The 288358-nt window shown below is 38.9% G+C and overlaps 2 protein-coding genes across 2 annotated transcripts; both read right to left on the bottom strand.

Moving 5' to 3' along the window:
* Positions 1-94773: 94773 nt before the first annotated feature.
* On the bottom strand, positions 94774-100627 carry LOC149159238 (uncharacterized). The gene is made up of 3 exons (XM_089434238.1): positions 99122-100627; positions 98158-98766; positions 94774-97932 (listed from the first exon to the last, which is right to left on the bottom strand). The coding sequence occupies exons 1-3, from the start codon at positions 100625-100627 to the stop codon at positions 94774-94776; spliced, it is 5274 nt and encodes a 1757-aa protein (XP_089290364.1).
* A 45-nt stretch (positions 100628-100672) lies between these two features.
* On the bottom strand, positions 100673-264568 carry LOC149159237 (uncharacterized). The gene is given in 2 exon segments (XM_089434237.1): positions 100673-100801; positions 262334-264568. Coding segments are annotated over 2 exon segments (2142 nt in total). The 5' UTR covers positions 264347-264568.
* Between the last annotated feature and the right edge of the window lie 23790 nt (positions 264569-288358).

Raw genomic sequence — 288358 nt, 5'->3', positions numbered from 1 at the left:
AGAAAAGAAAGGAGGCTGCTAAGAAAGCTGCGTGTACCCTAACAGAACATAAAAAGAAGGAAGTTGCAAAGAAGGCTTGCATAGAGCAAGAATGCACTCCTAAGGAGCAGGCAAAAAAAGAGCAGTGTGAGTCACAGCAAGGTGATAAGTCACCTTCGTTGGAGACTGAGGAAGAAGAGATTTCAGACCAAGGCGGAGGAGGTGATGAGGGTTAGAGAACCCCCCTTATTTAAAAAAAACATAGCAAGGAGAAGACGATTGGAACACGTAAAAAGAATAAGTCTGATAAAACGCAGGTTGATCCCATGGTATTGACAAAAGGTGATCTCGATGAGATCGGTGACAAAGTAAGGGATACAACGACATAAGTGTTGCAACAGTTTGAGTAGCAATACATGCAGATGCTAGGGAGCATCCAGAAGGATCGGTGTGAGCTACAGAACCAAACGAGCAGAATATAGGTGGGCGCTGGACAAGCGAGCGCGGAGGAAGCGAGCCTGACACCCAGAACGAGTCAAGTAGCAAAGCTAGTCGGAACCCTAGATCTCCGAACTATACCATTGATAGATGGGTCCATTCGCGCAGAATCAGTTAAGGATCATATTATACTTAACACAATCAAGGATATAGGTATGAATGTAGTGACACTCTCCAACCAAACCATCCACGTGCTGCATAAGGGGGTGATAGATGAGTTGAGAACCAGGGAGAAACACACCCTCAACCAAATAAGTGCGTACAAAGTAAAAAATGAACAAATGTTAGTTGAAAAGATACAGGCTCTTAAGGAAAAGGAGGAACTCCAAGCGCGTAGTTCAATTCTGGAGTTAGCAGTAACGAAGGCCTGTAAGACAATGCTTGAGCTTCACATCCTGGAGGATTCACAACTTGAAGCCAAAATCAGGGAATTAGCTGCTGGTGTGCGTGAGGTTAAAGCAAAGTTGGACGAGTAACTTTCGAGTTAAACATGAAGATTACAGAGCTACAGTTGAAGTTGCAGCCTAGGACTCCGCTTGAGGTCCGGGAGTAGTGAAGAATCACAATTAAGGAGGGCTTGACTAACTTGGATACCACAGTCACTGACTGTGCAACACTATTGTTATAGCTCCAAATTTCACTCTTGATGTTTGTGATGCTGCACTCATGGCCTAGGGAAAGCCCTCCTTCTAGACCTGGTCCTAATACTTAAAAAACAATGTTTTACTCCCTATATGTGACATTGCCCTGAGCTAAACGCGTGTGTACGTGGGTCTGTGTATACTCGACTTGCGTATATGTCTTAAAACACTTAAAAAAATTAAATCTCCTTAATTTCAGGAGGAGATCACAGGTTTTACCTGTTGATTACCTATTAGTGCCCGTGGCCCAACTATTCCCAATGAATTCCCAACTAAAAAACTACTTTGGGAGAAGTATAAAAAGGCTTCAATGGGAAGGCCTAAGGAAGAATAGAATAGAGAGAAAAATCACTGTGCTGAGATTATCCCTGATCAGGTTTGAAGATCCTTGTGCTTCTAGCACTCCCCCCATTACAAGAAACCCTTGTTTCCTTGAGTTATGATGTCTTTTCATTAGTTGAGATATCCTTGTGTGAGTCATGGAAGGAGCTTTTTGAAGACTTGGGATTGGACGAATCTGGAGGACAGTTCCGCTTGGAGCCTGCGAGAGGAAGATTCAGGTGATATCATTCCTTGTTTTACTTTAGTTATCTGCAATAAAGAAACATTTGTCTTGTTCTCAAAATCAATCTTCTTCATGCTTATGATGTTGTTATTATGGTTTGCATATGAATAGTTGTTTCAATTATATAACTAACTACCTTTCAATATGCTATGAAGTTGATTTCTTTATGATGCTTGGTCCATATACTGCTATGCTTCTTTGAATTGGTTATTTTGCAGGTTGAAGGATTGAAAGGAACTCCAAGAGGGTTTGGACCCTGGCTGGATCTACCCGAACGAAGGACCCCCAGGTGCACCTCTCTTCACGTAGTTTGCTTATATTAGTATCATGGCTGTGTGGAATGCTTGTTTTTCATTGTAGATAACCCCCACTCTACTAGGGTATTGACCCAAGACCCTAGGGGACTTTGTCCCTCAATAGAATTGGCGACTCCACTGGGGACAACAGTATTGTTGTTCCTAATTTTGGGTTAATTTAAGCCAATCAGGGCTTAGCCTTTGATTTTCTTGCTATAACTGAGTTATATGTTCTTCTAGGAACTCACACTCTAAGTCTAATCAATTTTTTCAGACCCCCTTTTTTTTTTGCTTTTTCTTGTGAACTGTTATATACGCAGTTTTGCCAGCTTACAGAGGCGTATGTACACAAGTTTCCCCATAGAAACCCACGTATACATAGGTTTCTTTGGGCTGAATCGCATATACACGTAGCTGTGCATTGACACAGTTGCGTATACCCTAATTTTCCAAGATTTTTGCAAACCTTTCTTGTTCAGTAAATTTGTTTGCTGGTCTGAGTGTTTCCTGAGCAGTCAAGTTTGGTTGTCAGTCTCTGTTTTTACAACAAGTTTCTGGTTTCGAATTCTCTCCGTTTGTGGAAAGTTTTGGTCTTGTTTTGTTTTGTTGCAAGTGTCATCATTTGTGTTCGAGCACACGAGATTTCTCTCTGAGAATCTTGGCTGTTTTGGTCTTCCAGGGCAGAAATATTGGTTTCAATATTTGTGGCGAACTTTATATTTGTGACCTTCTTGCTTTGTGTCAAAACTGCATCTTGTGACCATTTGCTTTTCTTGCTTTTGAAAGTTGTTGTGTGACGATTTTGAGAGTTGTCTTTCTTGATCTTTTGATCATTGTCACCAAGCTCTTTTTGTTGCTTTTTGGTCGTTGAGAGCATCTTGAAACACCTATTTTGTTGAGTTTTCGCCCATTTTGAGTTGATAACTTGCAAAGTGTTTTTGTTGCCTATTCTTCGGTCTCAAAGTTTTCTATAGTATTTGGAGCACTTTTGAAAAGTATTTTTTGTTTTTGCTTTTGAAGAAAACTTCTTGAAAACTTGGTTTTTGCTTTCTTTGGCCTTGTTTTGATTTAGTTTCTTTTTGCGAGTGAAAGTGCATTTTTGTTTGTCTTGCGATTTTCTTTTAGTGTTTGGACGAAAATGAGCATTAGCAACTTATATTCTATCTAAACATCTTAAGTGGCTAATTAGAAGTGATAAGCAAGTTACTTTCATTCTTTGATTTAGAGTAGTCTTAAGTTTTTGCATCAGCATATACTCATTGCATTAGGATAGTTTGTGCATCTTTTTAGGGCATCCATAGTTTTGTTAATTTTTGTGAGTGTGAAGCTTGTTAAAAGAAAAGAATAAAAATTTATTGCTTTCTTAGAAGTTCCTTAGAACCTAGTAGAAATTTCTTTCATCGAAGAATGAAACGAGTGCATTTGCATATAGTTTGGTTTTTATTAATTTCTTTTGCGTCGAAAAACACCACAAGTTTCATTTCCGCTTATCCCTTGACTTAAGAACAACCCATTTAAAAATAAGCGCTAATTAAAATATACTAGAACTTTTTTATATATTGTCAATTTAGACACATCAACAAGTTTTAGGATATTTTAGGGCCTTGGATTAGGTGTGTGGAGAGAAAACTCTCCAAGGCCATTTCAAACTGTGAAACATAGAAGTCTGAATAGTGAGTGAAAATCCAATAGCGTCAGGGAGACCAAGAAAGCTCCAGATCTAGGAGTTAAGCATGAGGGTTTTTGAAGATAAGGAAGAGAGATACCCCATCTCCTACTTGTCGGATCTTACCTCAAGACTGTTCCGCCTAGCTTATGACACGAGTTGGTAACCTTAGTTGCTTCTCCTAGGGATATACATAGGTGGCTGTGGAGGGGAATCTCGTGGCACCTGAGGTCGACGTTTTATCACTCTCAACGGTACTTCTAGAGGGCACCCTTGCGAAGCTTGGGAGTTTGCACCGACACAGGCTATTGTTAGGAGGTCAGCGTAACTTCCTCTATTACCTTCGCTGGTAGGACTGGGCTGTCATTATCCCAGACTATCTTTGGAAGGCCCCTTACTTCACTTTCTTGTATTTTGGTGTCCGGTCCTCATCACTCGGAGCGGAAATAATTTAAAGTTGTTTGACTGGCTGACATCTTTTAGGGACTTTTTAGTGTGTGCTCTGTGGTCTTAGTTGGCCTAGCTTTCATTTTTTCTTGAGTCTTTAATTAGATATTAATAAAAAATTCAAAGTGGCTGACCGATCGCCTAGACAGTCTCGAAGACTTCGTGGTCTTTCACCACCAAGTTTAGAGCCTTCTCCTAGAAGGCACAGAGGTAATACTGCCAGTGGATTTCATCCTGTGGCAGCCGACGCTTCGGGGATTGATCCCCCCCCGGGGGCATTAGCGTTCAAGGTAGGCCTGGTACTTTTGCAGAACTAGAGAGGAACACCCCAGTTCTTTCTCGACTTCTTTTTCTTTTGGAAGATAACATTGAGGTAGAAGAACTCCCAGAGTCATTAGCGACTCTGAATTCTCCTCTACATTCTATTCATCCAGACATATTACAATACGTTGGGACTCTGACACATAGACCGTCAAGTCCAGGTCATATTACACGCTTACCTTCAATGACCACCACCGGAAGCATGGCTTCTACCACGAGTGCTACAACCATGCAGACTCCAACATCAGTACAAGGGGGAGGAACTATTTCCATCCCCTCTGCATCTTTATTTGGGTCTTTTGCTAGCGAATCCTTAGTTGGGTCTACCTCCATTCCTTCTATGAGTGGAAATTCCCAAGCCAATGCATCTACTTCTGGATTTTTCTCGTTTGGCACCCATTCACAGGGTATTCCATCAGTTCCATTTAGTGTCTCCACATCCATGATGGGTGGGTCGGCTTCATTTCAGGGTTTTCCTTTTGGAAGTGATCATATACCACATTCCAACCCAACGATAGGATCTATGCCTTTTTCTTCTATAGGACAGGGCAACAATACCTTTCAAGGTTGGAATAACCCTGCAGTTAGTGGCATAGGAACTGGGAATCCATTTTTCAGCCAACAAGGGAATAGGTTGTACTCCACAGTTAGTTAATTTCAAAGTATTCCTCCCTTAGCTTATACTTGGAATCCTTATCAGGTGTTATCGACTCCTTATAATCCTTTAGGAGGGAGCTTCGCTGGTTATGGAGGTTTTTCGGGCGGAGTTGGTCAAACTCTGAGTTTTGTTGGATCACAAGGTTCAGCTTTTGGTTCAGCTGGTTACATAGGGCAGCTTGGTGCCTTACAAAATCCCGGCCAATCTTTTCAGAACTTTGGGAACTCTACCCAATCTAGGTGGAATCCCCAAGGTCCTACTAGGATTCCTTTTCTGGCAACCCTTAATTTGCCAGATCTCATGAAATTGACAAACGATCCAATCAAATACAATCTGGCCTGGCCTCCGGTCCCAACCAAACTCCCATTGGACATTCCAAAGTTTGAGGGGAAGGGTGGTGAAGACCCAGGCAACCATGTAACCACATTCCATTTGTGGTGCTCATCAAATTCCCTCATTGATGATTCGGTTAGGTTGAGACTCTTTCAACGCACCTTAACTGGCAATGTGGCCAAGTGGTATATAGAGTTGCCAGGGGGTAGCTTTACATCTTTCACTGATTTGGCTAACATTTTCCTAAATCATTTCTAGTTGTTCGTCCGTTATGATGCCGGAACTGAACTTCTAGCAAATTTTTGTCAGGATACGGAAACTCACATTTCTGATCATATTCAGGAATGGAGACGGAGAAAGAGGCTCATTAAAGTCTAAATTCCTCTAGAATACCGTCTCGAATGGTTTTTGAAATCCTTACAACCTGAGATCTCTAAGGATGTCTCTCTGTCTAGAGTATATTCTGAAGAGAAAGCTATTTTTAAGGCCCAACAGTTAGAATTGATTTACTCTCAGTCTGGGATTCTACAAAAAATCTTGCCTGATGCTCCAGGGACTAAGGTTGATATAGCCAAGTCGAAGCTAGGTCCCCATGCAGATGGTATCGTTGGATCCATAGACACAAATGCGGTGAACCTGTTGAGCCAATTGCAGCAGTTGTCTTTATAAACTGCTCCTACCAATCAGGTCACATCGTCTAACCCTTTTTCTTCTCAACCCTCTTCCATTAATAGCGTCCGATATTCCAACCCCAAAGGAAATCAAAATTCCAATGGGAAAAAGAAAGGACGAGGTAAGAAAAATAGTCAAGATGGGAAGGCTGATGCAAATAAACCTGGCAATAATGCTGGTGGTGGTGGAAATAAGTCTAGAAAGAAAGTCAAGTTTCCATGCAAGCTATGTAGTGGAGACCATTTAACTCATCTTTGCCCAAAGATTCAAGATGCTCAGCACTTGCTAGGGTAGCAAGGGACTTCTAGCTCTCAAGCTGTGTTAACCAACCCTTTTCCCCAAGGGCAGCAGATGCTTGTTGGCACAAATTCAAATCCTGGTACCTTTGCAGGGGGAAACCAGGAAGGGGAGAAATCATCAAATGTTTTCATGATGGGTTCCAACATCCATGTGGCCACTTGGTCACGTGATTATGATGAAACTGAAACATCCAAGGACAAAACTACTCCCAGAAATACTGACCTTCATATTGAGCGACCCTCTGTCGAGATTATACCACGGATACCGAAAGGTTCCGCTAAGCGTGCGACTATCAATCCTAATGCTAGGGCCGCCCAGAATTACTCCATTATTGAGGATCTGGCTCAGAGTCCATGCGCTATGTCCACTTTAGAGGTTCTTCAATCATGCCTAGCTCAACGAAGTGCTTTGCTTTCGACGATAGGGGCAGTTGATCCAAATAACTCTTTCGTGCTCACTTTCAGCATGCTTAATGTCAAAAAGTGACTCCCGCATCACATTGATTTTCAAATAAAGTCTACATACCGGAAAATTAACATTTTTCGAACTGTTATTGATGAATGAGCTTCCATGTGCATCATGTCGATGTCATGTTGGAAGGCCATTGTATCACCTTCGGCTGTTCCTTCACCTACCCTCCTAACAACATTTGACGGGTATTCTCATAAGCCGCATGGGATTATCCCAGCCTATCTCATATGTGTTGGGGGAAAGGTAATCAATATCGAAGTAGAAGTCATTGATGCTAACCTAGATTACAATCTCCTCTTAGGAAGGAACTGGGTATACGAAATGGATGCTGTTGTTTTGACTCTGATTTGTGCCATTTTCTTTCCTCATGAGGGGAAAATTGTTAAGGTTGAACAATTGGATTATTATCCAATTTATCCTCGAGAAAATTTGGATTCTACTATTCCCTTAGTGGATAACCCTCGTCCACCTACTGAGAATCTGGGAGTTGGGATGTATTATTCATTGATGGGTACATTTGATTTTCCCTCTCCTATTGCTAGAATCAATGCCGTTTCATCATCCAAGGAGTCTTCATGGGAAGGGTTCTTCCGAACTCATTAATTTTCAAACCCTTGGACCTTGCCTTCACCTATGACCACATTAGATGAAGGACAAGTTGGTGGAATGGCATTTCCTATGTTTGCACCAGAGCTTAGATAAGTCTATCGTCAATTCTGCAGATAACCATTCTACTCCTTTCTCTGAGGAGGAGTTAGACACTGATGTGGCCCCAGCTTGGACCCTTGATTCTACCTCTGCTATGGACTGCTTAGATACGGTTTTACCATCTGAGGAAGCAATCCTAGAAGTAATGATGGGTGTAGATCGACCTTGGGAAGACTTACACCATCGTTCATATTTTCTTCCTTCGCTGCAGGAAGTAGAATCTAGGTTCTCCGAGCCATTTACTAGTGATGTTTGTACGGTATCAAATCTTTTGGCTCCAGCACACTTTCGTTCTAAAGGTAATATGTTAGTGATTTCAAAAATGATATCTATAAACATCTCTAGGAACCCTAATGTGATCGAGAATCTCTTCATTGGAGCCGAATGTTCCCCTAAAGAAATTCAAATTTACACCGACCTTTTTAAGGAATTTCGAGATGTATTCACTTGGTCTTATGAAGAAATTCCTGGCATTGTTCCATCCATAGTTCAACATGAGATCAAGACGTATGAAAATGCTAAGCCGATTCGTCAGAAGCTTGGACCGTTAATCCTAGGAAAGTAGCAACTATTAATGCTGAAGTAGAGAAGCTGCTCAAGGTGGGTTTTTTATACCTTGTTCCTCTTACGGATTAGGTTTCTAATCCAGTCCCTGTAGATAAAAAGCAAGGAACAATCTGAGTATGCATTGACTTTAGAGACCTAAACAAAGCTTGTCCCAAATATAATTACCCCACACCATTTATTGATCAGATTATTTTTTTTTTTTTACAATGTCGGCTACTCATATATTAAAAAAGCTTTCTGAAATACAATCTAATGCATGACGAGAAAAGAAATGAGATATGATGTACCAAACTGGGTACGCAGACCCGTTGTACTCAAAATTTCTCTTGATTGAACACAGAACAGAAGATAACCGGCTATACTGCCTTACATAAGAACCACCTAACCAGACAATTTTGAAATGCATAAGATCAAGGGTAATGAGGAGTGACAGAGTCTTCCTTGCGAACGCTGGCTCTAGTCGAGTTTTCAGCATGTTGGCTCTCCGTGAGAGTGCGCAGATGATCTATAACTGCCTCCATGTGAATACAGCGGTCTTTCAGATCTTCAATTTCTCTTTTCCTTTTTTCTAGTTTCTTTCTTTTAGAATTTCTGTCAGCATGATAGTCCTCTGTAAGTTCCTTCACCTGAGCTATTAGGCTGTTAATCATCACTGTGTGAGCCTTACACATATTGCATTCTTTGTTGTTGAAGATGTTCCTCATTGGGTCTTTGTTCTGGGCCTGGTTGGAGGTCTGTCCTGGCTGACCCGCCATAGAAATAGCCTGAGAGTAGAGAAGGGCGAGCGTGCTTTTGAAGAGGTGCTGAGCTTCAGCCTTGTGGAGCGCGGAGCCGTGAAGGAGCTGCGGGTTTATGCTGAGGCGAGAGGGCCTTTCTCTCTTCTGGAACTCTCTGCTGAGGAGACCCGAATGACTGTTAGACAAAATCGAATTCACAAATAACTTGAATTGTCTTACCCTTGTAGCTGAATCGATGAGAATCCTTGAGCAGGAGTGCGCTTCCACACTGCACCAGGAGCTGGCCGCAGCTGTTCGAGCCTTGATTGTGGAAATGTAGCGCAGATGCTTGCTATTTGTAGATGAAGAGAGGGACTGCACGCTGTTGAATTGAGTCTGCGGGTGTTCAAGGATAGGTTGAAAACTATCTGGTTCCATGATTACCTTATTGACAATCTGGATGCCATAGGTATGGGCTTTGCTGAAGGCGCCCAGAGAATCGGCCATAAGAGGACAGAGAGTCACGCGGATAGTGTTTTCACTGCGTGATTTAGATGCCCGAGGATGAGATGCTTCTTCGATGGGCCGAAAAAGGCAGAGGGATGCGACATGATGGGTATGATATCTGAGGTGACCGCTCCCCTGGTAAGGAGCGACGGCGGACTTGTGACTACGGGATTTCCTTGTCATAATATAAATTATTTTCTCTGACCTGGCCGATCTTCCTTTTGACCGCTTGGTTTGCACGTTGATCTGCTTCCTTATTGAAGTTTCTGAGGATGTGTTTAAACTTTACATCTCCTAACAAATTGACATTCACCATGATTCGATTCTTAATGTTGTTAAGGGCCAACTGTTTGAAATCCCTCCCAGAATTCATGGCATCTATTAAGATGGCTGAGTCTCCTAAGATAAGCAGGTTCTGAAGGTCGAGATTCTTTGCAATGAGAGAACCAAGAAGGAGGCCATAGGCCTCGGCTTTGTTATTAGACATTTGGCCTAATCCCCATTCAAAGGAGACCAAGATGTTCCCCTGCTCATCCTTAATGACCCCGCCAGCCCCTGCTTGACCCGGGTTCTTTTTTGATGCTCCATCAAAATACAGGGTATACCTTTTTTGCCTCCTGATCCAGTTACTAACTTCTTCTTCGGTGCCACGAAGCTTCCAGTGCTGATTGTCCTTCCTCGCTCTGTTTCCTGCCGAGGATCTTGGGGTGAGGTTGAATTTGCCCAGCCAGTCCTTGAGCTTTTCATCTTCGATCTCCAGGTCTTTCTCGGATACTCCTGAGGCTTCGAATGTCTCAGCGATGAGAGCTATGGATTTGGCCACAATGCCTGAAATGGAAGGCTTTTGGTTATTGAAGATGCACTTATTGCGTGCAATCCATATTTGCCAACTCAGATTTGCAGGGATGCTGTTCCAGATCCTATGCACAATGTTGTTTCCTTTTTTTGGTTGATATAATCTTTTGTCCCAGTTTCTGTGAAGGGACGAGATCTGAGAGGGGAGGTCTTCCGAAGATATAGCACCAGTTAGGAGATGCCAACAGGCTTTAGAAGTCGGGCATTCCACAAAGAGATGAGTGATGGTTTCTTCTGCTGACCTGCAAAGACAGCACATAGATGGCCCCTGAATACCTCTCTTCCTGAGATTCTCGGCAGTTAAGATTTTACCGTGGAGGAGGGTCCAATTGAAAAGTTTGACCTTTGGGAGGCATTCAATGCGCCATGCCGCTTTGAGTAAGGGCCAATTGTTTACCACAGAGATGCCTTGAAGAGCTTTATATCCTTCTTTAACTGAGTAATTGCCCCCATTTGGGTCCCAAACGAACTTGTCTTCCTCCCCTCTGCTGATGGGGGCTGATCCCCTGAGGGAGCTTTTGATCTCATCCCAGAGCTTTGCCAAGTTCACAGGGAGATTGGGGAGGGACCACCCAGCCCAACGATCCTGGTCCCAAACAGAGATATCCGCGAGAGAGTTCAAGTTCAAGTCAGTCATCCATTTTTGGAGGGGGACCAGGTGATGGAGGATTTCTCTGGGCTGTGACCCCATTATTCTATCTTTCCAGATGCTTATTTCTTTGCCATTCCCCGGAGCTCTAGAGATGAACGGCTTGCAAAGGGGGATTGCTTTCTTAATAAGGTTCCAAGTTGGGGTACCTTGCCTTTCAGTGATGTTTGCTGTTAGGATATTGCTGTTTGGGCCGTTCAGGTATTTCTTTTTTATTATGGATGTCCACCAAGCATCTTTTTCATTTAGAATCCTCCATATTAGCTTGAAGCCCAAGGCTAGATTTGCTAACCTAGGAACCCTTATTCCTAGCCCACCTTTCTCCACCGGAAGGATCACTTTATCCCACTTTACCAAACTGAACTTCTTGGTGTTCTGTTTACCACCTTGCCACAGAAAACTCCGAATTATCAGCTCCATATGGTGATGAATACTTGCCGGGGCAAGAGCGATAGCGAACTGATATATTGGAAGAGAAGCGAGGACTGATTTGATTAATATCACTCTTCCTGCTAAATTCAGCCAGTGCACCCCCCAGCTTTGCAATTTACCTCTGAGCTTTTCAATAATCTTAACCCAAATCCCTGAGTTGATTTTCTCCTTAGCCAAGGGGAGCCCCAAGTACATGAAATGGGTCCAATTCAGATGAGCTGGAATTTCCATGATGATGGATATGCGCTGTAAAACATGATTAGGGATGTTCCAGGCATATAACATACATTTGTTATTGTTAAGTTTGCCACCCGAGGCAAGAAGAAAGAGATCCAAGACTTTTTTAAATCTCCTCGCCATTATGTAAGATGCACCCCCTATGAGAAGGGTGTCATCCGCAAACAGAGAGTGGTTGATGCCTTTCGACCCTCTGACAATATCAATCCCTGTTATTTCTCTTTTCTTTCTCAGGTTTTCCAGCTTCGAACTTAAAGCTTCCGCCATGAGGATATAGAGGAAGGGGGAGAGCGGGCACCCTTGCCTCAACCCCCTAGAACTTTTGAATGCCTTGCTGGGCCTTCCATTGATGAGGGGGGCAGTCCAATTGCCCGATATGCACTCCCAGACCCTGCTTATAAAGAGCTCTGATATGCCCATCTTTTTAAGGACTGCCTGGAGGAAGGAGAGGTTTACCCGGTCGAAAGCATTGGCCATGTCCAGCTTTATTATCATACCCTTTTCATTCCTATTGATACTGCTTTGAATAGCCTCTTGGATGAGAATTACATTATCAACAATTTGTCTCTTTGGGACAAAGCCCCCTTGGTTCTCAGAGATGAGAGTTGGAAGGATGGATTTGAGCCTGTTAGCAAGGATCTTAGTTATGATTTTGTAGGAAACATTGCAGAGGGAGATAGGGCGAAAGCGGTTAAAGGAGAGAGGGTTTGGGTCTTTTGGGATTAATGCAAGGAAGGAGGATTTGATTCCACTGCCCATCTTGCATCTTTGGAAGAAATTTTTTACCACTCTGATGTAGTCCTTTTTGATGATATCCCAATGTCTCTTGTAGAAGTCCACAGTGAAACCATCCGGTCCCGGGGCCTTGTCTGAGGCCATGTTGCGCATTACTTGCTCAATCTCTGCTTCAGTGATTTCTTTATCAAGCTCAGAATTTTGATCCTCAGAAATTTTGCTGTCCATTGTATCGAGGATTTCCATGCCATCGCTGCTTTGCTGGCCTGCGGTGAGGAGCTCTTGGAAATGCGCAAACGCAGCCTCCTTGATTTCCTTTTGGTCTTTTATTTCTGCTCCATCCACAGTTATTTTGTCTATATTGTTGCCTGCTCTCCTGATTTTCAAGTTGTTGTGGAAAAAGGAGGTATTCCTATCTCCCGACTTGAGCCAGAGACATCTTGACTTTTGCCTTTGCTCCTCTTCCTCTTTTCTGTTCAGCTTGTACAGTTCCTTTTGAAGTTCCATCTCTTGGGTCTGCTCCTCTTCCGTGTCTTGTCTGCTGTCTTTCCTTTGTTCCCACAGCCTGAGTTTATCTTGGAGAGCAAGTTTATTGCGATTTTCTTCTAAAACCTTGGTTTTGACCCACTGTTTGATGGCACAACGCAGAATCTTTATTTTGGATTCCCAAACGTAGTGCGGGGACCCTCTGATCTCTGTTAACCAATGATCTTTAATCAGAGCTTGGAAATCTTCTTGTTCATCCCACGCTTTGTTGTATCTGAATGGGAGCGGACCCAGATTTTCTCCTTTGTCCAATTTAAGAGCAACAGGCTTATGATCTGAGAAATACCCTTGGATAATGAGGCTTTTGATGCATGCAAACTTGTCCACTATTCTGTCTTGAACGAGAATTCGATCCAGTCGTTCTTTGATGTTATATCGACCTGCCCTCTTATTGGACCAGGTGAAACGCCCATTCTGAGGGGGGAAGTCCACTAGATTGTGATTTAGAATGATTTCTTCAATGGCTTCCCTAGAGGGATCCGCCAAGAAGTTTCCCCCCATCTTTTCTTCAACATTCCTAATTAGGTTTAGGTCTCCCCCTAAAAGAAGGTTCCGACCTTGAGTTTCTTGGAGGTCTGCTGCGATTGACTTCCAACAGGCATCCTTGTCCCGGTAGTGGGGGGGGGCGTAGACGTTGTATATGGTATATTCTTCTGTCTCTGCAATGTTTTGAATGTCTGAGCGGATCCACCAGCTGTTGTGACTTTGGTTTAACAGTTTCCATTTTTGTTTGTTCCAAATTGTCCCTATGCCACCCGATGCACCCACTGCGCTTACTGCGATTCCTTCATAGGTTCTGCTGTTCTTTAGGTGGTTCTTGAAATCCTGCTCATTAATTTTGGTCTCCTGGAGGAGGAGGATGTCTGGATGTTCAGCTTTGAGAAGATCGCGGACTGCATTGACTTTGAGGGAGGAGCCCATCCCCCTACAATTCCAAGAGACCAGATTCATTACTTAACTGATTTGCTGTGGGAACCTCCTTTCTCTTTCCCTTTCTCGCCATTACCTTTCATCTTGTCCAGATAGGTGTCCATTGGCTGTTGGATCCCTGTTGTCATTTCTTTTGCTGCCACTTCATCTCTTACCTCCTTATTGGTTTTCCTTCCGACTTTCCTGGGTGGTTCTACTGAGGTATTGCTTTCCTTTGACTTGTTCCTGGTTAAGATTCTCTCTATAGTGTGGGGAGGGGAGGAGGGAGGGGGGGAGGAAGGCGGAGGGGAGGCAGGGGTGACAGGGGGGGCTCTCGGGGAGGGGGGCGGGGAAGGAGGGTCAGCTTCTGATAAGGTTGCAAAAGGGTTGGAGGAGGCAGGAATAGTCGGCCTAGGCGGAGAAGGGGGGAGGGAGGGGGCTATGGGGTTAGAGGGTTTTCCTTTGGGAGGGTTGGGCCTCTTCTTTTTGATGGTTTCCCAGACTTCCTCTGTTGGTTCAGGGTTAGAATCAGAGACATTTGCATTTACTTTACTACATCTATTGGCGAAATGTCCATATTCATGACATACCTTGCATTTGAAGGGGAGCTGTTCATAATCAACTTGCTGGAGGTGCGTCCATTGATCAACTCTGAGCTTGATGGCTTCTGGTAGTCCCTTTCCGAGGTCCACTTCGACACAGATTCTTGCGCATGCGTGCATGTTCTCCTTTGGTTCCGATCTATCGATATACTTCCCTATTCCATTTCCTATTGCTTTCACTGATTCATCTCCCCAGCAATGCAGAGGCAGATGCGGGAGCCGGACCCAGACTGGAACTGCGTTTGGGACATCCATCTCTGGGTCGAAATCCGGTGTCCATCTGTTCAGGTAAAGGCCTCTAGTATCCATGAAATATGGGCCATTCCGGAAGATAAGGTTTCTGTCTTCCACTGTTTCGAATAGGAATGTAAAGAACCCTCTTCCGCAGAAGCGAATCGCTATCTTGCCTTGAACGATTGAGTTCCAGTTTCTTTCCACCCATCGCTGGACAGTGCGAGGGGAGGGCCATAAACCAGTGAACTGACCCACTAGTCCTCTCTCAGCTAGAGCCACCGCCGTTCTCCTGGGAAGGGCAGGGGGGAGCGAAATTTCAGGGATCTCATCCATTTTTTTTACGAAGCGGGAAGAGACAGGTCTAATCCTCTCCGAGGAGTTCTCCTGGGTAAGGGAGGCAAAAGAATTCATAAAGATGTCCTGATCCGGACCTGAAAGACCCAGGGTCGCCATGGGGGGAACAACCAAAGGCAGGCGACCTGGCAGCGAGAGCTGCCAGGCGCAGGGGCAAGGAAATGCAGGATCAGGAAGGCTGGGAGGATAGAGAAGACACAGGGACAAAGGAGGCAAGGAGAAGGCGGGCGCGGGGGAGGCCCGAACGAGGACGGGCCTGGCGGGGGCGCAGGCCTCACAGCCAGGCTGCAGGGCACGGGAAAGCCAAGAGGGCTCAGGGCGCGGCCATGAAGCGCGCGGGCAGCCAGCACTCTCGATGGCCTAAACTCTTGCTTCGACCTTCAAACTGTTTTTTGTCTTGATCAGATTATTGATGAATGTGCGGGTAATGAGATTTTCTCCTTCATGGACGGTTTTTTGGGTTAAAATCAGATCTCTATTCTTCCTGAAGATTAGCATAAGACAACTTTTATATGTCCTTGGGGTACCTTTGCATACAGAAAGAAGCCTTTTGGTCTTAAAAATGCAAAAGCCACCTTCCAGTGGGCCATGTCATACGCTTTCCACGACATCAAACATATCATCGAAGCGTACTTGGACGATTTAGCTGCTCGTTCTCAAAAGAGAATTGATCATCCTACTCACCTTCGATTGGTTTTTGAGCGATGTCGGTTTTACAAGATCTGGTTGAATCCCAATAAGTGCATTTTCATGGTTACATCTGGTCGGTTATTAGGGTTAATTATGTCAACTGAAGGGATTCGAGTTGATCCCTTCAAGGTATAGGCAATAATTCAGTTTCCTCCCCCGTCCTCAATTCGACAACTTCAAAGTCTTCAAGGGAAAGCTAATTTCTTAAGAAGGTTTATAGCGAATTATGCCGAGATCACTAAAGGGTTTATGTGTTTGCTACGGAAAGGAGTTCCATTCGTATGGGATGACTTTGCACAACGGTCGTTTGATGCCTTGAAAAAAGAATTAGTCTTTGCCCCGCTTTTGAGTCCACCAGATTATGGTAGGGATTTCCTTTTATATCTCGTTGCTGCAGAATCAACCATTGGTATGGTTCTCATTCAGGAAGACGATGCTCTCATGGAGCATGTGATTTATTACTTGAGCCGAGGCTTGGTAGGTCCTGAACTTCACTATTCTCCTGTTGAGAAGTTGGCTTTGGCAGCTGTCCATGCTGTCCAGCGGCTCCACCATTATATCTTGCTACACAAAACTTTTGTCTTAGTAGCAGTCAATCCATTCCAATTTGTCCTTAGTAAGCAAGTGATTGGGGGCAAATACAATTAATGGATTGTCATTTTACAAGAATTCGATCTCGATTTCTTGTCTGCCAAGTCTAAGAAATCTATGGTTTTTGGGAGTTAATTTCCGAGCTGCCTTGTGCAAAGGATACTATTTATGAGGAAAGTTTTCTAGATGAACATCTATTCCTCATCTCCTCACTCGACCCTTGGTATGGAGATATCATTGTCTATCTCCAGACTTCGAAGTTTCCCTCTACTTTCTCTAAGGATGAATGCCAGAAATTACGTCACTTGGCTAAAACTATGTCATCATTGGTGATACATTAGATCGTCGAGGGGTTGATTCAATCCTTAGGCATTGTTTAACCTTAGAGGAAGTAGATTCAGTGCTCAATGATTGCCACAGTGGAGCTTGTGGTGGTCATCTTTTAGGGCTTGCTATAGCCCAGCGTATCTTGCATGCGGCTACTTTTGGCCTTCGCTCTTCAAAGGTTGTGTTGAAGCGGTCAAATGTTGTCATCCCTGTCAAGTTTATACTTAGAAGATGCGCGCACATCCAACACCTCTTTTTCCTGTTGTCACTGTCAGTCCTTTTACTAAGTGGGGTATTGATTTTACAACTTGTAATCCACCTTCAACAACAAACCACAAGTACATTATCGTGGCTGTAGACTACTTCACGAAGTGCGCTGAGGCCATGCCCACTTATAAAAATGATAGTGAAACAATGACATTGTTCCTTTTTAATCAAATTATCTCAAGGTTCGGTATCCCGAGAGAGATTGTCACTGACCATGGTAGTCATTTCCAGAACCAACTAATGTCTGAATTGGCTCTTAAATTGGGTTTCCGGTAGGAGCACTCATCTCCATATTATCCTCATGCTAATGGATAGGTCGAGGCTGTGAACAAAACCCTTAAGACTATCCTGCAAAGGATGATCGACAAAAATCGGTCCAATTGGCATATTATGTTGTATCCGGCTCTTTGGGCATATTGAACCTCCGTAAAGACTGCTACAAGTTTTACACCTTTTCAGCTAGTTTATGGGCTGGAATCTATCTTCCTTGTTGAATGCGAAATTCCATCTCTTAAGTTGGATGTAGAGCTCCTTCTAGAGACCTCTAGTCTCGAAGAGCGCCTCATTCATTTGGAACATCTTGATGAGCAGCGTCGAGATGCCGCCACAATTAATGAGGCTCATAAGAAAAGGGTTAAAACTCAGTACGATAAAGCTGTTCGTCCTCGATTCTTTTCTGAAGGCAACCTTGTCTTGGTCTATGACCAAGATAAGGACACCTTGGGGGCAGGCAAGTTCAAGCCTATGTGGTACAGTCCCTTTATAATTAAATGAGTTTTAGAAAAAGGGGCGTATGAGTTAGTCAATTTTGAAGGAAACAAGTTGGCAGAGCCCTGAAATGGGCTCTACCTTAAGAAGTACTTTGCTTAAGTAGCAGCTAGGCAATGGCTTCTTTGTACATTTTGTATTTTTGTACATATCTCATCGGGAGTTTTTGATATCAACACTTTTTGGTCTGCTATGGCAGGTGTTGATGGATGACTTGGTATATTTTGGATTCACCGATGGTGCTAGTCGGCACACTTGGAACCTCACTTCTGCAGCTTGGGTAATCTACTATCCAACTGGTCAGTTGATGGTGTTAAGGGGAGTATGCATTGGTCCCGCTTCAAATAATATGGCTGAGTATACTGCCGTTATTAATTTACTATCCGAAGCAATTTCTTATGGAATCGATTCGTTGGTAGTATATCTTGATTCAAAACTGATAGTGTCACAATTGAATAACATTTATCAGGTAAGGGATCCATGTTTCGCCAGTATTTAAGTATGAGGTTGTTGCAATGATAATTTACTTACATTAATTATTTCCACATTCCAAGATCTCATAATTGGTTAGTTGATTCTATCGCTAATCAATCATTACATTGGCACATCATTCATTCATCAGAATAAAATCAAGAATCAAAAAGTCGTAACTGTATATATATATATCATAAAATATCTTGAGTGTACATAAGTGTGTCCAAAATAATCCATGAAGCCATTGGAGTGGCTCAGGAAGCCCTCCATACTATCTGGACCAAGCATCACAAAGCCATTATCTTAAAGATTGATCTAGCCAAGGCTTTTGACTGAGTTAGTTGGCTCTATCTCAAGATGCTTCTCATTCATCTGGGGTTCCCTAATAATTTAATCACTTGGATCATGGCCTGTATCACCACTCCCACCTTCAGTGTTCTGATAAATGGATCTGCATCCCAGTTCTTCCACTCTGAACGTGGTCTCAAACAGGGTTGTCCTCTATCTCCCCTCCTATTCCTGATCGTCATGGATGGATTGAGTCGCCTTATTGAATCGACTAAGAGAAATGGGGATCTTTGTGGCCTTAAAATTACAGATGACTGCTTCCTCACACACCTTCTTTTTGTAGATGATGTCCTGATCTTCCTTGATGGCAGCATTCGAGATTCTCGCTCCTTCTCTAACATTATCTCCCTTTTCTCATCCGCCACAGGGATGCTGGCCAACCACTCAAAATCCTCCATTATTCTTTCTAGAACTTCTATCCAGGAATCACAACTGGCCCATCATCTATTTCCTTATAGCATCCATCCCTTAGACAATGGACTCAAATATCTGGGGTTCAGGATCAAGCCTGTCAGCTCAAAGATCATGGACTGGGTATGGCTTGTTGCAAAATTGGAGAAGCACCTCAATATCTGGAGCCATCGATATCTCTCCCGAGCGGGCAGACTTGTACTGGTAAAAGCTGTCTTGGAAGCGACCCCGGTCTTTTGGATGGCTCTTGCCTGGATTCCGCGAAGCATACTGACCAGGTTATAGCAAACTTGCAATAGATATCTGTGGAATGGAAATCAGGATAAGCGCATATATGCTTGGGTCGGATGGAAAAAGATCACAACACCAAAAAAATGGGGAGGATGGGGCCTAAAAGATCTTCCTACATTCGCTCAAGCACTCGCGACAAAAATGGGATGGACCTTGCTCACTGGTAACAATCTATGGACTGTCATTACATATCACAAATATATATGGCCTCTCCATATCTTGGATTGGATTCGCCTCCCAACCTGGCCAAAATCTGGCATATCATCAGTATGGAAAGCTCTACTCAACTCTATGCCAATTATCAGGGATAATTTGGTATGGAAAATCAATGACGGAACTCTGGCTCGTATTGGTTTGGATCCATGGAATGGTAGTGGCGGTAGGCATATTCTACCCGAAGATCTCATCCGTCATCTTCACTCACAGAACATTAAAGTATTGGATGACATTGCAGATCCACAAAACTCTTCCATATTCGACCAATGCTGGAAATCAGCAGTCCAGATTAATATCCCACCCCTCTGGCACCAAGACTGGTCTTCATACATCAACGCATTAACAGATTCACATATCAGGATCAAACAGGGGTAGGATGAACTCATATGGTATCACTCGGAAAACGACATCTACACTCCAAAATCCGGCTACCTCACTCTGATATCACACAAGGTTCCGAACACTATCTCATTTTGGTGGAAATATGTTTGGAAACTCACTACTCCCCCCATGCAAAAACTTTTCTTCTGGTGCATTTTAAGAGGAGTTGTCCCCACTGGGGAATATCTCATGCGCCGTGCAGTCCACGGACTGACCTGGTGCACCCTATGCAAACTCACCTCAGAAACGAGTGCTCACCTATTTATAAACTGCTCTACATTAAAGGCATTATGGCAAACACTATCATCCTCTATACAACACTCTGGAAAATGGGAGGGAGAAGACATAATTCGAACTTGGGAATCTTGGTACTACAATCACAAAAACTCCAAACTACAAAGTCTGCCTGTAGTCATTTGCTGGTATCTATGGCTTGCCCGAAATCGATTGATATTCGATGATAAACCGGTAAACTGGCCGCATCTGGCCTATAACGAGCTGCCTGAGCCGCCTCAGCCTAGAGTTAGAATTCCACACGACCCCCCGAGAATTGATCACAACACTCCATGGGCTTATTTTGACGGCGCAGCCCAACAACAGGGCTGTGGGGGTGGTTTTCTATTATACATCAATGAACAACACTTTTACAAAGTGAAACTGGGTTTGGGATCTGGCACAAATAATTTCGCTGAATTGATCACTCTCCGACACCTTCTGCATTTTGCATTAGGACACAACTGCATGCATATACATATATTTGGAGATTCGAAGATTGTCATTGATTGGTTCAACAATACTACTATATGCCACACACACACTCTCAGCTACATATTGGATGATATCAACATTCTAAAGGCACAATTCACTGATATCTCTTGTCAACATATCTACAGGGAATACAACAACAGTGCCGACCAACTATCCAAGGAGGCCACGACACTACCCAGAGGAGAGTGGATGATCCAGGAGCAGCGTGGATCAAATGCATACCAATACTATCATCGTCCGTATATAGATACACACTATCACAGGGCAGCCAGCCCATGAGATGCAGATCTGAAAATGATACTTTTTGGAACTTACTGTACATAGCTGATAATACAAACTACTTGCAGCCCTGCGTGGCAATATGTATATATATCATAGAACAACACTGAACATCCTGCGTGATGTTTTTTTCTTTTTGAACAGATTAGATATATAGATATACCCATATGTGGTAGAAGAACTTATAGCATATTCAAAATGCATCTACAATATGTAATTTTTCAAAGTAAATGAAAGATTACGATTTTTCCAGTGGAAAAAAAAAGTTTGTCCAAAATAATATACAAAAATTGGGACTCAAATGCTCATAATCATGTCCAGTACATCTAATGACCCAGCTCAGGATGAGCGGCTAAGTATGCGACTACTGTTTTGGCCACACACCTAAGAGTCTAAACCCAATCCCATGGCATGCCAACCACGTGACGCTGCATATCTATAGGGAGATCCTCTACAGCCTCCATCAGTACTTGGTGAGTTAATCTCACCAAGTGTCACTGAATTGTGTGTAGGAGTCGCTCTGTATCGGCAGCCGCCTCTTCGGCACCTTGGCCGCGACGTCCATGCCGTGGGAATCCATCTGGTCGTACTGGCCCAATATCTGGAACATGATCATCATATTAGTCATTTGAATCCTATCAAAAATATTTTTCAAAGTTCATTTTTATATTTGAAAAATCATAAAAATCATAAAATCATAAATTACCTATGTTGCCCCATGCTGCGGCTGGTGGTAAAGCTAGATCAGGATCTCCTCGGAAGTCCAAGCCGGCATAGGGGTAATCATCCACTGCGATGACCTGCTGCTCCCACCAGGAGAAGAAGTCATCGTTGAAAGCAGTCCGTGGAACGTCCCCACCTCCTAGTCATTTCAAAAAGTTAGCCCACCTGCCCATCCCCAGATCTCGTGGGGTGCTGATCGAAACTGATACTCTAGGGCGGAGTGCTGGGACCCTCTCAAAGAAGAAAGAGCACAAAATGGTACCATACCCAAAGTTTTTGGTCTGGCCCTTTTTGATAGATGTAAGCTAGCTCTTCAAGTTGGCGAGAAGAGGAGTACACCAATCAAATACTGTGGTGAGACAGTCTACCACCAAGCTCATGGCAAGCTGTGAAGCTTGGTGTAAGGAAGCTGATCTGTTCACTCTAGCTATAGTGAACAGGATGATCCTCAATGATAAACTCTCCACATGCTTGATTGGAATTTGACTTCCAACCTTTTCTGGATGACCTGGGCAATATATATGCACGTAGTCCTCGATAGAGAGACTACCTCGTGATTTGCCTATGGAATGTACTACCTCTCCCCTTCGGGAAAGGCCTGTGATGAAATAAATATCCTCAATCTCTATCTTGAGTGGCATTTGATCAATCATGAATGAGTCATCATCGATGCTCCAGTAGTGAATGAGCATTTCGAGCAAGCGAGTGTTTGCTTTCATGTTTGGCATTTTGAAGAACTTTAGCAAACCGCATCCTCTTAAGGCATCCAGGGCCTGAGGATCATTCATAACCTCATCATCCATTGTGGCATGCTCTCTTTCCCTCCATGTGACTGGCATCCTGAGGAAAAAACAAGTTTGGACCGTTAGTTTTTTGTTTTGAAGTTTTCACGGCGTATACGCAGGTCCGTTTCATACACAGTCGCGTCTAGGGCCTGCGTATATGCAGGTTTCATATATCTAACCCGCGTATATGCCGCGAGAAATGTTTTGACATAAATTCAACCGTGAAACTTGAATTAAATTTTTTAAAATCAATCACAAATGAATGCAATATGGGTTTAAGGATTATTTGGTGATTTTGGGAAGATTTGAACGGTCGAATTTGGCGAATGGGAAAGCTTGCTTCTTTTTCTTCACTCCTTGTGCTCTCAAATCAAACGATAATAGTGGTGAGTCAAAAAACTATTTTATAAGCTTTGAAAATATCAATTTTTTTCAAAACTTGACTTTGTTTTGTCTCATGTAACTTTTAACTTGGGAGCTTGGAATGTCGAGAATGGTTTGATTTTCAGGATATCGTTTTCTTACTGGCATATAGGTTAGGGAAGCCATTTTTCCGTTGCATTATGCATACTAGCTTCCATTTGTTGATACACTTGCCATAGGGTTGACCTCATCGTGTTATGGTTCGTAAACCATCTTCGCTCGCCGATTTTTAAATCATGATGCAATGGTAGAGCCATCCTTTTCATGGGCATTGTCGTTAGCACCTCACTGACATTTGTTTCCCATGCTGCTTCGATTTGAGTAGGCTCGGGAGTCCTCTGTAGTCCCGCCATGACTTATGCGATGAAGACTCATTCCTCTTTGCTTCTTTGTTTCGTTCTAGCCTTATACCCTAGAGGCTCCTTCGTGTTGAGTTGTACTACTGCATTGCATTTTGACCATTTGCACATTTTTTCCTTGAGCCAGCTTCACTTGGACTTGTGTTTAAGCCAAATTTTGACCATGACGTCTGCAAAATCAAACTTGCATCCCCTTGAATTCTGCAACTTGACACACCTAGACCCATGGAAGGAACACACCTTTGAGTGTCTTTGACCATCTTTCGCCTCCCTGCATTGAGCATATGATTGTACCAATCCTAGGAACTAGATCATCTGTTCCATCGACACTCATTCTTTCCACTGTACTATAGCATTCTTTTATTCTTTTTCCAGCTTAAAGAAAAATACAAAAAATATATATATTCCAAAAAAGGGCGGGAACGGGACAATATTTCCACTTATTGTTGGCAGCTAGAGTCAGTTGTATCGCCCTTGAACAAAGAACTCAAAACAAAGTCTCCTCCATTTGAGGAGGATTTAGTTTGACTTAGGTATGCCTTAACCTTGTTATTGAGTTAGTTCTCCCCCATTTTGTTATCTCTTCCAATCATATGGAGGGTTTGTTCATGCCTCCTGCATGAAAAACTTATATAGAGTCATCATATGCTGCCACATAGTCACATTGAGTCGTGCTTTTGTTCAAGGGAAGTTAGCCCCAGTCGGCCTCTTTGCATGTCTCTTGACTCATTTTTCAGTCGGCCATCCCTGGTTGTTAGTGTCTTGTCTATCATCGCATTAGTTATATTGGTCCTTTACTCATGCCAATTTGAGAAGGTCTCCATTGACTTCTTGCTGGTGGGTCTTGTCCTTATCGACGACGAAATCTTGCTCTGAGGACAGGCCTAGAGCCGCACCTTGGCCCTATTTTCATTATTGATAGGTCACCTTGTGCTCAACATCGATCAGTATCATGGGTCTTTGATTGAGTGGTTTCGCTTGTGTTTGACATTAGCTTACACTATCACACGTTGGGATTCGTGCAGTACCTTGGTTTCCATTTGACCTTATTGGTGGATACCTCACCTCTGTGTCAGCTTTCATTATTGGTTGGTTCAGAGGGTTTCTGTCGTGCGCTAGCCACATCTTGTGTATGTCGGAAACGTGCTTCGGTTGGGTTACTACATCTTTTCATCCGATTCCTTCCACATTATTGGCCTACAGGTTACACTCGTGCTAGATTGATGAAGGATGCCTTAATGCCTTCCTTGTAGCAGATCTTTCCCCATAGACTACGACTCATTGCTCTGGGGCAAAGGTTTAGAGTCCATTTGGTAGTACCTTGGGGTTTGCAGTCATTAGTGGTAGATCCTTCGCTATCAACAGTGGGAAACCATCATTGTCTCCTGATTGATAGATTCTTACAGGCGTTTGACTCCAACTCATCTATTCACACTTGTTAGATTGTATTGGGTACTTTGACGCTCATTATCATTATCGGTGAGTGGTCTCGCGTTTCTTAACTGCATACATCAATGACCGATAATCAAATGATTTCTCACATGGTCGACTTCATATCATTTATTCCCATGGTGTAGAAATGTACCACGGCGATTGGTGAAGACCTCAGGTTGCATCAGCATTCATTGGTTCACTTGGAAGTTGCTCCTGTTGCTACTAGTTGATACCACTCCACCTTATATGTTGCAGTCATTCATGGTGACATTCTATATGCTGGCACCTGAGTTTGCAATGTAGCACCATCTTACACCATTATGTTCATTTGGTACTTTTGATATCAGCCTTTGACATTAGTGATCAACTTCATCCTTCAGCATCATTGACATTCTTATATGTGATATTCAGACATGTACTTGTTCGATCGTGATCAGATGACCCATTATGTATTTTCTAGTCTTCTATACTTATATACTTAATGGATCCGCTTGTACTTGATATGTGGACATGCTTTACTTTCTCTGAGCATGGGTATGCCCGCCTAAGACAGTGTTTCTTTTTGATATCCTTCTGTGGCTTGGCAGGCTGAACTCTGGTGAAGTCCTTCTCAGTTTTTGACAGGTTCCTTTCCATGTACATAATACATTTCGACCATCATGTACCCCTTCTGACCTCATACATGAGGGGGCATCTGTTATAGCTCAAAATCTCACTCTTGATGTTTGTGATGCTGCACTCATGGCCTAGGGCAACCCCTCCTTCCAGACCTGGTCCAAATACTTAAAAAACAATGTTTTACTCCCTATATGCGACATTGCCCTGAGCTAAACGCGTGTACGTGGGTCTGTGTATACCCAACCCGCGTATATGTATTAAAACACTTAAAAAAATTAAATATCCTTAATTTCGGGTGGAGATCGTGGGTTTTACCTATTGATTACCTATTAGTGCCCATGGCCCAATTGTTCCCAACGAATTCCCAACTAAAACAATACTTTGGGAGAAGTATAAAAAGGTTTCAATGGTGAGGCCTAAGGGAGGAGAGAATAGAGAGAAAAATCACTCTGCTGAGATTATCCCTGATCAGGTCTGAAGATCCTTGTGCTTCCAACACTTCCCCCATTACAGGAAACCCTTGTTTCCTTGAGTTATGATGTCTTTTCATTAGTTGAGATATCCTTGTGTGAGTCATGGAAGGAGCTTTTTGAAGACTTGGGATTGGACGAATCTGGAGGATGGTTCCACTTGGAGCCTGCGAGAGGAAGATTCAGGTGATATCATTCCTTTTTTTACTTTATTTATATGCAATAAATAAACATTTGTCTTGTCCTCGAAATCAATCTTCTTCATGCTTATGATGTTGTTATTATGGTTTGCATGTGAATAGTTGTTTCAATTATATAACTAACTACCTTTCAATATGCTATGAAGTTGATTTCTTTATGATGCTTGGTCCATATACCGCTATGCTTCTTTGAATTGGTTATATTGCAGGTTGAAGGATCGAAAGGAACTCCAAGAGGGTTTGGACCTTGGCTGGATCTACCCGAACGAAGGACTCCCAGGTGCATCTCTTTTTGCGTAATTTCCTTATATTAGTATCATGGCTATGTGGAATGCTTGCTTTTCATTATAGATAACCCCCGCTCTGCTAGGGTATTGACCCAAGACCCTAGGGGACTTTGTCCCTCAACAATTGTTTGAGAAGGCTATGGAGCTATTGACCAATCTGCAGGAGGATCCGAACATGCAAACATTGAACACAAAGGTAAGGGAGATGCAACGACAATATGATGATGTTAGGGCGAATGCATGCACCTTAGCACCAATGCAACACCTTGCCAAGTTACAGAAAGGAAAGCAACTATTGGCACAGGTAGAGGAGGCACAGAAGAAAGAGGCCTTGCTAAAGGCCAGGTTGTAGCCTTGGATGGATGAGGCTTATCAGATCACGCTATCCATTCAAGATAAACTTAAGGGACTACAACAGACACAATGGATGATGAGGCTGGCAGTAGAAGGCCCAGCCACTTAAAAATTGGTCAAGGAGGTTTGACATGTAATGACATAGAGCGCTGTTGAAGTTACAATGATCCAAGTGGAGCTGGGGGGCCTTCACAGTAAGATCACGACGCCAGAAGAGTGACTCGAGTGTGAGTCATGATCTTTGTGTTGGTGGCCTATTGGGATGGGGTCCCCTGGGTTAGTTTTGGGTTAAGATAACCCAAATTTTGGTACAATTTTTGTAAATGATGTAAAGTCTCCGTGATTTGTGGATGTGGAGCATGTAGATGATTAGGAGTCAAAGGGGATTAGCCACTTGTTTTGGATAAGTTTTAATTCAGTTTTAAGATTCACCCATGGTCCGCAGACCATGACATTGTATGAAAAAAGTCTATAAATAGTGAGTCTTAGCGAAAGGAAGAAAGAGGAGAGGGGAGAAAGATAGAGAATTGGGTTGATTGAAGAGTCTTGGGTAGGGGATAAGGTAGGAAGGCTCTGCTTCCTGCATTTAGATAGAGAAAGAAAGGCTCCACAACTAAGTGCGCATAGGCCTAGGTAGAGTCCGCAGCTAAGTGAGCAGACCCCTACAATGGTGTGTGCAGGGCAGTTCGAGTATGTATTCTGAGAATTAAGATCAATAAAAACAAGTTTCTAAAGAATTATTGAGTATTTTTCTTCATGGATATTTATGTTATTTGCCACTGAGGAATGAATTTCTTTATGAAATATTAATTGAATTCTATGTGATTCTCTTGAATAAGACTTAATAATGTATGCAATGCATGCTTAAACACTTCCGCGACGTTTCTAGTAATTTATCTTATGTTTTATGATGAATTAAGTAGATCTACACGAACGCCAAATTAGGATTGCTTTCTGATGCATGTAAATAGGTAAATTGACTGTTAAAGGACCGCAAGGAATGATCATGAACTTTCACGAAGGTCTAAAGGCTGTTTTAATAGTGTTATAGTAATGTGCCCTAAGAGTTTATCGATTTGTGCAAAGGAAGATCTAAGGTGCTAAAAGACATCACACTAGTCTCTAGATGCAGAAACTTGGTTCTTTCATCCCCCCACACTGCTTCAGGTGAGATTGCATCTAGCTCTACGTGGGTTGTTGCTGAAAGGGCGAGTACTGTAGGGTTTTGTTGGTTGGCACAACTAAATTCGAACCTGGGTCAGGACCCCTAAGCCAACAATTCCTCAATGACATGATTGAGGAAGATGTGTATTTTGAGCAACTTGAAGGATTTGAGACCTTCAATAGAGAGTCACATGTGTGCAAACTCAAGTGAGCATTGTATGGACTGAAATAAGAACCTTGTGCTTAGTACACCAAGATCGATAACTATTTCACCAGGTTGGGCTTCACCAAAATTCAAGAAGATGCAAACCTTTACCATATTTTGGTTGACGGTAAATTATTGATTATTTCTTTATATGTCGACGATTTGATTCTGACAGGTGATGATAATCTTATCAAGTCTTGCAAATAGGATCTTGCAAGAGAGTTAGAAATGAAGGACTTGGGGCTCATGCACTAGTTTCTGGGTATGGAAGTATGGAAAGGTGATGAGGAATTTTTGTTTGTCAGGGAAAGTATGCCAACAAGATACACAAAAGGTTCCACATGGAGAGAAGTAAACCCATGGAGACTCCTCTAGTTGGTAACTGGACGAAGGAGGATGCTACATATGGTGAAGTAGTGGAGGATACTATTTACAGGAAACTTGTGGGTTCACTCATGTATTTGGTGAACACATGACCAAACATGTGTTATGCAGTTAACCATATTAGTCAAGCAATGGTTAAGCCAACAAAGTTGTATTGGAAGGAAACCAAACATGTGTTGAGACACCTCGGAGGCACTACTCAGTATGGTCTTTGGTACATACACACAAAGGGAGTGATGCTTCAAGACTTCACTACTGTAGATTAAGTAGGGAGTCCATTCGGAAGGAAGAGCACATTAGTTGGGATATTCAGTATTGGGTCAACAATTGTTTCTTGGTAAAATAGGAAATAGAGATCAGTTTCACTCAGTTCAACAAAAGCAGAGTACATGGTTGCTAGTCAAGCAACTTGTGAGGCTATCTAGATGAAGAATATTCTTGTTGGTTTGCTTAGTTAGCAGATGGATCTAACTGTGATTAAATGTTATAATCAGAGTTGTATAAAACTCTCTAAGAATCTAGTTTTTCATGATCTATCCAAGCATATTGATATCTGGTATCATCATCTTCGAGATTGTGTGCAGAGGAGAATATATGTTGTTGGAGTACATTCCCACAGAAGAGCAGGATGCAGATATTTTTACAAAGGCTTTTTCAAGATGCAAGTTCAAGTTTCAAAGAGGCAAGATCGGGGTAACAGATAATCCCTTTCTTGTTGATAGGGAGTATTAAAAATAGCAACAAGAAATCCTAATTTAAATTGTCCTTGAATTAAATTAGGAATTAAATCGAAATTCTATTCTCATAGAAACTTGTAATAGTTAACTAAGTTAATTTGACTTAGTTGGCTTAGGAAATTTGAGCTCGAACTCTATCTAGATTCATGTAGAGTGATCCCCAAATTTTAGGGGCCCAAGTTGAGTTCTTTTGAGGTGTAATTAATTAACTAAGTCTAACTAAGTTAAAGTCAATTAAAATAGTTCTAACTGTTGGAGGAACTAGTAGGAGGTGTAGTAGTGGGTACGGGCACTAATGCATCCTCAATGCCACACTAGTTAAATGAATATTCACTCATAAATAACTCATGCATATCAGTTCATAGGAAGACCCAGTTGAGATTAGAGTTCAGGGACAGTGTACTATCAGTTGTATAATTTTCCGAGTTGTACAGATGGTGCATGCAATTAGTAGAAGGCCTACGATGGATTGCGTAGTTATGGTGAGGGATTTTCCCAATAAAATATGGGATAATTCTCTCAGGAATTGCACAAGGAAGTAGGGGCTTGGTAGGCAACAAAATTTGCTAAGTTTTGGCTTGAGTTGGCTTGTGAGGCAGAGAGATAGACTGTATTTGTGCAGGAATTGTTCAGGTTGAATAAGCATTATATTTTATTCTAAGATCTTCTAGTTGATGCAATAAAGATAGTTGGGGTTTTGAGCAGTTTCTCTCACCAGAAAAACATTGTTTTATGTGTGATTGAAATTATTCCTTTTTTGCTTATTGTCTTCATTGATAAATTTTGGTTTCCATTGAAGAGTAGAGTAGATTCTTGTCTTGTGTTTTAGCATAACACATAAGTTGTTGAATATAAAAGTAAAAATCTACAGACAATTTTATACTCTTACATTTACTTGTAATTTTTCTCAAGCATGATCTTTTTCTTTAAAAAAGGGATACAAGAACTCATTGAGGGGGTTCAAAATTTTTCTCTCAGAGACTAGTTCTCAACAATTTTGCTATGTAATGTGTGTGGCCCTTTTTGGGAGATTAATGAAGAAGGTTCAAGTGATTCCAAGTATTTGATGGTTAGGGTATGTGATTCCCTTTCTCTACAATCTCTTATTGCAAAACTCCTCCTTTGAAACTCGTGTAATGTAGTTTTTTATTTCTTTTATAAATAGATTTATCGATGTTGTATGGATAGCTAAAGATACCTATAAATTTTGTCTAAATAAGCCTTAATGAAGTTCTCCAAATTTTCATCATTTCATTCTTTTCTATTCCATGTTTTCTGCTAAAGATCTGGTGTATAGGATTCTATTTAGCCCTATGTATTGGATCTTAAGTTTTATGCAATTCTTGTCACCATGCTACAACGTTAATGAAATGTTATAACCAAAGATATATAGGCTAGTTGAATTTCTTTATCAATTCTTATAAGAGCTAAATCACATTGCACTTAAAGAGCTCGTCTCAGAGAAAAAGTAATAAACAAAATGTGGAATGCTTGTTTTAATTGATCACAATGTAAAATATTTGAAATAATTGTATAGATGTCCTAGGAAGTGACCTATTTTCATACCAAGTGTTGTCTCTAGGGGTTTCAACATAGTATATCTATAAAAATATTAATGCATCATGAAACTACCAACATATTAACAATAAATAAATAGGCCCTCACATCAAGGAGACACAATATTTTACATGGAAACCCATATGGGAGAAAACTGCAAATTATTCTTCTTCATATGCTTTAGTTCATTACATAGATTTGTAGGCTCCGACTTGCTTGAGGAGCCCACCCCAAAAATATGAAAGTTGCTACTTGCGGTGGGATACAACCTAATTGAGGCACCAACCTCAAAAATGTGTAACCAACTGCTCACTATAGGCTACATATTGATTGAGGCACGAACTCCAATAATAAGCAAGCTTCGACTTGTTCGAGGCTCCAACCTGATTGAGGCACCAACCTCGATGACGAGAAAGATTTGACTTTCTCTAGGCTCCAACCTAATTAAGACACCAACCTCAATGATGAGAAAGCTATGAACTATTCTATGTTCCAACCTAAATGGAGGCACCCACCTCCTTCTTCAATCTCTTATGGATTTCTTTTCAAAATTATTTCAAACTAGATCCAACATCATCTTCGATAGTTATCCATTAAGAAATAAAATTGATCACAACCTGCAATCACTATTACCACTTTTGAAACCTATACATATTGTCACCATAATCAAAACATACACACATTGTCACTGCAATCATTGCCACTACAACCTACAACCACTGTCATTCTAATCACTACCACTACAAATATCAATAACTATAATTGTTTTTCATACTATTTTCAATACTCTTTTCAACTAGTTCATTGATCTGGTCACACAAACTCCTTCTCGGAACCTATTCTCACCATATATCCAAAACCATTGCAACTAGCTAATAAACCATCAAAGACATGCAATAGATATTTTGGTCATCAAATATATGTCAACAAGGCTTCTATGCCTCCAAAAAAAACTACCTCTAAGACCCCATCACCATGCTTCTTCCAGAATCCAATTTGGACCAATAATGAGCCCAGAACCTATAACAAACCATACAAAACAATGTACTAAATTAAACTCTCTAAAAATTGCCTCTTGCAAAGTGCGCTTCTACAAATTTCCACTTTCTGGCATCGGTGCACAGAATGTACATAATCAGCTTGTTAGTTTAACATAATAGTGATTATATAAAAAATAAAATATAAACCTAACTTTTCAGCTAGCAGAGGTTAAATCGAAGACCTTTGGAATGTAACCATAATTCCTTACCAGTCTCGCTACATAGTATGTCTTGTAACATGATTATCCCAAGCATATTTTGTTTTAACTAAGTTACCTCCAAATATTGCACCATGTCAATCTTCATATACGTCTGACGTATCAAATCAGTTCGATAGGTAAATTCCATGCCCAATCAATTCATGCCATTTGTCACAGAGATTATGTCAATTGATTTGTTTGAGTTTTCCACTAGTGGAACTGTGTCTATCCACCAGAGTAGTCCACATAGGTACTTGTTGGCATTATGATGCATGTGTTGTACTTGATGGCAACCCTCTCATAGAAGATCATCTCACTTGTATACATTCAGATGAATCTATAGAAGAAATATCAGATGTGACAGAGTGCATGGGTTACCGGACAGTTCAAAGGCATCAGATGACAGTTCAAAAGTAAGCTTTGCCATCAAGTCCAAAGGGGGAGATTGTTGGCATTATGGCTAAAGTGTTGTCCTTGATGGCAACCTATACAGGTGATGGATCACAGTACAACCAGTCAGTAGCAAAGATTAATGAGTATCCTCTCAGATTGGAAGAAAATAAGGGGTACGCAGGTACACCTTATAGAAGGTGCGTACGCGCAGGTCTATCTTACATAAAGTGCGTACATACCCGTAGTTGTTCCGTTCATGAAGTGCGTACCCCCAGTTCACTTACTTCAAGGCAGAGAAAAGCACACGTGGGGTTTCTTATGTTTAACCCTTGGTATTTAGCCGACGGTATTGTGTTATTATGGTTTTGGCTCGTGGTATTGATCCATGATTTGAGGAAGAGCTTGCCTATATAAAGCAAAGGAGATCATTTGACTTGCGGGTGTGTTTGGGGTTGAACATCTTATGAGAGCTAGATATGAAATACTATGATCTCTTGGAGTAATGTCTAGATCTAAATAAGGCGAATCTACTGAGGGGTTGAGATCACTTCGACGCATGATCAGATTTGTAGATCTGACAGTCTGGGTTATTCTTGAAGTCTTGAAATTACCTATATCTACAGGTACGCAAGTGCAGTGAAAGAAAAGCGCGGAGATACGCAGGCACAGAAGCGCTGCAGGTGCGGAGGTCCGCAGCGCCACAGAAGGCGCAGTTGCGGAGGTACGCTGCGCCACAGAAGGCGCAGCTGTGGAGGTGCGCGGCGCCACAGAAGGCGCAACTGCAGAGGTGCGCGACGCCACAGAAGGCGCAGCTGCGGAGGTGCACGGCGCCATAGAAGGCGCATCTGCGGAGGTGCACGACGCCACAGAAGGCGCAGTTGCGGAGGTGCGTGGCGCCACAGAAGGCGCAGTGCGGAGGTGCGCGGTGCCACAGAAGAACAGTGCGTACTTGTACGCAGGCATTACATGGGTGAAGCTGCGTACTTCTCTTGAAATATATTTAGTTGTCCTTGTTTATCATTGTTGTGTTCTGGGTTTTGAAGTGATGTCTGGTTTCTGATATTATGACAGTATTCTGAGAAGTGATAGAGTATATTTTAGTTTGGATATATGAATGGATCGGGTTCATAATGACTTATCTTCATGTGATCTGATGGACTAGATCTGGTTGATGACTCACTTGTATATGTATGGATCTAGTGCTTGGGTGATTCAGAAGCTTGTTTATGTTGTTGTTGGGTCCAGTATGAAAATTGGATGAAATGTGGCCTTTCAGATTATGTGTTGTGCTTCAGTGTATCCAGTATGAAAATTGATGAAACGTGGTACTTGGAGGAGAGAAGATTGTAGGCCGGCGCCTACGTACTAGTATCTAAGCTAGTACAAGAGCTAAAGGAAATCTTTGGAGCATTGTAGCAGGTAGTAGCCTGCGTACTAGTAAATGGATCGGCTAGTACAAGAGCAAAGGGGGTTGTAGCTCCCGTACTGGTATAAGACTGCACCAATACAAATATTGTAAAAGGATTTTCTTATTAAGAAGAAGATTGAGATGACTTGCAGTAGGTGGTTTTCTCCCGCATTGGGTTTCCACCTTATATCATGGTTTTCATGTGTGTGCCTTATGTGTGATGATCTATTCTATGTTACTGCATCTGTTAACTGATAATATGGTTGATAATGTCCTAATGCACTCATTGAAGATCAATTAACTCAATCATAAGAAGTTATGGAAGTAGCATGTATGAATCTGATTATGGAAATGAAAAAGTTTTATTAATGTGATAATACTGATTCACCCCCCCTCTCAGTATTATTTCCAACAATTGGTATCAGAGCAGGTCCTTCGATAGAGGCTTGATCGCTTGAAGGAGATCCGTGGAACAATGGGAAAGAAGCTTAAGAAGAAAGCATCTAAGAAAAAGAAGTCATCTCAAAAGAACTATGACAGTGGGAGAATTGATTGGGGATTAGGCATAAGAAGCTCTTCAGACTCAGAATTAGATTCAGAATCATTATCAGGTATGAATGTGTTATCCTCTGATGTTCCAGCTATATTTCCTTGTGAAAGAGATGGAAGTGATAGTGAAACTATTGAAATTGCTCTTATGGGTGAACAAGAAAGATATCAAATAGAGGCATAATTTAAAAGGCTGACAGACAAAATTAGAGATCAACAAGATCTATTGAACAAAAGGGAATGTGACTTCAAAGAAGAAGCTACCAAACTAAAGGCCCAACTAGAAGAAGGAAACAAGGTAAGAAAACTACTTAAGGACAAGGAAGACCAATGTCAAAAATTGCAGCATGAAGTGACATCATTAAGAAAAGAAGTCAATGAAAGAAGCACAACCATCAAGAAACTCAAAGATAGATCCAGCTACTATGAAACTCTTGAAGCTACAATCCTCTCACTAAAGGGAGATCTTGAAGAATCAAAGAAGCAGAATGAAGATCTACATCAAGCAATTGAAAAACAAAACAACGAAGTCATCAGCTTAAAATCCCAGTTGGAATGTGCCTTCCAAGTTCGTCAAATGCAGCAGGATCTGAATGAAGAACAAGAAAAGGAGATTCTCAAACTAAGGGAACAAATGGAAGAAGGAAGAAAAGCTGAAGAAGATTTGAAAAGGAAATCTCTTGAAAAGGAAGAACAACTTCAGGTTGAGGTAAATATCTTGAAAGGTAAAATAGAAGAAAAGGACAAGCTTTTACGATTTCAAGATAGCTCTAAAGTCTTGGATGATATTCTTAGTAGTCAAAGGTCTCCTGCTATAAATACTGGTCTTGGTTTCTATGAATCTGTCGAAGGTGAATCTAGTTCACAAGGTGAGGCAAGGAACTCTAAAGAGAAATCTAAAATGATCAACGAAGAAATGAAAGATCAATCTCATCATCAACCAAGGAAAGAGATTCCTCAAAGAAAATCCTTTACTCCTCCTATGAATAATGTTGAATGTTATGTATGTCATAACCTTGGACATGTTGCAGCTAGATGTAGAAGAAGAAGGGTTGAAGATCATTATGCAGAAAGGTCATATCAATCAAGGTACTTTTATGGATATTGCTTTGCTTGCAATATGTTTGGTCACAAATCTGCTGATTGTTACAGGAGGAATATGAAACACGTAAGATGTTATGCATGTAACAAGCTTGGACATATAGCTAAGGAATGCAGGAACGAAGTGTGGGCACCATATCAAAAGGAGAAAATGTCATCATCATGCTTGAAGATATGGAGGAAAAAGGAAGTACAGTCAGAAAAAGGTGGCACAACACAATGTACATACATACCAGAATCAAAGGGAGATGAAAGTACAAAACTTCAGTGTCCTGAATCTCATATGCAAACTCCATAAAAGGAAGTCGCATATATACGCAAGTTGGATCCTGCACAATCGCGTATATGATTGTTTGAAGAAAGGCAGTAGGGAAAGTAAAGTTGATCTATGAAGTATGATCTCTCGAGCACAAGATCAAATCTGGGCATCTGATTAACTGTGGCACACTGGTGAACTGCCAATTCGGCCCTAATCAGAAGTACGCAGGTGATTAACAGTGCAAGTGCGTGGGTACGCAGAGGAGAAACAGGAGAGATGTGTGGGTACGCAGAGCAGAAAAAGGAGAACTGCGTGGGTACACAGAGCAGAAAAAGGAGAACTGCGTGGGTACGCAGAGCGACAGAGGTTCAGGTGCGTACGCACAGTAAACGTACGCGATGCGATAGTGTCTATGAGTGCGTGGATACTGTAACAGTACACAGCGCGATTGAAGAAGCAGTGTGAGGGTATGCTTTGCAGCAGAAGGCTCTCTGCGGGTATACGCAGGGGAGCAGAAGGTGAAGTGCGTGGCTACGCAGGGCAGATAAAGAAAAACTGCGTACCTGTCTTAAGGCATTTATTGGCTGACTCTTCTTATTGATATGCATGATCAGATCTGACAGATGGCACCAGTTTAGGGGGAGCATATGTTCTTAATGCATTGTTGGCATTATGGTCCTTGATGACAATGCTTATGATTCATCTTGCTATGGTTATGAGTTGTTCACATGGTTCTTAGATCAGATTTGTGGTTGATTCTCTAATGGTGCTTGCATGGAGTCTTTACTGTTCTTGGCACATATATGGATGAGGATTGTTGGTTGGATACATGGATGATTATTCAAAGTTGCATTGTTGGAAACATGATGATGATGAGATCTTACCTATATGATGATAGGTTGTTTCGTACATATGCTGATTAATGCAGATGCTTCCATTTGATGACTCTTGGCTCATGTAGATCTGGATGGTTATGAATGAGTTGATGCAGACGTACCTTGCTGTTGACAGATACTATGAAGCAGATCATACAGTGTTGTTGCTGATATTTATCTTAGGTGATTGGTCTTTATGTAATAGTGTGTCTCTTTTGTAGTTATCTCTTCAGGTCATGTAACGGCCTATGTTTCCCCACTATGCCTGGGATGAATGATGTTATCATATGTAAACTTTTGATGTATCACCATTGTGATGAATGTATGTATTGAGTTTTTTGGTGATAGGAAGGTCATTTATGATATATAGAGTCATGTTCTTCTTGTAGAACATCTTTTTGCAGTCAGGGGGAGTTTGAGCATGAACAACACTATATAGCAGAGCAGACATCTCACCTTGTTCTCAGAAAGAGCATTATCAGATTGGAGCACCATGGCATATACAAAGGGGGAGTTCATTCAGAGACTTCAGCAGATCTGGTTTATAGTCGAGGAGAGCATGTTCTTAGGGGGAGCATAACCCTTTTCCCTTGATGTCAAAGGGGGAGAATGATTTGGTGTTGTTGCCATCAAGTCCAAAGGGGGAGATTTTTGGCATTATGATGCATGTGTTGTACTTGATGGCAACCCTCTCATAGAAGATCATCTCACTTGTATACATTTAGATGAATCTACAGAAGAAATATCAGATGTGATAGAGTGCATGGGTTACCGGACAGTTCAAAGGCATCAGATGACAGTTCACAAGTAAGCTTTGCCATCAAGTCCAAAGGGGGAGATTGTTGGCATTATGGCTAAAGTGTCGTCCTTGATGGCAACCTATACAGGTGATGGATCATAGTACAACCAGTCAGTAGCAAAGATTAATGAGTAGCCTCTCAGATTGGAAGAAAATAAGGGGTACGCAGGTACACCTTATAGAAGGTGCGTACACGCAGGTCTATCTTACATAAAGTGCGTACATACCCGCAGTTGTCCCGTTCATGAAGTGCGTACCCCCAGTTCACTTACTTCAAAGCAGAGAAAAGCACACGTGGGGTTTCTTATGTTTAACCCTTGGTATTTAGCCGACGGTATTGTGTTATTATGGTTTTGGCTCGTGGTATTGATCCATGATTTGAGGAAGATATTGCCTATATAAAGCAAAGGAGATCATTTGACTTGAGGGTGTGTTTGGGGTTGAACATCTTATGAGAGCTAGATCTGAAATACTATGATCTCTTGGAGTAATGTCTAGATCTAAATAAGGCGAATCTACTGAGGGGTTGAGATCACTTCAGCGCATGATCAGATCTATAGATCTGACAGTCTGGGTTATTCTTGAAGTCTTGAAATTACCTATATCCGCAGGTACGCAAGTGCAGTGAAAGAAAAGCGCGGAGATACGCAGGCGCAGAAGCGCTGCAGGTGCGGAGGTCCGCGGCGCCACAAAAGGCGCAACTGCGGAGGTACGCTGCGCCACAGAAGGCGTAGCTGCGGAGGTGCGCGGCGCCACAGAAGGCGCAACTGCGGAGGTGCATGGCGCCACAGAAGGCGCAGCTGCAGAGGTGCGTGGCGCCACAGAAGGCGCAGCTGCGGAGGTGCGCGGCGCCACAGAAGGTGCAGCTGCGGAGGTGCGCGGCACCACAGAAGGCGCAGTGCGGAGGTGCGCGGCGCCACAAAAGAACAGTGCGTACTTGTACGCAGGCATTACATGGGTGAAGCTGCGTACTTCTCTTGAAATATATTTAGCTGTCCTTGTTTATCATTGTTGTGTTCTAGGTTTTGAAGTGATGTCTGGTTTCTGATATTATGACAATATTCTGAGAAGTGATATAGTATATTTTAGTTTGGATAGATGAATGGATCAGGTTCATAATGAATTATCTTCATGTGATCTGATGGACTAGATCTGGTTGATGAATCACTTGTATATGTATGGATCTAGTGCTTGGGTGATTCAGAAGCTTGTTTATGTTGTTGTTGGGTCCAGTATGAAAATTGGATGAAATGTGGCCTTTCAGATTATGTGTTGTGCTTCAGTGTATCCAGTATGAAAATTGATGAAACTTGGTACTTGGAGGAGAGAAGATTGTAGGCCGGCGCCTACGTACTAGTATCTAAGCTAGTACAAGAGCTAAAGGAAATCTTTGGAGCATTGTAGCAGGTAGTAGCCTGCGTACTAGTAAATGGATCGGTTAGTACAAGAGCAAAGGGGGTTGTAGCTCCCGTACTGGTATAAGACTGCACTAGTACAAATATTGTAAAAGGATTTTCTTATTAAGAAGAAGATTGAGATGACTTGCAGCAGGTGGTTTTCTCCCGCATTGGGTTTCCACCTTATATCATGGTGTTCATGTGTGTGCCTTATGTGTGATGATCTATTCTATGTTACTGCATCTGTTAACTGATAATATGGTTGATAATGTCCTAATGCACTCATTGAAGATCAATTAACTTAATCATAAGAAGTTATGGAAGTAGCATGTATGAATCTGATTATGGAAATGAAAAAGTTTTATTAATGTGATAATACTGATTCACCCCCCCCCCTCTCAGTATTATTTCCAATAGTACTATCTATTCTGATATTATCCACACAACATTACTCAACCTATATAATGACAATAGAATCAACTACGAACTCTATTTATATGGAAAAGACCATACTCGTACTTCTACCAAACTTCTACCAAGTATGGAGTTTTGTCATTGTAATGGAACCATTATTCCAAGTATAAAATATTTCTCTAGAATAAAAATATAATTATTATAAGAGAAACCATAACTATATTATTTGCATCAATATCAAAGTAATATGCCATGTATAATGGTTTCTCCAAACATAAATGTAACCAGAATAATTAGGAAAACACAATGAGAGCTATATTCTTCAGATCAATCTCCAAACTGGTCCTTTCATATGTTCTTGTTTTGAATGTGTGTTTGATGAGGAACTTGGGCATATGTATATATAGGCTGTTTATGCGGTCTAGAGATAGGAGGGCCAACCACACGCCAATTTTTGTGCCTACAAGCCTAGGGCTTAGAACAAGGCCAACAATGTTCATCATATGATCATGCTTAAAGTTTGTTTAGTGCAACCCATATGACTGAGAGCTTTGGAACAACAACACCCATATTATCACTCAACCCCTCCTTTTTCCATATGACCACATCCACATGACCATGCCTCAAGACCAGGTCCTTGGTCATCCACATAATGATATCAACATGATGTCATCATGCCACATGACAGCTTGTGAGGGGTATCCACATGTCACCCGTTTTTGGAATTTCCACCAATCAAAACCTATCAAATCTCCCTGCTATGTGGCAGTACCTAGTAGTGCCACATTATCATGATAGCATCAGCTAATAACATGTTATGCCATGCTTCCGCATCACAACCTATACTTTGTTTCCATGTGCCCAACTTTCCATGTTATCACTGAGGGGGCAGGAGGTCCACGTGTCGCGCATATAAGGGGTCATGTCATCACTGTTCACCAACCAATGTCTGCCACATGTCTTGTATGTCCACTTAGATTTGCCACTTATGATCCCAACCAATTCTTTCCGTGTTTAAATTATTTATTGGCTTGGAGGGATCTGTTAAATATCATGCAACTCATGACATCATCCACCATCCACTTTCTCATTTAGTTCCTAGAGTTGTCCCAGAGCTTTGGAACAACAACACCCATATTATCACTCAACCCCTCCTTTTTCATATGACCACATCCACATGACCATGCCTCAAGACCAGGTCCCTAGTCATCTACATAATTATATCAGCATGATGTCATCATGCCACATGACCACATGTGAGGGGTATCCACATGTCACCCGTATTTGGACTTTCCACCAATCAAAACCTATCAAATCTCCCTGCTATGTGGCAGTACCTAGGAGTGCCACATCATCATGTTAGCATCAGCTATTAACCTGTCATGCCATGCTTCCACATCACGACCTATACATTGTTTCCATGTGCCCAACTTTCCATGCTATCGCTGAGGGGCAGGAGGTCCACATGTCGTGCATCTAAGGGGTCATGTCATCACTGTTCACCAACCAATGTCTGCCACATGTCCTGTAAGTCCACTTAGATTTTCCACTTATTGCCAACCAATTCTTTCCATGGTTCAATTATTTATTGGCTTGGGGGGATGTGTTAAATATCATGCAACTCATGACATCATCCACCATCCACTTCTCATTAAATTCCTAGAGTCGTTCGATTAGGAAAAAGGGTGCACTCTCTTTAATAGGTTAAAGGCCATACAAGTTCTACTAAGATTTGCAATTGACCTGGTGAATGAACCATGGATTCACCTAAAAGGTGCACACTCATTAACATATCAATAATATGGGTTTTTGTCCTATATTTTGGACCTTCTACTATTGTTTATTTTCAAGTGGCCATAACTTCTCATCTAGGAGGATTTCTTTAGAGCATGATATATCGTTGGAAAGGTCTTGACAAGTCCTATGTAATTATGTTGTTTATAAGATCATTAGGAATTCATAACTTAGTCAAAAAATAAATAAACTTTAATATTCATTGGAATTCACTTGATGAAAGTGTACAAGATGTATAGCTATCATATTGCTTCCTCTGATCTGTAAATGATGTTACTAATGTGTCAGGCATTCCCTTTGACATCAATAACATTATGTTTTCATCAATGAAAACAGTATGTGCAACATAAGTATCCTTACTATACATCAACCATGTGTACTAGTCTGCATAGATAACTCAACTCCAAAAACCACTAGTTGGATAGGAAGATGCACATATACAAGGTTTATTGTGACTTATATTCACTAGGTGGCTACATATTGTAGATATCAACTCTCATTCATTTTATAGTCTCTCTACCATATGGATTTCTACAACAACCAAGAATCGTTGGGCAACTGCTCTCTAATTTAGGGGTCTCTCTTCCTTCTCTCTATGGATGAGTCCAATGCGTGATTTTTTCTCCTCAGAGTTTTTCATTCATAGATAAAATTGGTGAATGTTTTCACATCAAGTATCCTATTCTTACCATTGTCACAACCCAAGATCCATTATGCAACTTTCATATTGGGGGATACAATCAATTCAACTATTCTTTTATCATCATATCATGATTTTAGTGCTTTATTTGTATGTTCAACTTGTTTGGTCTCATTCTTGAATGCATTCTTTCGCTTCTCACACACTATAAGTATTTATATCAAAGACTCATTATTTTTCTTCATCTCAGACGTTTTGGGAACTTTTTATTGTTGTTTTGATGCTCTGCAAAATTATGTATGCTACATAATCATTGTGAACTTTTGTTGTTGTGTTTATGCTTTACAAAATTATGTATGCTACACATTCAAAGATGCTATGCTATCCTTATCATCTTATTGTTGTATTTCTTTTTATGGTTGCTGATTAATATTGATGTGTTGCAGCATTATCAAATGTGTTGTATAAAGAATGGTTGGGAGGATTTCTTATTTCTCATTTGTAATTTCTTGGATCATGTAATTAAATTTATGAAGGAGAACTTAACTAAGAGATAACATTTTTTGTTGTTGTTTGGGCTTTTCACAATAATTGTCTATTTGATATCAACAAACGATAGTAAGAGGATGATCTCATCAACTAGACATTGCTTTCAATTACAAAGGAAGAAAACATTTCTTACCTTGAATAAAGCTTACTTTTCACTCTCCCTTGACTTATGACTCCAATGATTGACTGAAAGACTCAGTTACTTGACATAATTATGAGCTCTAACTTTTATACATGAATATTTAAAAATATGACTCATATGAATAATCTCATTTCATTTTGTAATTAAGTAGGTAATTTTTCCTTGTTTTAAGATAGTAGAAAATGGTGCAATATGAATTTTTACTCTTACCCTTGGTAGTAGTCGATCTCTCCATCATTTTCTTGATAACCATATTTCTATGGGAGTAGGAATCAATATAGAATTTTAACATTCTGAGTCGATAAACTAGAGACAACTTTATTGAAAAAAGTTGAGAAAGTCGATCGTTGATGGAAAGAAGTCGACCAATTAGACTGCAACAAGTTGATCATAATTCCATGAACCAAGTTAGTCAGTTTCTTCATTATCGGTTCTTTGCCTCATCAAGTAAATTTATAAGGCAAACCACTTAATAATTTATGTCAAAATTTAGTTGAAAACATCCATCGTGTTTCAAAGAATGTGCCTTGATGACCAGCATCAACCATCACATTCAAACTCAACTAGCACATCTCACGTGACCTCGATCAACATGTTCAACTTAAACTAGCATATTGTACTAGACGTCAACCAACTTTACAACATTATGCACACATCAAGATGAGAAAGTTGAAATATAATGCCAGGAACTCCCGAGGTCAATTGCATGGCTTTTAGATTGATATAGGGGCACATGTTCCAATTCAAGGTGGCAATTTCTCCAACCTATGGGATTCCTCTTGGTGAGATTTAAACAAATCGAAAGAACAATGACACACGGAAATATCACTTAAAGTTGTTTTGCACGAAGTTTTTTCATATTTCCTTCGACAATGACAACCTTGTAACTAGCCACTTGCTTCTTTCTTTTTCAAGATATTGAACAACTTGAAAGTTTTTTATGGCTTATCCGTATTCAACTTCTCCAAAATAGGATGAAGTGCCATGTCAAAAAGATTCTTAATATCCAAGAAATTAGGGCTTGCAATTCTTGTGAGTTACACTAGATGGATCAACTCTTGATAGGTATATTTCAGGTATTCCACTTCTAGCGTTTAGGCCTCGTCCTTTCTCAACTAATGGTGTGCAAGGGGGAGTATCCAATGGAAAGTGTAATAATTGAAAATGTTAAATAAGATATTGTGTGGAACTGAGAGAGTCAAGGATTCCTCAGTCCCAAACTCCTCCATCATCCTCATTATAGTGATTACAGTTCCACAATATGTCTCACAATAAATGTGATGCCATCTGAGCACCTCAATTCAAAAGGAGGAATTCAACAACCAAAATATTACAATCAGATCACAACTTTTTATTATTATTTGTTGATCATGTAAAACAACACAACACTTCAATCTTCTCGCATGATCGTCATACCTCAAAGGACAACACCATAATCAATTAGTTGGCCAATGACTTCTGCACTTTTCTAGAACATATATCTAGTCAATGTACCTAGTCGATGGTCGTCTAGTCGAACTTAGCGTTACAAAAAAATCGAGATGAAGTCAACTTCACCAATATATTTAAAGCATTGCTACCAATACCCTCCAATATACTTTTACATATGAACACCACCATCAATGTAATTTAAAGAATCCATACAAACTTACATAAATTCTAGATGAAAAAAAAAAAACATGTAACTTTTTTGGTCATCATTTTTGCTACGATGGTGCCAATCTTTAATATTTATTGAAAAATCAAGTTATAACACCACTAGTTATACTTACGAACAGAAGGAATCATGAAATCATGAACTCCATACTACAACATCTCCTAATTATTTCAAGGTTAATGCTAAAATAGAAACAAATATTGGAAGAGGAGGACCTCATTTACAACATACCTTTGTTCAAATTTAGCACATAATACCAAGTCAACTAGTATCATATGAACTCAACCTTCCTATTAGTCTTGCTCGAAGTGGACCCGAAATTCAATTGGCACATCCAAATATTTATTTTTTTCCTTATGATTACTTAAGAAAAGAGAAACATCCATGAAATTTCATACAATATTAATATTATTAAAAAAGAGTTTATGGATCATCTTTTGCAAGTTTCTATTTAGCAGCGTTATCTTCTACAACAACTTCATGAGAGGAGGTTTATATTCATTTAATATCATAGATAAGCATTGAAAAATATTTCACACATAGCATTCATGAGTATATACCATTAATTTTTATCTAACAAAATTTTCTTGGCCAACATCCTGTTGAACAAATCTTCACTTACAAACTAATAATTTTTGTTTTCTTCATGCATGTTCATTCACTTTTCTTCTTGTAGGTTCACACCATCTTAATTTTAATATTTCTATTGTCCCAAACCCAAGTACCAATGGAAATAGAATCATTGTTGAAGGAAGCACCTTCAATTGCAGCCAGAATGGAATACATCATGAGAACATAGAAAGAACATACATAATACACAAAAAAGTACATAGTTAGAGAAGGAAATTCAACCAAGTTTCTTTTAGTATTAATGTGTATTTATACATAAGATATGTGGTTGGGGTAGTTGTAAGTACACCAACCAATCATTCACTTTACCTCATAGATTTAGCCTTTGTTACTCACAATTAATTATTGTGTATAATGACTTACATAGGCCTAAGAGGCCCCTAAAACATGGACCCATATTTTTCTAAATAACAAGGGATTATGTTCATTGTGTAGTCTGCAAATCATAGCAATGACAGTTGTAGGGGAAATTTTCATATCACTTCTCTTTTACCATTTAGGATAATGTGGTTTTCAACATTAGAGTGTTTCAGTGTCCAATGTACCAAATCAATGTATTGTGCCAGAGCAGGCCTTACTACAATCTTGTGAAGTATTAACCTTTGGAGATCAATATAATTGTCCTCATCTTCATGGTATTCATCATGGAAGTCTCCTTGCTCGATGTATTTAAACCTCTGACCCAAACTCATGGAATTTCTCCTAATTTTTTCATAAGTGTTAAAAAAGAGATTTGAATTTGGATTATTATATTCATCCTCCAAAGGGTGAACCACCTTTGGTTGCTTTTCGGTTTTCTGAAGAGGCATTTTAGAATCTGCAACAAAATTTAAAACTTACATTAGATTAAAATTATTATAACGAATAAATAACTAACAATTGACTATTGAATGAATATTCCTTTCTCTAATGGAAATGATTTAAGGCTTATCTGAGCAAAAATGGAGAGTTATGATGCCTGAAATATTGGTAACTAGAGGTCGGGAGGTATGAAAACTATGTACGGTTTTCCAAAACTTAGTTGAGGTATGAATAGTGTAATTGTTATGGCCCTTCATATAGGATGATTTTGAATGATATTTAATTCCCTGCCTATGCCATCATAAGGAGCATATGACATTTTTATTTTGAGATTCAATTGTAACTTAAAGAGCGTGGCTAATTCATTTAACGATGACCCTCAATTAGAACTAGTTTTAAGTCATATGGTGTTGAGAAATGACAGCAAGAAATTTCAGTTTAATTTGTCCTTGAATTAAATTGTGAATTAAAATCAAATTCTATTCTCATTGCAACTTGTAAATAGCTAATTAAGTTTAATTGACTTAATTAGCTTAGGAATTTCGAGTTGGAAGTCTTTCTATAGTCTGTTAGAGTCGGTCTTGTTATCCCTTCGTCAGAGATCAAAGATCTTTTTTGCATTTCATGTTTAGGTGTCCCATCGGTTTCAATTGGTTGCATTTCATTAGGCATGCCATAACTCTAACGGAATGGTTTGTGTTACTTATTCCCCTCTTGCTTGGCACTGTTGGTTCAGGTCTATTCATAAAAATAAGTCTTCAAAGGTCATGTACAATCCTGTCTCAAATTTTTGGGTCATAACAATGGTTCTTGGTCATTAGGTCTTGGGTTTGAGTCATTCTTGTTTTTCAAAGTCTAAGAAGACCAGCAGGCCATAGGGATGTCCTCGATAGGTGGTTACTTCAATAATTGTTATCATTATACAGATAAATTAGGACTTTTCTTCAAAACTCTGTTTTGAAGATAAGTCGTCATCTCATTTTTGTAAAAATCTTCAAAAATTTCAGTTCTTGAAATGTCCAAGCGCAGCCTTGGTCTCCTTTGCCAGATCATATCACAGCTATCCCTGCAAAAAATTGCAAAGAAAATCATCATTTCAATCAAATTTAAGGAGGAAACCAAAAAGGTTAGAAGTCTATTAATCCTGAAAAAGTGTCAACGACAAAACATTACAAAATGGGTCATGGACCAAGCAAAAATCAAAAGGGAGTCTTTATAAAGATATTTCATGACATTTTCAACTCATTTTGCATGCCAAGAGTGAAGAGCATCGTTCCTAAGCAAAATTGTGAATTTGTAAGGAAGTTGGAGCAGTTTCAGGGGCGCACGATGCGTTGGACTTGGCACGCGATGCATCAGGGGTGCGTGGCGCATCAGGTAGGAAATTGCAGTGCAAAATTACACGCGCGTGGCGCGTTGGGTTAGGCGCGCGCCGAACTGGGGTTTTGAGCCCAAAATTTGATTAGAAGCACATGAACTCATCTCCTCTCCGCACAAAATTGCAGGTAGGCTCGCATCTATCACTTGTGCTTGGGTTTTGAAAGATAAATGTAATGTTTCATGATATGTTTGCCTTCGAAATCCAAGTGGAGAGCCCTCCTTGTCAATGAAATTGCCATAGGGTTTAGTGTAAAATTTGATGTAAGGGTTTCAAAAATAGAATGTAACCAAGGTTGTTATTATTTCTCCCTTTCCCTTTATTTCCCATTCCCAAATTCACCCTTATTCTCCCCATTAATTCCCTCCTTCATCCTACACATAATCCCTCAAAATCCTAGTCCCTCACCTCTAATACAGAACACATTATCCTTATAATCTCCCTTCCCTTTTCTAAGTCCCTTGTTTTTATTTCCAAATTCCTAATTCCCTAATGCTTCCCCTGTCCTAATATTCCCTTGTGCATTTATGTCCCCTTGGTCACAACATTCTTAGAGCAAAAGAACAATTTACAAGCAATTGTACACATAGTTTATACATCAGCATATATATTCCAACTATCTTGTTTTCAAAGACATGTCAGAGATCGAGTCAGCTTATGAGCAGGATTATGATAGTGATTCTACATCGGAGGTAAATGTGCCAAGGAGGTATCACAAAGGTGGAAAAAGTGGTCAGCATGTCAGGGAGGAGCCTACTTCTTTGGCTCAATTGCAAGCTTGTCCACTTGCAATGGATTGTTTTCGGTATCAGTCATGTTTTGAATACTGTGAGCTGATCTCACGAATCCAACATCATCGAGAGCTAGTCCGTTTATTTGTTCTACATTTGCAGGATGGTCATGTAAACCTTGCCGGAGTGAATTTCACCTTGTCACCCGAGACTATTGCTCAGGCCACTGGGATACCAAATGTAGGGGAGGAATGGAGTAAACCCCAGCAGTTAGACAGATTCTACTATGAGCCATATATCAAGCCCGGGTATATAAGACATTTGAGTGCAGTTTTTCCTTTCAGATTCCTACGGGATGAGTATGCACCATTGATGAAACTCATCATCCGATATTTCAGTTGCGAGGGCAGATTCTCACATCTATATGCGTACCATGTTCGTTTGTTGATGTATTTCACAAGGGTACGTATGATGAACATTCTGTTTTTCATGTGTTGCAACATAGAGAGGATGGTGCCTTTAGTACAAAGGAAGAGCCCAACACATCAGCATAAGAGCATCTATCATTATGCATTGATTATGTAGAAATTTTAAATAATTTAACACATATTCATAGAGATTATCCTGATCATACAATTATAAGCGGAACATGTATAATACATAATCTCCTCTACGTTGATCATCAATTTACAGAAGCAGAAACATTCACAGGCACACATAGAAGCATCAATCAAACTCATAAACACAGTATGTATCCTAGGGAAAACATCTCGCTAAAAACCCCACACTATCTGTATATTATATTGATTGAATCATGTAACATTACAAAGCATAATACTTCTCACAAGTATCTCCACCTTTGTTACACACAATACAACTCAGATCTGATCTCCAAATCTCTTCCACTGCTTGCCTGCCTCCACTGCTCAATACCTGCTCAAGAACTGATGAGAATGGCTCACCAAACTCGTTTTTCACCTGCAAAATAGTCACTCACACTTTGTTGGACGTGAGCACAACCTATAATGTGGGCAAATACGTGAGAAAACTCATTGGCATACTCAATCCCTTGATTGTGCAAGATCTGGTACACAACTATAGTCACAACTGATAGCAATCTGATTCTCTACCACCTGTCCCTGTTGAACTGAACATGCACTGACATGCAACTGAGTTAACTGATGTATTCATTAGTTTTATTATGAGTTAATAACTTGTGAATTAATTAATAACTAATTCACCTAACTCATCTCTAGTCTATTGCCAGTTAGACTAAATACAACCAGTTTAACAAAGCTAAACTGAACACAACTCCATCAACTCCACAATCAACTCCACCAAACTCAACTGATTGAGTTCTAACTGAAGTCATGCATGCAACAACTCAACTGACTCATAAGAAAAGCGTATTTCCTTCTGACAGCTACATGTGCCACCTCTGTAGCTCAAACTGAAGTGCTCCAAGAGAATAAGATTAAGTTTATAGTCCAAATATTATTGTGAGATAATAATATTTGACTTTTCTATTTTTGACAGCCAGTCTAAAAATAGACTTTGATCACTCACACTGTGATCACTCACACTTTCATAAAAAATAGAAGTCCATCTATTTTTTCCCAACTTGATCAATCATCCATAAAAAACAACCTGCAATCCATAGACATGATCCATATGTCTAAAAATAGACATAGACTAAAAATAGACTTGCACCAAAAATAGCCTGCGGGCCCAATTAGTGAAGGCGACTCTTTTCACTAAGCTCCATCATCTTGTTGCAATCTCAACAGATTAAAATTGTAGTGATGCATCAATTGGCACAACAGGGCATTACTTGGGAAGATTTCATCTCTCGTGATTACTTTGCAGCATTACAGCCACCTCCCGAGATAGTTCATGATGAGGGAGCACCTTCACACCAGCCAGGCATTCCCGAGACTGAGCATATAAGTGCTCCTCCATCTGTGACATACCTGCGAGGTTACAGGGCATTATTTGCATCTACACAACGAGTACTATCTCCACCCGGGGTGGAAGGGGTCTCTTTGACTTCATTAGCACAATGAGTGTTATCTCCACCTCGTGTGGAAGGGGCCTCGCTTTCGACAGAAGCACCGCAGGTACAGGATAAGGGAAAGAAGCCCAAGCATGAGGAGAGGCCTTCAGGTGAGCCATCGGGTTTTGTTACTATTCATGATGATGAGACAGCTTCAGAATCAAAGAAGACCCAATATATTAGGTATCTAGAGCAGCGGAATAAACAGCTTGAGGACCAGCACGTGATCATAGAGATACAGAACATCCGTGAGAATCGCCAAGCTGTCCAACATAGAGAAATTGAGTTCACCTCTCTAGAGCAACAGGTAAATGAGGATCAAGAGGCTAATCTCGAGAGGGTCAACATCTACTTGGAGGAACGGCTGAAAAAGGCCAATAGAGACAATGCATTATTGAAACACATGGCTATGCATTACAAGGTCCGGAACCTAGTTTGCAAGGCGCGAATTAGGAGTCTTAAGGCAAAATTGAAGAAAGCGGTCAAGAAGCAAAAATGACAAAAGTAGCTTGATCATCTTCGGATTTTGGCCGAAGCCTCTTTGGCTGAGCATGGTACTTGATTGGGGACCCCCAGCCCAAATTTCAAGGAATTTGGAGGAAATTTTGTCAATTTTGAATTTTTGGCTCTAAAAACAGGTTTTTTGGCTCAACGTGTAGCGCGCGACCCATAAGATTGGGAGGTCCAAATCACAAATGGTTTGCATTTTTGGATTTTTCATGATGAAATATACCTTCTCAGCTATTGCCAAGGCATTTCATCAAGGTTTGGGTCCCCAAAAGGTCAAAAAACATGCAAAAAATGACCTCACTGCCCCTTTTTGGACACACAGGAAGCAACCTTGGGAGAATGCACTATTGGAGGGGAAAATGGGCATAAAATTGGAAAATTCCACTTGGGTTGGAAAGTAGACATCTAGGGCTTTCCAACAAGCCAAGCTGAACTCAATTTGGATGCCGGGAAGTGCCCCAAATTTAGGTGGAAAGGCGCGCGACGCATCAGGGTGTTTTGGCACAATTTTCATCTTTAGCTAAGGAAACGTAGCCAGTTTGACCAGTTTTGACTTGTGATGTTATTTTTAACTCCTCTTGATGTAATTAATGAAACATGATGTAATTTTGACACTTTATTACTTGTTCTAGAAGATTCATTCACTAAAAGGTGAAAATTAAATGAATGAATCAGTTTCCTACCTTATAGAGGCAAGTTGTTTTGACTGCCTAGATTGTAGTGCTTTGTTTAGAATTGGTTGAAACAACTCCTAGGATGATGAGCTCGACCCCTAGATGCAAGGGAATGAGTTAGCTTGCCTATATTATGTATTTTCTTAGTCATTTTCAAGGTTGGACTCTTTGGGAAGAGGCTTTGAGACTTTATTGTACATTTTACTTCAGCATTTTGGCAAAGGAAAGACCAGGGTTTTGCAGCACTTTTTGGAATTCTTGTGGCTTTATGTCTTGATGGTGTGCTTCTTTTAGTACTTGTAAGTTTGTTATGTGTATAATTTTCCCTCTCTCATCTTCTGCAATTGAACAAATGAAGTGTTAAGGTAGAATTCATAATCTGTAATGCTCTGCTTTTAAGTTTGTTTGATATCCTATGTTTTCATCTGTTTAAGGAGAACTCTTGAGGTTTTCTTGCTCTCCTTAGCTCCTCACCTGTCTGATCTATTCACCTGATTGCTTTTAAAGCATCAAAACAATTGCCTACCTTGCTCCAATCAGACCTCTGAGGAAACTGTGTCTCATTCTCGCACCCAAAATTGCTTTTCCCTTTGATTCAAACGAAAACCCCAAAAAACTCACCTTTGAACTTCTGCACTTAATACCTAGCCTAAGATTAGTTACATTTTCAGTCATCTCGAGCCTAATTGATTATATTTTTCCGAGATTGACCCGGAGAGAGCCCTCTCCTGTCCTCGTAGGGCTAGCTACGAGGCTGAGCATGGTTTGATGTTGCCTTGAGTTTTGCCTTCCTCAGCCTGAGGCAAATTCGAGCGTTAACATAGTGGCGACCATACTGGGGAAGATGGTTTGCTGTTGATGTGACATTCGACTTGTTGATTGTCTTGTCCCAGTACATGAAATAAAATTGTAGATATGATGCTGATGGTGGATAGCAGTCAGACACTTATGAAGGCTGAGACATTCACCTGGTGACTCCAACTTGATCAAGACATTCCAGTGCTCGCTGATCCACTCATGCAATGGTAGGGTATGTGGCAAACCCTGCCCTGTGTGAAGCTGTAAAAGAAGTAAGAAATCAGTTAGTGGATCTTGAACTTAATGAAGAATTTTTCAGTGCCTTGCTTCAATGTTTGAAATCTCCGAAGCTTCCTTTTGAAGCTAAAACTGGTGTTTGTGAATTAGTTGTTGAAAGGGTTGAGAAGGAGATTCAATTTTTAGATGAGCAGATCCAGTCATATGATTTCCGAGACCCTAAAACGTTCTTGGAAATCATTCCTCCTTCGAAACAAGCAATAATAGAGTTTCCTACAGATGGTTGCATTGACAGTGTGCAGCTGGAGGTATGTATTGCAGAGTTGGGGCAGCCAACAGAGTTTGGCTTTTGCGATCCAATGGCAACATACATGGAAATGTTTTTCAGTTTTATTGATAGATCAAGCTGTTTTCTAAGTGACCAGGCTCATTACGTGCATGAAGGTCTGCCAGCAATTACATCTGTGTCCTGGTGGAAGCATTCTCAAAAGGCATAATTCTCAGGTTTACTTGAATGGTTGATCTGGCATTTCAGTATTACCTGATCTATTGTTTTTACACCAAAGTAGGGTAGATTTTGTAAATAAATAAGCAGTCAAAAGGCAGCATTTTGTTCTAGTGTCATTGCAGCTTTAGTTTCAAGTTCGTCGAGTCAGTTTTTCAGTCATTCAGATTTACAATTAAGTCGGTTTGAGTCCAGTTTCAGTCAATAAATGTGTCAAAGTCTGTGTTGGTTGTCGAAATGATGACTCCATAGCCCAATGGACGAAGGCACTGTCTGCTCACACAAATATCTGTAGTTCTTGGCACCTCCAAGAAGCGGCAGCTGCCATCCCCATTGGAGCCAATGTTAGAGTCGGTCTAGTTATCCCTCCGTCAGAGATCAAAGCTCTTTTTTGCATTTCATGTTTAGGTGTCCCATCGGTTTCGATTGGTTGCATTTCGTTAGGCATGCCATAACTCTGACGGAATGGTTTGTGTTACTTATTCCCCTCTTGCTTGGCACTGATGGTTCAGGTCTAATCATAAAAATAAGTCTTCAAAGGTCATGTACAGTCCTGTCTCAAATTTTTGGGTCATAGCAATGGTTCTTGGTCATTAGGTCTTGGGTTTGATTCAGTCTTGTTTTGCAAAGTCTAAGAAGACCAGCAGGCCAGAGGGATGTCCTCGATAGGTGGTTACTTCAATAATTGTTATCATTATACAGATAAATTAGGACTTTTCTTCAAAAATATGTTTTGAAGATAAGTCGTCATCTCATTTTGTAAAAATCTTCAAAAATTTCAGTTCTTGAAATGTCCAAGCGCAGCCTTGGTCTCCTTTGCCAGATCATATCACAGCTATCCCTACAAAAAATTGCAAAGAAAATCATCATTTCAATCAAATTTAAGGAGGAAACCAAAAAGGTCAGAAGTTTGTTAATCCTGAAAAAGTGTCAACGACAAAACATTACAAAATGGGTCATGGACCAAGAAAAAATCAAAAGGGAGTCTTTATAAAGATATTTCATGACATTTTCAACTCATTTTGCATGCCAAGAGTGAAGAGCATTGTTCCAAAGAAAAATTGTGAATTTGTAAGGAAGTTGGAGCAGTTTCAGGGGCGCGCGACGCGTTGGACTTGGCGCGCGACGCGTTGGGTTAGGCGCGCGGCGCACTGGGGTTTTGAGCCCGAAATTTGATTAGAAGCACATGAACTCGCCTCCTCTCCGCACAAAATTGCAGGTAGGCTCGCATCTATCACTTGTGCTTGGGTTTTGAAAGATAAATGTAATGTTTCATGATATGTTTGCCTTTGAAATCCAAGTGGAGAGCCCTCCTTGTCAATGAAATTGCTGTAGGGTTTAGTGTAAAAATTGCTGTAAGGGTTTCAAAAAAAGAATGTAACCAAGGTTGTCATTATTTCTCCCTTTCCCTTTATTTCCCATTCCCAAATTCACCCTTATTCTCCCCATTAATTCCCTCCTTCATCCTACACATAATCCCTCAAAATCCTAGTCCCTCACCTCTAATACAGAACACATTATCCTTATCATTTCCCTTCCCTTTTCTAAGTCCCTTGTTTTTATTTCCAAATTCCTAATTCCCTAATGCTTCCCCTGTCCTAATATTCCCTTGTGCATTTGTGTCCCCTTGGTCACAACATTCTTAGAGCAAAAGAACAGTTTACAAGCAATTGTACACACAGTTTATACATAAGCATATATATTCCAGCTATCTTGTTTCCAAAGACATGTCAGAGATCGAGTCGGCTTATGAGCAGGATTATGATAGTGATTCTACATCGGAGGTAAATGTGCAAGGATGTATCATAAAGGTGGCAAAAGTGGTCAGCATGTCAGGGAGGAGCCTACTTCTTTGGCTCAATTGCAAGCTTGTCCACTTGCAATGGATTGTTTTCGGTATCAATCATGTTTTGAATACTGTGAGCTGATCTCACGAATCCAACATCATCAGGAGCTAGTCCGTTTATTTGTTCTACATTTGCAGGATGGTCATGTAAACCTTGCCGGAGTGAATTTCACCTTGTCACCCGAGACTATTGCTCAGGCCACTGGGATACCAAATGTAGGGAGGAATGGAGTAAACGCCAGCAGTTAGACAGATTCTACTATGAGCCATATATCAAGCCCGGGTATATAAGACATTTGAGTGCAGTTTTTCCTTTCAGATTCCTACGGGATGAGTATGCACCATTGATGAAACTCATCATCCAATATTTCAGTTGCGAGGGCAGATTCTCACATCTATATGCGTACCATGTTCGTTTGTTGATGCATTTCACAAGGGTACTTATGATGAACATTCCGTTTTTCATATGTCGCAACATAGAGAGGATGGTGCCTTTAGTACAAAGGAAGAGCCCAACACATCAGCATAAGAGCATCTAACATTATGCATTGATTAAAAGTGTAGTGATGCATCAGTTGGCACATCAGGGCATTACTTGGGAAGATTTCATCTCCCGTGATTACTTTGCAGCATTACAGCCACCTCCCGAGATAGTTCATGATGAGGGAGCACCTTCACACCAGCCAGGCATTCCCGAGACTGAGCATATAAGTGCTCCTCCATCTGTGACATACCAGCGAGGTTACAGGGCATTATTTGCATCTACACGACGAGTACTATCTCCACCCGGGGTGGAAGGGGTCTCGTTGACTTCATCAGCACAACGAGTGTTATCTCCACCTTGTGTGGAAGGGGCTTCGCTTTCGACAGCAGCACCGCAGGTACAGGATAAGGGCAAGAAGCCCAAGCAAGAGGAGAGGCCTTCAGGTGAGCCATCGGGTTTTGTTACTATTCATGATGATGAGACAGCTTCAGAATCAGAGAAGACCCAATATATCAGGTACCTAGAGCAGCGGAATAAATAGCTTGAGGACCAGCACGTGATCATAGAGATACAGAACATCCGTGAGAATCGCCAAGCTGCCCAACATAGAGAAATTGAGTTCACCTCTCTAGAGCAACAGGTAAATGAGGATCGAGAGGCTAATCTCAAGAGGGTCAACATCTACTTGGAGGAATGGCTAAAAAAGGCCAATAGAGACAATGCATTATTGAAACACATGGCTATGCATTACAAGGTCCGGAACCTAGTTTGCAAGGCGCGAATTAGGAGTCTTAAGGCAAAATTGAAGAAAGCGGTCAAGAAGCAAAAAAGACAAAAGGAGCTTGATCGTCTTCGGATTTTGGCCGAAGCCTCTTTGGCTGAGCATGGTACTTGATTGGGGACCCCCAGCCCAAATTTCAAGGAATTTGGAGGAAATTTTGTCAATTTTGAATTTTTGGCTCTAAAAACAGGTTTTTTGGCTCAACGCGTAGCGCACGACCCATAAGATTGGGAGGTCCAAATCACAAATGGTTTGCATTTTTGGATTTGTCATGATGAAATATACCTGCTCAGCTATTTCCAAGGCATTTCATCAAGGTTTGGGTCCGCAAAAGGTGAGAAAACATGCAAACAATGACCTCACTGCCCCTTTTTGGACACACAGGAAGCAACCTTGGGAGAATGCACTTTTGGAGGGGCAAATGGGAATCAAATTTGAAAATTCCACTTGGGTTGGAAAGTAGACATCCATGGCTTTCCAACAAGCCAACCTGAGCTCAATTTGGATGCCGGGAAGTGCCCCAAATGCAGGTGGAAAGGTGCGCGGCACATAGGGCTCAGGCGCGCGGCGCATAGGGCTCAGGCGTGTGGCGCATCAAGGTGTTTTGGCACAATTTTCATCTTCAGCTCAGGAAACGTAGCCAGTTTGACCAGTTTTGACTTGTGATTTTATTTTTCACTCCTCTTGATGTAATTAATGAAACATGATGTAATTTTGACACTTTATTACTTTTTCTAGAAGATTCATTCACTAAAAGGTGAAAATTAAATGAATGAATCAGTTTCCTACCTTATAGAGGCAAGTTGTTTTGACTGCCTAGATTGTAGTGCTTTGTTTAGAATTGGTTGAAACAGCTCCTAGGATGATGAGCTCGACCCCTAGAGGCAAGGGAATGAGTTAGCTTGCCTATATTATGTATTTTCTTAGTCATTTTCAAGGTTGGACTCTTTGGGAAGAGGCTTTGAGACTTTATTGTACATTTTACTTCAGCATTTTGGCAAAGGAAAGACCAAGGTTTTGCAGCACTTTTTGGAATTCTTGTGGCTTTATGTCTTGATGGTGTGCTTCTTTTAGTACTTGTAAGTTTGTTATGTGTATCATTTTCCCTCTCTCATCTTCTGCAATTGAACAAATGAAGTGTTAAGGTAGAATTCATAATCTGTAATGCTCTGCCTTTAAGTTTGTTTGATATCCTATGTTTTCATCTGTTTAAGGAGAACTCTTGAGGTTTTCTTGCTCTCCTTAGCTCCTCACCTATCTGATCTATTCACCTCATTGCTTTTAAAGCATCAAAACAATTGCCTACCTTGCTCCAATCAGACCTCTGCAGAAACTGTGTCTCATTCCCGCACCCAAAATTTCTTTTCCCTTTGATTCAACGAAAACCCCAAAAAACTCACCTTTGAACTTCTGCACTTAATACCTAGCCTAAGATTAGTTACATTTTCAGTCATCTCGAGCCTAATTGATTATATTTTTCTGAGATTGACCCGGAGAGAGCCCTCTCCTGTCCTCGTAGGGCTAGCTACGAGGCTGAGCGTGGTTTGATGTTGCCTTGAGTTTTGCCTTCCTCAGCCTGAGGCAAGTTCGAGCGTTAACATAGTCATGTATGTGTGATCCCTAAATTTTAGGGGTCCAGGATGAGTTTATTTGAGCTGCAATTAGATATCTCAGTTTGACTGACTTATGGTCAGTTAAACTAGTTCTAAATGTTGGATGAACTAGTAGAGGTCTAGTAGTGAGTTGGTGCATTGGCGCATCCTTAGTGCTACTCCAGCTAACTAGAGATTCACTCAAGAGAAAATCATGCATGTAAGTTTAGAGAAAGACCTAGTTGAGTCTAGAGTGCAGGGACAATGTACTATCAGTTGTATGATTTTCTGAGTTGTACAGATCATGCATGCAATCAATTATGGACCTAAGTTTGAATTGCGCAATTTTGGAAGAATGATTTCCCAATTAAATATGGGTTGATCCTCTTGGGAATTGTGAAAGGAAATAGGGGCTTGGCAGGCAACATATTTGGCTAAATGTTGTCTAGAGAGGGCTTGTGAGGTAGAGAGTTGATCATACTTATGCAGGGATTGTTCGAGTGAGAACAAGCATTGAATTTTCTTCTTGGATTTCTGATTTTTGCAATATAGTTAGTTGGGGTTTTGAGCTGTTTCTTTCCCCACAGAAATAATGTGTGATGTGCAATTGATATTCTTCCTCTTACTGATTATTGTTTTCATCGATAATTATTGGTTTCTGTTGTTAAGAGTATAATAGATTCTTGCCTTGTGTTTTAGAAAATTACACGAGTTTTGAATCTACATAAAAATATACATGGTATTGGAGCTGAAGACAGTATACTAGAGGAGATTTTGAGTTTGGGATTATAGGTGAAATTTGAATTTTCAATTCATACTTCAGGATCGACAAACAAATTTCTACATTTTGAGACTCGAGTATGCCTCTGAAGGCAGGTCAAATTACATAGCCTAGAAGGACATGCTGGGGGTAGTGTTGGAGGACAATGGCATCAAAGAATTCATTGATCAATACATTCCTAAGCCACCAACATCAGATGCTAATGATCTGGTCGAATGGAATAAGTGTGTGGCAAAGGCGAGGTAGATTATCCTTGAGGGAGTTAGAGACCACGTTGTCTCGAGTCTCTATGGAAAGGAAATTCTTTATGTTATGTGGAAAGCTTTGATGGACCTGTTTCAGAATAGTAGTGACCATAGGAAGTTGGCACTAAAGGAAAAACTCAGAAAGATCAAGATGGATAAGGGTGAATTGATTCCAAAATACTTGACCAAGTTCACTCATAGTCCTAATGAGCTTGGAAGTGTTGGAATAATTGTTTCCTAGGATGATATGGTAGCCTAGCTCTTCTAGGACTTCCCAAGAGTTGGCATAGTTATCAGTACTATGTTAATGGGAGGGAGAAGCTTCCAGATTGGGAACGAATGTGGTCAAATTTGGTACAGGAAGAGATTCAAAGGAGAACCAAGAACAAATCCTCATCAAAGGCTAATGATGAGGAAAATTGTGCCTTAGCAAGTAAGGCAAAGAAAGGGAAAGGGAAGGCACCCATTACAAATCGTATTCTTGTCGTGGAGGCAAGAAGAAGGACATGTAGAAATTCAAGTGCTTTCATTATCATGAGATGGGAAATATTTCTACAAATTGTTTGCTCAAGAAGTCCAAGAAGAAGTCCTGAGGAGGAGGAGCGGGTGAGGCTCTTACTTCTCAATTCGAATTGGACTTTACCCTCATTACATGCATGGTATCATCAATGATGGGTAGTGTATGGTACCTAGAAAGTGGAGCTTCATTCTACATGACTAACAACAAGGATCTCTTCAGTGACCTGGAGGAGAAGGATATCTAGATGCATATCGAGATGGGTGATTATGGAAGGTATAGTGCTATTGGATTGGGTACGGTTACCTTTCAAAGGGAGTCGGGTGCTCCTCTAACCTTGAAAGATGTTATGTATTTTCCCGGGTTGAAGAAGAACTTGGTATCCATTACCATGCTAGAGGATAGAGGCTATGATGTGATCTTTAGTAAGGGAAAGGCATTCCTTCATCACATAGCCACAAGGCAGGTAAAGAGGATAAGGATTCAGGTGAAGCATCTCTACAAGTTGGAGGTAGAAGATTATGCTGCCTTGAGCACGAAAGCAGAGACGGTACAGAGCTGAGACATAGGTGAGTTGTGCCACAGGTGGTTGGGTCACTTGCATCATGGGACTTTGAAAATCATGCAGTAGATTTCTATCGGTATTCCCAAAGGTACGCTAGAGCATGTTGACACATGAAAAGGGTGTACTTTAGGAAAATTCACCAAAGGTTCCTTTCATGATAGAGATAGTCGAGCACAGTTGATTCTAGAGTGAGCCCATTCATATGTGTGTGGACCATTCTCGACAGCATCCACGGGAAAAAAAGGTATTATGTTATATTCGTTGACGAATTTTCTCGTAAATGCTGGATCTTTTTCATGCAGAAGAAAGATCAAACTTTCACAAAGTTTTGTGAATTTAAAGCATTGGTCGAGAAAGAGTCTAGCAAGAAGGTTAAAGATTTGAGGAGTGATAACAGTTGTGAGTATGTCCTAAATGAGTTTAAGAACTTCTGTGTGGAAGAAGGGATTAAACGGGAGTTGACGGCACTCCATAACCCACAACAGAATGGGGTGGCCAAAAGGAAGAATAGAAGCATTGTAGGGGAAGCATGGGTGATGTTTCATGATTAGGACCTACCACTACACTTGTGGTCTGACGCATGAAACACAATTGTTATTTGCATAAAAGAAGTCCACATCGGATTCTTGGGATGAGTACACCAGAGGAGGCTTTCTCAGGGAAGAGACCAGATGTTGGTCACTTTAGGATTTTTGGGTCATCGGTATATTTCCATGTGACCAAATATGCACGGAAGAAGCTTGAGCCAACACAAAGTTGGGGATATTTGTGGGGTACAATAATACACCTCACAACTATTGGGTATATCTGTCAACCAATAGGATAATAGTGGTTCGCAGGGATGTCAAATTCGATGAGGATAAGGCCATGCGATGTTCCCTTGAGAGGGAGCTTCAGCTACATGCGGTTGAGGAGATTTTAGCTCCTAAGGTTGAGGAGCCTTAGATTGATGTGGAGCAACCACATGCAGAGGATCCGGGAATGGAGACATCCACTCAGGCAGAGTCTTCTAGAGATGGAAGAAAGTGTACCAAAGAGGCTGACACGTTGTTGTAGGATGCGAGAGAGAATGTGGGAGCACCCACATCATGACGTAGGCAGAGGAGGTCACCTAAGAGGTGAAAGGGATACATGGTTCTTATGAGCATATGTGTTAAGACAGAGCCATCTTACTTTGAGGAGGCAATGCAACAACCTATTTAGGTTGATGCCATGGTGAAGGAGTACGACTCCATTGTTTGTAACAGTGTTTGGGATGTGGTCCCAATACCGTAAGACAAGTCTGCGGTGAGCTCCCACTGGCTTTACAAGGTAAAGAAAACTATGGATGGTACTGTGGAGAAGCATAAGGCCAAGTTTATGGCTCGAGACTTTTCTTAGGTAGAGGGGATTGACTATGATGATACCTTTGATCCTGTTGCAGTGTACTCATCGATCATATTCATATTGGCACTATTAGTGCATATAGGTTGGAATATATATCAGATGGATGTAAAGACGACCTTCCTTAATGACAAGATTGAGGAAGAGGTGTATATTAAGCAGCCTAAAGGTTTTGAGACCTTTGATCGTGAGTCACATGTGTGTCGACTCAAGCGAGCGTTGTATGGGTTGAAGCAATCACCCTGCTCTTGGCACACTAGGATCGACAACTACTTCACTGGTTTGGGCTTCACCAAAAGTGAAGCAGATGTGAACTTGTACCACATTGTGATGGAAGGTAAATTGTTGATCATTATTTTATATGTCGACGATTTGATTTTGACAGGTGATAATAAGTGATCAAGTCTTGCAAGGAGGATATTGCAAAGACAGTTCGAAATGAAGGACTTGGGGCTCATGCACTACTTTCTGGGCATGGAAATATGGCAAGGTGACGAGGAAATTTTTTTGTCTCTCAGGGAATGTATGCCAACAGATACTGAAAAGGTTCCACATGGATAGCAGTAAAACCATGGAGACTCCTCTAGCAGGTTACTGGAGGAAGGAGGATGGTACTTCAGGTAAAGTAGGGGAAGCTACCATTTACAGGTAGCTTGTGGGTTGATTCATGTATTTGGTGAACACATGATCGAAAATGTGCTGTGCAGTTAACCAGCTTAGTCAAGCGATTTTTAGGCTGACCAAGTTGTATTGGAAGGGGGCCAAGCATGTGTTGAGATATCTTAGAGGCACTACTCAGTATGGATTATGGTACAAAAAAAAAGAGGGAGTGAAGCTTCAAGGCTTCACCAATGCAAATTGGGCATGGAATCCATCTGACCGGAAGAGCACATCAAGAGGGATCTTCAGTATTGGGTTAGTAGCTATTTCTTAGTACAACAAGAAACAGATATTGGTTGCACAAAGTTCGACAGAGGCAAAGTACATGGTTGCAAGTCAAGCAGCATGTGACACCATCTAGATGAGGAAGATTCTGGTTGGTTTGTTTAGTTAGCAGATGGATCCAACTGTGATTTACTATCATAATCAGAGTTGTATCAAACTTTATGTAAATATAGTTTTTCATGACCGGTCCAAGCATATTGATATCTGATATCATCATCTTCGAGATTGTGTATTGAGGCGGACTAAATTGTTGGAGTACATTCCCATAGAGGAGTAGGACGCTGAAATTTTGACAAAGGCATTGTCAAGATGTAAATTCGAGTTTCACATAGACAAGATCGGGGTAGATGATAATCCCTTTCTTGTTGAGAGTGAGTGTTTAGAAATGGAAACAAGAAATTCCAGTTTAATTTGTCCTTGAATTAAATTGTGAATTATAATCGAATTCTATTCTCATAGCAACTTGTAAATAGTCAATTAAGTTTAATTGACTTAATTAAATTAGGAATTTCGAGTTGGAAGTCATTCTGTAGTCATGTATATGTGATCCCTAAATTTTAGGGGTCCAGGATGATTTTATTTGAGTTGTAATTAGAAAACTCAGTTTGATTGAGTTATGGTCAATTAAGCTAGTTGTAACTATTGGAGGAACTAGTAGAGGTCTAGTAGTGAGTTGGTGCACTGATGCATCCTCAGTGCTACTCCAGCTAACCGGAGATTCACTCAAGAGAAAATCATGCATGTCAGTTCAAAGAAATATCTAGTTGATTCTAGAGCGTAGGGAAAATGTACTATCAGTTGTATGATTTTCCGAGTTGTACAGATCATGCATGCAATAAGTTATGGACTTAAGTTTGGATTTCACAATTTTGGAATAAGGGTTTCTCAATTTAATATTGGTTGATCCTCTTAGGAATTGCGCAAGGAAATAGGGGCTTGGCAAGCAGCAGGCTTGACTAAGAGTTAGCTAGAGCCGACTTGTGAGGCAGAGAGTTGATCATACTTGTGCATGGATTGTTCTAGTGAGAACAAACATTGTATTTTCTTCTTGGATTTCTTATTAATGCAATATAGATAGTCGGGGTTTTGAGCAGTTTCTTTCCCTAGAGAAATAGTGTGTTATGTGTGATTTATATTCTTCCTCTTGCTGTTTATGGTTTTCATCGATCATTATTGGTTTCTACTATTAAGAGTAGAGGAGAGAGTAGATTCTTGTCTTGTGTTTTAGAAAATTACATGAGTTGTTGAATCTATAGAAAAAACTACATATGGTGCTTATACTTAATCCACTTCTTAATTAGTGTTAAATTCATTTTTAATACCTTGCTTAATGATTAATCTCATCCTTTAGTAATATTGGGTATCGACATATTGGAGTTTTTCAACGATATACCACTATTAAGTAACTCGATATGTTGATATCTGATATTTTCATATTAGAATTTTCTCTAGGTGATTTCAAATCATGTTACATGACAATACCACCTAAGAGACACATGGCATATTGGAAATTCTAAATTAGCTTATAGAAATGTAGGAGCCAAGTGACACGTGTCATCTGCCATGCCATCACAAAGCCATGTGACAATGTGTGGTTGGGTGTTTGAAAATGAGGTGGTATGGTGATGTGGAATATCATATATTATAGGTTTGTTGAAGTTCAATAGTTTCGTTGATATGTTGATATCTAATATCCGAATATCTAGCATAATCTATATCAATCTCATGGCTATATTAGATAAAAGTGTTAGAGGTTTACACATATAGTTGTTGATACTACAATATTGATTGTTCTAAATAGTTGTCAGCTGATGGGAAAAAAAATGTTACTTGTCATTCGATTTTCCATTGCACTGGGGTATCATAACATTGAATAATGTAGTGAAGGATCTGATAGCCAATATGTTGATATTTGAAGTTTTATGAATAAATACATAAAAAGGGGGAAAAACATGTTCAAATGGAAACAAATTAAAAGGAGGTAGGACATAGGAATGTCAAACATAACTAAATTTTAGAAAAATACACTAATTTCCTATCTCAATAAATAGAAAAGGGAAAATATTTTGCATTTGAGGTTTAGATAATTTAAAATACAATTATAGGGATCAAAAAAATTCCATAGAAAAAGTTGACTTCAAAGAGGAAGACAAATGAAAATCAAGCAAATCCATACAATAATTCACCAAAGTGAAATTTTAGCAACAACGACCCTAAAAAAATATTAAAAAATTAACGGGGGTTTGTTGCCACATCAACAAATGGTGACACACTAGAAGAAACAATTATCTTTGTCAATATATATATTTGGGCACTATAATATCAATTAAATATAAGCGAAATATGATAATGTAAAATATTATCAGTAATTATGAAAATATTTTTAATACCTGATTACATAAAAATTTAAGTTTTTCATTGTCGTATTCATAACCTAAAATACCATTTTTCATGAGATTAAAATATATCGATTTATTTTAATAATTTTAATTATGATAAATATTTCAAAACTAGTCATTAATAACTCAAAAGGCTAAAGATTTTATAACAAATGATTTATTGCAATTAGTTCAATTCATCTTTCAATTTACTTGGTATTGCTTCTTTTCCAACAAGCGTTGATAACCCCAAAGAAGTTGGTTTGGTATCATGTGAGTATTGACCCATTTCTAGTGAGCATTGGCATAGCCCCAACATGTTTACATACATTTCCCACACTTTATTTTAAATACTCTTAAACTCCTAGAATTTTAAAATTCATCATTTTGATCAGTAATATTTAATTGCATGCAATTATGTGTATAGGAGGGATGGTGATATGAACGTTATTTTGATGTAACACCTTATAAGCGTGCATAAAAACTCAACCCTTCTTCATTCATTTATTCCCAATTTCTAATATTTGTGATTGTATTTTAATGTGAAATGGACATACTCCAATGGAAAACACTACCTTAATAACATTCCATAATCATGAAGATTGTGAAACAATAAATCTCTCTCTCTCTCACACACACACACACACACACACACACACACATAAATATAAATATAAATAAAGGTTACTCATTCTTTCATTTCATAGATTCCAAAAATATTAAATAGTTGAAAACCTGTAATAGTGATTTATGATAGAAATAGAACCTAGAGTATGGAAACCAAGTTGAACATATACAACAAGTTTTATACTTATTGAAAAAAAGAAACATATATAGAAAGCTAAACTTAAAGATAGAGATATAGATAGTAAATAAATAAACATTGAAAACACAATTTCACTTACAGGTTTATAAATTTACACATTTACAATTTCTTATTTACATTCTTTTGAAAAGTATTTTTTAAGAATTTGGTCATTCACAAGGATAATTTATTTCTCTCCCTCTAATGATTGTAAAATGTAAGTTTAAGGGCCAATTTTTTTTGTCTATATGAAAATGGTCCTAGCCAAAGTCTTTGAAACTTAGTATGTTTTCCCTTATCTTCATGAGTTTTGTCCTAACTGCTAGCGCTTGAATTTGGCCTCAGGCTGAGGAAGGCAAAATCTAAGGCAACATCAAACCACTTAGCCTCGTAGCTAGCCCTACGAGGACAGGAGAGGGCTCTCTCCGGGTCTATCTCGGCAAAAGGTCTTCAGAGGGCTGAGATGACCAATAAAGAACACTGATTTTAGGCTAGTAAATTGATAGGGAAAGTTTGATTTCAAATTTTTAGGGTTTTGTTGGAAAACTGAGCACGACAATTTTGGGTGTGGGGATGAGACACAGTTTTTGCAGAGATCTTTTTGGGGCAAGGTAGGAGATCTTCTTGATGCCTTTGAAGGAAGTGAATGGATAGGTATGACTGGTGAGGAGCTAAGGAGAGCAAGAAACCATCAGGAGTTCTCGTTAAACAGATAAAAACATAAATATTAAGCAAACTTAAAGGCAGAGCATAGAAACCATGAATTCTACCTTAACACTTCATTTACTTAATTTGCAGAAGAGAAGTGTAGGAAAATGATACACATAAAAAAATTAAAAGTACATGAGAGAAACACACCATCAACACAAATAACCACAGAAATCCCAAATAGTGCTGCAAAACCCTGGTCTTTCCTTTGCCAAAATTGTAGAGATACAAAGAGTAATACAATCTAAGCTTATCCCTCAAGAGTCCAACCATGAAAATGAATAAGAAAGTACATAATATAGGCAAGCTAACACATTTCCTTGCCTCTAGGGGTCGAGCTCATCATCCTAGGACCTGTTTCAACCAATTCTAAACTGAGCACTACAATCTAGGTAGTCAAAACAACTTGCCTCTATAAGTTAGGAAACCAATTCATTCATTATTTGTTTGCTATTTTATGAATGAATCTTCTAGAATAGGTAAAAAAGTGTCATGTCATCATGAAAATACATTAGTTACATAAAATAGGGTGAAAAATCCCATGAAAAGTCAAAACTAGTCAAAAGCTGCGTTGTCCTGAGCTGTAGATGAAAAACTGGCAAATTTCCCTGATGCATAGCGTGCCATTTCTCTACGAATAGCGCACCTTTGAGCCCACTTTTGGGGCACTTCACGGCATCCAAATGAGGCTCAAGTTGGCTTGTTGGAAAGTTCCGGATGTCTACTCTCCAGCCCAAGTAGAATTTCTCAATTTGGTGCCCATTTGCCCCTCCAAAAATGCAATCTCCCAAGACTGCTTCCTGTGTGTCCAAAAAGTGGCAGAAGGTCATTTTTTGCTTGTTTTTTGACCTTTTGGGGGCCCAAACCTCAATGAAATGTCTTGGCAGTGGCTGAGCAAGTGTAATTTGTCATGACAAATCCAAAAATGCAGAGTTTTTGTGAAATGGACCTCCCCATCTTCAGGGTAGCGCGCGGCGCGCTATGCGTTGAGGGCAAAAACCTACTTTTAGCAAAAAAAAAAAATCAAAATTGACCAAAATTGCTCCAAATTTTCTGAATTTTGAGCTGGGGGTGTAACATTGAGCACCATGCTCCTTCAAGGAGGCTTCGGTCAAAATCTTAAGTGGATCGGGCCTTTTCCTCCATTTTAGTGCGTTGGCCAATCGCCCTTTGAGTACCTTCATTTTCGCTTTGCACACATGCATGCGGGCCCAATAATGATTCTTCATGTGGCGGAGCATATCTTTGTCCCTATTTTCCTTGGCTAGCAACTTCTCTAAATGGGTGTTCACCCGGATGAGCATAGACCCTTGCTCAATAGGTGTCAAATCACCGGGTCTCTTGCGGGCCAAGTTTCGGTCTTCTCGGATTCGCCGCAACTCATCAAGAGTGTGTTCATCTTCTAGTTGCTTGTTACGCTGCTCCAAGTAGTTGATTGTCCAATTGGCCGTTTCCAATTTCTGATGCAACAAGCGATTTTCAGCCTTCTGTTGTTGAATGATCTCCTTTAGCTCCGAGCTAGGAGAACTGATGTCAAGGTCAATAATGTCTATGTCCGGATCACCTGATGGTCCCTCATCAATCATGGGCTGCTTGCCTCTCTCCTGTACCTGTGCTGTTGTCGAAAGCGAGGCCCCTTCCACTTGATGTGGAGATAACACTCGCTGTGTTGATGAATAAGGCGAGACCCCTTCCACCTGGTGTGGAGATAATACTCACCGTGTAGATGCAAATAAGGCCCTGTGGCCTCTCTGATATGTAACACATGCTGGAGTGCTGACATGCTCGGGCTCTGGAATGTGAAACTGATGTGAAGGCCCTCCCTCATCATGGACAATCTCAGGGGGTGGCTGTGGCACCGTGAAGAAGTCGCGAGAGATGAAATCCTCCCAAGGAATACCCTGTTGTGCCAACTGATGCATCACTATGATCTCGATCAGTGCATAATGATATATACTCTTGTGTTGCTGTGCGGGGTTCTTCCTTTGCACTAAGGGCACCATCCTCTCTATATTTCGGCACATGAAAAATGGAATGTTCATCATTCGTACCTGGGTGAAATGCATCAACAAACGGATATGGTATGAATATAAACGTGAAAATCTGCCCTCACAAGTGAAATAGCGCATAATGAGCCTCATCAAGGGTGCATACTCATCCCTTAGGAATCTGAAGGGAAAAACAACAGTAAGTGTCTCATACACCCGGGTTTGATATATGGTTCATAATGAAATATGTCTAGTTGGTGGCGCTTGTTCCACTCCTCCCCAACATTTGGTATCCCGGTGGCTTGAGCAACAATTTCGGGTGATAGGGTGAAGTCCACTCCTGCAAGGTTCACCTGACCATTGTACAAATTTAGGACAAACAAGCGGACTAGTTCTCTGTGATGTTGAATTTGCGAGATTTGCTCACAATATCCAAAGCATGATTGATACTGAAAACATGTCATTGCAAGTGGACAAGCTTGCAACTGAGCCAAAGAAGTGGGCTCCTCCCTGACATGCCAACCACCTTTACCACCCTTATGATGCCTCCTTGGCACTTCTATCTCCGGTGTCGAATCACTGTCATAACTCTGCTCATAATCTGATTCGGTTTCTGACATGGTTTTGAAGGCAAGATGGCTGAAATGTATTGCTGACTTTGCACCCAATTAACTGCTGTTTGACTTTTTCAAATGCTATCACCAAGGGGACATAAATACAAGGGGATTGTTAGGGAAAGGGGAACATGAGGGAATTAGGGACAATAAACATAAATAAGGAATTTAGGAAAGGCAACATGGGAAATCATAATGTTGTGGGATTTTAAGGTGAAGTAGGGTTTGGGAACTTAGTAGGTTTTAGGGATTTTAGAGAGGAAGATTATAAAATTTTATGGGAAAATTTGAAGGAGAATGTTGGTGAAGATAAGGGAAAAGAGGGATAAAAAATGGGCAACCTTGGACAACAAAATACTTTGAAACCCTAGCACAACTAAGTCTTTAAATTTTCCATAGCAATGTAGGGTTTTAATTTCTCATTTTCATGGCATTTTTAACATATTAATTTCTCATTCATCTTGCAAAACCAAAACTAGCCATGGAGGAGAGGCCTACCTGAAATTTGCTTGAGAGAAAAGAGGATTTGGTAGCTTGCTGGCAGTTTATTGGGCGAAAAACCCAACGCGTAGCGCACCTTTCCCAACGCGTAGCGCCCCTCTGGTGCGTAGCGCCTGAGTAAAAATGCACTGGAAAAGTTGCACTGATGCGTAGCGTGCCTTGGGTGCGTAGCGCGCCTCAGCTGATGCATAGCACGCCCTTGAAACTGCCCAATTTGCTCAATGACTCTTAAAATCGCCTTTGCAAGGATTCACTTGCCTTGTGAGAGGTAAATGAGTTGCTAATGAAGAGTGATGTGCTTTTATAGGCTCCTTTTTTATTTTTATTTGCCCAAAACCCACTTTATAATGTTTGAGTGTTGACACTTTTTGAATTAATTGGCTCTGACTTCTGGTTTCCTTTTTTTGAAAAAAAATTGGTTGAAATGATGATTTCTTCTGAAAATTTTTGAAGGATGGCTTCTGAGATGCTTTGGCAAAGGAGACCAAGGCTGCGCTTCAACATTTGGAGAATTTGAAATTTTGACAATTTTTTACAAAAACGAGATAATGACCTTTGTTTTTCAAAAACAGAGTTTTGAAAACAAGGTGAAAATTTAGCTGTACAATAATGAGAATTATTGAAATGATGTTTTATGAAGGACATCCCTCTGGCCTGCTGGTCCTTTATGACCTCTCAAGACAAAAATTGACTCAACCCTAGACCTAAGACCTCGAAATTTAAAACAAGATGAATGACCCTTTGAAGATTTTATTTACTTAAACAAACCTGAACTAGCAGTGCCAAACAGGAGGGGAATAAAAGCCACAAACTCCTCCACCAGAGTTATGGCATGCCTAATGGAATGCAACATGATCACACTAATGGGACACCTAATCATGAAATGCAAAGAGCTTTGATCTCTGGTGGAGGGCTACTAGACCAACTCTAACACTAACCAAGTAATCAATTTCAAATTTTTTATTTCCAATTGAATGCCTATCAAACCATGTTTTAATGACTTTTTGATCCTTTGTGAATGTCCTTTTGGCTCGTCCTCTTTTTTATTCCAATTTTAAGGCTTCTTCTATTCATTCTTGGATTCTAGGACATGGTTCATCCCTAATTGGTTGTGTTAGTTCTAGTGATGGTAAAGCTACATTACTAGGAAATATAAATTCCTTTTCATAAACAAGGAAGTAGGGGGGTTTTCCTATTGTTGCATTGCTAGTAATTCTATCAACCCATAATGCGTAAGTAAGAGATTTGTGCCAAATTTATTGGGTTTCATTCATTGTTTTCTTTATGATTCTAAGAAGGTTTTTATTAGTGGATTCTTCTAAGCCATTATCGTGAGGGTAATAGTAAGTATAATACTTTATTTATTCCATTCTCAATAGCAAACTTAATTATTTCAACAAAGGAAAAATAAGATGCATTGTCAAAAACTAAATTAATAGGAATGCCAAACTTGGTAATGATAAACTACACAATAAAAGATATTTCCTGATCTTGGTTAACAATTTTAAGGGGAACGAATTTTTTCCATTGTGTGAAATAATCAGTTGTTATAAGGATGTAATTGCATTGTTTTGAGGAATTGGGAGTAATTTTACCAATTATATCGAGTCCCCATTGTTCAAATGTTCTTTTGACCATTACTTGTAAAGAAGCATTGGTTTTTTCTCACATCCTATTGATGTTCAGAAAACCTTGCATTTTTTGGCATAAATATGTGCATCTATAAACAAGGTATGCTAATAATATGTTTCATGCAAAATTTTGTGAGTTGTGGTATCTCCTTGAAAATGTCCACCTGAAAGTCCATCATGTAAGTTAGATAACACCATATCAACATCTTATTTGTCTAGATACCTAAGCAAAATAGATTCATATTTTTTTTCTTGAATAACACTCCATTTATTAATCGATATTAAGAAAATTTTAATCTTAAGGATATCCTCTTTCTAGGTTCTAAATGTAAAGGAACAAAATCATGAAATAGGAAATACTTGACATTTAGGTACCAAGAGTCGATTGAACCAGATGTAAGATATATTTCATTAATTTATATTTCTGATTGAACTTCATTTTGTGACTTATTTATGACTATGAATCAATTGATTCAATGACCAAGTTGCACAACCCTTTACCTATAATATTCTTTTGATAGTTTGATCTCTAGGTTGTATTTTTGGATAATCTCTAGGTTGTATTTTTAGATATTATTTAAGCAGTTAGCTTGTTTTTCTCCTAAATATTTCTAAGTAAGAAATTTACATTAAAGGATAAGGAACAATCACCTTATTATGTGGTTTCAAAAGGAAATTCCTAAAATGTTTTATTTCTTTGAATACAATGGGCATGTTTTTCAACATCAAAATTGTAACACCCTCCTCCCACTTTTACCCAAGTTAACTGGTTCGTTGGGGTAAACATGTGACGAGAGGCTATTATGATTAGATTCAACTCCACAATTATATTTAACTAAGTGGAACTGACAAAACATAACTAATCTGAACTTCTTCTCATGTTACAGAACCTTCATGAGCCAACCAAATCTTCCAGGTGACCAACCCTGGAGGTAACTTGACATTTTACTGACCTAGCGCCTCAGGCACTCCCATGACAGGGGGATGCATGTGATTGGGACCCTCTAGTCACTCCCATAGCTAGGGCACACCAACAACTGGGGAATTTTTCAGCTAGTTCAAAGCCAAAAACCCTGGATTTTGTGTCACTTTTTTCAAGGCTAGGTCTTAGGTCATTGCCCAGAACTTCATGAAACTTCTAGAAATGAAAAATAACATAAAAAAAATGATACTAATGAAAATACTTGGTCAGTGACTTGACTGGAATCCTACTAGCCATGATAAGAATTTCGTCAGACATGTCACAAATATGCATTTTACAGGTCATAACAATAGATCTGAGCATAGGGGTCTCATACTTATCTAAGAATCACTAAGAAGCATTGATGCATTATCACATTAGATACATTATCATCTATTAGGTCATATATTATTTTTTCATTCATTTACGAATCAAAGCATGATGTTAGCCATACATTATCACTGTCATAAAACATACTCATAACCAACATATAAACAACAGAAATAACAAGGATACAACAACCATAAAATCCACATATAAACAAGTACATTTACACATGAAATACCAAGGAGAAGTAATTCTTATTAATGAATGCATAAGCCAACTAGCTATGGGACTTCCACAACCACCTGACCATAGATTGGTTGAACCAAATATTTCTTTCATCCAATCACCCCTGTGCCATATTCCAACCATGAATGTGGGACTCATAACCAGAAATCAACTAGGACTTCTCGAGGCTAAACCACCTCACCCTCATCAATAGAATCAGGATTTACCGCAATCCCCATTGGATCACTAGGCCCTAAACAAGAATGGATGCCACTAGATTTATCCACCTACACCATGAGGAATTTTCTTGTCTCCTAGCCTCTAGGCTTCACTGTACATCCCGCCATACAATGGTCGAGGATCCCAAGGCCTAATCGAGACTCCACCCTCCAGGTTTTACCATATATCCTGCCGTTCATCGACCAAGGATTCCTAGTCCTGATTGAGAGCACCCACCTCTAGGATTTACCATATATCCCGTCATTCATCGATCGAGGATTCCTAGGCCCACTAAGGTAACACAAAATCGGGCTTTATCGTAAACCAGAGTCTGGTTCAGAGGTTACTAGGTCAAGGCTTTACCACAATCAACAGTCTGATTCAAATATCCCTAGGCCATGTGTTCTTTCTTTCAAATACCATCTCAATCAGTTTTGAATCCATAAGGAAATCCATCTCAACCAAAACTTGAGAACCCCATCACACCCCGACTATCCGAAAATGGCATGGAAAGGCTGAAAAACACTACCACACTAGTCAAAATCCATGCCCATGACAACAAGAGAACCAACAACACATTCATAACCATGCATGCCAAAACTAGCAAGGAAATCACACTTGCAAATCGATACCTGCAAGTAATCCCACTATAGTTGCTTGTTCCTACTCTTCCTTGCTTGATCTTTGCTTCCTCTTTCCCTCTTTACTTTCGTTGATCCAATGCTAGAGTGATCCAAGAAAAATATAAGTATCCAAGGGTCTGAGAGAGAATAGAGAGAGAGATCCAAAATTCAATTGAGAAAAGGTTACCAACTGATCCTCAAAAGTTGTTTTATCAATGAGGCCTCTATTTTCTTCAATTTTCCTTCAATTTTCTCCTCACATGCAACCTGTGACCTTTCATCTTCCTTTTCTCCTAATTTCCATTATTTTCATGTTTAAATGCCAAATAATGCATCTTTTCCTTTTCCATTTCCTTTGCCTTTACCTTTTCCAATTTCCTTTAGCCATAATAAACTGAAATGAACACCCACTAGGATGTTTTTCCCACCATTCAGCTTGGAATACGTGTCCCATAATTGTGGTCTTATATTTTTTTTCATGGATTTTTAACCAAGGTTGTTACAGAACCCTCCCCCTTGAGGGAACATCGTCCTCGGTGTTCAATGACACCTATAACTAGCAAAACTGTTGAAAACCAAAACATACTGCCCATGGAGATTTATAACTTATCTCATTGCAATATTTACAATGAACACTACTGAAAACACGACAACATACCGCTTACGAGAGCTTTATAACACAACTAGTTATGGAATTTACAATAACAACCACATATATTTATGCACATTTGCTTCAAACAACAAATAACCATATTGTTTATGGAGATTTATAAATCCAACTCGATATAGTATTTACAATACTATACACATATGTACAATTGCTCAACCAACAAATAAAAGGATACAATGCCTTCATCTATCAGCAAGGGAATCTAGACTCTCAAAAGTAGTAACATGATTCACCTCATTCCTAGGAAGTCTAGAATCCACTACCAAAGTCAAAATTGCATCCAATGTCCAACGCTACAATCCTGCCCCACTTGTCCTCTCAGTGAATAACTAACGACTCATTGTTCTAGGGAACACTCCCAATGTGCATCTGATTCCATCTGGAAATGCTAATGACCAAAGAAATCTATTCTTTGGCCTTCCCTTCTTTGCTAAATAGTCACTCGGGCATTTCTGTCACCCCCTTCCATGTAGTCACTCACCTTCCAAGTTCCCCGACATCCCTTATCTCGGGCGATCCATCCCTTAGATTCCTTACATCGAAAGGTCAACAACCAAGGCATATACCTGCCTCAAAACCATTATACCATTCATAGCATGCTTAGGGAAATCAATCGACACTATTGGTTATCGGTGCCCCACAATGGCCTTGCCCTTGAAGTGCTTTGCCAACATATTTTTGCTTGTTCCAATTCATTTTGTTGTTGTTTCTAATTCTTGTTGTCAGTTTCAACCACCCAAATCGAGCATTTCCATGCTTTCCTGTACCAAGAATATATCTGCCATGAGATTCAAATAAATTGAAATAAATTCACATCATACCTCATCGGTGGCTCGTCAACTAGGTACACATGCAACCTATTTACTTCCTATTCACAACAAGTCAAACTAGCATCTTTGACCAAATGATCATGTAGAAACATATCTCATCCAGTTAGCTCAAAACACAACCATCACAATCAAAATCCTAGATCACATGTAACCATAATAAACCAGGATCATAGATCACATATAATCATCATAAATCAGAGCCATATATCACATGTATATTAAAACTAAAGTAAAATATTGGTACTTATCCTTTAATCGATCCTTAGCTTCTACCTTTATCCTTTGTCATTTCCCTGTGCACACCAGATTGGTTGCCACACCTATCAAGCACCTAGTTCCTTTTTCTTTTATTCAATCATGTACACATACACAATGTACATCACAACACATACATCCACACACATCATATGACACCACACAATACATACACCTACATCCAACATATGACACAACACATACACCTACATCTAGTGTACATCACCACGCAATACATACACCTACACCTAGTGTACAACACAACACAATACATATATGTACACAGAGTACAACACAACAAATACACATGTCACAACACCACAACTACACAATGCACATAGAATCACATGTTCACAACACAACATGTATGACATGCACATAATACCACATGTACTCTAGTAACACATGCGCAACATGTAAAAAGTACCACTTGTACACAATACCACATGCAGAATGTGTATACAACATCACATGTACATGACACCACCTGCACAACGTGTACATAGCACCACATGTACACCGCACCACTTGTATAACGTGTACACAATACCACATGTACATAGAAACACATGCACCACATGTACACAACACCACATGCACGACATGTACACAACACCACCTGCACATAACACCACATGTACAACATGTACACAACACCACATGTACAATTACACACACAACAACATATGTACATAGCATCACATGTACAACATGCACACAACAACATATGTATATAGAACCACATGTAGAACATGCACACAACACCATATATACAACAAGCACATGACATCATATGTACACAATACTGCATATGCTACATGTACACAACACCAATACTACACATCCTAAGACCACACTATCCTAACCAAACAACCTTGTTTCTAGTGTCTTATCCATGCTTGTCCCAACAGGTCGCAAAGCACACTGCTTTCATATCATTGATCTATTCCTCAACATAGTTTGTCCATAATATAGACATAGTATAATCACATAATATCAATTCATAACCACATGATACTGACCTCATAGATTTTTCAAGACTACTCTACCCATTTGATTCCTCATAAGACCTAGAACCTCTTCATGCCATTCACCTACATAAGCAATCATTTCTCCACAAGAATTATCCCTGAAAACCCTATGACATAGATACATAAATACATACATATAGATATATATATATATATATATATATATATATATATATATATATATATATATATATATATAAACATTAGCATAAAACAATCATGATCCTATCAAACAATGACATACATACATACATGCATGTATACATATATATACATCAACACAATCATGATCACAACATAATTACCATATATCATAAGGTTTAGGTTAAGAAAACTCCCTTTATCCATTCACAACATGAACAACATTAAGAACAACAGTTCCCAACATAGAAAAGGAATTAGATGCCCCACATCCATTTACTTTACCTTTCCGGTTACCTTTCTCATGTTTGTACTGCCACTGTCCATTTACCACAATGGACCCAAGCAGTCCAACTGACTATCATATTCTTACCTTCAACTGCCCTTTACTCATGCATTAGCTCCATCCAGGTCTTACATTACTTGTTGGGCTTCACAGAGCTCTCCCTGAGCTCCATTAAATTCCTCCTTCCCAGCCAATTCCCAAGACCCTCAAAAAATGAAGGCAATAATAAGAAACAAGCAAGAATAAAACCATGAAATTCTTGATCTAAAGATGATTTGAGGTTGTCATTGATGTCAACCCAAGCAGCACCAGGGGATACCCTGATCTTGCAAGTGAATTTTGACTTGAAAAATTACTCTATTTTGAGTCAAGGATCTTCTAGATGGATTCTACTTGTCGAGATGTTTTCGTTGATATATGGCACGCCAAGTAATTCTTCACGGTTTGAGAGATATTCATGTTTGAAGTTAGTAACCCCAGTTAGTGGGATAAAACCCTATGGGGTTGTGGCATGACACTCTTAATTTGTTTTGGTCATTGAATAGTCAATAATTATTAATTTTTTAAGCTCCTAAAATCCCTCCAACATTCTCTATAGAAGCCCCTCTCAACTCTATAAAAGGAAATCTCATATATCCTCCAAATGAAGTGATCGTGGAATTTTATCTATAACTTCATTTCTGTGAAGGATTAGATTCTGAAATGAAAACCCATTTGATTCGCAATCCTGATGAACATTAGGACCAAATTACAGATCTTGGTTTGATATATTTTTGGAGATATGATCTGTGGAAGTTAGGGTTTTTGCAGGCTCCCGAATTTCATCTCAAAGAAGTGACCTTGGGAAAATCGTCATAACTCTCTCTCTGAGAAGAGTATTGGAATTCTATAAAAGGTGGCAGATAGTGCACAAACTGTAGTTTTCTGTATATCAATTTCAGAGTCGAAGGAGGAAACAATGACATGTGGCACGTTGTACAAGTTCGATCTACTGAACTAGTCCATAATTAGGTCATTGTGAGAGATTGGGCATAACTTTGCCTTGATGAGTCCAAATCGGGTCAGACTTGTGGAATTGGAAAGAAAAATCAGAGGGATTCTACAGGACTAAATATCACATGTTGGGGATCTGAAATCACATAGGTACATCAGATTAAATATCATGCTCCTAGAAGGTAAGAAAAACTAGATCAAGTGTTGTCAAGGGGTGCAAAGGACCAGACTTTCTAGGGAAGCAAAGAGCAAGGTGCAACAAAATGATGCAGCAGAGGTAAGCTATAGGTAATTATCTTCTATATATGCATGTTCATCTCTTAATTGCATTAGGTTATTTGTATTCTAATTTGTTGTTTTTGTTTAACACTGACATATGCTTTGCAGGATGAGGCAAGTTTTTCTATTATCATGTCATGGGTATTTCCTTGAAGACTTTTTGTAGGTATTATATATTCATAAAGAGAAGACTCAATGCATAATCTAATGTTCTCAAGAATGAGAAAGGGTATCATTACAAGAGCAAAAATCAAGGTGCAGAACAACAACAAGAAGTTCACCACATGAAGTCTTCAAGTGGGCAACGCTGCATACATACATTGTACAGAGTCATTGTAAAAGAATCTTTGTAAAAGTTGTACAAGTGTCTATCTGCCAAGAGTTGAAGAGGAAGTGTCGGGAGGTCTAGGATCATCCTTAGGTGGTTGTGTCATAGTTGGGGTTATGGTCTAGTGTGTCATCTTCTTCTACATCATTCTATATCATTGTAAAGTGGAACATTTTCCCTAGTACGAGAGTCCATTCTTCTTTTATTCTTCTATAGGGTGGTAGGGTTGTGCTAGGGTGAGTTGTAGCTCATTGGGTGTTGGGGCATCCATTCACTTGACTACTGAAGAATCTCGGGCATTGGAGTGTCCATCCAGTGGGAGTTGGAGAAGAATGCTTTTCTAGATTCTAGGAAGTTGGAGCTTTCTTTTTAATTGGAGTTGAAGATTAAAGAATTATTAGAAAAATGTTCAGTGGTTTTTGACCCGGAGGGGCTTTCCACCTAATTTTTTTGTGCCTCCTGTGTTCCTTTATTCACTATTGTTACTGCATAAAAATTAATGATAATTAAAGATTAACTAATTCTCTGAAAATATTTAAAAGTGCTAATTGCTAAGGAATATTGATTCAACCCCCCACCCCCCCAGTATTTTCCAACATAAATACCAATAGCAATACGATGCCACAAACAAAGTGGCATGACCATGCACTAGACATAAACAGAACTGCAAGTCAAGCACAAACAACTCACAAAACACTGAAAGAAAAAACTCGCAACATACACCCTGAGTCAACCCCATGGTTTCCAATGCTTCCAAGGGAAATATCAACCTAAGCCTTCTTCAAGATTTCATGGAAATCTCTTTTGCCATGCACTCCCTGCGTCAAACCACCATAAACACATAATTGTCAGTTCATAAATAAACATAACAATATACATGTTACCTTACCTTGTTGTGTCAAGCATGTTGCCTTGCAATTGAACACATCCACACCATCTCTCAAGGGATTCCATCCTTTGACGAATCCAACTACAACTAGAAACTAACTAATATACCTATAAAATACATGTTTACGAATATACCACATATCCAAAAAATGTTAGATAAAATCAAGGTTAAGAATACTTCCTATAGTCATGCAAAACACTCATTCGTTTGGAAGTGCACTTTCTAAACATGGCAAAAGGAGTTCTCACCCAACTCCTTTCTTTTAACTTTACCTTGTTGCAATGGAATCTAATTATGTCCTATCACGTCACCCAACTATTAGTTATATGAACAAATCAACTGCTACCTTGTCATGCTAATACTAAGCATATTTCCTGCAATTGTTCACACATGTTCCAAAGATCAAGGCAACATATCTATTAATTGGAAATCAACCTTCACCAAGTCTAACAACCATGTCATAATAAAAATCAACTCACATTCATCAGTCATAATACATAATGCTACAACCATCACCTACTTACACTCAAGTACATATTAGTTGTCTCATCACATATGTGTTAGTACAACCATCTTAAGAGAAGATCATTTCTTCACGCAATATTACAGACACATACTCATATCATGCAATTAATCAAACATTCAAACAAACTATAAACGTACCATGTTATATAAATCAACTGGATGGCATAATAGACACCAAATGCTCAAACACCAAATAGATGACATAATCAAATAGTCAAACACGAAGTATATGGCATAAGCAAACTCATACCTTAATTTATCTCACGGGAGGGTATCTTTTCTGCACAATAAATCTAGATTAGCATGGTATAACTTCACCAAACATAAATAAGGTCATGATATCCATAACAATAACTAGCCAATAGGTTCACCTCATAAGCTCATAAACAATTGTCATTCATGCATAACAATCACATACACACTGTCAATCTAGATTAGTAAGACATAATATCATAATATATTAACTCATACTTGAATGTCATAACCATGATCATTTGTATAAGTCAATCCAAATTAGCACAAAACATAATAACATCAAGACCTCAGCTGCCATGACCATAATCATCAGGCATATGACCACAATGCATACAATAACATGTTACTATCATTCATGGCTATCTGACACGTGCATACGATTATACTAATCAACTAACATTTATCATACATGTAACCATAATAATAGAATGACAAGCATATAAGTAGCTATAATTCTTATAACAACCATTAAAAACATACCTGCATTCCTAACATACAAACCTATATGATGATTTGCTCTTACCCTGAGGTCTAGTGATGCAACCTCATTTTGATGATTTTCTTCTCCTGCTTTCTCATTCAACATTTTAGCATAATAACAATCCAATAACATCATGATGACCTAAAATGCCTAAAATGACCTCACGCACAACAAACATGCCCATAACAAAGAATGCATAACATCATATAGATATTTTGATGCATAAAAAAATGCATATACAATTGACATGCATTCATGACAAACACATCCCAACGACAACATCATGGCGACACAACTGCAACCATGACCACCACCATGCATACACAACAAGCACATACACCCCAAACATAAAGAAAACATACGGAACTGACATTTATGCATGAAAAACACATTCTTCCCATCCATTCCAAGTGTTAAACCATGCTTTGATACCACTCTATGTTTTCAAATAACAATCTCTGCTATCAGATAACACCCAAAGAGAACAAAAACCAGACATTCCCCAAAGAGAATGGAACCTACTCTGATACCACTCTGTAAAACCCTCTTCCCACATTTACCCAAGTAACCAGTCTGTTGGGGTAAACATGTGACGAGAGGCTACTATGATTTGATTCAACTCTTCATGTACAGTTAAGGAAGTGGAATTGACAAAAAACAACCAATCTGATCTTCTGCATATGTTACAAAACCTTAAGGAGCCAACCATCCCTTCCAGGTGACCAACTCCAGAGGTAACTTGACATTTTACTGACCTAGATCCTCAGTCACTCCAAGTACATGAGAATGCATGCGACTTGGACCTTTCATTCACTCCCATAGCATGGGCATGCCAGCGGATGGGGACGTTTTTAGCTAGTTTAGAGCTAGTGATCTCGAATTATGTGCCACTTTTTCAGGGATAGGTCTCAAGCCGCTACCCAAAACTTCATGAAACTTCTAGAAATGAAAAATAACATCAAAAAAATGATACTAATGCAAATACTTGATCAATGACTTGCTTGGACCCCTACTAGCCATGGTAGGAATTTCGTCAAACATGTCATAAATATGCATTCTACAGGTCATAACAACATATATGAGCATAGGGGTTTCATACTTATCTGACAATCGATAAGAAGAATTGCTTATCACATTCGCTGTATTATCATGTATTAGGTCATATATTCATTGTTCATTTATTTACAAATCAAAACATGATGTGAGCCATACATCATCACTGTCATAAAACATTCTAATAACCAACATATAAACAACATAAATAACAAGGGTACAACAAAAATAAAATCCACATATAAACTAGTACATTTACACATGAAATACCAAGAAGAAGGAATTATTATTAATGTGCATAAGCCAACTAGGTATGGGACTTCCATGAACCACTCGACAATAAATTGGCTAAACCAAAATTTTCTTTCAGCCAATCAACCCTGTGCCATATTCCAAGCATGAATGTGGGACTCATAACCATAAATCAACTGGGGCTTCCCGAAGCTAAACCACCTCACCCTCATCAATAGAAATCTGCTTTATTGCAATCCCCACTAGATCACTAGGCTCTAAACAAGCATGGATGCCACTAGATTTCTCCACCTACATCGTGAGGATTTTTCATATCTCCTAGTCTCTAGGCTTTAATGTACATTCCACCATACAATGGTCAAGGATCCCTAGGCCTAATCAAGACTCCACCCTCTAATATTTACCATATATCATGCCATTCATCGACCAAGGATTACTAGGCCTGATTGAGGGCACCCACCTCTAGGATTTACCGTATATCTCGTCATTCACCGGTCAAGGATTACTAGGCCCGCTAAGGTAACAAAAAATCTTGCTTTACTGCAACCCACAATCCAGTTCAGGGGTTACTAGGCCAAGCCATTACCACAATCAATAGTCTGATTAAGGGATTACTAGGCCATGTGTTCTTTCTTTCAGAGACCACCTCACTCAGTTTTGAATCCATCCGATAATCTAGCTCAATCAAAACATGAGAAACCCATCACATGATGGCTATTCATAAATGGAAAGGAAAGGATTAAAAACATCATCACACCTGTAAAAACCCGTGCCCATGACATCAAGAGAACCATGAACCCACATCCATAGCCATGCATGTCAAAACTAGCAAGGAAATCACACATTTAAATCGATACCTACAATTAATCTCGTTGTAGCTACTCGATCCTACTCTTCCTTGGTTGATCTTTGCTTCCTCTTACCTTCTTTTCTTTCCTTGATCCAATGCTAGAGTTCTCCAAGAAAACTCTAAGTGTCCAAGATTGTGAGAGAAAGAATAGAGAGAGAGCTCCAAATTTCATCTGACAAAAGGTTACCAACTAATCCTCAAAAGCCTTTTTATCAATGAGGCCTCTATTTTCTTCAATTTTCCATTATTTTCCTTTAATTTCCTCCTCACATGCAACCTGTGACCCTTCACCTTCCTTTTCTCCTAATTTCCATTATTTTCATAAATAAATGTCAAATAATGCCTCTTTCCCTTTTCCATTGTCTTTGCCTTTACCTTTTCCAATTTCCTTTAGCTATAATAAACCGAAATGAACACCCACTAGGACATTTTTCCCACCATTAAGCTTGGAATACATATAACATAACCGTGGTCTATATTTTTTACATGGATTTTAAAGAGGACTATTACAAAAATACTTCATTTTGGCCCCCTGAGACCTTATACTCATGTAGGAAATTGGAACTTCACTATTTTGATCATCCTTCTAAGTGAGGATAGTAGAACAAAAGAGGTCAAATGAAAAAGGTGTATAAAATAATATCCTTATTAAAATAGGAGATATCAAATCCAAAGCTTGAATAATTTCCTCTTTATTAGATTAGAATGATTCTTTTTCAAGACTGTTCCATTTAAAAATAGATTTTTTCTTAGCCAAATTTTGGAAATGCCTAGCTATCTTGTTGGCATTATGATACAGGTGTTGTCCTTGATGGAAACTCACTCAGATGACATATCATAGTACAACTAGAATGATCAGAGAAGTATACACAGGTTCGCTGTGACAAGGATGCGTATAAACGCGGTTTCACCGTATACCAAGTCGCATATATGTACACACACACGTTTACAGAAGGAAAGGCACGTACATGTTAGAAATCTAAGTTTTGGTCCATGATTTTTGGTCCGAGGTATTGACCCCAGGTATTGGGTCTAAGGTATTGGTCCTACGTGGTTTTGTACCATGGTATTGAGAGAGGCCTAAACCTATATAAGGAGAAGAAGATCATTAGGCCAAGGAGAAGGTATGCAAGTGATGAAATCTGATGAAGTGTGAGATCTAGTATGTTGGTTATGGGTTTGTGATGCTTTTCTTGATCTAAACCAAGGAGGCACCTATGCGGTTGATAAAGGTTGATGGACCAGGATCATGAAGACTAAAATGCATTATCATTATATGGTATGATCATGAATAGATCTGAATATTGACGCATGTCTTATCCTTTATATCTTATGTTCTGGGTATATCTGAAGTTGAAAATCGCAGCGAAGGTATAAGTAATTATTTTCAGATCTGTACGCGGGTTCTCTCTAGTGAAAGGGCGTATACACACTAGTTCGACACAGTCAAGTAGCGTATACATTATCAGGTTTGATATTTGAGGTTGCTGTTGGTTCTAGTGGTTGTTGCAGAGTTTTTGGATCCGCTCTATGTTCTGGTGATTGTGTTTTGATGGCAGGGTTTCAGTGATTCAATTGTTGGGTGATTTAGAGTTAATGATTGTACTGCAGTGGTGATTGTTTTGTATTTATGGATCCAGTATGAAAATTTATGAAATGTGGTCCTTGGAAGAAAAGAGAAGGTTTTAGCCTTCTGTAGGTCAGCACCTACGTACTAGTACATTAGCTAATACAAGAGCTAAGGGGGTTGTATCTCCCTTCTAGGAGAAGCTGGAGAACGAGAGAAGGTTGTAGCCTTCTGCAGGTAGAAGCCTGCATACTGGTATAAGATTGCACCAATACAGAAATATTGTAAAAAGAAGTTTGTTATTAAAAGAAGATAGAGATGAATTGCAGCAGGTGGTTTTCACCCACATTGGGTTTCCATCTTGTATCATGGTGTTCATGTGTGCTTCTTATGTGTGATGATCTATTCTGTTTTAATACACATGTTTACTGTTCATAAGGTTAATAATGTTCTGATGCACTCATTGAAGATCAACTACCTGAATCGTAAGTTTATTGGATATATGCTAGTTGCATTAAACATAGTTGTGTATACACACAGGTATCCTTAACTGAAGTAGCATATATGAATCTGATAATGGAAATGAAAAGGTTATTGATTTGCTAATACTGATTCACCCCCCCACCCTCTTAGTATTATTCCCAACAATTGGTATCGGATCAGGTCCTTTGGAAGAAGCTTGATCACTTGAAGGAAGATCCATCAGGATGAGTAATCAAGAAAGAGAGGGAGCCATCAGACCACCAATCTTTGATGGGAGCAATTTTATTTACTGGAAGATAAGAACCACAGCCTATCTACAATCACTTGGAACAGATATTTGGGGTATCGTGGAAGGAGGATATGCATATCCATCAGTAATTCCTATAGATACAACAGGTAGAAAGCAATATGAAATCAATGCCAAAGCTGTTACTATCTTATTGGGAAGTTTGTCACAATTAGAATTTGTCAAGGTCATGCAGTTCAAATCAACCAAAGAAATCTGGGACAAAATCATTCTAAGCTATGAAGGAGATGCTCAGGTAAAACGTGCTAAGCTTCAAACTCTCAGAATACGGTATGAAACTCTTAAGATGCATAGTAATGAAAGCATAGCTAATTAATTCCTACGTATAGATGAGATTGTCAATTGTATGAGGAATCTGGACGAAGAAATTAAGGAAGTTGTCTTAGTTGAGAAAGTTTTAATATCCTTGTCTACAAAATTTGAATCCAAAGTGTCTACCATAGAAGAAAAGGAGGATCTATAGAAAATCACTATGACGCAGCTTCACGGAATCCTAACTACTTTTGAAATGAGAAAAGGAGGACCATCAGATATGAGAGAAGCCACATTTAAAGTATCAGCAAAGGGAAAAGAAAAACTCAGTGAATCAGGATACATTTCAGAAGAAGAATATGAGGTAAATTTTGTCAAGAATCTTCAACAAGGATCTGGAAGGTTTGAAGGTAAGCTACCTTTCAAATGTTTTTCTTGTGGTAGAGTTGGTCACTACACTGCTAGATGCCCTCATAATGAAGGAAATATTTCTGGAGAAGGTAATAGAAGTTATTATACTCATGATGAAAGTAATGACTCATCCAATAGTGATGAAGACATTAGACTTCTCATGGCATATGAAAATAAGGATGTAGAAACAGAAGAAGTTACCAGATTAAAAGATCAGCTAGAGACAGTAACCAGAGTAAGGGAGCAGCTGCAGGATGTAGTAAAAGATCAGAGCATAACAATCCAGAGACTTGAATCTAAGATCCTCTCTCTAAAGGAAGACCTTGAAAAATCAAAGAATAGAATGAAGGAGCTCTTGAAGAACAAGAACATGAAATGCTCAAATTAAGGCAACAAGTGGAAGAAGGAAGAAAAGTTGAAGAAAACATAAAGAAGCAATATTTGGAAAAGGAAGAACAACATCAGATTGAGGTAAGTATCTTAAAAGGTAAATTATAAGAAAATAATAAACTGCTGCGATTTTAGGATAGTACTAATATTTTGGATGATATTCTTAGTAGTCAAAGATCCCCTGCTATCAAAATTGGTCTTGGTTTTTATGAAACTGTTGAAGGTGAGTCTAGCTCACAAGGTGAGGGAAGGAATTCTAATGCAAAATCTGAAATGATCAACAAGGAGATAAATGGTCAACCCCAGCAGCAACCAAGGAAAGAAATTCGTCAAAGAAAATCTTTTGCTCCTAACTATGGAAGTGATAGACGGTTATTTCCTCCGATGAGTAATATTGAATGTTATGAATGTCATAATCTTGGACATGTTGCAGCCAGATGTAGAAGAAGAGTGCTTCAAGACCATCACACAGAAAGATCATCACGTTCCAGGTACTTTAAGGGATATTGTTTTGCTTGCAATATGTTTGGTCACAAAGCTATTGATTGCAATATGTTTGGTCACAAAGCTATTGATTGCAATAAAAGGAATATGAAACATGTAAGATGTTATGCATGTAACAAGTTTGGACATAAAGTAAGGGAATGCAGGAGAAAAATTCAGACACCAAAGCAAAATGATCATACATCATCGCAATTCTGGGTATTGAAGAAGACAAAATTAGAGTCAGAAAGAGGTGGCATAACTTAGTTAGCAGATGTAACAGACACAGGGGAAACTGAAAGTGTAGACCTTTAGTATTCCAATTTTCATACGCAGATATTATAAAGAGAAGTCGCATCGCGAGTTGGAGGCTTCAGAGTCGCGTATATGGAGCTCTGAAGAAAAAGCAACAGAACATGAAAAGAAGTCTGATATGGTGGTTGGCACAGGTTCAGGGGGAGCATATGCTTCAAATAATGCATTGTTGGCATTGTGGTTAGAAGATTTTGGTGATAATGCTTATGTGGCTAAATGATACATCTTGCTACTTACTGTTGGTTGGTCAAGAAAATGATATTGTAGGTTACAGGTTGCTGATGTTGATGAGAGATTCTTATAGTGCAGATCATATGATGTATGATAGTTGCTGATGACTATCATGATCTTGTTTAGACTCGATATGTGCTCAGGGGGAGCATGGACAATAGTGATACATCTTAGCATATACAAAGGGGGAGCTCAATCAGAGATTTCAGCATGTACTCAGGGGGAGTATGGACAACAGAATGTATATCAAGGGAGAGAATATCTTGGTCCGCCCTTTGCCCTTGATGTCAAAGGGGGAGATTGTTGGCATTATGATACAGGTATGATACAGGTGTTGTCCTTGATGGCAACTCACTCAGATGACAGATCATAGTACAACTAGAATGATCAAAGAAGTATACGCAGGTTCATTGTAACAAGGATGCATATACACATGGGTTCACCATATACCAAGTCGCGTATACGTACACACGCACGTTTACAGAAGGAAAGGCGCGTACATGTTGGAAATCTAAGTTTTGGTCTGTGGTATTTGGTCCATGGTATTTTGGTATTTGGTCCGAGGTATTTACCCCAGGTATTGGGTCCAAGGTATTGGTCCTACATGGTTTTGGACCATGGTATTGAGAGAGGCCTAAACCTATATAAGGAGAAGAAGATCATTAGGCCAAGGATGCAAGTGATGAATATCTGATGAAGTGTGAGATCTAGTATGTTGGTTATGGGTTTGTGATGCTTTGCTTGATCTGAACCAAGGAGGCACCTATGCGGTTGATAAAGGTTGATGGACCGGGATCATGAAGACTAAAATGCATTATCATTATATGGTATGATCATGAATAGATCTGAATATTGATGCATGTCTTATCCTTTATATCTTATGTTCTGGGTATATCTGAAGTTGAAAATTGTAGCGAAGGTATAAGTAATTATTTTCAGATTTGTACGCAGGTTCTCTCTAGTGAAAGGGCGTATACATGTTGGTTCGACATAGTTAAGTAGTTTATACATTATGAGATTTGATATTTGAGGTTGTTGTTGGTTATAGTGGTTGTTGCAGAGTTTTGGGCTCTGCTCTGTGTTCTGGTGACTGTGTTTTGATGACAGGGTTTTAGTGATTCAGTTGTTGGGTGATTCAGAGTTAATGATTGTATTACAATGGTGATTGTTTTGTATTTATGGATCCAGTATGAAAATTTATGAAACGTGGTCCCTGGAAGAAAAGAGAAGGTTGTAGCCTTCTATAGGTCAGCACCTACGTACTAGTACATTGGTTAGTACAAGAGCTAAGGGGGTTGCAGCTCCCTTCCAGGAGAAGCTGGAGAACGAGAGAAGGTTGTAGCCTTTTGCAGGCAGAAGCTTGCGTACTACTATAAGACTGCACTAGTACAAAAATATTGTGAAAATATGTTTCTTATTAAAAGAAGATAGAGATGAATTGCAGCAGGTGGTTTTCACCCACATTGGGTTTCCACCTTATATCATGGTGTTCATGTGTGCTTCTTATGTGTGATGATCTGTTCTATTTTACTGCACCTGTTTACTGTTCATATGGTTAATAATGTTCTGATGCACTCATTGAAGATCAACTAACTGAATCATAAGTTTATTGGATATACGCTAGTTGCATTAAACACATTTGCGTATACATGTGGGTATCCTTAACTGAAGTAGCGTATATGAATCTGATAATGGAAATGAAAAGGTTATTGATTTGCTAATACTGATTCACACCCCCCCCTCAATATTATTCCCAACATAACCGTGGTCTTATATTTTTTACATTGATTTTTAACGAGGACTATTACAAAAATACTTCAATTTGGCCCCCTCAGATCTTATACTCATGTAGGAAATTGGAACTTCACTATTTTCATCATCCTTCTAAGTGAGGATAGTAGAACAAAAGGGGTCAAAGGAAAAAAGTGTATAAAATAATATCCTTATTAAAATAGGAGATATCAAATCTAAAGCTTGAATAATTTCCTCTTTATTAGGTCAGAATGATTCTTTTCAAGATTTTTCCATTTAAAAATAGATTTTTTCTTAGCCAAATTTTGGAGATGCCTAGCTATCTTTGCAAAACTTGAGATAAAAAGTCTGAAAATTTTGATCTATACCAAGAAGGTTGCATTTACCTTTTATTGCGTGGAAGGAAAATTTATGATATAGCTTTGATTATTTTGGTTCCAATAACAATGAAAAATTTAGAAACAACAAATCCTAGGAGTTCCTCTTCAGTTAAAGTGAAGATAGTCTTTCTCAGATCTAGAGATTTTTTGTATTTCCTACAATGATAAAAGTTCTATTTATGATGGTGAATGCGATTAGATTTGTTTTTAAAATAGAAAGTAATATCATCAATATGGATGACCACTAATTTATTAATTAACCCTTGAAATGTGACATCCATTGCTTGTTGGAATGTGGCACAACATTGATTAAGACAAAAGGAATTTTTTTATATGCGTAAGTGCCTCCTTTTGTTTAAAAGGTTGTTTTCAATTGATGATCTCGTGACACTAAAATTTGATTGAAGCTTGAGAATCCATCGAATATGGACACCATCTCTAATCTTGCAATAGACTACAAAATATGCTCCATGGGAGGAAGTGGGAAACTATATTTTTTCAAAAGACTTATTTAGGTTTTTTAATTCAATGCAAATTTGGATGTCTCCATTTTTCTTCCCAACTGGTACCATATTAGATACCCATTGTGAATGCCTAATTGGAAATATAATTCTTGCTTTCAACAATTTGTTTTATTCCTTCTTTATTTGCAACTCCAAGTGAGGATGTATTTTCCTTAGTTTTTGTTGAACATGTTTACTATCAGATTTGAGTGGGATGGTATATTGAATGATAGAAGTGTTGTATGTTTTTAGATCACCATATGTCCATGTGAACACATATTTGTACTTTTTTAAAAGTTGGATAAACAAGCTTGTTTCGAAGGGATACAACCTAATCTAAAATTTATTTTTTGAGGATTATATTTGGAATCAATATTGACAATTTCAAAATCCATTGAAGAGAGATTGGTTAAATTACATTTTTTTATTTTTTTTATTTTAATTTAATTTTTTATTATTATTATATATATATTTTTTTGTTTTGTTTTTTTTTTTGTTTTTTTGTTTTTTTTTGTTGTTTGTTTTGTTTGTTTGTTTTTGCTGTTTTTTTTGTGAGTTAAGATGGAACCAATTATATTAGAACAAGTTAAAACCAATACATACATATGATAGCCTCAACCCGCCCCAAAGGGAAACTGGGTTTGTTGGCCATCTGAAGTTCTTAATAACCATCCAAAAACAAAATTTACTGAGTCTGTTTATCCATGCTATATATACTAACCATTCAAAGAAACTAACACTATTTACTAACTGCATTATAAAAGATAACAGAGGGTATCAAGCTGTTCAACTTCCTAACTAAGGAGATAATAGACATATCTTGAAAATTCAGTCTTCCATTGCGCTCGGCTGGTGCTTCTCCTCTTTTGCCTCCTGAGTAAGCTTCTTTATCTGCTGCTGTATCTCGTCCAGCTTGCCATCCTGCATCATAATGGTTATCTGAAGGTTGTTCATCTCTTTCTTTAGATTTGGAATGTCTTGGGCCAGTTCAGTCGTCTCCATAGCCACCTGTTCCATGGCCTTTGCTAACAGCCGCTTCATGACCCAGTACACATGTAAGGCCTGCTTATACAGGGACATACGTCCTCTGGTGTTTCTAGGGTCTGGCAACAGATATTCCCAGTCCTCCATCTCAGATTCTGACTGCTCCTGGATCGCCTCCTCCTCCAAATGCTGAATTATCCTTCTGATATTTGCATGCGTGTCTTTTACTATATGCCCTCTCTGCATATGCCCTATTTGTTGTTGTTGTTGTGTTTTATTATTATTATTATTATTTATTTTATTATTTATTATTTATTTATTTATTTTTATTTTTATTTATTTATTTTATTATATATATATATATATATATTTTATTATTATTATTTATTTATTTATTTTGTTTTCAGGTTTGGATTCAGAATCAAAAGAAGGTTGATTGTTCTTGTTCTTGTATTGTGTTGTTCATAATCAATTATAGAATTGGAATAGGTGTCTTCCTAGGTTCGGAAGTTTAGAATTTTCACATCATCAACTAAGACTCTCTAGATTGTAATATTATTAGGAACTGAGAGTCTGAACAATAATTTAATTGAAAATCTATCATGTAAAAATTAATTAGATGGGATAAGTTTTGAGGCCATATTATCCAAGAAATATACCTCTAATTTACGAGTTCTAGGCATTGACATGATATTGAAAGCGGTGAAATTAGATATCAAATTCCAAACTGTTTGTTGATAATTCCTAAGGTGTTCGGAAACACAATGAATAGTGTTACGTGCCTCTCTTACGATGATTTTGGAATCATCAAATAATTTAATTTTCTTCACACCGACATCAATTTATTTCTTTAAACCTTTAATTGAGCCCTCATATTTAGATGCATTATTAATGCATTGAAACTTTAACCTACAAGCCAACATGATTTTGTTCCAATTAAGCTCTTGGATAATACAACCTAATCGAACTCATTCACCATATTTATATCCATAAAATGTAAAGTCCAAAAATGACTATTTACATCTAATTATCTATTTTCAAATTTAAACTCTATACATTTGGACAAATTATTTTGAGAAAAATCTCAATATTAAACTGTGTACGTGAGTTTGTAAAAGGAAACTTCTTTGTAGTAAAATCCCTAAAATATGAATCAAAATAATAATTTCCAATGATAAAGTTTGAGAATAATACTTTTGTATTTTCTTCATTGATTCGGTTACACTATATTTGTTGGCTTAAGGGGGGCCTGACCCAGGTTCAGAGTGATGCACACCAGCCAACAAAACCCTAACTGCTGGCCCTTTCGGTAACAACCTGCGTAGCGCAGGCTGCAATCTCACCCGAAGCAGTATTGGGAGATGCTAGAACCAAGTTTTTGCATCCAGAGGCCTGTGTGATGGTCTTCCCGAGGATCTATAGCTTAGATTTGCCTTCATGCAGATCTATTCCTTCCAACTTTCAACTACTACAACTCTATAGAATTGGCCTTTAGGTCTTCTTGAAGGTACACAATCCTACTTAACTTGCATAAAAGATACAGATTCACTACTTTCGCGCAATAAATTGTATCCCTAGATTTGCCTTCTCACAAATCTACTCTTTTCCGAACAGTTAATTACAAAAAATCTATATAATACTTCGTGAAGATAGCTAATTACCCTTATCAAGCATAAATGTTATAGATCCACAGTTTCGCGCAGTAAATACACTTTAATTCATAGAAAATAAATCATCGAGAGAAGATGCATATCTTAAATAGAAAAAAGGAACAAGGCACAAATGCAACATATTCGATCCAAAACAGTCTTTATTAGATTTAGCATTCAGTTACAGAGTCTTTCCACCCTGTGCACTCAGCTACATAGTTACCAACGTCTTCGGGCACCCAGCTGCAAGAGCCTTCCCCTTTCACCTAAGTACAGGAAACATACCTTTCCTGCCTTAGCACCTTGCCCTTACAATGATTCTCTATCAAAAGTTATGTCTAAGACGCGCTAAGACTCAACTATATATATCTTTTTTATTACAAATACCATGGCCCGCAGCCCATGGGTGAGTCTCAAAACTGACCTGTCACCTACCCATATAAGGGAATAATGCCCCTTTGACTCTTACTTAGCTTTGCGCTCCGCTTCCTTATTTCGCGGAGAATTTACATTATTTTACAAAAACTATTACAAAATTGTCAAAAATTTACCCTAGGGACCTTATCCCAACAATATTTCATGCTCTACCTCAATTTTATTGGACTTATCATTATATGGTAGCCACAAATGAGACTAGTAAATGGAAAAGTATCAATTTAGTTTCTCATCTAGTCTCTACTTAAGAGCAGACTATATGATTATGGAATTTCAACAATTATTATATTGATTATTTAGTGAAATTTAGGATTATAATATAATGTAATCAAAACATTTGTATTTCACCCAAAACCTTGACTCTTGACTTATCAAGTTGTACAATTTGAGTATTGAAACTTCATGGGTCCAACATTTATTTTTTAACATACTGAATATGGCATGATATTAGATGAAACCCCTGAATCTACTAGATAATAATGTACATTTCAATTAAATATATCAAAGGTTAACAAGAAAGGAGGAGTATGGGAAATTTTCTTTATCCCAATCAACACATCACTTGTGTTTGTTTTTCTATGTTGGCTTGAAGATGAACTAGCAACATACTTCTCCTTGTCTTTGAATGTGGGAGTAGAGGTATGATTTGAAGCATTCTTAATATCTAAAGATTTGGATAATTTATTATTTTATTGCTTGAAATTTGATCATTCAAAGAAAGAGATATTTTCAACAATTCACTTCATATCCATTATGATATCATAATCTAATTGATCAAACATAATGAATGTCCCAATAACTGTTTTATCTTAAGGTTGTGTCTTTTGGGTGCAGAAGTAGGAGGATTTGCAGAAGTAGAAGAAGGATTTGGGGCAATAGAGGAAGGTCCTTTCTTCTTTGTATGGACATCATAAACCTCTTCAACTTGTTCTTCATGATAATATATTATCCCTTATACCACATCCCAACTTATAGAAACTTCAAACATTTGTTGACTACTCTCATCATCATCATATTGTTTTTCTTCTTATTATGGTTCTTCCTCATCATTCTTGGTAGAAGCCACTTGGTTTTAGGAGGAGGATCATTCATTCTTCATCTTGTATAGCTTAAGCTGGTTTTTTAGAATTTAAAAATATTTTCCTATGCTCCATAGGGGATTTAGTGTCGATGCTCATCATTTCTTTCTCAAATTCTAGATTTTCCTACATAGTTTCCTTTAACGTTGTTTTGGCTACTCTTTAACAAAATTGGAAATTGACGAGGAAAGAGTGGTAATATAAAACTCAAGCAAAACATATATTTCAAGTCTAATCCATAGGGGATTTTAATCAGTAATTGTTAGAAACTTTGATTAAAATATTTGTTTTTTTCCTTTTGATTCATTTTTACCTTAGAAATTTCTATAACTAATGTGGCAGGTGATCTATCATCAACAATTTTTTTCATCAAAGCTTCTTTAAACTCATCCAATTTCTTATAGAGGCATTTGGAAATGCAAAGTACCATATAGAATATTTCCCGTCAAAAGTAAAATGGAACATATGACATACAACATCTTCGTGTTGTATGCCCATAAGGTTAGTTGCCAACATAAATGGAGTAATATGATCTTCAAAGGATTGTTTATTATCATGATCAAATTTGAGAAGGAACTTCTAAAGATGTTTTAGTAAATCATGTTGGACACCAAGTGCTTTAACAACACCTAAGGTTAACCAAGGTATTCTTGGTTGTTGTTATTGTTAAACCACAACCATTGAAAAAATCAATGAGGATGATTGAGAATTGGAAGGTAGTATGTGATATGGGGGACTATCAATAGGAGTTGATATTGGTGGTGAACCTTGTGATAAGACAAGATCCAATTCTAATAAATAGTCTTTCTGATACTATTCTTCCCAATTGAATAGAGTATTGGTTCTTGTATAGAAAGGTATTTTAGATGACTCTTCAGCTTTTGATTTTACTTCTAACTATTGTAGAGTATTCAACTAATTCCTAATCCAGTTGTATTGCTTGGGATCTGGTTAAAACTCCCAATCGTTTGCATTTGAGAGGTATACCATGATTATTTCCTTGGTGACTTTAGGATTTTTAGTCTCTTATAATAAAAGTTGATATTTATCTAAATATTGTTTTTTTTTTTCTAGGTAAAGTCTACTTCTATATTAAGGAAAGAAAAATATTTACATGGTTTACATCATCTGAGGAGGCCGAGGCCAGTCCTCTAACAGTAGCGACTGGAACTGACTATCGATCCGCTGAAACAGATTTACAAAACCTTGTCCATTTGGATTTTCCTTGGACAGCAGACATTTTGAACATGGACAGACAAAAATACAGACACTGTTTACTTCATTGACTCTAACATTTAACAGGCTTACTGTATTGACCAGAGACATGCAACCATGGTAAGGCTGAGAACTAGGACTGAAAAAAAACAGAAATAGACACCAACAAAGACATTGACAACTTTGCAAAAGACTTAAGAAGAGCACCCGTGGGGGCTTAAGCTGGATGGCTGGGCAACGCTGGTGGCTTCCCCTTCTCCAGACTGGGCGAGTCGAGCCAGATGACGAGATCATCGCCATTCTGAAGCTGCCCTTCCGAGCCAGGCTGAATGGAGTCATGGCCCTCTTCCTTGCCCAAAGCACAATTGAAAGGCGGCAGAATTTCTTGCACTGACGCGGCTTGAGCCGAGCCCTTCTGAGCCAAGACTTACTGAGGCTGGACATTCTGCGTCATGGCATCCTGGGGACGAGGAGTACGATATACCATGCCATTCATGTCCCCCAGGAGTATGTCGCTGCCCTGGATGCTTGCAGAAGTAGGGGAGGACGAGGAGGGATCTCCAGGTGCCTCCTCCGAGAGATAGACCGAGAAATTGACAATCACATCTGACCGAATGAGTCTGCTGGGAATTTTGAGGCGGAATGTCTGGTATGTATCCTGCAAAACCAGAAACTCCTGCTCAGAACTGGAGGACGAGGGAGGCAGAGCAGCCACAGGAGCAATTGGATTCGGCTCTTCAACTTCATTAGCAATCCGAATTCCTGATCTTCCGCCTCGTCGAGGCACCCCTCTACTACGCGGCATGTCTCCTAACGCAAGGGCTTTGAAGCACTGTTCGACCACCCTGATTCGGCACGCCAGAGTATCCCCTTGCCAATTTCCAGCATCGAATGGCTTGCTCTGTTCATGAAATGTCTGGGCATTCCCATTATATAGCGAATTCGCAGTAATCACCGCAGGCAGAGGGCGAGGATCCATCATCCTTGAGCGCATCGAGTCCAGAGCTGCCTCGCTTGGCTTGAATGCGCCGTCCCTCCTGTTCTGAACTAACTTGCCATCACCTGCCAGGAGCATTGATTTATAACCTTCATCCATCGCTTGTGCGTACCTATCTGTCCTCTCGGCCTCGTCACAAGTGTTGAAGCGAGCGCCTGGCTTAATTGCACGTAATGACACCCGCATCCGGGTGCAGATCCTCTATTCGAGATTTGTCCTGAGAGATCATCTCTCTCAGCTGATCCCTTTGATCTCTGGAAGGTAGGCTGTCTAGTGCTCCTTCAAAGTGGTTGTCTTTTGCCTCCACTCCAAGGTTGGCTAGTAGATCAGCCAGCTTATTCCCTTCTCTTCTGGTGTGCTTAAATGTAATAGCTTGGTTCTGAGAGAGCCAGTGATTGATCAGCTCCAACCTGTGAGCCATCCTCCAACTGCTACTAACTTTATGAATTGGAGAGCCATTTTGAAGCTTTATGGCCATTCTGATTAAGATCTGCGAGTCTCCTTCTATGATGAGGGGAAATAGATTTTTCCTATGTGCTATTTTGAGTCCTCTCCATAGACCTTCCAATTCCGCTGAGTTATTAGTGTCCCAGCCTATCGAACCCATGAAGATTTCTAGAGGATTGCCATCATGATCCCTGAATACTCCTCCATAACCTGCTTGTCCTGGGTTTCCTTTGGAGGCCCCGTCGAAATTTAGTTGGATCATGTCGACCGGAGGTGGAGTCCAGGATCTTGCTTCCTGATTGAGGCGAAAGGGGTTTCGGCTGATGTTTGAGTTACAGTTTATCCGCATTTTCCAATTGTCCCAGACCGCTTTTTCTTTTGGCAGAGTAGGAAAGTCTTCAGGATGCCAGTCTTTGAGTGAAAGAGTCTCCATTATGTTTTGATGAAAAGTATTCCACAATTTGTCTGGCGGCATTGATTTATCTTTGAAAATTCTCCGATTGCGCTCTTTCCAAAGATTCCACATCAGTAGACCTGGAATGAGTTGCCACAATGCTGTGAGAAGAGTGCTTTGAAAAGGGGTTTGGCCTCCTTTGTTAATGGTTCCTTTGAGGTCGTTCTGTTCTCTTCTTTCAATTTGACAACGGAAAGCAATCTTTTCCCACAGTTTCTTTCCAACTGAACAGTTCTGCATGAGATGTATTGTTGTTTCCTCCTCCTGTCTACACATGTGACATATGGATGGTCCTGCGAAACTTCTTTTTCTAAGGTTGTCCCATGTTAAGATTCTGTTGTGACAGAGGAGCCAAAGAAAAGTGGAAACTTTTGGCCAATTGGCTTTGTGCCATACTTTTTCCCATAAGCTGCTTTTATTTATCTGCCCTTGTATGATGATATTGTAAGCCTCCTTGGTGGTGAAAATTCCTTTTTCTCCATAGCCCCATCTTAAGATGTCCAGTTCTTCTGAAATGTTTATTTGCCTCTTTTGAAATTTTGCTTCTAGTTTTTGCTGAGCAGGTCTTGAGCTGTGCGGTATGAGCTGGTAGACATCTTTCCATTTACGGTGATCCTGTTCAGCGTCGTCGGTCCAGAAGTGCTTGACTTTTGCCTGCTGGTCTGTCTCCCCATCATCAGGTGGGAATTCTTGGAGAACATCTTTGATTTTTGGCAGCTGCTGCCAGGAATCTTCCCAGAACCGTGCTGTGCCTCCGTTCTTTATCTCCCAGAAGCAGTGTTCTTGAATGAGAGATCTGTGTTGTATGGCTGCGTTCCAGATTGCTGATCCAGCACTTGTCTCAGTCATGCGCAGTCGTTCTTCCATTGGGTAGTTGCTAGCATACTTGGCTGTCCAGAGGGATGCCCATGGAGTGCTAGGATAGGCCAACCACCGCCACCAAATCTTGGCTCCCATCGCTTTGTTACTATGCTCAGGATCTCTGAGGCCTATGCCTCCTGCATGTTTGGGCAAACACACTTTCTCCCATTTGAGTAGCGCCCATTTTCGATTTTGTCCTGAGCCTCCCCACAGAAAATTACGTTGAAGGTTCTTGATTTCTTTGAGAACCCATTTGGGTGCAGCAAGAATGGAGAAGAGATAAAGCGGCATGGAGTTAAGAACAGCTTTGATGAGAACTATTCTGCTGGCCATATTCAGCGCTCTATGAGTCCATAGGAATAGGCGGGCCTCTAACTTTTCTAACAGCAGCTTCCAGGAGGAATGTTTGAGAGCGGAACTCATAAGAGGGGCACCTAAGTATTTGGAAGGCAGAGAGGCTGAGGTGAAGCCCATAATACGCTCAATGGCTCTTTGAGTAGGAACAGGGGTATTGAAGAAGAAGATCTGAGATTTGACACGGTTTATGAGTGCACCAGAAGCGTCAGAGAAAGTGGATAGTATGGACTTAACAAGACGAGCTTCCTGGACCGAAGGGTGAGCAAATAGCATGTTGTCATCGACAAATTGATGGTGGGTATGGGTCGGGGAATTTTGAAAAGAGAGCCCTTTTAACCGCCCATCTAGCTTGGCCACCGTGATACTTCTACCCAAACCTTCAGCCATGATGACAAAAAGAAAGGGAGATAAGGGATCTCCCTGCCTTATGCCTCTGGAGGGTCTAAATGTGGCCGAAGGGGAGCCATTGATTAACACTGAGAAAAAAGCTGAGGATATGAGACTGATAATCCATCTAACCCATGAGTGAGCAAAGCCAAAAGCTATTAGAATTTTTTGGATGTAGACCCAGCTGAGGCTGTCAAAAGCTTTAGAAAGATCTAGTTTGAGTAACATACCTGGCTTTTTGGTCAGCTTTAGGGAGTGAATTAGTTCATGCGTGAGAATAATTCCATCCGTTATTTGGCGCCCTTCAACATATCCCGATTGTTCAGGCGAGATGATGAGAGGAAGGATCTTTTTGAGCCTGGTAGCAATGACTTTAGAAACTATCTTATATATCATGTTGCATAGGGCAATAGGTCTGTATTTGTCCGGGGTGTTGGCATCTTCTCCTTTAGGCACTAGGGCAATGAAAGTGGCATTTAAACCCGGGTACATCCATCTGAGCTCTCTGGACTCCTCCACTACCTGCCAAACTTCGTTTTTTATCAGGTCCCAGAATTTGTGAAAGAAATTTGCTGTAAATCCGTCCGGCCCTGGCGCTTTTCCTTCCTTCATGTGCTGCACAGCCTCTTCCACTTCCTGCAGATTGATGGGTTTGATCAGTAAACTGTTGTGCTCCTCCGTTATGACCTTGGGTATATTCTGGGTAATTTGATTGATAGCGGGCAATCTGTTTAAGTCGGGCTCCTGGTGGGCATTTTTGAAATAGTTTATGAATTCCTTTTCAATGCCCTCATGTGTTTCAATCTTCTCTCCCTGCTCATTATTAACATGAGTGATTTGGTTTATCATCCTTCGCTGAACAGTGGATTTATGGAAAAATTTTGTATTCTTCTCCCCGCTTTTCAGCCATCGAATTCTTGATTTCTGCCGCCATAGAATCTCCTCCTGCTTGGCTCTTTCTAATATTTTGGATTCAATGACTTGTTCCTTCGTGGAGAGATCCTCTGTTCACCCTCCATCAATGATGGATTGTTGTACCTTCTTCATTTCAGCATTGAGCCGAGCTTGGTCGTCAAAGATGTTGCCAAAAACTTTGTGGTTCCATTGTTTGATGGTCCTTTTGAGAAATTTGAGTTTTTGTTGGAATCGAGCCATTTTTGCTCCTTCGGACGGATTGAAGTTTGTCCAAGTTGATCTGATGAGCTTATCAAATTCTGGGTGGGAGAGCCAAAATTCCTCAAAACGAAAAGGGCGTCTGAGATTTTTACCTGGTCTATTCCATTGGAGCTCAATGGGCCAATGGTCCGAGCCGGAGAAAGGGAGAATAGAAGCTGTGAATTCCCCTCCGACATGAGTAGCATTATCTGATATCAGAAAGCGGTCAAGGCGTGAGGCTATTTGTTGCACTCCTACACGCTTATTTGTCCAGGTAAAGATGCCGTTGCTGGTTGGGATATCCATTAACCAGTTGCTGTTGATGAACTCTTTTAAAAGGTTGTCCTCATTATTGGTGTTGCTTCTGCCTCCTTTCTTTTCTTCCATACTGGCTATCATGTTGTAATCACCTCCAGATATCCAAAGAGGGAATGGTCTGTCACTATTGAGCTCTGACAAAGAGTTCAAGAGTTGGCTTTTTTGAACTGTATCCTGTGGGAAATAAACATTGGTCAGCAGTCCGTTAGCATTTGTGCCTGTGAGGTGGAATGTGGCCTGGATGAAGTTCTTATTAGCTTGAATGTTGTTGAGTTGGATGATGCGGGCATCCCAGAGTATGGCTAAGCCTCCCGAGGCGCCTTGTGCATCTACCGCTGTGACTAGCCCCCCGGCCAGGCCTTCGCAGCTATTCTTTCCAAAACTGTGGAACTACACTTCGTCTCCTGCAAAAAGAGAATAATGGGTTTTTCTTGCTTCAACATATTTTTTAGGATTCTGCCTTTCCTAGGGCCATTAAGCCCTCTAATATTCCAAGAAATTAACTTCATTGAGAAGGGTGGGGGTTTACATTGAAGTATTTAGCCAGTTTGGCATATCGCCCTGACTCCACCAGTATTTCTCCTATTTTGATTGTTCTTTCTAGGGTTGATTTCCTTCCCCTTTTCTTGCTGTCCTTGGAGATGAACTTGCCGTCCCAAGGGCTTCCAATCTGAACCCCTAGCGAGTATTTCTTCTGTGCTCTGGTTAATACTTCTACTAGGTTGTCGACTTCCCTTTCAGGTATTTTTTCGAAGTTCTTGGTGCGACAAGCTTGTTCCAGGCCCAAGATGTCCAACTCCCCTATGTCCAGGGGTTCCTGGTCTTCCTCCATTATTTGGGGCGATTGATGAAGATCCTCGGTTTCAACTGTGGGTGTTTCAGATGGCTGTGGAAACTCCATATCCATTTTTTCAGGTTGCTTTGACATATTTTTGCTCTGCATTATCATGTTCTCTTGGCTTGTCGTTTTCTGTCCTCCTTGGGTGGATGTTTTTCCTTGTTGCTTTGGATGGTTAGCTTCTTCTTTCTCCTGTTCCTCGTCTGAACCCTGCTCATCATTTGTGTGTAGTACTTCATATCTGTTACTCATTTTGGGCGCTGCTTTGCTGCTGGGATGGGCCTTGGGGTTGCTGGGGGCTTTTTTATTTCCTCTTCTTCTATTGACTACCTTGGTGAATCCATCAGGTGTGTTATTGTCAGATCTGTCTGGAGAGGAGGGTATCTTGTTCAGAGGGCAGTCCCTATAGAGGTGTCCTATATCATGACACTTCCTACACCTAAATGGGACTTGTTCATAATCTATGACTTGAACCCATTCAGAGTCTTCATGAAAGAAGCTTACCGTGTCTGGCAGTGGCTGTTTGAGGTCCATGTAAACGCAGATCCGAGCATAGGAGGTGTGTTTGTAGAGCTTGGTTTCTTCTGCTACCCGTACAAATTTACTAATAGAATTTTCTATCTCTTGTAGGGACTTTTCCTCCCAATATTCCCATGGCAACGAGTAAAGCCTTATCCACACTGGCGCGCAGCTCAAATCTTCTGTATCTAGGTTAAATCTTTCCACCCAGCCTTTGAGGAATAGGCCTGCCGAGTTAAAAAAATAAGGACCTCCCTCCAAGATTCGAGTTCGATCTTCCAAGCAGTTAAAAACTACAATAAAGAAGCCTTTGGCTCCTAGGTGCAGAGATATGTCTCCTTTTGGATGCCATTTGGTGCTAATCCAAATTCTCAGAGCTCTTTCTGTAGGCCAGATTCTTATAAACTTGCCAATCAGTGCATGATCTCTCATGTACTGTATTCGGGCATTGATTCTTTCACTTGGGAAGTACACCTGTGGTCTATTGGTAGCAACAGGTTTGCAAGTTGATGAGCTTGCCTTATTTCTATTCTCTGTTTCAAGATTCTTACCTTTTTGGTTGCATTTGTCCCTTGTGCTGCCGCTGGCGCCTTGTTCAATCTCCCAGTCTTCTGTTGGCCGTGCGCTATTACCCGGAGACGGGGGAGGCTCCTGGCCCTCCCCCTGGGGGGGAATCATTTGATCCTGCCCGGATAGATGCGGCTTTCTGCACCCTGCGCCGCCTTACACAGTCACGGACGCCTGGTTCGACAGGCTTGCCGTCTGCAGGGGACTGCCAAACCCTAGAACCGTGTTCGCTTCTCGGTGTTCATCGCTCCCGTTTGAAGGTGTAACCCTATATATCATATTTATCTAAATATTGTTAAACATATTAGTCAGGAAAACTAAAAACTTGTTCACTCACTGAGGGTGGCACTCCAAGTTAGGGTTGACTAAATAATTAGAGAAACTTGACTAGAACTGACTTCTAATGTAGGACTGAAGAGATGAGTTGATACTCATGGAACTTACATCTATGATATTTATGTGTCTTTCGTTATCATAGGCCCTCCTTGTAGTGTCAAAATTGTTGATGCCTCGAAAAATCCTAACTCAACAAGTAGGATCACCACCCGATTAACACCCCAAGTACGCCTATACTCATTTATTATGGTGATGCCCATCAACATGTGTGCCCAATTTCCACTGAAGGGATTTTTTATTAAACAACTTTTTTGATCCAATTTTGATTTATGTTGTGCCTAAGATGCAATAACAATGAACTAATTTAATATGAAAACTAAACGACTATTCCTAGCCAAACTAAACTATCCCAAGAGCATGTTCCAACTTCTCACCTCGATTGTGAGAGATAGCACAAAATTTGAACCCAAGGCTTCCGGTTTGGTGAGACTTCATTTCCATGGCCATTGCCAATTGAGCTACCCCAAACAGAGTAAATTCTCACATTTAAAGAACATATAATCGTGTTCAACCAAAATAGACCATAAATTGATACAATTCAATTTTTTAGACAATAATGCACAACAAAATAGAGAAACTGTTTTTTAAATGATGTCACTAAAGGAAAGCATTGGAAAGATAGAATAATCCTCTTTCTGTATTCAAATTTTAATTGTAATATAAAATAGTTCAAAAGGGATTTGACAATAATGTACATAGCGTGATATTTAGAATTTACAACCCCTCTCTTAACTGAGAAACAAAAATCTTAATTTAGTCTTATTGACCAAGGAAACCAATAGTGTCTAAACTAAAGAAAACAGTTGCAGATTTTAAGGATTTTAGGTGCCTTCTTGAGTTATTGATCTTTGCTTCTCGACCTCATCGATATATGATATCCACCGGGATTGTAACTATTGAAGGTGAGTGACTTTAACTGGAGTTGGTGTATCCAAATTAATCTTGTAGGAATAAACTTTACTAATTATGGTTATGATATTGATTTTCATTTTTGGAATGATATTATTTATTTATATAACATAGGTTGAGGAATGAATCACGAATCAATTGATTTCTTATTTGAGACATTGTAGATGATTGTAAGTGTCCTTTTTGTTGTTGTTGGATGTTAGCGATACATGAATCACTGAAAACTGCTTATCCACTGAATTTTTCCATGGCTATGACTCAACTTTTGAGACTAGTTTTCCAATGCAATTTGCATTTTCAGTTTTTTAATCTTTGAGATCCTTGATAAAATAATAAAATTTGTTTGATATTTCACTTGTTAGTTACTAAGCTTTTGAGAAACAATTTGTGTGTTCCATTAGTTTTGTATCAATACTAAGAGTCATATGAAAATCTTGAATTTGGTTGAGTTGTTGATAAAATTCTTGTTTAGACTTTCGCATTTGTTTATTTAATTTAATTGAATCTTTCTTAAGAAATTCAAAATCGGATTTATGTTCTTTCAATTGCTTTATCTGAGAAAATAATTGATCAATCACACCATTCTTTTCTACCATTAAAATATTCACAGAGTTGGAAACTGTTTCATAATTGTGAATTTTACTCCTTGAATTGTTTGTTTATGTCTGGTATCTTCCTTTCCTGTTGCTTTTGTTGTATTACATTTTTTGTTGTTGTTGATATTCTTCAATTATCATAGATTTATGTTGCTACAATTTAGCTTTTAAGTCTTCATTCCTTTCCCTTAACGGTTGAATGATATCCTTTTAAGTTATTTACATACCATTTATTTTCATGTGAAAAAGTGCCCATAAAGTTTGTTACTTCATTAACAATTTCCTTCTTACTAAATTTAGAAGCATCCCAAATGATTTCTTGTTTGGTAGGGGGTGCTTGCGTCTCCCCTACCTTTCACCTTTTTCTCTTTGCTTTCACAATTTCTCTTTTTGCGTTGCTGAAGAAGTATCCATTAAAGGATATTTCTGATTCTTCAATAGGTCCAATATCTTCCACATGAATTATTGTGGAAGAAATAATACCTAGATAAACATTTATAAGTATTTTACCGATAATAGATACTGTGATGGCACTTCTATCTTCTTCAAATTTATCTTAATAGAAGGAGATTAAAATTTAGAAATAGGTTATACTTATGGTTGTGGTTTTGTAACTGGTTGTAATTGTATCACTTGAATTTCTTCAGGCTCGGGCATTTCTAGAAGAATTTTTGTTTAAATGTATTCTATTGGCATTCCTTAAACTTGTGTCTCCTCTTATTGTATTTCTTGTGACTTTACTAGTTCTAATTGAATAGACTCAATTAATGAAGGATCTAAAAATATTTTTCTAATTTGTATAAATTCCTCCTAAACCAATTATTCGCCCTCTGGTTGAATAGCTAAAATTTGATCAATTTGCATGGCTTCATGTTGATTAAGCTAATATTTTTCTCCAACACCAAAATCTTGACTCAAATATTGAACTCTTTGTCTTTGAAAAGTTAAGAAATCATATCTTATGAGGTCTCCTGGCACTTATTGAATTTTAGTTAATTCCTCATAAGATGTATCTCTTTGAAACATTTGATCAAAGGCTGATCCTTCATCAGTATAAATTATGAAACCCTTTTGAGTTTTGCAATGATTTTGAACAATTTTCATGGGGTCATGTTTCTTTAATGCAATACAAAATATGGTAAGTAATTATAAAGTTGTTGCCTCTTATTTGGCATGCCTGACATTTCCCAAGGAATTTAATATAAGGGCAAAACCTTTTTTGGTCCATCATGTAATTCTTTGGAAATACCTATGGAGAGGGTTTCATAGGCTATTTCTCTAAGGGAAAGCCTATCTAGGACATATCTTGGCAAGGCATGAGGGGGGCCTTCACAACCATATATTGTTTTGTAAGATAAAGTTTCATCTATAAACCAATCTCTAATTGGGGCAATGTCTTACATGGCTTCTTCAATAAACTTGGAGGGCGGGCTATGAAATAATATATGGTATAAAGGAATCATGAAATTATTGCAAATTTCATAAAAATAGTTAATTTATTTAATGTCCCATAGTTTAGAACAATATATATGAATGGGATCACAATTAGGCTTCCAACTTTATTGCATCAAAGGGAAGGGTGTCTTAGCACAAAATGCATCTAACATAAATGTTGAAATGAATAATTAGGGTACAAAAGTTTGGGGAGCATTTAATAACTTTCTAATCTATCTCTTCAAATTATTGGTAAAAAATAGTTTCTAAATCAAATATTTTATCTTTTTCCATTTCCTAATGTAATAAGGGGACTCATTATGTTCAAAATAACAAGGATTTATGTTCCCCATGTAGTTTTCAAATCATAGAAATAACAGTTGCAATGGAAATTTTCATATGATAATGGGATATAGGTTCTTTTCTTTGATTTTAAATGCATCATCATTTACTCACCACCCTTTAATTAGAGTTTCCATCTCTACGTCATTTTTAATACCTTTCTTTGTAACACAATCCTTAAGGAACACTCTATCATATTTGAGTTCAGGAGTAGGTAACTTATACATAATTTGTAAATCCTCAAGCCAGAATTATATTATCACTTCTCCTTTATTATTTAGGATAGCGTACGTTTTAACATCAAAATGAGTGAGGGTCCAATGCATCTTGTCTAAGTATTGTATTAGAGTAGGCTTGGTTGCAATCTTGTAAAGTGATGACCTTCAAAGATCAATGTACTTGTCCTCATATTCTTGGTATTCATCATTGAAGTCTCCCTACTAAATGTAGTCAAACATATCACCCCATCTCATGGAATTTTTGTTGATTTTGTAAGAAGTGTGAGAAAAGAGAGTTGAATTTGGATTATTTTCTTCATCCTCCAAAGGGTCAACCACCTTTGGTTTCTTTCTAGTTTTCTTAAGAGGAATTTTGGAATGTAAAACAAATTTTAAAACTTGCGTTAGATTAAAATTATTTTAGCGAAAAAATAACCAATAGCAGGGATCTCATCCAAGGTGATCAAGAGATTGAAGTTTCCAATAGTTCACAACCCAACCATACACCATTGGTTGGTTGAGCCATGAACCATAAATCCATGTTAGTTAGTGGTGTCATTTGTCCTACTTCATCGAGACCTTCAAAGATGAGGTACAGTGTGATGTTTTCCCACTCGAAGTTTGTGATGTTATTTTAGGACAACTTTATATGTGGAAAAGCTATGTTGATTATGAGTCTCAACCCCGTAGTGTCGTTGTTACTATGGGGGATCATCTCTATAGGATACAAAAGGTAGTTCTAACTACTTTGATTTCATTGATCTCAGCAAAACAATGCAAGAAGGTAGTCTCCCATACTTCCAAGTTTGTCCTCTCCACTATTCAGACAGAAAGTGAATAATAAGTCATTGCAACCACCATAGCTTCAATACAATCTCTCTCTATAGAACACAAGCATATGGAAAAGCTTGTAGAAGGGGCCAAATATATAGTCACTTCACCTACAAAGGTTCCTCTACACTTCCAAGTCACATATCCACTTACATAGGACAAAAACCTTCCATATGTTCAACATGGCTACAACAAAGCTTTTTACAACTCTATTATATATTTCCAAACATGTTCAAGGTTTCAGACAATAATCCCCATAGATGTCACTTTTTTTACTACATCTTCACCAACAAATACCTCCCATGCTCACGTCAAAGTGGATTGAGCATCCAAATTTGTTGAATGGTTCCAACATTTCCAACAACAGACTCATGATGTTTCCATGTAAGATTAAGGCTACAACTGATCAGATTATGGACACCAAGTTGAAGGGTACTCACCAGCAAAATGTAGAACTCTATCGAGTGGTTGAAGCAAGGAAACTTCTTAACGAAGGAAACTGGTTCTCTAGGAACCAAGTTCAACCGAAATTTCCCCATCTGATAAGGGAACTTGATGTAATGGGGACAATTGCTTCCTTTGGTAGGAGGATTGTCCTAGGTGGATGATAATTATTGCAATTAATAATTACTTTTCTACCAATGTTTGTTTACAACATGTGGTTTTGGTAAAACCATGGATGGTATTTGTAATATGCATGATAACAAACAAAATGAATGACAATAGTGAAGTGAGAATGATTTAGTTTTTACGATCATAATTTAAGATATTCACCCATGGATTTTGTAAACCATGGTATTTGAAATGTAAAAGGGCATGACTCTTGGTGAAAAAGGCACCCGTAAAAATTATAAATACAGGATTTCACCACAAAGCAAACCATGTTTTTCCTCATAATGTAGTCTCATGGTATATTACCAATTCAATAAAAATATTTGAGTTATTTTTATTTTGTTTTTATGAAATATTTATCTTGTGCATTGTGACATATTCCTTTGTCATTCATCAAGCTTCATTCCACAACTTGGATCACACCAACATTAATGCATAGGATCTCATGAGAACTTTGTAGTTAAGCGTGCTTGGAGTAGAGTAGTATTGGGATGGGTGACTTGTTGGGAAATTTTAGTTTTTATTCTTTTGTCACTCTTTAATTCTCATTCCTCCAAGTAGTATTGGGATGGGTGACATGTTGGGAATTTTTAGTTTTTATTATTTTGTCACTCTTTAATTCTCATTCCTTCGATGATCTGGATCATTCACTTCTTGTAAGGTGCTATCCTCATTGTATTTTTCCTCATTTGACCATTTTATTGTTGATTTTTCGTCATTTTTTGAGTTTTAGTGGAATTTTGAAGTTCACTAATTCAATGAAAGTTTCATCCAAGGGTGTCCAAGAGCCCTATATCTTTTAGATAAATTCCTCTTCCTTAAGCCACTCAACATTCATCTTCAAAGGGCCTAATGGATTTTATTATGTAATTTCACCTCTAATGGCACTAGGTTGTGATTGGAATCTCCACCAACAGAGACCCATTTATGAATCTTAATATCCTCCTCAATGGAGTTTTCTAAATATAGGAAATTATCTAAGTTTTTTGCAATTCTAGATTCACCAATCCTTTGGTTTGTTTAGCTTGGAATAACCCTGGTTTTATTTATATCTAGGAGTCATACTTGTTCCATTAAATTCCTAATGAATAACTCAAATAGAGTGTTCACTTGGGTATTTGATCATTATATGTTCGCTGAACCAAGGAAGAAATTTAGATCTCCTCCAAGTACCATCAATCCACCATGGAGCCATCAACTATTGAATAAATGTTCCTAGTATTCATTTCTACTATAGGCCATACAAAATTTAGATAGTTCAATTATTTCTTGTATTCCAAAGATAATAGGGAGGTCCCTAGCCTCTATGAAAGAATCCAAAGATTGAGATAAATAAAAAGATTCCATTGTCCATCATGTAACTAGCCCCTAAATTTTCCATAAGGCATCAATTTTTTTTTAATTCCCATTCATTTAAAATCTTGGAGAGGCCTTGAGTCACCTTTCCCCATAAGGCACAAGTTATTGTAGGAACATTACAAAAAGAATATGTGTTTATATAAAACCTTTTAGGACCAATTTCTTGGAGGGATTGACTAGTCCTCTATAATTAAAGGTTAAAAAAAACTAGTTTGAACTATCCTTAGGATCTATTCCTCTAAGGGCCCTGATCGGATATTGTTATTGACCACTTTTGAATTCAAATTTGGCTTGTTCATGAGATAAGGAGAGAAATTATTTCCTCCCTCTCTATCCTACTTTGGAACCTTTTTATTCAAATAATCCCACATGTCCCTCCATTCCATTGTTGAAAATACTATGTTCCTTATTTCTAAGCCTAAGATTATACTTTTTTTATCTTACAGGGGAAGGATTTATTTGGGTTTTTGGCTATAAAAACTTATCTAAAGGGAGGAGAGAGAGAGATATAGAAGCTTGGTCTCAAAAGAGGAAGTCTCTACTAACCCATCCATGGAATGAGAGGTGTTTTGGGATTTTTGAGATACTATATAGACTAGAGAGTAAATCCCAATGATGATTCACCAAGGAGTGGTATTGATATGTATTGGATAATTATATTGTTTTCATCCATATCATATATTTCCGAGTGGAAAAACAGGAGGAATAAGCTCTCAAAACCATTTTTACCGACGGGTCCCAGTTTGGAAAAACAGGGTTTGAAACCTTTCGGGAACATTGTGAGGCATCAAATGACATTTTGGGGGGTAAATATTTGTCACACTAGCAGAACACATTTTTTTCCTATTCTACACATATACACCTTTCCAATAATGAAAGAATCACGTCAATCAGAATCTGTATGTGAAAGTTATGCCACTCAGAAGTTGACCACCTTGTTTTCACCACCATAATTCGAGAGGATGCCATGTCAACCCCATTATTCATGGAAATGTGGCTATCCACGTTATTATGATGTAAAAGACTCTAGAAGAGTCTATATTGTAACTTTGGTTAAGAGTTGACATAGTCAAACCTAACCACTAGTGGGTTATTGGGATGTGTTATAATCAGGCCACTAAGGAAAATGGGTTCCATTCTTTAGAGTGTATTTGTTCCATAGCTTAGGAAAAATAGCCAAAAAGGATAGGAGATAGAGCACACAAATAATATTTATGCATTGTAGAATCCCACTGGCCATAGGACATACTTATTTTTATTTGCAGCTATATTTGGTTATGCAAACAGCTGACAAATAGATAGATCATCTACTTAAAATTATCCTCTTCGACAGGAAAGCCTCCTTTACATTACATAAATTAACAATTGTTGGATGATACAAATGAAAAGACATCCTTTATATATATAGGAGTCCAAGGGTTCACAATATGATCAAAGCCTACGTAACAATAATAATGTAAGGGCACAACAATAACAATAGTGGGCTTCTATGGGGCACAATAATAACAATATGGGGACTACATGGGCACAACAATAACAATAAGGGGCTACACTAAAAATAACAATAAGAGGATACACTAGTATTATAGGGACCTAACATTCCCCTCTCCAAAAAAGTATTTTCCTCAATGCTTGAGTAGTTCCAGATGTTTCTGTATAAAATTCTCATCCTTCCCCATGGAATCTTCAGCGGGTAAGTTCTTCCACTTTGTTACAGATCTATTTGGGCACATCAAATCCCAACATCCAGATTAGTGTTTTAGGGCTCATAAAACCCTAATTTCAGTTGCTACATGCCCTAAAAAAGTCACCCTTTTGAATGCCTCCTTCCCAGAAAGTTTCATGACCTAAGACATCTAGAAATGGTCTCTAAAGGGACCAGCGTAGGTAGATACACTACCAGGGTGCTCTGCAGAGCAGGTAGATACACTGTTAGGGTGCTCTGCAGAGCACCTAAGCCCTCTTTAGGCTGCGTTGGGCGAATTTGAGCGAAATTCAATTGGGGTTTGGGGAATATTCTTATCTCTTGGAGTCATCTAGAAGCTTCCCTCAGTTATCTACTCCTATGAGCTCGAAAATGGATGAGGAATGAGTTAAGGTGCATCCTATCCTCTCATCCCTTCCTCCATGGAACTAATTCTAAGTATGGAAGGCCATTCAATGTCACCATTAATGACAAAACCTCCTTCATCCTTCTATAAATTGACCACTCATCTAAGTGATCAGGGGTAGGCTGGATTATGTTGAATTGTAAGGAGATAATGCTACTATGAGACTTGACATTGGAGAAAATGATGTGATGCCACAAGCTTGTCTTGATTTTGATGTGATGTGGATGGGATCCAAGTTGAAGGAATGACTTTGAATCAAACATTGATGGTTGTAGTTCCTTCTTCTATCTAATAAAGTGTTTGAACCTTTTTCCATATGTTATGTTCTTTCATAATGCCTATATGTATGAATTGCTTCTGATTCCTTTCATTTATACTCAATGGATCGTATGCTTTTATCGGTTTTCGTCTTCTTTTGTGTTTACAGGGTACTTTTCAAGCGGATTAAGTATGGGAAGGAGAACCGAAATCAATTCAAGGGAGACAAGAGGAAAGCAGAACTACAAGTAGGCCTTCTATCCTCTCTTATTATCTATTGCTTATAGGAAAAGTCTAAAACACTTTAAACTGTTGTTCTAGGCACAACTACTTGTCTAGTGAATTAGTATTTATCCATAGATTCTAAATTCGCCAAAACAAATTGGCGACTCCACTGGGGAAGAATCATATTTCATAGTAGCTTATCCACCTCCTACGACATCCTTGTAGACTTTATTTGTGTTCATTGACTCTATTTCAACCCTTCTCCATTGAATTTTGGTCAAAAATTGAGGTTAGATGACTCTTGAGTGGCCTCTCAGAAATCAGCGTAGGCTTGGTCAGGGGACAGTGCTCTCTAGCGCACCCTTGAGTGAGCGACAGTTCTCTGTAGCACAGTTAGGCCTTCTTTGACCTGCGATGATCAACCTTAGGTCAATTTCCCACCTTTGGAAAGTATTTTTGCCAACTTTTCTCTGTTTGTTTGCTTGTTGATTGATCAATGAATGTCATGTCTTAGAGAAGAAAGTTTTATCTCCTTTGTCAGCCCTACTTTGATTTGATTGATTAATGTTTCTTTAATGTTTTATTTTTCATTATCAGCCTTTAGTCAAAGTTAGAATATGGTTGATTAATCTTCATTCGAAAGAAAGTGTCGTAAATTCTTCTGTTCCTTCAAAATAGAACTGTCATCAAAGTCTTCATTCTTGTTAAAGATTGATTGATTGTATGTGCATTTTTCCTTTTGTTCATATTCACATTAAGGAAATCGAAAAGAAGAACTTGCATCGTTCATATTGTAGTTTGTAAATGCTTGAAAGGAATAGCTAGGGAAATTGCGTTAGATGTACTCTTTGCTCTTTGTCAAAAATCTGATTGCTCTATCCCTACTAGCTAAGGATTTTCATTGTTAAATTGAATGGAAAGGATGCTTAATTTTAGGAATTACAAACATACATTGCGTGGTGAACCTTGAAAGGAAAATTCTAAAGAAGATCAACTTAAAATTTATCTGAATTTACCTAATGGAGCATTGTCACCCTACAAAAAACATTTAGAGTTCTAGGCTAGAGACGTATTCTGGCGTCGTAAAACAAAGAAGCTATCGCTAACTTGTCTGCAATACATCCCGAGTGTGATGCCTCATTCCATGTACATGAGTATATCGTAGCTCATCCACATACCTTTGGGTATATAGGGCGGTGTTACAGTACGTAAAGTATATGGGAATGCTCTCACTGTGCAGTTTTGCATTATACAACGCTTATATGGATTGGGCCTCCACATACTTTCAGGTATATATGGGAGGACAACACTAGGTTGCTATCCATCCTTAGGTAATTGAGTCGGCCACCTTGTACACTGTGATACACCGAACACAACATTCGGGGAGATTGCCTGCCCATACTTCTTGGTTCGCCAGGAGGCATTCTGTAGTTCACAGCTGCTTGGTAAAAAATTTGCCTAGATTACCCCTCTTTTGTTTTGTTATGTTACTTTGATTAAAATAAATTTAATTTACCGCGAAGAATATCCTCCATGCTCACTCCTTAGTTGATCTTAGGTTGAAACATATGGCGACAAATCTGGAGTCCACCGATCAAGGAATTCCTTTTGATGGGAATCCTAGTCCTTTTCCTTCTTTTGGAAATATTGGTGCTCCATATATGGCTACATTGTCCCTTCCAGGATTTACCATTGGCTTGCCAGTATGGTTTTTTTCAACCTCCTTGGTTCAAAATGTCATGATTTCTCTGCAATCGAGTACTCCTCCAATTGGACAAAATCAACCTCCAGTTGATCTTAAAGTTGACCCTTTGCCTTCTTCCTTGGTTGTTTCTTCCTCCCCTTCTTCCTCTTTGCTTGGTGAAAGTATTGGTAATAGTAACCAGGTGGCTAAGAAGAAGAAGAAAGGGAAGAAGAAGAAGAAGAAAATTCAGTAGAGGGGCAACCAAGCAACCATTGCTTTGAATGCAACATCTAATGAGAAATTGTCCATCAAGCCTCACAAAGTTTGATATCCATGCAAACTTTGTGCGGGAGACCATATTCTTCGAAATTGTCCTGATATTCCTCAAATCTTAGAAGAATGGTATTCTCATTCACATCATCCTATGTCATCAATTTCTGGGGATCATGTTGGTGACACACCATCAACTAGTGGTAGCAAAGTTCATGGAAAGAAGGGTAAAGTCAAGTTTCCCTGTAGGTTATGTGAAGGGAATAACCCCAATCACCTTTGTCCCTTTCTGGATGAAGCCAAAAAGGTGTTGGATAACCGTCCTACATCACTGTAGTGACTTCCATCTGGTTACAGGAAACTATCCCTTAAATCCTTCACTAATTGAGGAATTGACTGACCAAAATCAACTGTCGGTCAAACCCACTCTCTCTGAAAATGAATCCTATGAGTCTATACCTAACCCAAATCAACAGGACGAGGTAACAGTTGACCCGATTTCACCTTTAGTTAATCATACCTTTCCCGAAGAGAGTGAATATGATACCACTCAGGTTCTTTTTGTTTCTTCAGATTCCAATGAGCTTGAGGGCAATCCTCCTGTTCCATAAAGACAGGAGGAAAATATTCTTGCTCTTGTAACTCAAGGGGTTAATTATCCCATTCTTATGGGACCCCCTCCGAGTAGTTTGGTCACTTCCTTTAATTGGAATCGACTGGCAGGATTCTGTCTTCCTTCTTATGTGCCTTTCCAGATCACAGTACAAGTTTGTAATATGATTGTATTAGGAACTATTATAGATGAAGGTGCATCAATGAGTATCCTTTCCTCAACTGCTTGGCAAGCACTCGGTTCGCCGCTGCTTGTGCCAGTTACCCAGAATATGTTGGCTTTTAACAAAGGTTCCAATCAACCATTAGGGATCCTTCTGTAGTGCCTATTAATTTGAGAGGAAAAATCGTTTATCTGAACTTGATGGTAGTCCCAAGCCCTTTAGATTACAATTTAATTCTTGGGCGCCGACTATGTTTATGGCATGGGAGCTATTGTTTCAACACTCTTTCGAGTGATTTGTTTCCCGCATGAAGGCGGAATTGTCACCGTTGACTAGCTTTCATTTCCCAGTCCAAAAATGGTTTCCAATAAACCATCATCCCTAAATGGTCCTTTTATACCAATGTTATCATCCCCACCACAGGTTAATTATGTGGCAACCCGTTCCATACCTACATCAACTGACGATCAATTCAGTGATGTTGTACATTATGTACTGGGGGCATTAGAACCATATCTCTCCTTCCAAAGCATTGTTCTCCCATCAGATGAGAACCTCTTAGAAGTCATGACCTCCTATCATGAGTTGTGATTAAGAAACGAGGATAGTTCCTGGTCTTGTGTCAACCTCGTTAAAAAAAATAAACAAGGATATGAGGATAGTTCCTTCTCTTGTGTCAACCTTGTTAAAAAATGAAACCAAGGATGATTTGAATTGGATCCATGAAAAATAATCAAAAGAACCATGGTTGTACCGGGTCGGGACAAACTTCTAAGAATTCAAAATACCGATCAAAAACACCTCTAAACCAGTGGCAGTTGGCAGCCAGCGTGGAACGACGAGGCCCATGGAGATTGTGCGGGAGGTGAAATTAGCCCCTGGGAGGCTTGGATTGGGAAACAAAGGGAGTTTTTGATGCACAATTAGCGCATCGTTGGGCGAAAACTGTCAAAATGGAGAAGCCCCGAGTGCTCGGTCGCATGGAGAGCCGGGAAAACCATGGGACAGAAGGCGAAAGGCTAAAAGCTATAAGGCGGGACTCACACTCCGAAATACCGGTGGTATTGATTGGGGCTCCCTCAAATAGTAAGTGGAATTGGAGAAAATAGAGTGATCCCACTCAGCGGTCGACGCATGGCAAGCGGAGGAGAGAGAAAACTGCCGTTGATCGGGCACTAACGGTCGAGCAAGTCAACCGAATGAAACATGCGTATGGCGTTGGATCTGGAGGCCCCAGATCTAATGGCTGAGATCGCGCCTAATGGGGAAAGCGGAATCGACAGGGATTAAGCCGTAGTTTGTAAAGATTTGAGGTTCGCTTTGACTGCCACGGTGGCGGAAGACTCATTCCACGACGTAACCAAGGAATTGAACCGACGAAGCAGGTTGGCACAGTTTACAGGAGGACAAGTGGCCACTCCTTGTGAGCCTGATGATGACACCGAACAAGAAACTCCAAGCGCAACTATACTAGGTGATCCAATGGTGGTGGAATAGGAACCGAACCGCCATGAGCTCGAATGGCCTTAAAGCCATAAACAAAGAATAGAAGACACACAGAGAGGAAGAACTGAAGACAGAAGACAGAGAAGAAAGAAGACAATGAAGCAAAAGCAGAAAGAAGACAAAGGGCCGAGCTGACCAAAGGCAACGTTGAGCACTAGAGAGCTTGAGAGATTCAAGCCATAATCAAGAGTATCTGTCAGACCAGAGAGGTAAAAACGTTGGTAGGAAAGGAGTATGTGCACTCCAGTGGCTTGGGGAATCCAAGAACCACCCTACCAAGCAAATCTGTTTCAGGAAACTCACATTGAGCTCCTGCATTGTAATTCTCTACTTAAGACACAATAAAATAAGGCCACCACTGAGAGTTGGACTGGAGATGTAGCCCTAGAGGATAGGGTGAACTCCTTATTAATCTCTTGTGTTCTTGTATTTGCTTACTGTATTTCTCTGCTGTCTTTCCATTTCAAGTGTCTGTGTATTTGCAATCTGATCAATCCGTTGCCTAAATAACATAGACACACACTAGCACATGAGTCTATAATACCTTTATTCAATAAATATTTAACTGAGGTTTCTCATAGGGTGATTATCAGATCAAGTGGTATCAAAGGTTTAGGCTATAAGGTTAGACAAGCTTGTGTTGGTTTATCTGTTGAATGCTTACTAGATCAAAGCTTAAATTAGGAGAAGGAGAGTTGGTCGATACTAATCCTGAAATTGGGAAAGTTTATCCTGGGAAGACAATTTCAGAAGAAGGTTATGTAGGGCCAGACCCTTAATTCATAGAAAGTTTCCTACCTATAACGTCTATGGTAGAAGAAATGTATAGGGACTTTAGAAAGCATAGGGATGAAGATTCCTCAGGTTCTAAACAAGATAAAGAAGAAGATGTGTCTCATTCCCATGACCACTCAAAAGGAAAAGGGAAAGAGGAAAGCTTCCTCACACCTCCTAATAGCCCTATGCATAATAAGGAAGCATCTTTGACCAAGCTAGATGTTAAATTTGATTTGCCTATATATGATGGAGAGCTAAATGCTTAAAAGTTGGACAATTGGATTAGACAAATTGATGTTTATTGCAGGGTACAGAACATAGATTCAGACAAGAGAAAGATTCAGTTGGCAAGCCTATGCCTAGGAGGCATTCCCTTGGCTTGGTGGGAAGGTAGAACCCAAGCTGATATGAAAAGACACAAGTTTTTGCAATTAAAAAGTAGTTCTATCCATTGGCCTACATGCAACAAACCATGATGAGTTGGCAAACTCTTCGGCAGTTGAAAGGGAAAAGTGTGCAAGGGTACACTCAATAATTTAGAAAGAGAGCATTGATTCTAGGGATCTCATTAGACTCACCAGAGACTCTTTTGAAGTACATTGGTGGTCTACATAGCTACATGAGGCATACCATCCTCATGTTTAATCCCACTAGTATAGATGAGGTATTTGTACAAGCTACTCATCTAGAAGCTAGATGAAAGAATGGAAATCCAGAAGTTGGGGGACCATCCCAACCCACTGCAAGCAAGAGCAAGGAGAAAAAAAAGCAGAAGTGGAAAGCAAGGAAGGCTAAAATTGCACAAAAAAGCAAATCTTCATGCACTCACTGTAAAAAGGATGGGCATGATGATGAGCATTGTTGGATTCTACATCCAGAGCTAAGACCCAAGAAGTCTGTGGGCAAGAAGAAGAAGACTGCTGCAGCTATTTAGAAATATTTGGGGTCAGACTCAGGAGATGAAACAACTATTGTAGTCACAGGTATAAAAGGTAAGAATTCTAAAGCATCTACTAGTAATCCTGCTCAATCTGTTATTGATTAAGAAAATGAGAGAAAAAGACATGAGCTTTTCCATATTCAATTTGTTTCCAAATATCAAAAGATTGATACTTTGTTTGATAGTGGCTCACAAGTAAATTTAATTTTTGAAGCAATTGTAAAGAAATTGGGATTAGCAACTGCACCTCATAAGAAACCATACCCATTAGGATGGTTGAATGATAAAGCACAACTACAAGTGACTAGACAATGCAAACTCAAGTTTTCTTTTGGGTCAACATTTTTAGATGAGGTTGAGTTAGACATAATTCCTTTGGATATATGTGGAATTGTTTTAGGAAGTCCATACTTGTATGATAGAAAGGTTATTTTCTATAGAGCTGAGAACAATTATCTACTTGTTAAAGATGGAATCGAATACTTTGTAAGAGCTCATAAGCTCAAGAATAATTATACTCTCATAAACTCAGGGCAGATGAAAAGAATGATAAATTCATGCAAACAATTCTTACTGATGGTTGTAAAGGAAAATAAACCTGGTAAAACCAATGTATTTGAGGGTTGTAATGCTGAATAGCAAGCTAATATAGAAAGGGTTGTTTCAGAGTATGATGTCTTATTTCAAGAACCTAAAGGTTTGCCACCCAAAAAGGGAGTAGTACACGATATTATTTTGCAGCAAGATGTTCCATTCCCTAACATTGGAATGTACAGGTTGTCTGATTTAGAGAATGCTGAAATCAAGAAGCAGGTGCAGGAGTTGCTCGAGAAGGGATTCATCAGGCCTAGCACGTCACCATGTGGGTCACCAATCATTTTGGTGAGAAAGAAAGATGGCTCATGGAGAATGTGCATTGACTACCGAGCACTGAAGATAACAATAAAAAATCGTTATCCCCTTCCTCGCATAGATGATCTTTTAGATCAATTGAAGGAAGCTGTTTATTTCACCAAGCTAGACTTGCACAATGGATACCATCAGGTCAGAGTTGCAGAACAAGATGCATGGAAGACTGCTTTCAAAACAAAGAAGGGATTGTATGAGTGGCTGGTTATGCCTTTCGGCTTAAATAATGCTCCTGCTACTTTCATGAGAATAATGAATGATGTGCTCAGACCTTTTCTTGATGATTTTGTTATTGTGTATCTAGATGACATTCTGATTTTTAGTAAAATGTGGGAAGAACATTTAAAGCATGTTAAGCAGACACTAGATTTTTTGAAAAGAGAAAAACTTTATGTTGAACTCTCAAAATGTAAATTTGGAAAAACATCTCTAAACTACTTGGGTCATATAGTAGGGGGTGGTGAATTGAAAATAGATCCCTCTAAAGTGGCAGTCATTGTGAACTGGCCTGAACCCAATTCTGCTACAGAAGTGAGAAGCTTCTTAGGAGCAACACAATATTGGAGGAAGTTCATTTCTAACTTTTCCTCAATTGCAACTCCCTTACATGCTTTAATAGGATTGAACAAGGTGTTTCAGTGGGGAGACAAACATCAGAAAGCCTTTGAAACCTTGAAAGAAAAGATTAGTACAACACCTATACTAGCACTGCCTGATTTGCAAAGACCATTTGAGATCCAAACTAATGCCAGTGACTATGCCATGGGAGAAGTGTTGACACAACACGGTAAACCCATATGTTATCATTCAGAGACTTTTAATCCTGCAGTAGTTAACTATCCTACATATGATAAAGAATTGTATGCATTAGTTCAGAGTGTGAAAAAGTGGAAACATTACTTAATGGGCAAAGAGACAACCATACATACTGATCATCAACCACTTCAATATCTACACTCCCAAACTAAGTTGCAGCAATAAAGACACTACAGATGGATGGGTTTTCTACAATAGTTTCATTTAATCATCAGATATAAAAAGGGCATACATAACAAAGTTGCAGGCATGTTATCTAGACCCATTATAAATGCATCTACCATACTTAAGCATAATTCTGTACTACATGAAAGCTACATTGAACAATATGCTCAGATATGGACTTTAAAGATGTATATGAAACTTTGAGTCAAGGAAAAAGAGTAGAGGAATTTAATTATCATGTGAAGGACCGAATCTTATACCATTGTGGGAAACTTTGCATTCCACAAACTGAGAGAATAAAGATAATTAGGGAAGCACACACTTCTATGATATCAGGTCAGTTTGGGGTAAGTAAAACAGTTGCATAGCTGTAAAGGTTTTGTTATTGGCCGAAAATGAATGAGACAGTTTCTAGGTATGTACGAGGGTGTGCTATGTGTGCTAAAAGCAAGCCCAGTAATAGAAAACTAGGCTTGTACACTCCATTACCAGGACCTTCTCACCCTTGGGAAAGTGTTTCCATGGATTTTGTTGGAGGACTGCCTAAATCTAGGAAAGGTCATGATTATTTGTATGTTGTTGCGGATAGGTTCATCAAAATGTGTACTTTGATACATTGTAATAAACAGATTACAACTGAATCAATAGTAGAATTGAGGCTTCTGTGATCCATAATATTTGCAAGAAAAACTTCGGCGTAAATCACATGTAGACATACATTTGTCGACGCGTTTCGAACCAACCAGTGTGGTTCATCGTCAGGACAAGTTGAAGAAACAGATCCAGCTTAGCATGATAAATAGTCTGAGCAGAGTCTCCAACGACTAGATTGACTAATGGCTAATTTTGACCTTACAACTGAACAGACTGCAAAAATTATTCTTTGAACATGTATGGGTTCATTTTGGATTACCCACTTCTATTGTATCTGATCAAGACACCCAATTTGTGGGGAAGTTTTGGTCAAGTCTGTGGGAACTGATGGACACCAAATTGAAGAAAAGCACAACTTTTCATCCACAAACTGATGGTCGGACAGCAGTAGTTAACAGGACAGTGATCCAGTTACTGAGAGGATATTGCAACAAACATCCTTAGCTTTGGGATGAACATTTGTGTTATGTGAAACATGCTTACAACAGAGCAAAACATTCTTCTACACATACATCTCCTTTTGAAACCTATTTTGGTTTCACACCAAGGTCTCCTTTGGATTTTGTCTTTGGTAAAGATACCATGGTTGATGGACACAATGATGTGGACAGGGAAAATAGGTTCATAGAATAGATCCAGGAGATCCACCAGGCAGTACAGGAACAACTAGAAAAGAGCCAAGCCAAGTACAAGGCTAGGCATGACAAGCATTGGATGGAGCATAGTTTTCAAGTTGGTGACTAGGTTTGGCTGTATATCAGCAAGGACAGGATGCAAGGTGAAGGTAAAAAGCTAAGGCCTATTAGGTATGGATCCTTTCGGATACTTGAGAAGATTGGTGAAAATGCTTTTTGCCTTGATCTACCAGCCTACATGCACATCTACTCAGTCGTAAATGCAGATTGCTTGAGATTGTTTGAACCTTTAATGATTGAGGACCCTGAAGAGTAGCGTCAATTGCCTTCTATCGATGACTTGCTACCTGAATATCTTAATTAATTGCAGGAAGACACAGTGCTAGACTAGAAGGTGAGGACGACACACATGGGAGATGTGGAGTACCTCAGGATTGGGCTCAAAGGTTCAAAGCCAAGCAGTGCAAAGTGGATTGAGATTGGGTAAGTGAGAAAAAAATACCCTCACTTAGTTGATGCTTGAAAACCAACTTTTGGTGGTCCAAAAGCTTTTGAGTGGGAAGGTCGTGATCTGATTTGGATCCATGAAGAATAATCAAAAGAACCATGGCTATAACAGGTTGGGACAAACTTCTAAAAATTCAAAACAATGATAAAAAAATACCTCTAAACCAGTGGCAGTTGGCAGCCAGCCTGGAACGACGAGGACCTCGGTCAAAGCGCACTTATCGAGGCCCATGGAGACTGTGCAGGAGGTGAAATTAGCCCCTAGGAGGCCCGGATCGGGAAACAAAGGGAGTTTTTGATGCACACTTAGTGCTAATCGTGCATCGCTAGGTGAAAACCCTCAAAATGGAGAAGCCTCGAGCGCTCGGTTGCATGGAGAGCTAGGAAAACCATGGGAAAAAAGGCGAAAAGGCTAAAAGCTAAAAGGTGGGATCCGCGCTCTGAAAAACTGGCGGTATTGATCGGGGCTCCCTCAAATGGTAAGCGAAATTGGTGAAAACATAGCGATCCCACTCAGCAGTCGACGTGTGGCAAGCGGAGGAGAGAGAAAATCGTCGTTGATGGCGCACTAACAGTCAAGAAAGTCAACCGCGTGAAACGTGTGTATGGTGTCAGATCTGGAGGCCCTAGATCTAACGGCTAAGATCGCGCTAGATGGGGAAAGCGAAATCGATGGGGCATTAAGCCACAGTTTGTAAATATTTGAGGTTTGCTTTGACTGCCACAATGGCGGAAGAATAATTCCACGACGTAACCGAGGAATTGAATCGACAAAGGAGGCTGGCGCAGTTTATAGGAGGACAAGTGGCCACTCCCTGTGAGCCTGATGATGACGTCGAACAGGGAACTCCAAGCGCAATTGTAGTAGGCGATCCGACGGAGGTGGAAGAGGAACCAAATCGCCATGAGCTCGAATGGCCTTAAAGCCATAAAAAGAGAACAGAAGACACACAAAGAGGAAGAACCGAAGACAGAAGACAGAGAAGAAATAAGACAGTGAATCAAAAGTAGAAAGAAGATAGAGGGCCGAGCTGACCAAAGGTAGCGTCGAGCACCAGAGAGCTTGAGAGATTCAAGCCATCCCTGAGAGGATCTGTCAGACAAGAGAGGTCAAAACGCTGGTAGGAAAAGAGTCTGTGCACTCCAGTGGCTTGGGGAATCCAAGAACCACCCTACCAAGCGAATCTGTTTCAGGAAACTCACATTGACCTCTTGAATTGTAATTCTCTGCTTAAGACATAATAAAATAAGGCCACCACTGAGAGCTGGACCAGAGATGTAGCCCTGGAGGATAGGGTGAACTCCTTATTTATCTCTTGTGTTCTTGTATTTGCTTACTATATTTCTCTGTTGTCTTTCCATTTCAAGTGTCTGTGTATTTGCAATCTGATTGATCCATTGCCTAAATAACATAGACACACATTAGCAAATGAGTCTGTAATACCTTTATTCAATAAATCTTTAACTGAGGTCACTCATAGGGTGATTATCAGATCAAAGGATATGAGGATAGTTCTTTGATTGTGTCAACCTCGTTAAAAAATGAAACAGGTCAATGAGGATAGTTCCTTGTCTTGTGTCAACCTCGTTAAAAAATGAAACCAAGGAACATGAGGATAGTTCCTTGTCTTGTGTCAACCTTGTTGAAAAGTGTGCAACAAGAAATGCTTGTTGAGAATGCAACAATATGATGGAGCTTAGTGGAAAGGAGTTGCCTTCACTAAGTGGTCCCGCAGGCAAGTTTTGGCGCAAAGTCTATTTTTAGACATATGGATCATGGTCTATGAGTTGCAGTTTTCTGTTTATGGATGATTGGTCATGTTGGGAAAAATAGATGGAATTCTATTTTTGGATCACAGCAGGAGTGATCAGAGTCTATTTTTAGACTGCTAGTCAAAAGTAGAAAAGTCAAATATTATTGTCTCATAATAATATTTAGACTATAAACTTTATCTTATCCTCTAGTAGCACTTTAGTTTGAGGTACAAATGTGGCACATGCAGCTATCAGAAGGAAATACGCTTTCTTTGTGGGTCAGTTGAGCTATTGCATGCAGGACATCAGTTAGAACTCATGTGGTTGAGTTCTGTGGAGTTGGATGTGGAGTTGATGGAGTTGTGTTCAATTTGACTTAGTTGAACTAGTTGTATTTAGTCTAACTGGCCAATAGACTAAGTGATGAGTTGTGTGAATTAGTTATTAATTAATTCACTAATTATTAACTCATAATGAAATAGAATAATACATCAGTTAACTCAATGCATGTACAGTTCAACAGGGACAGGTGTTAGAGGTTGAGATTGCTATCAGTTGTGACTATAGTTGTGCATGAGAATTTTCACAATCAAAGGATTGAGTATGCCCATGAGAATTGCATATGCCTAGTGATATAGCCTGTGATCACGTGATTTATAGTGTGAGTGATTCTCCAAGGTAAATAGAACTTGGAACGAGTTTGGATTCATTCATTCTCTTGCAAGATTGTGCAGTGGAGGCAGGCAAAGCAGCGGGGGAGATTTGGAGATCAGATCTGAGTTGTATTGTGTGTAACAGGTGGAGATAGTGCTAGATACTTGTGAGGAGTATTGTACTATGTAATGTTACATGTTCTCAATCATTAATATACAAAGAGTGTGGGGTTTTCAGCTGTAATCTTTCCCCAGGTTACATACTGTGTTAATGTGTGCATGCTATTGATGTTTCATTGTTTTTGATGCTGCTAAATTGATGATCAACGTAGACGAGGTTATGTATTATGCATGTATTCCGCAATAGTGTATAATCGGGATAATCTCTATTGAATTGTGTTTATTATTCAAAATTTCTGCATTGTATCAGAGTGAGCTGATTTGTAGAAGAAGTTCTACATGATATCAGTGCTGCATTGATCATTAGATCTATTATTCAGAGAGTGTTTACATTTTATTTCTTCAGGCAGAGTCTGTGATCGGGCCAGGTAGCCTCTGGATTCATCCTTATTTTGGAAGGTGAGATATTCGGTGAATTCCATACAGTCGATCTCTATACGAGAAATACTTTGTTCTCACGAATTTTAGATGAGAAGCGGTTGAGTTTTGAGATGGTGGAATGGCGCTCAAGGATAAACTCAGAAACATCTAAGTGTGAGAATGGAGACAGTATGCCCAGGTATCTCACGAAGTTCACCCAGTTCCAGGATGAGCTGGGAAGTGTGGGGCTGACTGTCGATGATGAGGACTTGGTGAGCTTGGCTCTCCTTGGTCTTTCGAAGAGTTGGCATTCCTATTAGGACTCTCTCAATGGTTGGGAGAAATTGCCAGGATGGGAGAGAATTTGGTCGGATCTTGTGCAAGAGGAGATTAGACGGTGCACCAGAGAAATTTCTTCATCTATGCATGATGAGGAGAACTCTGCCTTAGCGAGTAAGGTGAAGAAGGGGAAGGTGAAGGGTTCTCTTTCCGAATCCAGTTCTTCCAATGATGGGAATAAGGTTGACAAGTCGAAGGTGAGATGCTTTCGTTGTCATGAGTTGGGCCATTATGCTACTAATTTCCCAAAGAAGAAGTCCAAGAAGGGATCTGGGGAAGGATCTGAAGGTGAGGCAGCCTCACTGGCTTCACAGTTTGAGTTGGACTTCACACTCTTCGCATGCATGGTTTCATCCATGGTGGGAAGTGGTTGGTTTCTTGACAGTGGAGCTTCTTTCCACATGACCGGTGACAAAAGTTTGTTCAGTACTTTGGAGGAGAAATATCTCCAGATACTCATAGGGATGGGTAATGATGAGAAGTATAGTGTCTCAGGTGTAGGCACAATTATTTTTCAGAGGGGGCATGGAGCTCGCCTTACCTTGACCGATGTCAAGTATGTACCAGGACTGAAGAGAAACTTGGTGTCGAATGCGATGCTGGAATACAGAGGCTATGATGTAGTCTTCATTAAGGGAAATGTTTTCCTTAGACACATCATCACTAGACAGTTGAAGCAGATTGGTTCACGGGTCAAGAACCTGTATGCTCTTGAGGTTCAAGATGCATGCAAAGCCTTGAGCAGCAAGGCAACTGATGGAGACTTGGTGGTTGAGAGGGAGCGTATATTACCTCTCAACATGTAGAGCCAGAAGAAGTCTGAGACGATTGTGGAGGAGTCATGATTGGTGCAGCAGATTCAGGAGGTTGTGGAGCAGCCACAACAAGGGAAGCTGAGAGGAGATCGAGTAAAGACATCTACTCATGCAGAGACCTCTAGTAGGGGGAAACTTCAAGCCAAGTGGGTTGAGGGATCACATGTATCCATACCTCCAGGTAGGAGGTGGGGCGCTATAGAGTGATCGTCCCAAGGAGGAGGGGCAGGATCCTTGAGGTACCCAACCTCTTGGATGAGACCTTGCTACGGGAGCCCCAATGTGTAGTAGCAGGAGCTGAATGATTGGGTAGAGACAGATGCAGATGGAGCGGCAGAGAGAGCGACAGTGTATGGAATCCCAGGACAGCGCATAGCATGCTGGCTGCAGCAATGCGAGAGGCACAAGTGTTTTGCATAGTGCTAGGTGGCACAGAGAAGTGTGCAATGGTGCGAGATGCATGGAGATGTTGCAGTAGCGCAGATGTCAGAGAGGGAGCACTTGTCAGAAGCAAGTAGAGCTTCAGCATCAGAGTATGTTCCTAGCCCAACAGAGTGGTCAATTGGGAGTGTTTTTGTTCCAAGTGTTGTTGGAGAAAAGTGGACCGAGTAGATGTGTTGCATGCAGAACATTCCAGAGTTACAGGATTGGGTTTGAGAGGAAGCCTTTCTTGTTGAGAGGGAGTGTTGAAAAGTGTGCAACAAGAAATGCTTGTTGAGAATGCAATAAGATGATGGAGCTTAGTGGAAAGGATTCACCTTCACTAAGTGGTCCTGCAGGCAAGTTTTGGCGCAAAGTCTATTTTTAGACTATGTATATTTTTAGACATATGGATCATGGTCTATGAGTTGCAGTTTTTTGTTTATGGATGATTGGTCATGTTGGGAAAAATAGATGGACTTCTATTTTTGGATCACAGCAGGAGTGATCAGTGTCTATTTTTAGACTGCTAGTCAAAAATAGAAAAGTCAAATATTATTGTCTCATAATAATATTTAGACTATAAACTTTATCTTATCCTCTAGTAGCACTTCAGTTTGAGCTACAAATGTGGCACATGCAGCTATCAGAAGGAAATACGCTTTCTTTGTGGGTCAGTTGAGCTATTGCATGCAGGACATCAGTTAGAACTCATGTGGTTGAGTTCTGTGGAGTTGGATGTGGAGTTGATGGAGTTGTGTTCAATTTGACTTAGTTGAACTAGTTGTATTTAGTCTAACTAGCCAATAGACTAAGTGATGAGTTGTGTGAACTAGTTATTAATTAATTCACTAATTATTAACTCATAATGAAATAGAATAATACATCAGTTAACTCAATGCATGTACAGTTCAATAGGGACAGGTGTTAGAGGTTGAGATTGCTATCAGTTGTGACTATAGTTGTGCATGAGAATTTTCGCAATCAAAGGATTGAGTATGCCCATGAGAATTGCATATGCCAAATGATATAGCCTGTGCTCACGTGATTTCCAGTGTGAGTGATTCTACAAGGTAAATAGAACTTGGAACTAGTTTGGATTCATTCATTCTCTTGTGGGATTGTGTAGTGGAGGCAGGCAAAGCACCGGGGGAGATTTGCAGATCAGATCTGAGCCGTATTGTGTGTAACAAGTGGAGATAGTGTTGGATACTTGTGAGGAGTATTGTACTATGTAATGTTACATGTTCTCAATCATTAATATACAAATAGTGTGGGGTTTTCAGCTGTAAGCTTTCCCCGAGTTACATACTGTGTTAATGTGTGCATGCTATTGATGTTTCATTGTTTTTGATGCTGCTAAATTGATGATCAACGTAGAGGAGGTTATGTATTATGCATGTATTCCACAATAGTGTATAATCAGGATAATCTCTGTTGAATATGTGTTTATTATTCAAAATTTCTATAAACCTCGATAAAAAATGAAACAAGGAGTATGAGGATAGTTCTTGGTCTTGTGTCAACCTCATTAAATAACGAAACAAGGAACATGAGGATAGTTCTTTTACTGTGTAAAACTCGTTAAAAAATGAAACAGACCCATGCGCATAGTTCCTTGTCTTGTGTCAATCTCGTTAAAAAATGAAACAAGAAGTATGAGCATAGTTCTTTATCTTGTGTCAAACTCATTAAAAAATGAAACATGCTCCCTTGGAGAAAAGTTCCAAGTTGAGTCTTTGATTAGATCTCATAAAATCCCAGTTGAGTCTTTCACTTGATCTCGTAAAAGAATCTTCATTCCATCCACCTGATAGCCACGAGTAGTCTACATAGGTGAATGTAATGAAGCTTGGGGGGCATGCAGCTAGTGGTAAAGTTAAGTTTCCCTGTAGGTTATGTGAAGGGAATCACCCCATTCACCTTTGTCCCTATTTAGACTAAGCCAAAAAGGTGTTGGATAACCATCCTGCTTCAGCGCAGCGACTTCCATTTGGTTACAAGGGACTCTCCCTTTTGTCATACTGGGGGCATGTAAACCAATCTCAAGCATAGTTTTTCGTTTCAAGCTTGTGTAAACATGAAACTGAATCCAAGCATAGTTTTTCGTTTCAAGCTTGTGTAAACATGAAACTGAATCCAAGCATAGTTCCCTATGGTTCAAGCTTGTGTAAAAATGAACCCATTTCCATTTTAACCCTTGTGATTTCCATTCTATCAGCCTTTTCTATCATATGAGCCTTGGTTGTTTCATTCCATCACCACCTTCTCTTTGGCCGATCATACACTTTCACTTGGTTGTTTTACCCTTTTTGAGGCACAGTTGCAATGAGTGGTCTTATTATCTAGCCTCTTCACATAAATCAACATGTTTTGAGAAGTTCCAACATCACCGGAACTAATTGCTACCCTAGACACCACTCGTTCCTCAAAATGGAGTTCTCTTTAAGATTTTTTCATACTCTCTAAATATGAAAAGATTGTTGAGCGCTTGTCCTTTTCAGTTCGTTAACTGATTGGAAATGATATCTCTCTTGTATTATTTTACGATTTTTCGGGCTTGAGAGATTAATTTACGAAAAAGAACTTGTGGATTTTTATTTTTGTACCTTTTCAAACTCTCTAAACATGAAAAGGACCGAGTTATATTTGTCGTTAAACTCGTTAAAACATCAAATAGCGACAAACTTGTCCATCTAGACAAGACCGAGTTTCACCTTCGCTAGACTCATTAAAACATCAAATAGTGATGGATTCGCCCGAAGGGTGAAATTATACAACAAGAATATGTTATCCTCCTCAAGCTTGATAAAAATAAAGAGGTACTGGTCAACAATGATTGGGGAAAATGGGAAAAAGGGGAAAACAACTTTATGGTAGTAGGTCGCTCTTAAACATGACACTTTCACTTCATCTTCGTGACTATTTGGGTTGGGTTATTTGCTTGATGGTTATCATACCTATGATCTATCACACCATCCATCACTTTTGTTTTGGGTCAATGCTGCTAGTTCATTTAAACTATTTGGGTTGGGTTATCTGCTTGATGGTTATCATACCTATGGTCTATCACACCATCCATTACTTTGATTTTGGGTCAATGCTGCCAATTCATTCAGTGTCACCGATATGTTCAAGAGAAGTCATCCTTTACAGTACCATAAACCTTCATTTTCATGACCGCCATTCCTGAACCTTGTGTCGTCAGTCAAATTCCATCTCTAAAATCACTACACTCGTTTCGTGTCGTTGATGTGGGATACATCAAGGCCCTCCTGTGACGAGTCACTTCTTGTCGACATTAACTCATTATCCAAGAAGTTGATTTAGAAACACCCATTAAGTACCTTGAGGCTTGCATGCATCAATGGTAGGTTTCTCACTTTTGGCGATAGGCATACATCAATGGCCTTCGACCAAAAGACTTTGTATGGTGTTCGACATCAAATCATCCATTCACACCATGCAGAATGTACTGCAGTACCTTGAGGATCATTATCATTATCGATGATTTCTCTCGCATTTGTTAACAACTTACATCATCAGCTAGTAATCATATGGTGTCTTCCCATGTTCGACTTCAGATCACATATTCACATGGTTAGGCTCGTACTTGAGTGAACGATTGAATGAGATTGAATACCCAGAATCTAGTTTCATCCATCTGGGCTGTGATATCAAGAGTACTAAATCATATGTACAATGGCTTTACATTGATAGTCATTCCGATCATGGGTCTATATCTGTAGACGACTGCTTATGTACATGTAATGAAAGTTTATAAGTTGAGCATGAGTATGCCTTCCCTCAGCAATTCATGTAAAATCAAATATCATGATATATGTATTGTAATTTATGTAGGTCACCTTCCAATTCGATACCTCCTCATCACATCATAAAGCATTTCATTTGACATTAGCATTTTTCCAACTTCATGCTTTAGGGGGCAGGTGTTACAGATCTATTTGGGCACATCAAACCCCAACATCCAAATCAGTGTTTTAGGGCTCATCAAACCCTAATTTCAGTTGCTACATGCCCTAAACAAGTCACCCTTTTAAATGCCTCCTTCCCAGAAAGTTTCATGACCTAAGACATCCATAAATGGTCTCTAAAGGGACCAACGTAGGTAGATACACTACCAGGGTGCTCTGCAGAGTAGGTAGATACATTGTCAGGGTGCTTTGCAGAGCACCTAAGCCCTCTTTAGGTTGCAATGGGTGAATTTGAGCAAAATTCCATTGGGTTTTGCGGAATATTCTTATCTCTTAGAGTCATCTAGAAGCTTCCCTCAGTTATCTACTCCTATGAGCTTGAAAATGGATGAGGAATGAGTTAAGGTGCATCCTATCCTCTCATCCCTTCCTCCATGGAACTAATTCTAATGGAAGGCCACTTGATCTGAAAATGGGGCTCTTAGGCTTCTTGTCTAACTTACAAGAACCTCTCCCACTTCCAAAGCTTTAAATTTTCCCAAGTCTATTTGATCAACCAATGCGGAAATAAGAAATGCTTGAAAATATGGGTGTATGCTTGTATTTGGTTTCAGCTGATTATTTACTTTAAAATCTGTTGTTTGTGCTGATATGGGAAGGTACTTAAACTGATATATAAATGCATATAACAGTAGTTAAAGCAGTAGTAAAAACAAACACATAAGACAACAATATAATATGGAGTTCACCCTGATATCTTGGGCTACGTCTCCTTGAGCTCTAATCAACTCGGTTAGGCTCCCTAGGATTATAGTAATTTCTAGTCAATCTGGGCCGTTCATTAGGCGGATGATCCGACGGTAGAACTTATGTTTAGTTTAGGGTTTTTTTACCTAGAAGGCAACCCCTCTCTTTATATGAGGGCATTGTATTTGAGGCTGTGAGATAGATGTGTATTCGGTGAGCGCGGAACATAGAGGTGAGACTGTGAGAGAAAACAAAGGATATTACAGCGGTTTTGCTGTAGGTTGTATCTCTTCATTTTGCTGGATAATAGAAAGGAAGGATTGGCTGTTCGGGGTGGACGTAGCCCAAACTGGGTGAACCACGTATATCTGTGTCTTTCTTGTTTTGTGCGTTTTCTGTGTTTATATTTCTGCAATATTTTATGTGTTCCATTGCTTCGTAATATATAATTTTCTAACATTGGAAGACAAAAATGAATGGTTTACCTCTTCTTCAAGCTGATACTTGGCCAAGGCTTCCTTTGCAACAAAGAGCTGTGATTCCAACTCATGCATCCTTTTCAGGTTCATATTTGCAATATGAAGTCACCTCTCCATTTCCTGCAATTTGTTAGAAAGCAACCACTTCTCTTCCTCCACAGAATTCAACTGCTCTCTAAGTATGCTGCTCTTCCTTCCATCCTCATACATTTCTATCACCATATCCATCATGGTGGACAAGTATCGCTTCATGTCTCCATCAAAGACTCTTGTGAAGAAAGAAGAATTTGAAGACTCACTTATAGAATTTATCATTATGCCAATGAACAAAAGAACTTCAAACAAGATTATTAAGGAGCTTACTCAAGCAACCTTTTGCAACAAACCTCTTGTGCTTCAAGGGTTGCTTTGGGGTATTTTGGGGATAAGAAGAATGCCTTCAACCCTTCTTCCTTCTTGTCCTTCCTGGACTGAGCTATCAATAGTTTTCCCTTCACCTCTGCAAACTCAAACAATAGTCAGTCTGCAACCAAGCATACAATCGATGAGGCAATCAATCCTTGACTATCCAAACACCTTTTGGACAAGCAACCTTTGCCCTGTCAATCAAGCATTCTGATACAACCTGTTAGCACTTGAAATTTCACCTCAGGCTGAGAAAGGTAAACCTCAAGGCAACATCAAACCATTTAGCCTCGTAGCTAGCCCTACGGGGCAGGAGAAGGCTCTCTCCGGTCTATCTCGTAAAATCTCCAATAGATGAGATGACCAATAAGGTAACACTGATATTAGGCTAGTAAACTGATCAAAGAGTTTGAGTTGGGGTTTTTTGGGTTTTTAGTGGCAAATTGAGGAATTGCAATTTTGGGTGCGGGGATTTGACACAGTTTCTGCAGGGGGTTCTTTGGGGCGAGGTAGGAGACCGTATTGATGCCTTTGATTGGGGTGAGTGGATGGAAAAGACCGGTGAGGAGCTAAGGAGAGCAAATAATACTTTGAATTCTCCTTAAACAATAGAAAACATAGATATTAAACAAATTTAAAAGTAGAGCATGGCAAGCATGAATTCTTACTTTAACACTTCATTTGTTTAATGTGCAGCAGTAAAGGAAAGGAAATGATTCACATAAACACACTTACAAGAACATTGAGAAACACACCATCAACACATGAGTCCACAAGAATCCCAAAGAGGACTGCAAAACCCTGGTCTTCCTTAGCCAAAAATTGCAGAGATACAGTCAAATAATACAATGATAGCTTCTCCCTCAAGAGTCCAACCATGAAAATGAGAAAGAAAGTACATAATATAGATGATCTAACCTCTTTCCCTGCCTCCATGGGTCGAGCTCACTATCCTAGGAGCTGTTTCAACCACTTCTAAACTAAGCACTACAATCTAGGCAGTCAAAACAACTTGCCTCTATAAGCCAGGAAACCAATCCATTCATTAAATATTTACCCTTTACATGAATGAATCTTCTAGAAGTGTTAAACAAGAGTAAAAGTGTCTTAGATTTACAATAATTACATCAAAGATAATGATCTTCCACCCCAAAAAGTCAAACTGGGTCAAAACTGCGTTTTCTGGGCTATACAATGCAATCTGGCAAAACCTGCCTGACGGGTCGTGCGCCTTTGGAGCGATGTTTGAGGCACTTGTAGGTGTCAAAATTGAGCAAAAGTGGGCTTGTTGGAAAGGTCTCTGAGTCTAATTTCCAACCCAACTGGAATTTTTGAATTTGGAGGTCATTTGACCTATCAAAACTTAATTCTCCCAAGATTGGTTTCTGCAACTCAAAAAAGGGCCAAAAAGTCATTTTTTGGTAGTTTTTTGACCTTTTGGGGGACCAAAACTGCACAAAATCTCAAGTCCATCCATGGCCATATGTAACTTTTCATGAAAAATCTAGAAATGCTGAGTTTTCGCCAAACTGAGTTGCCATGATGTAGGGTCGCGTGGGGGGTGAGACCCGTTAATGGGAAAACCTGCAAATGGCACAAAAAATTCACAAATGACAAAATTTTCTCCAAATTTCTTGAAATTTGGGCTGGGAGTCCCAAATCAAGTACCATGCTCATTCAAAGAGGCTTTGACCAAAATTTGGAGTGGATCGAGCCTTTTTCGTCGTTTAGTTGCCTTGGCCAACCTCCTTGGATTCGGCGATTGTAATTTTGACATTTCTCTAAAACCATGACACATGTGAAAAGAGTGAAGGAGGTTTTTCTTCTTTGGCATGTTGTGGACAAAAACCTCTCTCAGTTTTGAAAAATTCATCTTTTATTGCTCTGAAACATCATTTGAGTGAAACTTGCCCCGATGTGTGAAACAAGGAATTTTGTCGAAATGGAGCGAAATGAAGGGGATAGGGGGCTTCTAAATTCTTGGGGAAATTTTTGGGAGTGGGGAGGGATGTTAGGAAGCAGGGGAAAGTGGAATCTCAGAGATTTAGTGAGGGGAAGGGGTCCAAAAGGGCAAAACACAGGCCCAACCTAGAAAATTGCCAGGTTGTAGCTAGAAACTAAGGTTTGTACAAAAATGAGGAATTTGGCGAATCTAAGGGATGGGAAGTGTTTCATAAGGTACTTTAAGGATAGGGGAAGGTGTATGAACATCAGGAAACAAGTTTTGCCAGTGATTTGACCATCCAAGAGAAATTGCCTTCAAAACCCTAGGAGAGGGAAATGACCTTGCCTAGGCACAATTGAAGCATGAATAAGGTGTAACATGACCCAATGGAACCTAATATGATGATAGAAACCCTCTGATGATGATAGGCTCAGCTGAATGATGACAAGGACTGACATTTGGACAACTTTGAAAAGTGTGAAAGCAAACCCTAGACCTAATGCCTAGTGACCAAATTTTGCTTGAAAACTCTTTGAAATGACAAAATTTGACCTTGACACTCTGAGACCACTTTGTAAGAGCATATTTGATCACTGGAAGAAGGCTGGAAAGAATGACTCTAACATTGGCTCCAATGGGGATGGTAGCTCCTTGGAGGTGCCAAGAACCGCAGATCTCTGTAAGAGCTGACGAGTGCCTTATTTATTGGGCAATGGAGTCATTATTTACACACAATACAAGACTTTGACTATTGAATGAAAACTGACTGAAACTTAACTGGAACCTGACTCAAACTAACTCGATGGCAAACTGAAATAACTTGAAAAACTCACTCAACAGATCAAACACAAATGACTCATGACCGACTTAAAACAAAACTTTACAAAGCTTTTGGAAAAACGGCAGCACTCCATCAAGATTTGGAATCATGATGACAACCACCTGCATACTAATGAAATATGTACAATCATGTATAATGAGCTTTCCAATGTAACCAATCCAGCAGATGGCTACATACCAAATTTCTGCTCTCGCTTATCTCGAGCAGGCGAAATGATGAACCTGTAGGCAACTCAAAATAACCACTGAAACCAAAGCTTATGATAATGAACCAGGCAACATTTATCTTTTCTAATGCTTGCAGAAGAATGCCAAAGGGATCTTGATAATCCTGAAACACTACCTTGTTTGGAGATCCAGTTGCAAAAATATAATTACTCGCTTCATTCTGATCTGAAAGAACAGTGGGTTGCTGATTGATAGGAAGGCACAGAGAAGTAATTATAAGACTGTCATAATTTTCAAAAGAGGAAGAAGTTTCACCAACACTTTCGTGACCATGTGCACACTGCCGATTTGCTTTAGCTTGGGTTGTAGCATGACCTTTCAAAAGCTAATCTATCTCCTCTTCAGACAAAGGAGATAAGACTTTTTGTTTCCCTTTGCTCAAACAAGTCTTTCCTTCTTGAAATAACATTTCAAAACATGAAAAATCTGAATGACAGTCCTGATCTTCTGAAACTTGGAAACATTGTTGATCATCTTCATATGACATGGCAATCAAACTATCCAAATTATGATTGAAAGAAGAGTTTTCACTTACTTGAACAAAGATCTCATCTTGTTGTTCATGAGCTGGCTGAATTACCTCCTCATGCAGGCTCTGTTCTGATGGCATAAGGACATTTGGATCAAGAACTTTGTCTATGATCTCAACAACAAAACTCTCCTTTTCAGGATTCGGCACAAGGTATGATTGGTTATCACAATCTGAATGTAGTTCTGAAGTAGCTGACTGGACATGATCACACTCTACAATCAACACTGGACTTACTTGCATGCTGCTGTCTTCTGTGGGCAGATCTGAAACAACATTTTCTCTTTCCTCATTTTCAGCCATATGGAAATCTTCAGCCTGCTGATCTTGACAAGTATCCTCTAAGATTTCTGTGTGCTGCTGAAACGGATTTTCATACAGAGCCTCCATGATCTCAACATCCATAAAATTATCATCTTCATAATATTTCTCAAGGCTTTCAATAAAAGTTGAAGCATGTTGGCAACAGTCATGAACTAAATTTAATGATGGATAAGATGCTTGATATCTTTCAATGAACAAGGCATGAAAATCCTTTAAACAGTAAATACAAGCAGGCGGCAAACTTTCATACCATGATTGGGCTTTACCTTCCAGAGTGGCCAGGAATATCTTCATCAAGCAATCTTCAGGAAAATCCACCTTCAACTTGCGAATATGCATATGAAATCTAACTAGATGTAAAGCAGCATCCTTCTTACCATCATCATTAAATGTAGGCAGATTCCTTGACCAATCTACCTTCGGAATTTTATTCGGAAAACCAGAGATGTGATCACGGCTCAGGGGAGCATATCTTCTTGCGATTTGATCCATCTTGAAAAGCTCAAAGCTGCTGATCTTCCTGCAGTGAAGTCACCATGAAGCATTGGTCTCTGGAGTTTTCAGTGAAGGAGTCGCCAGTGAATGATTTCAGCCTTGTCAGTGTCTGATCGTTGTCCACTATCAACAATCAGATCTGAACTTGATACATGTACTGGGGTAAAATGCAAATGAAGTGATGTATTCACAAGCTCACGGAGATTGACTGAAGCAGTGTTTATCTACTTCCGCTTATGCAAAGCAAAAGCGTTTCGAAGGCTACCTGACGTAACTTCAGGCTCCGTCTAAGACTTATGAAACAAACACATCAATCAACAGACAAGTTTGTTCTCCCCAGTATGGTCGCCAGTATGTTAGCACTTGAAATTTCACCTCAGGCTGAGAAAGGTAAACCTCAAGGCAACATCAAACCATTTAGCCTCGTAGCTAGCCCTACGGGGCAGGAGAAGGCTCTCTCCGGTCTATCTCGTAAAATCTCCAATAGATGAGATGACCAATAAGGCAACACTGATATTAGGCTAGTAAACTGATCAAAGAGTTTGATTTGGGGTTTTTTGGGTTTTTGGTGGCAAATTGAGGAATTGCAATTTTGGGTGCGGGGATTTGACACAGTTTCTGCAGGGGGTTCTTTGGGGCGAGGTAGGAGACCGTATTGATGCCTTTGATTGGGGTGAGTGGATGGAAAAGACCGGTGAGGAGCTAAGGAGAGCAAATAATACTTTGAATTCTCCTTAAATAGTAGAAAACATAGAAATTAAACAAATTTAAAAGCAGAGCATGGCAAGCATGAATTCTTACTTTAACACTTCATTTGTTTAATGTGCAGCAGTAAAGGAAAGGAAATAATTCACATAAACACACTTACAAGAACATTTAGAAACACACCATCAACACATGAGTCCACAAGAATCCCAAAGAGGACTGCAAAACCCTGGTCTTCCTTAGCCAAAAATTGCAGAGATACAGTCAAATAATACAATGATAGCTTCTCCCTCAAGAGTCCAACCATGAAAATGAGCAAGAAAGTACATAATATAGATGATCTAACCTCTTTCCCTGCCTCCATGGGTCGAGCTCACTATTCTAGGAGCTGTTTCAACCACTTCTAAACTAAGCACTACAATCTAGGCAGTCAAAACAACTTGCCTCTATAAGCTAGGAAACCAATCCATTCATTAAATATTTACCCTTTACATGAATGAATCTTCTAGAAGTGTTAAACAAGAGAAAAAGTGTCTTAGAGTTACAATAATTACATCAAAGATAATCATATTCCACCCCAAAAAGTCAAATTGGGTAAAAACTGCATTTTCTGGGCTGTACAATGCAATCTGGCAAAAACTGCCTGACGGGTCGCGCGCCCCTGCCTGACGGGTCACGCGCCTTTGGAGCGATGTTTTAGGTACTTACAGGTGTCCAAATTGAGAAAACTTGGGCTTTTTGGAAAGGTCTGTGAGTCTACTTTCCAACCCAACTGGAATTTTTGAATTTGGAGGTCATTTTCCCCGTCAAAACTTAATTCTCCCAAGACTGGTTTCTGCAACTCAAAAAGGGCCAGAAAGTCATTTTTTGTTAGTTTTTTGACCTTTTGGGGGACCAAAACTGCACAAAATCTCAAGTCCATCCATGGGCATATGTAAATTTGCATGAAAAATCTAGAAATGCTGAGTTTTCGCCAAACTGAGTTGCCATGATGTAGGGTCGCGCGGGGGGTGAGACCCGTTAATGGGAAAAACCTGCAAATGGCACAAAAAAATCACAAATGACAAAATTTTCTCCAAATTTCTTGAAATTTGGGCTGGGAGTCCCAATCAAGTACCATGCTCAGTCAAAGAGGCTTTGACCAAAATTTGGAGTGGATCGGGCCTTTTTCGTCGTTTTAGTGCCTTGGCCAACCTCCTTGGATCCAGCGATTGTAATTTTGAAATTTCTCTAAAACCATGACACATGTGAAAAAAGTGAAGGAGGTTTTTATTATTTGGCATGTTGTGGACAAAAACCTCTCTCAGTTTTGAAAAATTCATCTTTTATTGCTCTGAAACATCATTTGAGTGAAACTTGCCCCGATGTGTGAAACAAGGAATTTTGTCGAAATGGAGCGAAATGAAGGGGATAAGGGGCTTCTAAATTATTGGGGAAATTTTTGGGAGTGGGAAGGGATGTTAGGAAGTAGGGGAAAGTGGAATCTCAGAGATTGAGTGAGGGGAAGGGGTCCAAAAGGGCAAAACACAGGCCCAACCTAGAAAAAATCCAGGTTGTAGCTAGAAACTAGGGTTTGTACAAAAATGAGGAATTTGGCGGATCTAAGGGATGGGAAGTGTTTGATAAGGTACTTTAATGATAGGGAAGGTGTATGAACATCAGGAAACAAGTTTTTCCGGTGATTTGACCATCCAAGAGAAATTGCCTTCAAAACCCTAGGAGAGGGAAATGACCTTGCCTAGGCACAACTGAAGCATGAATAAGGTGTAACATGACCCAATGGAACCTAATATGATGATAGAAACCCTCTGATGATGATAGGCTCAGTTGAATGATGACATGGACTGACATTTGGACAACTTTGAAAAGTGTGAAAGCAAACCCTAGACCTAATGCCTAGTGACCAAATTTTGCTTGAAAACTCTTTGAAATGATAAAATTTGACCTTGACACTTTGAGACCATTTTGTAAGAGCATATTTGATCACTGGAAGAAGGCTGGAAAGACTGACACTAACACAACCTTCTTTGAAGGTGGGGTTAATCAATCTTAAGCTCTGATACCACCTGATCTAAAAATGGGGCTCTTAGGCTTCTTGTCTAACTTACAAGAACCTCTCCCACTTCCAAAGCTTTAAATTTTCCCAAGTCTATTTGATCAACCAATGCGGAAATAAGAAATGCTTGAAAATATGGGTGTATGCTTGTATTTGTTTTCAGCTGATTATTTACTTTAAAATCTGTTGTTTGTGCTGATATGGGAAGGTACTTAAACTGATATATAAATGCATATAACAGTAGTTAAAGCAGCAGTAAAAACAAACACATAAGACAACAATATAATATGGAGTTCACCCTGATATCTTGGGCTACGTCTCCTTGAGCTCTAATCAACTCGATTAGGCTCTCTGGGATTATGGCAACAGTTATTTTACAAGTTCCACACTCAACTCCAATGTTTTACACAGAAGATTGCGCTTAGAACACCATATTATCCCTTGGCTCTTGGAGCTCTTCGGCTTTCTAGCTTTGGCTCTTGGCTCTAGCTGTGGCTCATGGCTCTATGCTCTGGCTTCTCTAAGCTCTTTCTCTCAGCCTTTGCATGCCTCTGTGAGTCACTCGACCTCCAAGCAACTTCAAAAAAAATATGTTGCTGTCAATTGAGCTCTCTGGCTTTTCACTCGACCTCCGAGTGACTCCAAAAGACTCTTTGCGCATTTCGCTTTTTCTCGCTGTTCGCTCTCCTCTCTTTTTTTGCCCCCCCCCCCCCCCCCCACTCTCTATCTCTATCAGCCTGTGGATTTAAGCCATCTGCTTCCTGACTGTTTGTTTCCGCTTTCAGCTCTCCCATTCCCTACCTCTGTCTGTTTTAATCCCTTCTTTCGGCTGTTATAGTCATTGCATCACACCTCATAGGGAAGCGGACACCTATTCCATAACGAATAAGTGTCAGGTTCACTAGAAACACTCGATCGTTTGAAACAACCATTATTTCTGTTTACTCCAAGAATGCCCATGAAACACGAATCTTTGCCAACTCATCGTCCATGTCGGACTTCAAATCTTTATGCGCCGTAGCTTATTTTTCCCTCCAAATCCGGTCACCCATCGGGTGAAATCTCTGCCGTTAGATCTGGGGCCTCCAGATCCTACGATCATCGCTCTTATCATGCGGTTGACTTGCTCGATCGTTAGCCCACGATGAGAGTCGTTTTCCCTCTCATTCACCAGACAAGCGTCATTCAACATATGGCATCGCTTGCTCCTCTGACAAACCCACTTACCACCCAAAACGCCTCTGATATTTTGCCAGTTTTGGAGTGCAGGACCCACCTGTCAGTTTCAGTGCTTTCCCCATGGTTTTCTGGTTCCCCTTGTGACCAAGCGCTTGGGGCTTTTCCTTCTTGAGGGGTTTTGCCAAGCGATGTGTGATTAGTGCATTAGAAATAGCCTACGTTTCTAGGTTTGAGCTTCCCAACTACGATTTTTGCGCCATGCACAGTCTCCATGGGCCAATGGTCAAGCGCTTTGACAAAAGGTCCTCATTGCTCCGTGCTGGCTGCGAATTACCATTATTCAGAGGTTATTTCTGATGAGCTCGTTATCCACAAGACTTTGAACTTCGGCATGAGTTTTTTTTTACAGAGTTTGGGTAACTTTAAGAGGGTCTAAGGATCCAATTCGGATCACCACTCAATGTCACCATAATGACAAAAACTCCTTAATCCTCCTATAAATTGACCACTCATCTAAGTGATCAGGGGTGGGCTGGATTATGTTGATTGTAAGGAGATAATGCTGCTATGAGACTTGAATTTGGAGCAAATGATGTGATGCCACAAGCTTATCTTGCTTTTGATGTGATGTGGATGGGATCCAAGTTGAAGGAATGACATTGAATCAGACACTGATGGTTGTAATTCCTTCTTCTATCTAATAAAGTGTTTGAACCTTTCTCCATATGTTGTGTTCTTTCATAATGCTTATATGTATGAATTACTTCTGATTCCTTTAATTTATATTCAATGGATCGTATGCTTTGATTGGTTTTCATCTTTTGTTGTGTTTACAAGGTACTTTTCAAGTGGATTAACTACGGGAAGGAGCGACAGAATCGATACAAGGGAGACGAGAGGAAAGCAGAACTACATGTAGGCCTTTTATCCTCTCTTCTTATCTATTGCTTATAGGAAAAGTCTAAAACACTTTAAACTATTGTTTTAGGCATAGCTACTTGTCTAGTGAATTAGTATTTATCCGTAGATGCTAAATTCGCTGAATAATAACAATATGGGGACTACATGGGCACAACAATAACAATATGGGGACTACATGGGCACAACAATAACAATAAGGGGCTACACTAAAAATAACAATGAGGATACACTAGTATTATAGGGACCTAACATTCCCCTCTCCAAAAAAGTATTTTCCTCAATGCTTGATTAGCTCCAGATGCTTATGTATAAAATTCTCATCCTCCCCCATGGAATCTTCAGTGGGTAATTTCTTCCACTTGATGAGATACTCTGAAATTGATCGATTTCATAGCTGTTGGGTTCTTGTTTCTATGATTGATATAGGTTCCAATATGATTTTTCCTTCCTCGTCAAGTTCTAGTAATATTGTTTGAACTCAGAGCTTGTCACCTATAACCTTCTTTAAGCATGAAACATGGAAAACTGGCTGCATTCGGGAAGATGCAGGAAGCTCCAATTTGTATGTCATAGTACCAATATTTTGCAACACCTTGTAAGGACCATAGTACTTTGGTGATAATTTATTATCCTTATTAGCTTGCTTGAGGGACATTTGTTTGTATGGTTGTAGCTGTAAAAATACATAGTCGCCTAGATAAAAAATTCTTTTGTTGCGATGTTGATTGTCCTATTGTTTCATTCGATTTCATGCAAAAGAGAGGTTATCCTTTAAGAGTTGGAGAACTTGTTGTTGATGCTTGATGTGATCTTCCATAGTTTGAACCTTAGAATTTTATTAAAGATGATGTGATGGACAGTGGATGATATCCATAAAGTGCCATAAATGGGATCATTTTTGCTGCAGTATGGAAGGGAGTGTTATACCACGATTCAGCCAGAGGGAGAGGTGTGCAATTCCAAAAGAATATTTTGTTTTAGTACGGAATTATTACAAAGATATAAGTGATATTTGTACCATAATGAATCATTTTTCCAGCTAAATGTATGAGATGTACTCAGATCTTGCTGTAAATTTTGAAAGAATGTCCACTCTTCTTCACCATTCTTCCATTCATCCCTTGCTTTGGTTATCCAATCTAGTTGGATAATAGAAATGGCACAAATAAATGCTTCCAAATCCTCATCCTTTCTTAAGAGTGCATCTCCAACAACATTTTGATTCCCTTTTTTGTAGATGATTACATCTTTGTAACCCATTTTTGTTTCTCTTTTGAAGATAATATTTGTTCCAGAAAGTATTTAAGGCTATTGTGATCTAGTTTTAGCTTGAAGTGTCTTCCCATTAGGTAAGGTCTCCATTGCTTTAGTGCATGTAGTATTTCCAACATTTCCTTCCCATATATAGGTTTGTGTAAATACTTTCCTTTGATTGGGCGACTTTCAAAATAAATGGGTCTTCCTTCTTGCATTAAAACAACACTAATTCCATTTCCTGGGGCATCACATTCCATAATAAAGGTCTTTGTGAAGCTTGGCGTAGCTAAGACTTGTTCTTGGCACATTTCCTCTTTAAGATGTTCAAAGGACTTGGTTGCTTCTGGAGTCCAAGAAAATGTAGCTTTCTTCAGTAATGTTGTTAGAGGTTCTGCTATTCTCCCACAATTCTTAACAAACTTGCAATAATGTCAACCCGAAAAATCCTCAAAGATGCTTTATGGTTGTAGGGATTTTCCATTCCTTAATGGATTTGATTTTGTTAGGGTCTACCTTAACACCCTCATGCGATATAATATGACCCAGATATTCGACCTCCTATACTCCAAAAAATCATTTGGAGTTTTTTGCATATAATTGTTTCTCCTCCAATAGTTTGAACACCTTGTCAACATGTTGAATATGTTCCTTCCAAGACTTGATGTAGATTAGTATATCATCAAAAAATACTAACACAATTTTTTTAGGAAGGGTCTGAAAATGGAATTCATCAGACCTTGAAATGTGGAAGGTGCATTCGTAAGGCCAAAAGGCATGACCAAAAATTCATAATGACCCTCATGAGTTCTAAATGTTGTTTTTGAAATGTCTCCAATCTTCATTCTAATTTGATGATATTCTGAATGAAGATCCAACTTGGTGAAGTAAGTTGCTCCATGTAATTCATCCAAAAATTCATCAATGAAAGGAATGGGAAATTTATCTTTAATAGTGAGCTTGTTGAGCTCCATATAATCCAGGCACATGAGCCATGATCCATCCTTCTTGTGCACCAATACTACTGGAGCAGAGAAAGAACTTTGACTAGATCGAATTATAACAACCTCTAGCATTTTTGCAACCATACGCTCAATTTCACTCTTTTGGGCATAAGAATATCTGTAAGGCCTCGTGTTTGGAGGAACACTTCCTAGAATCAAATGAATAGCATGATCATGACCATGATCATGAATAGGTGGGAGGCTTTTGGTAGTATCAAATACCTTGGAATGATTTTCCAAGACTTTTTGGAGATCTAGAGAAATAGATGATTTCGATGTTTGAACCTCTAGTGAGCATAATTGTGCAATTACGCCCCGTTGTTCTTTCTTTAGAAGCCTTGTCATGACATTAGAGCTTATTATCTTTCATGGTTTCCCTTCGATACCCTCCTTTCCTTACAAAAAAAAATCAAGAAAAATTCTTAAAAATTAAAAGCTATTATACCCAAAGATTGTAACCATTGGACTCCTAGTACAACATCAATACCCCTCATTGGAATGGAAAGCATTGAGCTATTCAATACATATTCCCCCATGGTTAGATTGATATTATGGCACTTTCTAGAACAATTTATAGTTCCCCCATTTGGTTAGATTGATATTATGGCACTTTCTAGAACAATTTATAGTTCCCCCATTTGCAACCATCACTTGACACTCTGGTGTTGGATATAGGAAGCAATTCAATTCCTTGGCTATCTTACAATGAATAAAATTATGGGTACTACCTGAATCAATCAGCTTATTACCTTTTTCTTCTTGATTCGTCCTTTTACCTTGAGAGTTTGAGGAGTGGTAATTCCTGCCAATGCATTACAAGATATGGTCGGATTCATTTCTTATTTATATGGCGTGTATTCCTTGTATATATCCTCTTCTTTTTACGTTTCTTGTTCATTTTCTTCCTCTTCTTCACAATCTATGTAGAATAATTTATTCTCGACACACTTATGACCTTTAGTGTATTTGCTATCACAACTGTAACAAAGCACTTTGCTCTTTTTTATTCCAATTGTTGTGGTGTCAACCTTGTAGGTTGTAGAAGATTAGGAGCAATACTTACATCTTTGTAGTTGTGAGTGGTAGACTTCCTTGTTGCTATAATTTTCGTTTCAACTTTTCTTGCCACCTTGGATGCCTTCTCCAATGAATTAGGTTCCGAAAGGTGAACCTCATGTTGTATGTTATCCTTTAAATTCCCTATGAAGATATCAATCCTATGCTCCTCTAGAATATCATTTACTCTTATATTCAATTTTTGAAAGTCCTCAATGTGCTTCGCCATTGAACCCTTTTGTTTGAGATATATCAATTGGATAAACAAGGTGTTGTTCTTTGTATCCTCAAAATGTGCTATCATTTCCTTCGTAAAAATTGACCAAGTGACAAGTTGTTTACAAGAACAAAGTCATTGATACCATACAAACTGATTTTGTTTTAAATACAAATATGAAATGCGTACCTTTTGTGTGTTCGACACATCATGTAGATCAAATAATTTCTCCATCTGTAGTATCCATGTCACCGGATCCTTGCCATCAAAATTCCTCATATTGATCTTTGGAATGTGGTTAGTCTTCAACCCACTATGTGAGTCTCTAAAATCATAATTTATATTCCTTTTATCCTCATCATGATTTTCGTGGATTACCTTGTCACTAGTAAGAAGCTTTTCTTGTAGCAATTTGGTCAAATCTTCCTTCAAACTTTCCAGCTCCCTTTTCAAATCTATTTTAAACCATCCTTCAAACCTTCTAGGTCCCTTTTCAAATATGTTTTTAAAACAACCTTCAAACCTTCCATCATTACATTCATAATTTCTTCCATGTCGGATTTCAAACCATATATCTTAGCTTCCAATTCATTTTTGGTTACTCTTTGTGAGAGTGAAATTTGTTGCAATTGATCTCACAATTTTGATATATCATGTTGCGTTTCTTCCTCTTCTTCATGTGTCATAGAATAGATTTATGGTTTCTTACTAGGTGTGTCCATTTTTTTGTTTTGAGGAATTTTGAAATCAAATAATGATATCTATGCTTCACTATGCCCTTTGAATCACTTCAAACTGATTTTTCAAACAAAAGTTATGCAAAATTTAAAAAATACACACCTTTTTCTTGCCTTTTAGGAGCTAGATATTGCAGTTGTTGTATCTCTGTAATTTTGAATCTACAAGACCTAAAATTCCTTCCTCTAGTATCCATCTAAATCTTCTTTCCAACCCAACAAGTCAATTCAATATTGGATTCTTCAAGAAAGTGTTATGCCCGATCTCCCACGACGACCTGATTATAGACTAGTTCAATAGAGAAAAATTGTACAGAGTGCCACATGTCACTATTTCAACCTTTGGCCTTGAAAATAATACCCAAAAGACTACAATTCTACCTATTTACTTCATTTTTTATGAAATTCAAATCTGATGCTCAGAGAGAAATTTATGATGACTTTGCTTAGGTCAAGTGTTTGATATGGAATTTTGTAGCCTGCAAAAACCCTAACTTCCGTAGATAATATCTCTAAAACTATAGTGAGACAAGATCTTAAATTTGTACACGAAGTTCACCAAGATTTCGGCTCCCAGTGGTTGTAATTTAAAGCTTTTGAAGCTTCATACAAACAAAGTTATAGTGAAAATTCCACAATGACCTGTTTGAAGTAGTGAAACCCTAGAATCCAAAGTTTTGATACCAAATGTTATGCAACCAACTCAAAAATAGATAGATCAATGACTTAAAAATTATCCTCTTCTAGGGGGAAACCTCCTTTAAATTACATAAATGAAAAATTCTTGGATGATACAAATGAAAATTCCTCCTTTCTATATATAGGAGTCTAAGGGGCCACGATATAATAAGATTCTACATGACAATAACAATGTGTTGGGAAAGGGTCCCCTAGGGTCAATTTTGGGGCAGAAAGCCCAAGTTTCTGTTATGTAAAATGTAAAGTCTCTGGAATTTGAATTTGTGTTTGTGGAGCGCGTAGGTAGTAAGTGTCATAAATGGATTTTCCGTTCTTTTATGTAAGTCGTTTCAGATTGTATAGACGTACGCATGGTCCGTGGACCATGGGATTGTATAAAAGGGGGAGTCTTAGAGAGTCTAAGATAGAATATAGTAGATTGTTAATGTTGATGAATGTAATGGGTCATTAGAAGTGAAGAGCGAGGAGTCTTATAGTAGAAGAGAGGCTCAGTAGCTATGGGCATAGAGGCCTAGAGTAGAGTTCGTAGCTAAGTGCATGGACCCTTGCAGCTGAGTGTGCAAGGTAGTCTTGAGTCTGTAAGAAAAACTGAAGTATCAATAAAGAGATTGTTTTGGAAATATCTATTCTTATTTACTTATGTTATGAATGAATGTGATTACGTTATGATTAATATTGGGTTTATGATTTAATATTGTATTTATGCGCGATTTTGCATGGTTTACATTGTTATATGAACGAAAGTAATAATATCTATATACACGAAGAATATCTTAATACATGTTAAAGATATCAAACCCTTAAAGTTGATCTGGGTAATAAAAGACTTAGGAGTAATTACAGATGCGCGTAAGTGGTGGATTTACCTAATTAGGGTCCGCAAAATATAGTCATAGACCTTCATGAAGGTCTAGAAGCTGGTAAGAGGGAGTTATATCGATAAGCCTTAAAGGGCTTATCGATATACATGGAGTCAGATAAAGGGTATAAAAACAACATCATAACCATCTCTAGGTGCGGAAACTTAGTTCCAACATCCCCCATACTGCTTCGGATGAGTCTTCAATCTGCTCTCCACTGGTTGATGCCAAAAGGGTCAGTAGTGTAGGGATTTGTTTGGTAGACATAACTCTGAACCTGGGTTAGGACCGACTAAGCCAACAAATGGTTCCGTTGTCAGGACCGAGATCTGCATAAAGAGTTGTGTGATGTCGCATCACTGGAATTCAACTAAGAAGGAAATTGAAGATTGGTTGGATAGAAAGATGATGAGCCTTGGTATTGCAACAAGAATGCTGCAACTCCCAAAGCTACTAACTTTAATTATCATCCTGGGGTTCGTACAAACTTACGAGGTGTAGACACTATATGTGTGGCATACAATGTGTCTTTTCTTTGTCGTCATGATTTAATGGAATGCATGTACTGAAGTCAAATACTAAACTAATTGCAGAAAATGAAATGTTCGAAATAAAACCTTAACCTATTGCAAGAAAGAAAGCACAAGGAAAGAGACGAAAATTCAATGCTAAATCACACCATTTCCTAATTAACTACCACGAAATTATGCTTTGCAATAATGCTAAATTATTATGAACCAAATGCTACTATCTAAGCATGGAAGTAAGAAGCATCAAACATCACTAATGTGTAAGTAAAGGGACTGAAATAAATCTGTTTTTGTCTTTTTGTCTTTTCATGCAAAATCAAGTATGCAAACTAATTTCCTTTGGTGATGTGGCAAGTGAATTAAGGATGTTGGAGGTTGGATGGAAGGTTTAGGAGATGGTTGGATGGTGTGGGAGATCCTTGTGAGGCTTTTGTTGATTTCCTAGAGGTTTTCTCTCACTTCGGCCTCAAAACAGGCCATTTCAGGAAAACCTACAGGATGTATTAGAAACCTACAGGATGATCCTGTAGGAATTACAGTGAAACTATAGGATACAACCGAGACAAAAATGGAAAGTGTTGGAGGTGATGGAAGGCTTAGGGAAGGTGGTAGATGGGTGGAATGGAGTGAGAAAATTCCTAGGATCACTCAGAACTCAAAACCAAAGTTGGGAGATGGATGGATTTGCTCAAAAATATTGGAGAAGTTTCCTTGTGAAATGATGAAATTGGTGAGGGCCTAATTACCAAGAAAGTCAAATCCAAATTGGATGCGAATTTTTTTTTATTAACTAGGATGTCTTAGGTTCCTATTCCAATTGGAATCACTCAAAAATATCTCTGTTAACCCATTATAAAAAAATAAAAACATTACTAGTCGAAAATCTAGAAATTTGAGAACTAGTGAGCTAGTAAATAAATAAAAAATGCCTAACCAAATCAAGTGAAAATGCAATGGGGTAATTTTTTTTTATGAACTAGAATGTTTTTATATCTAATTCAAGTGGAATCAAGTCGATTGAAGCTCGTTATCATGCTCTAAAAAATAACAGAAATTTATTGTTCTTTGCTAAAAAGGAGGCCCAACAATCTAGAATTGGGGGTAAGAAGACTAATCCAAGCAACTCAATGATTATGATGAAATTCAAAAGATTTTACAAGGATTAAATAATTCTTGTGATCCTGCAAAAGAAATTACATCAACCATTTGACTCAATCCTACAACAAGAAATCATTAATACTAAATGTAGAAATAGAAAGAAATAAAAACTAGAGATGTATGTGAATAAGCAATGAAAATAAGGAAAGAAAATGATACAAAAGGGCTCTGAGGTTCCTGGGATGGACAAGCCCAAGGAAACTCAGAGACCTATGGAGGAGAACAAGATTTAGAAGCTGAACATGACAACAATCTTCATTATTTTCATCAATAGAATTACATTCGTGCAAGAAAATACAATGGAGCTGCAAGAATACATGCTCTCTCCACAATAACACTAATGAAAAATCTCTCTCTAGAGGAAAATTCAACTTGGTACTTATACAAAATGATTAGAAATCATTCCCCATGAATAGAGGAAGCTTTCCCCACCAAAATCCCTTGATTAGTGGATCTAGTCCCCAATACTAGGAATTTGCATTAAATGGCAGGGAACACATTCCTAGATTTTCTCAATCATTCCCTAGAGGAAAATTCGACTTGGTACTTATAAAAAATGATTAAGAATCATTCCCCATGGATGGAGGAAGCTTTCCCCACCGAAATCCCTTGATTAGTGGATCTGCTCCCTTGATTGGTGGATCTACTCCCTTGATTAGTGAAACACATTCTTAGATTTTCTCAATCATTGGAGTTCCAAAATTTGTGCCATAATTCCATAATATCTTTTTGAATTATTATTTATTACTGATCCTCTAGTAGTAGGGAACAAGTCCCTAAATTATCTCCTCCTCTAACTCTTCATAATCTTCCCAATATTCTCATAATATTCCACAAAAATAAATAATATTAGGCACAAATATTCAATTATTCATAAACCTTCCTAATAAATATATTAAAGTTAAAAATAAATTATCTAATGCAAAAAGAGAGGTGTAATGTGCTGAAGGATGGTCATAGGCCTTCATTTATGTTTTAATTTAGAGGCATGGGCCTTAATTTATGTCTAATTTAGAGGCCCATCATACCCCTTGCTAAAAGTGTTGCTCATCCTCTAAGCAACTTAGTGACTTCATTGTGCCTCATCCATGGCCCTGGTGGCCTCTCTCTTGTGCATTAAGAATCTTGGCTATAAGTTCTGCAAGGACAAGCCAAAAAACATATTTGTGCAAAGAAAAATCCTTATTTCTTGAGACCATTAGTTTACCTTCTTCCCATTATTCAAGATGGTTCTTGATTATTTTTTTAGTTTGGCAAGGTCTTCCACACCCTTATCAAAATTCTACTACCTTGTTCCACCATTTATTTGCCTTAGGACTGCCTCCTGTAGGATTTCTGCGTCACTGTAATTCCTACAGGATCATCCTGTAGAAAACACAGTCCGTTTGTAAACTGAAGTAAAGGAGTGGAAAAAATTATAGAAATGGGGAAGGAATGAATGCTAATGAGTGGTAAGATAAAAATGTGAGTGACAGGGGTCTCTTTGTGATCCTCCTTTTCTCTTTGACCGTCCTTCTTGCTGACCTGCAAATGGAAATTTCATCAAAATGGAGAGGATGCTCTCTTTGTTTTTTTTTCATGAATGAAATGGGATGGATGAATGATGAATAGATAGTGAATATGAAGTGGATGGAGGGCTTGGAGTGTTGCGGTGACCTTGGCCTTTGCAAAATTTTCTTATTTTAACTGCTGTCCTCATTCCTTGAAATCGTCACCCTTCATAATTTGACTTTTCAACATTGCATGAGTGAAGGAGTGAGTTGCAATTAACTAGCTGAAGGTGGCTGAGACTGCTGACCAATCCTTATCTTATAAACCTCATCTCTCATGCATTGACAAAAAATTTCTAACTATAATATGCTCAAGAGAAGAGGTCAAGAATATTGTATACTTGTACCTACCTGATGGTTGTTGGAGAGACATGCATGCTGCTGCTGAGTTGATGTTGATGTGCAAGTGTTGGATGGTGATGCTAATGATCCTAATGTTGTTGCTAAGATTTGGAGGAGATTCTTTGACCTCTGGATCTCCTTTAAAATTGCTCACTGCCAATCCTATAGGTGTTGTTCTGTATCTTGTAGGTTTACAGGACATCGACTTGTTTTGTCCATATCTCCCAAACGGTAGACTGGATTGAGCTGAAACTTTTTGAGCATGTTTCCATCATCACTATGGACCTCCCCATAAAAATATTTTGGTAAATGGGTGCATGGATCTCAAGACAAATTAAAAATGGTTGAAGGTGATGGAGGCTGATTTCTTGGAAACCGTGCACTGCAATTTGTTGAAATTGCTTGGGAATGTTACCATCATTCATATGAATCTCCCCATTTAACATCTTTTTAAATGGATGCATGGATATTGAGAAAATGCAAAAATCATTGAAGGTGATGGAGGCCAATTTCTTGGAAACTGTGCACTAAAATTTGCTGAAATTAATTGAGCATGTACCATCATCCATATGCATATCCCACTGAAATATATTGGCAAATGGATGCATGGTTTTCAAGTTATGGCAAAGACGAATTTATGCTCTATGTATTTTTGTATCCTGTAGTAAAACAGAGCATCTTGTAGTTTTTTAGGACAAGAAGGAAAATGAGTGGTATAAGCTTGAGAATCATGGGTGGATGGTGAAAATAGATGAGGGCGATGGATTGGCATGGCCTTGGCCTTGTTGGAGCATTTGAGCGAAGTAGGAGAAAGTCAAATTTGACTTCTTTTGACTAGGCTTGACCAATTTTCCTTTTGGTACCAACTTGTTCTTGTTGCTTGCAGATGTTGGAGAGTACATGCATGCATGGAGCAAGGATTATTTTATTTTTTTCTCTTTTTTTTCTTCTTCTAGGTCTACTAACCACCACAATGAGGTTTTCAACTAGTAGGTCTGCCTAGGCGCCTCAAAGGAGGTTTTCACCTAGGATCTTTTCTTTTTTCTCTCTTTTTTTTTTCCAACCCATTGACCACCTCATGGAGGTTTTCAATCAATGAGCCAATCTGAGGTGCCTCCAAGGAGATTTTCACCTTGGAATTTTTTTTCTCTTTTTTTTTTTTTTAACCCTACCCTACTTGAAAAACAAAATCACTTTCAAGTATAATAATACTTCCAATGGAGTCATGTGCACATCAAGATGACAGACAAAATGATGTGGAGGCTTGAAATGTATGCTTTGACATGTACATGGATTTCAAATACCAAATGATTTGAATTTGAAAGGATCAAGCATAGTTGAGGAAGAGAGTGATGTTGCAACTTAGTGACTGTATGGAACCATATTTCAATATAGTTGTGATGCCTCTGGTCCACTTGCTGATTTAGATAATCTTGTATGTCTTCTTCTACCATGACCTTTAAGTCTTCATCTTTTTGTTGATTGATCTCTTGAATACATGGAGGATTTGATGGTAACCATGAGGGAGCTTTCTCACTCTCCGATATTGCTATCTACTCTTCATCAAATGCAGCCCATGGTTCTTTGATCTTCTCTTTTGAGTCTTCTTCTTCTAGATGTGGTCCTTCAATGATATCAATATAATCTCTTTTTTGCAATACTCTTCCTGAGCTATGGTGAATACCATTGAGCTCAAGAGGAGTTGTTTGGAAGTGTTGTACCTCAGCATTGTAAGTGGGTTGAGCTACTTCAATGTGTGGGTTTGGAAATGGTGGTACAGGTAGTTGAGTGGGAGTGTATATTTGAGATGGATGTGGATGAGGTTGTGGTTGTGGTGGAGTTGAAAGGTAAGGATAACATGGAGTTTGGTATGGAGGATATTGAGGAAAATACTGAGGATATTGTGGATGGCTCCCATAAGTTCCTTGCCAACCTTGTTGCCAAGATTGGTTTTGGGGTTGAGATGGCCAATGTTGCCAAGGAAAGGGTGTGTTCCAATTACTTTGGGGTGGATATGCATAACCTTGAAATTTTGAATTAGGTTTTGCATCATATCCGACTAAATAGGTTGCCATGGTTCTCTTGGAGCTACATAACATTGATGCATTGGCAATTGAATTTCTCCATTGTCCTCTTGGTGAAATTTATTCAACCTTGGTAATGAAGGCCAATGTTTAACATCATGTGATTCTGAAACACAAATATCATAATTTTCTTTTCCTTCATCTTGCATTCTTAACATTTCTACTTGTTTTGTTAGATTGCTAAGAATTTCTGTTTTAAAATCATCAATTTTTTTTCAAAATTCAGCTTGACTTACCGATCTTGATGCTAATTTACCTACCCTTGCTTTTCCTCTTGATATGTGTTTGCATGTTTCACAAATTTCATCAAATGATAATTGATATACATCACCTCTACTCATGAGATTAAGGAGATAAATCCATTCATCCCTAATTGTTCTAAGTAAGAGGGTTTTTAGTGAGTCTGATCCTAAATGGTGTAGCTTTGCCCTCTTAACATTATACATGAACCTCTCTATTAGATCCTCAAGGTTCTCATATTCTTTTTGATTCATTCTAAATATTTCTTCCTTAAGATCATGATCTTTATATTTTTCTATAAATATCTTTTGCATATCATTCCATGATATTATTGAATTAGTCCCTAAACCCATGAACCATTTAAGAGCTCTATCCTTCAATGTTGCCGGAAACAATCTCAGTTTTTGAGTTTTTAATAAGTATGCATAAGAACTACAAACAATTTCAAATTCAAAGAGAAAGGTTTTCGGATCGTCTAACCGTAGACCATGAAATTTTGGAAGTAAAGATGGAGGGATTTTCTTCATATGCACACTACCATCAATATCTTGAATGGGAAATCCGAGAGGATCTTCCTCATTGTCATCACCTCCATCCATTTCTTATACATTCTTTTCCATCTTCTTCTTCTACCTGCAAAAGTGAATGGTGATATGGCTCTTACTACACCATGTGATCAAATGGGGTGGGTGGGTTGGTGTTGAAGAAATTTTGTTTTTGCTTTTATGTTTGAATGAAAACTATAATGCAATGCAATTTTCTACTTTGAAATTAAATATTCCTAATGAAAATATTTTTTGTTTTTGAAAAAATTAAAAAGAAATGAATCAAGAAGGTAAGAAAACAATGCATACTTTGACACCTCCCCAACAATGGTGCCAAAAAGTGATGAGCCTCAGTATTGCAACAAGAATGTTGCAACTCCCAAAGCTACCGACTTTAATTATCAACCCGGGGTTCGTACAAACTTAAGAGGTGTCGGCACTATATGTGCGACATGCAATGTGTCCTTCCTTTGCTGTCACGATGTAATGGAATGCATGTACTGAAGTCAAATCCTAAACTGATTGCAGAAAATGAAATGTTTGAAATGGAACCTTAAACTATTGCAAGAAAGAAAGCACAAGGAAAGAGACGGAAATTCAATGCTAAATCACACCATTTCCTAATTAAATGCGAAGAAACTATGCTTTACATTAATGCTAAATTATCATGAACCAAATCCTACTATATAAGCATGGAAGTAAGAAGCATCAAACATCACCAATGTGCAAGTAAAGGGACTGAAATAAATATGTTTTTGTCTTCTTGTCTTTTCATGCAAAATCAAGTATGCAAACTAATTTCCTTTGGTGATGTGGCAAGCGAATTAAGGATGTCGGAGGTTGGATGGAAGGGTTAGGAGATGGTCAGATGGTGTGGGATACCCTTGGGAGGCTTTTCGTGACATCCTAGAGGTTTTCTCTCAATTTGGCCTCAAAACAGACCATTTTAGGAAAACCTACAGGATGTACTAGAAACCTCCAGGATGATCATGTAGGAATTACAGTGAACTTATAGGATACAACCGAGAGAAAAATGGAAGGTGTTGGAGGTGATGTAAGGCTTAGGGAAGGTGGTATATGGGTGGAATGGAGTGAGAAAATCACTAGGATCACTTAGAATTCAAAACCAAAGTTGGGAGATGGTTGGATTTGCTCAAAAAGCTTGGAGAAGTTTCCTTGTGAAATGATGAAATTGGCGAGGGTTTAATGAGCAATAAAATAAAATCCGAATTGGATGGAAAAAAATTTGTTATTCACTAAGATGTCTTAGGTCCCTATTCCAATTGGAATCACTCAAAAATACCTTGGTTAACCCATTCTAAAAAAATAAAAAACATTACTAGTCAAAAATCTAGAAATTCGAGAACTAGTGAGCTAGTAAATAAATAAAATACCTAATCAAATCAAGTGAAAATGCAATGGGGTGATTTTTTTTATGAACTATAATGTTTTTGTGATCTAATGCAAGTGGAATCAAGTCAATTGAAGCTTGTTATAATGCTCTAAAAAATAGCAAAACTTTACTGTTCTTTCCTAAAAGGGAGGTCCAACAATCTAGATTGGGGAGTAAGAAGACTAATCCAAGCAACTCAATGATTATTATGAACTTACAAAGCTTTTCCAAGGATGAAATAATTATTTTGATCCTGCAAAAGAACTTACATCAACCATTTGACTCAATCCTACAACAAGAAGTCATTAATACTAAACGCAGAAATAGAAAGAAATAAAAACTAGAGATGAATGTGAATAAGCAATGAAAAGAAGGAAAGAAAATGGTACAAAAGGGATCTGAGGTTCCTGGGATGGCCAAGCCCAAGGAAATGCAGAGACCTATGGAGGAGAATAAGATTTAGAAGTTGAACATGACAACAATCTTCATTATTTTCATCAATAGAATTACATCCGTGCAAGAAAATACAATGGAGCTGCAAGAATACATGCTCTCTCCACAATAACACTAATGAAGAATCTCTCTCTAGAGGAAAATTAGGCTTGGTACTTATACAAAATTATTAGGAATCATTCCCCATGAATGTAGGAAGCTTTCCCCACCAAAATCCCTTGATTAGTGGATCTAGTCCCCAATACTAGGAATTTGCATTAAATGGTAGGGAACACATTCCTATATTTTCTCAATCATTCCCTAGAGGAAAATTTGTCTTGGTACTTATACAAAACGATTAAGAATCATTCCCCATGGATGGAGGAAGCTTTCCCCACCGAAATCCCTTGATTAATGGATCTGTTCGATTGGTGGATCTGCTCCCTTGATTAGTGGAACACATACCTAGATTCTCTCAATCATTGGAGTTCCAAAATTTGTGCCATAATTCCATAATATCTTGTTGACTTATTATTTATTATTGATCCTCCAATAGCAGGGAACAAGTCCCTAAATTATCTCCTCCTCCATATCTTCATAATCTACCCAATATTCTCATAATATTCCACAAAAATAATAATATTAGGCACAAATATTCAATTATTCATAAACCTTCCTAATGAATATATTAAAGTTAAAAATAAATTATCTAATGCAAAAAGAGAGGATTAATGTGCTGAAGGATGGTCATAGGCCTTCATTTATGTTTTAATTTAGAGGCATGGGTCTTAATTTATGTCTAATTTAGAGGCCCATCAAAATATCCATGAATTTGTGGTGCAAGAAAACAGGAATCCGCGATTGACGAAAGAACAATGGTTGGATAGGTATATCTACATAGAGATAAACGAAATTTTCTTCAGTTCCTTCCCAATCAAGCTATACGAGTGGATCGCTAAATTGGCAGACGAACATGGAAGGTGGAGGCTTGACAGTCCAATAGTGTGGACCCCGGAGTTAGTGCAGAGAATGGAAGTCTCTAAAGATATGATCACGCACGCTGTCAATCACTGGATTGATCATGTCATTGAAGGATTTGTGACAGAGTTTGTTGTCGATACCTCGGTCAGCTACAACGAAGTGGAGTGACGCTTCTTCAAGGAACCGTGAGGTAAGTATTTTAGATCTTTGAATACTTGGATTAAAATGCTCTTGTGTGAAAACAGGGTTATGCAATTACCTCGCTATTTTGAGCTACGCGAAGTGGGAAGTTATTCAGGGATAGAAGGGGAACAAGACTTGAATATAGCCCACTGATTGGGCCTCCTCTGAGTGACGACGAAGAAGAAACACATGCTTCTCCATAGAGCACTATCCAGTTAATAAGGCAAGGGTTCCTGCGAATACCCCATCCACCCACACCACCTCCATCTTCACCTCCACCGCATACACCTTTGCCCACACCGCCACCACCTCCACCACCATTCAATATGGCGAATACAATGAAGTTTCCCATTTTTAAGGGCTTGGGAAATGAGGACCCAGACCAGTTTTGGTTTGTTGCGAAGGTTGTGTGGCAAGCCTAGAACATTACAGATGATCATATGAAGAAAGAAATGTTGGTTGTTGCTTTACAGGATCATGTGCTAACATGGTACATTAAGTACTGCACTGATAACCCGACAACTGCATTGGTAGACATTCAGATTGTGTTGAATAAGGAATTCAGTAGACCCAAGTGTGAAGCACAATCAATTGTGGGATTCAAGGAAATCATGATGAAGCCTGGTGAGACACACTGGGATCTAGATCAAAGATTGAAATGCAAGATCCATGAAGCCAACGTGAATCTTATGGATGGACGGCGTTGTGAATGGTTTGTGGCTTCGGTCTTGCCTCATTTAAGGGTTGCTTTATCACAACAAAAGATTGGGACCCAAGTGGAAGCCCTGGAGATTGCTATGAGATTGCATGAGACGCTAATTCAGGATATTACTTTGGGAGTTTAGCAGATTCATGCAGAGTTGCAGAACCTTTGCGTAGAATTCCAAAGTCTGAAGAAGGATAAAGCAGCTTAGCCAGAGGTGTGCTAAGAAGTTTGGTGTTTGAAATGTAAGAGTCAGGGGCATGATAAAGATCATTGTCATGTATTTGAAAATTATATTGCAGGAGGAGGGCCATGCCTCTGAGGCCGGAAGCTCAAGCAGGGTCAAGTACAGGGCCCGCACTATGGTGCGTTATCTGTTAGGTAGCTAGAAAACATGTGACAAACAATTGTCACTTGCTGCAGAAATTTCTACAGACATCGCAAAAACTCTTCTGCAACTTCTGCAAATCAGTAGGTCACGATGAGCGCAATTGTCATTGTTATGAGTTAATGATTTAGAGAACACCCTCATATCAGATGTAGACCAAAACTCGACCTCTGGATCAAGGTGCTAGGTGACCGCGAGGAGGATATCAGGGGCGCGAATGAGGCTGAGGCAGAGGAGGACCTACGAGAGGTCAGGGACAAGTTATCTACTGAAATTATGGGGGGCTAGGACACTACGTGTGAGAATGTATGAACTTGACATGCCTGTCGTACCGATATTGTACTCAGTTTGACCACGCGAGAGAACGCTGCCCGGTATTAATAGCTAAGATGCACGAAAAAAGGACGCAATCGCAATAGCTTACCCAAAACCTGTAGATGGTGAGGGCTGAACCCTGCAAAGAGGATCCTAATGTGAATATAGTGTTGCGTAGTGAGATGACTACTGGCGAAGATAAGGGAAAGAAACCTGAAGAAAGTGAATGGGTCTGCAAAGCTACAGAGAAGGAGGTTGGATTTGATTTAAGTACGCAAAAGAAACATTCATGGAAGCGAAGAAAAGCTTTGCTGAGGCTTCTACCTCAGGAAGTCAGGATAAGTAGTCTGAAGAAATGAACCCATCCATGCTTACTACCTTTTTGGAGACCTATATGAAGCTACTACACGATATCAAGGTTGTAAAAGGATTACAAAAGTTGATCAATAAATGCGTTGGTAAAGAAAATACTCTTGAGGGACTGCACATGGTTAGGAAAATTGGTAAACATAAGGTAAGAACAGGGCATGAGATGAGGCTCACCACACAAATAGGAGAATATGAAATGACCAAGTTATTCTGGATTTGGAGTCAGATGCGAATGTTTTGCCAAAATAGACATGGGAGAGAATGGGGAGACCTGCGCTGCAATGGTCTCCTATTCAATTGAAGATGACGAATCAACAAAATATTATCCCCATGGGAAGATTGTAGAGAGTGATAGTAGATACTAAAGGCACGAGCGCGTTGGCTGATTTCGAAGTGATAGAGATTGTCGAAGATAGAAATCCCTGCCTCGTGCTCCTTGGGATCGATTGGGCTATTGATATGAATGGGGTGATCGATTTGAAGAAGTGGAAAATGTCATTTGAGAGGAAATCACTCCACGTAGTAGTACCTACGGACCCTGCAAAAGGACCGCATTATACTGAACCGGTCTGCGATTATGAGAGTGATGATGATTTGGACCAGATTTATAAAATAATGATGTGAGATCAAGATTGGGTGAATCTGACAACTGATGGATGTATTTTATGGGACCATGAATGCTCCTACACATTAGATTCAGATGAGGAATTTGAACACTAGCAGAATTGATTGCACGAAGTATCTAAGTTGCATTGTAACATGATTAAATCCCTGTGTTGTGTATCATCGGAGGTAAGAAGTTTTCATTATTATGATGGTTTAACTGATGTTGATAAATTTTTGGATGCATTTGAATGGGAAGTACCTGAGAAGCATCGCTTCCAAGAACTGGATTTGGCACTGCGTGCTATGCCTACAAATGGTGGGGTACACATAAAGACAATTTTGATGGATGGTGCAAATACATAAGAATGATGAGGGTGCGGTTTGGTCACCCAAAGGTGCGATTGACGGAGAAATATGATGGAAGGAGTGATCTGCATGATCACTTAGCAAAATGGACTGATGCTTATGGAGCAGAACCATAACTGGAGTGGGTGCATTTTTCTATCACACTTTGGATGTGATGCCGATGAATTGGTACTTGCAGACAGAGCTCTGCCATGGCACGAATGAATGGGATATCTTGAGGCAAGGATTATTGATGAAATTCATCTTTTAGGATGGATTCGAGTGCATCGACGAAGCGTTGTAAGAGGTTAAGGAAGCAATCTTCAGAATCCCGTAAGATCCCTTGGATTTGATTCAACCAGATTGGACCACCCAGCTGCGCCATGCGCTGGAGTGCTACAATGTGACTGCTGAAGAAGAAGAGGAGGATCCAAGGAACATTAATATCCTAGAGGTAGAAGGTCACCGCAAAGTTGAGGGGCCACAGATAAAGAACCCAAATGTTACGGCGCCACTGAAAATGAGACAAGTGAACATTGGAACAGAGGCAGAGCCGAAGTTTGCGAAGATAGGGGACTACTAGGATGATGCTACGGTGGATAAGGTCATTGAGTTGCTTTGCGAATACCAAGATTTGTTCCCTACAAAGTTTTCAGACCTGAAGGGGATAATAGGTGATTTAGGAGTGATGAAGATAACGTTGAAACTAGACGCGAAGCTTGTGAAATAGAGGCCATATCGCCTTAATCCTAAGTACAAGGAAAAGGTCTGCTTGGAGTTGGAAAAAATGTTGGCAGCATGTATTATTGAACCAGTGGAGGAGTCCGATTGGGTAAGTCTTATGGTAGTTTAGGAAAAGAAGTAGAAGGATGAGATAAGGATCTGTGTGGATCTCAGGAAACTGAATGATGCTTGCATTCATGATCCATTTCCAACTCTGTTCATGGATGAGGTATTGGATAATGTTAGCGGACAGGAAGCATATTTGTTTATTGATGGGTTCTCTGGATATCATCAGATAAAGATCATGCTGGAAGATAGGAGTAATATGACCTTCGCGACCGAGTGGGGATGCTTTTAGTATATGGTAATGCCGTTTGGACTTAAGAATGCGCCCGTAATCTTTTTGCACGTAGTCATTGCAACATTCAAAGAGTTTATTTACAAGTTTTTGGATGTATACTTTGATGATTGGACAATGTTTGGATTGGTCAAATGCCATGTAGCTAGTTTGCGCTTGATGCTGGATACATGCCAGAGGTATCAGATTGCGCTAAACTTGAAGAAGTGTTTATTTTTCATCCCTTTTGGAATCTTTCTGGGTCATGTAGTGTGTAGAAAAGGATTAATGATGGACCCAGCTAAAATCGTGGTTATAATAAATTTGGAGGCACCAAGAAGTGTTAAACAGCTGCGTCCAACGCTGGGTCATACTGGCTATTACCGAAAGTTCATCAAGAGTTATGCCCAGATTACGTGTTGATGGAAAAGCTGTTTGGTCAATTTAGTGTGATCTAAATTGCTATTTATAATGTCAACCCGGGGTTCGTAAACTGACGAAGTGAAGTGTACTGTATGTACTAGATAACCATTTCCTTAGTCTTTTGTCGTTTTTAGTTTTTTTTAAGTTTGTTTTTGAATTTATCTTTCCCTACTGTGATATGATGAAAAGGTGATAAAGCAAGTGAAATGTGGATGGTTATGGTGATCTCTAAGTGGTTTTCAAAACTTAAAAGAAAGAAAGCTTTAAAATAACTGAAATGAAATCAACTCTTCAAAAGAAATAAAGACATCAAACAATGAACTATGACATCGGCCCAGTATCTTTGTTGCTGATTGAAAATGATAGTGAAATCTACACTAAACTCAATTAAAAGTAAGAACAACTAATCCACACTAGTTCAACTCTTCAACTCAATCTTCCTTGTGAAAAGATATCATGAAATGTTAAGCAATGTGAAATCTAAAAGAAGTTAAAATGCATAAAAGAAACTAATCACACTACTTTAACTTTCTTGACCTTTTGCCTTTCAGCTTAATTTACCCTGTGAGAAACAGTCATGAACAAGTCAAGTAATGTGAGATCTAAAGCAAACTAAATCAAGCTATAATGAGTGATACTCTGATTCCTAATAAAGTTATTTGATTATAGAAAGGAACCGTTAGCAGATGAATAGCATGATATCTAAGAGCAAAAAATAAATGTACAAATTAAAGAAATGACAGTACTGGAAATCAAAACTTCAGAAAACAAGCGTCAGCGACAAAGACAAGATGATCTCGTATGCCAATAGTTATGGAAAGAAAAAGTGAAAAATTGCCCCGGGCTGCCTAAGAACACCTGCAAAAACACTGATCAGTTGTAACCATAAAAGAGCAACAACGAAAATGTAAATCAACAGAAATCAAAAGCTTTGTTATGTACAGCTAATATACATGATGAAATAAAACGCAGAACTTAAATGACAACTGTACAACTAATATACATGAACAGAAATAAAGAAATGCAAAAGTTAAAAGACAACTGTACAAGGTTTCAATAAGCAGGGGCCCTCTGCCACTTCAACCAATTCAACGAACAGCTACACGCAGAAGTTTAAATCAGTCTTCTCATATATTAAACAACAACGTAAAAGTGTAGTGGGGAAATACAACAGTCTTCAAATTACATTAACAACGATTAACTTGTATAGCGTTCATGGACGCATTATTTATAAGGAAAGAAAGCTAAAATGGATTAACTAAATCTACGCTATTAACCACACTGCCAAAGACACGTGAATCCTCCTCAGCCCAGATCTAGGTAACTGTCATCATGTTTATCAAATCCGAGAGGTATGGTTGTTGGATTTGCGCTGCTAGGATGTATTCGTGGCTAAGGATTGTGCCACGTAGCTTCACGTGCTCAAAAACAGAGCTACGCAGAGTCGTGCCACTGCTGGACACTTCCGTTGACTATCCTTTGCCCCTTGTTTGACCGCGGGCTTTTATGGCCGTGCTGGATGATCTAGAGGGATACGATCCATGTCCTTGACTCCTGTAACTTGCCCATGTGGCTCATTTCCTGAGAGGACACCTGTAGCATGGTGTTTGACAAAACAGCTGCGGAATCCTGTGCTGGCTGCAGAAACCTGGGTCAGCTGCGGAAACCTGTATCGGCTGCGGAAACTGAGAAGCTTCCACAGCTGTCTGAGCAAAATTCTAAACCAAACAACAGTCATCAGCGTAGTTAGAAAACCATGTCAAAAGCTCGTTTTTAAACTAAAATACAATGATTTAATCAACTTGGTGGATAAAATGAGTGGAAAAGAAGGCTGAGAGGGTGTATGGGAAGGTGCAGGTTCGAGGCTCAACATACCCCCACTCTGAAGGTGTTGCATGTCCTCATGCAACCAAAACTTAGTTATTTTTCCTCAATCCATATGCTCTGAGGCTTCTGCAAGAACATCTAGCCCTCTTCTCTTTCTCTTTGATGCTAAAATGGTCCTTGGTTTCCTGACTAGACATTTGAACTTAAGATTAATTAATGCCCTGCTCAACTTTTTACACTTCTTCTTCAGCTTCCTATTCTTCTTCTGCCACAGTCCTAGATGGAGCATAGTGTTATCATGGACAATCTTGTCTACCTTGCTCTGCTCTTTGAGTGTTTCGTTTTCCTGTTTGATGTGCCTATTTAAGACTTCCAATTCAAACACTTCCTGTTTTAAAGACTGTACTTGTGCATCAAGTGGCAAGGTAGTGCTTGGTCCTGCAGCTGATTGTTCCAAGGACTCTAAGTAGTTATATGCTTCCTGCTGGGTGGAATCTACCTCAGGTGTTTTTCTCGGCCTGAACTCAAATTCTGGTGAAGGAGGACTGCTTTCTCTTTCCGGCTGAAAAGGGCTTTCCTCTCTTGGAGGACTTGGCTCAATACTTGGCTGAGTTGGGGATTTCTCAAGTGTCTCTTTATCTAAATCAATAAAATGAGACTGTTTTTCTTTGGTTTTATTCCCCTTCCCTTTTAGCCTAGTGCTCCTTCTTAGGTAGGAACTAGTACTTTTCTCTTGTTCAGCCTGCTTTCCTCTTTGCTTTTTCTTGGTTATGGCAGGAGCTTGAAGATCTATTAACCTCTCTGACAGAGGTTGATAATCTTCTTCTACGGATTGTTCAGGTGATGGATAGGTTTCTTGAATGATTATCTTGCCTTTTTCCTTCTTCTGTTTCTTGTTTTTAGTTCCCTCCTCTTCTTCTTTCTGAACAGTTTCCTGAATATCTACCGTAGGAGAGTCTTGGGCTGTAATATTCTTTTCTTTTCTCCTACTTCTCTTTGGAACTTTTAGGGAACTGCTTGCAGAGGCTTCAGTCAGTTCTTGGAAGTGATTTCTTGTCAAAAACGTTTCCCAAGTATCCTTAGTGTTTTTCAACTGATCTTCAATAAGGATTTTTATGAACCCGTGATGGTAAAGATGGGATTCAATACTACCTACGTGTTTTTGGACAACAGAGCTCATTTTATTCAAGCTTGATAACAGAAAATAAGGCAAGTTAAGGGTACAACCTTCCATGAAATTCATCATTATCCTGGCATGATACATATACATGGTACCAAAACGACCCTCGCATGTGATAAATTTCTGGACAAGTAATAACAGAGTGGACCATTCTTCTTTTATTGCATGCACGGGGATTCCTTTGGTAAATACAGAGGTATCCATACCTGGATTTTTGAGCATGATTTTCCATCCTTGATCGTCTACACTTCTGTTTTTGAACCACCTTTCGCCTTCTTGTGGGAGACTTGTTGCAGCTGCTATTGTGGCCTTGGTCACTGTAGATTTCAAGTCTCCAACCTCCGTTGTTTGTCCATTAAAGGACCTGGCAAAAGCTTTAGTCACTTCTTTATTATAGCCTATGAACTTCTGAATGAATCTCAGCCACCTTGATTTCTTTAACGACTCTTTCGTTTGAGGATAACCCTCCAGGTACTTTGGTCCCTCTGGTTCAGCTCTTAGTAGCTTTCCCATTCTCGGCTTTAAATTCCGACTGAGAATTCTACTGCGTATGAAGGTTCAGGGAAAAAACGGCTGATTACGGGATTCTTAGGGTAACTGGAGTGGCCGTAATCAAAGTTCGGAATGTATGTGGTGACTGTGGCCAGGGTTTGGAGCAGGCTGTAGTGAACGCAGCGGAAATGGAGAACAGGGAATGGTATGAGCACCGAGGTAAGCAACAATCACGAGTTTAGCATCGAATGCATGTGGGAGTGAAGTGATAAATGGGCAGAATAACGGTTGAGTCCTTTTGAATCAAATGACTTGCGCACACGTCTCAACAGACGGCTGCGGGAATTATGGTGAAGGAGAGCCATAGTTCAGTAGGTCACGTCTCAAAGTACGGCCAATAAATGGAAGAGCAGTCCATAAATTTAGAATGATCATGGAACCGTTAGAAATGAATAGGGCATGTGGAATGACGTCGGTGGAAGAGGAGTGGTATGGGGCTTGTCGAATCAAATCATTGCATTTAGTGGAACTTTCCATGGTTTAAATAACTATGCATAATAATGACATTGAATTGTTATTTGGTAGAGATTTTTTATCATACCTTTGGAAGTTTATCATTTCTTGATTAAGGCTTCTGACCCATGGTTGTTCTTTGATCTTGAAGATGCCCCATGTCTTTGCTGCACTTGGTGATGATGACACTAACCTTTGACTATGATTTTTTTTTGAAAACAGAGTGATGCTGGCTATGGAAATCGTTTCTGGCTGTGGAAACTGGTTCTAGTTGCGGAAACGGTTTCCAGCTGCGGAAACTAAGACAACAACCCTTTAACTGCACAAAGATAGTTAGAGAAGAACCAACTGAATAAAATAGTCCTGAGAGGGACTTTATTGATGGAATGAGATGAAATGAGTGGAATGAGATGGAAATGGAGTGGAGTGAAGTGGAATGGAGATGAAAATGAGATGGAGGTGGAAAGAAAGAGAGATTTTTTTTTTTTTTTGGAAAATATAGAGTGTCAAGTGCCCCTGATTTTCACTCTACATTTTCTGTATAAGACTGCCAATCCATGATTGGTTTTCAGGCTTATACAAAAGATTTTTTTTTTTTTTTTTTTTTTTTTTTTTCAACTGAAAGAAACAAAGACTAGGCTGATGGAGGAGAAGGATTCCTCTCCACTAGCCTCATTGCAGAATTTTCTTGAAACATTTTGACAAATTCCTCTTTTGAGAGTGGCTTATGATAAATTTTCAATCGGTGGCCATTCACAATGAGAGGAGTTTGAAACTCATCAAAAGTCTTGACTCGAACTGCTCCATTGCTAAAGACTTCATCAATCTCATACGGTCCAAGCCAATGAGTCTGAAATTTTCCTTTGAAGTCTTTAAACTTGGAATCAAACAATAACGCCCAATCTCCCTTTTGAAACTTTCTCTCTTTGATATATCTGTGATTCCACTTAGTTCTTTGGTGCTGAACTAGATCAGTCGTTAAAATTGCATCTTGTCTTATTTCATCTAGCTCATTCATCTGCTCCATTCTGTGCTTTTGGGCTTCTGATAGATTCATCCCCAACTGAACTGCCATCTTGAAGGTCTTGACTTGAAACTCAATGGGGAGCAAGACTTCTTTCCCATAAACAAGTTCATAGGGAGAATGTCCTGTTGTGTTCCTCCATGTAGTTCTATAGGCCCATAAGGCTTCAGGAAGCCTTTCTGCCCAATCTCTTCTGTGGAGATGAACAGTTTTGGTGATGATGCTCTCAAGAACTTTGTTTGTAGATTCCACTTGACCATTTGCTTGCAGATGGTAAGGAGTAGGATTTCTATGCTTGATTTTGTATTCTTCCATCAACTTCTCCATCAAGTTAGATGTAAATTGACTTCCCTGATCTGTAACAATTTCTCTTGGGACACCAAAACGAGTAAAAATATCCTCAAAAAGAAATTGAACAACTGAATTTTCAGTGGCAGAAGGCAATGCCTTGGCTTCTACCCATTTAGTAACATAATCAGTGCAAACCAATATATACTTATTTTGTTTAGATGGTGGATTAATGGGTCCAATGAAATCTAAAGCCCATTTTTCAAAGGGTTCGATGAGTACCTGTGGTTGTAATGGCATTTCATTTGAAAGAGTTGGTCTCCCAACTCTTTGGCAGCTGTCACACCTTCTAACATATTGTTTTGCATATTTGAAGAGAGAAGGCCAATAATATCCTAAAGAAAGGATTTTATAGGCCGTCCTCTTGTCAGCAAAGTGTCCACCGCACGGTTCATCATGACATGCCTTAAGGATGTCAGGCATTTCATCTTCCCGAACACATCTTCTGATCACACAATCTAGCCCTGTTTTAAACAATTCATTAGAAATCCATGAATACTTTGAACTCTCCTGAATGATTTTCCTTTTCTCATTGGGAAATAAGTGTGGAGGTAGCTTCCCTGTAACCAAATAGTTAGCAATATCTATATTTTGGATTCTAGACAAGAAATCAGCTACTGTATTTTGTTTCCCTGGTCTATCTAACACAGTAATATTGAATTCTTGTAAAATTAAAAGCCATCTTGTAACTCTGCCATTAGTAACAGGTTTGTTCATGAGATATCTAATTGCAGAATGATCAGTATGGACAAAAGTTTCATAGCCAGTTATATAGTGTCTAAACTTGTTGATTGCATGAACAATGGATAAGAACTCTTTTTCAGTCACAGTATAATTTAACTCAGTAGGAGTCAAATTTTTACTGGTGTAGTAAATGGCATAAGGAACTAAATCCTTTTGACCCAACACAGCTCCTAGAGCTGTATCTGAAGCATTTATAGAAATATGGAAAGGAAGTTTCCAATTTGGCCCTCTCAAAATGGGTGCTTCAGATATTCTTGTTTTCAAAGTTTCAAATGCAGATTGACAGTCAGGATCCCACTTGAATTCACAGTCTTTTGTAAGTAATTTGAAGAGTGGAGATGCTATTTTGGTGAAGTTTTCAATAAACCTTCTATAATATCCAGTAAATCCAAGAAAACTTCTAACATCTTTTTGACAATTTGGAATAGGTAACTTGGAGATGACTTCAACTTTTGATCTATCAACTTTAATCCCATCTCCCGAAATATGATGTCCTAAAACAATCCCTTCAGTAAACATCATAAAACATTTTTCATGACTTAATGAAAGATTTGTTTCTTTACATCTTATAAGGACTTTTTCCAAATTTTCTAATGCCTCTTCAAATGAATTACCATAAACTGTAAAATCATCCATATAGACCTCTACACAATCATGAATTAGATCATAAAAGATTCCTAGTACTGCCCTTTGGAATGTTGCGGGTGCATTACATAATCCAAAAGGAAGTACTCGGTAAGAAAAATTTCCCCATGGATAGGTAAATGTGGTCTTGTCCTGATCTTCAGGTGCTACCTGAATTTGATTGTAACCACTAAAACCATCCAAAAATGAGAAATACTTTTTGCCTGCTAAAGTATCTAATACTTGATCAATAAAGGGTAAAGGAAAGTGATCCTTCAAGGTTGCTTTGTTCAATTCCCTGTAATCAATGCAAACCCTCCATTTACCATTCTTTTTAGGTACTATAACCAAAGGAGAAACCCACCGGCTATCTGAAATGGGGTAAATGAAGTTTACATTAAGTAACTTTTGGAGCTCTTCGTTCACTCTCCCTAAGGTTTGGATTCATCCTTCTTTGAGGTTGTCTGATTGGTCTACTGTTTTCCTCAATGTAGATGTGATGAATACAAGTATTAGGGTCAATACCTTTCATATCAGTATACTCCCATGCAAATGCAGTAGAATGTTTTTGAAAGATTTTGGTTAGCTCCTCCTGTTGTGATTTTTCCAAGTTTCTGTTGATATTCAATGTTTTTCCTGGAAAAATCTCAATGGCAGAACTACCAAACTCGTCCATAGAGAAAAGAGACATTTGTCTAGATGATAGACACTCATTGTCAGAATCCAACTGAAATTGTGTGTGGTCATATTCTGAAGATGGTTCAAAGTTTTCTAATGTGTTCAGAATTCGACCATCTTCACTAATCTCAGAAATGGTAAAGACAGGTTGTATAGTATCTTCATCATCAACCCACTCATTATCTCCTATTTCTGTAATTGCTTTTGCTGGAGGATACAGATTGAACTTCTTTGTCGAATTACCATCAGAAATATACATATCCCCAGACCTACAACTTATGAAAGCATCAGCTGTGGCTAGCCAAGGTCTTCCTAAAATAGGAGGATGTCCTCATAGATTACTCTTGGGAGTTAAAATCATGAAATCTACTGGATATTCCCAAGAGTCTAAGGAGACTCGAATGTCTTCTAATACACCATCTGGTTTAATAATTGATCGATCTGCAAGTTGCAATAAAGTAGGTGTAAAAAGAAGATTAGGAAGTTTTAGCTGTTCCATAGTCTGTCTACTCATGATGTTGATAGCAGCCCCTAAATCAATCAAAGTATTTGGTATTTCTACCCCATTGATATGTGTTTTGACAATTGGACTACCGGGATCTACATATTTCTGCATAGTAATTTTTCTCATCATGATATCTGCAATTTTCCCTACCAGGTGGATTCTTCTGGTATCTCTTGGTTTCCTTCCTGGTCTTTTAAGACTCAACTCCTTTATTGTTTTTGCTAGAATAGGAATCTCTTTAATGGCTTGTAACAAGGGAATCTTGATATAGACATTCTTCAATTCATCTAGAAAATTATAGTCAGGCAACCAAATTTGTTTTTCCACTCCTTTATCAATTTGTAATCTTTCAGGAAAAGGAGGTGTGGATAAAGATGCAGGTTGCTCAACTATGGGAGTTGTGGGGGTTAATTCTTTTTCTTTTTCTTTTTGAGTGTTTGGGTTTTGAAGAGATGCTTCAGAACCCTTATTGGCTTCAAGAGACTCTTCCTCAAAATGCTTTGCTTTTGAGCATTTATAGAAGGCTTATCTAGGACTCTACCTGATCTGAGTTATACTTCATTGAGAGGAACAATCATATAGGTAGGAAATTGTTGACCTTCCATCATGTAAGAATTTTGAGGGTTTTTATTATTGGGGTTTGGAAATGGCTGAGAAGGAAGTTGATTTGACTTCTGTTGGAATGGAAGCAAGAGTTGAGAATTTGGATTCTGTTGAGAAGGTTGTTGTTGTGGAAATGGCGATGTTAGTTGTGGATTTTGATTTGGAAGTTGTGGAGCTTGTTTCTTTTGAAAAGATGGAGGATATTGGTAAAATTGAGAAAATCTCCCATAAGGATTTTGCATACCTTGTATCCATGATTGAAAAGAATTTTGAGGTTGGGACCAAGGTTGTTGCCAAGGATTCCAATTTGGTGGGTTTTGAAAGTTCATAGGGTTGCTAAACCCTTGATTTTGTTGCCGCTGCCAAGGTCTCCTTGCAACAAAACAGAGAGATTCGATTGTATTTGGATCTTCTTGAAAGACAGCTTTGAGCCCAGGAATTGAAGGACAATCCTTGGTCTCATGATTCTCTAAACAAATTACACATGTTTCTACAACTTTTTCATCCAAGGGACATTCCCTTAGAGCATGTTTCTTCCTACACTTTGGGAAAAAGATAGCCAAAGCCTCAGCTTCTTCTTTCTACTTATTGTGAATCTTAAGGGTGTCCAGTTGCTCACTAAGACTCCCTAAGATGTCAGTTTTGAATTCATCAAGCATGTTGCCAATCTCAGCCCTACTTACTGATCCAATTGCAGATTTATTTTCTCTAATGAGAGAAGGATCTCTAGGCCCTTTTTGAGTTTTAGATTTCCCCCTTGAGAGATGGACACATAGCTCTGCTATATCATTGAGTGAAAGTTGAGATATATCTCCTTTCCCCATCATGTTCAAAATATATGTCCATTCATCTCTAATGGCTTTTAATAGAAGGGCTTTCAAGGTCTCCTCATATAAGTTACTCATTTTTGCTCTTTTCAGGTTGTATTGAAATCTTTCAAGTAAATCTTCCAAGTTTTCATCTTCTCTTTGCATCATTTTGAATACCTCATCCTTGTGATTGGTGGGCATACAATAGTCCAGGTACCTATCCAAAAATGTTTGTTTCATATCATTCCAAGACCTAATGGATTGAGTGAGTAATCCCATGAACCATTTCAAGACTGCTCCTTTCAATGTTGAAGGAAACAGTTTGAGTTTTTGAGAGTCTTCCAGATAATCATAAGTTCGACACACGACTTCAAACTCAAATAGAAATGTTTCAGGGTCCTCATTCCTTAACCCATGGAAGTTTGGGAGGACAGATGGTGAGATGTTTTTCATGGTGGCTTGGGAGTCCTCATCGACTATAGGAAATCCAAATGAGTTATCTCCATCCCTATTTCCCACAATGTTACCTCTACCTCCTCCATTGTTTCCTCCTCCTCCTCCTCTACCTCTACCTCTACCAAATTCAGTTGCTCCCTCCTCTGTCGTGGTAGTTTCCCTGGAGACTTCAGAGTCTTCTGGTTCTTCTACTAAGGGTGAACGAGAAGGAATTTCTCCCTCTTCTTCTTCAGATGACTCTACTTCCTCAATTACAATTTGTCTCTCTGTAGAAGGAAGGAAAGGATCTCTTTCTAATTCAGATTCGATGGAAGGTATGGGAGAGTCAACTCCTGCCCCTTGAATTCCAGGAATCCTAGGGCTAGGAGTGGAAGTTGGAGATGATGGAGGTGTCTCTTGTCTATTCCTTCAAGTAGATGGACTTGTAAAAATCGAACTCTTAGCTCTAGCTAAAAACCTTCCCCTAGAATCTCTTGCTCTATGCATGTCATTTTTTTATTTTTCTTCAAGTCGAGGTAATAATTCTCTTTCTGATCTTCCAGGTCACTCTAGGAGTAAGAAGAGAGCATACTCAAGAAACTATTAAACCAATAAATTTCTCTTTTCTGATCCTCCAGATCACATTAAGTGCAAGAGGAGAGCATACTTTGAGAGGTTATCAATTTTCCTTCCTTGAAATTTTCTTGTTTTTTTTTAAGAATTTGGCTACCTAATTTCACTTCCCCGACAACGGTGCCAAAATGTTTGGTCAATTTAGTGTGATCTAAATTTCTATTTATAATGTCAACCCGAGGTTCGTAAACTGATGAAGTGAAGTGTACTGTATGTACTAGATAACCATTTCCTTAGTCTTTTGTCGTTTTTAGTTTTTTTTAAGTTTGTTTTTGGAATTATCTTTCCCTACTGTGAGATGATGAAAAGGTGATAAAGCAAGTGAAATGTGGATGGTTATGGTGATCTCTAAGTGGTTTTCAAAACTTAAAAGAAAGAAAGCTTTAAAATAACTGAAATGAAATCAACTCTTCAAAAGAAATAAAGACATCAAACAATGAACTATGACATCGGCCCAGTATCTTTGTTGTTGATTGAAAATGAAAGTGAAATCTACACTAAACTCAATTAAAAGTAAGAACAACTAATCCACACTATTTCAACTCTTCAACTCAATCTTCCTTGTGAAAAGATATCATGAAATGTTAGGCAATGTGAAATCTAAAAGAAGTTAAACTGCATAAAAGAAACTAATCACACTACTTTAACTTTCTTGACCTTTTGCCTTTTAGCTTAATTTACCCTGTGAGAAACAGTCATGAACAAGTCAAGTAATGTGGGATCTAAAGCAAACTAAATCAAGCTATAATGAGTGATACTCTGGTTCCTAATAAAGTTATTTGATTATAGAAAGGAACCGTTAGCAGATGAATAGCATGATATCTAAGAGCAGAAAATAAATGTACAACTTAAAGAAATGACAGTACTGGAAATAAAAACTTCAGAAAACAAGCGTCAGCGACAAAGACAAGATGATCTCGTATGCCAATAGTTATGGAAAGAAAAAGTAAAAAATTGCCCCGGGCTGCCTAAGAACACCTGCAAAAACACTGATCAGTTGTAACCATAAAAGAGCAGCAACGAAAATGTAAATCAACAGAAATCAAAAGCTTTGTTATGTACAGCTAATATACATGATGAAATAAAATGCAGAATTTAAATGACAACTGTACAGCTAATATACATGAACAGAAATAAAGAAATGAAAAAGTTAAAAGACAACTGTACAAGGTTTCAGTAAGCAGGGACCCTCTGCCACTTCAACCAATTCAACGAACAGCTACACGCGAAAGTTTAAACCAGTCTTCTCATATATTAAACAACAACGTAAAAGTGTAGTGGGGAAATACAACAGTCTTCAAATTACATTAACAACGATTAACTTGTACAGCGTTCATGGACGCATTATTTATAAGGAAAGACAGCTAAAACAGATTAACTAAATCTATGCTATTAACCACGCTGCCAAAGACACGTGAATCCTCCTCAGCCCGGATCTAGGTAACTGTCATCATGTTTATTAAATCCGAGAGGTATGGCTGTTGGATTTGCGCTGCCAGGATGTCTTCGTGGCTAAGGATTGTGCCACGTAGCTTCACGTGCTCAAAAACAGAGCTACACAGAGCCGTGCCACCGCTGGACACTTCCGTTGACTATCCTTTGCCCCTTGTTTGACCGCGGGCTTTTATGGCCGTGCTGGATGATCTAGAGGGATACGATCCATGTCCTTGACTCCTGTAACTTGCCCATGTGGCTCATTTCCTGAGAGGACACCTGTAGCATGGTGTTTGAAAAAACAACTGCGGAATCCTGTGCTGGCTGCAGAAACCTAGGTCAGCTGCGGAAACCTGTATCGGCTGCAGAAACTGAGAAGCTTCTGCAGTTGTCTGAGAAAAATTTTAAACCAAACAACAGTCATCAGCGTAGTTAGAAAACCATGTCAAAAGCTCGTTTTTAAACTAAAATACAATGATTTAATCAACTTGGTGGATAAAATGAGTGGAAAAGAAGGCTGAGAGGGTGTATGGGAAGGTGCAGGTTTGAGGCTCAACAAAAGCTATTAAAAAAGGATGCTACATTCTGTTGAAATGAAAAATGTGAGTGAAGCTTGGATGTGCTAAAGGAGAAAATGGTAACTACATCGATCCTAGTCTTCCCAGATTGGAAGAAGGAATTTCATGTGCATGTGGATGCATCATGCATTGCGTTGGGGGAAGTGCTGATGCAGGCCGGTGAAGGAGAAACGGATCACTCGATAGCATTCGCGAATAGGAAGTTGTCAATGGTTGAAAAGAACTATTTGATGATGAAGTGCGAAGGGTTGGCTATGGTGTATGCGCTCTAGAAGTTCAAGCAATACTTGCTAGGTGGACACTTTAAAATCTATACAAACCATTCTACATTAAAATACCTGGTCAACAAGCCTATGTTGGGGGGCGGGGAGAATATGTAGATGGCTGCTGTTATTTCAAGAATATGATTTTGAAGTCATTGTGAAGCCAGGGATATTGAATCTCAGACCAGATCATCTTTTGTGCATTGAAATAGGAAAAGAGCCTACTAATTTGGAGGAAGGGCTACCTGATGCACAACTCTTTGTGGTGTGTGTGGCAGACAATCATTTTGCAGACATCATCCACTTCCTAACTATGGGAATGGCTCCCGAAGGATACACGAGTCAATAAAAGAAGGAATTGGTGGTGTGCATGGTAGATTTTACTGTTATTGCTGGTCACTTGTATAAAATGGGTTTAGATGAGATATTGCACCGATATGTGCCCGATTTTGAACGTAGTAGTATCCTAACTGAAGCTCATGGAGGAGCTGCAGGAGGCCACTTTGCAAGGAAAAACGACATCGTAGAAGATTTTACGCGCTGGGTTGTGGTGGCCAACCTTACATAAGGATTTCAAAGCATATTGTAGGGCGTGCGATGCATGTCAAAGAACCGATAGGCCATTGCGTAGGGATGAGCTTCCTTTGAATCCACAAGTGTCATTGTAGCCATTTGAAAAGTGGGCAATTGATTTTGTAGGATGGATTCAGCCTTTGGGAAAGAAGACATGTGCGCGGTATATCATCACCGCGACTGAATATCTGACCAGGTGGGCAGAGGCATAGCTCGTGAAAGACTGTACAGGGGTAGCAGCAGCGAAGTTCCTATGAATATGTGTTGACCAGGTTAGGTTTCCCAAAGGTTTTGATGAGTGATCGTGGTATGCACTTCCTTAATGAAACGCTCAACGTGCTGACGGAAGAGTTCCAAGTGTATCGTCAAAATAGCATGCCATATCATCCTCATGCCAATGGGACGGTGAAAGCATTTAATAAGATATTAGAGAATGCACTAACAAATTCTGCAATGCACAGAGGAATGATTGGGACGTGTGTGTACCAACGGTGCTATGGGCTTATATAACTACTTGTAAGAAGCTAACTAGACAGACACCGTGTAGGCTGGTCTATGATGTAGAGGTTGTGGTGCCTATGGAGTATATTGTGCCTAGCCTACGCATAGAGGCATTCACAGGAATGGCAGACTACAGAGCCTTAGAAGAGTGGCTCCCTCAGCTGACAGAGCTAGAGGAAGATAGATTCTTGGCTGGATTCCGCCAACAAGTTCAGAAAGTGCGTGAAAAGGCATGGCACGATCAGCACATCAAACTGTGCACCTTCAAGGTAAACGATTTAGTTTTATTATATAACACCTAGTTTGATAAGTTTCTAGAAAAATTTCAGATGCATTGGCTAGGGCCATATGTTATCAAGGATATTACCAATGGTGGAGCAGTTCAGCTTGTGAAATTGAATGGAGATCCATTTGCCAAAAAGGTAAATGGCGACCGATTGAAGCCATACACTGGGGATCTAGTCAGATGACTATATGATGGTAGCATAGTCTTAGTGCTCCAGGTAGCTGTAAAGAAGCGCGGGACTATAAACTACATTGCCTGGGTTGTAGAGTTGCACAATGAGGGGTCTGCGCAGAATAGAAGGGTATCACAGTATCAACAGATGCGCGAAGGGAGTTACACTATAGGATGAGAGACTGCGCAGCATAGCCAGAAAGTGAACGTTACTATCTAAACTGCCTGAAAGTGAAAGCACTCTAAAGAATATTGGTCTGAAATTGTTCATGCTCCCCAGTGAATTCCTTCCCACGCTGCAAGAGAGTGTGATTACAGAGCTTAAGGCCTGAGAGAAGCGCGCTCTGAGCATGATCAGCGAGCAGAAAGTAAACAACGAACATATATTCGTTGAGAAGACAACCGCACTAGAATCATGGAAGAACGTTTAGGAGAAGAATGAGCGAACCGCAACATTGGTAGCCGAAGCATGAAGAACAGTTCCAGAACTGCATATCCAAGAAGAAGCATTAGTGGAGGCCAAGATTAGGAAGTTGGCTATAGGTGTGCACGATGCAATGACAGAGATGGCCAAGGTTCAGTTTGAACTGAACCTTAAAATGATATAGCTTGAGTTGAAGTCACAACCTTCAACTCCACCAGAGGTCAGAGCGCAACGCGAGGTAGATGTAAAGGATGTAGTTGCAATAGTAGATGCTGCAGTGGTAGATTACACTGTGCTCTTTCAACAGTCTATGGAGGTTGTTACGACTCTACAGGAGGATCCTAACCTGTAGAAGTTGAACAAAGAGGCTCGGGAACCGCATCAACAATACGACCAAGCGAAAGCGACATCACGCACCATCGCCATATCACAACGACTGGCTAAGCTGCATGAGGTGAAGCAGTTGCTTGAACAGGTGGAGGCAGTGAAAAGGAAAGAGGCAGTCCTCAAGGCTAGATTGGGACCTTGGATGTACGAGGCCTATGTTATCTTTGATGCCATCGAGGAGAAGCTGGCAAGCCTACAGAGGACACATCAAAAGGTAAAGGAAGGCAGTGTAGGACCAGCAACCGAGCAGTTGGTGGAGCAGATCAAGCAAGCAGCCACACGGAGTACGGCTGAAGTAGCAGTGGCATAGGTCAAGCTGGGAGGTCTTCATAGTAATATTTCCACGCTAGAAGAGTGAATTGGGGGCGATTCATGATATTTGTGTTGGGGGCCTATTGGGACAGGGTCCCGTAGGGTCAAATTTGGGGCAAAAGCCCAAGTTTTGGGGTAGAAAGACCAAGTTTTTGTTATGTAAAATGTAAAATCTCCGCAAGTTGTGGTCACGAAGTGTGTAGGTAGTAAGTGTCATAAAGGGGTTTTCCCTTCTTTTATGTAAGTTGTGTCAGCTTGTATAGACCTACCCATGGTCCGCGGACCATGGGATTGTATAAAAAGGAGAGTCTTAGAGAGTCTAAGTAGTAGATAGTTGATGTTGATGAATGTAATGGGTCATTAAAAGTGAAGAGTGAAGAGTCTTATAGTAGAAGAGAGGCTCTGCAGTTGTGTGCGCAGAGGCCTAGAGTAGAGTCCGTAGTTGAGTGCGCAGACCCCTACAGCTGAGTGCACAGGTTAGTCTTGAGTCTGTAAGAGGAACCAAAGTACCAATAAAGAGATTATTCCGGAAATATCTATGTTTTTCCTATTTACTTCTATTATGAATGAATGCGATTATGTTATGATGAATATTGGGTTTATGGTTTAATATTGTATTGATGTGCGATTCTGCATGGTTTACATTGTTATAAGAATGCAAGTAATAATATCTATATACGTGAAGAATATCTTAATACATGTTAAAGATATAAGACCCTTAAAGTTGATTTGGGTAATAACAGACTTAAGAGTAATTATAGATGCACATAAGTGGTAGATTTACCTGTTTAGGGTCCGTGAAAGATAGTCATAGACCTTCGCGAAGGTCTAGAAGCTGGTAAGAGGGAGTTATATCGATAAGCCTTAAAGGGCTTATTGATCTGCGTGGAGGCAGATAAAGGGTATAAAAACAACATCACAACAATATATGGGCGTAGAAACTTGGTTTCAGCATCCCCCCATACTGCTTCGGGTGATGCTTCAGTCTGCGCTCTGCAGGTTGATGTCGAAAGGGCGATTACTGTAGGGATTTGTTTAGAAAACTTCACTCTGAACTTGGGTCAGGACCCACTAAGCGAACATAATGTAAGGGCACAACAATAACAATAGTGGGATTCTATGGGGAACATTAATAACAATATGGGGACTACATGGGCACAACAATAACAATAAGGGGCTACACTAGTATTATAGGGACCTAACATATTTTCATTCAGAGAAAGAGAGTGGACTAGCCTCATATTCCAACTAGGTTTTTCTCATGAAAGGGTTTCCCAGGTCATATTGTATGTCAAATGTGTTCGTGAGATTTTATTTTTTTGTTCTCTATTTTCAACAAAAATTTAAATTACATGTATACACTATCAACAGTAATCTACAGATCTATAAATATAAAGAGATATAAAACTGTAATAGTATAAATTCCATATTTTTAAACATAATATTATCATATCTATTGTGAGGAGCTGTCCAGTGGAATATCCATGACATTTTACAAATCATCTCTAGACCTACCTATTGGGACCTAAGAAAATGACTAGAGGAATTATAAATAAAGCAAGGGAAGAGATGAATTTTCTTAACCAAAACAACTGTGAGCTCTCATTGTTTTTTCATCAAGAGAGGTCATTTGAATGTTTCCAAAGGGATTTTTCATTGATGGGAAAGAAGTTGAGTCCTTTGAAACTAGAGACATATTTCAAATTCATATTTTCCTTTTGAACCTAAGAGAAATATTTAACTAGATGAACATATTTGTCACATTATTCTTCATAGCCAATGGTTTGATAGAATATTATATGAAATTTCTGAATAGTTATAGAATTATCCAAATCTTGTAATAGGTCAAGTCCAACAAACACCCTAGTCATCCCAATATATCTAGAGTCTTTAAAAAAATCACTTCATAATAGAGGTTGATCGATAGGGAAAATTTTAGGGGCGAAATTTCACAAATAAGCTAGTTTCAGACATTTCCTGAAAAGAAATATTCGTCTATTTGGTTAAAAAATTTCCTACCTTTTACATATATATATATATCTATATATATATATATATATATATATATATATGATTAAATGGATGATATTCGCCAAAAATCTACTATTTTTTATATTAAATTACATATTTTTATTGAATATTCTCCTACATTCTATATGTATGAATTTTCAAATTAGAATAATTGCTTATAATACTATATATAGAAACAATATTAAATCCTTAAAAAATACCCTACTCGTCGAGTTCCCAATTTTCTTAAAAACTTCCTCTAACTAGAGAATCAGAGGAAACCATGACATCCTCACTCATAATAGAGTAAAATCAAGATAGATTAAGAAAGTGTTAAAGTCTAGGTACCATCTTTTGGGGAACAGATCCTATAAGACACATTTCCAACTATTTTGAAGAATCCTATTAGCATCATCATCAACTCTAAAACCCCAAATGAGCCAATTCTACACTAGAGTTATACTTCCTAGGTTATATCCAAGTAAGACACTAAAGTTTTGCTATATCCAACATTTAAGTGTGTTTACTCCCATTCTCTAGCTCAATTATAAACAAATGAGCATTGGATCCTCTAATTCCATAATCCAACTATGTTTTACACTATCTCTAAGAAGAATGTTAGTGGATTCTGACTTACATTCAATACACTTCCTGTGCTTATAAGGTTTCTTTGGTCCTCCCAGTCCCAAGCCTTCTTATGCAAAGGATCTAGGATTAAAGGAGGAAATACCACTCATGAGATCCTTGATTAAATACTTACAAATAAAACCATGCTCCTAATTCAAGTGTTCATTAAAATTCCCTATATCCTATCCACAACTGAATGAATTAGAAATCAAATTTAAAGGAGTTGTGTCATGAGTATTAAATGTACAGGGTCCATCATTTTATATTAAAGTTATTTCTCCCAATATTTCTATATGAAAGGGATGACTTCCCTTTCCCAACTAATCTTCCAAAGTGTATGTTCCTAAAATATCCCCATGCGGGGCTTGAAAACTAGACCAAGGTGATGAAATTGTAGTTGTCAATTTAGGGATCAAGACTAGGTCAACATTGAAATCACTGAATTGAACCATTTCCATCTCTCCAAAAAAATTAACCTTGTCCTCCTCCACACGTTTGAACCTTTTCTCTGATGGAATGGGGTAAAAAGGGGTCAATACAACCATGGATATCCATTGGATTGGATAGGATTTATTGGTCCTCTAGAGGATCATCTTAGAAATCGACCAAATCATCCTCCATTTGTGAGAGAGTATAGTTTGGGGAAAACTTTGATATGGAAACCATTAATCAAAATCCCTAATCTATATGAAAAACGAAATTCTATCTTCCAACCATCGTTTACATTAGACCAAAACTAACCTCTTTCAATAATAAATAAAATGGTTTTGTATAGCCAAATTTAAACATTATATAAAAAATTATAAATAAAATATCACATAAAATTATTAATATATCTCAAATTTAATTTGAAAATTAAAAAAACCATTAATATGAATGATTATGATATGTTTTATAAATCAAACAGCATCCAGCAACCAACCATCAAATTAAGTGCATTGATAATAATCCAAAAAAAAACCAAAAAACCAAAAAAACAAGATATTGCTTTCCCTACAAACAAACAACAATTTTGTATCATTCTCATTCTGTCTTATGATGGGGTCATTCTCATTCTGTCTTATGATGTTAAATCCCAGATTGATTTATATGGGTTGATTCTTCATCCCTTTAATGCAAGGACGGATTAAGAGAAACTCAATTCATAGAAAATAATAAAAGTATAATATAAAAATTTAGAATCGTTAACATGATTTAATAGAAGCTTTAATCATGACATTCAAGTTAAAATTTTAATTAAATTTAGTTTAGAATTATTTTCATAATTTAATATACAAGATGTTATCATTTTATAAAATTAGATGAATAATATTTTTTTTCATTTAATTACAATCTAATTTAATTTAAATTATATTAATAAATAAAAATAATGTCAATTATGAAAGATGTTATCATTTTATAAAATTAGATGAATAATATTTTTTCCCATTATGATTTAAACTATATTAATAAATAATTTAATAAATAAAAATAATGTCAATTATGAGTATTTCATAGCATTAGATGCAAGGGGTAGTTGGGTAGGATTAGAACCCAAAGCATTATAAGAAACTACTATTGCGCAGGGAATTCAGACCTCTATTTCGAGATCTTTCATTTTATTTGGTAAAGGGTTTCATATCGCAATGGTGTTGGGGACTCAACCTATCATCATAATGGTCTTCCAAAGGGATTGAGCTTTGTAGGCTTATGCAAAGGATTTTATAGAAATTAGAAGGATCACTGATTTTTATTAAGTTATTTTTACAGGAATATTAAATATATTGGGTTAAGAGGTGTTAATTTAGTAGGAGAGAGATGTTATCCTATCACGTTATATTTAAAAATAATAAAGTAATATTTATATTAATAAATTAAAAATAGTAATAAAGTAATATTTATATTAATAAATTAAAAATAGTAATAACAAAAAAATTAATATTGATGTAAATAAAATATTTTAATTTTTACTTTAATTTTACATCAAATTTCTATAAAAAAAATAAAGTATGTAATTTTTAATAAAGTATGTAACTTTAATTTTTAGTATGTAATTTCTTCACTGCTTAATATGGAGTTTATAGAGAATAATATTATTGATATTACATGACTTGTAATCCATTTTATGTTGAATTTACATATAATATTTGAAATAAAAATATATTATTAACAAAATATATTTTGTTGTTAGTAATAAGTAAAATATTTTAATGTACATATTAAATAACATAATTTTATATTAGAAAAACAAAATAAGTGAAATTAATTTTCATTTTTTTAATATTTTCACTATTCATGGCTAGAAGATGTGTAATTTATTTTATTTTTAATTTGGAATTTATATATAAAATTAAAATAATATTAATAACAAATAAAAATTTAATATAGACTATAAGTCAAATATGTCAATATACATGTTGGGTAAAATTTTTTAACATCAAACACACACACACACACACATATATATATATATATATGACATGCACTAATATTTTAATGTTCAAAATGTGCATTATAAATAAAATATTTCAATGCCAACTATTAAATTTTTTTATAATTAAAATATTTTATTAGTGTGTTTCTCAAATCCAGCTTAGATATATCTTAACTTTGTATCTACCAAGGGTTGAGAAGAATCAAATCTCTTGCGCTATAAACCTTTCCTCAAGTTTTGTATTCATAAAGAGGTTTGCATCTTTAGAGATTTGATCCCTCTTAATGCTTGGTAGATCCAGAGTTAAGATGGATCTATGTTGGTAAATGAACAAGTCAGTAGAGATGCCAAGATGGTATATGGACTTTGTGAGATAAATTGGGTGGCGGGGGAACTAGTATGAGGGAAATATTGTCATGTAACATTGCATGAGGGAGTTCCCAGTTTCTTAAAAACTTCCTCTAACCAGAGAATCAGAGGAAACCATGGCATCCTCACCCATAATGAGCCAATCCTACACTAGAGTTATACTTCCTAGGTTATATCCAAGTAAGGCACTAAAGTTTTGCTATATCCAACATTTAAGTGTGTCTACTCCCATTCTCTAGCTCAATTATATACAAATGAGCATTGGATCCTCTAATTCCATGATCCAACTACGTTTTACACTATCTCTAAGAAGAATGTTAGTGGATTCTGACTTACATTCAATACACTTCTTGTGCTTATAGGGGTTCTTTTGTCCTCCCAGTCCCAAGCATTCCTATGCAAAGGATCTAGGATTAAAGGAGGAAATACCACTCATGAGATCCTTGATTAAAGACTTACAAATAAAACCATGCTCCTAATTCAAGTGTTCATTAAAATGCCCTATATCCTATCCACAACTGAATGAACTAGAAATCAAATTTAAAGGAGTTGTGTCATGAGTATTAAATGTACAGGGTTCATCATTTTATATTAAAGTTATTTCTTCTAGTATTTCTATATGAAAGGGATGACTTCCCTTTCCCAACTAATCTTCAAAAGTGTATGTTCCTAAAATATCCCCATGCGGGGCTTGAAAACTAGGCCAAGGTGATGAAATTATAGTTGTCAATTTAGTGATCACGACTAGGTCAACATCGAAATCACTGAATTGAACCATTTCCATCTGACCAAAAAGTTAACCTTGCCCTCCTCCACATGTTTGAACCTTTTCTCTAATGGAATGGGGTAAAAAGGGGTCAATACAACCATGGATATCCATTGGATTGGATTATATTTATTGGTCCTCTAGAAGATTATCTTAGAAATCGACCAAATCATCTTTCATTTGTGAGAGAGAGAATAGTTCGGGAAAAACCTTGACATGGAAACCATTAATCAAAATCCCTAACTTGTATGAAAACCTAAATTCTATCTTCCAACCATCGTTTGCATTAAACCAAAATTACCCTCTTTCAATATTAAATAAAATAATTTTGTATATCCAAATTTAAACATTATATAAAAAATTATAAATAAAATATCACATAAAATTATTAATATATCTCACATTTAACTTGAAAATTAAAGAAATCATTAATATGAATGATAATCATCATATGTTTTGTAAATCAAACAACCAGCCATCAAATTCGATGCAGTGATAATAATCCCAAAAAAAACCAATAAACAAACAAAAAAACGACAACATATTGCTTTCCCTACCAACAAACAACAATTTTGTATCATTCTCATTCTCTCGTATGATGTTAAATCCCATATTGATTTATATGGGTTGATTCTTCATCCCTTTAATGCAAGGACAGATTAAGAGAAACTCAATTCATAAAAATTTAGAATCGTTAACATTATTTAATAGAAGCTTTAATTATGACATTCAAAGTTAAAATTTTAATTAAATTTAGTTTCGAATTATTTTCATAATTTAATATGCAAGATGTTTTCATTTTATAAAATTAGATGAATAATAATTTTTTCCATTTAACAAATAAATAAAATAATGTCAATTATGAGTATCTCATAGTATTAGATGCTGGGGTGGTTGGAAAGAAGTTCGAGTCGGGTAGCAACTATTATTGTACAGGGAATTCAGACCTCAAACAAGGAGCAGCAACATTAGCTCTGTTCAGAGATATTTTTTTAGTTGTTTAATGAGAATATTAAATTTATGGTGTTAAGATGTGTTCTACAATTTAGTATGGGAGAGATGTTATCATATCAAGTTATATTTAAAAATAATAAAATAATATTCATATTAATAAATTAAAAATAGTAATAACAAAAAAAATTAATATTCACCATAAATAAAATACTTTAATTTTCACTTTAACTTTACATCAAATTTAAATTAAAAAAATAAAGTAATTAAATTTTTAAAATAATAATAATAATTTACTTTTTAGTACGAGAAGTACGTAATTTCATCACTACTTAATATGGAGTTTATAGAAAATAATATTATCGATATTACATGACTTGTAGTCCATTCTATTTTCAATTTACATGTAATATTTGAAATAAAAATATATTATTAACAAAATATATCTTATTGTTAGCAATAAGTAAAATATTTTAATGTACATATTAAATAACATGATTTTGGTGAAATTAATTTTCATTTAATTAATAATTTCATTATTCATGGTTAGAAGATGTGTAATTTATTTTATTTTTAATTTGGAATTCATATATAAAGTTAAAATAATATTAATAACAAATAAAAATTTAATATAGATTATAAGTCAAATATGTCAATATACATATTGAGTAAAAAAATTTAACATCCAACATATATATAAAGAGAAAAAGAAGGAGAGAATTCTTATTCCAAAATTTAAGTTATGAAGAAGATTTGGAATTCTTTCAATTTTTAATATAGATATGATATTTAACATTTAAATAAAAATAATTATATATATATATATATATACTTTAATTATTATATTTTCTAAAATGTTATATGTCTCTCCTATATATATAGATAGATAGGAGAGATATATAACATTTTAGAAAATATAATAATTAAAGCGCGCACACACACACACATATATATATATATATAACATGCACTAATTTTTAATGTTCAAAATGTGAATTATAGATAAAATATTTCAATGTCAAATATTAAAATTCCTTATAATTAAAATATTTTATTAGTGTGTTTCTCAAATCCAGCATAGATATATCTTAACTTTGTATCTACCAAGAGTTGAGAAGAATCAAATCTCTCGCGCTATAAACTTTTCCTCAAGTTTTGTATTCATAAAGAGTTTTTCATCTTTAGAGATTTGATCCCTCTTAATGCTTGGTAGATCCAGAGTTAAGATGGATCTATGTTGGTAAATGAACAAGTCAGTAGAGATGTCAAGATGGTATATGGACTTTGTGAGATAAATTGGGTGGCGGGGGAACTAGTATGAGGGAGATATTGTCACGTCACATTACATTGAAAAATAATAAATATACTTAACTTCGAATCTACCATAAATGCCGGTCATAAATAATACTTAGATAGTACAAGGCTTCAAGATGATTGACTTGTACTAAGTTTTTGATTGGAAAAATGATCTCATTGTGCCAAGAGGTGCTCTATAGCTGAGTATGTGGGAGATCATTAACAATAGTAATAACAAAAAAATGAATGTCGATGATAAATAAAATATTTCAATTTCCATTTTAACTTTACATCAAATTTATATAGAGATAAAATACTTAAAAGTTTTATTTAAAAAAATACTTTCTAGTAAGAGGGAGATATGTAATTTCTTAACTACTTAATATGGAGTAAGGAGAAAATAATATTATTGATATTATATGAAGTGTAATACATTATATGTTCAATTTATATATAATATTTGAAAGAAAAGTCTATTAAGCGATAAGTAAAATTTTTTATTGTCCATATTAAATAATATAATTTTACATTAGATTAAATTAATTTTTATTTTATTTATATTTTCACTTTCCATTGTTAGGGGATGCATAATTTATCTCATTCTTAATACAGAGTTCATATATAATATTTAAAAATATTAATAACAAATAAAAGTTTAATGTAAATTATAAGTTAAATATGTCAATTTACATGTTGAGTAAAAGATTTTAACATCAAACATACATACATAAAGAGAAAAAGAATGAGAGAATTCTTATTCCATAATTCAAAGTATGAGGGAGATTTGCAATTCTTTCAATCTTTAATATAGATTTGATATATAACAATTAAAAAAATTATTAATGATAAATCCCAACCCCAAGAGCTACAGCCTCCTAGGAAAGCTCAGAGCTGGTGCAAAGCGAAATTCATCTCCATTACTCAAAAAATAATAGTCATGTCACAAAATTGTTTACAACAAGAGCTCGAAAATGAGCTGAAATGCAAAGCTGCACTAAAGTGCGAAAAACAACTGTTCAATAGCTAAACTACCAAGGCTTGAAGCCTTCCTACTTATGCAACACGAGGACTCCCAACAGTCCTCCTTAACTTTAGGAGCTTGGCTGCTCAAGACTGTAATTAATCAGCCACTTCACAAAACCTGCTCGGCTGCCCCTTGAAATCATCTTTGATGGGTTGTTGAACTTCGAGCTGATAGTGGAGAACTTGAGGAAGGGGTCATCTAGTGTAGGAGACACCCTTCCTACAAATCCTCAACCTTGTTCCTTCGTATTTGGCTGCCAACTTGCTCATATATGCTTGACCTTGGTCCAAAAGATGTCCAAAAATCTGCAATAAGCATGTATTAGACTTTTTGGTCAAGTGACTATTCTCATTCATTCAATTAACATAAATATATTCAAAAGCATGCATAAAACTATGAAGAATGGTGGATTAATCAAGAATAATAGGCAAAATGAGCCCATAAAGTTACCCATTTTAAGGGCTCATCATCACCCCCTACTGAATGTGTTGCTCATCCTCTAAGCAACTAATCCAGCTCATCATCTTTGTTTTCTTTGACTACCTCTCTGACATCACAGGGTTCCGAGGTGATGTCCTCTTCTCGGTCATGAAACCATGCTTTTCTCTCTACTTCCTCCCAATGCATGTGTTCTTCTTCTTCTTTAAACCCTTCTAGTAGTCCCAAAAAAAATGGAGGACTGAACTTTAGGCCAATCCAGTTGGCCTTCATATTTTGCACTGACTGTTTAAAAAGTGGCACTCTTGCCAAAGCCTCCCTCATCCTTGTTGGGGAGTGGTACTCTCTTATTTTCAGACTGTGGGACAATATGTTGCATCTCCTTGTGCAAACATGAATGCAGTTATCACCCAACAGTCTTTCCATGTCTTCAAAGTGAGCAATGGCCTGAGCTTGCCTTTCAACATAGTCTGGGAGAACCTGAGGGTTGTTGGCAAGGTGCTGATGGGCATATACTAAAGCTGAGGGATCTTCTGGTTCTGCTCTGATCATGAGTGGCTCACTTAGCTCCCTATCCATAACTTTCTGAATTTCTGCTGCCCTCTTTTCCTCATGGCTTAACCAAGAAGCCATGGCCATGAGTTGCACATCTCCCAATGCAGCATTAGGGTCCCATAGATTCATGTTTGGAAGTGCCAAGTTGTGTAAATAGAATTCTGCTAACTTGGCTTTATCTTCATTTGAGCTATTGTCACACAAATACATAAACTGATTGTAATTCTGAGATGGAATGGTGCCCCTTTGGGCTAGTGTGTTAATTTGAAATTGCAACCATTGGCCTTTAAGGTATAATGCATAAGATTTAGCAGGTTGCGTACATTGTAATTCTTCTATTGCCCAACTAGTCATTCAGGCCAATTGGGCCTCTTTCTCTTGCAACTGTTGTTTCAAAACCTGTATTTCTTTTGTTGCCTGAGATTCCTGTTCTTGCAGCAGTTTCGTTAGCATTTCCACATTAGCTTGTAGCTCTTCCTCTTTCTATTGTTTCTCAGTTCTGTCCTTGTTTGTTGGAGGTCCTTCTTACTGTTGTTTCCCTCCCAAAATGGACAGCCTATCCTCCTTGTGGACTTCCTGTAGCTGCAACTGTTTTTTCAGCAGCTCATTCTCCTCCTGCAAATGGGCTCTTTTGCAGCTTTCTACATGCCTTACCATGACCAATTCTCCCCTTAATGCTTTTAACTTCTCATCCATGTTGCCTATGTCCTCAACTCGCCTATATTTGGCAATTTTCATCCATGTGTGTGTTCTGATCCTCTCTTTCTCTAATTTGAAAAACAATGGTACAACAAATTTATGTGGGATGATTTTCCCACCCTTTAACAGATTGTAATACGAACCCAAATCAGGTTGAGGGGTAGGTTCAGGTATTTCTTCGGTTTTGTTCTCCCCTTGTGATTGTTTAGCTACCTTCTCCTCCAGTTTCTCAGTATTTTTTAACTTTGCTAGAGTTTCTTGTAGAGATGTTGCAGCTTCCTGTAGAACTGCCTTTGAGTCCATCAACTTAATTTTCTCTTTCCATGTAGAGGTTTTTGGGCTTCCTCTTTCATAGGTGATGGATATCTTGGAAGGAGACTCTTCCTTCTGTTTAGTGGGTGAGTCCTCAATGAAAATCGGTTCCTTGGACGGTGGCTGAGGTTTGCCTACTTTGATCCTTGTGCTTTTTCTGGCTTTGAAGTACATGGAGGTCCTTTTTCTCTTTCCTTTTTGTTTTGTAGGGGTGCTTAATGCAACAAGCACAACTGTTGCCTCCCTTGCCAACGTCTCAGGGGATTTCTCTTCCTACTGTTCTTTTCCCTCACTTCCTGTAGAAACCTCTGTGTCCATTGTTTCTGTCTGTATGACTGATATCTCAAGGTGTGTCTTTCCCTTTTCTTTCTGGGTCCCTGCCTTGGCTGTGGCAGTCTTCTTTTGGGCTTTCTTGGCCTTTTTCTTCCCAACCTTTGTCTTTCTCCCTTTCTCTGTTTTTGTTGTTTTCTCCTTTGTTGTCTTAGGTTCAACAGTCTTGCCAAATTCTTCTTTTTCTTTCTATTCTTCCTCTGTTTTTCCCTTTGCTTGAATGTCCTATGCTCCCTCATCATTTTTCTTCTGAATTTCTTCAGTTTTCTCCCCCTCCTCACTACTGGATGGGGTGATGTTCTCAGCCAAAGTTCTAATGTTATCATCCCTGGACATATTTCTGAAGGTTTCCCAAGCTATGGGGATAGTATAGGTGTGTAAAGCATCTTCCACCAACAGTTTGATGAGCCCATGGTGGGCCAACTGATCTGGGATCCCTTCATTTAGCTTTCTACCACATTCAATTAAGGACTGAAGAAGGAAATATGGGATGCTTAGTTTCTTTGCTAGAGGCAAGTCCATCCCATGCCTTGATTCATGTAACAACCTGAAATGATATCCATAGATGATGCTAAACCTCCCTTCACATGTGATATACTTAATAATTTTATAACTAACTTCACTCTAAGGAGGAGGCAAGCTTGTCCTTCTAACTCCGTTTTTGTCTTCTACAGGATGCTCCTCGGACAAAAAAAATGTTTTCTTAGCAACTTGGCCCAAAGATCTCTCTTCTTTGCTCCAAGGGATCCCCAATGGTAGACCAGTGATTCTACTGATGAGCTCAGGGGTAAGTTCTAGGGTCAAACCCCTAAAACTAACTATGGCATGTGTCTTTGAATGTGGTCTCAGGGACATTAAAAACTCTTCAGTTATTTCCTCATCATAACCCTGAATTTTGTCAAAGAAGGATATCCAATTTGCCCGAGTGAAAAGTCCACCACCTTAGGGTGCTCGTGCAACTTGCTAGAGTCTGAGGGTTCTTTCCTTATGAATCCTCCTAGCATGGTGTTGAGTGCTCTTTTTACATTTTAACTAGAAAGGAAAATGCTCAGGAAAACAAACAGTCAATCACTGCAACAGAGGATAGATGAATCCGGTTTCTTCTGAACCCAAGAAGGAATTTCTCGTGTGTTCCTTACAATATCAAGTAGCAATAATTCTCTTGTTTTAAGACTGTTGTCACCCAGAATTTCACTGTCTGTTTATGAAAATAAAAAAGAAAAATACAGAATAGAGTATAAGGGCATAGGTTCTTTTCTCAACACATAGATAGATAGGCACAGTCGTTTTTTCACACACTCACACAGGCTAGCCCTTATTACTGCATGTATCTTTCTTACAGGAGAATTTTGAAAAAGGATGGGGAGATTTCAAATGCAGAGAGAAAAATAAACTATGTAGACTCAGGGAAATATGTAGGCAGACTTTCACTTCTTTTCTCAATGCACAAGCAGACTTTTACTCTTGTTTTTCAATCTAATGGTGTGTTCAATTCACCACCTTGCTCAAACAAATCATGCACAGAGGAGTTTTCTCGAGCCTACCTCGTTTGGAGCTTGAAATTCGACGAAAATTCTGGGTTTTCCTTCCGCAAAGTTGTTCTCTGTCTTTCCTATAGAGTCCTTCCTATAGAAGACCCCCGGTTCCTGTAGAATGAAACTGTGCTTCCAACAAAGCCCGATAGGTGGGAGATTTTTGAAAACAGGCAAAAAAACTGGTGGAGGACGATTGGTTAACGGTTTTGGAAGTGGTGGATGCGTACTCCAGTCGAGAACGTTGTGAGTGCAGAATGAACAGAGGGTGGTGCATGTTTCAACTGAGTGTCTTTTAACTATGGCATGATTCATGGTGAGGGGATGAGGTGGCCAGATCGGACCGTTGATCCGACATCACAGCCATAATGTTTCTGTATGTTTCTGACCGCCATCACCTCATTTCTCCCGTTAACCGCCGCCACCACTACCAGTCCTGACGATTTCTTCCTGAATGGACACTCCACACGTGCTAGCTGCACATCTAATCGGCAGTTTTGAATTTAACGGAGCTTGTTGGGATTCCACGAGGATGTATAACTGGCCGAGGGTGGCCAGTTGACTGGCCATTGATTCCACTTAGTCCGAACCATTCCCATAGTCATGTAGCTTTAAAATATAATTTATGCAATTGAAGAATGAGTTTAGGCACTTACCTACATGGTCGCGGCCGCGTTATGCAGATTTCGGGTTTTGGAACCCATTCCTTTATTTGTTGTTGTTGCATGCACACTGCATGCTTGGCCTTGGTTGTTGTTGATGTTCATACATTCAAGTAGAGCTCCATGCATGTTTCTTATGCCATACTTTGTTGTCCCTGCCTCTGGAGTATGTCTTTCAGGGGGATCAGCTACTACAGGATTCCTATAGGAGCTGCTTCTCCTCCTAGAATGCAAGCTAGAATGAGCAGGGATATACTGTTGACGAGGGCCTCAGCTGATGAGGAGTCTAGATGGAGGGTACAGGTATGGTGAGTGAAAAATTGATGCTTGATTTGTCATTAAAAAGTTTTTTCTAGCAGTATGAAGAAAATGGGATTTATGTGTGTGATTGTGCAGGAAAAAAATGAGTGCAATGAAGGTGTACGGAGATGAAAAAAAGGCGACATATGTTGATGGATGGAAGCAGGGAGGTTTACAAGCCTCATAGGCAGATTCCCACCCTTTCGGTCCTCTTCTGAGATTGATTTTGGCTTGTCTGTAGGTTCTACAGGATATTCCTATAGAAGACACAGAACTTCCTGTAGAAAACACAAAACTTCCTATAGAAGGTGAAATTTTAGCCCGAATGAGACCAAATCTTAGGAAAGGGTAGTAGTCATGGAGGAATGGATTGTGAGGGATGCTTGCAGCCGGGTGCTGACCTCTGTCTTTGTCTTGTGCGATCCTCCTAAACTGCAATGTCCTTCCTGCAACCTGCAATTTGTTCAACAAATATTTTTTTTTATTTTTTTTAATCTGAGACAGCTGGGGTGCCTCTAGGAGGTTTTCACCCTCACTGTCTGCCCTAGGCGCCTCCCAAAGGTTTTCACCCAAGGATCTTTTTTTTTTGTGTTCAAGGTGTGGGTGGAGTGGAGACAGGGGCCTGCTCCACTACCAACACTGATTTATCCAGAGTTTCATTGAACTCCTTCTTAGAAAGGGGCTTCCTGTAGATTTTCAATCGATGCCCATTGACGAGCATGAGGATGGCTTCTTCATCAATGGTCCGAATAAGGACTGAACTATTGTCATTGAATTTCTCCACTGTATATGGTCCCGGCCATCTTGTCCTCAACTTTCCTTTGAAATCCTTGTATCTTGAATCATATAACAACGCCCAATCTCTTGGCTGAAATTGCTTTTCTCTAAGGTGTTGGTCATGCCATATCTCTCTTTGAAGTTGGACCACCTATGAGTGGAGAAGTGCCTGCATTCTCTGTTCATCTAGTCCATTCAGCTGTAGTAATCTTTCCTATTGTGCATGGCTAAGATCTAGGTCCACCTGAGCCGCCAACCTCAATGTGTTATATTCAAATTCTATGGACAGGAAATCCTTCTTTCCGTAGACCAGCTCATAGGGTGTGAAACCTGTTGTAGTTTTCCAAGTAGTGTTATAGGCCCAGGTGGCCTCAACCAAGCAATTTGCCCAATCTTATCTGCTATTGCTCACAACTTTAGTCAAAATCTCTTCCAAAGCTCTGTTAGTGACTTCCACCTATCCATTTGCTTGCGGATGATAAGGGATGGAAGTTATGTGCTTAATCTTGTGATGAGTGAGCAGATCTTCAATCAAGTTAGCGGTAAACTGACTTCCTTGATCTATGACTAATTCTCTTGGGTAGCCAAACTTGTAGAAGATATTTTCCCTCAAAAACTCAGCTACCTTTTCTTCTGTCGTTTCCTTGATTTCCTTTGTTTCTGCCCACTTTTTCAGGTAGTCCGTGCACACAATGATGTAAGACTTTTGTTTCGAAGGAGGGTTGATAGGACCCACAAAGTCCATGCCCCACTTCTTGAATGGCTCGAAAGTCACTTGAGGTTGGAGGGGCATCTCATCCCTTGGAGTCGGTTTCCCCATCCTTTGACATCGGTCACATTGGCTAATGTATCTCCTGACATCCTGATGGAGAGCGGGCCAATAGTAGCTTGCCTGTAGAATTTTGAAGGCAGTTATTTTTGCTGCAAAGTGGCCTCCATAGGGCCCATCATGACAGGTTAGTAGGATATCAAAGACTTCCTCCTCCCTAACACAGTGCCTCAAAATCTGATCTGGGCCAAGTTTAAACAGGTTGCCCCCAATCCAAGTGAATGGGGTGCTTTTCCTCACGATCTTTCTCTTCTCTTTTGAGGATAGGTGTGGCGGGAACTGTGTTGAAACCAAGTAATTTGCTATATCAGCAAACCATGGAGAGAGTACTGAAATAGAAAATAGGTGTTCATCTGGCATTTGATCATCCACCATCCCTTCCTCACTTGCAGGCAAATCTAGTCTAGAAAGAAAATCAGCAACAACGTTTTCCTTGCCTGGCTTATCAATAATGGTCAAATCAAATTGCTGCAATAAAAGTAACCATCTAATTATACAAGCATTTACATCAGGTTTATTCATCAGATACCTAATTGTAGCATGATTAGTGCGTACGAATGTTTGATAACCAGTGATGTAGTGTCTGAACTTGTTTAGGGAATGGACTACAGCTAGGAGCTCTTTCTCAGTTACAATATAGTTTAACTCTGCCTTGGACAGGTTTTTACCGACAAAATATATGGCATACGGTAGCTTCTCTTCAACTTGTCCTAAGGCTATTCCTATGGCTTTGTTCGAGGCATCTGCATGAATGTGGAAAGGTAGGGCCCAGTTTGGACCTCTCAAGATTGTGGCAGTTACTAGCTTACCTTTCAACGCATCCAGAGCCTCTTGACAGTTGTCATTCCATGTAAACTCAACATCTCTCCCCAAAATACCAAACAATGGAGAGGCTAGCTTACTCAAATCTTTAATGAATCTTCTATAATATCCTACTAAGCCTAGAAAACTCCTAACATCTCTTACCTTTTGAGGAGGTGGAACCCTTTGGATGATAGCAATCTTGTTGGGATCCACCTGTAATCCTTGCTGAGAAATTGTATGACATAGCACGATCCCTTCAGTCATTAGGAATTCACATTTTTCAGGACTGAGGGACGGGTTCATTTCAATACACTTGGTTAAAACTTTTCCCAGGTTAGTCAATGCTTCTTGGAAGTTGGACCCATAAGGAGTAAAGTCATCCATATATATTTCCACCGAATCATGAACCAGCCTAGCGAATATACTCAGTACTGCTCTCCAGAAAGTGGCAGGAGCATTGCATAACCCAAAGGGAAGGACCCGGTAGGCAAAGGTACCCCATGGACAAGTGAAAGTGGTCTTATCTTGGTCTTTCGGGCTGATTTGGATTTGATTATACCCGCTAAACCCATTTAGGAAGGAAAAGAACTTCTTCCCTGCTAGGCCATCTAACACTTGATCTATGAAAGGAAAAGGAAAATGGTCCTTCTTGGTAGCTTTGTTAAGTTCTTGATAATATACACAGATTCTCCACTTCCCGTTTTTCTTGGGCACAAGCACCAAAGGAGAAACCCACCCGCTGTCAGATATGGGGTAGATGAATCCTACATCCAACAACTTTTGCAATTCTTCTTTGACAATGTCCTTGAGGCTTGGATTCATCCTCTTCTGAGGCTACCTGACTGGCTTACAATCCTCTTTAATGTAAATGTGATGGGTATAGACTGAATGGTGGACTCCTTTCATCTCCTTATAGATCCAGGCAAAAGCATCCAAATGGCGGTTCAATAAGCTACACAGCTCATTCTCCTGAGAGGGGAATAGGGATGATTTGATATTCAAGGTTCTTTCAGGGCCAAATTCCACATTCTGAACTCAGGGAGAGGTCGGATCAGTCACACAGAGATCCACTAAAGCACTGGCTTGGGTGTCTTCTACCAAGTCTTCTAATGGCAGCACACTGGGAGGTGGATTTTGAATCAAATTTTCAATAAGGTCATCCTCGGTCTGAGGACCTCCCCTGGTGGCTTCCACTATGCACACTAGTGCAAAGTAGACTTCATCCTCATCTTCCTCCTCCAACCAGAGAGGTAAGTCATGTTCTAGCAGAGGTTGGAAAAGAGGATATTGGACTAGCTGTTTGGACATAGGCCCATTCTTAATGGTCATGCTCCCAGCTCAACAACTGATGTAAGCATCTGCAGTAGCTAACCAAGGCCTTCCCAAAATGAGGGTGTATCCAGTGAGTTTTTCCTTTGGCTGAAGGACCAAGAAGTCCGCAAGGTACTCCCAAGAATCAATGGAGACCATGACATCTTCCACAATCCCTTCGGGGGTCACAGTGGAGCGATATGCTAACTACAGTACTGTCGAGGTCTTTCTTAGGGAACTTTGAAGGTTGAGTTTGAGCATAGTGTCCCTAGTCATCACATTAATGGCAGCCCCTAGATCGATCAAGGTGTGGGGGATTATGGTTCCATTGATGTGGACATCGACTACAGGACTCCCAGGGTCCAGATATTTTGAACAGATTACTTGTTCCAACATCAGGTCGGACAGTTGTCCTATGACATTGATATTTGGGGCATCTTTCTTACGCCTACCTAGGTGCCTGAAACACTTCTCTTTGATCAATTTGTTGTAGATTGGTACATATTTTATGGCCTGGAGAAGTGGTATTTTTACACATCATTTTTTAGGTTCTCCCAGAAGTTCAGTCTCTTCTGGGTTTGGTTGCGTGGTTCCAGTTAGTCTCTTAGGAAAGGGTGGAATGGCTTTGGGTTCACTTTCCTGTTTCTCTTCCTCATCCTCCTTAGGAGGAGGTTGGCTATCTGGGAGGACCTTCCCAGATCGTAGGTTGATCTCCTGAATCTCCACAGCATGGGTACGACATGTTTTCTCTCTAGTATATACCTGTTGGGCCTGTCCGTTATTGGGGTTCGAGTTCCGTTGAGCAAGCATCTGGGGTTGTCTTGGAGGAGCAGGAGGTAATAGTTGTGGTTGAGCAGGTGGTGGAGGAAAAATAGCGGGAGGAGAGTTATACTGGGGCCTCCACCCCTGTTGAGGTGCATTCCACTGAGGTTGTGGTTGAACATGAGAATGAAATGAATGAGTAGCAGGTTGAGTATGGTATTGAGATGGGTATGATCAAGGAGGGGGTGCGGACCAGGAAGGATGAGTAGGGGGACCCCAAGAAGGTATGTGAGTGGATTGGTTGGGGTTGTAATAAGTCTGTGATGTCCCTTGCATCCCCTGCTGGTACAGTCTTTGTCCATGTGGCCTCCTTTGGTTTAGGAAGTAGAGCGGTTCAGTGGCTCCATCAATCCCTTGCTACATAGCTTTAAGTCTGGGTAAGGTTGGGCACTGGTTTGTAGGGTGATCTGCCTCGCAAACGAAACATATCTCTACGGAGTGTAGTGGACACTCGTTCCTAGGATGTTTCCTTATACATCTGGGACAAAAGATGGCCAAAGCCCTCTCAGCTTCCTCTTGCTTCTGTTGGATTCGGAAGGTGTCCATTTGCATGGCAATGGTCTGTCTCACCTCACTTTTAAGGTCTTCCATTTGGTTTGCAAACTCATGTTTGGAAAAGGTGGTCCTAGCTAAAAGTTGACTCCCCCTACCTATTTTCTGAGCTGCCCTAGAATGGTTTCTAAACACAGTCTTTATGTCATCACAAGGTAGTTGGTAGATGTCTCCCCTAGCTAGCAAATGGAGGGTATCTAGAAGGTCTTCAGGGACTCCTTGGAGCAGAACTAGCTTCAGAGATTTGGGGTCAAGTGTGCACCTGGCCCTTTTATAACTTAGTTGGAACCTTTCTTCATAGTCTTCTAAAGGTTCATCACTTCCCATGGTCATCCGAAATATTTCTCCCTTTGTTTCCTTTGTCCTACAGTAATCCTAGTATTTGTTTTTAAAGGCTTGCTACATCTGAGCCCAAGTTGTGATACTATTTCCAGGTAACCCCATGAACCAGCGTAGTGCGACATCCTTGAGGGTAGAGGGAAATAGTTTCAACTTTTTCTCATCTTTTGCATAGTCATAAGTTCGACAAAGGACACCAAACTCAAACAAGAAGGTATCAGGGTCTTTAGTGGTCAATCCATGGAAGTGAGGTAAGGCTGAGGGACTTATGCTTTTCATTTTTGTGTCCCCATTGGTCTCTCGGATGGTAAAGGTGCCTTCTATTCTCTCCCCATTTCCTATATTGTTTCTGTGTTCAACCATGGTCTCAGGAGGAATGTTTTCTTGCTCTTCTTCTGTTATAGGATCTGCATATATCTCTAGAGGTTCACCTATAGGTTCTTCTGGATCACTGCCATCGAAGAAGAGAGAAGGGTGACTGAGTGATGTGGTGGGGGTGTTGGGTAAGAATTTTCCTGAATTGTCTCTGTTCCTACGAGGCATGAAAGGAAATATTTTTTGGTTAATTTTTGTGTTTTTCTCTGCTTGTACCTGCAAAACTGAATTGATTGAACAACAAATTGCAACTACCTAAAATGAACCTTGCTAGAATGAAAATTACAGAATTGAAATGCTAGGCTACGCTTGCAGAAATGAAATGCTAATCTACGCTTGCAGAATTGACATTGCAGAAAGGAAATGCTAATCTATGAAAGTAGGAAATATCTAATCTACACTTGCTAAAATGAAATGAAAGCAGGAAATGTCTAATCTAGTTTTGCAGAAATAAAATTGCAGAATGGAAATGAAACAACTACTCTACTCTTGTTGAAATAAACTACTTAGCAGAAGGTTGCAGTAGAGGATAGAAGAAAAGCAGTAATCACAAATACTCTGACGCTTCCCTAGGAACGGTGCCAAAAATATGGTGAGCTCTAGTATTGCAGCAATGATGCTGCAACTCCTGGGACTCCCTTCTTTACTTTTATCAACCTAGTTGTTCGTAACAAACTTGGAAGCGACAATGCTATATGCACAAGTATTAGCTCTTGTCGCAGGCTGTCACTTGATCAGCTAGCACAAGTTCACTAGGAGCTTAAGCCAACTTCTATGAGCTCTTAGAAGAAGCTTTTAACTATGATGGATGAAATCTAACTCAAAACAAGCTAGTCTACTTGTAGAAAGAAGATGAAAGCTTAAAGGAAATGCAAACCCTAGCAAACCCTAGTTTTACCGACTAATCCTACTAGTGCAAGAAAAGAGATGAAAGCTACAGAAATGGATGCTATTGACTCTTGGAAAGGTAAAATGCATGTGACTAAGCTACTTCTAAATTAAAATCTGGAAAGAAACTTCTTTTCGTATTTTTGAGTAATCTGGGAGAATTATTATGCATGTGCTTTAATTGTTTTTTATTGTGCAGAGGTTGATTGGCCAAAGGAAATGGAGTGGGAACTTGCAGGAGGTTGAGAAGGTGAGAAGAGGGCCTAAGGGGTCCCTAGAACCCTTCCAGAGAGTTTCACAGTGATCAGATCTTGAAAAAACTGCTCAAGTGAAATTCTACAGGAAGTCTATAGGGGTTCTACAAGATGTTCTACATGAAGTACTACAGGAACCGCCGAAAGAGGATTTTAGAGGATTGATGGAGAAAAAAATGGTGCGGAAGTGGAAATGAAGGATGGATAAGGTTGTTTAAAGGTGTGGGACTTGGTAAATGAATCTCAGGAGTGATGAAGGTAGTTGGATTTGCTCAAGGATGGAGAAATCAATGTTGCACAAAAATATAGAAATTAGGGCAAATTGGGAAAGTTTGGCAAATGAAGGGAAGGAATCTTCGATTAGGGGTTGGAATAGGTTGGATGATGGAGGAAGGGTAGGTAGGAATGTATTACAGGTACTCTGCACACTATTTTCCAAAACTGATCAAACAAAGACTAGAAAAACCAGAGATCTATCTATTTTGACCTAATCTGACCTAAAAACCAGAAACATGATGAACAGAAGTTTATAGACAGGAAATCATGCAAGATAGCTATGGAAACTAAGAAATAATATATCTGAACATGCAAGTACAACTAGCATCAACTTTTCCAACTCGAAATCTAACACTAGCAATTGCATTGAAAGGAAAAAAACAGTGTTTTTGTGGCAACAAGTATGCCTTGGTCTCAGCTCATGGTCCCAAGGAGGGAGAGATGAGATCAAGGATTGCTTGATGGCCTTTTTGCAGATCTTTTCTGTTACCAAACTGTCAAATCAACCTGAAGCATGAAAAGCTATTTTAATCATCAAAAGAAACCTAAGTAACAAAGCAAGATCTTAACCTAAATAACAGAAATTATTCTATGAATGCAAGGAAAACACATAAAAGTACAAAAAGGAGGTACTGGAACTTCGATTGGGCCCAACCCAAAGAGCTAAAACCTCCTAAGAAAGCTCAGAGCTAGTGCAAAGCGAAATTCATCTCCATTACTAAAAAAATAATAGTCATGTCACAAAACTGTTTATAGCAAGAGCTCAAAAATGAGCTGAAATGTAGAGCTGCACTAAAGTGCGAAAAAAAATTGTTCAATAGCTAAACTACCAAGGCTTGAAGCCTTCCTACTCATGCAACACGAGGACTCCCAACAATCCTCCTTAACTTTAGGAGCTTGGCTGCTCAAGACTGCAATTAATCAGCCACTTCACAAAACCTGCTCAGCTGCCCCTTGAAATCATCTTTGGTGGGCTGTTGAACTCTGAGCTGATGGTGGAGAACTCGAGGAAGGGGTCATTTAGTGCAAGAGACACCCTTCCTACAAATCCTCAGCCTTGTTCCTTCGTATTTGGTTGCCAACTTGCTCATAATTGCTTGACCTTGGTCCAAAAGATGTCCAAAAATTTGCAATAAGCACGTATTAGACTTTGTAGTCGGTGACTATTCTCATTCATTCAATTAACATAAATATATTCAAAATCATGCATAAAACTATGAAGAATGGTGGATTAATCGAGAATAATAGGCAAAATGAGCCCATAAAGTTACCCATTCTTGGGGCTCATTAGCGCGTAGCCACACCAATGTGTCATGGATCATTGCCTACTAGGTAGGCCAATGGTATACCATGGGGCCCCACGTATACAAACAAATATACATAGTATAAACATCATAAAAAAATATGCATCATAAATATACAGGTAAAAAATCACAAAATTGCAGAAATCACAAATCACATACCTACTGCCCCCCAAGCATCACCAGGAGGAAGCCCCATATCTCGATCAATCATAAAGTCCACACCACGATACGAGTACTCAAGAATCATCTAAGGGTTGGATCTGAACCAACCCTCCACCTGGGTGTTCTAATAATGCCCTGCAGCACCGTCACCAACTCCTGCAATCACTGGTGCCCACCATCTCGTTCATGGGTCTTTAGCAAGAAATGGTGGCAGTGCTATAAAAGGTCGAAGTATCATGACCCACTCATACATAATTCTACATAAAATGATGGCATAGAAAAAGCTCTGCACCCCACCTTGTCATACGTCTATCAATTCGGATACCATCCCCCAATATACAAAACTGGCCCAGGCAAAAAAGTGGCCTACCTGCAGTCTCTTCAGCACCATAATCTGTGGCCTCAGACCTGGTGAGGGGACGCCGACCCTGCAATCTGCACAGTCATCACCAACATTGTTTTCTTTGGAAATTTCTTTGATCAAAGCAACACAAATGCATCCCTCATCATAAGGTTTGGGCCCACAATAACCCTCTACCTCCACCCATCTGTGAATATCTACCTGCCTAGCGAGTAGGGGATGCGGCAAGACCTACCTGCAAGGCACCAAACCTACCACAAAATAGATATCTCGTGTAGCATTAATTGGTAGATCAGTCTATTTAATGACAAATATTGTCGATCCGCATACTAGCATAGAACCAAGAAATGTATAAATACATCCTGCGATCTCAAAATTGGGTTCTGAAGAAACTTCAGGAACCCCTACCCTGCTAGTGTCCTGCTAGCCACAACATCCCCTGTGATTGCCATAGGTAGAGGCTCCCAGTCACAATTCACCACATCATGCATGTCCTACCATCAAGGACGTCAAAATTAAAATAACCAACCTCCTGGGCTGCCAAAATCATTTTTAATCAACCGCATGTCTTTTCCCATAACATGCATGCGACACACACATTTGTTTTTTTAACAGACGTGTGGTGTGTGCATCTTCAAGGTCACAAACCATGGCAACGTTGGATCTATGATCACACATCTATTTTCTGAGTAGATGTGTTGCCCACGTGTTTGTCCTTGTTATAGGCGTGCAGATTACACGACTTTGGGAAACTGAGTTGCGATGTCACCAAATCAATGACATTACGGCTTTCAGCCCTTCAACTACACGTCAAATGCATTTTTCATCCCATTACCCATGGGGTTTTCACATGTTTCCCTGAAATACACATAGTGACCATCCAATTAAAACTCAGTCACCAGCACGGTCGAGTTTTTTCACCCTAAAAAAGGTCGTATAGGGCTCCCTTATATGACCTACCCAGCCTAGTCTACTAAATTGACAAAGGTAGGATTACATGTTCTAACCTTTCTCTCCCCACATGTTTCCATAGTGCACATGCTGGCTGCAATGGCAGGAAACAATTCCCGAAATAGCTCTGGTCTCCCAAAATAGTAAGTGCAAATGAGGTGGCATAGGGCCCACTTTTCCCTATATATCAACCTCTTTGTCATCTTCCAGAGCCTAGTACAAGATCTCATGACCTTCGTTTTCAAAACCATGAGAGACACAAGGATCAGGATGACATCATCTTCATCATGGTAGCCTTTGTTCCATTTGAATGCCAAACTCATTTTTTTTGCCCGCCGCACGCTCAGAGCATCACTTCGAGTGTGCCTTCTTCTATTTTTCAATTCATCTTATTTAGCCCATTTTAAGATTACATATGTTTTTATCAAGATGTTTTCACTTGGAGTATTGGTCATTGAAGTTGTAGGTACATCACCAACTTCCCGCTAATGTCAACACCCCAATGGTCATTGAGAGGGAAGGCATCATTCATCACTCAACATGATAGGCTTCCTACAAATCTTTACATATCCTTACATCATTTCTCCAAAGTGCACCATTGGGACCACATTTTCCACCACCTCCCCTTGAACCTAGTAAAAGTCCATGTCGGTCGATAGAGCCCCTCCACTCATGGATTACCTCATGTTATAGACCACCACATCTTATTTGGAATCCATGACTATATACTCTGGCCCAGGAGCCATCTCACTTTCATGTCTTGAAGTTCAATCTCATTCACCTTTTTTTCACTTACTGCTAACCAAACCTACTCTCGGGCCACCTTACTCATTTGCGACAGATAAAGGTAAACACTCTTTTGTGTTCTGCATTGAGCCTATCATTCCTCCATATAGCATATGCTCTTTTGTGTCACTTCATCCACCTCATCAACCCAACACTGATACCAACCAATGGGGCACCCTCCCTTTGCAAATAAATTTTACCTCCATCATCATGCAAGTCAATATTTTCATGGGGCACCTATCTCCATGTATGTACATCCCAAACCACATTTACATTCTTTTGGAAAGTGTACAATTTTTTTTTAGGAAAATGGTTCCCACCCATATTTTCATGCCTTGTACCCGGCGGCAGTCCCTAGTCGCCCTTGGTTGGAGCTCACACATAATCCACATTCATTCACCCTTATCACGCCAATCAGAGCATATTCACACCTACCTTGGATTTCCTACCGACTCTAGGGCCACTACCCCTAGAAGAATTGTTTTGACTTCCGCCATTCGCATTATAGCTCTGACCTCGAGAAAGTTTTCCATATCCATTCATATCGTTAGATTTCATTATCATGCCTTGTTGACCCACCCTATTACAATATGTTTCACTACACATCTTGATTTCCCGAATCAACATTTCGAGCAGTTGATGCCTCTTTCCCGTCGACTTCAACACCCATCTTCTAGGATCGAGGCAATACCTTGGGTGCCCCCCCCTTCAGGGACATCCTCAGGTGGCACAATGGGAATCATTATTCCCATTGATTTCCTCATTCCCCCTAAAATTCAACACCAACATAAGCTCTCATGTCAGGATGTTATCATACTTCATGATCGTTGTCGTTATCTCACTTAGTTGAAGACCCATGCATCACTTAGCACCTCATTCAATAGTGCTTACATCTTGATGCGTGGGAGGTACCCACAATCGAAGACCCATGCATCCATAAGCACCTCACTCCAGCAATGCTTCACCTTTTCTTGATGCATGGAGGCACTTGACTCCATCTATGCGTCAGAAGCACCCTTGAGGGCATCAGTAGTTATCATCATCATCTATCAACATGTCATCCATTCCAACACTTATTGGATAGGAATATTTCCTGCATGATTGTAATAAATAGTCACTAGTCATCAAAACAAGCATGGGACATGCTCACCTCGTATAAGCACCTTTTTTAGAGCATGGTTATCTTTTATCCTCAGCTAAGGTTGTTTCCTTACTCATCTCCGAAGAAAGTTATTCTCTCTATCCATAAGTTGATCAGACTCTCAGTCAAGAAAAAAAGTGTGATGTATTTCGGCTATAAGATTTCTCTTGACCTCACACATCATGGGGCAATTGTTAACACCATAAAATCGTATGCATATTTGTACAATCCAAAAGACACCCAAAGTCATCCAACATAATGCACAAGTGAAGATTTTCTAACTGAAGACATTATGAAGATAAAAAAAATTAATTTCTCCTAAGGTCCAATATATATTGAATTAAAAATTAAGGACTATGTTACTTTGCCTTTGATAACCGCACAATGGGTGGTATTTTCTTCGAAAGACACACGCTCAAAGAAATGGTCGAATATACAATTCAGGACCACTTCCCACACTTGGAAGACGATTCCCTAACAGGATTTCAGTCAGGGACAATCGAATTCAAGTTGCCCTGAAGATACACAGCCCTCAAAGGAATCCTCTTATCCTACTCATAATTCATTTTCATTCATGAACCAAGAGAAGGAAGAGGGATTCAAAAAATTCTATATAAATAGGCCATGGGAGAACAAAAAATGAAGACAATGTTATGCTGGCCAAATTTCTATTAGAGAAAACCTTCATTTCATTATTGGAGCAAAAGAAGTAGAGCAATATTTTTTTGGCAGAATTGCTTCTTAGCAATCCCTCACTCTATTGTGGACATGATTTCACCATTGAGATATCCTTGATACTTCTTAGATAGAGAGGATAAGCTTGCAAAGAGAGTGAAGAAAAGAACCTCCTTGCTAAGGATTTTGTAGCACCATATCTCAAAGTATTTTCTTCAAGTGTTTAGTATTCTACTAGTTGTATTCATCTTCTACCACTAGTAGTCAATAAAGGGCTCCATTTTCCATAATTATGTTGATTTGTTTGCTTCATTAAGCATTGTTTGTGTGTTTATCTCTTTGTTTTAGTTTATGTTTTTTTATATATTGTTTCCACCATTTGCAATACTTTGTTTCTTTATGTTTGTTATCCATGATAACACTTAGGAAAAAAATTTCTTTTAATCATTGGTCAAAATTAGCTAGGGTTTTCAAAATTTCTCAAAATAGGGTTCATGATCATTATGTTTTTTGCCATCATGTCATGATATGGGGTCCATATAAGTTTAAAAAGGGTTTGTCATAAAGCTTCAATTTCAATTTTTTATGTGCCTCACACTTATCCATCCATAACTGGCTTTTAAATACTTTTACAGAATCCAGTAGAAAATCCAGTTATAAAAATAGGGGATTTTCTACATAAGTCCTAATAGTTTCGTAGCAACTCCACATAGTAAAACCAATTGTTTGCTAAAAAATTGTTGTAGGTTTTCATGAAGGTTAAGGCAAGTCTAAAACTTAGCAAGGAGGCTCTAAAGGTATGTATTTATCTTACAAACATCAAGGAAGACCTCAAAACTTGCAGAACTTGTAGAGAGGTAGCAAAGAGGTGTTTTTTTAATTTTCTACAAAATGTTTTGCTATGAAATTTCTGGAAATGATTGTTTTAGTAGTCAACTTCAAGCTCACTTTTTGACTCAATGGTAAGGAATTTTGGAAATATGAAGGAGTTTTTGTTTAGAATGGGCTCATCTACAAAAACCTCTCTCATTTTTTAAATGGTTATCAGGGTTAATAGCTATCAGGGTTTGTAGAATACGCATTTATATTTGAGGCCTATTTTACTGAATTTTTCCTAGCCAGATTTGTTGCAGAAATTTTAAAATTCGACTTGGTGGAGGTCCAGTTCAGCAAAGTTAACTAGGTCATCACATCCACGTGGCATGAGACACATCAAAAACACATTTAGCATTTGGTTGGATTCGATAAGGTCCACTAACGTAAGTTTGTTGAGATCATTAAGATAGAAGAGTCCTATTTGTATTGAAATTTGTGTAAAACAAAAAATCCCTAAAGTTTCTCAACATGTGTAAAATAGGAATATAAAATGATCGATTCTAGCCCCAAGTGGCATATTTTGTAATTAATGATAAGATGGATAGGTTGGTCTATATATTGGTAGTTTTTTTTACTAAAGGGGGATCGACAATGTGAAGGAGGCCACTCTTTGTGACAAAAAAGTCCTTAGTTAATACATATGTTGTAGCAACTCTATTTTACTACCTGAGACTCGTGTGTTTGGCTTTATGTTTTATGTTTTCTCATCATGCTCTTTGTGTTTCTATGTTTCTATCAGTGTTCATGGCAATCTTATTACTTGGAATTCACGACAAGTGCTCCAACTTCCTTCATTTGATGTGTATGAATGTAAATGTTTATTTGATATTAGTTTTAAAGCAAGATATGCCTCAGTTTCCATTAAGCATTGTTGTTTGTCAATGATTTTCCTCTATCTAACTCCATGCCCAATGGTGGCAACCATCAAATTCTCCTTTACCTTTAAAACCACACAAAAAAATAAAACCATAGTTATCCATCTAAATTTTGAGCTTATCATAGTCAAGTTTTTATGTATATTGAGAGCTCTCTCAGATTGTAAGGGCTAACTTCCAGTCAAAAGTTGGTTTAAAATAGATGTTGGGTTGAAGGTTGACGTAGCCCAACCGTTTCTAGCCTAGTGATAACATTTGGTGCATCTGTCGGGAGTCGACAAGCTCCATTTCCTGGATTTTCTTTGAGTTTCTTCATTCTAATTCATGAGGGTAACAAGAAATCATAATTTTCTGAAGGTTGTTATATTTCCCTGGCGACTCCAATCTCAAAAGATCCAGAAGATCAAATCTTCATGGTGACTACACTACTTGAAGATCAGTAGCCTGAAGAAGTTCAAAGATGAGTTCTACTGTAAGAATAAATGTCAGGTATGCTCCTATGGATCAATCTCACATCTATGGTTTTCCAAATCCTATGCCTTGTGTTAATTGGTCAACTCATCTTCCCATGTTCAAAGATGAAAAGAAAGATAATGCTAGTCTGCATTTGGTTAAATTCCATTTACATGTATGTAGAGTGAGGGTTGAGTTTCCTGAGGATTGTCTCATGAATATGTTTATGGCTACCCTAGAAGACAAATCTAGAGTATGGTATGAAGGGTTGCCATCAGGAAGCTTGTGTTCTCTTAAATATTTCCATAGAATATTTTTTGGACAATATGGGAAGTCTCATCCTTCATCACCATTGTTTCAAGACTGTTGTAATTTTTGGAAAGGTTTCATTCAATATCTTGAAAGTATTGATGATGATGTAGAATGTATGGATGATGAGGAGATGTTAGAGGCACTTTATGAATTTTCTTCTCAAGCTAGTTGTCATGATGATCAAGAAGTTTTCCAACAAGCAGATGTTTATTCTTTAGTTGAAGATGAAATGGATCAGCAATTTGACAGTCAAGTCATAGTACATGAAATCCATGCGGATTTGCAGCCTTGCCAATATATATGCATTCAAAGGTATATGCCAAATCATTCAAATTGTTTTTCAACCCATTCCTTTTATGAGATTTTATGTCAAGAAGAAACTCCAAAAGATCAGGTTGTTGAAAATACATGCATGAAAATTTTGAACAGTGAGGTAACATGTGATGAAAGTTGTCTACCTAGAAAAGAACTTTTTTCCATTAAAATCATAATGCACCATTTTTTTCTCTCTACCATGATGAATCGATTGATTCGATGTAGGCATCGCTCTTCCCGTCCTTCCCCCCAATAAGAGATAAGCACGATCATAAGAGCTAAGTGCATGAGACAAGTCTAAGAGCTAAGCTTCTCCTTATTACCTGTGTTGTACATGGTATGGTGTTCTATCTATGATAGTTATTGATTACTCTTATTGACGGTGTTGGAATAGTAATACGGAAGCTAACATCCTTAACTGATCGGATTTGATAAGAGTACTTATATTAGAAGTATTACCATATAACTAACCCAAGTTCTATCTATATAAATCCCCAGGCAAGACATCCAAAGAAGGTGGTTAGGTTAGTTAGTTAGGAAAACCAAGGGATTAAAGCTGTAAGGGAGTTCCATCCTTCAGGTTGAGGAAGTTCTTGATTCCATCCTCGTTACTTCTGGCTAGTGAGATGGAATCCAATGAAGGACTACCCTTATCTATAGCCGATGTGGGAGGGGAGAAAGAAAGAGAATTGGGGCGCCCACATTGGTAGTCACTACTTGGTGCTTCAACAATGGAGGTGGGATCACCATCCTCAATGACGAACATCTGGGGTAAACTCGTAAAAATCGGCAAAGACCATAGCACGCACGAATCTCTCCTAGACGTAATAGAGATGTGGAAAAGTAAGATATTGGTAGTTAGTAAACCCAAAAGCAAGTAGCCAAGCCACCAGTCAGTCTAGAAGGCAGTGCAACATCTCTATAGAAGGTGAAGTTGTTTGGGGCTAACAAAGTAGGAATTAGTAGTCCTGGTTGGTAAACAAAAGTGGCTTCTCGGGGATTTTCATAACCCTACAGTGCGAAAATGGGATATGCATTCGAAATGGATGTCCAAGTTATGATATGTATCATGACCAGGATGGAAATTAACCGAGTCATATTTTTCGCCCATTCATAAGTATATCTATTTTGCATGGTTCAATTATTGGTTCCATGTTGGCCGAAGTTACATAGTCACATTGAAACCTTAGATATGCTCGGAAATATCAAATGATCTTCTAGTTCCAGGCCTTCCGCCCATCATAATGAACTATGGGAAAGCTTCATGCTTGCAAGCATGATGACCCCCCTAACCACTTTTGGGATTGATAATTATTCACTCTCGACCTAGGCCCCATTGGCTTAGGGTGGGCAGATTCTTTTCATGTTTGTTGGGTAGTCTGTCCCACTAGCCTCACCAATGCAATAATTACCCCTTGTATATCATTTATGATAAATACCCTTGATTGATATATTTGACTCTATGTAAGCCATTAGTGACATCGCATTTACCATCAAGTCCCCATGATTGACCTAATGGGAGAGGTAACTTTGAGCTTCCCTTGGTAGTACATCCCCTCATCATTTCTTGCTTTCAGACTTCCCCAGAAGCCCTTTTTCCATCAACGCTTGAAGTGGGCCTCCATTTGGTGTTGAATTTTGAACAACTTATCGACATACCTCTCCCTTATGGTCTTAGGTTAGCCCTCGGTTCATATACCAGTCGGACCGCCCTCTTGCTGTCACTGCTGAAACTAGATTCATTCTCAAACTGGATGGTAAGGTGAGCAATCAAACAGATCCAAAAGTGAACAGCATAGCATCGTATTATAATGGATTGTGCACAAACACGCTCTATGGCTTCCAGCGTGGTTTTGAGATTACGCGCTGGACAAATTGGTTAAACTGTATACGATAACTAACGAACTACACCTTGACGGAACCTACGGCCAAGCATGACGTTGATGCAAAGGAGAAATTCGTTCTCTTCTCTCAGGATGTGTTCTGTGTTTAGGATATAGACCCAGATTTAGTGGGATTTCACTAGATATCTGATGATTTTTTGGGGGGGTCACACATGCCCGCTTCACGACCCAACCAAACATCCCGCTTCGTTGAGGAAATCGAAATTATTAGGATTGGAAAGATTGGATAGAGGGTTAAGGAAGAATGGAAAGGGAAATATCAATGTAAGGGAGTGAGAGAAAGATGAAAATAAATAGCTAAATGTGATGATGATAGCACTAATTCAAGCTAGATACACCAATAAGTAGGTTGTTAATGCTCAGAATAAAGGAAATCATGTACTGGTGTTTCTTTGGCTCTAGCACAGCAAAGAAGAGACCATGAAGAGATAGATCCCGAGTAGAAACTCCCCTCCATGAAAGGGCTTTTGGTCTATCTTTATCTAGTTACTGGTTTCTCCTTGTCATTATCCTTCGTGATCTATCTCTCTCTAGTTACCTATGGGGGCAAATAGCCTCCCATTGCAGAACCAATTAGCAGATTCAATCATAACGATCTCGCTTTAGTCACAATCGGGTGAAGTGCCAAGTTGAATCATGTCGTCCCGGTTAAAGTGCGTGAAAGTTCACTTTTAGGTAAACCTGAGTTACATGAAGAGTTGAATATACAGGTTTTACCTATACTATTTGAGGATTATCAAAATGACATGGATGATATGCATAAACTTGTTTGTATATGAGTTGTTAGTGTTCAGACTCAAGATGACATTCCTCAAGAAAAACTAATAAAGGTTATATCTGATTTGTTTGATAAGTAAAAGATTATTTTTTATACACACAATATGGATGTCATGTTTGAAGATGTTCAAGGATGCATGGATGGTTTTGTTGATCTACATGAAAGGGTAGACAAATTTATTGTTGTCTTTTTATTTGATGATGTTCTTGGAATTGAAGACATGGGACAAAAGAAGCCATCAGTTATGAATGAATTCAGCCCTCATGATTTTACTCATTTGGAAGAGGTGTTTTTTCATGATTATCAAGATCCTTTTGTAAGTCTATTCTAGTCATCAATGAAGGTGAAGTTCTTTCATTTACAAGTCCGGGTTGTGGATTCAATTTTCATTCCAAGTTTCCAATAGATGGTCCACTTAAATATAGTCAAGCAACCCAGGTGTTGGATCAACTCTTTGACTGGTTATACTAGAGCTTTAACATTGCTTGAATTAAGTAGTTGGATTTTCAGTTGTTAGAGTAGGATTGGTATGTACATAAATAAGCTTGTTGGGCAAGCATTTCTTTCAACATTTAGTTTGGAGATTGTAGTTGCAATTTTTAGTTTATATAGTGTTTTTTCTTCAAATGCATGTCAACGTTCGAATGCAAGCTAAAGAATATGACCAGAGTTTGGGAACAACCTAATGAATAGGCACGTAGTCTACGAGACTGAAGTTGTGTTTCCAAGCTCCCTTGGAGTTCAAGTAATGAAATTGTTACAAGGATTGGAGAAAGAACCAAATAGAGTTCAGCGAAGTATCAATCAGCTGATTACCTTGAAGGAAAAAAGAAAATAATTCTAAAACAACTATCATCAACCCCAAAACTGGTTTGAGCCTTAAGTGAAGGCCATAAGAACTTGGAGAGGATATCATCAATTTTCAAGTTTTCAATAAGGCAGTCGGTCTGCTGATTGTTTGTTGCACCATAGGGGCACAACATCCCCATTGGAGCCACTGTTATCCATGATAACACTTAGGAAAAAAAAATCTTTTAGTCATTGGTCAAAATTAGCTAGGGTTTTCAAAGTTTCTCAAAATAGGGTTCATGATCATTGTGTTTTTGGTCATCATGTCATGATGTGGGGTCCATATAAGTTAAAAAGGGGTTTGTCATAAAGATTCAATTTCAAATTTTTATGTGTCTCATGCTTATCCATCCATAATTGGCTTTTAAATAATTTTACAAAATTATTTAGCAAATCCAATTATAAAAACAAGGGATTTTCTACGGAAGTCCTAACAGTTTCATAGCAACTCCTCAAGGTAAAACCAGTTTTTTGCTATAAAGTTGTTGTAGGTTTTCATGAATGTTAAGGTAGCTCTAAAACTCAGCAAATGAGATTCTAAATGCATGTAATTAGCTTACAAACATCAAGGAAGACCTCACAACTTGCAAAACTTGCAGAGAGGTAGCAGAGAGGTGTTTTTTGAATTTGCTACAAATTTTTTTGCTACGAAATTTCTGGAAATGGTTGTTTTAGTAGTCCACTTCAATCTCACTTTCTGACCAAATGGTAAGGAATTTTGTAAATCTGAAGGAATTTTGTGTTCAAAATGGGCTCGTCTACAAAAACGTCTCTCAGTTTTTAGACATCTATCAGGGTTTGGAGAATATGCACTTATCTTTTAGGCATATTTTACCGAATTTTTCCTAACAAGATTTGTTGCATAAATTTTAAAATTCGACTTGGTGGAGGTCTAGCTCAGAAAATTTGATGAGCCTCATCATTAGGTAATTATATGGGCCTTAATTAACCTCCTAGATTAGTCAAACCAACTATTCTCATAAATTTTTGCATACTTTTGATTATATTTTGTTTATGAGATGAGTTATAGTTAGATATTTTGCTTTATGGTCTAATGTTCATTTAATGCAGGATTAAAGGAGAAAAGCAAGGAATTTTGGAAAAGGCCAAGGTCAAAAATTGAATGGGACAAGGGAGAGGGATTATAGGAGGTAAATCCTCCTCATTTACTACCCCTCCATTCAAATATTCCTCCATCAACTCGGAGTGCAAACAACCAAATTATGAGGACTAGAAGGCAATCGAGCAAGTGAAAGACAAAGCACCAGTTTATCTCAAGTTTGGAAAACGAGCCTCCCTAATTTTAAGTAATTCATTGGATACTTCATATTTATAAGTAGAGAAGCCTAAGACCTCAGTAGGATTCAGATTTTGATTGTAAAACTCTACTCTATTTTCGAGCTGGAAGACTTGTGACAGTTCTTTTGATGTAATCTGTTGTTTTGGTAATAAGAATGAGTTTTGTTTTGAGCCAAAACTGAGTTAACTCAGAGGGTTGAAGCTTTTGGGTTAGGTACCAACCCCAACATCCAAGGCTCCTCTTTATTTTACATGTATGCTTAGTGTAGCTTCATAGCTTAATTGTTAATTTGCTTAGTAGATGCATTTCCATTACAGGTAGTGTAGATTAGATTGGTTGTGTGATAGTTTGCTTCCATTTGTGCCTTCTTTCAAGTAGCAGGTTAGAAAGGAGAAAAAGGATCACCACAAGGTTGTTAGCATGTGTCTCAGCCTCACTTCCTCCCTCTAGGACCATGACTTGAGGAAGGGACCCTTCAGCAGCCCCAAAAACACAGATTTCTAGTTCTTTTATGAGTTGTGGAGTTTGTTGTCTTTAATTCAGTAGTTGGTTAATGTTGCAAGGAAGATTTCATTATCATCTTTTTGCGTCTCCATTTCTACAATAAGATCTCACTCATGCTTTCATTCCCTTCAGCAACTTTCTTCATGCATAATATAGGCAGTTGATTCATGCTTTTCTAGTTTATGAAAATGTATCTTGTTCCATAGTTCTTTTTGGAAGACACACATGTTTTATGCAGAATAGGTACTTCAGGAGGAGACCAAGACTTCATAACCAGCAGCCACCTTCCACTTCATCCACCTTAGCCATCCCTTGTTTCACCACCGCCCTCACTAGTTTTTCATCATTTCTCACTAAAATTCTCCTAAACACATTGGGTGAATCTAGCCATCTCTTATATTGGATATTGACTCCTGAGTGATCCTAGACCTTATAACACTCCATTCCACCCATCACACACCTCTCCTAAGCTTCCCAACACCTCACAATTAGCTCTTGGTTGTATCCTGTAGGTTTCCTATAATTCCTACAGGATCATCTTGTAGGTTTCTAGTACATCTTATAGGTTTTCCTGAAACAGCCTATTTTGAGGCCGAATTGATGGGAGACCTCTAGGAAGTCACAAAAAGCCTCCTAGGACCCCTCCACACCATCCAACCACTTCATAAACCTTCTATCCAACCTCAAACACCTTCCATTCACCTGCCACATCCACAAGAACAATTAGTTTGCATACTTGATTTTTCCCAAAAAACCAAAAAAGGGAAAACAAATTTTTAGTTTCTTTGCTTGCACATTAGTATGGTTTGATGCTTTTTACTTTTGCAACTTAGATAGTAGCATTTTTTTATTGTTGATTTATAAATTCTGCTTAGCATAGCTTCTTAAATGGTTAATTAGGGTATGGTGTGGTTTAGCATTACATGTTGGCCTTTCCCATTACTGCAATAGAATCAAGCTTCTTCTGACTCTATAGAAGTTTGGCTTGGAACCCCAATGGTCTCTCGCCAGCTAAACAGTGACAATAGGCAGAACCATCATTTTTACTTGTGCATACAGCACTGTCACTTCTAATTTTGTACGAACCCCGGGTTGATAAGTAAAGTTGGTAGCCCAGGAGTTGCAACATCCTTGCTACAATACTGGCGCTCATCACTTTTTGGCATCGTTGCCGAGCAGGTGTCTGAGTAGAATGTGATCACTGCTTTCTTCTCTTCTATTTATTTTCTTTAATATTCTGCCATTAGTTTATTTCTGCAAAATTAATCTAGTTGTTTCCTTTCTTTCATTTTTCATTATCTACTTGCCTTTCCATTTTGCAAGTAGGATTTGAATTTGGCAAGTAGCTTTTTCATTATGTCAAGTAATTTTCATTCAATCAGAAATTTCAGTTCTGCAGGTACTTTCCAAGTTTTAAAAAGAATACAAAACCAACCCAAAAATATTTCCTTTCATGCCTCATAGGAATATTGACAACTTAGGGAAATTTTTGACAAATACCCCCCTGCATCCAACAGCCAACCTTCTCACTTCTTCGGTGGCTGTGAATTGGAGGAACCCTTAGGTGATTAACCTGACATATTTGAAGAACCTATAGGGAAATAAGAAGACGAGGAACCCATTCCTACTAAGCCAATGGACAAAAACCGAAATGACAGAGGGAATAGAGAGAGAGTTGAGGGTTCCTTCCCCTTCAGGGAAACCAATGGGGACACTAAGATGAAAAATATAAGCCCCTCTGCCCTACCTCATTTCCATGGCCTTACCACAGAGGACCCCGACAATTTCCTGTTTGATTTCAATGCTATATGCCTAACCTATGACTATACAGATGATGAGCACAAGTTAAAACTATTTTCATCTACCCTCAAGGATGCAACATTTCACTGGCTCATGGGTTTACCTGGAGATAGCATCACAACTTGGGCTCAGATGCAGCCGGCCTTTAACAACAAATATCAGGACTACTGCTGGTCAAAGGATACTAAAGAATAAATTTCAAGGATGACCATAGGCCATGATGAATCCTTAGAAGACTATGAAGAAATATTCCAGCACAATTACAAAAGGGCTAGGTGCACACTTGACCCTGAGTCACTAAAGTTGGTCCTGCTTACGAGAGTAAGAGAAGATATTCTGGATACCTTAAATTTTTTAGCAGGAGGAGATATCTACCAATTACCCTATGAGGATACCAAGACTTTCTTTAGAAACCATTATAGGGCAACCAGGAAAAAGTGTAGGGGTAGTCAACCTATGGCTAGTACATCATCTTCCAACTCATCCATCAAGGGTGAAATTGGAAACATGTTGGAAGATTTCAAAAGTGAGATGATGCAAACCCTTGCCTTGCAACTGGACACCATGAACATTAAAAGGAAGTAGGAGGAAGCAGAGAGAGCCTTGGCCATCTTTTGTCCTAGATTCACGAAGAGGCATCCTAGGAATGAATGTCCATTGAACTCTATTGAAATTTGCTCGGTCTATGAGGAAAACCACTCCACAAAAAAGTGCCCTTCTTTACCTAGACTCAAAGATGTATATCAAGGCGCTGAAGGGGTCATTGAGAAGCTTTTCTACTTTAACCAAAGGAGACCTCGTGGGCCTAGACCATACCAGTAGGTCATGCAAGGGTCATCCCATGCATATTACAACCCCAACCAAACCACAACTATATCTTATTGAGGACCCCCTGCTTATCCTTCCTGGTTTACACCCCCTCCTTGGTCCTATGCATCTCAGTATCATTCCTAGCCAGCCAGCCAGCCATTTCAACCTTATGCTCCACCACAACCTCAGTGGAATACACCACTCTAGGGGTGGAGGCCCCAATACAACAATGCTCTAGCTCTATTGTCTCCACCACTTACCCAACCACAACTCTTACACTCTTCTCCACCAAAGCAACCCCAGATGCCTGCCCAACCAAATCCGAACCTGAACAATAGGTAGGCTCAGCAAGTATACAGTGGAGAGACATCCTATCCAGTTTATGTTGTGGAAATCCAGGAGATTAACCTAAGATCTGGGAGAGTTCTCCCAGATAACCAACCTCCCCTCCACCTAGGGAGGTTGAGGAAGAGAGAGAGGAAAGCAACCTTAAAGTAAATCCACCCTTTCCTAAGACATTAGCCCAACCACTCCAACCTACCCCAAAAGAGACTGAACTTCTACGAGAATTGAAAAATCTATGTGTAAAGATCCCACTTCTCCAGGTAATAAAAGATGTTCCCATTTACAATAAGTTGATTAAGGAGAAATGCTTCAAGCATCTAGGGAGGTGAAAAATGGATGCTCCTATCATTAATTTCATTGGGCAGCTGTCCGACTTAATGGCGGGGTAGGTAATATGTCCAAAATATTTGGACCCTGGAAGCCCTGTAGTAGATGTGCACATCAATGGCACCATTGTCCCACACACTCTGATCGATATTGGGACTGCCATTAATGTGATGACCAAGGACACCATGCTCAAGCTCAACCTCCAAGGGTCATTGAGGAAGACCATAACAGTTCTGCAACTTGCAGACCGTTCCACAGTAACCCCGGAGGGAATTTTGGAGGATGTGATTGTCTCTATTGACTCCTGGGAGTACCCTACATATTTCCTAGTTCTCCAACCTAGGGCTAGGCTTACTAGTTATCCTCTCATCCTTGGGAGGCCATGTTTGGCCACTGTCGATGCTTACATTAGTTGTAGAGATGGGAATATGACCATCAAGAATGGGCATATGTCTAAGCAGTTAATCATATATCCTCCTGCTCAACCTTCTCTAGAGCATGATTTACCTTTATGGTTGGATATGGAGGAAGAAGATGAAGTTTATTCCGCCCAACTATATGCTTTGGAAGCAACCATGGGAGGAGAACAACAAGATGAGGATGACTTGATTGAACACATGCTCCAAAGTCCAACTCCCAGTTCATTACCTTTAAAAGAAGCAGTAAAGGAAACCCAGAACAATAATCCAATTGACTTATGCTTGGCCGATTCCAACCCACTCCGTGTCAAAACCATAGAATTCAGCCCAGAGAGAACCTTGAAAATCAATCCATCTCTTTCTGCTCTCGAAGAGGAGAAGCTATGCAACATGTTAAAGGAAAATCTAGAATCCTTCACTTGGAGTTACAAGGAAATGAAGGGAGTACACCCCTTAGTGTGTACTCACCACATATATATCAAAGAAGGTTGCAAGTCGGTCCGGCAACCACAAAGGAATATGAATCCAGCTCTTAAAGATATAGTCAAAGAAGAACTGCAAAAACTGCTATATGCAGGATTCATTTACTCTATCTCCGATAGTGAGTGGGTATCTCCTTTGGTGTTAGTTCCTAAGAAAAATGGTAAGTGGAGGATTTTTGTCAATTACAGGGAGTTGAACAAAGACACAAAGAAGGATCATTTTCCTCTACCCTTCATTGACCAAGTGCTAGATGGCCTGGCAGGGAAAAGGTTTTTCTCTTTCCTAGATGGATTCAGTGGGTACAACCAAATCCAGATCTGCCCAGAAGACCAGGATAAGACCACATTCACTTGTCCTTGGGGTAATTTTGCCTATAGGGTCCTTCCTTTTGGCCTATGCAATGCTCCTGCCACTTTTCAGAGAGCAGTCCTGAGTATTTTTGCCGAATTAGTCCATGATGCAGTGGAGATTTATATGGATGATTTTACACCTTATGGCTGTGATTTTCAAGAAGCCCTGTCTAACCTAGGAAAAGTACTGCACAAATGCATTGAAATGAACCTGTCTCTCAGTCCTGAAAAATGTGAATTCTTAATGACTGCAGGGACCGTGCTAGGTCATTCAATATCTCAACAACCACTGCAAGTGGACCCAAACAAAATAGTTATCATCCAAAGGGTCCCACCTCCTCAAAAGCAGAGAGATATCAGAAGTTTACTAGGGTTAGATGGATACTATTGAAGGTTCATAAAGGACTTCAGCAAGTTGGCCTCTCCTTTATTTTGTTTTGTTGGCTAAATATTCTAAGTTTATATGGTCAAAAAGTTGTCAAGAGGCATTAAACATCCTAAAGGATAAGTTAACCACTGCACCAATTCTCCGAGGCCCAAACTAGGCCCTCCCCTTTCATATTCATGTTGATGCCTCACACAAATCCATAGGAGCAGCCCTAGGTCAGATAGATGAAAAATTGCCTTATGCTATCTATTTTATCAGTAAGAACTTATCAAAGGCTGAACTAAATTATACAGTGACTGAAAAGGAACTCCTTGTTGTTGTGCATTCATTAAAAAAATTCAGGCATTACATTACAGGCTATCAAACATTTGTGCATACTAACCATGCTACAATCAAATATTTAATGAACAAACCAGATGTGAATGCTTGAATTATAAGATGGTTACTTTTATTGCATCAGTTTGATCTAACCATTGTTGATAAGCCTGGTAAGGAAAATGTTGTTGCGAACTTTTTATCTAGGGTAAATTTGCCTGCAGGTGAAGAAGGAATGGTGGAGGACCAGTTACCGAATGAGCACTTATTTTCTATTTCAGTTCTCTCTCCATCGTTTGCTGATATACTAAACTATTTGGTATCAGCACAGTTCCCACCAAGCTTGTCCTCCAAAGAAAAGAGCAAGATAGTCAGGAAAAGCGCCCCCTTCACTTGGATTGGGAGCAATCTTTCAAACTTGGCCCACATCAAATCTTGAGAAGATGTGTCAGGGAAGAGGAAGACTTTGACATCCTTCTGACCTGCCATGATGGGCCTTGTGGAAGTCACTTTGCAGCAAAGAGGATAGCATTTGAAGTGTTACAATCGAGCTATTATTGCCCCACTCTTCATCAGGATGTGAAAAAATACACTAGTCAGTGTGATCGGTGCCAGAGGATGGGAAGGCCTACTCCGAGCGATGAAATGCCTCTGCAGCCTCAAGTGAATTTCGAGCCATTTAACAAGTGGGGCATGGACTTCATTGGGCCTATTGACCCTCCTTCAAAGAAAAAATAGTACATTATTGTGTGCCCTGATTATTTGACTAAGTGGGTTGAAACCAAGGCAATTAAGGCAACAAGAGAAGAGAAGGTGGTTGAGTTCCTAGGGGAGAATGTATTCTACAAATTTGGGTACCTTAGAGAGCTAGTCATAGACCAAGGCAGCCAGTTTACCTCCAACATGATTGAAGACCTGCTCATCCATCACAAGATCAAGCATAGGATTTCCACTCCATATCATCCAAAATATAATGGGAAAGTAAAGGAGACCAACAGAGCACTAGAGAGCATCTTAACCAAGGTGGTTGGCAACAGTAGGAAGGATTTGGCAGAAAGGCTAGTTGAGGCCACCTGGGCCTATAATACCACATGGAAGACCACCACTGGATTCACACCCTATGAGATGGTCTATGGTAAAAAGGCCTTGTTTTCGATTGAATTTTGATATAAAACAATAAGGATGGCAACCCAACTAGATTTGGATCTCAACAGTGCACAAAAAGAGAGATTGTTCCAATTGAATGGTTTGGATGAATTCAGAATGCAGACCCTCCTACATACAAAGGTAGTTCAACTTCAGAGGAAGATTTGGCATGGTAAAAATATCAAGGAGAAGCAATTTCAGGAAGGTGATTGCGCATTGTTATATGATTCTAGGTATAAAGACTTGAAGGGCAAGTTAAGGACAAGATGGCTCAAACCTTATGATGTGGAAAGTTGCCATGATAATGGTTCAATGCAAATCAGAACCATAGATGAAGAAGTCATTCCTTTGCTTGTTAATGGACACCGATTGAAAATTTACAAGAGACCTTTATCAAAACAAGAGTTCGTTGATGATATCAATAAAACAATGATAACATTGGAGTAAGTTCTAGCTCCTCCCTCATCAAATCGATGAGAAAAAAGAAAAAAGAATAAGGACTCAGGTGAAAACCTCCATGAGGACCATGAGTCCCATATCTAGGTTGAAAACCTCCACGAGGACCATGAGTCCCATCTCTGGGTTGAAAACCACTTGAGGCAGCCTAGTGATGAAAAAAATAAAAGAGAAAAAAAAAAAAAGAGAATAAGAATATCCCTGGGGGAAAACCTTTCTTGAGGAACCCAGGGAAAACAGTTAGGGTGAAAACCTATCAGAGGCAGCCTAGTTGTTTTTCAAAAATTAAAAATTAAAAAATTCTCATGAAATTTCCATTTGCAGGTCTCCGAGAAGGACATTCAAGGAGCAAAAGAGGATCCCAAGGAGACCGTTGCCACTCACATATTCATTTTTTTCACTCCGTACCATGCATCCCTCCATCATTTTTGTCATTTTTCCACTCCATTGCTTCGATTTATACAAAGGTTATGTTTTCTACAGGATCCCCTGTATTCCTACAGTATCCCTTGAAAGCCTACAGGATGATCCTGTAGGAATTACAATGACCTAGAAATCCTATAGGAAGCAATCCAAAGGCAAATGATGGATTGGTTAGGTCCCTAAAATTCATCCTCTTCATGACCTAGCACCTCACCTTGTCCACCATCATCATCCCTGCACTCACCATTCAAAAAATATTAGTTTCAAGAGTTTTTATCCAATCTTCAAAAGAAAAAGAAAAAGAAAAAAGGAAACAGAGAGGAGTAAAGAGCATCACCAGAGTATCCTTTTCTCCCCACACTCCCACTCCTTCTTTCTATCCATGTCACCATCCTCACAGCCCTAGCAAGAAATATGATTAAAGAATTTTGAGGGAGAAGCAGCTACAGGACATCCTGTAGGAAATCCTGTAGCAGCCTATCCCACAGAATACCAATCACACTAGCAACAAGTCTTCACCATGATGACCCAGGAGCTCCAAAGCAGCAGCATCAGATTTTCAACTGCAGGTACCTACAAAAACAGAGGAGCCATTAGTAGACAGCAAGAGGATGAAGAGAATGGCATGCAGCAAATATACACAACAGCACCTCTAGTCTTCGATAACTGCAGCATAGCATTGAAACCACAGGTAAGTATCCCAATCACTCTCTCATATGAATCATGTTGTCAAAAATTGTAAGGGTTATGAGATAGTTGGTTTATAAGTGAAAAGGTGGCCAGTTAACTTGGCCACCTTTTTTCAGTCAGCATATGCACAACCGGGTGTCCTCTCACACGTGGCTACAGTCAACTCAAAGACAAAGAAGGAGTAGGACAAAAAGCGGTTAAACTACGAATCTACGAGGTGGGAGTTGATTACAAGGAGTGGGAAATGATGAGGTTGTAGTGGGGACCAACGGTCCAAAAATGGGAACAAACCTTTACTTCCAGCACAACACCTCACCCCGAAGCACCATAAGAGGAAATAAAACATTGTTCCCATGCATTCATGCATTTCACCTCCTCGAAACTCCCTCACTCAAGTCACTCTCATAACCTAGGAACCCATCGGAAGCAAAGATCCATCATTCACTGCACAGGAATTCCTACAGGATCATGTACAGGAATTCCTACAGGATACAAAGACTGTCTACAGGATACACAGAGACTGTCTACAGGATTGGTAGAGAAGAGTTCAGAAGGGATATCATGGGAGTTGGCCACTACAACCAGTCTAAAGAGGTAGGCTCTAAAATTACATTCCCATTTGCAAGTAAATGAACCAAGGATACTCTAAATTTGAGTGAATTTAGCAACTATGTGAAGGGAATTTAATACACATTCATCTCTATTTTGCTCCTGCATTTGAAAAATTGTTTCAACCCTCTCATTTTCTCCTCAAGCTTCACCAGCAAGATGACAGGAGGGTTTAATAGAAGAGAGCCCACAAACACTGTGAGAATCCAACAACACCCCCAAGTGCTTGAAATCTTCACAAGACATAATTGGATGGGGTTTTTCGAAAAATTCAGAGGGTATGATGATGAGGTGGCTCAAGAATTTGCTCTCTCCCTCACTCCACACACCAGAATCCATGCCACTATTGTAATAATGGGCCTCACTATAGATCTCACCCCTGAGCTCATCAACAGAGTCACCACACTTCCCCTAGGAATACCATGGAGAAAAGAAGACAAAGGAGATAGCCAGGTTGCCAAAAGAAAATTCTTTTTAGAAGGTGAGGAACCCACTGAGGACAAAAATGGAGTAAGGAGGGAAAGTTTTCCATATCCATGGAGTGAGGTAGGCTACCAACTAATCAAATACATCTCATGTGAGGGTAGATATAGTGTTGTCTATGGCTATCATTTCAGGATCCTTGAGGAATTAAGATTTGGAGCAGAAACACCCCCTCACCAAAGGCTCAACATACCATATTTCTTGCTTCAATCAATTATAGACTTAAGCATCAAAGTGAAGGAGGGTGTTAGTGTCTCTGATCCAGTCCTCTTGACTAAGATCCATAAGGAGAGAGCCCTCTCCCGGCCTAGTAGGGCTAGCTACCAAGTTAAGCTTGGTTTGTGGTTACCCTGGAAATAGCCTTCCTTCATCCTGAGGTCAAACCAGGTGATAACATAGTGGCGACCATACTAGGGAACGCAGTTTTATGTTCCTCAACAAAATGTATCAAGTTTATATCTTATTGTTGATGGTGGACAACGATTAGACACAAGAAGGCTGAAATCATTCACCTGGTGACTCTAAATCAGTTTCAAGATCAGATCCAAAGACTCCACTGGAGGTTGAACCCTACCAGCAGTAACATGAAAGGTAATATGGAAAGATCAGGTATTCAAGTTGGAATTTCATCCAAGACATTATGTTCTTTGTTATAAATTATTTCTTCTCTTTTCCCGAGAATGTCAAGAAGGCTTTACGAAGTATACTGTATTTGAGAAAAGATCCTAGACCTGCATTTGATTCTTTCCCTTTGAAGATTGTGAATACAAAATGTTCGCATGCCTTTGATCTTGATCAAGACCCTTCTTCCGAATCTTATGATGACCATCTTCAAACTGATGAGCCTCAAGAGACCAAGACTAATTCTACAACTTTTGTATATACCCCTATACCTTGTAAAATTCCAGATAGATACAAGCCTCTGATTTTACCTCCTATATCCCATGCTTTCCCTAAAAATAATTACCTATATCTACCAAGATTTGATGGTGAATGTGACAACATCACTGCTGAGAGACATGTATTGAATTTTGAGTCTTTTCTTGACCTTTTTGAAGTTGATGAAGAGGATGTCAGTGTTAGGCTTTTTGCTCTTTCTTTGCAAGGCAAAGTCAAGAGTTGGTTCAAAACCCTACCTGATGCAAGCATCTCAGATTTCCAAAAGTTCCTCAAAATTTTCCTCGACAAGTGAGTGGTCAGGCAGAACCCGTTCTTGATTCTAGAAGAGTATAACCAGCTGAAAATACAGCCAGGGGAGACAGTACAACAATTTTCTGCCAGATTTAACCAAGTTTATTGTTCGATGCCTATTAATTTAAGGCCTCCTCCTGGATCCACTCTCTTGCACTACCCATATGCCTTTGATCTAGAAATGGAGTTTCAACTGAGGGAAAGGAATCTTGCAACACTCGAAGAGATGCAAAACAATGCAGTAGATGTAGAGGCTAATTTGTTGATCGGAAGAGCAAAGTTGAAGGAAGAGGAGATGAAGAACATAGATCCAGAGGAATCGATATCTTTAGATGTAAAGCTTGACATTTTGGTAAGTGTAGTGGAAGAGATGATGCAAAAGATCACCACAAGGAATGAGTATGATGTTCAAGACCATGGCTCGCTGATTGAAGAAGAACAAGTGGTTGATCCAAAACATTTTCTTTCTTATCCCAGTTGTCATAGATCTGATAATGATTGTTTTATAGATCATCTTGGAGAAGAGAGATCTGTTGATATGACATGTATGCTTGATGATGTGTTTTATACTGATGATTTCCCTAAGTTTGATCAGTATGATGATGATTATGTTCTCCAAACAGAAGCTAATCTTGTAGACAAACCAGCAGCTAGTTTGTGGAAGGAGGAAGTTCAATTTCAGCAGCTGGAATATAGTGATCAGTCGATGCATATCAGCTACGGAAGTGAGGAGGAAAATGAAGCAAATTTTGAAGTAAGTGAAGGATATTTTCCATTTTTTTGCTTCGTTTCAGATCATCAGAGATGACTTTCGTGCAATAAAGAATCAACCGTCAATAAGATTCGATCTGGACCATCTTGAGGGAAATGAAATCCTTGTTCAAGACTTCTCATATCTAGATTTGCAGTCCCCGAATGCCATTGAATGTCAGGTTGTAGACGAAGACTTGGAAGCTGGAACATATGATCAAATGATGCAAGATCATTCCATACCATTATGTTTTGAATCATTTTCAGTTTTTGAAGGGAATTTTGCATAGTATATCTTCAAATGCGTAGCCTGTAGAAAATCATGCAATCTCATTAGAACCAATAGAACATGGGTTGCAATAGTCTTTTCAAGTTTTTCACGATCCAATAGTTGATGTGTTGGATGATGTCTGCAGTCAATGTTCTTCTGTGTTAGTTAATTGTGAGCTTGAAAAATGTATTGATACAAACTTGATCCGGCAATCAATTTCTTTTTCATTATCAGCAAGAGTCTCATCACAAAGCTCAGATGAAAGTTTTCATTCATGGTACGAGGAGAAGAAAAGTAATACATTGGATGAGCTAAGCCCCAGTGCACATGAATTTCAAGATCCTTATGCAGTATTTTTGGAGTCAGATAGAGAATCCATATTATTCAACAGATCTATTTACAAGTTTTCATGGGAGTTTCCTTTCAGTAGTTATCTCTTGTTGTTCATAAGAAAGCACTTGCAGAGAATTCAAATAGCAACCAACATGCTTACTTGGTCGCATTGGTTGCTTCATTTCACTTGATCAAGTGATGAATGGAATAGTTAGAGTAGGTTTATTGAATAAGCTCCATTTTGAGTATATTTTCTAGTCTGTCAATTGCGTTTTAATATCGAGTCAGTTTTTAGTTGAGTAAAACTCAGTTTGTGTCATCAAGTCGTCAGTTTTCAGTCATGCATTTTAGTTTGCGTTTTTGATTTCATGCCCAATGGATAAGGCTACTAGGTCTATGGTGTTCTTGGCACCTCCAAGGAGCTACCATCCCCATTGGAGCCAATGTTAGTGTTAGTGTTTCACACTGCCATCAATGATCAAAATCTGCAACTTTGCATTTCATAGTAGGAGTCCCATACTGATGAGTTTGCATTCCATTAGGTCGTGGATTCACTGATGGTAGGGTTTTCTTCAAAATTTTCCGTCAAAACTGTACTTGCTGATCCTCTTTCATACATTTTAGTCATGGCTCATGTTCACTTTGAAATTCATTTCATTAGGTCTTAGGGTTTGGTCTCATTAGGTTTTAGGGTCCCACCATGGTCAAATCCAATAATTACATGCAAATAATGATCAGGAAGGACATGAGGAGGCCAATAATGATTGGTAAAGCCATAATTTATCATATTGAAAGTCTAATGTAGTTCTCACCTCAAAACTTGTTTTGAGGTGAAAACAGAGTATTTTATTTTTATCTTCATTTCTTATGTAATTTTATGTTTCCATATATAATATTGGTTCCCATCTGCTCCTAAGAATCTGATGATGTTTTCAAGCACCTGCCACTCCAAAAATCAAGTCATCATGAGCACCAATTCACTTGCAAAAGCAAAAGAGAAACAAGCACTTAAACCTTAAATTCCTCTCCCACTGAGCTAGGGTTGGCTATGGGATTAGAGATATATGAGTAGAGGAGGCATAAGGGATATCATAAGTTATGAGGCCATTTAATATCATCAAACATCAGGTCTCCATCATTTGTCGAGAAGTCATTCCAAGGAACAAGCCATTCACCACACATAAGGGATGGTTTTTCTTCAAACTATGTTTCTAAGCAAGAAAAGATGAATTTGACAAAAGTGATAGATTTTTTTTTCCATCATTGACCCAAGAATAAAAACCTCTTTCATTTTTTACACAGGTTTCATGGTTTGGGAGAAATGTCGAAAACATCATTTGCCTCAGGAGGGTTAATGCACCTCTGGAGTGACCTTGGTAAAATCAATTTTTCTCCTAGATGGAATGACCAAATGACTTTCTTGATGATTCAACTGATAAGTAGACACAAATATATTTCCAATGAGCTATCATGAGCTCAATTTGGAGTTGAGGAAGACCTTCAAAAGTTGACTGCAACATCACTATGCATTTTGGCAGCCTCATTCTGCACATTTTGACCAGTCTTGGGAGATTGAGCTTTTGATAGGGAAAATGAACTCCAAATTGAAAAATTAAAGATGTTCTGAAAGGTAGACTCGACAATATTTCCAACGAGCTATCCCACGCCTAATTTGGACACCAGGAAGGCAGTCAAAAGTTGTCTTGAAGATGGCGCTGCGCTTTTGGCAGGGTGGTGCTGCGCTTTTGACAGTGGCGCTGCGCTTTTGGTAGGAGAGCTTAAAACCCCTCAAAAATTCAAAAAAATTCACAATTTCTCTCTCTTACCTTCATTTCGAGTAATTTTACCTCCCTCACTTCAATTTTGGTTTGTAAATCAAACTTTTAAGCATAATTTCCCGTGGTAAATATGAAACCCTAAATTTTCCCCTAGTATGCCTAAAACCCTAAACCCTCATTGTTCCTCCTATCACCTATCACTACAACTCTAAACTCTTTCCCTATCCCTATTTCCCTATCCCTTTATCCCTTTATCCTTATTCCATATCATTCCTATCCCTTTATCCCTCTTCCCAAAGGGCAATTTCTCAAACAAAACAAGCCCTCCCTTTCATTTTTATCATTCCTACTCCCTCATTCATTTTCCAGCTCATAAGGTCATCTCCCATCCCCTCACTCCTAAATCACCCATACTCACTCCTTCCATACCTTCTCTAGGGGCACATAACTTTAAAACTTAGCAAACATGGACAAGGAAGACCTTCCAGCAATGCTCAGGTGAAGACAAATGAGAAGGCCAAAGAGACTAGAACTGCTGAGATATCGGTGTTCTTGACATATCAAAGAGAGTCAAGGAAGTTGTTTGCAGCTGCTAGGCAAGTATTTGCTCCACAGGAAGTGGAAGGGACCTTGCCTTCTTCATTAGTCCACAAGAAATTTTATCTCCACAAGGTGTGGAAGGGGTTTTTCCTTCTACATCGACAAAACAGGTATAGTTTGAGCAGTTGAGCAAAGGAAATGAAAATGTACAAGAAGATGACTTGGATGATGACCAAGAAAGGGAATTTCAGTTGGAGGAGCATGATGATGAGCCCGAGCAGCATGACACTGAGATCATTGATCTAGAGGCTCAAGAGAGGGAAAATTTCAAAGATGTCATTATTTAGGAGAAATAAGCCCAAATACAAGCTTTGACGGACAACTTAGAGAGAGCTAAGTTTGTCATCACTTACCTGGAGCAAGAAAACAAACAACTAAGTCATAAACATGTTCTCATGGAACTTGAGCTACTGAAGATAAAGAGGTCAAGTGACAAAGAGGCTCATGTCACTTTGACTCCCATTGAGCAAGAAATTTAACAAGATAGGGAAACTTGGCTTGAAAGAGTCAACCTACATCTTGAAGGGCTCATTGAAAAGGCCAACAGGGATAAGAAAATGCTCTGACACATGGCATACCATTACATGGCTCGTAACAAAATTTGTAACATGAGGATCGAGAAGCTAAAAGCTAGGTTGAGGAGAGACTTAGAGGGCAAGAAAGAGAAACATAGGTCGAAGATGTTGACTGAAGCCTCCTTGGCCAACCAAAGCACTTGATGGTGGTGCTCCATGCCAAATTTGGACAAATTTTGAGGAGTTTTTGCATTTTTGAAATTTTGAAATTCTTAACACAGAAAATTTGCCCAGAATCTTTTTCCTAAGGCATCCATTGGAGAAAAGGTTGAAATTTTTGGATTTAGAATGATGAGGACATGCACCCTAACAATTTTCAGAAGTTTTGGAGCAGATCTGGTTCGCCAAAAAGTCAAAAAACTACCAAAAAATGACCTTTCTACCTCTTTTTGGACACACATAAGCAGTCTAGGGAGATTCAAGTTTTGAGGGGGAAAATGACCTCCAAATTAAAAAATTATAGACGTTCCAAAAACTGAACTTGAAAACCTTTCCAATGAGCTATCATGGATTCAATTTAGATGTCGGGAAGGTCTCCAAACGCGACCTCAAAGTGGCGCTACGCTTCTGGCTAGTGGCGCTGCGCTTAGGGCCATTTTGCTCAGGGAACTAAAATTCGACTGTTTTGACTGTGAATTTGATTTCTCTCTCTTCATGGATGATTTCACTGATGTAATTGATGACATGGAATGTAAATGTTATGGTAAAATAGTGTTATAGGGTAGATTCATTAGTTAGAGGTGGTTTTGAGGTAAATGAATCAGTTTCCCCCTTTTTAGAGGCAATTTGTTTAACTGCCTATATTCTAGTTCTTTGTTGGGAAATGGTTGAAACACCCCCTCTTCTCATGGATTTGACCCCTGAAGTTCAGGATGATTAGTTTAGATGTCTATATTATGTGTTTTCTTGGTCATTTAGTGAGGTTGGATTCAACTGGATGTTCATGTACTGAACACTTATCATTTTGTAGCAGTTATGGCAGCAAACTAATAAAGTTGCAGCTACTTTTATGGGATAACTGTGGTATGGCCTTTAGCATGTGTTTCTTCTTCTGTTAATATGTTCTGATTGTACTTATGTATGCCTCTTTCATATAATTGTGTCTGATTGGGTTTTTTCAAGTCAGATAGGTGGAATACATTAGGTTTTAATGTTCTGGCTTGGGAAAACATGAGTATTTCATGTTTTCTGTTCTGTTTAAGAAGGATTCTTGACTTTCTCATGCCCTTATTAGCTCCTCACCAGTCAATTCTTTCACCCCATAAAGATTTAAGGTGTTTAATATCATAGCTACCTTGCCCCATAGAATCCCTTGAAATTTTGATTTAGTTTTCGAGACCCAAATTGCCCAGCTCCTCCTAATCTGGCAAAAACACCAACAATTTCAATCAAAACCCTAGAGCTACTATACCTAGCATAAAATCTTGTCTCTGATCCAATCTTCTTGACTGAGATCCATAAGGAGAGAGCCCTCTCCCAACCTAGTAGGGCTAGCTACTAGGTTAATCTTGGTTTGTGGTTACCCCGGGAATGGCCTTCCTTCAGCCTGAGGTCAAACCAAGTGATAACAAAGGGGAATTCCCAACAATTATCTCACCATGGGTTGATTAGGATCCTCATTGAAGATTCCCTCCAAAACCTCAGAACCCCTATAACATGGTCAGTTTTCAGAGACATGCCAGCAGAGGATGATATCAAAGCTCTCACTTATGATGTTAGTCCTACTGTCAGTGAAGAGGAAGTAAAACAGGAAGAGGAAGATACAGATGGAGATGAGGATGAGATGGATGAAGAAGGAGCTGACATATAGGAACATAATGAAGATGAAGAAGAAGAGGGAGAAGAGAAGGAGGATGATGAAGAAACCGAGGAAGAAATTAAGGAGGAAACTGGTAGAGATGATGAAGATATACAAGAACAAGAAGAGAGGAAAGACAAAGAGGAAGAAGGAAATAGAACATAGGGGACATAACACAAGGAGGAGTCACCTAGGATGTCTCCATAGGCCACTGAGAGAGAGGCAGTAGCTGCCCTCATTGCTCTCATCACCCCAATCAAACAAAAAGGAAAAATTTAGAGGCAGACCCCACTATATTTCAGGACAAGAAAGTGCACAAGAATAAGATAGGGGAAGCCACAAACATCAACCAAAATTCCTATTCAGATTGAATATTCCCCTACACAAAATACAAAATGCCTTCCCCTAAGTCCCCTATCACCTATGTAAGGAGGCCTACTACTAGGTCAACTTCCTCAAAGGGTAAGGCAATCCTACAGGATCCACAACAAAATCTACAGGAAGAAAAAATAGTCCTACAAGATACTCTGTTGAATCTATAGGAGGCACAAAAATTTGAAAGAAAGGTAGGGGACAAGCAAGAAGCTAAAGAGGAGGAAGCAGAGACAAAAGAACCCCACCCACAACCTAACTTGGACTCCTATTACCGGTTTATTGAAGGAGACAGGGTCATACCTCAAAAATTTGCCATCACACTATTCTTCGAGCTTGAGAAGGAGAGGGCCAGAACTTACCGATGGATGCAAATCGCCAAAACAAAGGGGGTAGAAGACATTGGGCACATGGAGGAGAAACTCAAAGAAATGGGCAGCGAGCTAAGTGGCTTAAGGGATAGAGAAGCTATAATGAGAAATCAATTAGAGACAGAAATGCATGGCTAAGGGGACAGATCCAGGAAACACAGAACTAATTGGCATGTATAGATAGCCTCTCCTTGGAGGCAATCCAGTTTAGGATGCTAGCTAAATCCTATGCTCTCTACCTCAAAGAAAAATGGTTGCAGTTTCAAATTAAGACACTAGCACAGAGGGGAACCATGCCATTTCAGGACTACAGGCAGTTTATTGATCTTTGTGATCAAAGTACACTAGAGGAAAGGGCCAAAATGGCTGATTTTTGTTTACACAACATGGCCCTCACAGACATGAATGTATGGGGCCCTAAAGCCAAGCTAGGAGATCTACAATTAACATCATGGATGAACCATGAGGAGTCAGTGGCTACAGAGATGAAAAGGATATTGGCAAGAGAGCAAATTGAACCTCTTTTGATTAGAGTTGAACAATCAAATCCCATGGCCCTCATTAGTACCCATAATTTGATTGCAAATGACCCTCACCTGGCACCTAGATATGTTGTTTCCCAAGAGAAAGAAATTTCACATTTTGAGGAAATGTTTAGGCTGCTAAGAGATGATAGTATACATGCTTGCCTGAGGAGATGGAACACACTTCCATACAGCTTAAAGATAAGAGAATATCACTCCCCTCAAAGGTTGAGAGAGGCACTCAACATGACACCTATGTATAAGCAATCTATGAAAAGGTTGAAGGTCAATTGGATAGGCCTAAAACTCAGTCCACCAATACTCTTAGGGATTCTAGAAGGGAGAAGAGAAGAAGAAGAAAAGAGGCAGTGGGAAGAGGTAGAAAATAAATCAGGCTTCTATGAACAAGAAGAGGAGACCACAACAAAGGCATGGGATGTCAGAGAGGCTACCAGAGCCATGAAGGATATGGATGTTGACTAAGATGCTTAGAGGATGAGCAACACTTTCAGTAGGGGGGTGATGATGAGCCTCATCATTGGGTAATTATATGGGCCTTAATTCACCTCCTAGCTCAGTCAAACTAGCTATTCTCATAACTTATTGCATACTTTTGATTATATTTTGTTTATGGGATGAGTTAGAATTGCATATTTTGCTTTGTGGTCTAATGTGCATTTAATGCAGGATTAAAGGAGAAAAGCGAGGAATTTTAGCAAAGACCAAGGTAAAAACTCGAATGGGACAAGGGAGAGGGATTATAGGAGGTAAATCCTCCTCATTTACTGCCCCTCCATTCGAATATTCCTCCATCAGCTCGGAGTGCAAACAACCAAATCATGAGGACTAGAAGGCAGTTGAGCAAGTGAAATACAAAGCACCAGTTTATCTCGAGTTTGGGAGCCGAGCCTCCCTAATTTTAAGGAAGTCGTTGGAGACTTTATATGTATAAGTAGAGAGGCCTAGGACCTCAGTAGGATTCATATTTTCATTGTAAAACTCTACTATATTTTCGAGTTGCAAGACTTGTGACAGTTCTTTTGATGTAATCTGTTGTTTTGGTAATAAGAATGAGTTTTGTTTTGAGCCAGCACTGAGTTAACTCATAGGGTTGAAGCTCTTAGGTTAGGGCCCAACCCTAGTAGCCAAGGCTCCTCTTTATTGTACATGTATGCTTAGTGTAGATTCATAGCTTAATTGTTAATTTGCTTAGTAGATGCATTTCCATTACAAGTAGTGTAGATTAGATTGGTTGTGTGATAGTTTGCTTACATTTGTGCCTTCTTTCAAGTAGCAGGTTAGCAAGGAGAAAAAGGATCACCACAAGGTTGTTAGCAGGTGTTTCGACATCACTTCCTCCCTCTGGTACCATGACTTGAGGAAGGGACCCTTTAGTAGCCCCAAAAACACAGATTTCTAGTTCTTTTGTGAGTTGTGGAGTTTGTTGTATTTAATTCAGTAGTTGGTTAATGTTACAAGGCAGATTTCATTGTCATCTTTTTCCAGCTCCATTTCTACAATAAGATCTCACTCATGCTTTCATTCCCTTTAGAAACTTTCTTCATGCATAATATAGGCAGTTGATTCATGCTTTTCTAGTTTATGAAAATGTATCTTGTTGCATAGTTCTTTTTGGAAGACACACATGTTTTATGCAGAGAAGGTACTTCAGGAGGAGACCAAGACTTCATAACCAGTAGCCACCTTCCACTTCATCCACCTTAGCCATCCCTTGTTTCACCACCACCCTCACTAGTTTTTCATCATTTTTCATTGAAATTCTCCTAAACACATTGAGCGAATCTAGCCATCTCTTATCTTGGATATTGACTCCTGAGTGCTCCTAGACCTTCTAACACTCCATTCCACCCATCATGCACCTCTCCTAAGCTTCGCAACACCTCCAACACCTCACATTTATCTCTCAATTGTATCCTCTAGGTTTCCTGTAATTCCTACAGGATCATCTTGTAGGTTTCTAGTACATCCTGTAGGTTTTCTTGAAACAGCCTATTTTGAGGCCGAATTGATGGGAAACCTCTAGGAAGTCACAAAAATCCTCCTAGGACCCCTCCACACCATCCAACCACTTCATAAACCTTCTAGCCATCCTCAAACACCTTCCATTCACCTGTCACATCCACAAGAACAATTAGTTTGCATACTTGATTTTGCCTAAAAAACCAAAAAAGTGAAAACATATTTAGTTTAGTTTCTTTGCTTGCACATTAGTATGGTTTGATGCTTTTTACTTCTGCAACTTAGATAGTAGCATTTGTTTATTGTTGATTTAGCAATTCTGCTTAGCATAGCTTTTTAAATGGTTAATTAGGGTATGGTGTGGTTTAGCATTACATGTTGGCCTTTTCCATTACTATAGTAGAGTAACTCTCTTAGATTAGATTTTCCCTTCTTCCATCAAAGAATCAAGCTTCTTTTGACCCTATAAAAGTCTAGCTTGGAACCCCAGTGGTCTCTCGCCAGCTGAACAGTGACAATAGGTAGAACCATCACTTTTACTTGTGCATATAGCACTGTCACCTCCAAGTTTGTACGAACCCCAGGTTGATAAGTAAAGCTGGTAGCCCGGGAGTTGCAACATCCTTGCTGCAATACTGGCGCTCTTCAAAAGTCAACTAGGTCAACACGTCCACATGGCATGAGACACATCAGAAGCACATTTATCGTTTGGTTGGATTAAATAAGTTCCACCAACAGAATTTTTTGATCTCATTAAGATAAAAGAGTCCTATTTGTACTGAAATTTGTGTAAAACAAAAAATATCTAACGTTTCTCAATAGGTGCCAAATAGGAATCTAAAATGATTGACTCTGGCCCCAAGTGGCAGATTTTGTAATTAACAATAAGATGGATAGGTTGGTCTATATATTGGTAGGTTTTTTTTACTAAAGGGGGATCGACAATGTGAAGGAGGCCACTCTTTGTATTTTTTTTCCTCAGTCAATTACATACGTTGCAACAACTTTGTTTTAATACTTGAGACTCATGTGTTTGGATTTATGTTTTATGTTTTCTCATCATGTTCTTTATGCTTCTATGTTTCTATCAGTGTTCATGGCAATCTGATTACTTGGAATTCACGACAAGTGCTCCAACTTCCTTCATCTGTTGTGTATGATTGTAAATGTTTATTTGATATCAGTTTTAAAGCAAGATATGCCTCAGTTTCCATTAAGAATTGGTGTTTGTCAATGATTTTCCTTTATCTGACTCCATGCCCCATGGTGGCAACCATCACATTCTCCTTTACTTGTAAACCACATAAAAAAAGAAAACTAGAGTTAGCCATCTGAATTTTTGAGCTTACAATAGTCAAATTTTTAAGTATATTGAGAGAGCCCTCTCAGATTGGAAGGGATAACTTCCTATCAAAAGTTGGTTAGAAATAGTTATGTTGGGTTGCAGGTTGAAATTGCCCAACCCTTTCTAGCCCAGTGATAACAATGTTTATCCACTGACAACAACCAAACTGTTTGTTTTTCTTTTTAGGGAACAACCTACTACTAAGGTGTCTTTTGGTACACCATAACTACAAAAACACTACAACAGTCATTACCAGATAAAAAGTGGGAGAATAATAATTTACTTTTTAGTATGAGAGAGATATGTAATTTTTTAACTACTTAATATGGAGTTGACAGAAAATAATATTATTTATATTACATGATGTGTAATCCATTCTATGTTCAATTTACATATAATATTTGAAACAAAAACATATTAATAATAAAAGATATTTCACTATCAACAATAACTAAAATATCTTGGTGTCACCAATAAGTAAAATATTTTAATTTCCATATTAAATAACATAATTTATAGTAGAGAAAAATAAAATAAGTTAAATTAGTTTTTATTTTTTTTATATTTTCACTTTCCATTGCTAGGAGATATGTAATTTATTTCATTTTTAATATGGAGTTCATATATAAAATTTAAAAAATATTAATAACAAATAAAATTTTAATGTAAGTTATAAGTCAAATAGGTCAATATACATGTTGAGTAAAAGATTTTAACATCAAACATACATATAAAAAGAGAAATAGAATAAGAAAATTCTTTTTCCATAATTCAAAGTATAAGAATTTTTATTCCATTTTATCTAATATTTTTGCTACCTCCATTTTATTAAGTCATATTGGATAAAATATATAACTATAATATTACATTTTACCCAATATTTCCCCTCAACGAGTCCACTTCTTATTGTAATTTTTCTTTATATTTATAATTTAAAAGTAAACAAACTCAACTATAAAATTAGTAGGAGTGAGGGGAAATATTGAGTAGAATGTAATATTTAGGGTGTGGTGTGATGTGAAATATTAGGTAAAATTTAATAATATTACATTTTAATTAGTATTTCCCCCCACCCCTAGCCACTATTTATTAGATGGGGGTGGTTATAAATATTAGGTAACATATAATATTGTAATATTATATTTTATGTAATATTTCCCCTCACCCAATTCACTTTTTGGGCCGAGAGTCGCTCTACATCCAAAATTTCAAATCTCTCCACTTGAGACCTAATATGACAAACAAGGGGTCTCTCCACTTGAGAATTTCAAATCTCTCTACACATCTCTACCATTTTTTTTGACCTAGTCAAATGTTAACATTATATTATTTTACGTTACACATTTATAGCATACTATAGACATTAGATCTTGGCTCAATGAAGAAATTACAATAATCCCTCATACTAAAAAGTAAGTTTTTTTTTAAATTACTTTATCTCATTATATAATGTTTGATGTAAAATAAAAATGAAAATTCAAGTATTTAAAAATGGTTGACATTGATTTTTTAAGTAACGTTATGCACAACATCTCTTGAATATACATATATTAGCCGACACGCACACACACACACATATGTTAATTTTTTTAATGTAACGTTATGTGATAACATCTCCCTCATGTACTGGGTTGTAGAGTGCCTCTCGGTGCAACCAACCTAAATCCATCTTAAAACCGGATCTATCAAGCGTCGAGACGGATCAAATCTCTTGAGATGAAAATTTATTTTTTGAGTGCAAAATTTGAGGAAAGGTTTGCACCTTGAGAGATTTGATCCCTCTCGGCACTTGATAGATCTAGTTTTAAGATTGATTTAGGAAGGTTTCAATCATGTGTGGTCATACAAAATTTGTTGAACATCTAATTATTTTGATCATTTTAAATATGCTAAATATGTCTAAGATTAATTTGGTCAATTTAATTTAAAATTTTCTTAGTTACCTCAGTTTTTTGAGATGAGAGAGACTATTAGTAACTTGAATGATGAAAAATGACAAAATAAAATTTTTGAGTGCAAAGTGTAAATGTAACAATTTGGATTGATAGAAAATGTGAATAATAAGAATATAGTCAATTATAAACAATCTTCATTGCGATTAACCTGAAACTATTTTCTTCTACTGTTCCTATTGTCACACCTAATAGTTTTTCCATTTTCTCATATCAATCATATGAAAAGAGTAGTTGGAATCATAGACCATTCAAATATTTAACTCGAGCTACTATAGTAAACCACACTTGTTGGTTCGAAATGCGTCGGCCAAAAAATTCTCTTATGTGATTTCTACCGAAAGACTTTGCTTAATAACATACATTGTCTCTATTTCTCTCCATATTAATAGTAGCTTTCTCCAAAGTCAATAATTGTGACTAATGGAGTGTTAAACCCCAAATAATTTTCAATGGTAGTTATTTTCTATTACCGAGTTTGAATGAAAATTAATTAACAATGTTGAATGATATAAAATGAGAGTAATAAGAATGTAGCCAATTATAAATAGTTTATAGTTTCAAAAGTAAACATTTTTGTCAGGCCAGGCAGTAACTCCAATAGGCAGTAAAACTGAGTCGATTTATTTCATTAGGTATGCTATTGTTATATACAAAGGGTGTGACTACTCAGTTCATCTCCTGATGACTGTTCACATTCCTAATTTAACTATTTACATAAATTCACCCAATCGCAAAGGATTAGGTGTCAACATTCCCCCCTTAATCTGAAGGGATGTTGGTGAGTCCAAGCATCGTTCTGAATCTTTCAAGCTTTTCTCTTCCAAGCGCTTTGGTGAAGATGTCTGCAATTTGCTCATTTTTGGAACAATGACGGAGATGGATTGTTTTGGCCTCAACATGATGTCGGATCAGATGATATTTAGTATTTATGTGCTTTGTACGATCATGGAACTTTGGGTTCTTGGCCAACTTTATTGCAGAGGTGTTGTCAATCATGAGTGGAGTTGATTGTACTTGTTTTACCTGCAAATCTTCAAGAATTTTCCTGAGCCACATAATTTCTTTTGTTGCTTCAGCTGCTGCCACGATTATGCTTCTGTTGTGGAATCTGTTGGAACTGATTGTTTGCGTGATCTCCAAGAGACAGCTCCTAATCCAAGACTCATAGCATATCCTGAAGTAGATACCCCAGTTTCTATGTCTCCGTTGAAGTCTGAATCAGAGTATCCGATCAAACTGAAGTCATCCACCTGTGTGTACTTGATTCCAAAGTCTTGAGTTCCCTTCAAGTACTTTAGAACTCTTTTTGCAGCAGACCAATGTCCCTCACAAGGCTTTTGCATAAACCTGGAGAGGATTCCAACAGCAAATGAAATGTCTGGTCTAGTAGTAGTAAGGTAGTTGAGACTTCCTACAAGCTGTCTATACTTTGTTGCATCCTCAAACTCCTTTCCTTCAATAGATGTGAGCTTTAAGTTTTGTTCCATTGGAGTAGTAAGAGGATTGAACTCTGTCATGCCAAATATGTTTAACAAATCTCCAATGTATTTCTTTTGAGAAAGAAATATGGATTTTGGATGTTGGGTTACTTCAATGCCAAGATAGTAATGAACATAGCCCACATTAGTCATTTCAAAACTTTTCCCCAATTCCTTCTTTATGGATGTAATGTAGCTTTCATTGTTCCCTGTCATTAAAAGATCATCTACATATACCACAAGATATACAACTGTTTTGCCAACTTTCTTGACAAATAAAGTTGCATCATCAAGATCAAAATGATTGAAGTTGAGTTTTAGAAGATGCTCAGTTAGTTTTTCATACCAGGCTCACGGTGCTTGTTTGAGGCCATACAAGGACTTCACAAGTTTGCATACTTTATGTTCATGTCCTTTCACAACAAATCCTTCAGGCTGGAACATAAAAACATTCTCTTTGAGATCTCCATTCAAGAAAGCAGTTTTTACATCCATTTGATGGACTTTCCAACCGTTCTGGGCTGCTAGTGCAAAGAGTGTCCGGATGGTGGCCCATTTTGCTGTGGGGGAAAAAGTCTCCTCATAATCGACCCCTTCTTTCTGTGCAAAACCTTTTTCCACAAGCCTAGCTTTGTGCTTGTCAAGTGAGCCATCAACTTTGTACTTGTTCTTGTAAACCCACTTGCAACCAATTTCTTTGGTTCCAAATGGAGGATCAACCAGCTTCCAAGTGTCGTTCTTTATGAGGGCATCATACTCCTTTTGCATCACTTCTTTCCATTCATCATGAGAAGCAGTTTCTTTAAAGGAAGTTGGTTCAAAATCTGTAGACAAGTTCAATCATAAGAAACATCCATATCAACAGGTGAATTATAGTCATCTACATCACCTCCATTTTGTCGGTTTGAATTTCTGGTTCCTGTTTTTCCAATTTCATCAGGATGAACACTTTCAAGTGTCTTTGTCAACCACTTTGGGGGACCTTTCTGAGATGGTCCAGGCTACTCTGTTGATTGAGTTTGGATTGAATCAAGATTGAGTCTCCCAATTCTATCACTTACATCACTTAAAGCATCATCCATTGTTGGAGTTTCATGCGGGGGAGAGTGTTCTTCAGAAGAAGATTCCACATGTTGATCTAGTATAGGAATCACCCCTTCAGATTTGGATGATTCAAGAAAAATTACATCTCTAGATACAACAAAATTTTTATTTACTTCATCATAGAGGCGGTATGCTTTGGAGGTGTTTGAATACCCCAGGAAGATACACTTACGACTTCTAGCACCAAGTTTGTTTCTATGTACCTTTGGTATCAAAGCATAACAGGTGGAACCAAAGACCCTGAGATGTTTTACCGAAGGAACATGTCCATACCACAATTCATAAGGAGTCTTGTTTATTATAGCATTAGATGGACATCTATTCTTTATATATTCAGCACATAGAATAGCATCAACCCAAAACATTATCTTTACATTTTTGAAGAAAAGCATGGATCGTACCATATTAAAGATTGTTCTATTCATTCTTTCAGCTACACCATTCTGTTGGGGATTATAAGGTACAGTTGTTTGATGTTTGATCCCATGTTGGTGAAGATAGTTTTCAAATTCATTTGATGTGTATTCTTTTCCATTATCAGTGCGAATAGACCCAATATGAGATTGTGCATCATTTTCAATCCATTTATGAAAATTCTTGAATGTTTGAAAAGCATCAGATCTGTTCTTCAATAAATAAACCCAACACATTCTGGTGTAGTCATCAATAAATGTCATGATATATTTATTTCCATTTGCAGAAGGAATAGGCATTGGACCACATAAATCTGAATGAATGAGTTCAAGCTTCCTTTGTGCTCTTGAATGTGAATCATGAAAAGACTGTTTGCTATGCTTTCCTAGAATGCAAGCATCACATTGCTTATGTTTCCTAAGAATTGTAGGCAAACCAGCAACACCATTTTTCTTCAATAAGTGGAGACTGTCATAGTTTAAATGTCCAAATCTAGCATGCCATAATAAACTTGATGGAAGTATACCTTCTTCACGATGATAAATATATGAGAAATGTCATGCATGAGCAGAGGTTCCTTGTAGTTTGAGAAGCCTTTCTTCTTCTATTCCCCTCATGACAAGTGAGTGGTCAGATGCTTTTCTTACCTCAAGCTTGCCATCAAACATATGAATGGAGTGACCTTTCTGGCGGATGTGGACCAAGGACAACAAGTTTCTCTTGAGCTGTGGGAGATATAGAACATGATCCAGAAGAAAGTCTGGAAGACTAGGCAATTTAAGCCTGATTGTGCCAAGCCCTGATGGCTTGATTTTTTATTGATCTGCAAAGTATACTGCTCCATCAAAATTGTCAGTAAAATATTCAAGAAAATCTTTTCTATGAGTCATGTGACAGGTTGCTCCTGAATCAAGCAACCAATCATTTTTCCAAGAAGCAAGTGAAGCATTAAACAAATCTTCATTTACTCCAATGTTACATTGTGCCTCAACATAGTGAGCGGATTCAGGTGCTTTAACTTTGTCTGTATCATCAGTTTTACCTTTCTGTTGGTTTCTTTTCTGCTCAATTTTGTCCCATGGTAGCTTGCATGTAGAGGCATCATGTGATGCATTTCTTTTGCAGCGAATGCAGTGGAGATCTGCCTTTTCTCCTTGAGAATGTCTGCCCCCCCCCTGCCTCTTAAATATCTTCCTCTTCCTCTTCGTCCACCTCTTCCTCTTGTAGAATCTTGAGCAGGATGCTTTTCTTTATGAGCAAGGCACACAGTCTCTTAAGAAGACTCAGTGGTTGTCTTCTTTCCAAAAGCTTTCTCTCTTTCATCAAACTTTTTCACAAGAGAGTCAAAGGTTATATCTTTGAGATTTCCATTTGCTTGCAAAGACTCGAGATAATTGGAGTAAGTAGGATAAAGTACCTTGAGAAAAGCAATAAGAGGGATATCCAGCTCAACCTCAATGGATTTGATATCATGCATTATAGACTTTACTTCAGATGCAAGAGCAAGAGGATCATTATTTTGCAGTTCAAGAGTGAAGAGTTTAATCATGAGTTGAACAACTTCAAGTGCAGAATGTGAGTCATAGAGTTCTTTCAGCTTTTGTAAGGCTTCAAAGGTAGTTGAATATGACGAAATATGGTGACTCACCTCTTCATTTACAGATGCTGCGATTAATGCATAAGCTTTGTTGTTCTTGTTTTCCCAAATGACGAGCTCTTTGTCTGAGGTAGGTTGTACTGGGTCATTGTCTCCTTCTCCAACACACACTCCTATCCACAACTCATTGAATATGAGGGTGTGTTTTATCATCTGGGACCATTCAGGACAGTTCTTCTTTCCAGTGAGAACTATCCCTACCATGGAGATGATTGAATGCATTCTGTAAAAAAAAAACTTCTGCTGATAGAAAAATACTTCTGCTGTTAATGTATAAAATTGTACTTTTCGTGGAGGAAAAAATGCAGCTCTGGTGTAAAAAATTGTAAAAAAGGTTGCACTCTTATAGGACAAAGGTATTACCAATTCCTATATGGTGGAGATGATATCACTCGTGCAATGTACCAAATAATACAATGTTTAAACAATACATATGGCTGTGTTAATACATATGGTTGTCTTTCAAGACATATCTAACGCAGAGGTATCAACACCATTCAAAAGTACCATTCAAGGGAAGCGGCTTCAGTCTTCACGCATCAGCAGCACATCAAAACCACGCATCAGCAGCAGCATACTATGTCATGCTTCAACGCATCAGCAACACATCAAAACAATGCCCAATCTTTTCACACGCCCACGGTGGGCGCCATCTTCGAACCTGGAACCTCTCAAAAGAATCCCATTACACTTACAAATACCAAATACATGTCAAATTTAATTTAAATCCCTCAAAAATTCAATAAATTCTCGTCCAGTCCCTGGGACCTCAATACATGATTTTCACCCCAGCTATATAAGAAACGATGCCCTCAGCGACTGATTGATCTTATAAAAATTGTTTCTGACAATAGCATCCCCGAATACCCCCCGAATTTCTCATAAATTTCCACAACTAAAGGCTGGCTAATTCCAAGGAGAATCCGTGAACACTAGTGGCTAAGTAGCAGCGAGCAGGTAGACCAGAAACGGAAATATTAAGGTATTACAACAGTAATCAACGTATGAAGTATGGCAGCATGAAGCATACACAAGTATTTGTGGGAGCCGATTTATAAAAACGTAGTGTAGTATTCAACGGGAGGCAATGCGTAGTTAGGAGAGGGCCGAGACGCTGAGGCTCCATATTGCAACTCAATCAACAGAGGTAATGTGAATTACAAGAGGTGGAACAACATTGAAGTATGGAGACCGAAGCTCGTTTCCTGGCAGCTATTTAAACCAGAAACGTCCAGCGTTCAAAACCTATGAAGCGTTCATCGTTCAGACATATGATATCAATACCATATCAAAGCAACGTTCAATGGAATGGTGCGACATATCAGAGCAGCGTTCAATGGAATGGTGTGACTGAAACAAGTCAGAACCAACGTTCAATTATAATGTCAAAACATTCACAAAAACAATTTAACGTACAGCGCTAGCGATGCAACAGGCTAGCAGCGTAAATCAGGACAGGATAGGACAGTGCTCAGATCAGGACAGCGTTCAGATGAACGTTTTATGACAGCGCTCAGACACAGTAGCAAAAGTGAATGGAGTTACAACTATTTTGAGAACTTGGCTCTAATACCATGTCAAGCTAGGAAGTAACTCCAATAGGCAGTAAAACTGATTCGATTTATTTCATTAGGTATGCTATTGTTATATACAAAGGGTGTGGCTGATCAATTCATCTCCTGATGACTGTTCACATTCCTAATTTGACTATTTACATAAATTCACCCAATCACAGAGGATTAGGTGTCAACAATTTTGGGTAAGCAAACATTTTATCTAGGATGAAAATTTAAGTATTATATTTATGGTTGAATTACTGTAACACATAAGTCAATGCACGTCATGAATAATTTTTATGTGCTTACACTGAGAGAGATAGTGTATGTTTTGGGGGTGAGAAGGAGAGACAAGGGGAGATACATATATAGATGGGGGGGAAGAGAAGAAGAGAGAGGCAAAGACAGGGAGGGAGGAAGAGATATAGATATGGGGAGAGAAATGTTAGATAGAGAGAGAAGGGGAGGAGTGAGAGAGGGAGGGGAAAGGGAGGGAGGGAGAGAGGGAGGGAGATATGGAGATAGAGTGTGTATGTTTATGGGGTGAGATAGAGAGATATAGAAGGAGAGACAATGGGAGATAGAGATATAGATGGAGGAGGCAGGGATGTGCTTACACTAAAATCAATGCAAATTATTAATCTAATTACTTTGAAATTAATGTACATCATACATCTAGTTGCATCAAAACATAAATCAACATCTACACTAAAATCAATGCATCTAGTGCAAACAATCAAATAGTATTAGAAAAAAAACATATATACTGAAATCAATGCATCTAGTGCAAGCAATCAAATACGATTACAAATCAATATCTACACTAAAACCAATGCATATAATGCAAGCAATCAAATATGAGTAGAAAACAACATCTGCGTTGAAATCAATGCACTTAGTGTAAGGTATTAAATAGGATTAGAAATCGACATCTACACTGAAATTAATGCATCTAATTCAAGCGATCAAATAGGATTAGAAATCAATATCTACACTAAAACCAATGCATCCTTTGCAAGCAATCAAATAGGAGTATAAATCAACATCGACACTGAAATCAATGAATCTAGTGTAAGGTATTAAATAGGATTATAAATCAGCATCTACATTAAAATCAATGCATATAGTGAATGTGATCAAATAGGATTAGAAATCAACAACTAAATTGAAATCAGTACATCTATTTTAGTGAAAATCCAAAATGTTTATGACTTTCTAGATCTAACTTCTATGTCTGTATTTGTCTCTATGTATCTCTTTCTTCTTCCATCTCTCTCTTCCTTCCATTATGTGTCTATCTCCCTCCCCTCTCCTTCTCTCTCTTCCCCTCCCTCTCTCCCCCATCTCTCTCTATCTGCCTCTCCCTCAGTTTCTCTATATTTCTCTTCTTCCCTCTTTCCCCCTTGCCATCTATATCTATACTTCCCTCCATATCTCCTTATTTGTCTCTCTATCTCCGCCCCCTAAACAAATGCTCTCTCTCTCCCCCCCCCCCACATATCTACCTATCTATCTCTCCCTCTTCCTTTCCCTCTCTATTTATTCCCCTTAACTCTCTCTCTCTCTCTTTCTTCCCCCTCCATCTATATCTATATCTCTCATCTATCTGTCTTCCTCCCTCCCTCTCCTTTCCTCTCTCTTCTACTCTCTCCCCCACCCCATCTGTATCTCTATCTCCCATTGTCTCTCCTTCTCACCCCTAAAACATACACACTCTCTCTCCATATCTATCTATCTCTCTCTCCCTCCCTCTTTATCTTCCTCCCTCGTTCTCTCTCTCTCTCTCTCTCTCTCTCTCTCTCTCTCTCTCTCTCTCTCTCTCTCTCTTTGCCTCTTCATCTCCCTATCTCTGTTCGCCCTCTCTCTCTCTCTCTCTCTCTCTCTCTCTCTCTCTCGCTCTATCTCTCTCTCTCTCTCTGCCTCTTCATCTCCCTATCTCTGTTCGCCTTCTCTCTCTCTCTCTCCCCCCCTCAATGACTCTCCATCTCTCCCTTGCCACTCCCTCTCCAACTTTCTCTCTATATGTCTTTCTTCCCCTTCCAACTCAATCTCTCTCAAGTCCTCTCTCTTTTTCCTTCCTCTCTCTCCTCTTCTCTCTCACCTCCCTCCGTTTCTCCCCCCATTATACACTCTCTCTATCTCCACTCTCCAACTCTGTCATTATCTCCCTCCCTCTCCCCTTCTCTCTCTCCCTCTCTCCCCCCCTCCTCTAGAAATCAGAAATCAACATCTACGCTAAAATCAATGCATCTAGTGAAAACAATCAAATAGGATTAGAAATCAATATCTATACTGAAATCAATGAATCTAGTGCAAGAAATAAAATAGGATTAGAAATCAATATCTAAATTGAAACCAATTCATATAATGCAAGCAATCAAATATGAGTAGAAATCAACATATACACTGAAATGAATGCATCTAGTGTAAGGTATTAAATAGGATTATAAATCGACATCTACAATGAAATCAATGCATCTAGTGCAAGTGATGAAATAGGATTAGAAATCAAAATCAACATCTACACTGAAACCAAAGCATCCCATGCAAGCAATCAAATAGGAGTAGAAATCAACATCGACACCAAATTGGTGTATGAGACCCCCTTTTTTGTGGCTCCTCTCGATGCAATAACAATTATATATATATATATATATATATATATATATATATATTATCCTATTTTAAGGTCACGGCCAAGCCATACACCAAATTGGTGTATGAGACCCCCTTGTTTGTGGCTCCAATATTATTATCCAATTTTAGGTCACGACCAAGCCATACACCAAATTGGTGTATGAGACTCCCTTTTTTGTGGCTCCAATATTATTATCCAATTTTAAGGTCACGGCCAAGCCATATACCAAATTGGTGTATGAGACCCCCTTGTTTGTGGCTCCACTTGAGCACGGATGGAATTAATAGACAGGTTCTTTAAGGAAATTTGTCATTCATTCATTTTTTAATATAGAGTTTACATGTAACATTTTAAATATTAATAACAATTTAATATATATCACTATTATTATCCAATTTTAAGGTCATGGCTTGGCCATGGAGTTTACATGTAACTTTTAAATATTAATAACAATTTAATATATATTACTATTACTATCCAATTTTAAGGTCATGGCTTGGCCAAAGGACCCCCCTTGTTTGTGGGACAAGGGAATAGATAGGTTCTTTAAGGAAATTTGTCATTCATTCATTTTTAATATGGAGTTTAGTGCTAAGTCTATAAAGGCACACATAATCTAACCTCCTTTGGTTTTGAACCTATGACCTCTTAGGAGGAAACACATGCTCTTAACCATTAGGCCCACTCAAGTTGTGTATATATAAATGTATATATATATATATATATACACCATTTTGAAAAATGTTTATAACAAAAATAATTATTAAGAGAGAAAGCAAGCCTCTTATGACTATATGTTTTATAATTCCAAATATGATTGATGCATAAATTAACATTTTAATGAACAAAATGTGAATCATAAAAAAATATTCCAATGTCAACTATATATATATATATATATATATATATATATATATATATATATATATATATATATATACCTTATATAGTTTTATATATCTCTTAATAATAATAAAAATTGTTATATATATATACACCATTTTGAAAAATGTTTATAACAAAAATAATTATTAAGAGAGAAAGCAAACCTCTTATGACTATATGTTTTATATTTCCAAATATAATTGATGCATAAATTAACATTTTAATGAACAAAATGTGAATCATAAAAAAATATTCCAATGTCAACTATATATTAATTTATTTTTTTAATACAACTTTCATTTATACCTAGATAAATATACCAAGATAATTAATTTATAAATAAATAATATATCTGTTTGACTTAAATAATTTAATATTATTCATTTAGCTTAATTAGTGTTTCATTTGAAAAAAATTGACTTATAAGGGTCATATTGGTTATATTTATAATTATAAACATATAATTGCAAATAAGCTTAGGACACAAACATGTTTCATTTATACCAAGATAATTAATTTATAACTAAATAATATATCTATTTAATATTATTTGACTCGATTATCTCAATATTATTATTTTTTTACATTTAATTCATTTGACTTAATTATTATTTAAAAAAATAAAAATAAAAATGACTTATAAGGGTCAAGTTGGTTGTTTATAATTATAGGTTTATATTTATACTATATTTTATTTATTATTTTATTATTAATTATTAACAAATAATAATAATTTGTCTCATTTTTCCTATCCAGTGAAAAATAGCCATTTTTAGCTGTTTCCCCTATAGCCGTTTAAAAATAGTCATTTTTTAGTTGTTTTCACCTATAGTTGTTACATGGTCCTGACTCCTTATTTAACTTGAAGCTATGATCTGATTGTTCATCTTGTCATGATGATGAACCACATTGGTTGGTTCGAAACACGTCATGATGAACCACACTCGTTGGTTTGAAACGCGTGACTTCATTCTACCAATGTGATTTCCTCTGAAAATGTCTTGAAATAATTTATCTCTCATACTATTTTTTTTTAATTACTTTATCTCATTATATAAAGTTTGATGTAAAGTAAAAGTGAAAATTCAAGTATTTAAAAATGGATGACATTGATTTTTAAAGTAATGTTATTTTTTTTAAAGTAACGTAACGCACAACATCTCTTGCCTATACATATATTAAAGTAACATTTACCCACAACCTCTCTTGCATATACATATATTAACCGACACACACAGATATATATTTAATTAATTATTTTATTTTTGTATAATTAATTTTTTATTTTTGTAGAGCACCTCTCCGCAATAACAATTATATATATATATATATATATATATATATATATATCCAATTTTAGTGTCACGAACAAGTCGGACACTAAATTGGTGTATGAGACCCCTTTTTTGTGGCTCCTCTCGATGCAATAACAATTATATATATATATAATCCAATTTTAAGGTCACAACCAAGCCATACACCAAATTGGTGTATGAGATCCCCTTGTTTGTGGCTCCTCTCGATGCAATAACAATTATATATATATATATATATATATATATATATATATATATCCAATTTTAAGGGCACGGCCAAGCCATACACCAAATTGGTGTATGAGACCCTCTTGTTTGTGGCTCCAATATTATTATCCAATTTTAAGGTCACGACCAAGCCATACACCAAATTGATGTATGAGACCCCCTTGTTTGTGACTCCACTTGAGCATGGATGGAATTAATAGACAGGTTCTTTAAGGAAATTTGTCATTCATTCATTTTTTAATATGGAGTTTACATGTAACATTTTAAATATTAATAATAATTTAATATATATTACTATTATTATACAATTTTAAGGTCATGGCTTCGCCAAGGGACCACCTTGTTTGTGGGACAAGGGATCTTTAATGCTAAGTCTACAAAGGCACACATACTCTACCCCCTCTGGTTTTGAACCAGTGACCTCTTAGGAGGAAACACATGCTCTTAACCATTAGGCCTACTCAAACTGTATATATATATATATATATATATATATATATATATACCATTTTGAAAAATGTTTATAACAAAAATATTTATTAAGAGAGAAAGCAAGCCTCTTATGACTATATGTTATATACTTCCAAATATGATTGATGCGTAAATTAACATTTTAATGAACAAATTGTGAATCATAAAAAAAATATTCCAATGTCATATATATATATATATATATATATATGACATTGGAATATTTTTTTTATGATTCACATCATTAGAATGTTAGTATATGTCTCAATTACATTTAGAAGTAGAAAACATATAGTAATAGGGCACTCCCTTTCTCTCTTATTATTTTTATTATAAATATTTTTCAAAATGGTATATATATATATATGAAAATTATTTATAACTATATATATATATATATAATTCAAATTCTACTCATTAAAATGTTAATATATGCCTCAATTATTTTTGGAAGTAAAAAACATATAGTCATAGGACACTCTCTTTCTCTCTTATTATTTTTATTATAAATATTTGTCAAAATGGTATATATTTATTATCTAATTTTAAGGTCACAACTAAGCCAGACACAAAATTGGTGTATGAGATCCCCTTGTTTCTCTCTTATAGGTTATATATATATATATATATATATATATATATATATATATATATATATATATATATATATATATATATAACCTATACTAAAATCTTTTTACTAATAAAATGTTATATATAGAGAGAGAAAGAGAGAATTTTTATTAGTCCATGTTAAGGTAGGACTCTTGCAATGGATTTGTTCGTTGACAAGTATTAGTTTAGCATACCAATGCAACTTATTATGTCTAACTTAGATAGATAAATTTTTATTTTCCAATGTTATTAAAAGAACTATTTTTCAATCATTTGGTTGGACCATAACTTGAAAGTCCTATTGCAATCCTCATGTCATAATGGAGTAGTATTTCCAAAAAGTCACACTTAAAAGACTACTCGTGTCATAAATTATGGATATGGTTGCAATATTCATGCATTATTTCTAGATATTTTTGTAGTGATTTTTTATTCTTAAGCTTTGAAGGAAGTAAATAGCATATTCAGCATCAACCCACCATAATTTAAGCAAGTTTTTGTATAAAAAATGGATAGGAATAACATGTAAATAAATATATTTGTAGGAGTTGCTTCTCACCATTATTTGTGTTTTCCTCATCACTTATATCGAATGTGGTCATTATCCAGCAAAATTTATGCTAAGTCTATGTGCATGAGCAAGAAATTAATTTATCCACTTCACATCTCAATTTATTAGTTCCTTTGAAAGAAACACTATAAGATTCCATTTTCCTATTAACCACTACTAATGTAAGTTATAATTTTTTATGCAATTTTTTTCATAACTTAATTTTTAACTTGAGTGAAGCTACCATACAACATTTGTTCTATTAGGGAGATTTGTAATTCATTCATTTTTTTATATGAAGATGACATTTAACATTTTAAATACTAATAGAAAACATTACATATATAACATTTAAACAAAATTATAACAAAAATTATATTTTATATAGAGATTCTTATAGATATATATTTTCTACTTCCAAATATAATTGGAGCATGTATTAACATTTTAATGTGTAGAAAGTAAATCATAAATAAAATATTTTAATGTCAACTATGCATAGGCTATATAAAACAAAAGAATATATATAAGTTTAACATGGATTTTATATAGAAAGAGAATTCTTATTTCATTAATAATTTAATTTTGGGTAGATTTGTGATTTATTCATTTTTTAATATGGAGTTGACATGTAACTGTGATGCAGGAAAGTGTTCCCTCTGCGGATAGAGGCAACCCCTCTAGCCCTAGAGTGGGTCTAGTCACAAACAAGGACAAATCAACAATAGCTTTCCTTAAACAGTCATAGTTGGAGGCCTACCTCAACCGGTGGTCGATGGAGTTCCATTGCGCTACTCCAGCTTCCGCTTCCTTCTCCTAATGAGTAATCAACCTGAAACAATGCAAAGGAAATACAACAAAGCACGCAACCAGAGCAACAATGATCTATTTACTCACAAAGTCAAGAAGTCATGAGCTGTCAAGTACATTACATACAAGACATATGAAAACATCATTGATTGCATTAATAATGAAATAAGAGTAAGCTTACAACCAAAGTCTTGACGTCAAAAGCCTTCTCAGAGGGATCCAGCCAGCGTGTTCCTCAAGCATTCACTCTTTGAAGATGGATCTCCCAACCTACAAGTCTCTCTCACTCACAAGTTTTACACAAGATTAAGGGCACTTCACAACCTTCGTCAAGCTATCAACAATCCCACACTTGTCACACTCACACCAGTTATCTAGCAAACTTACAAACACTAACAGCACTACTCCACTAGCCAACTATCAGCAACTATTCCAAAAACTAGCAGTGCATAGCAATGGTGAGAGTTTAAATAAGAGAAGGAGTCTCCATGAAAGGTGGAAGAGTGAGCTTATCTCCAAGGAAGGTAGCACAAATGACGGAACAACCATGCCAGAGAAAGGAGGGCGATATAAACTATGCCAACAACCAGGTCTGGAGTCATCTGGAAGGCCAACTGTTGGAACAAATTTGCCCAATCTGGATCATCGCGGGTACATAACTGATCTATAGCACTGACATCGCTATTGAATAATGTAGCTAGTCAAGTCATCGCTAAATATTACAAGCGACCTCGCGCTGGCACATAAAATCAGACCATCACGGGAATCAGGTGTACTTCCATGATGGCAGCGCTTCTGGACTGTTTAGGAGCGCCCTTTAGCGCATTTATTTAGCCAATAGACGCGATGAGGTAGATAACTTAGGAAAAGTGGGTCATTTGGCAACATCAGAGAGCATTTGTCTAATATGAGCATGTATGACTTGGACACATGACACAGTAGGAAGACTGGAGTGAAGACAGTGACAAATTACTGTGTAACAGATGCCCCCTAAAGTATGAAGCCCGAGAGAGAGGGAGGGGTGAAATGCTTTACAAAACTGACTGAGCTGGAACACCATCTGGAAAAACCTGCACGCAAGTACAACTGATATCTCTGATAATGAAGTACATGTAGTCTAGGCATGGGCGCAGCCATCCAAAAGACATACGAAATAGGTTTGTGGTATGGACGCAGCCATCCAGCTAATGAGACCATTATAATGATAAAGGTATGGTCGCAGCCATCCATGAAGACTCAGGTATGGTCGCAGCCATCCATCAATGAGTCATGTAATCATAAACCAATCCACGCAGCCCGAACATATGTAATCTGAGTTCGGGGTCTTGAACCCATATGATCATAGTACAAATCCTAACATGCGAATAAATGTGTTGGAGTTGAGCATGATAGAAAGTCGCTTGATTACCAGTCAATGATGGAAACCATTAACAAGCACGAGAGAAACCACCAATAATGCCAATGGTTCTCAAGGTACTGTCTAGCACAATCCACGAAGTGTGAAAAAGGAACTAGAGTCGAACACTCGTGGAATCACCCAATCGACGACCAAAGATGAAAGTCGACCGTCAGGTGCGAAGAACTTTCCATTGAGGCATGCAAGCTCTAAGGTACCAAAGGGGATCTCTAGATCAATCTCCTGGATAATGAGCTGATGTTGACAGGAGACGACCCGTCGCAGGAGGGCCATAATGTTTCCCCCACCAATGACATGAGATAAGGAACAAGTGGTAGATGTTGAAATAGAGAATCAGAGGAGAAGGCAAGGGTGTAAACTGCAGAAGGATTATACTCTTGAACATGTGAGCAACATGACTCCGGAGGGTGGTAGCATTCAGATACCAAGGGATCAGAGGCTCGATGGAGATGGCATGAATCAGATGGAATGAGGCTAAATGACAACCCAAACCCACGGAAGGCCAAATGACGATGTGTGGATGTCGCAACTTGACAAGAAGCAAAAGTGTCGATGTTCAAGAGTGACTAGCTGCCATAGACAATCAATGATAAACCTGTTGTTGAGTCCAACCTAGTAATAATTTAATGAGCCCTAGGAAGGAGAAGCTCGAGTCTCGTCATGGTGACGAGTCCAATGTCATCAGGGTTTAACGAGTCTGACATAGGTGAAACTCGGAGTCTTTTTCATATTTGGAGAGTTTGAAAAAGACACAGAAAATAAAACTCTAGGGGGGTCCTTTTTCATAAATTTGTGTCTCTCGAGCCCGAAAAAGTATAAAACAATACTCGAAAGAATCGCCCGACCATTACGATCGAGGATTACTTTTTGTAACTAGCGACTTCGACCCGAAAAAGTAGAAAAGTGGTCGGAATCACGTCGTTTCGTAACCGATAAGGAGCTTGAAAGGACAAAGGCCTGGTAATCTTTTCGTTTTTACACAGTCGGAAAAGAGCTTAAACACGACCGCCTATTACTTCTTTTAACGAGGCAAGAGGAACAACTCAGCTATCTTTTCATTTTTCAAGTCGGAAAAGAGCTTAAAGACGACTTTTTCGGATCAAGTGTTCACAAAGCTGACATAATTCCATCACCTGTAGCTCTGCACAAAGTACGTCGAATGTGAACACATTCGATATAAAATGAACAATATACATATAAACATAGTTAAAAAACCCACATTTACAAAATATAATTTTTTAATTTCCAAAAATTACTATAAAAAGGGGTTAATCCAACCATTTTTACCATAGTTACTGTTCATTGCACTGTGGAGCATTTTGGAGCACCAAAGTTGGCGAGCTAATTTCGGCCTTGTTCATCCATCATTCACCCCAAAACTTGTTCCAAGTAATTAGTCCTTGTCCTGCGCTTCAATTCCATACCTTTTTCATGCATTTTGAACGTTAAATGTGTTAGTTAAGGTGGGTTTTTGGACCGAGCTCCGTCGCTCGGTCATCGTGGGTATAGCCTTCGGGTCCGCGATGACCAAAAAAATTGACACATAACGTGCTCCAATCATCGCGGAAAAGTGATGTACTTCCACGATGACCTGAAAAAATACAACTAGCGACCTCACATCATCGCGTTTGTTTTAAAAACAGATGTGATGACGACGCGAACTTATTTTTTATGCAAATTACGCGTTGAATTTGGTAAACGAAGTGCTAATTCGATTTTTTTCGTCATGCAAGTGATAATGGAATTTGTCTAGCAAGAAAGAACACATGATGACAATGATATAGAAGCTTTTTCTGACATGGGGTGCCGAAATGCATTATGAGCATGCAGATTGCTCAATTTCTTCCTAACTCCGCATCTCCGATCACAGCCTGATCTACTGGAGCTATTGATCTGGGCTTGGAATCCTACGAATGGGAAATTCATCATCTGAGGCCAGGATATCGAGTTTGACACTACATACATATATTTTTTGACCGAGCTATCCCGTCGAGGTGAGAGGCATATTCTGGAGGGACAGCAACCCAGGGGTGATTCCTTAGAGATGTTGATGGCTCAAGTGTGCCGACAGGCACGCAAGACAAGGAGTGGGAAGGTGGCAATCCCAACAGTGGACGATGTAGTCCTTCGTGCTATGCTTTTCATGGTGACACAGGCAGCGAGCTCCCAAGCCCAACATGAGGCTTCGAAGACCCATCTCCACCTGGCCCTCAAATGTCTCAATCCAACCATGTTTAACTGGGCAGGAATAGTGACGGCAAACATGAAGAGGCAACTTACCAACTGCCATTGAGGAGAGACGAAGCAGTTTGGTTATGGATCCATCTTAGTCCCGCTCATGCTGGAGCGGGTGCCAGCATTGCAGTTACAGGACATGGATTTGGATTTTCCCAGACCACGTGAGGCTTGGGCCACATGGTGGGCGCACGTCATGCCACGAGGAGGTGGCAGACGACCAGTGGCGTGGGGGACACTGTTCCGAGAGTGGCTGGAGAACCAGATGATCTTAGTGGAGGATTGGACATATGCTGGCATGGACTTCCGCGGAGATCCTGACATGCAGCTGCCCACTAGAGAGCAGTGGGATGATGGTGGTAAGACACTTGATCACATTTTTTGCATTATTATTTTTTATGATGTTTTTTTTATTTTTCATGTATATGTCCTAATGACGAACACTATGGTATGCAGATGTAGGACTAGTGAGACCCGTCGGGCTAGCTCCAAAGGCATGGAGGGATGTGCAGGGCATCGCGGCACTAGCCTTGGCTCCCCCAGTTGATGATACGGTGGAGACAATGGCCCGGAACCTTGAGGGCCTAACAGCAGGGATTCCAGATTACATGGGGATCGAGGAGGTCCCCATAGCGTTCCAAATCCACACAGTAGGAGTGGAACCCAGGGTGCACCGCTTGTTGAGGTGGGTGGCACGGGCGGTGGTATGCTATAGGGAGCATAACCCACCGCAATAGACACCTAGGTTTTTATTTCCTGTTGGTGATTTTTTGAGAGACATGTGTCTCAGATGTATGGAGAAAATAGACTCTATTTGGACATGTACACTTTTTTTTTTAGCGCCTCGGTGCGCCACACGAGATATATATACATATTCCTATGGTTTATTATTGTGTTTTACATGCTTCTTGTATGCTGTTTTGATTATATGTTATGCAAATGTCTTGTTAGAAAATTATATATTATGGAGCAATGGAACACATAAAATATTGCAGAAATATAAACACAGAAAGCGCATAAAACAAGAGAGACACAGATATACGTGGTTCACCTAGTTTGGGCTACGTCCACCCCGAACAGCCAGTCCTTCCTTTCTATTATCCAACAAAATGAAGAGACACAACCTACAGCAGATCCGCTGTAATATCCTCTGTTTTCTCTCACACTCTCACCTCTCTATTTCCCGCTCACATAATACACATCTATCACACAGCCTCAAATACAATGCCCTCATACAAAGAGAGGGGTTGCCTTCTAGGGCAAAAAACCCTAAACTAAACATAAGTTCTACCGTTAGATCATCCACCTAATGAACGACCCAGATTGACTAGAAATTACTATACTTTTACAAGGCAATTTTACAGCTGTTTTTAGCATCGGGGGCAGCCGCCCCCCCCCCTGGCCCCCCCCTGCAACGAATATTTTATAGGCGGCGTTGCCACCCCCATTTCGAACTGGGGTCCAATGTGGCGATACCTTTGAATATAGAAGATAATCAGGCTCCACACCCAACAATCTCCCACTTGGAGATTGATTGTAGCAACTCCACCGCTACTCCATTTGCTGGAAAATGACTCCTCTTTGGACCTGGCTATTTCTCATCTTCATCGTCATCCTTGAAGACCAATTGAAACTAAGCATATTCTCAGTTTCTCCCTGGTTACAACTTTTGTTAGCATATCTGTAGGATTCTGGCTAGTGTGTATCTTTTCCAGCTTCAACTCTCCATCTTCCAACACTGATCGTATGAAATGGTACTTGAGCTGTATGTGTTTAGTCCTGGAATGAAATGTTGAGTTCTTTGCAAGATGAATGGCACTTTGGTTATCACTGTATAACGTGCCCATATCATGCTCCTTACCCAATTCACCCATAAACCTTTGTAACCAAATCGTTTCTTTACTAGCCTTTGTAGCAGCAACATACTCTGCTTCTGTTGTTGAAAGTGCAACAACACTTTGGATTTTTGAAACCCAACTGACAGCTGTTCCTCCAACAGTAAATACATATCCTGTAGTGCTCCTCCTGTTATCTCTGTCACCTGCCATATCTACATCAACATATCCTTGTAGGGAGATGTTTGAACCACCAAAGCATAATGCTTGATTTGTGGTACCTTTCAAATATTTGAGAATCCATTTCACTGCCATCCAATGTTCCTTTCCTGGATTGTTCATGTACCTGCTTACAACTCCCACTGCATGTGCAATATCGGGCCTTGTGTAGGCCATTGCATACATTAAGCTTCCAACTGCTGATGCATATGGAACTTTAGACATATAATCCATGTCTTCTTGGGTCTTTGGGCACATTTCCTTGCTAAGTTTGAAATGGCTAGCAAAAGGTGTACTAACTGGTTTTGCATTGTGCATGTTAAATCTTTTCAACACCTTTTGTATGTACTCATTCTGAGACAATGTTAATTTACGATTTTTCCTGTCTCTAGTTATTCTCATACCAAGGATTTGTTTTGCAGCTCCCAAATCCTTCATTGCAAATGAATTTGCTAATTTTCTTTTGAGCGCATTTATTTCCTGCATGTTAGATCCTGCAACAAGCATGTCATCTACATACAATAACAATATAATATAGCTGCCATCATTTTGCTTTTTCAAATAAACACAATGATCATAGTGACATCTAGTATAACCTTGTTCAGACATAAACTTGTCAAATTTTAGATACCACTGCCTTGGAGCCTGTTTTAAGCCATACAAGCTATTCTTCAACCTGCACACTAGTTTCTCCTTCCCTTTCACCTCATATCCTTGTGGCTGCTGCATATATATCTCTTCCTCCAAATCCCCATGGAGAAAGGTTGTCTTTACATCTAACTGCTTAAGATGCAAATCTTCAGCTGCTACAAGACTTAAAATAGTTCTGATTGAAGTCATTTTAACAACAGGAGAAAATATTTCATCAAAATAAATACCTTTCTTCTGTGCAAACCCCTTCACCACAAGTCTAGCTTTATACCTCTGTTTTCCTCCATCTTCTTCCTTCAGCCTGTAAACCCATTTATTCTTCAATGTAGTTTTTCCTACAGGCAACCTGACTAAATCCCAAGTCTGGTTGTGCATTAAGGAGTCCATCTCTTCTTCCATGGCTACCTCCCACTTCTTCTTGCTTTCAACCTGCATTGCTTCTTCATAACATTCGGGTTCACCAAAATCAGTCAACAATAAATAATATAATGAAGGAGAGTATCGTTCAGGGGGTCTACTTATCCTGGTAGATCTTCTAACACCACTTTCAGGTGTTTGGGGTGCCTGTTGTTGTTGTGGTTGTTGTTGTTGTTGTGGTTGTTGATTATTATTATTTTCAGGAACCTTTACTTTTTCATTGATTTCATCAAGAACTACATATTCCTTGTTTTCCTTTTCCTGTTTATTTTCCTGCAACTGATTCTTATACAAGACCTTTTCATTGAATATTACATCTCTGCTCCTAATGATTTTGTGATTTTCGTAATCATATAAGCGATAACCAAAATCATTAGCACCATATCCAATAAAGGTACATTTCTTTGACTTTGCCTCAAGCTTTGTTCTATTTTCTTTATCAATATGGACAAAGGCCTCACAACCAAAAGGCTTTAAAATAGAGTAGTTTACCTTTTTACCTGTCCATGCTTCCTCTGGAACACCACCATCCAAGGAACTTGAAGGCCCTCTGTTTATTAGATAAACAATAGTATCTACAGCATCTGCCCAAAACTGTAAAGGCAATCCTGCATGCAATATCATGCACCTTGCACGCTCCATGATTGTTTTGTTCATCCTTTCTGACACACCATTTTCTTGTGGTGTTCTTGGAACTATCTTCTCTCTGCGAATTCCATGCTCTGAACAGTACCTATCAAACTCTTTGCTGCAATATTCACCTTCATTGTCTGATCTAAGACACTTAAATTTCTTTCCTGTCTCAATCTCAACCAAAGCTTTCCATTTCTTGAAAGTATCAAATACATCAGATTTATTCTTAATACAATAAATCCAAGTTTTTCTAGTTGCATCATCAATAAAAGTAACATAATAACGAGAGCCACCGAGAGATGATACATGAGCAGGTCCCCATACATCTGTATGCACAATCTCTAATTTTTCATTATTTTCTTTCCCAACTCTGAGAAATCTGACTCTCTTCTGTTTTCCATAAATGCAATTCTCACAGAAGTCCAAAACAACATTCTTCAAACCCAGCAACAAATTCCTTGAGTGATCTTCATCCCCTTTTCACTCATGTGTCCGAGCCTATGATGCCATAATGCTGCATTTGCTCCTTTGGAATTTAAAGCATTAACAGAGTTAGAAATACCATTGCATAAATACAATGTACCAATCTTTTTGCCTTTTGCTATTACCAAGGCTCCTTTGGTGACCTTCCGAGCTTTATCTATGAAAGTTGTCACACAAACTTCACCGCCTAACTGCCCTGTTGAAGTCAGATTTTTCTTTAGATCTGGAACATGTCTTACCTCCTTTAATATCCATTGGTTTCCATTCTGTTGTTTTACAAGAACCTTACCCATTCCAACGATTTTATAGGGTTTATCATCACCCAGATGAACTTGTCCAAAATCTCCTTGAACATAGTCATGAAAGTATTTCTTATCAGGTGTGGCATGGAATGAAGCCCCTGAATCTACCACCCAGGAATCAATAATATTTTCGAAAGAAAGAATCAGAGCATCTTGTAACAACTCACCTGTCACATTTGCTTCATGATTGTTTTCTTGCTGTGCATCTCCTTCTTTTCCCTTCCGAGATCTACAGTCTTTCTTTAGGTGTCCTTTCCTTCCACATTTCCAGCACACTATCCCCGATCTGGACTTGGATCTGCCTTTCCTTGATTTACTGTGATATCCTGAGCTCTTTCCTCTTTCCATTTTTCTTCCTCTAGACTCTGCACTCAAAACATTTCCCGATGTCTCACCGGAGCTTTTCCGTCGCATTTCCTCGCTAAGGATAGCACCAACAACATCATCAAACTTTAAAGTAGTAGATCCAGAAACGGAGTTACTAATGGCCATTACCAAACCATTCCAACTTTCTGGTAATGAGCACAAGTATAACAGAGCTCTAACTTCATCATCAAAGTTTACCCCTACAGAACTTCACTAACTTGTAACTGTATTAAAATCATTTAAATGGTCTGCAACAGATCCACCTTCCGACATCTTCATATTAAATAACCATTTCATAAGAAATACCTTGTTTGAGGCCGAGGGTTTTTCATATAGTTTCGACAACGTTTGAATCAAACCCTCTGTTGTGGTTTCCTTCGAAATGTTGAAGGTGACTGACATAGCAAGGCACAACCGTATTGTTCCGAGTGCCTTTCTATCGAGAAGGTTCCATTCTTCGTCTGTCATACCCGTCGGTATCTTTGATTTTCCGCCCAATGGTAGGTATAGATCTTTCTGATACAGATAATCTTCCATCTGCATCTTCCACAACAAGAAGTTTTGGCCGTTAAATTTCTCGACCCTAAACTTACCATCTTCCACCATTGCTCCCACTCGAACCAGGAACTCTTCTTTCTTGCGAGTTTATTAGCCAAATAGACCTTCGGCTCTGATATTAGAAAATTATATATTATGGAGCAATGGAACACATAAAATATTGCAGAAATATAAACACAGAAAGCGCATAAAACAAGAGAGACACAGATATACGTGGTTCACCCAGTTTGGGCTATGTCCACCCCGAACAGCCAGTCCTTCCTTTCTATTATCCAACAAAATGAAGAGACACAACCTACAGCAGATCCGCTATAATATCCTCTGTTTTCTCTCACAGTCTCACCTCTCTATTTCCCGCTCACAGAATACACATCTATCACACAGCCTCAAATACAATGCCCTCATACAAAGAGACGAGTTGCCTTCTAGGGCAAAAATCCCTAAACTAAACATAAGTTCTACCGTCAGATCATCCGCCTAATGAACGGCCCAAATTGACTAGAAATTACTATACTTTTACAAGGCAATTTTACAACTGTTTTTAGCTTCGGGGGCGCTGCCCCCAAAACCCCCCGCCAGGGGGGGGGCTCCCAAAGGTCGCAGCCGACCCCCCGGACCCCCCCTGCAGCGAATATTTTATGGGCGGTGTTGCCACCCCCATTTCGAACTGGGGTCCAATGTGGCAATACCTTTGAATATAGAAGATAATCAGGCTCCACACCCAACATGTCTGTCTAATACATGATTAGCCAATGCATCAGTTAGCGTGTTTAATCATCATGGAATATGCTGATATGTAATGAAATCAAAATTCCTCTGTAATTACAACCTTAAAATCCGATGGTCTCTGACAGAATATCGCCCATTGAGCTAGTGGACGACAAGCTGAGAGTCCAGGTTCACAACCAATGTACGAATACCGAGATTAATCGCCTCGGCCAGTAACTCAATAACAACAATATATTCAGCGACATTATTCATGGTACAACCTAGACAAACACCTTGAAGATTTATCAACTCACCATGAGGATCGTAGATCACCCATGCCGCAGAGGACAAGTTACGAGTACTGCGGTAGGCACCATCAGCGAAACCAACGTAAGGTGCACCAGACATCTACACAAGAATCAAAAGACACAATAAGCGGAAATCACGCCTACACACCAAGCCAAAACATGAAAACACACACACAGCACACCTACTAAAAACACACGTATGTATAAACCAAAGTGCATGAAATTCACGCATAATACTTTTTCAAGTAAAGCCCATTTCGGGGCTTATCAAGAGGATTCCCTTCATAATCAATTAGCTCGTAGGCCCCTTTCTGCAAAACTCACTTTACAATATAAGGCTCGTGCCACATGGGCTCGAATTTTCCTGCCCCCAGTTTATCATTCGCTTGATCGTAGAGAAAGACTAAATCTCCTTCAACAAAAGAATGAGGATGGACAGTATGATCGAAGTGAGTTTTCAATCTCTTCTTCTATGCTTCAAAAGCTAGAGAGGTTAGCCGACGGGTCTCGTCCAGCCGTTCTATGTAAAGAAGGCGTTCTTCTACCAGAGTAGTGTTGGGGAGTAATTTGATGGCTAATTTCAAAGAAGGGATCTCGCACTCGATGGGAAGGGTAGCCTTCAGTACGTAAACTAATTGAAATGGAGTGAAACCCATGGCATCCTTCACAGAAGTTCGGTAGGCCCACAAGGTGGAGAACAACATCAAGTGCCAGTTAGACTTGTGCATGCCAAGGGTACGTTGAAGCATCGTAACTAGAACCTTTTTTACAGCTTCTACTTGGCCATTGGTCTGAGGATAGTATGGAGTCGACCTATCATGCCGCAAGCCTAGCTGGGTTGTTAGCTCAGTCATTATGTGATTACAGAAATTCTTATTGTGATCAATGACAATAGCCTACGGGACTCCGAACCGTGAGATAACATGATTAAACAAAAATTGTGTTGTTGTTTGACCATCTTCAGATAGTGTGGGCATCGCCTCGGCCCATTTTGTGAAGTAATCAACGGAAATGATGATATACCCATGCCCCCCGGTTGAGCGAGGGTTACAGGTCATATAATCAATGCCCCATTTTGCAAAAGGGCCGACGGTAACAACAGGGTGCAATGGAGCAGGAGGCGCATGCATCTTCTGCTGGTAGATCTGGCACTCGTGACAGGAACGGATGGCAAGAATGCAATCCTTGAAAATGGAGGGCCAAAATAACTGGCGCAGAGGATCTTTTGAGCAGTAGCATATCCAAACATGTGACCGCCATAGGCACCAGAATGGCAATCATTTAAAACTCGTTCAGCTTCCTCGAATGTTAAGCATCGGTGGAGAATGGGGTCGGCGCCAAGACAATACAGGGTGTCCCCAATAATACGATAGGGTTGAGACTGATGACGAATCCGTCGTTGGGCATCCTTAGACACATTGGGACGAAAAGAGGATGTCTGCAAATAGACAACGATATCCCTGTACCAGGGATCGAGGGTGCTGATTAAGAATAGAGTTTCGTCCAGTATATGGTCCTCTAACCGAGAGGGCGCGGTAAAAGATGGCAAAGAGCAAAGCAACTCAGTAAAAATGAGGGATTTCTTAGACTTAGTGGTGGTGAATTCGAAGTCAAACTCTTGGAGGATAACGATCCACTTCGAGTACTTGCCCCCCAGCAGTTGACGTGACAGGATGTACGTCATCGGGTTGCAATCAGAAACCACTGTTGTAGTACGCAACAAGATATAATGGCGAAAACGTTGGATGGCACAAACGGCGGCCAATGCCAACTTCTCGACGTAAGCGTATCGAGTTTCCATATCTAGAAGATTGTGGCTGAGGTAATAAATGACATGCTCAATGTCATCATCATCATCTTGAACAAGAACCATGCCAATAGTGGTATCGGCAGTGGCCAGATACAGAGTGTAGTCGTGATGATAATTCGGAGGACACAACAACGGAGCCGAAACAAGGAGAACCTTGAGAAGCTCGAAGGACTCTTGAGCAGCGGCATCCCAATCAAAAGGGGTATCCCGCTTCAACAACCGCGTGAAACCTTTGGCCACTTCAGCATAGTTCGGAATGAATCGTCGTAAAAAAATCACTTTTCCCTGCAAACTCTACAATTGCTGCAAAGAAGCAGGGGAAGGAAGATTCAGAATAGCCTTGACTTTAAGGGGATCCAAAGGGATTCCCTCTCGGGAGACGATAAACCCGAGAAGTCTGCCTGACTTAACGCAGAAGACAGACTTATGAGGATTAAGCCTGATGCGGTAGTGTCGACAGCGGAGAAAGATTTCGTGAAGGTGAGCGGGATGTTCCTGGTGTTTTGCTGAATGAGCTGGTAGATCATCCAGGTACGGTTGCACAATGTGTCAAATATCATGGAATGCATAGGACATTGCGCGTTGGAAGGTGGCACCGGCGTTTTTCAAACCAAAAGGGAGCTTTTTGTAGGTGAAGTGATCCGGACTTAAATAGGAACGCAACAAATTACAGAGATAACCATAAACACAGATATGCAGCGGAAATAATACTTCATTTCATTAATGTAAAATATTGAAATATGCTTACAAACTGTAATGGAAATAAACTAGCTAGGGCGATGGTAGCTTATCTCTGAGGAGAGATGTGGTGGATACATGCCTCTGAACTGTTTTACAATGAGGCTCGAAGGCCTATTTATTGTTGAGAAACAATAGAAAACCCTTAACATTCCAAAACCTAACCCTAGAAGATGAAACACCAAACTGTGGGCCCCGTTTGGGTAAATTGGTACACCAACTTCCCGGGGTCGTAACTTTGGCATACGATCTTCGTTTGACGCGTACAATAGCTCATTAGAAATATCTATCCGAGCACTACCACTTTGGGAGGCAACATCAGTCCATGGACCCATATTGCCCCAGATTTCACAAAAAACATCGTTTAGGGCCTCAAAACGGCTCCAGAAGTTCAAGACCCGAAAAACTGCTAAAAATAGTAAGTTGTGCTACAATTAAGGAAACTAAAAATGTTGAGAGGAACAATGGTGGGGGTCCAGGTGGACTTGGCAGGTGTCCACTAATATCCACCTGGATCATTCCTCCCCCCTTAAGAATCAATGGTCCCCATTGCGTTGAGTTCCTCCAGGAGATGAGGAAACTTTTGCTGAACTTGTTCCCTGGTGAGCCACTTGCCCTGGTGAAGGAGTTGGCCTGCTTTGACAACTCGATATAGTTGGATATTCTATTGGCAAGTGTTCTTGATCTATGTATCCATGATCCGATCAGTTGTAGCTTGTTCCATGCAATCTGGATTTAATTATGTGGGTGTGAGCTGTTCTGCAATGTCGGATGTGTCTAGCAATGGTGGAAAGTATGGCCGAAGGCGGTCCACATTGAACACTGGGTGTAGGCCAAGGAATGGGGGAATGCTGAGCTCAAATGCATTGTCTCCCATAGCCTTAGTAATGGTGTAAGGACCATATCGGAGTGGTCTCATTTTCTGATAGGCTCCAGTAAGGCGTTCCTTTTGCAAATGCAAACAGACTTTGTCGCCCACCTGAAACTTGTGTTGCACCCGATGTTGATCATGTCGCTGCTTGTACTTGGCATTTGATTTCTCCAAAATTTCATGGACCTGCTCGCGAATATGTTGGATGCGCTCAATGAAGCTGGTGGCCTTATCTGTTTCGGACTGGACATGAGCTGAATTTATGTGAGTAGCCGTAAGTGGCATGGCCACATCAATGGGGCATAGTGGCTAGAATCCCAAACCCACCTGAAAAGGGCTATGGCCAGTGGAGCTGTGAAGAGCTCAGTTGTAGCTGTGTTGAACATAGGGGAGGCTCTCGTCCCATGTGCGCGGATGCTTTGAGTTATACATGCGCAAAATGTGCACAATCATCCTATTGACAGCCTCTGTCTGGCCATCAGTTTGAGGATGGAAGGCCGTGGACTTCGTGAGTTTGGTGTCCAGCATTGACCAGAGACTGGACCAAAATGTGTTGAGGAACCGACTGTCCCGATCTGAGATGATAGACTGTGGGATCCCAAAATTCACCCACACTCGTTCAAAGAAGAGTTTATCAGTGGCTTCTACTGTGATATTCTTCTTGCAGGTCGCCATAATGGCCATCTTCGAGAACCTGTCGACAACCACAAAAACACAGTAATTTCCATGCTTAGTGGAAGGAAGGCCTGACATGTAATCCATGGAGATGGATTCCCAAGGTCGACTAGGGGTAGGCAACGGGGTATACAAGTCGTGCTTCTTGATGGTCGGTTTGGCAATGGCACAAGCAGTACATGATTTGATGTACTTCCCAACATCCTGTCGAAGATTTGGCCAATAGAAATAATTTTGCAATACTGCCATTATTTTCTCGACCCCGAAATGCTCAGCAGCCCGACTGTAGTGTGCTTCCCAAATCATCTTCGAACGCTCGCTTGAAGGAACACAAAGGTGACCCAGGTGGCATAACAGGGCATCCTGGAGGTGAAAATCTGGAACATGCCGACCCTCCAAGAGTGTCTAGTATGTGTGGCCGAATTCTGGGTCGCTTTTGTAGAGAAGTGGCCAATCAGAAGTCTCATGCCCACAAGAGTTGAGCACAGTGGTTAACGCCATGACCGGTGGTCAACTGAGGCAATCTGCAACATTATTGGTGCTACCCTTCTTATACTTGATATTCAAGTGGAACTGTTGCAGGTATGTAGACCACTTCTCATGGCGATCATTCTACAATTTCCCTTGGGTCTGTATGAACTGCAGGGGTCAGTGGTCTGTGTGGATGACCGTTTCCTTCCCCAAAATGTAATGCTTCCATTTTCGGCAGGCCTGTACAATGGAATACATCTCTTTATCATAAGTGGGGTACTTCCGGACTGTGTCTGAAAGTGTTTCAATGTGATATGCCATTGGATGTCCATGTTGAGTAAGGACTGCCCTAATAGCATAGTCAGAGGCATCTGTCTCGACCTCAAATAGTTGTTGTAAATCTGGTAACGCAAGCACTGGTGCCGTGTAGAGGCGATCCTTCAACTCTATGAATGCCTTCTGTTGAGATTCATACCAAAAGAATTTTTCTCTGCCCCTCCCTTGGTGACTTGACTCAAGGGCCAAGTAATATGAGAAAACCCCAACACGAACCTGCGGTAGAAGTTGGCAAGACCTAGAAAGCTACGGAGCTCTGTTAGAGTGGTTGGAGATGGCCAATCCCGAATGACTTGGATCTTGGCTGGATCGACATGCACCCCCTGTTCATCAATGATGTATCCCAGATACTGAACCTGGGTCATGCCAAAAGTGCATTTCTCCAAATTGAACAATGTAAACTTTGAAACGGGAACTATAAACTCAAAACAGGAACTCTGGCCAAAAAACCCCAAAAAATCATCAAAAACAGTGCTAAAAACGAAAAGTGTTGATGCTGGAATAACACCTATTTTTTTCTTGGGTAAATTTTCAACATATTTTAAAAATGGTGGTGAAAACCAAATTTTTGCACAAAAATTATCCAAAAAACACCCTCAAAACGAATAGTGTTGATTCTGGAAGAACACTTTTTTTTTTCGAATGTAAAATTTCAACATTTCGAAATAATGGCGTAAAATATTTTTTCATGACCCCGAAAAACATTAAATTTTAAAAAAATAATGAAAACATAAAATAAAATTAAAACAATGAAAAAACACAAAACAAAAAAAAAAGTTTAAAAAGATAACAAAACATAAATTAAGATATATAATAAAAACAAAACACAAAATAAAAATATAAAACTTAAAAAAAAATCAAAAAAAAAAAAATATATCGATCATAAATTAAAAAAATAAATAAATAAATAAAATAAAATAATGGTAAAAATTAAAAAACTAAAAAAATTATAAATTATAAACAAATAAATAGTGAAAATAAAAAACCATCAAAAAATTGGCAAAAAAAAAAAAAAAAAAAAACAGTGAAAAAAAACTAAGAATTAAGTAGGTAAAAAAAAAAAAACTAGATTTAAAAAATAGAAAATTAACAAAAATAAAAAAAGTTAAAAAAAAAAATTATCTCACAAATCGAAAAAGAATTTGGAAAAAAAAAAAAAAAATATATATATATATATATATATATATATATATATATATAAGTAAAAACAGAGAAATTAAAAAAAAAAAACATTAGCAAAAACTAGGAAAAAAAAAGAAAAAGAAATTAAAAATAAACTAGTTTTAAAAAAAAATTAGAAAATTAACGAAAAGAAATTAAAAAACTAGTGAAATTAATATTAAAAAAAAAAAAATTATAAAAAAAAAACCCCAAAGAATGCATATTTTTTATTAAAAAAAAAATTCTAATTATTTTTTATTAAGCCTACTATTTTTATTTAAAAAAAAAAAAAAATTTCAAATTTTTTTTTAAACATTTTTTTTTTAATTTTAAAATACAAATAATAAAAAAGATTTTATTTTTTTTCAAAAAAAATTAATTTTTTAATTTCAAATTAAAAAAAAAATAAATAAATAAATAAATTATTACAAAAAAAAATTAAAATTTAATTATTTTTTTTAACGGAATTTTTTTTTAAACCTAACCTTTTTATTTACAAAAAAATTAAAATTAAAATTAATTTTTTTTTAAACAAACTCTTTTTTTTAATTAAAAAAATTATAATTTTTTTAAACATTTTTTTTTTAATTTAAAAATAGAAATAGTTAACAAAAAATAAATAAAAAAATTAATTTTTTTATTTCCATATTTAATTAAAAAAATTATAAATTTTTTTAAACATTATAATTTTTAAATAAACATTATAATTATAATTTTTTTAAACAAACTTTTTTTTTAATTAAAAAAATTATAAATTTTTTTTAATTTTCATATTTAAAAAAATTAAAATTTAAAAAAAAAAATTAACGGAATTATTTATTTTTTATTAAAAAAAAATTAAATTTTTTGGGCCGCCACCCCCCGGCCGCCCGTGGTGGCGCGGCCGTGGGCGGAGGTGCCTGCCCTCCGGACACACTTCTTGTAGTCACTCCATCAAGAGTCTGCTCATATTTCAGCTTTAGTGCTTGGAAAGTACCCACACAATCTAACTTTTCTAATTGATCAGAAAATTTATTGATCAAGTATTCAACCAGACATTTAATATTTTCCTTACGGATATATTCTATAAGCTCAAGAACTGCTGAATTAAGAAGATTATATCGATTTCCATTAGCAGTAAAAGCCTGAATTACTGGTTCAAAAAGGTTATGATTTACAATGTGGCGATTAAGATAAGCATCATTTCGAGATAGTATTGTTCTCAGAAATCGAACAGCAGCAGCAACAAGATATTTTTCTTTTCTCCGAGTTAAGCTTAAAACCTTCTCTATAACATTATTCCGCAAAAAATAGTACTTTATCCTGTAGGAATGATGCAGAACACAGAAGCACAATAGCTCAGTGATGTTTGCCAGAATGTCGGGGCTTATGGAACTTGGTCTCCCATTCTCATGATCATTATTAGTGGCTTTTCTGCTTGTCTCTATACTCTCCTTTGCAGGACATGATGATGTTATTACATCTACCAACTGATCCATGTGTTTTTCATAGAAAATTTCCACAATAGTGTCCCTCTGAGACCCAGCCATTGTGTAAGGGTCGAGCAGCATGCGAATGATTTCAAGAAACTGGCAGTGCATATCTTCTCCATAGTCAGTTGACATTCCTTTTACCAAAAGCCCAAGAAGGATATTTCCTTGCTGCTGTATCAGAAATGCACGCAAAAGAGAAGGATCTTGATTTAGGACCACAATTAATATATCGGTCCCAGTTAGACGAAGAAGTCTATCTTCACTCTACAGAGCACTGGTAACAATTTCAAACAACCCATTATCGACCAGATCCCTAAAAAGACGCATCTGGTTGGCAAGGAGGAGGCTTTTGCTTAGGCTACAAAATTCTTGAAGGAACAAAATAAGGTTTTTCTTCACTTCATCTGGTGTATCTGGAGATTTCAACTTTGCAAATAATTCCTGAATGAAAGCACTATCATCCTTAAGACCAGATACCACTGCTCCATTGTTGGTATGGGTGATAGAATTCAAAGTTGCCGATGTGGACTCATCCAAAACTCTCGGTAAAATAACATCCTTTATGTAGCTAATTTTATATGTTTGATGGATTTTTGATAATAAAGAAAGATCTCTGATTGGGATTGCCTCCTTGAATAAAACCTGCTCCCTTAGAAAAGCGCGATGTTCCTGGTGAAAAGGAATATCTGGATCATACTCAAGCGCACCCACAATATCCATTATATACTCTTCGCTGAATAGATTTTCGAAGATTTGTGTATTATTCAATAGAATGATTCCTTTGACAATTTTAAATATCAAATGAAGGCCATCATTGTTCTCCAAATCTTCACATATTTTGAACAAATCAAGAAGCTTCGGTATAAATGTTTGATTTTGAACTATAAGCTCAGCCACCCGAATATGATCCATAATACAGCCCTCCATTACAGTCTTCAAGATTATAGGAAGTGTCGATAGCTCCACCTGTGGAAGCTCTCTGAGTTCACTGTTACCTCCATGGGCTGCATCATCATTTCCCTGTGATGTACCAGAATGCTCTAAGTCATCATTTATAGAGCGTACTCCAATTTCCAGACCACCAATGGTAGGAAAATGAATAGATCTTTGGACACTGCATATTTGATCCCATATGAAAGAACAACCCATAGCCTCTTGAAAGCTAAGAGCCAGCTCAGTGGCAATTTCAGGATCACGCCAAGCAATTATTGTATCTTCTTGTCTTCTATAGATGCCATCTGCAAAGATGCGATGAATAAGTAGAGTTTCATTATCTTCTTCATCTATTACTACTAGACCAACTGACTCTGATCTCTCCACGTAGTCAACAGTTACATGACCAGTGCCTCTGTCATCCCACTTCCCTTCATCATTCAAGCGATAAATTTTGACACGCTGCAAAGGATCCGACACGACGCTGTTCCGACCTTGCGTTCCCATAGTCCAATCAAAAAGCTCCCGGAACAAGTAACGTATTATGATACACTGACCTCCCGAAAATTATGCAAACGCCTGTTGTCTTCTGTTAAATAAGGGAAGGGCGAAACCCTCGCGACCTTGGAGAAACGCGAATGGAGGTCACGGCTCGAAGCAAGCAACCCTTGAACCAAAAAAGGTCCTTTGTGGTGAACAAAATTGAGCGCTTCGGTTCTCGATCACGGACAAAACCACTCCCTTGAAACCGAATTTGAGATGGCAATCGCAGGAAGGAACTGGAAAACGATATTTCGGGAGCCATCCAGGGTTTCGGGACCTTCTTCAGGCACCTCTACCCACGGTCGCGCCACCACGGGCAGCCAGGGGGCGGGGGGTCGATTCCGGGAATCGACCCCCCGCCCCCCGGCCGCCCGTGGTGGCGCGGGCGTGAGCGGAGGTGCCTGCGGGGAGGCCCTCCGCCCACGGCCGCGCCACCATGGGCGGCCGGGGGGCAGCGGCCCAAAAAAATTATTTTTTTTAATAAAAAATAAATAATTCCGTTAAAAAAAAATTTAAATTTTAAATTTTTTTTAATTATTTTTTTAAATATGAAAATTAAAAAAAATTATAATTTTTTTAATTAAAAAAAATGTTTGTTTAATAAAAATTATAATTATAATGTTTATTTAAAAATTATAATGTTTAAAAAAAATTATAATTTTTTTAATTAAAAAAAAAAAGTTTGTTTAAAAAAAATAATGATTTTTTTAATTAAAAAAAAAAAAGTTTGTTTAAAAAAAAATTAATTTTTATTTTTATTTTTTTTAAATAAAATTGTTAGTTTTAAAAAAATTAATTATTATTAACTTATAAAAAAATAAAAAATATGCATATTTTTTTTTTTTTTAATTTGAATTTAAAAAAAAATCAAAAATAGGTTTTTTTTTTTTTTTTTTTTTTTTTTTTCATTTGAAAAGACATATATTTTCCACCATTTTAATATTTTTTGGGGTTTTTTTTTATAACTTGATTTTATTTTTGTTTTTTTTAAACATTAATTTTACTAGTTTTTTCATTTTTTCGTTAATTTTCTATTTTTTTTAAACTAGTTTGTTTTTAATTTTTTTATTTTTTTCCCTAGTTTTGCTAATGTTTTTTCTTAATTTCTCTATTTTTACTTACTTAATTATATATATATATATTTTATTTTATTTTATTTTTTTCCAAATTCTTTTAGGGTTTATGAGATAAATTTTTTTAACATTTTTTATTTTTTATTTTTCTTTTTTTTATATATATTTTTTTATATTTGTTTTTTACAGACAATTATTTCATTTGGATTGAAAATTTAATTAACAATGTATAAATATGTAGAATATCGAAAATGCAAAATATCGACATTCTTCTTTAAATATGCAAAACAATAAAAACCTCACTACAAAAAAAAATTAAAAACAAGATAATATGAAGAAGAAGACCACTTCCAAAATTATTAATTTTAAAAAATAATTATTTACATTCCATACAATAAAAAAATTTAAAGTCAAAAAATAGGTCTTTTAAAAAAAGGGTGCGATGCAGAATAACCACTTTTTTAAATCAGCATGAAAATCACTACCATTCACTACCATTCTAAAACTTAATGCACATGAAAAAAATTAAAGTTCCAAAAACCATGTTCTAAAAAAAACATGTGTATTCTGCATCACCACTTTTGAAAATTTGGTCATTTTTTTGCTATCTCTACGAAACGGGTAACAGTATCAGTTCCCGTTTCAAAGTTTACATTGTTATTGGCACATAGCTTGTGTTGCCGCAATGTTTGGAGAACCTGTCGGATGTGGTGGAGGTGCTCTTCCCAACTCTAGTTGAAGATCAGAATGTCATCCAAGTATACTACTACAAATGAGTTGGTGAATGGCCGCAAGATGTCATCCATTAGCTGCATGAGGGTTGCAGGAGCATTAGTCAATCCGAAAGGCATAACCAACCATTCAAAAAGGCCCTCCTTGGATTTGAAGGCAGTCTTCCACACATCAGAGGGTTCGATTGGTACCTGGTGATATACTGACTTCATATCGATCCTTCTGAAATATTTCTTCCCCTTTAGTTGGTCCAGGAGGTCATCAATCCGCGGGGTCAGGTACCTATTACGGACAGTGATCTTGTTCAGCGCCCGATAGTCAATACAGAGTCTCCACGTCCCATCCTTCTTCTGTACCAACACGATCAAGCTCCCACAAGGCGATGAACTCGGACGGATGTGACCTTTCTGTAGGAGCTCCTGAATCTGCCTCTTGATTTCATTGTTCTCCAGAACGGAGCACCGATAAATTGGTCCATTGGGTAGCGGTGCACCTGGGGTCAGATCGATGGAGTGCTTGACCTGACAGTGCAGAGGAACCCCTGCGAGGGAGGTGAATATGTCCTTGTACTCCTCCACAACCTTGTCCATCTGTAGTTGTCGTGCAGAGGGGCCCCGTCTGGAGGTCGTGGCCACCGTCTTCTTCTTTCCTTGAGGGCGTATCATCAGGAAAACAAATTTCCTGGTTTTGGAAATGATCTTACTGCATTGTTTTGCAGTAATCAAAGGGATGGTGGTAGGTGGTGCTACCTGTGGTACCATGTACAACTTATTTCCCAATGTAATAATAACAGCACAGGGCCTTGATTCATACACAGCATGTCGCTTCCACAAGTATGGTTGTCCTAATAATACATCACAAACTTCAATGGGAGCAATGTCACACAATACCTCATCCGTGAAGGGCTTGATGTTGTATGGAAGGCGACACTGCTGGCTCACGCGAAAATCTCATCCTTGGTGAAGCCACCCATTGGTGTACGGTTGTGGATGTGTTGTGGTCGGTAAGCCCAACCGCTTCACGACCTCTACCGAAATGAGGTTCTTTTGACTCCCGCTATCAACAATGAACTGTATCGGGGAGTCCTTTACCCACATCTGGGAGTGGAAGAGATGCTCCTCCTCCTCTGGATCTTCGGGCTCATTTTTCTGGATCTTGGCGGTAGCAACAGTGGCGTTGGGATCCGCATCCATGATCTGCTTCCCTTTGTCATTCCCCTTATCGAGTTCCGACTCAGAGTCGGTACATGCATCTGATTCTGAAACCTTTAGCTCAGCCACCAGTGACTGCTTGGCCCGACACTCACTTGTGTTGTGAGTGGAGCTCTTATGGAACTCACAACATTTTCCCGTGTCCTTTTTTGGCTTCGCGGCGCTGTTCTTTGCTTGTAGCTTCGGCGGGTTGTCTTGGGCTGCCCCACCTTGGCTTTGTCCTTTGTTCTGTGGTTTAGGGGCGCCTTTCCCCTGCTTTGGATTCGCAGATCCAAAGTCTCGCTTCTTTTGTTTAAACTTCTGCTCGACCTTGACGACATATCAATATGCTGCGCCGAGCGAGGAGATGTTCAGGAATTGTATTTCTTCCTGGATGTACTTGTGCAAGCAGCCACAGTATTTGAGTATCAAATGCTGCTCTGAATCCTTGATACCCAACTTTGTGCGAAGGGTATGGAAAATATTGGTGAAATCCGGCACGTCTTGGTCCCTTCCCTGCCGCAGCGTGGTCCACTTTATGTATTCATCCTCATAGCTTCCAACAGGGTAGTACTACTCCTTGATGGCATCTTGGAATGAATTCCAGGGGGTGCGGCTGAAAATAGTGAGTCAATACTTTCATCCTTCTGCTCGCAGTAGGTTTCCCACCAGTCCTTGACGTGGGGGGCTACTTTGAGAAGAGAGAAAACAATCTTTTCCTCACTCGAAAATTCATGAATAGAAAAATAACCCTCTAGCAAATTTAACCATTTATCTACGGCATCTGCGTCTATCTAACCCTCGAATATGGGGATTTCAAAATTAACTTGTACCTTAAAGGGCGTGGAATTTCCAGAGTAGCTGCTGGAAGCTGATGCGTCGCTTCTGGGTAGCCGCTGAAGGATCTAGGCAAAGTTGTCCATCATCGCGTTCCGTTGTCGCTCGAGGGCTTCTTCGAGCAAGATTTTGATGGGATCTCCTGGCCCCTTGTCTTTCTTCTCATCCGCCATGGGAGGCCGTCGGGATTTGCGAGGCTGGTCTTGCAAAGGTTCGACCAATTCAAGCCCTAACTCCTTATATCCTGACCTTGTTGGGGACATGCAAAGAAAAACATAGAAAAAGCAGACCACTCTGATACCACTGATCCGGACTTAAACAGGAATGCAACAAATTACGGAGATAACCATAAAAACAGATATGAAACGGAAATAATACTTCATTTCATTAATGTAAAATACTGAAATATGCTTACAAACTGTAATGGAAATAAACTAGCTAGGGCGATGGTAGCTTATCTCTGAGGAGAGATGTGGTGGCTACATGCCTCTAAACTGTGTTACAATGAGGCTCGAAGGCCTATTTATTGTTGAGAAACAATGGAAAACCCTTAACATTACAAAACCTAACCCTAGAAGATGAAACACCAAACTGTGGGCCTCGTTTGGGTAAATTGGTACACCAACTTCCCGGGGTCGTAAATTTGGCATACGATCTCCGTTTGACGCATACAATATCTCGTTAGAAATATCTATCCGAGCACTACCACTTTGCGAAGCAACATCTAACCGTGGACCCATGTTGCCCCATATTTCCCAAAAAACGTCGTTTAGGGCCTCAAAACGGCTCCGGAAGTTCAGGACCCAAAAAACTGCTAAAAATAGTAAGTTGTGCTACAATTAAGGAAACTGAAAATGCTGAGAGAAACAATGGTGGGGGTCCAAGTGGACTTGGCAGGTGGCCACCAATATCCACCTGGATCATGAAGGTGCCCCATGGACAGATAAAGGTAGTCTTGTGCTAATCTACGGGCGCAATATTAATCTGGTTATATCTAGAAAAACCATCCATGAATGAATACATTTCACTCCTAGCACATTCGTCAATTAGCTGGTCAATGAAGGGTGTGGGGAATTTATCTTTGGGACAGGCCCAGCCAATATCATGATAATCAACACAGACTCGGATAGTACCCTATTTTTTAGTCATAGGGACGATATTGGAGACCCAATCCATGAGTGGGATGAGGTAAATAAAACCAGCCTTAAGAAGCTTTTCAACTTCTGCTTTAATAGTCGCAGCCTTTCGGGGGTGCACGGGGCGCAGATGTTGGTGGATAGGCTTAGCACCCGGATACGTAGGTATCTCATGCACCATGAAGAAAGGATCGATGTCGGGCATTTCTTCGTAAGACCAAGCAAAGACATCACGAAATTCGCGAAAAAGATCAGTATAGAGATGAATCTCCTCCGGAGTACAAGTTACTCCGACATGGATATGCTCAACAACCCCTGGTTTAACAGAGATGTCAATCGACTGGGTTTGCATGATGTTTCCCATGTCCCTTCAGAAGACACTTGATAGACTTGAACCGGTGTCTGAAGGGGTTGGGATGGGAGACAAGGAGCAAACCGCTTGAGACAGGTAAGCATTTCACAGTGGGCAGGGAGAAACGAGGAACGATGGTGATGATCGAACCAAGGGGGTTCCTCGAGAGACATGGTCTCGATAATAGCTTCATCAGAAGGAAATATTTCCTTTAAAGGGTCTGAAGAAGCGTCATCTCCAAGCCAAGGGAAATAAGCGTACGAGTCGAGAGCCCTACTCGAAAGAGCAGGTTCAAAAGGTGGAGCCGATGCAGTAACAATTTCGACATAGTTGAGCTCGGCAGGACTCAACAGCATCTCATCGCCCCATGAGTCTATCTAATTAATGGGAGGAAGGACTCAAGGATCAGAGCAAACAAAGATCATATTAATAAGAGTGATGTTATGAGGTGGGAGTGAAAAAACACCCATAAGCGTAGGATCTTTAAAAAGTCCGGCTCCCACACTCTCACATGGGATAGAGGTATGCTCCACAAAGGGCACGTTGCTTTCGGAAGAGAATGTGAAGAAATACAGCTGGTCTACTGTGACGATCTTCCCCTGATGAGGGAAACGAATGACACAAAATAGAGATGAAGCCACAGCTCGCATGGCATATGTCCAGCTGTGTCCCAGACTGGACCTTACCCGAGCCCAGGTAATACGGGATCTTATCCTCAGGTCGGGGAAAACCCTTATCTCAATCTGAGCATAGCGTAAGGAAGGTCGGGACCAGTCCTGGGACCTTGGCGGCCCGTTGGTCGAGCGATGGCAGCCAGTCGAGCGTTCGTACCTCACCCTGTCGGGGGCATGATGGCGGCCCGTTGGTCGAGCGATGGGCGGCCTTAACAGTCGAGCCTGCTTACGCATCCTTAACAGTCGAGCCCCTGACAGACCTTATGGTCGAGCACCTAAAGGTGATGGCGGCCTTAACAGTCGAGCCTGAGGAGGTTTTAAATAAGATTGGCATCAACAACTTCAACTTCCACTTCGACCATTTTCCCTTCCAAAGTAATGGGCAAACGTTGGAGTATACCATAAGGGCGAGACTCTCTCCCATCAAAGGCTTCCAAGGTCGTAGGAGACTGCTCAGAGTCGGAGAATATAGCCTTCCAACAAGAAATAGACATGATGCAAGTTGAAGCGCCTTCATCAATGACTGTACGATGAATCATTTTGGAATTGATGATGACCTGAATAAGCAAGGCAATTTGGTGAGGAAGTCTCGGTATATGGCTTTCTAGGACAAAAGTAATCAAATCCGAGTCAGCCGGGTCAATGCCACCGATGGCCAATAGCAAGGACTTCCTTTGGGAGGGGTAACTCTGGAGAACTTCTAAAGCGGACATAGCTGATGGAGCCCGGGCTAAGTCCTAGATGATGCTATAGTGCTAAGCAGCACGAGCATTAGGGTTGTAAGAAGATTTCCGAAGTACACCTTTAGGAGGGGGTCGGACGGGCGCCTCAGTGCTAGGTCTCTCGATATGGAGCGGACCAAAACTGGGCAGAGGAGCGCTAGAGGGAACCTCAGGCTCTTTCCCTACAGGCGACGGATACTCTTTTTCTCGAGTACTAATGTGGACGGGAATCGTCCCAGCCATAAACACTTGAGAACCAAAGGGAGAAGAGGATTGGGATGGATCAGCCACCATTTGTGTTTGCTGTGAGGGAAAAGGCTCTTTGAGCATGGCAGGAGTCCCGGGAGCACCTTTCAACAAACAACTAACTTCAGACCGCCTTGGGTAGTCTTTAGGATACTGATCCTCATCACAAATAAGACAAGGATACTTGCGCTTGCGTTTGGTACCTTCCTCGGGTGGAGGTTTAGGGGAATCCTATTTAGGTTGATCAGATTTATTCTTTCCTTTTCTCTTCTTCTTTCCTTTCGAGGCTTTGTCCGTCGTGGTGGATTGGACGGCGTTAACCTCAAAAGTATTACTGGAATTGGATACATCTTGAGAAGTATTTTCATTTGGAGCATTCAACTTTTGCTTCCCAGGGTTCGCAGAATATTTCTTAGAAGGCAGATTAACAGAACCAATGACACCGTCAACAGATGGTGTTGGTGGGGCTTTGGAAGTTTCGGGTCTCGGGGCATCAGGCAAATAATCATATAGTGTACCGGACTGGGAGTAAACCAAGTCAAGGTACTGAGCGCGCGCAATAGCCTGCTCTTCAGTTACACATGCCCCCATAACAATGTCCCGCGTTATCGGACCGACAAATGAAGTCGTGAACCAGTCAATGAGAAGTTGATCGGGAATCCAAAACTTAATCGAACGGCGACGCCATCTCCATTCATGAATATGATCAGAGATATGCGTAGTCGTTGTCTGTTTTAAGGATGTCAGGAGGTGTGTGCCTGTTTCATATCGAATCAACAACTGAAAATGAGTTAAAAATGCCATATCCAACAAGTTAAAATCCTGAAAAGATCCGCGAGCTAACTCAATATACCATTTAGCAGTAGAGCCAGTGAGGGTCCTTTGAAAAAGGCGGAGCCGGATTGAATCATCAAGCCACAAATTCGATGAACACCATAGATGATAAGTCATGATGTGGGCTTGGGGATCTTCTCCAGCTTTACCATCAAATTTGGGACAATCACCGGGAATCTTAGTTGGAACCGGGGGCCAATACGGATTATGAAGAATAGGATCATTTGTCAGTTTGGACACATCCAGTAATTCCAACATTGCTAAAAAGGGTAATTGAGGGTTAAAGGACATCTGAGGCCGTGGGTAGGAGGTAGTACCAGAGTTCCAGCCAGCTGCTGGTTGCCCCCATTGATTTTGTCCGGACGGATTTGGCCCAGGAGGGTTTTGTCCGTAGGGATTTTTTCCATAGGGGTTATAGGATGGTTGACCCTGGATTTGCCCCCCAACATTCCATTGATTACCAACTTGGCCTACAGGAGCAACATAAGGTTGTTGGTAATTCTGATAAGGACTCACCTGCAGTTGTTGATACTTTTGATACGGGGTAAATTGAGTTTGCCCTTGGGATTGCTAGAAACCATAAGGTGGCTAGGCTCCAAGCTGAGCCTGGGAGGCAGGCTGCGTTTGATAGGCCGGTTGAGATTGAGATCCAACTTGAGATCCAGCAGAGTCACCAATTTTTGATGCAGACAGAGGCAACCCCTCTAGCCCTAGAGTGGGTCTAGTCATAAACAAGGACAGATCAACAATAGCTTTCCTTAAACAGTCATAGTTGGAGGCCTACCTCAACCGGTGGTCGATGGAGTTCCGTTGTGCTGCTCCGGCTTCCGCTTCCTTCTCCGAATGAGTAATCAACCTGAAACAATGCAAAGGAAATACAACAAAGCATGTAACTGGAACAACAATGATTTATTTACTCACAAAGTCAAGAAGTCATGAGCTATCAAGTACATTACATACAAGATATAGGAAAACATCATTGATTGCATTAATAATGAAATAAGAGTAAGCTTACAACCAAAGTCTTGACGTCACAAGCCTTCTCAGAGGGATCCAGCCAGCGTGTTCCTCAAGCATTCACTCTTTGAAGATGGATCTCCCAACCTACAAGTCTCTCTCACTCACAAGTTTTACACAAGATTAAGGGCACTTCACAACCTTCGTCAAGCTATCAAAAATCCCACACTTGTCACACTCACAACAGCTATCTAGCAAACTCACAAACACTAACAACACTGCTCCACTAGCCAATTATCAGCAACTATTCCAAAAACTAGTAGAGCATAGCAATGGTGAGAGTTTAAATAAGAGGAGTCTCCATGAAAGGTGGAAGAGTGAGCTTATCTCCAAGGAAGGTAGCACAAATGACGGAACAACCATGCCAGAGAAAGGAGGGTGATACAAACTATGCCAACAACCAGGTCTGGAGTCATCTGGAAGGCCGACTGTTGGAACAAATTCGCCCAATCTGGATCATCGCGGGTACATAACTGATCTATAGCGCTGACATCGCTATTGAATAATGTAGCTAGGTCATCGCTGAAGATTACAAGCGACCTCGCGCTGGAACATAAAATCGGACCATCGCAGGAATCAGGTGTACTTCCGCAATGGCAGCACTTCCAGGCTGTTTAGGAGCGCCCTTCAGAGCGTTTATTTAGCCAACAAACGCGATGAGGCAGATAACTTAAGAAAAGTGGGTCATTTGGCAACATCGGAGAGCATTTGTCTAATATGAGCATGTATGACTTGGACACATGACATAGTAGGAAGACTGGAGTGAAGACAATGACAAATTATTGTGTAACAATAACACATTAAATGTTAATAACAAAAATGATTTATATAGAGATATGTAACATTTTAAAAAATATTTATTATGAAAATAATTATATATAGAGAGAAACATAAAGTTCTATGGATATACATTTTCTACTCCCAAATATAATTGGGGCATGTAGTAACATTTTAATGTGTAGAATGTGAATCATAAATAAAATATTTCAATGTCAACAATGTATATACAATATAAAACAAAAGAAATGTTTATATAAAACATTTTATTAATTAAAAAAGTTTAATGTTAATTTTTATATATAAAGGGAGAGATAATTCTTATTCCCTTAATAGGTTTCCTTGGGAGATTTGTAACTCATTCATTTTTTTAAATATGGAATTTGACATGTAGCATTTTAAATACTATATATATATATATATATGCACACATTATTAAACATGTAATGTTTTAAAAAAGTATTTATAACAAATATATATATATAGATATATATATATATATATAAAGAGAGAGTCCTATGGATATATGTTTTCTACTTCTAAATATGATTGGGGCATGTCTTAACATTTTAATGTGTAGAATGTGAATCATAAATAAAATATTTCAATGTCACACACACACACACACACAGAGCTTAAAATCGGCAATGATATATCTTAACTTTGAATCTTCCAAGAGCCAAGAGGAATCAAATATTTGTTAGAAAATTATATATTACAAAGTAATGCAACACATAAAATATTGCAGAAATATAAACACAGAAAACCATAAAACAAGAGAGAAACAGATATATGTGATTCACCCAGTTTGGGCTACGTCCACAGAGAAACAGCCAGTCCCTCTTTTATTATATTATCCAGCAAATTGAAGAGATACAACCTACAGCAGATCCGCCGTAACACCCTCTTCACTCTCAATCTCCTCCCTCTTCCTCACTCAGAATACAGATATGCATAGACGCAATACAAGTCCCTCATATATAGTGAGGGGTTGCCTTCTAGGGCAAAAAACCCTAAATTAAACATAACTTCTACCGTCAAATCGTCCGCCTAATAACGGCCCAGATTGACTAGAAATTACTAGACTTTTACAAGGCAATTTTACATCTATTTTTTAGCTTCGGGGGCGCTGCCCTCGAACCCCCGCCGGGGGACTGCTGGCCCCCAGACCCCCCAGCCGGCGAGGATTAGAGCCCCCGCACCCCCCAGCATGGACGGGTGTACAATATTCCTGGGGTATACATCTGGCTGAAACCTTTTGAATACAAAAGATAATCAGGCTTCACACCTAACAATATTTTGATGTGCCAATATTTTCTAAAGTTTTGCATTTAAAAAAACTTTGCATCTTGAGAGATTTGATCCCTCTCGAGGCAACATTTTATTAGAGTGTTTCTCAAAATCAACATAAATCCATCTTAACTTCGAATCTAGCAAGAGGCAAGAGGAATCAAATATTTTGATGTGTAAATATTTCCTTATGTTTTGGATTCAAAAAAAGCTTTGCGTCTTGAGAGATTTGATCCCTCTCGAGGCTTGTTAGATATAGAGTTAAGATGGATCTATGATGGTATTAATAACAGACATGATATGACGCTATCATCCTAACACTTGTACCACCATGCCATAATGATGTGATAGGAGTTATTTCATCAACATTTCTCAATTTTCTCCTACCACAACTAAGGACTAATGTGGGACTACATGGCTTGAAAATAAGCTTAGAAAGACTTTTGGCCTTAATTTCAAACCTTGGCTCCATTTCCAAGTATGGGAAACAAAGGAGACAAGACATGTGATTGGAAATTAAGGCTTAAACTACGTTATTTGTTATTGGTTTAGCTTCTCTTGCCATTTATGAATGTGGTTGTATCATCCTAGAGTGGTGGGCATATGGTTTTAAAGAGAGTGGTATATTTTTTTAAATATTTGGTGCATATTGTGTTTACTTCTTAGATAGATGGTATCTAGTGTGTATTGTTTAATAGACTACTCTTGCAACTCAAGGAAACAACTATGAATACCATACAAGGCTTATAGGTTTGGGGGGTGCTCTCTCATTCCATGGTTTAGCAAATGGAGAGATCTTGATGTCACGACAACCATTGCAATCAAGGTACTTGTTATATGTTACATGAATTTGATGATGTGAAGCATGCTTCAAAAAATTATGGAAAGGAGATTGAAAAAGAACAATGTGGTAATGTGAACTGGACCATCCATTAGAACAAGTGGAAATATGAATTTCTCAACATATTTAAAAGTAACATTTTTCTGTGGACACTTATGTAGTTAATACAACCAATCATATTTCAAAGACACTTATGTAGTGTGGAGCACTTGAAAGGTATGTTTTTGACAAACAATTTAGTGACTTTTCAGTAACATTTGTAACCTTTTCTGCATCATGAACTCAAAGAAACAAATAATTCTAATAAAACGAGTGAGAACTAACATGGGAAGCTTAATCGCTAATAATTGTCATTTTTCTATGCAGGGAAAGGTGGAAATGAAGAACTGCCGTTCAAAAAGGAAAGACAAAGGAGGAATAACCGCTGTCCCTCTAGAAGGCAACCGAATGCAAATGAGATCGAACAGATCGAAGCAGAACGACCCAGGAAAGGAAGAAGGGATACCAATTCGGCGGAAAAGGGAAAGAAAAGTAAAGGATTAACAACTTGGCGAATCCCTCGGGATCTTTGATCCTGAGGGATCGCTGTTTTACTTATTTTGTTACCTAGATATCTCCGCCGTTACTTTTATAAAAAGGAAAAGCATCGTTAAGCAAAGGGGACTTTTTTGTAATTTTCAGTTTCAGACTAAACTTTGATCATCGACTCTCACTGAGACTTGGTTTACTGTACATTTGTGGATGCGTTAATATAAAAGACTTGGTGTTTATTTCATCTTTGCGTCTGGAGTAATCTAAGGTGGTGTACCATTGGAAGCTAAGGGCCCGGCTCCGAAGGACACTTGATTTTGTATCATTATAACTTGATTTCTGTGTGGTTTGCTTATCTTTATTGCTCGGTAATCTGATATGCTTTTCATGTGCTATTCCATGCTCTGCTACGATTAATTCATTAACGGTTCTTTCAGGAAATCCATGTAGACACTCTGCATTGCATGATTGAATCTTTTCAGAGTTGATTGCATGTTATTAGTCTAAACCAACTATTTCTATTACAGAGCGTTTGTACTGAATATTACTGTTATTGGATTCATTTGAAATCCCGATTATTGGAATCCGAAAGTAATGTTGTTCTATTTTGGAAACAAAGTCATATTCTCCTTAATCGTCAGATTACTATATTAGCGTGTTGCGTGTATGTATGATTGATTCCTGCTGTTCCATAATTCATCAATGAGTGTTGTTCCATAAAGTACATTTTATCCAATTTGCTTTAAGAGAGAAGATTGTTATTTTATCGCAGAGTGTGAGTTTGGTTCAATAGAGCAAGTTTGGTTCTGACTCGCGAGACTTAGTTCATTTGATTGCTGTTCCATTTACTGCTGGTCCATTTTAGACTTGCTGTTCCATTTCCTATTTGCTATTCCATTTTACTTTCTGCCGTTCCATTTACTTGCATTTGTTGCTTTGGTGTGAGAGAAGGTCTAAGGCTGTAGTGAGCCTCAGCAGTCGCTGCCTAGCTCCCAGAACTATGGTCCATGCTCTAATTTCCTTTCCATCAGTTTCTAGAGGGATGGGTTATCGCTTCCGCACCCTTGACTGATAAGTTGTCTTGTGTGATTTTATCCTTTTGAAGCAATTTAGTCATAGTTTAGCATCTGTTTACTCTTGTATTTTCTGAACGTTGTACTACTAAGCATTACTCTGACGAATAGCCTCGGATTGAGCTACTCTTTACAATAAAAAAACGTTCCCGGATTGACTTGTTAATGTGGGATAACTAGAGGTGAAAGAGACCCTTGTTACAGCTCTACATTTTGGCATCGTTGCCGGGGAAAGAGTATAGCCATTTGTCTTTTACAGAGTAGTGTACAAATCTGCTAGGGGAGAGTTGGATTTTAAAAACGAAAGGTAAGAACCTGCGTACGGAGCATGTAAAAGCCCTGCTCCACCGTCCGCTTTCCTAGCAGAATTGTTAGTTGAATAGGATTTAGTAGTTTATTAGAGTGCATGACTAAGCAGAAAAATCTAGAAAAGAATATCAAACCTCCATTCAAACCCAAAAAAGCCAAAGGGCCGGTGACCCTTGGCCGAACAACCTTCATAGACGAAATCTATAAGAAAACTGAATCTCAGCCATCAGTAGGCCCCAGGAAAACCAATTCTAAACGGCCTACTAGCTCCCTTCAGGCCACAAGATCACCATCTGTAGCCTTCGCTGAGGTGCATAGTCAGACTGATGAACAGGACTTTCAAGAAAGTGAAAATTCTATTCCAGAATGACTGCAGGAAGGGAATCTAAGCAATCTTTATGAAGGAGAAGGGGAAACAGGGGAAGTTGGGGAGCCAAGATCTCCTCCTAGGATAATTCAGCCATTAAATAGCCCAGATAAGGGGAGCGCGGTAAAAATTATTATTGACGATACACCATTTCCTCAGACAGAAATTCCAGATAGGGGAAGTGCTATTAAAACTGTTCCTGTTAAAAATATTCCTCCTCAACCTAGGAATACCCTCTTAGATCTTCTGGAAGGTTATTGGCATATATTTTCCCTAATGGCTCAGAATCCGCCAAACACCCAAACTTCTACATTACAATACCCCATAGTGGATTCTGCAGCAAATGCTCCTATGAAAGCAATCCCCCTTCAACACATTCCTACATTTCACGGGCTTACATCAGAGGACCCCGATGCATTCTTATTTGAATTTGATGTGCTATGCAGGGGATATGATTACACCACTGACCCCCAGAAATTAAAATTGTTCCCCTCCACTTTGAAAGGGGCGGCTTTAAGATGGTTTATGGGTTTAGGTGGTGGAGTTATAAATAATTGGGAACAAATGAAAGACTCTTTCCTAAAGAAATATCAGGATTATTATAGGTCTAGAGAATTAAAAGATGAAATATTCCAAATGACAGCTAGACCAAATGAAACATTAGAGGAATACATAGAACATTTTCAGTATAATTTACAAAGATCTCCCTATGCATCACTACCTCTGCCTGATAATGTGTTAAAAATTGCATTGATCAGAGGCATGAAGGAACAGTGGATTGAAACATTAAATATCATGGGAAAAGGGGATATTTATCAAGAGAATTTTGCTGGCATCATTGACTTATGTATCAGGAGTTCGAGAGGCAGCACAAGGATAAAACCAGCAGAATATGATCGGTTTGTCAGAGATAACAAAATATCAACAGAAGGAGTAACACGTGTGGAACTTGGAAATTTATTAGAAAATTTTAAAACTGATATTTTGGGGACATTAACTACACAACTTGATATTGTGCAGGCTAAACAGAAGCAGATGGAGGCAGAACAGAATTTGGCGATTTTCTACCCCCGATGTAGAAGAAAACATAGCCACAAGGAATGTCCATTGGATGCAGTTCAAACATGTGCTATCTGTACAAAGGATCACCTTACTGAGAGCTGCCCCTCACTTCCTGGATTGAATACAGTATATAAGGAAGCGGAAGAAGAGCCAGAATCAGCATACTTCATTAACCAGCGTCGCCAATGGCAACCAAGGCAATCTGGTATGTTTACAGACCCAACTTCTTCTTTCCAGCCTCCGCAGTATAATGCTCAGCAATATAGTATGTGGCAAAACCAATCTCAACCCCCATTTTCGAACTGGTCACCACAGTCGTTTCCTTCTCCAAATCCATGGATGAATCAGACAAGCCAATTTGGTTGGCCGAATTTTCCTTACGCCCCACCTTATTGGCAGAATAACCCATATCCTCCACAATGGACTCCCCCTACTTCACAAGGTTCACCCTGGCAGACAAACTGGCCAAAATCGACATATCAGCCAGTAGGAACTATTCCGCTCCCTCAACCGACTCTGCCAGCTTTACAACAAAACCCCCAGTCTAATTTGAGGCCGCAACTCCCAGCCCAACCCAATCCCAATCCAAATAATAGACCGGTCCAATCCCTCCAAATCGTGGAATCATCAGAAATCGAACCTGACCTGAGGGAGTGCAATGATCTTCAATTAAGATCTGGACGTATAATAGAAACAGAGGGAGATAAAACAGTTCACATTGAAGATCAGTTACCAACAGAACAGCTGTTACAACAAGAGGGTGTAAATAAGGAGCAGACTCATCATCAAGCAAGTACATCCTCTCCTCCCTTCCCAGAACGATTAGTAATACCACAACCTATACAATATCCAGACTTTGACATCCTGGGAGAGTTACAAAACCTGTACATAAGAATTCCATTCCTCCAAGCCATTCAAGACATCCCTATATACGCAAAAACTATAAAAGAATTGTGCATAAAGAAATCAAGGAGGAATGCAACCACTAACCCAAGAGTCCAAGTAGTCGGTACTTTATCTAACCTGTTATCAGGAACACCCATTAAATATGAAGATCCGGGAAATCCAATCATAACTATTCAAATCTATGGTCAGACCCTGACTAATGCTTTAGTTGATCTAGGAGTTGCAATTAATATTTTGACAACTTCTACTTGCCAAAAGCTCGGCATTACATCGGTAGAACCTACTTCTACTTTGTTAGAATTGGCCGACCGATCTGTATTTCGACCAGAAGGTACTCTATACGATGTCATGGTCTCTGTAGATTCCTGGGAATACCGAACCGATTTCCTGATAATTAATCCAAAAACCCGACTGGATGGACACCCGCTAATTTTAGGTAGACCTTGGCTTGCTACCGCCGATGCTTACATTGGTTGCCGGCAGGGAAATATGACTATAACCAGAGGACCAAATATTAAAAATCTAGTTTTATACCCTCCAGCACAACCAAGTCTTACAATGATAAAAACTAACCAGCGCCCTGTGTCATACCTTACTGACAATATCAGGTCCCCATTGACTGTACAGAAGGCTCTAGACTTTAAAGACCAAACAGAAGATGATGCCATCAATAATTTCATTAGTCAAACTAAATCTAGATTTCACACACAATGTTTCATGATAAAAGCAGCATTCGATAGTGAACTAGAAGAAGATCCTTTGCAAGATGCGCATGACCAAACAATACCTGTGACTTTTGTTGCCAATAGCAAAGTAGTGGAAATTGAACCGGGAAAGACTCTAAATATCAATGCCAACCTTACACCGGACCAAGAAATAAAACTCATTCATCTGTTACGAAAGTATCAAGAAGCATTTGCGTGGGATTACCCTGATATGAAAGGGATTGATCCCCAATTGTGCACCCACCATATTTATATAGAAAAAGATGCAAGACCTGTTCGTCAACCGCAAAGAAGACTCAACCCTCATCTAAAAGATGTTGTAAAAGCTGAACTTCAGAAAGTTTTAGATGTTAATTTTATCTATCCTATTTCTGATAGTAAATGGGTCTCTCCGCTTGTGGTTGTACCCAAGAAGAATGGGAAATGGAGGATTTGTGTGGATTATAGGGAGTTAAACAAAGCCACACAAAAAGATCACTTCCCTCTTCCATTCATAGACCAAGTATTGGACACTTTAGCAGGAAAGAAATTCTTTTCTTTCCTGGATGGCTTTAGTGGATACAATCATATCCAGATTGCCCCTGAAGACCAGGATAAAACTACTTTTACTTGTCCTTGGGGAACGTTTGCCTATCGAGTTCTACCCTTTGGCCTATGTAATGCTCCTGCTACATTCCAAAGGGTTGTCCTTAGCATCTTTGCAGATTTAATAAATGATGGAATTCAAGTGTACATGGATGACTTTACACCATATGGATATTTTCCAGGATGAAGGCCAAAGCTTGACAGTTAAGGGGAAGGGAGTTCTGCCAGCAACGTTAGGAGAACCCTGGACCGAATTAGCAAAGATAGTATAGAGCTACATCACTTGTGAAGGAAGGAAAGACGTGGTAAGACCACGTCATATTAAACTCTTAGCTGTTTTGAAAGAAAAATGTTCTGTAAATCTGCCTGCACTTTTAAATTCATTATTACATGATGCGGCTCGAAGCCTGAAAAAGGCACAGCACGTAGAAACAGTTGTTAGCCACCATGGATTGATTCGATTGATAGTGAGCCATAGTCTCACTCAACAGCAGAGCATCTGGGAGGAGCTTGTTGCAATGATCGAGGGGGGATTGGCTGCACCATCCCCAAAACCTAAGCATTCCTCTAGCACACCGGAACGATCAGAAAAACGCAGAGAATTGGCAACAGAAAAACATGTTGCTCCAAAACAAAAACATTCTTCAAGTACACCGGAACGATCAGAAAAACGCAAAGAATTGGTAGCAGAAAAACTTGTTGCTAGTACACCCGAACAACCTGAGAGACCAAGAAAATCAACCCGGCTAGCCCGGATATGAGGGAGGCTGGAAAAGATCCAGGAGAGCACCAGCCAGCCAGTCGAGATTACGGATGAACCTCCAGAACCAGAAGGAGGACCTTTCGAAGAAAATGCTGAACAATCTGGGGGCGAGGCTGAGCAGCTCGGAGAAGGAGCTGAGGAGGGAAATGAGCACTGCGAAACAGAAATAGAAGCTGAACACTCCAAGGCGGTCACTGAACAGGACAATCAAGAGGAAGAACTAGTACAGCCGGAGGGCAGCCCGCCGCGGGACCCTGTGGGTGAAGACGAATTGGCCGCAATCCTGGCCAATATGGGGGAGTATGGCCAACCCTCCAGCCCAGTAGGCCTCCCTGACGGACCTCCAGAGGAAGACACACCTGAGAAATCACATGCAGAAAAGGCAGGAGAAGAAAACCTGCCCGATCATGATGAGGAAATAGGAGACACCAATCGGGAACAATCTGTTCCCAAGACACCAGAAGAAATTCTAGACGGAGTAGGAGCAGATTTAAGGGCCAGTCATGAGCCCTCTGCTGAGGCAATAGAAATCAAGAAATTAAGGAGGAAACAGCAGAGGTTGCTGAACACTATAGCCCAGCTCCGACAGCAAATTCGGATTCTGAAAGCCAACCTGAGGATACGAAGGACCACAAGGAAAAGAAAAAGGGCCACTGCAGTAAAATCCCGTAGGACAAGAAGACGAAGGACTCATAGCCGCCCTGTTGGTCAAAACCCTGCTGGAAGACCTACTGTCGTTCCAAATGACACTGAAGAACAGACTGTTGTTCCAAATGACATTGAAGAACAGACTGTTGTTCCAAATGACATTGAAGAACAGACTGTTGTTCCAATTGACGTTGAAGAACAAACTGTTGTTCCAATTGACACTAAAGAACGAACTGTCATTCCAATTGAGGTAGAGGAACAAGATGAGGTTCCATTAACAGGGGGACCACAGCAATCTTTCATTCATGTTAAGAAAGAAAAGGAGAGTAAGGAGATCCAAACAGAGGCGTCAGCCTCAGGGGTAATTCGGGTTCTGAACTCCAAACAGTATAACAAAAAGGTTCAGGTAAAATTCCCGGCCTCTACGGCTCTATGGAAAAAGGATCCGAAAACAAGAACCTTGCACAAGATGATGAAGCAAGCTCAGCAAGAAGCTGAACAGCTGAGAGAACAAACAGTCCCCTGGGAGAAATATGAAGAGCTACAACAGCAACTTCGGGATATTAGTCAGTCCGAGAGCCAGGCCTTCGAAGGATGGAAAAAGGAGCAAGAAAAGGTTGCCAAGGTAACTCATCGATTAGATATTGTTATTAGGCAGATGGACATTGTGTGTTCTTTGTATAATGACGTTCTGACCTGTAGAGCCCCTGCTAAAAACTATGCTTTATTTTTTCTTGAACGATATTTACGATTAAAGATAAAAGCTGTTAGGGTGGGTGCCCCTATACAAATCAATACTGTTAATGATTTCATAGATTGTTGCAAGCATTATGGAATTAAGGTTCAAAGATTGTTGTGTGAATTTTACTTGCACAACCTCGTGCTAGACCAGGGAACTGACTTAAATCCTGGCCCTTTTATTGGGGACATACAATTGCAAGCCTTTGTTTCATTCGGGGTTAATCAGCTGAAATGGCTCAGAGCTTATAACACTTTTCAGAGACAGGAAAATAGCCTAGACTTGTGGGTGAGAGCCGAGCCTAGAGACCCAGTGCTGTTATGGAGAGCACATAGGAACCTTAAGAGAACCTCGGGCGTCATGGAGACATTAGGACCCATGCACGAGGACCTAATCTGACACAGTCAGGAATATTTTCTGACTATTAAAGACCTCGCCATCGATGCTGCAAAATTCCGATACCAGATTTCTAACCCAAACATCCAGCTCAGGGAACCATTCAAATACGAAAAATTTGAGTTGGTTGCCAGCCGATTGAACCTTTATGGCGAGCGTATTTTGCAAGAAGGGCCATCCTGGTTAGGGTATCGATTTCGTAGTCCAATCATTTGGCACCCTGCACCTGGATATCAGGCCTTGTATGAAATGCCTGAAGGTCAAACAAATCAGTTCTTTGATGATCTAGTTGCTCATCACGGTTGTAGGCCTCCACACGAGGTTCCCTCTCCGGCCTATTCTCTTACCGCCTTGCATGTCAACTATAATGTTTTCATGAGGGCATGAAACAGGGTAAGCAGGGGGGTGTGTGGAGCACTTGAAAGGTATGTTTTTGACAAACAATTTAGTGACTTTTCAGTAACATTTGTAACCTTTTCTGCATCATGAACTCAAAGAAACAAAGAATTCTAATAAAACGAGTGAGAACTAACATGGGAAGCTTAATCGCTAATAATTGTCATTTTTTCTATGCAGGGAAAGGTGGAAACGAAGAGTTGTCGTTCAAAAAGGAAAGACAAAGGAGGAATAACTGCTGTCCCTCTAGAAGGGAACCGAATGCAAATGAGATCGAGCAGATCGAAGCAGAACGACCCAAGAAAGGAAGAAGGGATACCAATTCGGCGGAAAAGGGAAAGAAAAGTAAAGGATTAACAGCTTGGCGAATCCCTCAGGATATTTGATCCTGAGGGATCGTTGTTTTACTTATTTTGTTACCTAGATATCTCCGTCGTTACTTTTATAAAAAGGAACAGCATCGTTAAGCAAAGGGGACTTTTTTGTAATTTTCAGTTTCAGACTAAACTTTGATCATCGACTCTCACTGAGACTTGGTTTACTGTACATTTGTGGATGCGTTAATATAAAAGACTTGGTGTTTATTTCATCTTTGCGTCTGGAGTAATCTAAGGCGGTGTACCATTGGAAGCTAAGGGCCCAACTTCGAAGGACACTTGCTTTTGTATCATTATAACTTGATTTCTGTGTGGTTTTCTTATCTTTATTGCTCGGTAATCTGATATGCTTTTCATGTGCTATTCCATGCTCTGCTACGATTAATTCATTAACGGTTCTTTAAGGAAATCCATGTAGACACTCTGCATTGCATGATTGAATCTTTTCAGAGTTGATTGCATGTTATTAGTCTAAACCAGTTATTTCTGTTACAGAGCGTTTGTACTAAATATTATTGTTATTGGATTCATTTGAAATCCCGATTATTGGAATCCGAAAGTAATGTTGTTCTATTTTGGAAACAGAGTCATATTCTCCTTAATCTCCAGATTACTATATTAGCGTGTTGCGTGTATGTATGATTGATTCCTGTTGTTCCATAATTCATCAATGAGTGTTGTTCCATAAAGTACATTTTATCCAATTTGCTTTAAGAGAGAAGATTGTTATTTTATCGCAGAGTGTGAGTTTGGTTCAATAGAGCAAGTTTGGTTCTGACTCTCGAGACTTAGTTCATTTGATTGCTGTTCCATTTACTGCTGGTCCATTTTAGACTTGCTGTTCCATTTCCTATTTGTTGTTCCATTTTACTTTCTGTCGTTCCATTTACTTGCATTTGCTGCTTTGGTGTGAGAGAAGGTCTAAGGCTGTAGTGAGCCTCAGCAGTCGCTGCCTAGCTCCCAGACCTATGGTCCATGCTCTAATTTCCTTTCCATCAGTTTCTAGAGGGATGGGTTATCACTTCCGCACCCTTGACTGATAAGTTGTCTTGTGTGATTTTATCCTTTTGAAGTAATTTAGTCATAGTTTAGCATCCGTTTACTCTTGTATTTTCTAAACACTGTACTACTAAGCATTACTCTGACGAATAGCCTCGGATTGAGCTACTCTTTGTAATAACAAAACGTTTTCGGATTGACTTGTTAATGTGGGATAACTAGAGGTGAAAGAGACCCTTGTTACAGCTCTACATGTAGTTAATACAACTAATCATATTTCAAAGATTTGTGTGTAGGAGAAAAAGGTGGATAATTTCATGGAGATTCATAGAGGGAAACCCATGGAACTCGGTGAGTGGGTCAAATATTTCCAGTTGATGGTTGGTAGGTTAGTGACCCACCTTGGCATACCTCTAGAAATTGTCTCAACTCCCCCTGCTAATGACTCTAGCTCGTAAGAAGAACCTTCCCTTAGCACCTCTCCTCTTCATCAAAGGATCATTAGGACACACAACACCCTCCATATGGAATCAAAATATGGCACAGGAACATTCAGCCTTCTAGTTAAGTTTGAGAAGGGTAAGTAGTGGAACGTCAAGAGAATGTGTGAGTTGGAATCTACCTTAAGCATGGAAAACACTAACTTTTTTACATGCTTTTAGTTATTTTATCATACAATTTTGTTGCTTAATCAATGTGTAACGTAATGCACCTGCTAAGCCCTAAGAGGTTGGAATAAAGAAGAACATAGAATTACTTTGGATAGGAAGGTTTACATTTTGGACATTCAACCACAATCACCCCCTACTTCTTTTTTTATTATTATAGAACTCTTAGGTTCAACCACAACATTTTATAATATAAATTGTGTTTATTATTTTGAAAAGAAAAACATACTCATAATACACATAAAACAACATCATGGTATTCTCTACAAATAAAAAATAAATTTGTATCTTTGTTTAATATACTATGAATATCTCAAGTCGACTTACTTAAATATAGAAGTTTTTACAATTGACAATTATATGGGTTAACTCTTCATATTTTAATTGCATGGAAAAAATGATATAGAGAAACCCACTTTATGGTACTGGATGCACTAGTTAAATTATATGTAGATGGTGCACCATTAAGAGTTTTTTTTTTTAATTTTAACGCTAAAAAGTTGTTCTCGATATGTTGCATCATTTATATAGACACAACAATGCTCTATTATGTTTAGTTACTTGAAAATAATGGAGAAATGAATAGTTAGGTTGTTTGGATTTTGGTTGTAATTAGGAATTGGATCCTATTTCTTAGGACGTTGTTTCATCTCCCTAACTAAATGCATTCGTATAAGACATGTATTGTTTGTTTCTTCATTCAATGAGAACGCAGCGTTGTGGCAACCTTAGGGGCTACCCACCTGAGTGTGGTGGGCTTCATTCATTTGTTTGTCTTCCAACTATTTTAATTTGGTATCAGAGCCCGTGGGTTGCTCTTTAGGGTTTTGAGACGAGTATCTTGTATAGATTATTGTTGGATCAGCTTTAATTGTTGTTGAATATGTCTTTGCTAAAAATGATACCAGATCGGGTGTAATGTTCAAGTCGAAGCGCACGTCATAGATCAATAAATCACAAAGCACATTGTATTGCAAATATTTCCCAAGGAGATAAATCATTGATTCCATTGTATTGTAGACATTATCGAAGGGCACATTGCAATGTATTGCAAAGCTCATAAATATTGCAGGGAGAAATTTTAGATCGATGTTTTAATGTCCTTGACTTTAATGGCCATAGATGGAGAAAGAAATATGGCGTGAGTTGTGAAGAGAGCATAGTCTATGATACGCATAAAAGATAGTGTGGCAAGAAGAAGTGCCCGCGCAGGAGGTTTTTATGTGTTCATTTGTTGTGGGAGTGTCGCTGAAAAAGTTGATTTGCATGGGCAGAGTCAATCTGCATGAGACGAGTTGACATGTTTAGATGGTGTGAAAGTGACCGACAAAAAATTGTGATGTTTGGACCATATATCTGCTCTGAGCTTGGAGAGTCAGGCCACGGAGAGGTTTGTTAGTGCCATAACATTGGGTAATCTAATATAGGAAGATTCATCAGCTTTCAGAAGAGATCGATCCACAGATCAAAGCCACGAATCATGAAAACTATTTTTTGTCGAATAGAGGTTGCATGCAAAGTGAGTCACTGCATGGACAGAGGGCCTTCGATCTACATGTAAGCCTGATGTTGGTGGAGCATTTTGAAGTGGATCAATATCTAATATATTTCAGGAATATTCCAAGCATTGCAGAGAATTTGTGACTAGTGTGATGTGGCAGCGTGGGTGAATTAGTGAATGATCTACGAGCTCAAGTGGTGTAGAATTTTT

Source organism: Pinus tabuliformis, chromosome 5_2 (assembly GCF_031772625.1).
Source record: "Pinus tabuliformis cultivar Carrire ecotype Pingquan chromosome 5_2, CPIR1, whole genome shotgun sequence".
In the NCBI taxonomy this organism is placed as follows: domain Eukaryota; kingdom Viridiplantae; phylum Streptophyta; class Pinopsida; order Pinales; family Pinaceae; genus Pinus; species Pinus tabuliformis.
The sequence above is the reverse complement of the archived record's forward strand: the minus strand, read 5'-3'. Positions and strand labels throughout refer to the sequence as shown.

Excerpts from the sequence above, each read along its gene's own strand:
- LOC149159238 (XM_089434238.1), bottom strand. The coding sequence starts at position 100,627 with ATGATTCCCCCCCAGGGGGAGGGCCAGGAGCCTCCCCCGTCTCCGGGT. Across the intron at positions 98,767-99,121 it reads AACTGGCTAAATACTTCAAT|GATACAGTTCAAAAAAGCCA; the intron begins GTAAACCCCCAC and ends TATTTCCCACAG. Across the intron at positions 97,933-98,157 it reads TCAATGCTGAAATGAAGAAG|GGAGAGAAGATTGAAACACA; the intron begins GTACAACAATCC and ends AATAATGAGCAG.